This window comes from Folsomia candida, unplaced genomic scaffold (assembly GCF_002217175.1).
Source record: "Folsomia candida strain VU population unplaced genomic scaffold, ASM221717v1 Fcan01_Sc021, whole genome shotgun sequence".
In the NCBI taxonomy this organism is placed as follows: domain Eukaryota; kingdom Metazoa; phylum Arthropoda; class Collembola; order Entomobryomorpha; family Isotomidae; genus Folsomia; species Folsomia candida.
This window is the reverse complement of record NW_019091213.1, coordinates 1,861,783-2,084,091: the sequence shown is the minus strand read 5'-3', so window position 1 is coordinate 2,084,091 and position 222,309 is coordinate 1,861,783. Positions and strand designations below refer to the sequence as shown.

At 37.2% G+C, this 222,309-nt stretch overlaps 28 protein-coding genes and 3 long non-coding RNA genes across 61 annotated transcripts; 14 read left to right on the top strand and 17 right to left on the bottom strand.

Moving 5' to 3' along the window:
- The first annotated feature begins 16,663 nt into the window (after window positions 1-16,663).
- Window positions 16,664-23,477, top strand: LOC110858354 (protein decapentaplegic). The gene is made up of 5 exons (XM_022107098.2): window positions 16,664-17,650; window positions 17,775-18,086; window positions 18,209-18,827; window positions 21,715-21,962; window positions 22,150-23,477. The coding sequence occupies exons 1-5, from the start codon at window positions 17,308-17,310 to the stop codon at window positions 22,386-22,388; spliced, it is 1,761 nt and encodes a 586-aa protein (XP_021962790.1). The 5' UTR covers window positions 16,664-17,307; the 3' UTR covers window positions 22,389-23,477.
- Window positions 23,478-28,669: 5,192 nt separating this feature from the next.
- LOC110858430 (trace amine-associated receptor 9) lies at window positions 28,670-33,739 on the top strand. 5 transcript variants are annotated; one of them, XM_035858723.1, is made up of 7 exons: window positions 28,670-29,496; window positions 30,094-30,418; window positions 30,493-30,674; window positions 30,927-32,515; window positions 32,575-32,685; window positions 32,743-32,880; window positions 32,962-33,739. In XM_035858723.1, exons 4-7 carry the CDS (start codon window positions 32,190-32,192, stop codon window positions 33,707-33,709), a joined length of 1,323 nt encoding a protein of 440 aa, XP_035714616.1. In that variant the 5' UTR covers window positions 28,670-29,496; window positions 30,094-30,418; window positions 30,493-30,674; window positions 30,927-32,189; the 3' UTR covers window positions 33,710-33,739. The 5 variants fall into 5 exon arrangements, with proteins under 5 accessions (XP_035714616.1, XP_021962902.1, XP_035714618.1 ...); XM_035858725.1 differs by lacking the exon at window positions 28,670-29,496 and adding an exon at window positions 29,503-29,914; XM_035858724.1 differs by lacking the exon at window positions 28,670-29,496 and adding an exon at window positions 29,503-29,942.
- A 74-nt stretch (window positions 33,740-33,813) lies between these two features.
- LOC110858579 (cell death abnormality protein 1) lies at window positions 33,814-36,226 on the bottom strand. Its single transcript, XM_035858726.1, has 4 exons — window positions 35,609-36,226; window positions 35,304-35,530; window positions 34,481-34,553; window positions 33,814-34,407 (listed from the first exon to the last, which is right to left on the bottom strand). Exons 1-4 carry the CDS (start codon window positions 36,083-36,085, stop codon window positions 34,069-34,071), a joined length of 1,116 nt encoding a protein of 371 aa, XP_035714619.1. The 5' UTR covers window positions 36,086-36,226; the 3' UTR covers window positions 33,814-34,068.
- Window positions 34,563-35,302, top strand: LOC118438437. Its single transcript, XR_004836792.1, has 3 exons — window positions 34,563-34,910; window positions 34,977-35,071; window positions 35,133-35,302. It is a non-coding gene; the product is annotated as an uncharacterized LOC118438437 (long non-coding RNA).
- A 1,730-nt stretch (window positions 36,227-37,956) lies between the features above and the next one.
- Window positions 37,957-39,536, top strand: LOC110858464. The gene is made up of 4 exons (XM_022107254.2): window positions 37,957-38,117; window positions 38,178-38,300; window positions 38,373-38,757; window positions 39,146-39,536. Exons 1-4 carry the CDS (start codon window positions 38,040-38,042, stop codon window positions 39,466-39,468), a joined length of 909 nt encoding a protein of 302 aa, XP_021962946.1. The 5' UTR covers window positions 37,957-38,039; the 3' UTR covers window positions 39,469-39,536.
- A 6,517-nt stretch (window positions 39,537-46,053) lies between these two features.
- Window positions 46,054-52,719, top strand: LOC110858432 (ovochymase-1). Its single transcript, XM_022107213.2, has 10 exons — window positions 46,054-46,794; window positions 48,324-48,610; window positions 49,022-49,060; window positions 49,151-49,178; window positions 49,248-49,287; window positions 49,369-49,514; window positions 50,970-51,139; window positions 51,838-51,979; window positions 52,054-52,145; window positions 52,227-52,719. The coding sequence occupies exons 1-10, from the start codon at window positions 46,584-46,586 to the stop codon at window positions 52,305-52,307; spliced, it is 1,236 nt and encodes a 411-aa protein (XP_021962905.1). The 5' UTR covers window positions 46,054-46,583; the 3' UTR covers window positions 52,308-52,719.
- A 5-nt stretch (window positions 52,720-52,724) lies between these two features.
- LOC110858433 lies at window positions 52,725-54,559 on the bottom strand. Its single transcript, XM_022107214.2, has 4 exons — window positions 54,097-54,559; window positions 53,334-53,384; window positions 53,125-53,247; window positions 52,725-53,043 (listed from the first exon to the last, which is right to left on the bottom strand). Exons 1-4 carry the CDS (start codon window positions 54,314-54,316, stop codon window positions 52,862-52,864), a joined length of 576 nt encoding a protein of 191 aa, XP_021962906.1. The 5' UTR covers window positions 54,317-54,559; the 3' UTR covers window positions 52,725-52,861.
- A 1,325-nt stretch (window positions 54,560-55,884) lies between these two features.
- Window positions 55,885-62,533, bottom strand: LOC110858469 (retinaldehyde-binding protein 1). 3 transcript variants are annotated; one of them, XM_022107258.2, is made up of 9 exons: window positions 61,713-62,533; window positions 58,168-58,324; window positions 57,994-58,091; window positions 57,767-57,917; window positions 57,596-57,686; window positions 57,411-57,513; window positions 57,236-57,316; window positions 56,747-56,776; window positions 55,885-56,665 (listed from the first exon to the last, which is right to left on the bottom strand). In XM_022107258.2, exons 2-9 carry the CDS (start codon window positions 58,298-58,300, stop codon window positions 56,453-56,455), a joined length of 900 nt encoding a protein of 299 aa, XP_021962950.1. In that variant the 5' UTR covers window positions 58,301-58,324; window positions 61,713-62,533; the 3' UTR covers window positions 55,885-56,452. The 3 variants fall into 3 exon arrangements, with proteins under 3 accessions (XP_021962950.1, XP_021962951.1, XP_021962953.1); XM_022107259.2 differs by lacking the exon at window positions 61,713-62,533 and adding an exon at window positions 58,973-59,175; XM_022107261.2 differs by lacking the exon at window positions 61,713-62,533 and adding an exon at window positions 58,407-58,687.
- Window positions 62,534-65,565: 3,032 nt separating this feature from the next.
- On the top strand, window positions 65,566-68,838 carry LOC110858599 (retinaldehyde-binding protein 1). The gene is made up of 8 exons (XM_022107416.2): window positions 65,566-66,746; window positions 66,812-66,972; window positions 67,048-67,142; window positions 67,424-67,577; window positions 67,647-67,840; window positions 67,916-68,026; window positions 68,099-68,255; window positions 68,521-68,838. The coding sequence occupies exons 2-8, from the start codon at window positions 66,819-66,821 to the stop codon at window positions 68,553-68,555; spliced, it is 900 nt and encodes a 299-aa protein (XP_021963108.1). The 5' UTR covers window positions 65,566-66,746; window positions 66,812-66,818; the 3' UTR covers window positions 68,556-68,838.
- Window positions 68,839-71,939: 3,101 nt separating this feature from the next.
- LOC118438440 (deoxyuridine 5'-triphosphate nucleotidohydrolase-like) lies at window positions 71,940-72,575 on the bottom strand. The gene is made up of 2 exons (XM_035858735.1): window positions 72,364-72,575; window positions 71,940-72,296 (listed from the first exon to the last, which is right to left on the bottom strand). The coding sequence occupies exons 1-2, from the start codon at window positions 72,548-72,550 to the stop codon at window positions 72,055-72,057; spliced, it is 429 nt and encodes a 142-aa protein (XP_035714628.1). The 5' UTR covers window positions 72,551-72,575; the 3' UTR covers window positions 71,940-72,054.
- LOC110858508 lies at window positions 72,079-73,720 on the top strand. Of its 3 annotated transcripts, none has more exons than XR_004836794.1 (5): window positions 72,131-72,271; window positions 72,341-72,680; window positions 73,018-73,183; window positions 73,320-73,417; window positions 73,612-73,720. It is a non-coding gene; the product is annotated as an uncharacterized LOC110858508 (long non-coding RNA). The 3 variants fall into 3 exon arrangements; XR_004836795.1 differs by having other exon boundaries at window positions 73,320-73,428; window positions 73,612-73,711; XR_004836793.1 differs by lacking the exon at window positions 73,612-73,720 and having other exon boundaries at window positions 72,079-72,219; window positions 73,320-73,428.
- LOC118438439 lies at window positions 72,629-73,626 on the bottom strand. The gene is made up of 3 exons (XM_035858734.1): window positions 73,486-73,626; window positions 73,305-73,403; window positions 72,629-73,177 (listed from the first exon to the last, which is right to left on the bottom strand). The coding sequence occupies exons 2-3, from the start codon at window positions 73,363-73,365 to the stop codon at window positions 72,783-72,785; spliced, it is 456 nt and encodes a 151-aa protein (XP_035714627.1). The 5' UTR covers window positions 73,366-73,403; window positions 73,486-73,626; the 3' UTR covers window positions 72,629-72,782.
- Window positions 73,721-83,723: 10,003 nt separating the features above from the next.
- On the bottom strand, window positions 83,724-86,068 carry LOC110858455 (4-coumarate--CoA ligase 1). Its single transcript, XM_022107244.2, has 4 exons — window positions 85,753-86,068; window positions 85,282-85,666; window positions 84,382-85,202; window positions 83,724-84,301 (listed from the first exon to the last, which is right to left on the bottom strand). The coding sequence occupies exons 1-4, from the start codon at window positions 85,912-85,914 to the stop codon at window positions 84,002-84,004; spliced, it is 1,668 nt and encodes a 555-aa protein (XP_021962936.1). The 5' UTR covers window positions 85,915-86,068; the 3' UTR covers window positions 83,724-84,001.
- An 819-nt stretch (window positions 86,069-86,887) lies between these two features.
- On the bottom strand, window positions 86,888-97,002 carry LOC110858418 (serine protease 27). 2 transcript variants are annotated; one of them, XM_022107194.2, is made up of 13 exons: window positions 96,517-97,002; window positions 89,241-89,653; window positions 88,974-89,109; window positions 88,817-88,914; window positions 88,710-88,743; window positions 88,533-88,648; window positions 88,306-88,471; window positions 88,115-88,236; window positions 88,026-88,052; window positions 87,817-87,870; window positions 87,648-87,748; window positions 87,564-87,576; window positions 86,888-87,495 (listed from the first exon to the last, which is right to left on the bottom strand). In XM_022107194.2, exons 2-13 carry the CDS (start codon window positions 89,323-89,325, stop codon window positions 87,344-87,346), a joined length of 1,104 nt encoding a protein of 367 aa, XP_021962886.1. In that variant the 5' UTR covers window positions 89,326-89,653; window positions 96,517-97,002; the 3' UTR covers window positions 86,888-87,343. The 2 variants fall into 2 exon arrangements, with proteins under 2 accessions (XP_021962886.1, XP_035714614.1); XM_035858721.1 differs by lacking the exon at window positions 96,517-97,002 and having other exon boundaries at window positions 89,241-89,939.
- Window positions 97,003-98,187: 1,185 nt separating this feature from the next.
- Window positions 98,188-99,487, bottom strand: LOC110858577. The gene is made up of 3 exons (XM_022107394.2): window positions 98,960-99,487; window positions 98,751-98,882; window positions 98,188-98,681 (listed from the first exon to the last, which is right to left on the bottom strand). The coding sequence occupies exons 1-3, from the start codon at window positions 99,042-99,044 to the stop codon at window positions 98,278-98,280; spliced, it is 621 nt and encodes a 206-aa protein (XP_021963086.1). The 5' UTR covers window positions 99,045-99,487; the 3' UTR covers window positions 98,188-98,277.
- Window positions 99,488-100,670: 1,183 nt separating this feature from the next.
- LOC110858500 (IWS1-like protein) lies at window positions 100,671-104,288 on the bottom strand. The gene is made up of 10 exons (XM_022107309.2): window positions 103,247-104,288; window positions 102,964-103,128; window positions 102,693-102,869; window positions 102,332-102,621; window positions 101,996-102,208; window positions 101,739-101,901; window positions 101,463-101,595; window positions 101,365-101,402; window positions 101,222-101,295; window positions 100,671-101,119 (listed from the first exon to the last, which is right to left on the bottom strand). The coding sequence occupies exons 1-10, from the start codon at window positions 104,109-104,111 to the stop codon at window positions 100,997-100,999; spliced, it is 2,241 nt and encodes a 746-aa protein (XP_021963001.1). The 5' UTR covers window positions 104,112-104,288; the 3' UTR covers window positions 100,671-100,996.
- Window positions 104,289-104,507: 219 nt separating this feature from the next.
- On the bottom strand, window positions 104,508-116,795 carry LOC110858397 (prostasin). 2 transcript variants are annotated; one of them, XM_022107167.2, is made up of 11 exons: window positions 115,983-116,795; window positions 109,877-110,164; window positions 109,294-109,378; window positions 108,654-108,811; window positions 108,407-108,578; window positions 107,671-107,728; window positions 106,733-106,804; window positions 106,531-106,590; window positions 106,355-106,439; window positions 106,122-106,280; window positions 104,508-106,048 (listed from the first exon to the last, which is right to left on the bottom strand). In XM_022107167.2, exons 2-11 carry the CDS (start codon window positions 110,145-110,147, stop codon window positions 105,891-105,893), a joined length of 1,278 nt encoding a protein of 425 aa, XP_021962859.1. In that variant the 5' UTR covers window positions 110,148-110,164; window positions 115,983-116,795; the 3' UTR covers window positions 104,508-105,890. The 2 variants fall into 2 exon arrangements, with proteins under 2 accessions (XP_021962859.1, XP_035714532.1); XM_035858639.1 differs by lacking the exon at window positions 115,983-116,795 and adding an exon at window positions 110,262-110,807.
- Window positions 116,796-129,560: 12,765 nt separating this feature from the next.
- Window positions 129,561-135,614, top strand: LOC110858375 (enhancer of polycomb homolog 1). Of its 2 annotated transcripts, XM_022107135.2 has the most exons (11): window positions 129,561-130,564; window positions 131,387-131,626; window positions 131,711-131,770; window positions 131,862-131,942; window positions 132,017-132,273; window positions 132,367-132,598; window positions 132,697-132,819; window positions 132,988-133,130; window positions 133,210-133,458; window positions 133,528-133,899; window positions 133,986-134,157. In XM_022107135.2, exons 1-11 carry the CDS (start codon window positions 130,412-130,414, stop codon window positions 134,020-134,022), a joined length of 1,947 nt encoding a protein of 648 aa, XP_021962827.1. In that variant the 5' UTR covers window positions 129,561-130,411; the 3' UTR covers window positions 134,023-134,157. The 2 variants fall into 2 exon arrangements, with proteins under 2 accessions (XP_021962827.1, XP_021962825.1); XM_022107133.2 differs by having other exon boundaries at window positions 129,653-130,564; window positions 133,528-135,614.
- A 3,257-nt stretch (window positions 135,615-138,871) lies between these two features.
- On the top strand, window positions 138,872-153,689 carry LOC110858576 (mucin-5AC). 2 transcript variants are annotated; one of them, XM_022107393.2, is made up of 15 exons: window positions 138,872-139,013; window positions 147,395-147,768; window positions 147,835-148,006; window positions 148,097-149,556; window positions 149,639-149,924; window positions 149,996-150,090; window positions 150,168-150,367; window positions 150,446-150,484; window positions 150,567-150,655; window positions 150,728-150,760; window positions 150,831-150,898; window positions 150,968-151,064; window positions 151,150-151,212; window positions 152,939-152,974; window positions 153,179-153,689. In XM_022107393.2, the coding sequence occupies exons 1-15, from the start codon at window positions 138,887-138,889 to the stop codon at window positions 153,232-153,234; spliced, it is 3,195 nt and encodes a 1,064-aa protein (XP_021963085.1). In that variant the 5' UTR covers window positions 138,872-138,886; the 3' UTR covers window positions 153,235-153,689. The 2 variants fall into 2 exon arrangements, with proteins under 2 accessions (XP_021963085.1, XP_035714557.1); XM_035858664.1 differs by lacking the exon at window positions 138,872-139,013 and adding an exon at window positions 145,080-145,306.
- On the bottom strand, window positions 153,495-156,075 carry LOC110858364 (farnesoate epoxidase). The gene is made up of 8 exons (XM_022107120.2): window positions 155,862-156,075; window positions 155,675-155,795; window positions 155,493-155,605; window positions 155,142-155,421; window positions 154,884-155,060; window positions 154,729-154,805; window positions 154,436-154,616; window positions 153,495-154,362 (listed from the first exon to the last, which is right to left on the bottom strand). The coding sequence occupies exons 1-8, from the start codon at window positions 155,953-155,955 to the stop codon at window positions 153,912-153,914; spliced, it is 1,494 nt and encodes a 497-aa protein (XP_021962812.1). The 5' UTR covers window positions 155,956-156,075; the 3' UTR covers window positions 153,495-153,911.
- A 392-nt stretch (window positions 156,076-156,467) lies between these two features.
- Window positions 156,468-159,593, bottom strand: LOC110858366 (methyl farnesoate epoxidase). The gene is made up of 8 exons (XM_022107123.2): window positions 158,516-159,593; window positions 158,390-158,430; window positions 158,195-158,274; window positions 157,735-158,127; window positions 157,496-157,672; window positions 157,350-157,426; window positions 157,098-157,278; window positions 156,468-157,028 (listed from the first exon to the last, which is right to left on the bottom strand). Exons 1-8 carry the CDS (start codon window positions 158,607-158,609, stop codon window positions 156,581-156,583), a joined length of 1,491 nt encoding a protein of 496 aa, XP_021962815.1. The 5' UTR covers window positions 158,610-159,593; the 3' UTR covers window positions 156,468-156,580.
- A 117-nt stretch (window positions 159,594-159,710) lies between these two features.
- On the bottom strand, window positions 159,711-162,278 carry LOC110858365 (methyl farnesoate epoxidase). The gene is made up of 9 exons (XM_035858679.1): window positions 162,263-162,278; window positions 161,966-162,109; window positions 161,854-161,894; window positions 161,661-161,740; window positions 161,201-161,593; window positions 160,712-160,888; window positions 160,536-160,612; window positions 160,297-160,477; window positions 159,711-160,229 (listed from the first exon to the last, which is right to left on the bottom strand). Exons 2-9 carry the CDS (start codon window positions 162,057-162,059, stop codon window positions 159,782-159,784), a joined length of 1,491 nt encoding a protein of 496 aa, XP_035714572.1. The 5' UTR covers window positions 162,060-162,109; window positions 162,263-162,278; the 3' UTR covers window positions 159,711-159,781.
- A 546-nt stretch (window positions 162,279-162,824) lies between these two features.
- LOC110858371 lies at window positions 162,825-164,790 on the bottom strand. The gene is made up of 3 exons (XM_022107129.2): window positions 164,461-164,790; window positions 163,545-164,187; window positions 162,825-163,452 (listed from the first exon to the last, which is right to left on the bottom strand). The coding sequence occupies exons 2-3, from the start codon at window positions 164,010-164,012 to the stop codon at window positions 163,303-163,305; spliced, it is 618 nt and encodes a 205-aa protein (XP_021962821.1). The 5' UTR covers window positions 164,013-164,187; window positions 164,461-164,790; the 3' UTR covers window positions 162,825-163,302.
- A 1,111-nt stretch (window positions 164,791-165,901) lies between these two features.
- Window positions 165,902-167,342, top strand: LOC110858370 (protein canopy homolog 3). The gene is made up of 4 exons (XM_022107128.2): window positions 165,902-166,254; window positions 166,322-166,515; window positions 166,667-166,734; window positions 166,809-167,342. Exons 1-4 carry the CDS (start codon window positions 166,089-166,091, stop codon window positions 167,101-167,103), a joined length of 723 nt encoding a protein of 240 aa, XP_021962820.1. The 5' UTR covers window positions 165,902-166,088; the 3' UTR covers window positions 167,104-167,342.
- An 8-nt stretch (window positions 167,343-167,350) lies between these two features.
- Window positions 167,351-183,316, bottom strand: LOC110858362 (phosphatidylinositol 4-phosphate 5-kinase type-1 alpha). 14 transcript variants are annotated; one of them, XM_035858669.1, is made up of 24 exons: window positions 182,588-182,757; window positions 182,338-182,451; window positions 182,177-182,262; window positions 181,755-182,091; window positions 181,531-181,621; window positions 181,243-181,432; window positions 181,052-181,113; window positions 180,052-180,259; window positions 179,722-179,971; window positions 179,566-179,597; window positions 179,341-179,493; window positions 178,949-179,266; window positions 178,652-178,867; window positions 178,349-178,484; window positions 178,195-178,249; window positions 177,921-178,053; window positions 177,562-177,649; window positions 177,031-177,093; window positions 176,508-176,567; window positions 176,397-176,429; window positions 170,992-171,366; window positions 170,174-170,566; window positions 169,896-169,984; window positions 167,351-168,393 (listed from the first exon to the last, which is right to left on the bottom strand). In XM_035858669.1, the coding sequence occupies exons 8-24, from the start codon at window positions 180,208-180,210 to the stop codon at window positions 168,382-168,384; spliced, it is 2,565 nt and encodes an 854-aa protein (XP_035714562.1). In that variant the 5' UTR covers window positions 180,211-180,259; window positions 181,052-181,113; window positions 181,243-181,432; window positions 181,531-181,621; window positions 181,755-182,091; window positions 182,177-182,262; window positions 182,338-182,451; window positions 182,588-182,757; the 3' UTR covers window positions 167,351-168,381. The 14 variants fall into 14 exon arrangements, with proteins under 14 accessions (XP_035714562.1, XP_035714559.1, XP_035714560.1 ...); XM_035858666.1 differs by lacking the exon at window positions 182,588-182,757 and adding an exon at window positions 183,179-183,316 and having other exon boundaries at window positions 181,052-181,432; window positions 182,338-182,381; XM_035858667.1 differs by lacking the exon at window positions 182,588-182,757 and adding an exon at window positions 182,934-183,085 and having other exon boundaries at window positions 181,052-181,432; window positions 182,338-182,381.
- A 46-nt stretch (window positions 183,317-183,362) lies between these two features.
- LOC110858360 (neogenin) lies at window positions 183,363-191,337 on the top strand. Of its 3 annotated transcripts, none has more exons than XM_035858663.1 (26): window positions 183,363-183,871; window positions 183,941-184,176; window positions 184,262-184,433; window positions 184,509-184,532; window positions 184,605-184,750; window positions 184,829-185,113; window positions 185,189-185,333; window positions 185,402-185,544; window positions 185,631-185,675; window positions 185,765-185,868; window positions 185,929-185,991; window positions 186,068-186,131; window positions 186,516-187,204; window positions 187,283-187,384; window positions 187,465-187,753; window positions 187,825-187,869; window positions 187,955-187,990; window positions 188,069-188,503; window positions 188,601-188,685; window positions 188,784-188,834; window positions 188,950-188,982; window positions 189,084-189,364; window positions 189,446-189,587; window positions 189,670-190,062; window positions 190,151-190,311; window positions 190,386-191,337. In XM_035858663.1, exons 2-26 carry the CDS (start codon window positions 184,089-184,091, stop codon window positions 190,670-190,672), a joined length of 4,308 nt encoding a protein of 1,435 aa, XP_035714556.1. In that variant the 5' UTR covers window positions 183,363-183,871; window positions 183,941-184,088; the 3' UTR covers window positions 190,673-191,337. The 3 variants fall into 3 exon arrangements, with proteins under 3 accessions (XP_035714556.1, XP_021962803.1, XP_021962804.1); XM_022107111.2 differs by having other exon boundaries at window positions 186,408-187,204; XM_022107112.2 differs by lacking the exon at window positions 184,509-184,532 and having other exon boundaries at window positions 186,408-187,204.
- Window positions 191,338-195,323: 3,986 nt separating this feature from the next.
- Window positions 195,324-196,724, top strand: LOC118438426. The gene is made up of 2 exons (XR_004836784.1): window positions 195,324-195,532; window positions 195,613-196,724. It is a non-coding gene; the product is annotated as an uncharacterized LOC118438426 (long non-coding RNA).
- LOC110858361 (mucin-5AC) lies at window positions 196,390-209,668 on the bottom strand. Its single transcript, XM_022107113.2, has 7 exons — window positions 208,085-209,668; window positions 204,005-204,268; window positions 199,968-200,233; window positions 199,815-199,886; window positions 199,675-199,736; window positions 197,832-199,573; window positions 196,390-197,765 (listed from the first exon to the last, which is right to left on the bottom strand). Exons 2-7 carry the CDS (start codon window positions 204,108-204,110, stop codon window positions 197,014-197,016), a joined length of 3,000 nt encoding a protein of 999 aa, XP_021962805.1. The 5' UTR covers window positions 204,111-204,268; window positions 208,085-209,668; the 3' UTR covers window positions 196,390-197,013.
- Window positions 209,669-212,364: 2,696 nt separating this feature from the next.
- LOC110858368 lies at window positions 212,365-215,495 on the top strand. 2 transcript variants are annotated; one of them, XM_022107127.2, is made up of 6 exons: window positions 212,365-212,984; window positions 213,069-213,183; window positions 214,271-214,470; window positions 214,554-214,610; window positions 214,677-214,782; window positions 214,859-215,495. In XM_022107127.2, exons 2-6 carry the CDS (start codon window positions 213,072-213,074, stop codon window positions 215,260-215,262), a joined length of 879 nt encoding a protein of 292 aa, XP_021962819.1. In that variant the 5' UTR covers window positions 212,365-212,984; window positions 213,069-213,071; the 3' UTR covers window positions 215,263-215,495. The 2 variants fall into 2 exon arrangements, with proteins under 2 accessions (XP_021962819.1, XP_021962818.1); XM_022107126.2 differs by having other exon boundaries at window positions 213,064-213,183.
- Window positions 215,496-215,857: 362 nt separating this feature from the next.
- On the top strand, window positions 215,858-217,332 carry LOC110858374 (NADH dehydrogenase [ubiquinone] 1 alpha subcomplex subunit 8). 2 transcript variants are annotated; one of them, XM_022107131.2, is made up of 4 exons: window positions 215,858-216,016; window positions 216,345-216,507; window positions 216,580-216,755; window positions 216,838-217,332. In XM_022107131.2, the coding sequence occupies exons 2-4, from the start codon at window positions 216,379-216,381 to the stop codon at window positions 217,058-217,060; spliced, it is 528 nt and encodes a 175-aa protein (XP_021962823.1). In that variant the 5' UTR covers window positions 215,858-216,016; window positions 216,345-216,378; the 3' UTR covers window positions 217,061-217,332. The 2 variants fall into 2 exon arrangements, with proteins under 2 accessions (XP_021962823.1, XP_021962824.1); XM_022107132.2 differs by having other exon boundaries at window positions 215,859-216,016; window positions 216,349-216,507.
- Window positions 217,333-217,336: 4 nt separating this feature from the next.
- On the bottom strand, window positions 217,337-221,297 carry LOC110858367 (guanine nucleotide-binding protein G(f) subunit alpha). Of its 2 annotated transcripts, none has more exons than XM_022107124.2 (13): window positions 220,902-221,297; window positions 219,608-219,685; window positions 219,258-219,472; window positions 218,996-219,164; window positions 218,819-218,916; window positions 218,693-218,747; window positions 218,514-218,617; window positions 218,429-218,451; window positions 218,337-218,359; window positions 218,138-218,258; window positions 217,844-218,046; window positions 217,611-217,766; window positions 217,337-217,545 (listed from the first exon to the last, which is right to left on the bottom strand). In XM_022107124.2, the coding sequence occupies exons 2-13, from the start codon at window positions 219,635-219,637 to the stop codon at window positions 217,483-217,485; spliced, it is 1,260 nt and encodes a 419-aa protein (XP_021962816.1). In that variant the 5' UTR covers window positions 219,638-219,685; window positions 220,902-221,297; the 3' UTR covers window positions 217,337-217,482. The 2 variants fall into 2 exon arrangements, with proteins under 2 accessions (XP_021962816.1, XP_021962817.1); XM_022107125.2 differs by having other exon boundaries at window positions 219,258-219,469.
- Window positions 221,298-222,309: the final 1,012 nt, after the last annotated feature.

The window sequence follows — 222,309 nt, the reverse complement described above, 5'->3', positions numbered from 1 at the left end:
TAAGGTTATCAACGAATTCATTCTCTTTCTTCTTCTCGACCAAGAAATATGACCCCACTTCCTCTTCCTTGTCTTAATTTTGGCTTTAGTCTCCTTTCACTAAAACCCGGCTGGTCTTCCGGTTGAGGAATGTGCGTAATTTAAGTGTCATTTCTACATGTATTCATACATACATTCATACGCGGCACGTGGTATGCAATGTGTGGAATGAGTTCATTCAGTAATGATGAGATTTTCTGAGCAAGATTATCGAACAAATTTGGCTATTCAGACGAGTATTAATTAGGCAACACTAATTACTTAGGATTAGAATGGAGGTCTCCCATCGTATGCTCTCCAATTTTGACAAAATAAGTGTCAACCGAAGGCAAATTTAATTAATGTGAAATTTTTAAATGGCACTATCTGCCAATATTTGCATCCGAAGAGGAGAATACACACAGTAAATTTGGAAAGTGTAAAATTTGTCGACTTTTGGACGCGTTTTCTCCTCTTCGAATGCAAATATCTCTGCCAAACCTAAGCACTGGCAGATTAGTGTTTCTTTGTAACTTTCATACAACTTAGATTTGTAATCGATTGACATTAATTTTGTCGAAACACAAAATCTGGGAGTATACTTATACGTTGGGAGACCTCCATTGTTCAAAGATGGAACGGGTTGATAAGTTGTAATTAATGCTCATGTATGTATGTAAACACAGCTTGATTTATTGGTAGGACTGTTGTTAATTTGTAACATCTTCAACTAGAAATTCTGTCTCTACACACATACCTAAATATATTAAACTGCATCGTCGTAAACCTTATCTTACCCTCGCCATGTCGATACACACAAGGAGAATCTTCTCTCCTACGCACTCCAAAAACCCTTTTGGTTCAAAGTTCGAACCAATTTCGAGGAATGAAGGGGGAAAAAACCTGGGCCTAAATATTTATGATTTAGATCCAATCAGTTTCAACAGTTTGTCGCTTCCCTGCCTCCCAGACTCACTGACTGAGTGAACTTTTCACCTCAAAATCCACTGGAGGATCAGAGACGAGTCGAGTCGAGGTGGATGAAGGTGAATAGCAAAATTCAGCCCAACATCTAAATATCTACTTACCTGACTAGTGGGCTAACTCAAAATTAATTTACATTTTCAGTCGACACAGAAAGCCTGATTAATTCAGGGCAACCGAAACAAAGTTGTGCGGATTTAATTTGCATTTCTCACCTCTTATACATATCTGCTGCGTACACCTTACAAATAGAGGTCACACACTACTTGTTGTACTGATAGCTGGACTAGAAGATTTTCCCTTATTAAAAAATTAATATTTAACAGATTAACCCGGGCCGGAAGCAATGTGCTCATTTCAATTTCCAAAATTGTTATCATTCCTTTATGTTTTACATGGTGCCATCAATTTCGTGAAAATGCTCTCTCGAAGGCGGACGGATACCTCGCGGCGAAAGTGAGGAAAGGAACAAAAAGTAAACATTATACGAGTCACCCACCCACATTCCTCCTCCTGAGAAGGCGGATAGGAAACGAATGCATAGAAAAATTATTGCCAGACTTCTTTTACCACGAACGAAAGGAAGAACTGCTTTCTCTGCTTAGCCGACGACCCGACTTTTACGGAGGAGAAAGTGGGTTACACTTGAATACTCGAGGACGAGAAAAAAGCAGATCTCTCGAACAAAACCCACACCCAGTTCTTGATCTTGTTCTTCTCCTTGTTCTCCTGCTCCTTGCAGGTCTAGTTTATCTCTCTTCCCATCCCGTCAGCTCGCATTACACGTCGTCTTCAGCAAAAGGAAATCTACATTCCATCCGAATCATGCATATTCTAGCGCCCACCACCACCACCACCACCACGCCGTTACTACCGACCAACCTACACCACCACGAAGAAGAGAGTAGATTTGCAGATTTGTGAAGTCAGACCACCCAGAACGAGGAAGAAAATAGTATTAGATTCAAGTCCGTGAGGAACGAAACGACCGTTTTGTCCTGGTCTCATCTGGACGGCGGGTGAGAGTCGGAATGGGCAGAACTTTACATACATTAATTTTTTACTACGACACCACCGGTCTCTGCTTTCTTTCTTACGCTCTCTTCTTGGTATTGGCGGCTAACTGAAGGGCACTGATAACATCATATCACGACGAGTTAAAAAAATACGTCCTTGTCTAAATAAATGTTTACCTGGGTTTACAACATCCACTTGTGAAAGAAATACACACATGCATGCAGTTTTTTCTATAAAAAACCATAATTGTTTAAGGAGAAAGTTGAACTCTGGGTTAGCCCATCGACTGAAATTATGCTAACCCACCAGAAAAGAAGACGATGGCATAAAGATTACCGAATTAGGAAGAGAACTGCTGACCACATCGAAAGCATTCAACCCTTCCGAATTTTCGGCTACCCGAGATGACACCCGGTTTATAAAGTGACAGCTCTTGGGCGGAGGGACAGTGGGTTGCCTCTGTTTAGACCTTGCAATAATACACATGGAGGAAATACACCACCACGTTTTAAGTACCTACGCGGAACGTAACGTAAAGTTATAGTCGTCCCAATGCTGCTGAAGGCGACAGGCGCTGCTTCCGAGCTTTCTCTTTCTCTCCTCTTTTTCGCAATGGACCAGATAATCGATTTCTCTGAATTTCTCAGCACCACTGCTACGACCACTGCCAGAACTCGTATAAGGAACACATACGCATACATCCACTGGTCTCCGGGATGAGATGAGAGGTTTTGCTTTGCTTTATAGTTGCCCCAGTGCATGCAGTCGTGCGGTGTGGTCGGATCTCTCCACTCACAAAGTATTATTCGCGAGGAGCAGCAATAAGTACTCAAAGGCGACTTTCTTCCGCTGCTACCTCTGCCTTTTGAGTGCTTGTGCAAAATTTCGGCAGCAGCGGCATAAAATAAATAGGCAGCACAAGAAAGAACGTACACGAATGTGAACCAAAGTTGTGCGATGATCACAGATTTTTTATGTGATGCCAGGTAGAGAAATGCTGCTGGAAAAGTTTAATAGAAAAAAAACTCCTCCGTGCCATTGGGGTCAAAGATAGTCTCAAAGCGATAACGTTATGCATAGTAGGCGTACTTTATAAGCATAAAAAGTATTTGCCGACCCGCTTTTGTAGCATTTTGCAATAAAAAGTCGAGGACAGAGAGAAATCAATTATATCGGGGGCATGATTGCAAAATTAAATTACCGACTAACTGAATCTCCTTTGTGATAAAAGTTCCTACTCTCGTCGTCGTCCTCAGTCGATCTATTATTGAAAATGCTCGTCTTCACTGGAAATTTAATTTGCAACTTTGCACATCCGAACACTGTATACCTTTTAAGTCTAAATGTCGATAATATTGTCTCTTTTCATCCACTTTATAAATTCAGCATTTTGTATTGTACATAAGTAAGTATTTACGTTTCCAGAAATTTTATTTGCTTTTGAGTTACATCTTCATGTTATATAAAGGTCACCGATGACTAAGGATGGAGGTCTCCCAAAGTGTGCCCACAGATTTTGACGAAACTAGTGTCAATTCATCACAAATTTAATTAGTATGAAATTTACAAAAGACACGATCTCAAGTTTGGCAGAGATATTTGCATCCGAAGAGGAGAAAGTTCGCAGTTGGAAAGTGTAAAATTGGTTATCTTTTGGGCTCGCTTTCTCCTCTTCGGGTGCAAATATCTCCGCCCAACCTGAACATTGGCAGATAGCGCCGTTTGCAAATTGCATACTAATTAAATTTATGATCAACTGACACTAATTTTGTCAAAATCTGTGAGCATACCTTGGAAGACCTCCATTATGGGTAACTAAACATGTATGCATTTAATTGGTTCGTGCGCACAATGTCACGCTTGCGACATAATGACCAGCATTTTTTATTATTTTTGGAAAATTTCCCTGTCTTATCGAATATGATTAGTGAAGACTCACGTACTCATCCAGCCACTAAACTTTATTTCTCTCCTGCCCGAGCTGGAGTGATAAATCAACCTGACTTTCGATCCCTTCTCCCTTCCATCATTGATATAGACACCCACCTTTTTTATCTTTTTTATTGATTGATTGAATGAAGAGTCGTTCGAAGGAGGAAGCCCCAAGAAACCTCTCAAAATTACCGTCGTGCCCAGAATTGTGATCAGGCTGAGGTGTGGTGGGGGCAAATCGAACGATAAAAAAAGTAACAATTTCCTAACTCTCCCTCCCCCAACTTCGGCATCTCTCAGAATCATATATTTTTTACTCAAGTTTCAAATTCATGACTTCTTTATACGAAATGTTATTCCGTGTATTTTCTTATCTTAAAAAGTTGTCAATCTTAAAAAATTATAATTATAGGGCAAGAAATATTTCTCAAGTTTCAAACTCATTTCCACAATTTTCTACTACGAGGAAACTGTCACTCAGCTAAAAAGTTTCTTGCGACATGCAATCCTTGAAAAAAAAATCATTAAATAAATGCAATGCACTTTTCTGTATACTGCTCCATGCTGGAAAGAAAAAAAAACTATAGTCGCATTGTTCCTCATAGCACGGCAAAGTTGGTGCAGTCGTTAATTCATGCTTGGCTTTTGAATCCCGAAAAGGCTGCAACTTGCGGGGGAACGTCAATGGATGAAATGTTACGAAATGAGTCAGGTGAATTATACTTGGCTGGATAATGGAACACGGTTTGACAAAGTTGACGAAAGATAGGACCCCAAAAATGTGAGAGACACGTTGGTGAATTGTAATGGAAACGTGGATAATAGTTTACAGACACGCAACGTCACTGTTCCTGTCAACTGGAAACAAACATGATGTTGTCCTCCTCCCCTGTCATACTACATATCACTTAATTTAATGTCCAGAAGAGCACTGTCCAGCCAAAGGATTCATTGCATTGTTCCTCCAATCAAGAAATCGGGGAGACCACAAGAGCCAAAACATGACATGATGACGGGTCATCCTCATCCTGCTGCTTTGGCCATGCGGGGTTAAAATAAAACTACTTCGCCCGCAGCGTGGACTTTCCTTCTCGATTGTAATGTCAACGCTGGTTTCGAATGTCGTGCAGTGTCATCACGTTGTGTTTATTTTGTACAGCCTACCAAATTCATGACTCTGATTTTTTGTGTAGGTGGAGGGAGGTGGTCATTCCATTCTCCTCGTAGTGCATGCAATAACTTGGACGCTGCATGAATTTTTGAGGTGGATTTACAATTTCGAAATATGCGTGTTGAACTCTTCTTATTATGCATTGCACTTTCTCCGGTTTAAACCTTCGCTGGTATTTTCTTCACACAAGAATTTAGTTCTGCACCGAAATAATAAATAGTTGTTTGAGTGCATGCCGAGATTTTATGAGCTATGAAATATAGGCACCCACAGAATGAAATGTTTGCCACGTACGTACAAATGTGGATATGTAGGTAGGTAGTGTTAACACACAGGTATGCAAATTCCACTAATTTCATTCAGCTTTTCGTTACGAAAAGAGTGCGAGGGATGGAAGTGGTGACTTATGATTCTTTAATGAATATTTAATAAGCTTTTAGTTCTCCTACAATGTGTTTTTATTAGAGGATCAAGTCGAGTTGTGAATGAATGAATGGATTGCTTGATGTTTTGGAGGTGTGGCTTTTAAATATAATTGACTAATTTATTCAGAAGAACAGGGTGAGGTGTGACTGTGAGGCTGCTTATCGCCATCAGGATTGTTCTTGTGGTCACACATTCATCTCCACCAAGCGATTCTTCTTCTTCTGGGATAGCACACACAATTCAGAGAAACATGACGATTAGCGATGATCTCATCACTATTTGTACCCAAATTCTTTTAGGAGGAATGAAACCTTGTCGTTTCGTAAGTAAATAAGATGCCAAGCGTTACAAAATTAATGAAAAGTGCAAATTCTACGTGTGTTTCTGTTCTCGTAGCGGAAATACTAATCGTCTCTGCAAACTGTGGAGGTGCATAAATCTAGACGTATGATTATCCAAAGATTATCTCACTATTGAATTCCAAAACGTAGACAAAATGGCACGTACAATTGCAAGAGAACATCGTCCCCTCAGAAGAAATTAGTCAAAAATATGCGCATACTTCTTGGCCAACCCTAGCCAAGAGAATTTAAAAAGTTGTTGATGCTAAATACTTGCATTATTCCATCACAAGTGCAGAGAAGAAGAAGAAGAAGAAGAAGCGAGTAAATTGATGAATGAATGAATTAATGGACCCGAGTTGAATTGAAGTTGAGCTGAGATTGCAGGTGTGGTTGGTTGGTGATTTTCTTTGCTTTGTTTGAGGGTGGCAGTTTCCATTAATAATTCACCTCGCCTTCTCGTGTCAAGATTTTTTTGTTTGTTGAAGCCTCCTCGACTCGGAATAAGCCAAGTGTTTTCAGCGAACAGAAAAGACTCAGAGGGAGGAGGAGGAGGAGGGAATAGTAAAATTTCCACTTGGCACATCCACCAAGTTAAATATGATGGACGACGAGTGGGTTCAGAAATCCCATGACTTTTTTGACAGAAAACATGCACAGTTTTCAGAAATATTGTCTCCTTTGGGATATGTCCTCTCTCTTAAGTGACAAACTCCATAGGTGACACGTTCATAAAATCGACACACATTTGTATCCCTTATTTCTGTATGCTACATAAATACGCTAACGAATTTTATTGCACACACGAAACAAATGAATGAGACGGACAAACCCTTCAAATTTAAGAAATTCATGGGCTTGAACTTTTTGAGCTTTCATCCTCTCGACCACTCATTCAATAAAGTTCACAAGTGGGCAATTTGCATTTGTCCATCCATTGTTTTTACAATGGAGGAATAAATTCCGAAGATTTGCTCGATGTCGCCTCATTGTCTGGTCTTACCTATTGTTGGCGAGGATGGATAAGTGCTGGGGCCAAGCTGTCTGGTCTGACGGTCTAAACGACGACGACGACGACCGTCAGTCTCGTAGAATGGATGGATTAATATAATATGAAAGCTTTTTTAGTATACTGCTTCTTCTCACAACAAAAGGTGTTATTGTGTTGAATTGTCTTGAACTATAAATAAATAGAGGTTTGAGGTTATTGAAGGGAACCGTGTTCTGACTGGTAAAAAGAGCTGAGGTGTCAAAATGAACCAGCAGGAGATGGACAAAGTAAGAGGGAAAAAATGAGGGATTCCTCCAAATGTCAAGAAACGGCTGTTGGTCATTTTTAAGACATGGCACATTTTATGAAAAAGATTAGCTAGAAAAAAATCGGAATTTGTCACCTCTTTTGAACATTTATTTAGATTTCGATGTGACGAGGGAGAGCAGAAAAGGAAAATGGATATGTTTATCCACAGCATGTTTTATTGCAGAATGGAAATAAACAGAAAAAAAATCCAATTAGCTTAAGTTTTTACCCCGAGCAAAATTGGAGATTGAGTAAACTAACGTACACATTATATTTAACTAAATGTGTAATGATGTCAACTGCAAGACACTTGACCATTGAGCTTTAAAAGCTTTTTCCTCATTGACTGACCAGTCTGAATCGCAGTTTATAATGCAAATTTTATTTTGTAATTTACTGCGATGAAGACGAAGGACATGAGTTCATGGACTTTTTGCAAAGTGGAGGATGAGATGAGATGAGGTGTCGAGTGGAAGACGTGTGCTTAATAAAAAAATTAATATGACTACATTTTCAAGTATTATGCAACGCAACGACTAAATATTTAGTCACCCACCAGACGATTTCTTCATCCTCAGGATTTTATTCTTTTACGCGATCACCAATCTCCACGAGATTTCGTCTGCTTTCTTCGTTTCTTTTCCTCCTCCTTAATAAGTAATTCCTCGCAAACTAGTTAAATCTGGTGTGAACGAGTATAATTTTTTTTTACCACACAACGAAACTGTCATTTACTTAATTAACCAACGTCACACACACATGCCAAAAAGTGTTTATTATTCAACTGTGTAAATGACAACTTTAAACGATCTCGGCAGAGCTGAATAACATTAACATCTTTGCCATCTGATTAAGTATTATTCTTCTCATCTCACTATTTGTCTCCTGTTGGGTAGGTCAAGCAGAGAAAAACAAGGATAGCAGAAGAACGAGATGATGGTTGTTATTGCAATTATTTTTTTCAAGTGTTTTTAACGAGTCGGAGGAAATTAGTATACGACAATTAACATGATGACTTGTTTACGAGAGAATTTATCTATTATTGTCTCTGCAGTAAACATATTTTGAAAGGGTTGTCACATCATATTTTGAGATTATAGGAGAGTGTCCATATTTATCGTCGTCCATGCTTATTTTTATACCTGGAAGATGAGCATGAGACCAAAACCCAGTACGACCACGACCTTCATTTCTATTATTCCTTCCTAAATGAAGCAAACAACGGCTTTTGTTTTATGTGTATCTGGATCTCGTCTTGTTTCGAGAGAGTGACCGAGAGGAAAATCATTGGCAAATGGGTGGCCCAACATTTCAATTTTTGAAAGGGCTGGAATTTATTGTTGCCCATCAATACAAATCATCAGATAACTGGGTGGGCCTTAGATATTCTTCCTCCACATACTCCCATCCTTCCCTCTCCTGTAAGGGGTAGGCATGCGTAGGGTACCTTCATGCCTCGTACATATGTAGGATACCCTTTAAGGGGTAGCTTATACCGTGGTGATTCTCACTTGAGACTCTCCAACGCAAAATATGTATATGTCCAAGGGAGGACTTTGTCTTATGGCTATGGTCCACTTGTGGCAGCTTATCCGTTTTGAGGACATTACGCTACTTTTTAAAAACCATATGCACATTTGAGTCACTCGTACCTAGATAGATCTACTACGTAAGGTTGTAAGACACGCTTGAACAAAGGCTGTTCTTCTTTTAAAATGCGATTTATTTCTTTAAGCGAGATGTCATGCCCTTAAAATAACAACACCTGTTTGACAAAAAAAGAGCCAAGAATTCTTGGTGGAAAGAACAAGTAAATCCAAAAATAATGGATTCAACTTGCTCAGACAGATTGTCGTCGTCGTCGAAAAGGAGAATCCACTCAAATTCTGAAACATGTAGTACACGAAACAAAAGTAAATATAAGGACGACTACTCCTTATTGTCTGGCTGAACCCCTTGCTTATTCTTCATCTTTCTTCTTGTATGTAGGACCACAACTTAACTTTTTCAACCCACTTTGTCTCACAAGGCAGCAGACTTGGAGGAAACTTTGGATGTACATAAGCAGCATGTCTACGTACGTACGTATTAAAATCTGGCTCAACGCGATACACATAAAAGTCGAGGTGGAGGAGGAGCGGATATAAATTAAGGCGAGTTTTATTTTATACGAGGAATATTTTCCCGTGATGACAGAAGCAGAATGTATCCCAATTTTTTGTCGAGGTTGTTGAGAAATGTCGATTTTCGAATCGGAACAAGGGAATGTCACTCTCTCTCTCCGCTCTGCTGTCGTATTTATTATTAAGAAGAGGCGAAGGAGGAAAGGTTGAGAAGAAAATATAAATCCCTTCTTAACTAAATCTTGAAAAGAAGTCCTTTTTAAAGTGGAGTCAATAAGGTGGAGTAAAAAGCCTTTTCAAAATGCGAACATGAAACAATCTTAACGCAGAACAGCTCCACGTCCACCAAGCTGTTGTTCTAGTCGAGGCTTGTTGTAAAGGAAAAATACATAATAAAGAAGAAGCTGCTGCTGTCCGTAACTTTTATCTTGAGCTTGATGCATGTACTGTAGGGTACCTTGGTCTTTTTAAGTAGAGAAAGCTGCGTACTGGGATCGTTTTGTCCGTCTGTCTCCGTCCGTAAGAAGGATATCTCCAGAATGCCTCAGCATAATCAAACGCCGCTTTCGCCATAGTGTTCTATCTAATTTTTAGTTAGATAATCGGGTCAAGAAATGAAATCTCACTATGAAACCAACGCCGACAATATTTCTGACCTCTGACCTACCCATGACCGTGAGGACGAAGTCAAAGGTCAAAAATATAATTATCAAATGCGGTGTCGTTTTACATTGTATGACGCCACTTTGTTATGTTCGTTTGAGACGCTTTATTATTCGTTAACAACCAACCAACATATCCAGTCCAGAGAGATAGAGAGAGAAAGAGATTAAACTTTTCTGGCAGAAAGTAGACTTGGGAATTTTGTTGGTAATCAAAATAGCAATAAAAATGACGGATATCGAAGCCTGCTTTCCCCGCAGTCCGTATAATCACGGGTACATACACCATGCACATATCTGCTTAAATAGGAGGATGGTTTGGATTGGAAGTCTCCCAGTGTCCGATCCTAGCATTCTTTTTATTCCTTCTCATCTGCATCTCATCACCACCAGACCAGCCGAACGGTCTAGGAAGTCTGTTCTCGTAGTTAAAAAAATCAAATTATTTTGTCAGTGACATATCCATAACTCTGCATGCACAGATATGTCCTCTCTTCTCAAGAAGTTAGTTACGTCGTACATAAATGTAAATAAATCCTTCCTTAACAATCTCCACATCTTATAACATCTTCCCCGAGCTGAGTGACATGACATCCTTTATTTTACTCATGCATGCTCACCTTTGCTTACTTAGCTCCTCTCTGACAATATGGAGGTCTCCCAGCGAATGTTCACAGATTTCGGTCAAATTTGTGTCAATCGATCAGAAACATAATTAGTATGGAATTTGCGAAGGGCCAAGGCATCGCATTGGCAGAGGTATTTGCATCGAAGAGGAGAAAAAGCGCAGTAAATTTAGAAAGTGTACAAATTTGTCAACTTTAGGACGCGTTTTCTCCTCTTTGGATCCAAATATTTCTGCCAAACCTGCGGATTGGGAGATCGTGTCTTTTGCAAATTTCATATTAACAAAATTTCTGATCGATTGACACAAGTTTTTTTCAAAATCTGAGGGCATACGCTGCGAGACCTCCATTGTCAGAATGTAAGTACATGGCTACAAGTTCCTGTGGTATCGAGGGTACTTGTATTTATGTAGAGACCATTTATTACTACTTGGTTTTGGTCACACGAGAACTAATATGTACGAACATGCATGCATGGCTGCTACTGCTACCAAATAACAAGAGCCGAAGTAATAACACTCCCTAATTGTAAGTGCCATCTACATTATAAGCTGGAAATGTTTGTCTGCAACGGAAGTGAAAGTTATTTTCCGAAACGGAAGTGAAAGTGGAGAAAGTGATTTGCATATCAGCTGCGTTGGTGCAAGCGGTTGGAAAGTCGATAAGTTAGTTATCCTTGGCTTGATGGTTATCAGTAAGGGGAGGTAACACAAACTCATAATTGTAGTTATCTGGTCGCTGGGGGGATTGGGAGGGTTTGCCCCCTGGGATATGGTTATCGCTCTGCTGGGGGGAGTGGGAGGGTGTGCCCCCTGGGATATGGTTATCGCTCTGCTGGGGGGAAGCGAGGGTGTGCCCCATGGGATATGGTTATCGCTCTGCTGGGGGGAAGCGAGGGTGTGCCCCCTGGGATATGGTTATCGCTCTGCTGGGGGGAAGCGAGGGTGTGCCCCATGGGATATGGTTATCGCTCTGCTGGGGGGAAGCGAGGGTGTGCCCCATGGGATATGGTTATCGCTCTGCTGGGGGGAAGCGAGGGTGTGCCCCATGGGATATGGTTATCGCTCTGCTGGGGGGAAGCGAGGGTGTGCCCCATGGGATATGGTTATCGCTCTGCTGGGGGGAAGCGAGGGTGTGCCCCATGGGATATGGTTATCGCTCTGCTGGGGGGAAGCGAGGGTGTGCCCCATGGGATATGGTTATCGCTCTGCTGGGGGGAAGCGAGGGTGTGCCCCATGGGATATGGTTATCGCTCTGCTGGGGGGAAGCGAGGGTGTGCCCCATGGGATATGGTTATCGCTCTGCTGGGGGGAAGCGAGGGTGTGCCCAATGGGATATGGTTATCGCTCTGCTGGGGGGAAGCGAGGGTGTGCCCCCCTGGGATGTGGTTATCGCTCAGGGGGGAAGGGGTATGCCAGACATTATCACTTATATTTGCCTATTATCCCAGTGCTGGGTGTTAAATGTTGGTGAAGTCACTTTCCGAAGGGACATTAGTTCCTTTGTTCCGTATACTTAAGGAACATTCTGTTCCGTTAAGGCCCATTCAGGCCAGATCCGAAACCAGTGACATAAATTTCGCTATGTATGGATGACGGGAAGGAGAACGGATTCCGTTCCCTTCATGGGTAGACCATATTCATATTAGATTTAAAGATAGATTACTTCGGCTGCACATTAAGAAATGGAATTCCCTTCCTCTTCCATTCCCCTTGGATATATTTCAGGCGCAGTAGTGAAATTTTCACGTCAATGGAAGGGAAGGGGAATGGAATTCCGTTCCCTTCATTTGTGGAGTATACAGTTATCGTTATGCTGAAAGGAATATGGGATGCAGAATATTAGCTCAGGAGTTTGCCTATCGAAAGTGGTTACACCCCCAGTGTTGGGTGTTATCTGTTTGTGGGGTCGCGCATCTAAATGGCCACTACATCTGTTTGATTTTGTACCATTGGGATGTGGTTATCACTGTGTTAGGGGTGTGCTGGAACTGGAACCGCAGTGAAGTCGTAAAACGAGGGCGAAGGGGAAGTGTTCCGTTCCTTCCCCCTTCCCGTTGGATATACTTCAGACGAAGTGGTGACATCTTTGCATGAAGGGAAAGGGAATGGATTCCCCTTTCTGCTATTTCATATTTTGTCAAGACTCCTTTCCAGCTCTCACTGCAGCTTTACATAAGGAACATGGCACTCCTAACGATAGACAAAATGCACATTAGCCGCGGAAGGGTGAGGACAGAGGGAAGGGGGAAAATGTACCCGCGATTATTCGATGTTCCCATCGGCTGCCCATGTTATACACATTCCATTCCATTCCCTTCATGTGCAGACTCCGTAGATTTAAGCAATGGAATCCGTTCCCCTTCCATTCCGCTCATGAAGGGAATGAGGCCTCCGATGAATTAGTCAAATCTTCTACTGGAACAGATTTTGAAATCTGCGCATGAATATAATATCACACGCGCTTTGACATGCCACACACCCGTGACCGTGTGGACCAAGTCAAACGTCACATATGTCGAACACGTCATACGTGTCTTTGTTAACAGATTTTGAATCGGGTATAACAATATGATATTCTTAGTTGATTAAAATCATTGAATCCATTCGTTGTGACCATATATTTATTACCACATAAGAATATGTATGTAGCATGGCATGAGCATTGTTTAGATTTCTTAAATATTTTGATTTTCCTATCATCAACTTCTATCATCAACTCATATCATCAATTTCACGTTCTTTACAAATTCCTTTGACTTCCGTCGGTGACAGAATTTGAGCTTATTATATAGATTAAAATATTTAATTGGTTGGAGTTTTCTAAAATTCCACTCAATTTTCATGAAAATCAAACAAGCTCGCGCCCGGCGGGAGACGGGCTTATACGCTAGTAAAATGAAATGAAATAAAAGTTGAGTACGAAGAAGGAAAGGTAAATGTTGTGGTGTTTGTCTTTTGCTGAGAATAATGGGGTCTCAGATTGGAGAATGGAATGCATCATCCGCTCCGTCCTCCAATGAAATAAAATTAACTTTGTTTTATTCCCAAAGTCTCGTCTCATTCGATTAAAGTGGAGTTCAAGTAAGTGCTATTTAGTTTTATGTAAAGGGACAAAAAATTGACGACATTTTTGTACAAAAAAGAAGTGTGCTGTTGTTTTGTTGATGCTGGACTGGAGCTGGTAAACAAAAACACGATTAATTTTTAAAAAGCCTTTCTGACAGGCAATATCCTAATAGCTGGTCCAGGAAGAAACACCTCAGTACACACATTTACATATGTAGGTAGGTGCACACATACAACGAAAACAAAGGCTTACATAAAGGAAAAAAAATCGATTCGTAAAAATGTCCCCATTTTCTCCTTCACTATTTATGTAAGTCATATCTTCAAGTGTATTATTATTATTTACACACACTGTTATACGTGCATATGAACTTCACTTTAGCATCCATGCATCTGTCTCGTGTATATCATCCCATTAATGACCTATTCCCACTAATGGAACCTTTTCTCTCAATTCCTTTTTAAATTTTGACATGCCTCGCTCGCGCATGTAGTGTTGTCCTGTATGCTAATACGTTATGTTAATGTGGTCCGTAACTTAATGTTCTTTGCTTACCTGCGTGCCTGAGAGTGCTTATTAGTGGGCCCTACCTTAAATCTTCCTTGTAGAGTCAAGTGTTCAATTCAATCCTTTACATACTTCTTTGGATTGGGTTTGGTGGGTTTGGTGGATGGCTGCTAGACAGCTTGGCCCCACAATCCTTTATCATACCTTCGCAGCTATGTACGTGGAGGCAATACAAAGAAGAATTTCTGCGTATCATCATAATAATTCTACGTCTTATGAATGCAAGTACGGAGGGAATGCGAGATTATTAATCACAGGTTCATAATGGACGATTAGTTATTGTCTTGGGAAGAAAAGTACCTTGAGCGATTCACCTGTGTTTTAAATTTTAATTAGCTTCGTATAAGTATTCTGGCCTGCCTCGTTATTTTAGTCAGTTTGGGGCGGAGGAATGGAGGGAAGTATTTTAAAATTATATAAGGAGAGAGGTCTAACCATGGCTGGGAGATGTATGTATCGTTGTGCTATATTCTGTATTTATTCTCCGGAGAGATGAGGACACTCGTTTCGTTGTATGTACATATGATGTACATTTCATGTAAATTCGGTTGACGTGCAGTTTGCAATGTCAAATGTGACAGATCACGATTTTTGTTGGTTGCATGGAGGAGGAAGAAAAAATTTCAAATATTCATTGTTTTTTTGCGTGTACTGTGTTGTATTTTGTTGGATGGAGGAGTTAATAGCAGTAATTATGTATCCAGCAGAATTATTATTACGTCCATGACGCTGGTGGTGGATGGATATTATTACGATGCTTGATCTTGAGCTTGACCGTCATCAAGATCACCAACAAATTTTATTTACCAAGTTTGGTCATAAATTTTTATCCGTGGATATGTATGAATCATCAATTTTAATACTTCGTTAGCACGTCCACACTTTAATAAACACGCTACAAAGTAAGTACAAGTTTGGTGATGACTCGATCGATAGTGAAACAGTGTGAGGTGAGGTTACTCATACGGACGGACAGGCAGACGGGCTGTCCGCAGCACTACGGGGAAAGAACGGCTTCTGAGTTGGATGACAATTTTTAGGATTTTACTTAAATCTGATAATCCCCTTAAGCTATGGGAAAGGTTATCTGAAATCTAAGAAGTGGAATATCTAGGTAACTTAACTATAGTATGGAAGGACCCGTTTTAAGCAAGATTACAGGAAAAATGTTATTTTCACTCGGTGCACATACATCCATTTGCTGATGATGAACCGGTGCAGGCAGGATAGGAGGATTGGAATAAGGATCAGCCAAAAAATTCTCAAATTCCCAAGAATAGAAAATTGTAGGGCCGAGCAGTCTGCTCCAAGTTAATCGCTAATGTTAAAATGTTAATGTCAGCTTGTGTTATTGTTGTTGGTGGGTTGGCCACGATTCGCTTCTTTCTGAAGGGTCTTTTTCAAATTGTCTCAGGTGATGGGCAGGGTTCGTCCATGGACAAAGTTAAAGTTGACGTAAAGTGCATAACCAAGATATAGGTCATACCTACGTATGTACATACTGCAGGGCGTAATTGTACGTATGTACATTCGTTTAGCATTGTTTCCACCAATGATTGCATAACTTGAGACAAATTTAAAAGGACGCGATTTCTTGGGGACCCTTCTCTCACTTTCCCATACGTGTGTGGATCTTGCTGGAGGGAAAGGTTACGACAGGGCAGCAGTGATCATGTCTTAGATGGATGGGTGGTAGTGATGGTGGTGGTGCTTCTCTAATAGAGGATGAAGGGTCCTTTTGGGTTAAAGTTGAAATAAAATCAGTTTTAGAACCATTATGTCCGTGCAGGTCTGCTGTACTCGTCGAGCATGTCCATCCCATTGTGAGAAATGGATAGATGGAGAACAATATGAAATTCCACACCGGGACGCTAGCCCAGCAGCACTGCCATTAGAAGGAGAACCTCAAGAAATAAATGGTTCGTTCTCCATTTCCCAAATAAGCACATAATTCTTGAGCAGATTGTCAAAGTAATTTTTACAAAATATTATCTCTCCCAAATCTCATATCTCTCTTTCATCATCATCACAACCATCTCGCTCGGACATCTTCACTCGTCTTCTTCCAGCAGGACCAGGGGAGATATGTCACAAAGTTATCGGTCGGTGGGGCTGTGCTGTAAAATACACTCCATTTCTCATAAACTCACAATATGTATACCATTTTCCACCCAGAAGTACAGGTGAGTATTGTACGTACCTCTGGTCGTATAAGCACTGCACGACCGACCACCTTTCTTTCTTTACATCTTAATATAGTCAAGTCCATAATGGAAGACAATGCGATGCAACAATGCGCCTCACTCGTAAGGATTAGCCCAACAAATCCAACCACCAATACCATACCACACCACGAACCACTCGCACATATTGCTCGCTTTGGTTGAGACAGCTTTTTGAGCAGTAAATGAAGAAGAAGACTCACTTAACTAACTTGTTCACCTGTGTGAGCAAAGAAGAAGAAGAAGAATAATGTTTGATGCGGCCTATCCCATCTTCAACAGGTATCGAGTTTCGAGTCAGTTGAAGAACATCCGTTCGAAGGACATCATCATCATTCTCGTAGCTCGTTGTCAGCCCAATTTCTGTTTGGCTAACTGTCCCCGTCGTCGTCGTTTACATACGTACGCTAACTAACTGAAGCTAACATAACACGTTGTTTTTATCTGCAGTATCATCATCATCATCTTCTTAATAATAATAAAGAAGTACTTTCTCTCTGGTATTCTACAACAGTGTGACATTATAGACATACATTTTTAGCGTATGGTGTGTGTCGTGATGTGAAGTGCAACTCACTCGTTTCGTTATAAACGATGAAAAGTGGGACGACTTGTTCCAAAAAACTGAATCGCATTGCTGCTGGATTGTCCCTGTTACATGGGAGACTTGACATAATTGTTGGTGGAGGTGCGGCGGTGGTGGGAGTCAGTTAGGTTGTTGTTATGAGGGAATGAGGAAGGAAGTACGTGTATGCATATGCACATATACTAATAAGTAATAGCTGATTAGCAAGGAGGCAGGCTGAATTAGTGAGAAGAACAGTTGAGAAAAAACAATAAGGAAGTGAGATGAAGTGTTTGTGGAGCTTGTTGGAGGGGAGAACGAGACAGAGGTTGAGGGTCCGAGCCTTCTCCGTCCTCTTCACATTCCTCTCGATGGGTGACATCCTCGACCTTCCTCAAGCATTAAGTCATTTAACTGTATCAAGAAATACGCTACATTTCAATAAGAATAGAAGGATTCTCCCCTCCGTGGGTGCCCTAGACTTAACGACCAGAGATATTAATCTTAGTGATCTTAGTGGTGATAGGTTAAGCAGTAGTAATCTTAGAGTGCCAGGGTTTAAGCAGGAGGAGGAAGTCAACTGGTTACATCGAGTTCCTCAGGATAAGTTGCTGCACGCTTTAGCAGGTAAGAGGAATATAGATAAGATTACGAGATAAGATACTGCTCTCTCCCTCGCCACGTTTTGTATGCATTCTCATCCTCGCACTTTCCCCATTTTTTTGCAACTTTCTCTCCGATTCGATTGCAGATTCAAAACTAAGTCAGTCTAGAGAAGAGGAGGAGGAGGACGGGCAGGAGGAGGAGGAATCCATCGAGATCTCGAGAACAGTGGAACCCCAAGTGTTACAAAGACTGGAGTCGAAATTTCTAAAGTTGTTCGGCATGAGTAAAAGGCCTCAAAAAACGGTCGAGAAGAAGCTCAAAGTTCCAAAATACTTGTTGGACTTGTATCAAAAACAGAACGGGGATGAAACCCTGATGCCCACGACGAACCTCAATCTCCCCGGAAGGAATACCAGGACGGCCAACACTGTCCGCACGTTTTACGTTGAAGAACCCGGTATGCGAATCATCTCAGTAATTTCATTGCATAAATATTAGTATTATTATCTCCTTTCTCTCGATTCAGTGAAATTCACAACCTAATAATCTCATAACATTCCTCTTAAATATCAACTTCAGGTTTAACCTCATCATCGCTTGGCGGTGGTGACGACGACGACGACAACCACTTGCACTTCAATCTGGACTCAATCCCAGATTCTGAGCAAGTAACCGGAGCCGAACTCCGAGTGCCATTCATCCTCCGCAAAGAGGACTTGTCATCCTCTCCTGACGATGAGGACCAAGTCGTCTCCGTGAAAATCCTCCTTCACGACATCATCAAGAAGAAGACGCACCCTTTGTCGAAAAAGCCGAAACAGTTCCACCTCACCCAACCCATCACGCAACCCATCGACTCAAAAACGGTGAACGTATCGAAACGGCGGAACGGAACGACCACGACGTTCTATCTGACGTTCGACGTCTTCCCAGCCGTCACTCGGTGGGGAAAAAACCGCAAAATTAATCACGGACTTTTGCTAGAAATCGTGTACATTGGACAGAACGGGGTTCCCATCACTTCTCCTCCGAGGAAACAAGACGCAGGGAAAGTTACGAAGCGTCACAACGTTCGTGTGAAGAGAGACCTGGCCATCGCCTCCTCGAGTTCTTCTAGAGATGATGATGACTCAGGGAAATCTGCCGCACAAGGGACGGAAGTGGGTGCGGTTGCGGCTGTCATTCCAACACAAAATGAGTAAGTACACTTCTCGGCCTATAATTACAACGTAATTTTGAGACAGTCGGCAAAAGATTTTCTCTTCATCATCATTTTTGTGTGGGACAAGAAGTTGGGCAAGAAGCATTCATCTCCTGATTTGATTTATCTTTCGAGAGCACACACACACAATTCTTTGAAATTTATCGAATTCTCAAACTACTTGGAGGTGGTCGCATCGCTGCGAAGTGCCGGTGCCACCTTCTGATTCATTCATACCTACCACGAACGAATCATTTTTATTAAGGAGGCTAGAAGAAGTAGAAGAGCTACTCATTAAAATTTTGTAAAAGTCAAACAGATTTCCGACACAAAGAACGAAACCCACACACATCCAGACAGACGAGTCATTTTCTAATCAAATCAAATTCATGGTGTGTAACGTTCCATTTTGGCATGTTCTTCTTCTCCAATAATAAATGTAATTAGATGATTCATTTACTTTACAAGAGTTGGTCCGTTGGTTGGCTGGTTGATGAATGAGAGTGAATGAAAATAAGATTTTAACGAAATTAGTGATTCATCATCATCTTCATCATGTTGATCACGACTTTTAAGAGATTCTTCACAAATTACAGCGAGAGAGAAGGAGAAATTGTTTCTTGTTCTTGTTCCAGAGAGGAGAGAAAAAGGAGAAGTAACTAAACCACAAGAATTTATATACGTGATGAGCATCCTCCTCCCAAACAAAGAATTTATGGATGATGATGCCGGAATAAGGCAGCAGCAGCAGCAGCATTATGCACACTGCAATTACGTTATATTACAACCACAAGGAATTTATTACTTGGTGAAAGATACCATTTTTACGATGCAATTTACAAACATTATCACGAGATTATCCTTTTCTTCTTCTTCTTCTGAGATGCCGACACCAAGTCTGGTAACTTCACCACCATTCAATTCTTCTGCCTCATCATATTCTCCAGCGAGTAGAAACTCCAGCAGACTTTTTACTCCCTTTTGAGTGCTCTTATACAACCAAAATCTTATTAAATATGTACCCAGTCTCATCATCAAAGAACATCAAAACAAACCACTGCTAAAATCTTTGTGTTTAGATGTTTATGCGCGTGTAAAACGTGGAGAGACCAGCTTTTCACGAGAAGATGATGAAAATTCCGTGAAAGAAATTCCAAATATTTTTTAACATTGTCAAAAATTCATACGGTGAGATTTATTAGTTGGTTGGCAAAAGTGTATGTGCATACGTAGTTCTTCATTTTGTGGTGATCTGTTATCAAATCTTGCCGTATTTACGATTGGTTTCGTATTTGCCAACTACCGCAGGTTTTTGTACATATGTAACTAACTTGATTCTTGGTTTCGTGACCAACCCAGAGAGTTTCGGTATTATTAAAAAGAGCTTTCCAGGAGTTTTAAGCTGCAATTTACAAATGGGTTGGCTGAGTATTCATTTCATGTACGTAATAAATACGTGCTACGTATGTACATATGCATTTCTTGTGCCGTGCCATGCAATGCTTATGCTTTCGAGTTCAATTTTTTTTTTCATATACTTTCGAGTTCAAAAACGAGAGGGTCCAGTCCATTGGTACATACATAATGCGTCGGTGGTACTGCGGGTCAGTCCACTTTTTGATTATATACACTCTCGAAAATTCTGTTCTTTGTTGGCTTCTTTTTAAAAAAGGAAGAAGAAAGAATCACCTCAAATGCACCGGCTTCGACCCAACAACACCACCGACACATAATAACACAAAAAAGAACAATGGACTTCTCAGAAGTCAACTCGAGCGCATATCCGAAAGCAAAAATCCTCCTCTTCTGATCCAATTTTGTTGTTCTACCACCAAATATTTGTTTCATGGCTGCCCAGTGTTATTATTATTACTATTAGTTGTTTCCGTGATTTGATCATTTCACCGTTCGTGTCAGATACGCAGACACGTGAGGCAAATAAACAAATTGCTAATAGCCAGCTATACAGCTATCTCAGCAGTAAAAGGCTTATCATGACACGGACCGATTTATTTAGTCGGACCAAATTTTAATTATAAAATCCAAAAAAGGATTAAGGAATGTGGTCACACTTGCCTAGTCGTGGCACTATTTTGATTTCTTTAAACAAATATTTTGACAATATGTTGTATCTAATCTTTTTTCTCCCCTTTTATAAAAGGTGCATGCATACGCACATATAACCCATTAAAATATACGATGGAGAAGCGTAATAAAACCAAGCTTTTTAGCCGCGTAAAGAATTTTCATCTAAAATGTTTCGTTTTTTTGTGAAAGTACGTGCAGCCATTCCTCCGTGTACTTTACTTGTCTTATTACAATGTTCTTATCTACGTATGTACATATGCATGCACACCTGTCTTGCTGTCGCTCTCGCTGTCCACCTATTTACGATTTACCTCAATTTACTTAACATAGTTTAACTGCAGGTGTGCCCCTGCTGCACTACATTACAGGACACGACTCAAAGTCTGGCATGACCAAGTAAAATATTTTTCCTTTCCTTATTGCCCACTGAATCTCGTCAACTTTTTGTTTTCATCGTTTTTTTCTGAGACTACGAGAAGAATCTTTCTCACTGGACGAGATGAGATGCGATGCGAGGGATGAATTCTTTCATGCATTTTGCTTTATGATTGTGATGATACGTACGATATGATTACAGAAGAAGAGGGTAATTGAGTGGGGATGGAAAGAAGATGCGTATGTGAATGTGTGATGGCATTTTCTGTAGGCTGGTAAATTGACGCGTATGTACATACAAAAATATGTTCCTACCCAATAATCTTGGTGTGGTCCACTATTTTTTTTTTTTTTTTTACTGAAGTTTAAAATTATTAAAAAATGTATGCGCTAATTTTTTCCGTATCTTTTCTACTTTTAGGTCTAAGAAATCTTCTACCACTCAACCGATTGTCCTCTTCACTTATTCCGACGATAATCGCACCGGTCGTAAGACGCGTGATGCAAAAACAATTTCACGGCAGTATCGAGCCGCTCAGCAAAACCAGCAACAACGTCGAAGGAAGAATCACCGGAACAAGAACAAGAGAAGAAACCTCTGCGCCAGACACAACATGTTTGTCGACTTTACCGATGTCGGATGGAACGATTGGATTGTTGCACCTCCAGGTACGGATCAACCTTTAGCTACGTATTGACTTTAATTGTCGCCCTGGGCAAGCGAAATCTTTGAGAATTCGCAGCGACTTCTGAGCGAAATGACAGCCAAGTCGCTGTGAATTCTCAACGTTTCATTGAGCAAAGCGACGCAGTACATAAATCCATTCCTAAATATATTCCTACTTCTTAATTGCAGGGGCTCATTTTTTCCACTGCTCTGGCGAATGTCCTTTCCCTATGGCTGAGAATTTGAATGCGACGAACCACGCCGTAATCCAGGCTCTTGTGAACTCGATGAATCCAGGCTTGGTTCCACCCCCTTGTTGCGTCCCCACCAAATATTCTTCCCTGTCCCTCCTCTACACGGACTCCTCGGACAAAATCGTTCTAAAGAATTACAACGAGATGGTGGTGGATAGTTGTGGCTGCAGCTAAAAACACGGGGAGGTCAACCTCGTTCCGTATATCTCGTCGGAATTCGGACCTGTTTTGGAGCCTGATATGTTGTTATCGAGACGATACGATTCAGCAATCGGTCAACATCAACAGCTACATATCCATTTGTGTTCGGGTCCGTGGTGGACATACGGAAAACTTGGTTTTTAATGTTTGGTGATTTTTGCAACTTTACCTGGAGGAACAACCGGATTATAAAAGAGTGAAACTTACAAGTATATTTGTGTGCTGGTCGTTTGTCATACCTAAGTATTTTATTTTTGTTGTTTTTAATTATTAAAAATTTTATCTGTTAACTATTTAATTTACATAAGTAGTAAAATAATTAGTTAAATACCGCAGTCAATAGTCATCTAAGGTCAGTTATAAGAATTTACTTTTAATAAAAATAAGCATAGAAATAGAGTAGCATTAATAATATAATCCATGAAATGGAGAGTGTGGTTCAATGTTACGCGGAATATTAAGAGTACCTGTTTATTATGAATTTTTAAACAATTTCTTAAAAAAATGAGCAGACAGAGGCTAATAATTATTTTAAAAGTCTTACTTTTTCCTCGCTTATTAAATAAATAATATTGTTTTGCTTTTATTTTGACGGGACATGAAAATGCAATATTACTAAACCAATTTACGAATATTATTGCCATTTAAAAATTAATACTCTACATATTCCTTTACTGGTTATGGCGAATGATAAACTTGTGATATATAAAAGAGCATCTATAACTAAAATAGTGTAGTAAATATTGTTAATGGACGAATTTTTTAAGAGGAGGAGGAGATTGTAAAATTGTATGAAAAGAAGATAATTTGTGTATGTGCTTATAAATACAGGTTAAGTTTTAGGATAAAAGAAACTGAATTAATTTTGATAATAATAGAAAATGCCATACTACTTTTACATAAGTATTAAAAAGCCACGATTTAATTAAACTTGATATTTAAGCAGTATATATAAAGCAGCTGCATGCATAAATGCATACTTACTGATATCTACTCCATGAACATGACGAGGCTAAGAGAAATGTGAAAATGAATAAATATATACGGATGGAAAGAAAATTATGTATCCTGACTGAATTTTCATTTATTTCGTTTCATGTCATTCCTACAACTTGCTGTGATTTATCTCGTAATGAAAAAACATTGGTTATTAGTGACACGAGAAAACAACATTCCTCCAGGATTCGAGTGGATTATCGCAGCAACATGAAATTCATCCATGCAATGAACCCCTTCTTCGTTATTACAGCCGAGAGGGCGGATATGCATTTACAAAAAAAGGATAAAATATTTACGAAATACAAATTTTGCAAAATTTGTGTTGTGAATATTTGTGCCCTGGATTATTTGTAGTCGAATTTCTTTGAGCAAAAATGTTTCGTTGAAGTATTTAAAACAAATATATGTTTTAAAGAATATCTACATAAATATTTACATATCTTTCAAATATAAGCGGAAATATATTTATGTCCGAAAATCTAGGAATATGTAACGGCAAAATTTTGAAATTTTCGTGATCTATAAGAGTTTGTGGACACAAAATTTGGCCGTTTGGTCGTCATCAAATGAACAAGTTGAAATTAAATACATAACCGCCCTCTGATCATTACATATTAAACAAGCGTGCATTTATATGATTCTTCAAAATTCCAAATATCTCGTACTCAATTTAACTTTTGGTTTTCCAGAATTATGTAGAACGCTTTTCTTCTTTTTCAATATTCATGACAATTTCCAACCTGACATTTTCCGCAATTGTTGCATTCCTCCAAAAGTAACCAAATTACGTGCCAACCTTGACCTCGCCACGTTTACATGGTTCGTCTCTCAAGAAACGCAGATTCCTCAAAGTCTACCAAGTTTTATTGCTTTTGGTACAGTCATAAATTTTGCTTACAAGCAAAGTTTCGAAACCACTTATTTTACTGGACTACTTAAAATATCATTAAGGTGACTGAATGTTCATGTCCTCAAAATTCTGTTGCTCCTGCTCGTGGTTCGTTAAATAGGAAATGTGCAACAACATTTAACGACGGAATTTTCATGGGCAGGGCACTTTACCCCAAAAGTTGACGCAATAATAAGTGGTTTGTTTTTTCCTAAACCTCCCCCAATAAAATTTGGCTAATGAAATAAACACTTTTACAGCTTCGCTAAAATTTCACAAGGTTCTCGAAAACATTTCCAGGAATTTTAACACATGGTTGATGACGGACGCGATTTTACGAGTCTTTGTTGTCTTTGTTGGTACAAGCTATTTATTCACTGGATATAAACCCCGTGTATTTTTACTAGCCCGTTATAAACCAAACCCCAGGAAAGGAAAGCTTAAATGAAACCAAGTGATATGAAAAGTATTGAATAATTTGCTCTCAAGTGAATTATTTCAAAGTTTTTATTCCACTAATTTTTCCCAAATTGGACAAAATCGATCCGATTTTCAAAGATTTTTCAAATACCATGAACTACATCCTTAAACAATTCTCCAGCCTCATCGAAGAAAAAAAAGCTTCCATGAAAAACTGTCCCCATCCAAAACATGAGAAAGGCAACCGAAGTAACGAGTAATTTTTACAATTATAGCCTTGAAAAGTAAAAAAAACTCCAATTTTTATATGTATTTGCTCACACATGTACAAAAATTCTATATCTTCTTCTCCTTTTCAAGAACGACGCTTCTCCTCCGAGTTGGAATTATCATGGTCGTAACAATAATTGATCTCACCATTCATCCCAGAGCAAAGTACCTCAATTATTAGCATCATCTCGTTGTTTTTCTTACTCGCATGTAGCGATGCAGGTGTGTCGTCCTGGTCGTCGAAATCGTCGTCCCACCACCTCCTCTATACTTATCCTTCCTTCCAACCAATGCATACATATATCGTTTCTCCATGGTCGGCACATATTTCACATAATTTTATGATGAAGCCAACTGGAAACTGTCATCTCACGGGAGGTAACAAGACCTTAATTGATGGTTTGCCCAAATTATTGGTGTGGTCTTTATCTCTGTCGGTAAAGTGGAAATGAAGAAATTGTCCATCTCGCTCAAATTTTTGTGACTACGCGGCCCTTTTTGGACCAAGTCACAAATTGTTGTGAATGGAAGGCTTCTAAAACCTTATCTGAGAAATTGATGACCATTTTTACTTTGCTGCACTGGACCATTGGAATTTTTAACTAAAAGCTAATTGCTCGCGATTGGGAAATCATCATCATCATCGCGGGAATAGGAATTCGAGGAAGTTTTAAGTAAAGTGGGGTCGGATAGGGGAAGATAAGCTCTGGATTAGACCACCGGTGGATTTTAGGTTTTCTACTTGATCACCTCAAGGAAAAGTACAGTGCATTGTTACACAATTTCAAATATGAAACGGTGGCTTAAGAGTCAGTCGGAAATTGAAATTCACATTGTTACACATTGTTGGTTTTACTGTACACACAATGATTTCTTTCACTCGCTCCCTTTCTGTGTCCATAATTGTTTCACAATGTAAAACCAACACAACACTGTATGAACCAAGTCAGGCCAACAATGGGACGCAGGTTGGCCACGTTGTTCTGTTAGTTACTTAGTCATCATCAAGTCTGTCGGCTGCTCTTTCTTTGGTTGGACCAGTTCTTCGGAGTGGACCACCATCAATGAGTTCCTGCGGAGAGAAGAAGATGAAGAAGAAACAACTCAATTTTCCCATAAATTTACTTTATCATTCACTCCACTCTTTCTTCCCTCTCTCCTTTCTGCTCTGGCCGACAGTTAAAAGTGGACGATTAGAAAACAAATGAGAAAAAATGAACCAATTCTGCATTATCATGGAGGAAGAGAGATTATTTTTTTGCATGACGCTCCTTTATGCTGATCCAATTCTGAAAGGACAATTTCTTCTCCATTCAAAATTAAGTCCTGCTTTTATTTGAAATTTCAAATAAGTAATATTATTTATACACACGGAGCTATTTAGACGTCAAAATGGACGGGATAATATGCACTTGGATGAAGAAAAAGCAGAGTTTTGTTGCTTTTACTACATGCATCCATTGAGATTTTAGGCAAGAAAGAGCCCCCACGCGTGTGATCAGCATGATCATTATTTATTTGCTTTAGTTGAAGGAACGACCATTAATCTGAAAATATGAGTTTCGGGAACTTACTTATAAATAGGACCACCTCCACGGGCTCAAGATCTACATAACTGTTTATACGTAACCTTATAGTATATTTAGAGATCAAAGGCATTATTGTTCACGGGTGACTTAAGTTTGTACATACCTAATCTCATTCAGTAATGACAGAAGGGTTTTTATGAAATCAACAGGAATTATTTTTAACAGTATTGAATCGCACTTTACACTTGGGAATGAAAAACACTGGAATTCTTCTTCTTCTTACTATGCAATCTTTCAATAATCCCAGATACATAAATAAATATATTTTACAATTCAAGACAAGAGACGACCCATCACTTGACTGAACAAGCAACCCATTTACTTGACTCCTCTTGATAAGATTATTAAGACACCTTTTCCAAGGCCATGTCAAATTACATTGCACTTGACGAAGGCAACCAAGTGCTAAAAACAAATTTTACATCGCAACCCTCGATCCATTAACATTTCCAGTTCCATCACACCAAAGTTTCCATCAAAATAATTTCTACGTGCAATATAAACGTCATAATTTATCAGGACTCAGGCAACGATTGGGTCTCACAAATTGCTCTTGTTAATGGTCTCACTTTTCAGGCAGAGTCGCTCCAACTATGTAATAGTAAAAGGTCTCCCAGAGTATGCTCTCCGATTTTGACTAAATTAGTGTCAATCGATCACAAATTTAATTAGTATGAAATTTGCAAAAGACACGATCGGCCAATGCTCAGGTTTGACGGAGATATTTGAAGAGGAGAAAACGCGCAATCAATTGGGAATGTGTGAAATTGTCAACTTGAAGGCGAGTTTTCTCTTCCTCGGATGCAAATATCGCTGGCAAACCTTCGCATTGGCAGATCGTATCTTTTGCAAATTTCATACTAATTGAATTTGTCATCGATTGGAACTTGTTTCGTCAAAATCGTAAAGCATCACTGGGAGACCTCCATTCAAAGTAATAACAATATTTGGTGGGATTTCGTCCCTCCACAATTTTGAAACCCTTACTTCTTACCTAAGAGTTATTATAAGTCCGTAGCTCAATCCTCTTCTTCTTGTGATGCAAGCGAGTATATAAACCTGCCAAAAATGCCACCTTGATTATTGATGGAAATGCATCCATAAGATGAGGACCTCACTCGCCGACCAACCTTTATCTGTATCAACAAGACATTGAAAAGTGGATGGAACATGAAAGCTCCATTATTCAGCTCTCTGCCACCACCACTTCATAATTTTGTTGTGAACAAAACTTCTCAATGGGTCTCCATCCATCCTCCAAACAACCAAAATCTTAAAGACTTTGCCGGCACAAGAAGTGGAAGAAGAAATCCAACAACAATCCGTCTTCTCGAGAGTAACAATGAGGATGAGAGGAATGTATTTGGTGTGATGTGTGTGAGGTGGGTGGGTGGGTAGAAGAATCGCTATTTTGTTTGTATTTGTTTCTACCTCACGACGATTGTTGTAAACTGTAACGCTAAGCATTGATTGATTGATTGCATGCAGACTGGAATTTGGCTGAGGGGTGAAGGAATTTGTGAGGAAGTGATAAATTTTGAGCCCGACATGAGAAAAGGGAACCCATTACGCGACCAACCCCATCCTCGCCCTGTGTTCGAGGGGGTTGATTGATTTTGTCACTTTTGAGGAATTTCAGGAATTTGGTCAATTTCGGGATTTTCCAATGATTTGTCGAAGCGTTGCAACATTTATTTACAGATTCTTCTAGTATTTATGTATGTGCATAGGTGGTATTTGGAGAAAGTGCTTTGCATACATACCATATTTCGTTACGTCAAATTTACAAATACTGAATTTTTTGGCTTGATTTGACAGCAAGAAATAAATTGTTATTTAGGTACGGGTATGCTATAGCAGAGATTACGTGTGGTGAAAGTCGGTTTTTCATTTTAGATGCGGAAATATTTGTCAAAACCTCATGAAAGTTTATTTTATCTTGTTGAGAATGATTTTTTTAAATCAGATTTTATGCAAGTAACTTTATTTTACGGTTATGCATAAATACAGATAAGTCAGGATATTTGTGACATGAGAAACCTAAATATATTAAGCAAATATTAAGCACTAAATAATTTTATTGCAAAACTTGAAAATATTTTTTTGATCAGAAGTCAAAAACTGTAGGTTTACCAAAACTTAGTATTGGATTACAATTTGTCATTTGCATGCATACTTAAACTTAATAAAATTGATTACTTCTTGGACGCAGTCATCAGCTCGGCCTCATCGTAATAAATGTATTTCTCAATCTAAAAATAGAAACAAGGCGAACAACACGGTACAGATGCAAAATTGAAAATACATATTTTGCAAAAAAGCACATTTTAATGTGCAACATTTGTACATGATTCTTGGATGATGTAACTGTTAAGTTTAACCAGGAGTTAATTGAGGTACTTTGGACTGCTCAATCGTAGTGATAACAGAACTAATGAGACAAGACTGCAAGTAGTAGGTGACGTAATGCACTAAATAAGATTGATTTTTAACCACCGACACATAACCAGTCTGAAATCGGCTTAGTTACTTCTTTATCAAAACGAAGTAATTCTCCTTGACTTTGAGCTCGGTTTCCGTTTCCCGTCTCGATAATTAACGTTTACGCTTCTTAATTACTATGCCACTTACATAAATGTGCGAATACTCATATACTTAAGATTAGTCAGTAGCACAAATGATAAATTAGCTCATTCGTGTAATGAACTCGCAAATAAAACCAAGATTTATGTGCACCACAATTTCAGTTCGGATTGGTGGGAACGCTGCTCAAATAATCAATTTTAGTATTTAGCTGACCTCGTTGGCAAACTTATTAAACCCTTCTGCTCTCTTCCATTTTTTGGAGTTAATAACTCTAAAATTCTTAAAAAGTGCATAATTCTTTGTGAATAAGAGAGTACCACAACACGAGGTAAATGAAACCAAATTTGACCGGATGTCATCCCACATAATTTATCATGGCCAAATTCCGCAAAATTCTAGAATACAAAATTAACCAAAATTGGCAAAAAAAATCCTGATTTTTACTCCAAAACCAAATTACTCAACGTTTGATTTATGGAATTGCTGCCTACACGTATGTATTTAGTTACGAGGAGACAATACAGCCCAGTGCCTGACACCGATACCTCATTTTATCAGTGCCACAACTTGATTACTCATAATTCGTTAACAATAAAATTGATTTTAGATCGAACTTCGCAGTTGAAATTCTAACTCTTCCGCATTCCACTTAAGCAGCAATGTCTCGGAGTAATTTGGAGTTATAGTAAACAAAAGTGGAATTCGTGACCCCGTTTCTTTTCTTTGTTCTTTTAATGTGCAACGCAGTTAAGTGTCATACGATCCGTCTGTCTGGTTAGGAATTTACATACATACATACGCCAACAATAACATTTATCTTGTAGTTCGATGACCTAATCATATCAACCGAAATTTTTGTAGCTATTTATGTATATGCGATAAAAATTTGCAATATTTGTCGAATACTCTAATTATGTAATTGCAGCTTTCACCTACTCGAACCTCATAAATACCTGACCCGATACCTGGATTGAAGGCATTAAATAGTTAGCTGTTCTTCCTTAATGATGAATACAACGGACGACGGGATTTCCCCCGAAATGGACGCGATGAAACACTTGGTCAATAACACGAATAACTTTGCCCCCCTTGGACCAGGATTTGAATGGGATTGGACCCACATTTCAAAAGTGGCCCTTTTCACCCCCATCGTATTTTTCGCCATTTTTGGGAATTTTCTCGCCCTTTTCGCCTTCATTACGCGATACAGTCAAATGAAATCTCCAACTCATTTCTTTATCGCGAACCTGGTTAAGTTTATTTAATGCGTGTAACGTTACCATTTGGATTAATTTCTTACTTTAAGTATCTCCTCTCTTTTCAGGCACTGGCCGACTTTGCCGTGGGAATTCTGTGCTTACCGTTTCTCGCGGTGACTTCCATCACTGACAAGTGGTACTTTGGACAACAATTTTGCTTCGCCTATATCATCATGCACTTGTGGTTCTGTTCCTGCTCCATCTACTCAACTTGCGCGATTTGTGTGGAACGATATGTTGGTGTCAGGTAACTAAGTAATGTACATGGACTTTGGTCAGAAAACTGACAATAGAGGTCTCCCAGCGTATGCTCTCAGATTTTGAGCGAATTAGTGTCACTCGATCGCAAATTTAATTAGTTTGACAATTGCAACAGACACGATCTGCAAATGCTTAGGTTTCACGGAGATATTTGCAGATAGTGTCGTCGCATACGCTGGGATACCTCCATTCTGAGTATCTACATACATATGTACACACAAGGCACTTTCCCTTCCAGGTATCCCCTCAACCACAAAAAGATCATGAGCACTTTTCGCGTTGTCTGCATAATCATCTTTATTTGGATCTACGGCGGAATTGTGACCTCCATCGCGGTATTTGCCTGGGCGGATGATGACGACCAAGCAGCAGCATCCTCTTTAACAGTCCCCACCACTTACGAATGCACTTCGTCGACATCATCTCCCCTCGAAACGTATGAATGCAAGAGCAACAAGCAACTCGGGCACGTCGTGTTTTCTACGGTTTTCATCCTCTACATCCCCGTCGTCATCATGGCCATTTTCTACACTCGCATTTATATGATTGCCACCCAGCACTTGAAAGTGTTGCGGAACACGGGAAGCAACCGGATGTTGCGGAGAGGGGGAAATTCCTCGCGAAAAAGTGGATTCCAACAAGACGCCGATTCTGGCGTGTCCACCACCACGGTGGTCACGATAGATTCGGTTTCTCTGGATGTTGACGAGCAGGGGAAGGCTGGTGGCCGGGGGAATAACGGTTTGGGGGATGAGAACAGGAACAATCAGTGGTTCCCGTCCATGCGACGACTTCAACTGCCCCTCACCCTTCATGAACCGGCAAGTCATGATTCCACGGAACGATTGGTGAAAGCGACGAGCAGCAAGAAGCACATTTACCTCGCAAAAAAGCTGGTCATTCTGGTCGGAATTCTATTAATTTCCTACGTTCCGTACTACACGGTGTTCTTGATCAGAGCTGTAAAACCAGAGTTGGCTTCGCTTCAGTTGTTCAATGTTTTGAAATGGGTGCGGTATGGAAACAGTGCAATTAATCCGTTCATCTATGCGTACAGCGTGCCAGCGTACAGGAAGGCTTTCGTCAATATTGTTGTGAGGAGAAAGTTGTTCAATTGAACGACATTGATTTACAGATATTTTACTAATTTGGGGTAACTTACTTATCGATTTAGTTTGCTCTGAAGTATTTGATGTCGGAGTGAAAGTTTTGAAATTATATGTACATAGTTCCATATTTTGTGTATCAAACCTCACCTAGCACAATGACCTTAATAAAACTGATAAGTCATCTTATCGATCCGACACAGAATGAAATCAGTTCAAAGCTAAATTGAGGGTACTGGATCATGGCAGGAAACGAGTCAACCTTAATTCATCCGACTTTCATAATTCCACGAATCAACTTGAACGTCTTCTTGACTGCTTTATATTCACGACGACCATGAAATATTCCTCACTTGTGTGTTTGTATCGTTTCCGAATTATTTTCAGGATTGCTCATGACTTTAGGAAACATGGGGAATATAAAATTTGTACATGTTCTTTGCATACTTTTATCCCTAAGTTTCAAATGGTGTACGTCGACCAACGAATTGAACGGGGACTCCTTCCCAGTTTACAAGAGTGACAATTTTAACGGATTACAGCAGGAGAGGAGAGAACCAATTAGTGAAAATTCGACACTTGCTAAGGCGCTCGCACTGGCGAGACAGTTTCTCGTGAGGGATGAAAATATCGTCACTTCTATAAACGTAGAGCTCTTTAAGAGGTCAGACGGGTCACAAGTTGTGACCACTACAAAAAAACCAAAGATGTATTCATGGTGGTGAGTAGGTGGTCATCCGAATTGAAGATTGCTATATATTGACAGTAATGCTTTTTTAGGACGTTTACCAAAAAACCTACAACAACGACAACGACAGAAGAACCACCGGCGGAGGAGGAGGAAGAGGGAGAATTGGAACAAGAGACCACAGAGGTCCCAGTATCGGAAAGGTATGCCATTAAATTTCAAGAAATATTAGTTGTTAACTCACTGTTAAAATTAACTAGAACGGAATTATCATCAACAACCATGCAACATCCGCAATTTGAGACAACACCCATTCTTGAAGATATATTGACAACTGTGCCAATCACTTCCACAATAATAACTGATCAATCTAACATCAATGACAATTCGGCAAAAACGTAAAATGTTTTTAATAGTTAAATAGTTTTGTTCTATAGATGAGTAAATCTACATCGTCATAAATTATATAATAATTTCAGAGAGACGCCAATGACTCCTGATTCCGTTACAGTAATTGCCAATATCCCAGAAATACCCATCACGATCACCACACCTGTAATGCAACAGACCTTGAACGTACCAACAACTACACCTGTAATGCAACAGATCTCGGATGTACCAACATCTGTGACCGTGTCGACTCCGAAACCAAACAAGAAACCTCGCCCAACGAAACGTCCCCAGAAGGAGAAACGTACCACGGCAATGTCGACTCCTTCCCTTCCGGACGTCACGACAATTCTCCCATCAAATGATCAAGAACAAGGGCAAACGACGACCAAATCTCTCAACTCAATCACGGACCCTTTCGGAGTTAAAAGAACTCTGGCCGAGATTGTGAGCTCTTTCGGGAAAACGGTCCTCAATCAAACTAAGTCGGTTGCGGTGTCCACGGCGGAAAAAGTAGTCCCGGTTGCTCGAGATACGGCACGACAGGTGGGAATCATAGCGTTGACGGCGGCCGGACAGGTTGGCACGCTGGGTAAAACTGTGGCTGAAAATGCGTACGGAAATTTGGCCAAGAGGTTAAATGCAACAGAGTTATTGGACAATAAAAAGAACGTAAACGTCAGTCCGACCCCACGAATTACGCAAGCCCCACAAAGCGATCAAATGAATTTGGGCATTTACGATGATGAAGAGTCCGGTGCCAGCGTTCATGACTGTAAAATTACAGTAATTCTAGGCACGGTTGGACTACTAGTCCTGAAATATGTTATCACATGAACAAAATACAGAAATCACTAATTGTTTTATTTGCATTAAAAAATAGGCAGTTATACAAGCTACATTTTTCAAATTTCCATAAGTGTTTTGAGTTATTTTCGGAGACAATGTAAAAAATATTCAGAGGACAATGGTTTCAGCTTGAGCTTCGTAAATTTTTTGCCGAACTTAAGAGATATTTCCTTATGGAAATTTGAGAAAAACGTAGCTTTGCTAACTGCCTAATATTTATAGCCCCCAGAAAATTGTAAATTATTTCACAATAAAATACACGATTTGTATTTACATAAAGAAATTCATCTTTAATTGAACATCTATTTACAAATTGATGACATTACAACTGCATCTCCTTTTAAATTTTAGTATACCTTTCCCCCTGTCACCATTTGACCAAACGTTGGATTTGGACTGCAAGTCCTTTCATCCGACTCCAAGTTGTAGGACTGACAGGCACACCTCCCGGGCAGAGTTCTGCTCGTTTTCTTGCAAAATGCACCAGAGACACACCCATTCGTGACGTTGTAGGGGCAGTCCACCCCATCAAAATTTGTACAACATTGCGCCCCCACAAGTCCAACGCAGGAGTTGGTTTCGGTATCGTATGCATGCACTGCTTCCCTGCACGAGCAAACCCCTTCCTTGCACACGAGGGGTATTTCTGGGTTGCAGCCTCCTTTCCCATGACATGGCATCCCCACCTGCATACATACCAATTTTTTAGCAACTCTTGACCAGGTGTGGATAAATTGTTGCATAAGAATTGTTGTATACCCCTGGGGAGCATTCGCCGCTTGATGTCTCCACAAAACCGTCCTTGCACATGCAGCGTGAGATCCGACCATATCTGAAATTATTAGCATTTTTGTTGAATACTTTTACACTGCAAATATTTAACCTAATGCGTATACAACATTTTGCTGAACCATAAAATTAAGTGAGTTTAATTGAAATTGCCAAATCGTGTTGAGCAAGGACAGCGTACGTGGAGTCAGATGTATTGAAGATTTGTGATCATGTGGTCAACAACACTCCTGCTCTAAAATTTAGAGTCTAAATACAGTGTAATGTTAACTTTACTGAAAATATAGTGGAAGATGTCGCAGGTAAAATTCACTCTTGTAATTGTAATTATTTCTGCGAGTAGTGCTCTTCTCAGGTCACAATCATCCGACACGTCCGGAGAATCAGTGTGTCTTTGCAGGTTGAAATTTTTAGCACTTTAGCCTTGAAACTCCAAAATTTATATGAATTGCAATTTTACTCTTAGGTCGTCTAATCCATGTCCACCGAGTCCAATATTTTCGTTTATGAAACAAGAATGTGTATCGATGGAGTTCATGAGGATGAGCTTATCGGACGATGGTTTGATAACGCACATTTTAACTTTCCTATCGACAAAGGCTAGTTAATTATTCCTGAACAGTGCCGGTAATTAGCTGTCCTCCGGGCCAACGCTATTCCCGTTTTGTTAAGGAATGTGTCGCAGTGATACAGCCGGGAGAAATAGTCAAAGGTTCAAGTGTTGGTTAAGTGAATACTCATCAAAACAAAAGTAAATTTTTCTTTGCTAAAATAAATAAAAATTGTTACATACGTGTCAAACGAGAGACAAACTGCATTATTGACACATTCCGGACCGGAAGCTACTGAACAAGGTCCACCCACTTTGCTCCTGCATCTATCCGGAGATTTTTGATAAACTTCAGAATTCTCACATTCACACCGGTTATCGATACAGGATAGAAACGCCTCGTGGTTGCAAGCGTCCTTGCTGTCGCAATAATGACCCCAAGCTCTCATACACTTTTTGGCAGAGGTCACCTAAAATTTAAACGTAGATGTAGTTATTTACTTAAATACAACGCTATAAAGGCGCACTTATTTAATTGAAATGCTCACCTCGTATGAAAAACTGCAGTTACACTTGTACAAATTATCCCCCTCGTTCAAAACACACTGCGCGTTTCCCGAGCACTTGCTATAAACTAGGTCCGTGGGGTCGCAGATGTCTCCAACCAGAATGGCGGACACTTTCGCCTTGCTGTTCCTAGATCTTCGCTGTCCATTCAGGAACGATATTGAGGACGGGTGTGGAAATACGATGGGCGTGTAGGGTGGTGGTGTGGGCACTTGAGATCGCGGTTGTATGGGAAGATCATAATTTAAGTTGTTTTGTTCCGGTGCAGCCGTGTCGACGGGTTGCACTGGCGGAGGTGGTTGTGTAATAATTTGTGGGTTACCGTAGTCGACGGACTCTTCCTGGAAGTCAGGATTCCACCACGTCGCTGGGGGCCCACCCTCGCCATCACCATTGCTTTTGGTGGGGGTCAAAGTGACCAAGTAACAAAGTAACAGGTTAATGCACAAATGTAACATGTTTTTAGATGGAAATCTCGCCTGATCATGAGTTGGTCACTAAAGAATACACTTTTATAAAACCTTAACAATTCCTGTAAGGTTTAAACTAAACCAAACAAAAAATTATTCGTAAGTATTTTGATTAAACTTGGCAGTGTGTCATCCTTCATTGCGTTATTTTCATTCATACTCCGGAAAGCCATGTCATGCAGGAGTGGGCCAATTGATCTGACCTCTCAAGTAATTTAAGAGTGATCAAAACCCTGTCTACAAAAACGAAATAGTCATTCCGTGGGAAGGGTTCCATACTCAAACAAATATTTACATACATCTAAAATGCTTCCATAATTTTCTCAATTCCAAAATTTAGTTTACTGTCTTTAAAATTATTCAAAATTATACGCGTGTATTTTACGCGTGTAGCACACCAGTACATTCTGTTTTATTAAATTATCGCTTAAAATATTTTCACTGAAACACACATGTCCCAGTATTTGCATATCCATCTCAAAAGCGGATTATATGTTTGCACAATTTCACGTCATGAAAACTAAAGAAGGGTTGAAATTTGTAGCCTATTCACATAGTATCGTCAAGTTTCATAAGCCTACTCTTCTAAGAAGCATGCCTAATGATAATGGCAACAACTGATTTTGTTTATTATACAATTTTAGCAACAACCAAATGTATATGGCTAGTAGTGATTATAATTATAAAACAATGCAAGAATGAAGCTAGTTGCAAGAAAACAACCCTATGAAACTACCCTAGTCAAAAAATATGTACAATTTTTAGGTAAAATATTAAATATTTTAGCAAGTAATTTGAAATTAAGTCATATACTCAACGTACAATTATTTCAAACTGCAGATAGCCCTCACTACTTACGTCACAGTAAAATGGAGCTAATCGAAGATTTACGCGAGATAGCGTCAAACAAATCTGCCCTTCTCCCCGAGTTGAGAAAATTGATAAACCTGTATGAAATTTTACCTAATAAAAATCCTCAAGCTAACGTATGTACATTAATCCAACTGTCTTAACAATTATCTGTAGTAACAACTCAATCAGCTTTCTGGAGGACTCCGTACAAAATCCAGAAAGAAGCATCACAAATTTCCATGTTTGCACTGAAATTATTTCTTGGGATTCTCTTCGCAGCTACGATATTAGCCGGAGCAGCGGTCATTTTTTGTCTCCTTACCGGAACAATAATGTTCGTCGTATTCTGCATCAAACTGCTGCAACGTGCTAGAAGAAAATTAAGGCTAAAATATGAACACGATAAAATTGATGGCTTAAACATGGATGGATTTCAGATTGAGATGCAGATTCAATCAGCGATGATGTATTAGATTAATTTATTCTTAATCCCAGATTAAGACGTCACAGATTATTTATAAATAGAGTGAATTCTAACGTACTTACGTACGTACATATCTTGCTCAATTACATACATGGGTACGTCGATTAGGAGGAATTGTAATTATTGTAAACTGCAGTTGGCATCAATGTGACTTGTAAATTAGGAGCCACTGACTGCCTGGATTGTGACCGTGACGTTGTAAATAAATATTCCACTACTAGAGTCAAATAGATAATACAACAAAGAGTTCCTGCCTAAATTCATGGGTGTCAAGTAATAAATCTTATTATAATGAGCAATGTATGGATGTAAATAAATTCACGATTGAGAATTACAACAATTAAACAATTACTTACCTACTTAAATATTTTATTACTCGTGGCATTATAATGCATCCTATCAATTAGTTTCAGCACAATAAAGACACATGTTGCTAATCTAAATTTCATTCAATTTTTGCGTCATATCCACTTTGAAATTTAAAATATATTAGTGAAATTCATGCCCGATAAATACTGCTTGAACTTTTAAAACTTGTTATTCCAGAACGGGATGATGAACCATTGATTTCATGGGCAAGATCATTTTTCAGTAGTTTTCTTAGAGATGGAATTATCAAAATTTTTAAGGAATCTCGTCATTCTGCTGTGTCTGTTTCTTAATTTGGTGAATGTTGGACATCAGGTATTTAATATCAAGTACACATTAATATGTTGAAGTGTTGTTAAACCATTGCCATTTTAGAAATCAATTGACGACGCGTATGACGCCCACCTAGATCTGGACGTAGAAAGTACTCGTGAGAACGACGACGGTGAAAATGCTTATAACATCTCCCATGTACCAATAGTGACTGCCCCGCTATCTGTAAGTAATTAATTTCCACATTTCCATTGGTATGCACACAAATTCTTAATGATCTATCCAAAAAATGCACAGAAAGTTGACACCAAACCTCGCCAAATCAGTTTGAGTGGCAATGACGATGAATTCGCCTGCAATCCTTCCGCAACTCCAGGCCTTGGTCAGTACATAATTGGCTATGGTTCTCTCATGTCCACTGAATCGAAGGATCTGACGTCGCCCAACACGGGGGAAAATCTTCCCGTTAAAGTTCGAGGCTATTCTCGTGTCTGGAACTGTAAGGGGACCTCGGTCAGTTACAGTACGACGTATCTTGGCGTCGTGGTCGCAGACAGCAGGAAAACCTTTGTAGCGGCCGTTTACAAGCTCCCGAACGCCGCAGCCTTGCTTGACTATGATGCCCGTGAGTCTTTCTACTGCAGGGAGGAAGTCCCCATGAGCAAGATTCAGATGCTAGCGAGTAAGTTACACGGCCAATGGAGGTCTCCCAGCGTATGCAAATTAGTGTCAATCGATCACAAAAATTAATACAAAATTTGCAAAATGCTTATTTGCCAATGGACATGTTTGCCAACGGAAATATTTGCACCCGAAGAAGAGAAATCGAGCAGTAAATTTGTACAGTGCAAAATTTTTCAACTTTATGGCATGTTTTCTCGCCTTTGGATGCAAATATCTTCACTAAACGTGACCATTTGTAGATAATGCCTGTTACAAATTTCATATTAATTAAATTTACGATCGCTGAGAATTGTTCTGTAAAAATCGAAGAGCATACATTGGGAGCCTCCCCATGTGAGATCATCTTTGAATTACGTTGATTTAGACTGTAAAAAAATAAATTATAGCTAGGAAGACGCTAGGTCAAGGACAATATTGGATGTACGTGACCAAGCCGGAATACAGCGAAGAACCGACGAGAGAATACCCAATCGTCCAAAGTTATGTGGACACTTTTCTCACGGGGTGTTTCGAACTGGAGGAAAAGTTTAATATTACGGACTTTGCGAAGGAGTGTGTCAGGTCGACTGAGGGATGGGAATCGCCATGGGTGAATGATCGAATCTTCCCCCGGAGGCCGTTCAGGCATCAAAAAAATGCTGGAAAAATTGACCGACTCCTCAACACAATGGTTCCAAGGGCTTACAAAAATATAAGAATTGAGGGGTGATTATGTATGGAAGTGGTTAGCTGAAATTTATTGACAATAAAATAATATTTGCAAATGTTATTAATGGACAAATGCTAACATTTCCGCTATCTTCTTCCTATCCATACATATGCACGCAGAAAGTGAAAATGGGAAAGTGCAAATGAAGAATTATATGAATTCATTAGTGGTGGGGGTTGCTATCAGGTGTAATTATGAAATTGACTTCGTACTCAAGATAAATTTTATTAAAAAATCAGTGGTACGGGAAGGGTTAAACATTATTTGCATATTATGCATTGTTCAATCACGCAGGTATTAATGACAAATATATTTTATGTAGGATTGGGACTTGCGCCTCAAAAATAACCCTAAGCACATGCATACAATTATGTATTTCGTTTAGTTAGCAGATGCCATAAAAATGTATTTCCAATCTCAGCAATAGATTGGTTTTCTATAATTTCTTCTGTTTCATTGGATTAGCAAGATAAGACAATACTTATGACAATTGTTACAAATACCGAGTTTTTGCTAATAATTCGCAATTTTGTTAGCAATTTTGGTAATAATCCATATTTTTTAACTAACTATTTGACTTGTTTTCTACGAATATTCAATGAGACCTGAGTTATTAATATTTTTAGCAAAAGTCTCTGAATATGCCAACTATATAAATAGTTCCTGCTTATCATCATCAACGATAAGCAGATGACTTGATTGACAATTAGTATTCACAATGTCTCATGTTTAATTTTTTTCAGCTCGATAAAACCTCATCCCGAAGTGCAGTCATGTCTTGGGAAATTGGAAAGCTTGAAACAAAATCGTCAACACACCGACCTAATTGAATGCATTGATTTCACCACAGAATTTATCAATTTACCAGATTACGCTTTGTCATCCTCTTCACTTTTCATTTCTAAACTGAATGGTTACTGGTGTATGTACGTCGAGATTTTTATGCATTCGGGATTATTAAGGGAAATATTTACATTTTTTAAACTCGCCCGTCAATAGTTTTACTTTTGTGTTGATTTGACGTGCAGTTCTGATTTTAATTTGATTTATTGTACGGAATATTTAACGATTGATTGACATTAATGCTTTGTTTTTAATAATTACATTAGGTATGTCAGACGAATAACGGTTTTCAATTGTAACGCTAAATATTTCTTATACGTAAATAATAACCTATGTAGGGACGCAAACCATGTTCAACCCAGATTATTTTTTGACCCTCTCATTTTGAAAGATCATCTTTAAAAACATCATTTAGTGCGACACTAACGCAGATGCGCACAATTCAGTGATTTGTGGCCGCCGCAGTTCGCGAAAACGCAGAGTTTTCGAATGGAGGCTGTAATCGTGATTCAAATCCTAAAGTACGAAATATAAATTTTGCACATCTGCGCAAGTGTCGTACTAAACGTTGTTTCTAAAGAATTAGTCTCTCAAACGAAAGTGGTCAAAAAATAAATCGGGCTGAACATGGTTTCCATCCCCATCCTGAGTAATATTAATATCTCAAGTGCCTCTGATGATTGAAATAAAATATGGGTATAAAAATTGTGATATTTATAATTGAGCTTCCTACTTAACGGTTTTGATATGTCCCTCTGTCCTACCTCGACGCATCGCATGATTAAGGGAAACTTAATGGCTTACCATTACAATAAAATCATAATCATGTAAAATGGTGGCGGTAGTGCATCTCCCAATTTTTATTATCCCACACCTACGTTACACACATCCACATGTCGTCGCTGACCGGATGTGAGCGAGTGCATGAGAAGGAAGGTGTAAATTCATCCTCAACGGACGAAAGCACGTACACTCCATTTCACAAAACTTGACGAGTCAACCTATTTTTCTCGTGATAATATTAACTCAATAATTTCATGGGAGACCTTCACACTTTTGCAAAAATTGCTAAAAAGCTTTACTTCTGCTCGAAAAGAAAATGAGAATGCTAATAAAGATTAAAGTTTGTACATAGCTCGTTTGGGAAGAAGAAGAGGTGAGATCATTAGCAGTTCACTTACACAAAGCTTCAATCAGTTGGTGGTACACAGAGAAACAGCGTGTCGGCTGCTGCTGTTGCTATTTTTTTAGTGAGAGACCTTGTCGTCGTTAAATTCAATTCAGTTTCAATGGACTCAATGAAGAAAGAATCCCATTGTTGGCTTATTATTACTGCGAACGGAGTGCATGGCTTGGGAGTAGAGGATGGGATGAAGTGCGGTTTCATTTTTGTAGAAAAACTTAAAATAATGAAAGAAACCAGCGGTGGTGAAGTGACCCACATATATCCGGACTTTAAAAAACATCCGATTTGAATGTTATAAAAGATCACTCTGAAGTTTTACATTTGATTAATTAATTAATTAAATTATAATCAGAGGGCGGTTATATTTACCAAAAATGGGTCACATATGTAGTTAATATTTACGAAATATGTATGTACGAACAACATAAAAATAAGAATTTTCGAAAAATTTGTACTTTAGGATTTAATACTCTGGATTTTTTGTGGTCTAATTTCTATTAATATTTCGAAATTAATATTGCAAAAATATTTCGTCTAAATATTTAACCGAAATATTTCGAAATAAGTATTTTTGAAAAGATTTACATATTTTTCAAATAAGAGGAGATATTTATAGGTCTGAAAATCTAGAAATATGTGTAAAACCATGCAACTTATTATTATTTTTGTGTTCTATGAGAGTTAGGGAACACACCCACAAAGTTTTACCGTCGGTCGTCATCAAATGAAAATAAATACATATCCACCCTCTGATTATAATACTACAAATATTTTTAATTAATATGGTTTTGACATGGAAAGCTTTTGCCCTATATGAAAAAAAATATACAAAATCAATTCCTGTGAAGAAACCCATCTCACTTTTTTCTAATCCCTACATAAAACCATTTATCTAAAAACATCCCGTTTTACTTTTTGTAACAAATGTTCCAATATTTCACGCAAAAAAATAACTCTGGCGAAAAGAAACTGTTGTACAACTGCATTATTGAAATTGAATAATGACTTTGCTAACATTGGATGTCGGATGGGTAAAAATTGAACAAAAGGATGCAAACAGAGTTCGTGGTCGGTGGTATTATTATATGGATAAAAGATGAAACGGTGATTTTTTTTTGTCTGGATCGCTTCAGATCATCAATTCAATTCACCCACACGAATCAACCACACAATCAATGTAACAAAATTAGGGCTGCATCAAATCACAGGTAAGAAAAGAGCCGATATTTATTTTACCATATGTCAAACGACCTCTTTAATCATATGTAGCTCCTCCGAAAACCTTGATGATATTGCATTGTGAGAAATTATTCAACTTTTTTTATCTAAAAATTCAATAACAGCTATAAGTACGCGTATGTACATTTCTCGTACAGGTAATAAATAAGTGGATTGTGTGTTTGAAAATAGAGTAAAAAACGACGCAAGAAATGATGGGTTCAATACTTGTACCGTATCGTAATTCTGCTTAAAATGAATAAGAATGTGCACAAAAATATGTATGCGATGATGCTGCAACGATGTGAAATACTTTTTGTTCAAAGGAGCAGTTCGTGTCTTCTTTTTCGACTTATCCATCTCAAAAGAACGCTCGCATACAATGAGATCATTGGAACATTGGATGAGAAAAGAAGAAGATTTAATCCATTCCTTGGCTCATCTGACCTATCATCGTGTAGCTCTACGTATATACGTTCGATGAGAATGTTATTGAGATGTAATACGTGCTAAAAAATACTCAAGAAGCAAGTGCACACTGTTAGATTCAAAGGGCGGATATGTATTTTCGAAAAAATGCTGAAATATTTACGAAATAGACATGTACCCATACGAAAAAAGAGTATAAGTTTTTCGCAAAATTTGCATTCTGAACTCTTCTGATTTTTTTGTTGTGGCATTTCTTTGAACAAAAAAAAATTCGTCTCGTGTCGTTGAAATATTTACAAAATATATGTATTTTTGAAAAAATATGTAAAAGACGTACGTACCAATTTTTTCAAATAATAGCAGAAATACTTATGTCTGAAAATCTATAAATATGTAAAAATATTTTGCGATGTAAATATGCTAGTTAGGGAACACACCCAGAAAGTTTGACCGTCGGTCGTCATCAAATAAAAAACTTTAAAATAAATGCATATCCACCCTGTGGTTACACTGCATGGACTGAATGACCTTAAATGTCCTGAATACCGAACAAGAGAGACATTTCCTAGAAGAAAAACACAGGTTAAGTTAAAGAGCAATAAAAAATGCAGCCTGGTAAATCACTAAATACTAACCTATGATACTAACCTACAATATAAAGTACAATTCATTGTTACGCCTGGTTTTGCTCTATTTTTAAGTACGAACCTTTTTGTGCATATGTACATACATTTACAAAGGATGCACTAAATCGGAAAGTTTCGCATGAAAAGTTACAAATGTATCAAATCTATTTAGTGAGTGATCATCAGTCGAAGCCTAATTAAATCAAGTCAAGTATTTTGCATATATCACCCTTGTTTTCTGTCAAACATTTTATCCCGTCAACAATCAAATTTCTTGATAATTAGCGTAAAGTGGAAAATTACGGTGCGTTTTTATGCATAATGCGAGTACTTATTATGTGATGTATGCAGTAGTGAAGAACTAAAAATTAGATGAGGTTTAGTTTAGTAGCTTGACACATTCAACTTTACCCAATTAATGCAGATGTGACTCGCAGTGAGATTCAAATTTACATTTTTTTGAGATTTTATCAAACTTTCTCGTTATTTGTAATAACACGACGCTACGACTTTTAGGTAGCTGCATATGAAGGTACATAGATCTAGTTAGACTTATCTGTCGCACTCAACCTCAACACGACTCGTATTGTGTTGGACGACTAGGTGGAATTTTTGTTTCGTGTCGTCGTGATGAAGAAATGTCACATGAACCGTTAAAAAACTTGTCATTTATCCAGTTTTTTTAAAGAAAATTGAAGATTTGAAACAGGTATTTATTCCCCAATGCCAATGTCATGTAAGAATTTGGATGATTGTAGGGTAATTAAGTACAACCTATGCTGAATTATGATCACAATATTTCTGCAGTCTAGAAAATCTCATGTATTAAACTTATATCTACGTTAGGTTAACCCTCTTCAAATTATGCAATAGGTTGATAAATTTCTAAAACCTGTCCTCTCACATTTCCGTTGTTTATTATACGAAATTCAGATAAATCTCGTCGAAGAACAGACAGAATTTGAATTTGCATCTTTATGAATTGAATGCAATCAATCATATAAATGTATAGATTATTATCCATTTTATAAACACATATTTACCAACCACATTTCGAATGAAAGTGAGGAGGAACAGAATTTAAATTAGTCATCTCTTTATACGTACAGCTGCTAAAATTAAACGTCCAATTCAGGTGGCAATGATGAAGGACTGTCGTCGTCGTCATCATCGTCATCGTCGTCGCTGTCTTGTGTTGTTATAATTGTGACAACTGTCTGCAACTTCACTTTCTGCATTTTGATAACAAGGAACGCCAGCAGGGAGCACATCTTCATTTTACTTTATCCCCATAAATTAGCGACACACGTTTTGATTTCCATTCCGGTCTTCTTCTTACGACAAGAAAGAAAAGAAGTGTGGTGAGCATGTGAAAATAAATCAATGTCTTTTTAACGAGAGACAGACGGGAGATGCTGATGCACAGCTAGTGGGCTACGAAGCAATGCAAAGAATGAAATAAAAATGAAGGTGGAATCAAATTAAGATTTAAATTAAGTTTTTAAAAGTAATGATCCATGTCGAATGAAATGAAGATGATGGGAGCAGTGCTACCGTATAATTTAAGGTGGACTGACATGTCACCTGTGTGATTCAAACTATGGTCAATTTCATAAATTTTATGGTCAGACATTTTTGCAGTTTACTGGGATTTTTACTTGATTTTATTTTTTTCAAAATTACTAGCTTTCATCTTCAGGAAAAAAGTACAAAAATTTCGGATCGTTTATTTATTTTATAAATTAATTTAATTTGATGCATTTCATTAATTTTCTCACGAGTCGAAATATGTACCTTTGTAAATCTGCCATATATTTGGAACGTGTAATTTGGCTTCAATTTTTCTTACAAAAAAATACCAAGTGCTGACATTCGTCAGTGATGATACCTGATTTACCACAATTTCACTTTTATTTATATTATTAATGAGCGGAAGTCTTGCTTACATGAGCTGTTTACTATCCATGAGCATGAGACATTAATAACTACATTATTATAAATTGTTACCATTGTTGTCTCACTTTTTCCCTGCATTTAACTAACCTTGGTTTAGTGCACTAGTGAACAAAAGTTTAGTGAACTGCGTTTTTTTTACATTATGCACACAATCATAATAATTCGCGTAAAGAAAACAAGGCAAAAACAGGTTGTACATGCACACAGGGAGTCAAATAGTGATGCTGCAGTGATTGCATTCATGGGAGGCACACGCTCCCTGAGATATAAATCATTCACATTCTATTACGAGATCTGTTATGCAGCAGCCATTTATCTGTCATCATTTACGAGGAGAACTTTTACCAAGAAATTAAATTAAGGGTTCCCCAGCCCATGGATGGATGGGTGGTGGTGATTGGCAGTTGCAGTGATATCATGATAAAGAGAAATGTGTGTTGATATCCCCATTGTTTGGCCTGCCTGAGACGTACCTCCATACGTCCAAAGGTAAGAGGGAGATGAGATGAAAGGCGAAAAATAAATGACATTTGCTACGTTTCGCAGCTCATTACGAGATTGAGAGTTGGAGAGTGAAGAAGAAGAAGGTGTGAGGGGCTGATGCGATTTTAAAAAGTGGCCACATTTCTGTACAGCAAGTGCCTAATCGACTAACTTTACTCAGTCAGTGAGCCAGTGATGATGAAGGTCGTTAATGTACCTGAACATTGTGCAGTGTGAGATTTTGTGGAAATAAAAAATTGGAATCTTTAGAATGAGTGAATAAATAAAATAAAATAATGATCAGCAGTATTTCAAAGTACGAGAGAAATTGTTAAAGTGAAAATCAGTGAATTTTTGAAGAATTGTAAACTAAGATGAGAAACGGTAGTGAAAGTTTTTGTCATGCTGGATTGTGCACATGGACAATGGCAAGATTTGTGATGGAGAAGCATGGGAAATTCAGGACTTTTAAGAGCAGAAAAACTGGCTCATGCTCTCCTAAAGTGCTCGTAACAGCCATAATCCTGGTCACCTTTATGGTCACGGATGTATTTGGGTATTACATGTTTCCAGAAAATAGTGCAGGTACATAAATATTTTATCATCTAAATTTGATCCCGTTTTGAAATCTGGTCCTAAAAATAACGACAAAAAAAGAAACAGGATTTGCCCTAATGTTTCAGTTTTTGCGACATGAAACAATTGGAGTAAGAACAATACATATAGATTTTTTACTACAAATAGAAAATTCAACTTTTACTCTTAATGGATCAAGATGAGATGAATATTGATTAATTGTCCGTTGTTGGCTTTTTCAATGCACTACTTTCCATAGACGAGGAGTATCACGACATGCTTCCAATAAATCATTATTGGTCATTATTATCGGGGGAAAGACAATGCGCCTTTTAATATAAACAAAAAAATCCATATCTACTTACAATGGAGGTCTCATAATGTGTGTTCGCAGATTTTGAGCAAACCAGTGTCAATCGATCACAAATTTAACTAATATGGCAAAAGACAAGATCTGCAAGTGTTCTGGTTTGGCAGAGATATTTGCATCCGAGGAGGAGAAAACGCGACCTAAAGCTGACAAATTTTACACCTTCCACTGCGGATTTTCTTATGTTCGATGCAATATCTCTGCCAAATTTGGTGATAGTGCCTTTTTCAAATTTTACTATTATTTTTGTAATCAATTGACACTGGTTTGGTCAAAATCTGTGTACACACGTTCAATTAATCGAATGATTCCAGAAGCTATTTATGTATGTTTTTAAAATTAAGTCAGATAAATATTAACTTTTTTCTATCCGTGGTACAAAATTGTTAACGGAAATTACAATTGAAACTAAGGCGAAGTCAACTCGAGTGCGAAAAAGCCTCCAACTAATTCGAGTTAATGGCTCCATTCATTAAATTCCTCTCTTGAATTGAACACCATTTTTAACTCTTTCGACCCATTGTGATTGCTCATTATGCGAAAAAATCGGTCGGCACTGGTGGCTTTTCATTATGTCGAATTTGAAACCAAATCCAATATGCGGATTTCACTTTTGAAGAAGTGAATAAATAAATCACGAGCCGAGGAAATCACTCACCTTATCATAATCAACCTCATTCCCGAATCGTGGATACTTTTTCAACGTGTTTTTCTTCTCATCGCTTGATTTAATCTGCACAATTGAATGCTTAAATACCCTTTCAATTAAGAATATCTGATCCACACAATCCTTTGAATATCACAGAAGACGCCTTTAATTTCATGAGGTTATAGGAGTGACCAAACTGATTCGTTTTGGTCCTGGTCAAGAATTCGATATGCTGATTAGTAGTAACCAAAATAGCATTCGCAGGGGTCATGGCACGTCATAAAACATTTATGACACAACTGTATGCATGTAGTTACTGTGTGATCAATTGATTCATATTTGGGAGCAGTGGCTGCGGAAGCGTGGGAACAGAGGGACAATGTCCCCATCATCCACCCATACCCCTGCCCTCCCCCCATCTGACAACGTTAATGTCCCCAGATGTCCCCATAGCTTCCGCGGCAACTGTGTGACTTCACTTAAAATATTACTTGACTGATGCAACATTGGAATTTTCAGAATGCGGAAAAAGCATATTTTACACACATCGCGAAGCCAGAGCAAGACTGATCGATCCTTCGCCACGAAACGAAGGGAGGCGTCGAGGGAGGGAGCTATTTCGCATGGTCACCAACGACACTACGGCAGGTCACAGGGGGGCCAGTCGCAGTCGAAGCCGCAGCAATCGCGTCAACTCCAGAGTAATGAAATGGGCATTGAACAACAATGTCTCCAGTGATGGCAATGGACCCCTCGGAAGGATTGTGGGGGGTCAGGTTTCTGCCCCGTATGCGTGGCCATGGCAGGTTAGTAGAAACGGCGAAATTTTATTATAAACTTTGGACTCGATGGCTTATAACCAAAATCGGTAAAATCCGTAAATTTTTAACGATTTCTTGGCTCTGGGAATTTATTTTAAAATTCTGGACGACAAATTTGTAGGTAGTAAGTTGATTGGTAGAATGTCGGTGAGTTTTTTAAGATGAGCTCCAATTTTTCTGAAAGTTTACTAAACTTGAGACCTCCTCCTTCAAAATCTGGAGTGTATATTTTTTTAAAGTGACAATGACCGTCACGAATTTTTAAATAAATTCTTAGAGCTGTGAATGATTAAAAATGCGCTGATTTTGGCGATCAAGTCCAACGTTAATGATGGTAAAAGTTTGTTATATGTTTAATATGCGTAAGGACTACATGTGTAATGACTACAATTTCAGATTTCGTTACAATTAAGCCATCCAACTCTTGGGTTCATGGTATTACCATTATTTTCATACTATTTTATTTCTACTTCAGCTGCCTCAATTATCTAATAGAGCAATCATTTTGTTTACCATGCATCACAGGGTCACTGGTGTGGAGGAGTCTTAATAGGTAATAAATTCACTTAACTGCATAACCTATAATTTTGACAATTAAATTAAGTTGATTGGACTCTTATAGGAAGAGAATGGGCACTGACAGCCTCTCATTGTTTGGAAAAGTAACAATTAAAAAATAACATGGCATTAAAATAATTATCCAATTAATTCATTAACACCGTGATTATTAATTACACTTGCAGCAAACAATTTCGACTTGGTCAGGGCACCACGTGGTACGTCCTCGCTGGCGAATATGACCGCACGAAGACGGAGGGGACTGAAAAAATGATTGGCATTTCCAGAATATTTATTCATGAGCGATTCAAGGAATTTGACAACGACATTGGTGAGTTCATCGCAGTTCAAGTAACAAAACTTTTCCAACTATTTGCTAAAAAATTTGCAGTAGATAAAAGTAAAAGTGAAGAATCATTTAACTAATTACACTAAATTGAAAGAATCCAATCAATCAACCACTTTAAAGTCACGGGGTGAGTAAAACAATAGCTAGAATTCAAGTCAGGTAGCAATATTCTTTAAGCATTCATCTTAACAGGATGCTTCATGCAAATTAATTGAGGTTTGGCACGCATTAGTAAAATACATTAATTTATATGCAACAACTATTAACGACATGTTGTGATTGTGATGAAGTTAACTCCTCCACTATTGCATTTCCACTTGAGTGAAATCTATAAATATGATTTTTTACAAGATTTTTTTTCTCAATTTTTTATTATGATTCAAAAATATGATCCGAACAAAACTACAAAGAATGAGAAAATGTTTGCACCATCAAAAATGAACGAATAGTTAAGTAAATAATGCTCTCATCACTTTAGGAAAGTGAGATTTTCCATGATTATTGAAATGTCGAAATGAATGTGAGCTGCTGCTGATCATTCCGCAATCATCTTTCATAGCCTTGAAATTTGTGACTTGTCGTAATTGTCTTGACAGTTGGGTGGCGAGTGCCAATACAAGTAATAAAATAAAATATTGGGAGAGGCGAACCCACACCACATACGCATTCGCTCATGATGACTGACACTTGAACAAATTGGATTCGAAATCACTTCTCAATCATTTTTACCATGAGCAGTAATGATGATTACATTCGATAGGATTTGGCTCAACTGTCATTTTACACGGGGAAAAACTTGGTCAAAACTAGATGGTTAAGGTTTTGCACGGTGAGAATTCAGGTACGCACTGCAACCAGTGGCCGCGGAAGTGAGTGGAGAGGGGAAAAATGTCCCCAGGATGTCCTCATCATCTGCACATCTTATACATATTAACCCCTCCCTCCCCTATCCTACAATGTTAACGTCCCCACAGCTTCCGCGGCCACTGACTGCAACGCAAGTTTCAAAAAGGGTGTGTTAGCTAACTTTGCGACAATTGTGTCTGCACAATTTTTTGGCGAATTGTAGATATGCAAAACTGTCACTTTTTACAAGAGCGGTGCTTATCTACTTACATCTCATGTACCGCTAAAACGGTTGACAATGCCCAATTATTGTTAATGGGAAAGAAATCGAAATCAATCACAACATTCAATCTAGTTATGATGATGAAGAGGCTGAACTCTATTATTTTATTTCTACTCGAGCTCCCCTACATAATTATCTAACAGTGCAATCATTTTGTTTAGAATGCATCACAGGTTGGAGTCACTGTTAAAAGTGAAATTATGCAAAAGATGGTTTTTTACGAGTTTGCGAAAAAAAATCTTGCAGAGAACAATGCCATCAATAACAATGGAGACACATTTTTTTTCAAAATTCTTGTATTTTTTTAGCACTATTGAAACTATCAAGACCGATCGATTGGACGCCTACAATTGCTCCCGTTTGTCTTCCGAATGACGATGAAGCAACACTACAGACGCTTCAAGGCGAAATTAAATGCGTTTCGAGTGGGTTTGGGTCACAATCCATCAAAGGCAAATTATCCTCGAAGATGCAGCAGGTAAAATTTTCTAAATTTTAATTAACAATTATTTTAACTACGGAAAATCATGTCAATTCAATATTTCTATTCGTAAAGAAGAGTTTCTCAAATTAAGAGAGGAAGTCGTTCGTTGTCAACGATTGTCATTATTATTACTGCAACTCCCACCGGCTACCTTTGACTCTATTAAAGAAAGAGTAACAATAGTCAACAAGTGTTATCGACTCATTATCAATTAAGTTAATTGTGGGTTAAAAAAGTAACAAGTACATAAAGCTCATAACCTTTTCACAATTGACAGTTCATCAAGCACCAGAACTGCCAGAAGGGTACCACGCCTTCCTTGTCAATTGTCAATAAAATAAATAAAAAGTTATGACAAGTCTTCTTTTAGAAAATATGTATCTCATTGCATGAAAATTACGCAGAAATGATTTTCTATTCAGAAAGTGAGAGAAAATTAGGTTTTATGATGACTCAAAGTTTACATTTTTATTACAAAATCAGTAAGAATACAAAGTATGAATAGACCGGAAATGGATGCGTAATAATATTTTTACATAACAGAGAATTTGATATGATACAGATTTCTAATTGGCACGAGGGTAGTAGAAATTATCTCACAGGAGGCGAAGTAGTTTATACCTACATTCTTCGTAGGATGTGTGCATAATTGATCCAACTACGAGTATGCAAATTAAAATGTTTATTTTTAGGTATGGGTGAACCTTACGCCACAGGAAAAGTGTAGTCAAATGTACCGAAAAGCATATAACATTGGAATCCGGAATTTCCACATTTGCGCCGGACCAGTCGATGAAAAGACGGTCAAAGGAACGTGCGTTGGAGACAGTGGGGGTGAGTGACTGATCGTGTCCAATTAAGCATTTATTTACAAATTCCCTGCTTAATATGCCTTCGAATTTTCAAAGGTCCCCTAATGTGCAATATGAAAGATGGTCGATGGCATTTGGTTGGCGTGACGAGTTTCGGATCCGGATGTGCCAGAGCTGGATATCCAGATGTAAGATTAAGATAGCAAATTTTAAGACTATGAAAATTGGTCTGCTACGAAATGCACTAATCAAACTCTTTGTCTCAAAAGGTATTTTCTCGAATCACGTACTACTTACCTTGGATTCGAGGGAAGATAAAGAGATATGGGACACCATTTCTAGACGTTTAAATTTATGCCTTTTTTTACCTTTCCTGTAAATGATACATATATATTTTTGATTCCTGTATTTATAGCATTTACATATATACCAAGCGGTTTTTTGTATGTTACCCGTCATTCATTCCTTTCTACTTTAATGATAATCGTACTTCATTTTCATTTGAAGTTCATTCTAATCATGCCAAATTAGTCGAATCGAGTAGCCTACTCCGTATAAATATTTATATTTTCCAAAACATGTAGACTAAATATTTTTATATGGATCTTCTAAATTATCGTCTGTACAAATTTCTATGAGTATAAAAATAGTCAAGAATCTAACTATAAGTGTTAAATATTTTGTTATAAATACTTCGTAGTAAGTATTTTGGTTAATTTTGTGAAATAACTGATGATGAAATAATTACATTTTTTGACCCAAGTAGCTGGTGGAAAAAAGTGGTTTATTTTGGCACATTTCAATTCGCATGTCATAGAAAAATGATATCTCAGAACAGTAGTGATAATATTTGTTGGCAGTTGAATAAAGGATAAAGTACTTGATTTTTAGTGCATATGTAAGCTTAAGCACGACGCCCTGCAGTAAACCAGCATCCCCACAAGGCACGAACCACTTGGGCGACATACGCGAAAAAGCCGGGGTCCTCATCTTGCTCTGGATTGCGGACACGATTGGGAGTCCCACACCCAAGATTGTCCTTCTGGCGTCCAAAATAACTGCTTGATGAGTCTTGGAGATGATTTTCTATGAAAATAAAAAATATGCACAAATGTTGAACTGCTCATTTCAAGGAGATTGTTCTACAAGTAATTTTTCCAACAATACCTTCATCTCCAGTCATGGCACTGACAGAATTGGGAATTTTTCCACTTTCAAGTCCCCAAGTAGTGGCAGTATTCGGCCCCAAGTTCACAGTGGACCATTCTGCTGTGGCATCTCGTAATGGAACTTGCAATAAAATTAGATAAAACTTAAATGAAATTTCTTACTTGTTACAAATTTCAACTATCACATTAAGACATAAATCTTGTTACCATTCTTCGGTATTTCATTCTTCATATCAGTGGGTGGGGCTGGGAAAAAAACTAAAAATAAATACTTCCAATTAGTATGCAAAAATTAATAATATAACAATTCATCTGTTCGCACTAGGGATGGTAATCCGTATCCTAAATTAACCGATCCGTAGGATAGGATCGGATAAATACAGGATCGGATCGGATCGGATTTGCTCGCTTTAGGATCGGATCGGCTCCCGGTTCTACTTGAAATCCGATACGATCCGATCCTAGGATCGTAGGATATCCGCGGATGATATGTGTGAGACACCTTGTGTCTAACTATGGAAAACCTTTACCAGCTGCTTTTCTTTATTTATTGGAACGGTTTTTGGTGAGTTCATCACATGGCGTACATTACCCGAATGAGCCGAATTATCCTATTATTTTACACCAGTTATTTTTGTTTTGGCGTTGAAATCATAGGAAATTGAATAATTTGAACGCCAAAATAAAAATAACTGGTGTAAAATAATAGGATAATTCGGCTCATTCGGGTAATGTACGCCATGTGATGAACTCACCAAATGTGAAACGAGTTTACATCGGATGATCCGAGGATCCTGTGCGATCCTAGGATTTCATCGGTTCGGATCGGATCGGATTGTCTGATCCTCGGATCCTTTATCCGATCCGTGTGAAAATCCGATCCTATCCGAGTTTTTACGATCCTAGGATAGGATCGGTTACGGATTACCATCACTAGTTCGCACTATAAAATTTAGCATGTTTTTTTTACCATCATCCTCCAACTCCTGCAAACCCACAGCGAATTGGTGTTCAAGTTCCACAAGAATGTCTTCAATGACATCGTTGTAAACTGATTCCTCCTCCGATTCATCAGTTTCCGAAGTTATCTCCATCTCGATCTCACCAAGCTCCACGATGTGGCCACAATTGCAGGATTGAATCCCAAATTTCATCGTCGACTCAGCTTTCTCACACATGAAAGCACTCATGTTTGAGCCGTGTATGCAAATTATGAAATCGCAACTAATATTTTTTAAGACTTGTCCGTTCTGCTCTCTGGATTGTCCAGAACTCCACTGAAGTCAAAATCTTTGTCAGAGATGAACAACTCAAAATAAAGACAAACTTGATGAACGGGCGTCTTCATGAGGAGAAGTAGGTACTTGCATGCAAGGTTCATGATCAACGTGCGAATGTTGATATGTAAATGCAAAAATGAGTCAGATTACATGGATAACTCGCAATTAAGCCCTGCTCACCACTCACATAATTCCTCTGCTGCATTGCATTACGCTTTATCCATCACAATTACAGTAAATAAGTTGAGAGGCAGTTTGAGATTATCTCTCATTTCCCTCTGTCTCAAAATCCATTTTTTGATATTATTATTTTCACCAATTATTATACAGAGCAAAACTGAAAGCTGTTAATAATAATTGGAAAGAGGGGACAAAACTAGATTTTTAAAATGTTTATACTTAAAAAAGTTGGGTTTATTTATAGTATCCCTAGCTAATCTTTACTATACCGTTAATGTGCATTGAATTTCATTCACAGATCAACATTCACGTAATGTCTCTGACTCATTAGCCCTCTTATTATACGCTGTAGACATAAATAAGTCTACTCTCTGAGCGTGTAAAATAATAAAAATAAATGTTGACTATTTCCTCTACTCTGTGTCACTTGAACCGTTCTAGGACATTATTTTTATTGTTATGATCATACATTCTAAATTGTAAGCACTTACATACAACTGGCAAGACATTAATCAACTGGAAATCAAAGCGGGGTTCGAGTTAAGACTATGCTGACAGTGCCATTTTGTTTGAATATTTACATCAGACATTATTAAACATTTAGTTACTAGCTACATGCAAAATATCATAAAAATCCCACAGCACCAGTGAAAAAAGCATTCGTCATCTTCATACGGAAAGCAGCACTCGGGTATTAGTCCGACATCCTTGGTTCTTGTGGGGTCAGGGTCAGAGTTCTTGGATGAGTCACTTTCCCCATCATCGTCACTACCAAGAATCGTGTCACCTTCTGAAATACCAAATATTTATTTTTAGCTTGTAATAAAAAATTAGGATAACTGCAGCAAGTAGTACACTGTTAAAATTAACCTTATTCTTTTGAAAACTTAACGCTGTCTCAATTTTTAGACAATACTAAATTCAGAGTAAACTTTACTCTTTACCAAGTTGACGTTATTCTGGATCTAGTATTGTTTAGGATTTTAATATAAAACGAGAATACATTTACTTTTCATAACAACATTATTTTTAAGAGCGTAATATATCCTTACCATCATTTCTTTGGGGTTGAAGGGAATGAATTGTCGAAATATCCTGCTCGGAAGAAGGGCTTTCCGACCGAGAATTAGGGTTGGAAGGTGGAATAGTGGAGACCACGATGGGGTCATGAAATCGAACTTGTTGCTGTCTCCGTTCTTTAACCTGACCCTCCATTTCGATAAGATATGATGAAGCACAACTTACATATATACTCCTAGCAAGTTTTAGTAAGAATGAATAAAATACAAGAGTATATACATACTTGTCTGTAAAAATTTATTGTTTGTTAAACATCGACACTTCCGTATTTTGGTTTACAAATTAATTCCATTTCTCGGGAATGTGTACATTTTTTAATTTTTGGTTCAACAACTTTGAATTTTTGAATAATTCAATTAAAATTTCCTGCATTTTACAAATTAAGAGATATTTTTAATCTCTCTTAAACAAATGCATATTTCTCCCTTGATCTTATCCACATTTTCACTTTTTAAACTCTTAGACTGATAATTGTTCTTATTATTTAAGCCAAATAAAAGTAGTATCACATATTTACATTGGCTTCACAAGTTTTAAAGCAAGGATTAACTGTAAACTAATATTTCTTTGTAACTGGTCCCAGTTTTTTAAATTAAAATTAACCAACGTATACCTACTAGTGTAGGATTTAGGTCACAATATTATGACTATTTGACTATAAACCACGGGTAACAAAATGAACAATACTCAATCAATAAAACTTGCTGGCTAGCTTGGAACTAAATTTTAAACAATTGCATTATTTTTTTCATACAACTTAATGCATTCCACTGCATCAGCTACCGCCTACTTGATGTAGTCTGGATATTCAGGTTCCTGCAAGATCGGGAGGAAATTTTCCTTCATGTCGTTAAAATAGTCGTCCTTTTTTAACAGCAAGGCAAGGGCTTCCTCGTCGATGAAGGCATTATCTGGAAGGGCACCACCCATGCAGGCTGGTAGCAGGGCTGGATTTATGCTCCTGTGAACTGAGGCGAGGTCATGTCCGTGGAAGAAAATCTGTGGGAAAGAAGCCAGTTATTAGTAATAATTGGTACAAAATTAATTTCATCGGGTGTTTTTGTAAATTGACCCTCTTACCCGCTTTCTAATCTTCTCCTTGAGAAACGGCTAAAATTTAAAATTTAAATTAATTTTTAACATGGTAAAACTGATTTTTAATATAAAAAATGCAGGGTGGTCAAAATACTATGTCAAAATAAAATATTTAAAGCTTCGTTCTCCCCAGGGATTGGATTTCCAGGGCTGTTACGCCCCCAGCAAGACGAGAGTTTGCATGGGGAAGTCAATAGTCACACGAAAATACAAGTTTTGTGAAGAAATTAAGTTTTAATCACAGTCAAAGCACTTTATTTTTTACAAATCCTGAAAAAAGGATTTTGACCGCGGTATAAAGTCAATTTCTTCACAAAACCTATATTTTCGTGTGACTATTGCATTTCCACGTAGATTCTGGCCTTTTAGTGGGTGTAACAGTCCTGGAAATCCAAAACCTTGGAAAAACGTAGCTCAAAATACTGTATTTTGATAAGGTATTTGACCATCCCTACCAAAATGTATATGCTTTACCTTCGCCAGGGCGAAAACCATATTGAATAGGGTGGGATGGTTGTAAAAGTGAAATTCTTTAAATCTTGCAGGGTACGAGTCCTAAAAACATGCAATTAAAAATTGTCAGTAAATAATTCACAAATCAAAATACTAAACGCACATAAATCGTGAATAATTGATAAGCACCACAAACCTGAACCATGTTGACAACAGCTTGCACTTTCGCAGGGGTTACTTGTCTTGCATGGCCGAAACCAAATCCCTTAAAATCAACGAGAACAACGATACCGTTCAATCTGCAGAAATTTAATAATGATTACAAATTTTTGTCTCAATTTTGGCAATTTGGCATGCAGACATTTTTACAGATTGACTTACTGTGTGTCGACAGAGTCCAAGGCTTGGTCGATATACATGAACAATGTCCCCAGCGCTTCGTCCAGGGTGTGTTTGGCATGATGCCATTTGTCTGAAAATAATAATAAGATTGGTAACCAACCACAAGAAAATTATGAATTGATTGAGATTTTGCCAGGTTGCGTCACTTACGAACTTGGATAAAAACGATCTGTCTACCAGAGGCATCGACGGATTTTAGGATTGAAATGAATTTGGAATGTATTAGACCGTTATACGTCGATGGGAGGAGGTAGTCCGTAATCTCGCTCAAGTTGTAATTCATATAGCAGAATTTTTTGTACTGAAGAATTCCAAATTTTTAATGATTTGTCTGCCAAACATGTAAATGATTTTGACCATGGGAAATAAATATGTACCGTTTTTGCAGCACGGTGAATATCAAATTTTCTCGCTCTTAGACAACGTAGCAGGAAAGGGTCGAACTGTTTTGGTGGTACGTTAACTAAAGACTCTTCTGTAAAATACAAAATATGACATTTCGTTATTTTATTTTTCGAAAAATAAAAAAAATGTATAATTCGTGGCTGTACCTGACAAAACTGTTCTGATTGCGGCAATTTGTTCTGGAATGAGATCATCTATTTCGCCAATTTCGTGCTTGGCTTTACTCCTCAACCGCTGAAGACTTGGCGTGACTGCGGGTGGTTCGGGTCCCAGCGTCATTTTGAACAAAGTTCCTTCCAAAATCTGGGAAGAAAATAAAAACCGAATTCAAAATCAAATATGTATTGAAAGCAACTGACTTGATTAGTGTCAAGTTGATGCATACACTTTTCGTATGTAAGTGACTGGTCTCTAGTCTAATTCATGTATCGTTACTTTATTAACAAAATCAGGTTATCTGACGTTCAACTCGTTCGTTGACACACTGTTAATAAATAATTGAATTATTTATCCATTTAATCCGAAGAACAAAGTGACTGCGATGTAAAGTCAAATGGACTCCATGTGCTTTTCATACATAGATAATTTGTGTCAGTATGTTGATTCGCAAAGTCCAAGTTCACAAAATAAGTCTTGTCCTCATTTCTGTCCCAGGAAGGACAAAACTGGGACAAGGTTTCGTAACGATGCGTAAGTTATGCGATCAATGAACGACTGGAATTTGGAAGTAGATAACGAATGAGACGAGTTTCATATATTAAATGAGTTAGACTCTACATATGCTTAGCTCCGTATGATAACTTTGTCTTGGCTTATCAAGATTTTTTTTTGTCGATGAGTCGTTATTTTTATGGTCAAACTAAATAATATTGGAACGTTATTGACAAAATCCTTTTGTCAATTGTGTTTCGTTACTTTATTTAATACAGTTTAAATAATTGTTACAATTACCTTGCCTTTGCCTTGCAGTATTAAATGCTGCAAAATTTGCAAAATTATTGCAAATCACTGGAAAACTTCTGTATTTGACAAAATCACAAATTCACAGATATGCATAAAGTCAACTAACTCAAAAAAGTTGAGACGGTATTAACGAGGCAGTTTGAGACAATTGTAAGAATCACTTTTAAGTATATGTACTTCCGTTTCAGACGTACAGATCAAAAATGAGTTAGCGTAGCGTAGCAGTCAATCAATTTATTGGACTTGGTAACCACTCGTGAATGGACGCCCGTTCATTATAATTGATGAGATCAATTCTGCATTGCTGTGAAACTATGAATGTCACATACAAAAAATCGTGTAACATAAAAACACTCACATAAAAAACTTGAGAATTGACCCCAGTTGTGGACATCCATTCATCATGTATAATACTCAGAATCAGACATATTTTGGTACACATTTCCACTTGAAATATATGATAAATGTTGAGTTGGGTTAAGATTGCATGATGACGACAATCATTATAATCAGACTTTAAAATTGTCCCCCAGAGATTGGACAATTGTAAAGTGTGTATTTTACACCTTAGAAAATAAAATACTTTATTAAAATGACTTTGGATCGAAATTTATAGAAATGAATTCTAATTTTTCAACTATTTACCTAAAAAAACAGTACACCACCGGATACATCTGGAATTGCATGAGTGACGGAATGTTACCCTCATTAAGATAACAACGTAATTAATTATATGATACGATAATGAGTGCTACGCATAATTGCAGATAGATTAAATTGCCCACGCCATACTTTATTTTCTAATCATGCCAGTAAACTAAACAGTAAACAACTCCATTTGTGTACATATTACTGTTTTTATGACATTAAATCAATGGAATTATAAGGTTGGACAGAATTCGAAATTGCATGCTTGCGTCACAAGTATTTTCGCGTTTTTTTGCAGACATTTTTTAATCCATGCAATACGTCAGGATTTTACAACAAAACAGGTGACAACTTACAGTGATGACGCCCTTGCGTTACTGTTATGCACTGATTTATGCATATGATGCTTCCTTAATAGCTCTCTAATCCATGAAATTTAATTTGTTTTTATATTTATACTAATGTTCTGTACATACGTACAACTGACGTTTGCACTAAAGCGTATAAGCCGATCTTCCCATCCTAATAAGAAGGGATTTGTCAACGACTAACAATAAGTCCTCATCATGAATAAACGCGGTCAAGATTCTTGTAAAATTCATATGTCTGATTTGGCATACAGTTCAACTCTACTCATTTTTATGGAAATATATAATTCTAAATCATAAGAGATTAAATTTGCGCACGTCACTCCTTACTTCCTCACAGAAAAAACAATAAACAAATCGAAACCAAGCAGACCAGTTGAACTGCTGCTGCTTCAATACTACGTCACTGATCACATCGCATCTTGACATTCTATAATTTTTTTCCAAAACAACAGCACGTTTCGTTATGAAACAATGACGAATTGAATAAATTGTGATCAACCTGTTTTCCTGGATTGAATTTGTATGCATTGTTGTCTGAATGCTTAGCCTGAATCAGCTTTCACTACACGCGTACAGGAAACTGTTAGGAAATTACATATGTATGCAGCTGATTGATAAATATTTGAGGAAATATGCTCAAAATAGAATTGCATAACTGTGTGCATCAAGTTTTATAAGAAGCAACGGTCCCTTAACCTACCGCTTCATTGCATAATGAGAAGAACGGTATAAAATATTTGTGAATGTGAGGGGTCTGCTAACAAGTGGATACTGTGATTTGACATTGTTGCTGTCACATGAAGGGAAGGTTCCACTCTGCACATGCAAATGCATATCAAAAGGGAGAAGAACTTGAAGATGTGATTTATTGGAATTTAACACACCGTAATTTTATTCGCCATTACACAAATAATCAAGGCAGGTATGCGTATGATTCATAAAACGATAAAACTATGTATATAAATAAATATGTATGCAGCCAATACATTTGCCATATATTGGCAGGTTACATTTGCCATACATGTAACCTGCTACATACTCCACTTGACCATATTACGAAAATTTGCCATGGTCCAGGTCAGGGCTTGTCCAATTATTTTTCTCCAGCGGCCTTGTACCAATTAACGTACATATCACTTGCGAAATAACAAGAATGCAAAATAATTTTTTACCGCAATTTTAAACTGGAAGTGATAGAAAATATTTTTTACGGAATTAAATTTATTGCCCTCCGCAGAAAATGAGGAAATACATAGATTACACTCTATCGTATTTATAATGCACATGCTTTCAATATTGGAATCTGCATGATATTATGTTATGCAGTTTAATGGGTGGGCTGAAGTAATTTTTAATGTAGATTCCAGCAATATTACACATTACGGGACAATTAATATGATGCTACCATTAAAATTAAAGCATTGGTAATGAACTTCATTTCCAACACGTGAAAAAATGGGTAAAATCTTGTCTGCAAGTGTATGCACAATAGTCTGTCGGATGGACAATTGAATTTTTATCAGTAAATAAATCACTGGATAAATTAGGGGCCACGTTGCCGGAGTGGCTCGTCATGAGCTACCTCATGATCGTTACCCAATTTCGCATCTTATCAAGTTGTACGTAACCTATTCCGGTCCAGTTTTCATGAAATGTGAGTAATTACAAAGAGATGTGAAATTATCCAAGATTATTTTTCGAACTCTTACCGTTTGAAATTGACAGATTTAGGCAACCGACCGCTATCCTTCTTGCTCCTTCTTAATCCAGTCTTTATATATATGGACTCTGCAAATTCACTATTTTCCTCCGTCTACTAATTATCCTTCCTTCGAGCACTTATTTTATGTACTAGTTCAGCACGTTTCTTGAATAGTATAACGAACTTAAAACCGCAAAACTAAATTATTTTTACCACCAACATAAATAACTGCACAAGACCAATGACAATGACCAAATGACTGGTTGATGCCATGTCTCGAGTTACATATACATACAAACGTACGCCTTGGACACAACAAAGTTAACAACATTCGCCACACATACGCATAATTATGGGTTGCAATACGAGTGAATGTATGTATATACCACACAATAAGACAATTTCCTTCCTATCCTTATCCTCACCACCAATAAGACTATTAAAGAAATAATTTTTCAAAGTCAAAACTTCAAGTCCAACCACCTACATAGCTTGGAAGATGATATTATGCCCATTGCCTCCTGCTTCTTGGGGAATTACACCAATTACCAGCCAATCCACAAATTTTGATAGTGTTCTTCGAGACAATTCAATGTGAAACGTGTGGATGGATGTGCATGCAGAAAAACAGCACCGCCTAATTCCTTCCTTTATTCAAGTTGATGAGCTTATACACAACTTGTCTTCCCTTGTTAGAATATTTTATTGCAAGCAAGTGAACCGTAATATTCATGCAGGATTGGTATATGTATTGTTTTGTAGTAATGCTGATAAATTCGTAACAATATTCTGCTTGGTGGTATAGGAAAGGAAGTAACAGAACAAAACACAAGACGGTCTGGCCAGGCAGATGTTCAGCATTCATTTATATGAAAAAACTAACGGAATGAATATATGAACAAGAAGAGGGTGGAAGGAAATGTATACTTGGTTGGTTAGATCCGATTTTTTGCTGAACTTGCCTTTCAAAAGTTTTAGGAGAGTCAAGAAGACCCGAGGGGATGGAAGTTGTGAATTATAATAATACGCTATTGTCTGCATAGCTCTGCCAATACAAAAAGTAATAAATGGAAGCATTTCTTGACATGGCGGATTTTTTTTGCAATTTACCATGATGCACGAATTATAATCAGGACGCAGTAGATTATAGGAAACAAAGGGAAATGAAGCAGGATAATGAGAGCATGCAATATTAATTAATTAATTTATCTCTTCAAGACATGGAGTAGAACTGTGCGGATATTAAAAATTATCTTCTTCTCTAATCGTGCACGCAACTTACTGGTAGTTCATTTAACCCAAAATGAAATGTTAAATCCCATCATGAAAGCAGAATTAGTACGAATCGTTCACATTTTTTATTCGAATTTGTTATCGGACAATTTGTCACATGCTGTAAAATGACATAACTGCGTCTCAACCAACTTTTGTTTTAGTACCTACATTCATATGTACATAGCAAATAAATGTTAACGGTGAAAAAATATTCACTCATCCAGAAGAAGTTGGTATCTGCCAAGTCGGGAGTTTTATCACCAGTCAAAGTTAAGAAAATAAACACATGTCATCGACAAGAAAGTAAGCAATACAAAGGATTATGAATGTCGGAGTTAGTACATAAACCAAAAAAACAATGGAAAACCAGGTGTGAACTTGACTTTGTATGAGAAGAACCGACTTTGAGAAAATTTTATCGTTTCTTTGTTCTAATTTACACTAGTTAAAAAATACGTAAGACTTTTTCCACCTGAGAAATTTGTCACTGAACTTGTCAAATGCATTACGGATGGTGCAATGCATACATAACAATTTTCATTATTTATCAGAGCGACTGTTTGCTCAATGTCCTGCACTCTTGTTTCTTTATCTACTCCAAATCTTACGAAATTTTGAGACAAGCCAAAGTCAAGTCCAAATTTAGTATATGGTTCTTAAATCTTTGGATTACCATTGTTCAAACGGTTGGTCATTATCACCTTCAGTCAGCTCAACCACTTGCGACTGTCGTTGAAATTATTTAAATTCATATCTACAAGTACCCACCATTCGCATTTTTATGTAAGCACACTAACTTCCAATCTACTTTAGTTTCTGCTAATTTTTACCTGGCTTAAATGGTTGAATACAATTAATTTCTATGAAAAAACTATTGTTAGCCCATGTCTCGAATATGATGTAACGTAACGTGATATGATTTACTAAGCCTTGGATAAACATGGTCATTTTGGTCTGCCAATTATTTCTCAATTTATAATCACAATAATAAATGCGGCAAGCCTTTTGGCGTAAAAACTTAGATTCTGGTGCATGAATTAATTTGGTGTGCAGCATTGTCTAAGGACTTATTACGTGGCGTGGGATGGATCCGGCCAACCATGCCTAGTCGACGGATACACTTAGCAAATTGCACCTTGTTTCTCAACATGGCTTATTATGTAAAGGTCAGGATTAAGAGAATCACTTTTCAGAAGAGAGGTCGTCATACTTGTAGCATAATTAATCCCATGTGTGAGCAAATCTTGATGATATAACACGTTTGTAGTCGTACATACATCAGCCAGTGTAAAAAATGAGGCACAAAAACACAAGGAACTAGTAACTCACTGGACAACTTTTGTGGTAATCTTGTTGTGTATAAGGACATGCTTCCGCCTTTTGTAATGAGGTATTTATGATATATGAATTTGTGCACAAAGAAACCAAGTTTCGCTGGAATTTCCACTGGAAGTAAGTAAAAGGGAATAAATTAAAGCGGACATTGCTGCAAGGTGCATAATTGCTGCTGGTAAATTGCACATACACATGATTCTGGCTGGAGCGTTTATTGCATCGTTGTATTTTATTTGTGGAAAATCTTATGAAATGAAGTGGCACGCCATGAACTACATAACTCGTTGATTTTTATGTGTTAGAGGTGCACAAGTTAAATCAATAACGCTAAATGCTTACCCATTCACACGCTTGAATGACGACATCAACAACTATCTATTCATAGCTAGTCAGATACATAGATACGTGACCGTCTACTGGACCAAATTTGCGCTTGTGATGTTATCGGAAGACTAAAAGGTCGTCAAGTTTTCATTATTGTCGGTTGGGGAATCCCATCGTGCTATAGATATACATATATAAGTCGTCACTTTACATATACACCAATAAATATACTTACATGTACTTATGTGCGTATAATTTCATATCCACCAGTATTTTGGCCAACGCCAATGAACAAAAATTGCAATCCAATCTGTTGCACTGCAAATGTTGCTTTGTCATCAAAAATTGCATATGAAGTTACGTAGCAAAAGTTGGCTACTGATCGAATGAAATGCATCCTTAGCAAAGTGCAAATTTTATGGTTCACCTGACCATAGTTAAAAGCCTTACATGCATCATTCTTTATGGATTGTTTTATACTATGCTGATGAAGATAATAAATTAGCTTCAAAATTTCTGGAAAATTAACGCTTGGCGTGTCAGATTTTTAGTAGGAACAATTTATTTACTGATGCGATATGAAAAAGTTCGTCAGCCAATGAAGTGAACATCCTTGAGAGAGAACTTGATGGAAAATAGGAAGATAGGAAAATAGGATTCTTGGTTTACAAAAAAAGTCAATGTCAGGGTCAATAAGTGCTCATATTCTTTGTTCGTTACACATATTTATTATGTGTCTGTGTATGCTAGTCACAGGTCTACAGTGTAATTGTAACTATTTACTGCAATACTCACTAAAAACTAGGCTTTTCCTTATAGGTAAAATTTACCTTAGTACAAATTGCAGAGGTGATTAAACAGGCAGAGCTGACAATCAGTTCACATTTCCTTTTCTCAGAACCAGAAAACAAACAAGAGCTGTCTGTTTGCAATAATATCTCGTGCTCAAATGGTTTATCTGTCACATTTTTCTCATCAATATTTTTATAACATTTCGTTACAAACTCCAGATTATTGTTGGCTTAAAGATTGAACTTTATTTTAACTTGTATTATTTATATAAGGTTTAACCATCATTCTGAGTCATAGTTCTGATCTGATATGTGTACGTAAGTCTATTTCAGGTACAAAATGCGATGCAAAACTTTTTTCTTGTAATTAAAATGTTTTACCCGAATATGTAAAAGTATTGGACGAACTTTTAGGTTAACGGTATGAAAATGTTTTTAAACCCTATTTATTAACAGGTACAAAATCCACAATGAATACTTCACTATAAAACGTCACACTATGTTAAAACCAGCATAACCTCCATAATTTCGTATGCGTACAAGTACAAGGAGACTGAGCTTTAAGGATTTACGAAATCCGATTTTAGCACAAGCACCTGAATTTGTGGTAACATTTTAAAAGCCTTTCGACACCCGTCACCCAATGACATTCAAGTCTGTTGTATGCTTCATTCCACGAGATATGTAAATCTTGTGAATTGCATATGTTAAATATTTCGAGTGCTAATTTGGAAAGTAAGTCGCAATGAAATTGAAACCTTAAATTTTAAAGATGCAACAAGTCCTTCGACAATTTCAAGTTGTTAGCACGAATAAAACATGTAACGAAATAGTTTAATACTTTTAATAGACTTTAAGGATCAGTGAGACGCTGGCAGCTTAACCTGTTGACGTCATATTTTCAAACGCATGGCTACAAGAAATTATTTCAGTTAGTTTTATAATTCGGTTGATTTCTTATTTTTGAAAACACTTGAATAATTAATTTCGTAATCGGTGGAGCACGACTAAAATTCTAACTTGTTTGTGATAATTGTTACTACATTTTGATTTGCATGTTGTAGCTCGTAGAAAACTTGACTAAATTTCCTTGACGGAATCCTTGATAGCGTTGAAATTGAGTATAATATTTGACTGCATCTTGGGAAAAAGCTAGTCCAGAAAATATGTATTTACACACACGAATGAACGTTGCGTGCGAACTTGGATCATGTTCTTAGCCTACGAATTTATTACGACTCTGTCAGCCTAAGGTTCAGGTCAGGTATCAAAAATACGTCCAATACTTGGCTTCCATTGGAGTCCAGTTGTAACGCGTAAGTGCAAAGTTAACTAAGGAAAGTACATGCAAAAACTAAATTTAGTGGGTATTTATTTTCAGGGGTAAAATGGCACCATTGCCAATTTCCGAGCATGCATCCCCCTGCAAAAATCATACGGCGTCGATAGAAGTACTGCGACAAGAGGCTAAAGATTCGATGGGGGAAGTGGAAGAATTAATTCCCGAAAGAATTAGGCAAATGAAAAGGATTTTGGCGAATGGTAAATTTTACTGGAACATAATTGTTTTTTTTTTTCGTTTTGGAGATTGCAAATTCATACATACTTTTTAAACAGATAAAGAATTAGTACTGCATCCGCCATCATTCGATGAATTTTACCTGAGATGCATCCGGGCAAAAAAATATGATTTGGAGCGTGCTGCGCGTCTGGTATGAGATTTAAAATATTAATATTCATCAGTGTATTTTACTCTTGAGTTTAATGACATATCGTCGCTGTTCGTGTAAAAAAGCTATTGCCTTCAAACCTAATTGGAAGAATAAGTTGTTGGATCCATTTTAAGGAGATTTGAGACTGCATAACTTTAACCTGGTGCCATGTTTTTCCCACATCTCATAACTTATGTTTCCAACTGGTTTTGAAAGCGATGACTTTTGCACGAACAGCGACGACATACGATGTAGAAATTTTTTCAATAATTACGTTTCAGTATCAGAAATATTGTCGATTAAGAATGGACGGAGCTTCTGATTTTATCATGAAATTGAAACCTTCTTCCTTACTCCATGTAATCAACAGCAAATATTGTTCCACACTGAAAACGAGGGACAGTTTAGGGCGACAAATTATTTTTATGCGAATGGGTAAAATTCTGATACTAGAATTTTACAAAACTCAATTTACTTTAAATAATTTAATTAAAAATATAATAGAAAAATGGAGCGATAAAAACGTCACACTTGATGATGTCCTCCTTACCTTATTTTTAATGATGGATGAAATGACCGTTTCGTCAGATACTCAGCTTTTTGGCTTTGTTGTGATCATGGACTTTCGAACATTGAGTGTTTGGCATGCAGCGCAAGTACGTCCAGCTCGACTTCAAATTTTAATCAAAATTTTGCAGGTATTAGAAAAATGAAATGGTATTTATAAATAATTGATTTTCTCACTAATTTAGAGAAACCAACTTTAATTTTAGGATTCATACCCAGCAAAATTCACAGAGTTTCATATAATTAATAATCCGCAAATATTTGGTGCATTGTTCTCAGTGGCAGCTTTTTTCATGAAAGAAAAAATGCGTCGGAGGGTATGGATAACTTTTTTGCAGTTCTTTCATACTTTTACTGCATATTTATTTACTCTTCATTTTGTGTTACAGATTCATTTTCACGGCACTAACTTGACATCACTTCAAAATATGCTGAAACTGGAAGTTGATCAGCTTCCTCTTTTTTTGGGAGGTCCATTGTCTGACGAAGAATATGACGATCCATCCTTGGCACAAAGGGTCGTGAAGAAGGATGCTTATTATGACGGTGAGTATATATCTTACAGTGTATACTCCCTGATTATGACCAAATTAGTGTCAATCACAAATTTAATTAGCATGAAATTTGCAAACGGCACTATCTGCCCATGCAAATATCTCCTCCAAACCTGAGCATTAGCAGATAGTGCCGTTTGTAAATTTCGCTGTAATATTTCGCCAAAATCGAAGAGCATACATATACAAGAAAACCTCCATTGCGAGAACATTTGAAGCTGCAATTAAAGTTTACATGGGATTTTGCATTTTCTTAGAGCAACTTAAATTTGGATATGTTCGTAAAAAATGATGTCATCGGAGCCATGCAAGTTTTAGTAGTGCTATCAGAAAACTGGTAACAAATTCAGGCCAGGAAGAAATACATTATGCTTTATTATTATATAATATGTACATACAATGTAAAATAGAGAATTTTGCTTTATAAATTTTGTACGAATATTTATACTCACGGAAACATGAATATAATATTAATATGAACCACCGGTTCACTGTGTTATCAATATTCAGCAAAACATTAATTTAAAATCTCAGAGTACGATGACTTCAATAAAAATAACAAAATTTTTTTACTCGCAACATTTTTCACAATAAATTATTTTAGCATTGAGCTCATACTCATAAAACCTACAGTGCAGACTCCATATAGCCTGAGTCAGAGTTCTAAATTTTTCTCCGAATTGACCGACATAATACAAACTCTTTGTTTTGGATAGTTAATGTGTGTTAGATTTTCTATTATTTGGCATAAAATCCCTTAATATCTTGAACTTCCAAAGCTGTGTGTGCTATCCAGAAGTGGTTTTTATCACCCATACTAAAGGGTACCTGGTTTCGATGGTCCCCTGGGCCACGCCCCCTTGATTTTAATTATAATTCTTGGGCCACTGGTAAAATTCTCAATTTTGGCGAATTTTAGCATGCATAGTAACTTGTAACTTGGGAAAATAATAGGAGCTCTCAAGGCTCAAAAAATGAGCGAAATGAGCAATGAGCAGAAAAATAAAAAATCCGATTTTTCTGCTCAAACCTTGAACGTACCACTTTTTTTATCGATCATAATTCTTGAGAATCGTGATTTTTATTTGTTGGAAGTTCAATCATTTGTTTATCATTTTCATGGTTCTAAATTCAGTTTCATAATTCACAAAATGTCGAAAATAACTGAACGTTAAGAGACATTTGAATTTTTATCATTTATTATTTATTTATTTTTATGTGGTCGTAATATGGATTTGAACAACAAGCCCATGATATTTTCAAGATAATATTGCAGGAGAATTAAAACGAACAGAGCATTTATCTCAAATAATTCATTTTATGCAGCAGCAATAAACAACTATAAATCTCATATTTAGGACTTTCTTCGCAGTTAAGGGCCAAAGCATCTTGGAGACGACGAAGGAATTCAGTGCGTTTGGCCACCTGCTCAAAAATTTTTTTGCGATTAAGGATATGGTCATTCGAAATTATATGTGGACAAAAAACTATCATTTACCTTAAAAGTGTAATTGTCGACGACATAGATGATGTGCTGTGTCAATTTTTATTTGTGGTTTCCAGCGAAAAGTTTTTCTGCCGTCTATTACCTCTACAACGCCACGTTTGTTACGACAAACGACGGGATTTGCAACTTTTTCGACACTGGTACCCTTAACCTTGGTCTTGGGACCAATAATGATAAGGAAAACATGTTTTAGAAAATTTTACTCAATTTTTAAACGAAAAATTTAAGTAAACAAACATCTGATGTGTTGGTGTGGTGATGGAGGAGCAGAATGAGCAGGATTATGAGAGCAAAAATCAACCTAAAACTCGATTTTTTTGTTGAGCAAGAAAATCTGATTTTGAGCGAAATCGCATGCGCACAGCCGAGCAGAAAAGATCAGAATGAGCGATGAGCAGAAAAATCTGATCTTTTTTAGAGCTTTGAGAGGACCTAATATCACAAAAAATATTTATTCTCTGCTCTTCTCATATATACGTACATATGTACAACGAATGTACGGTTACATTGTATGACGAATGGAGAATTTAACGAAGGTGACAATATGGAGAAATATTACAGGGAGGAAGTAATAACTATGAATTTTAAACTGACACTCAACACTTACACAAGAAATGCACAACATTATTGTAAAACAATACAAAACCGATAACTCTAACACTCCACACAGAATTTAAGTAAAAATGCACATTACAAAGCATGGGCCATCCTTCTAGAGAAATTTTCAAACGCTTGCGGGAAAAAACTGGCACAACTTATCCAAACCCGGCCTAAACTGTTTTTTCAATTGAGCCACTTTCTCGATTGAGTTCAATTTAAAAACTGGCTCAATTGAAAAAGTGGCTCAATTGAAAAAGTGGCTCAATTGAACAAGTGGCTCAATTGAACAAGTGGCTCAATTGAACAAGTGGCTCAATTGAACAAGTGGCTCAACTGAAAAAGTGGCTCAATTGAACAAGTGGCTCAATTGAACAAGTGGCTTAATTGAAAAAGTGGCTCAATTGAAAAAGTGGCTCAATTGAAAAAGTGGCTCAATTGAAAAAGTGGCTCAATTGAAAAAGTGGCTCAATTGAAAAAGTGGCTCAATTGAAAAAGTGGCTAAATTGAAAAAGTGACTCAATTGAAAAAGTGGCTCAATTGAAAAAGTGGCTCAATTGAAAAAGTGGCTCAATTGAAAAAGTGGCTCAATTGAAAAAGTGGCTCAATTGAAAAAGTTTGAAAAATAGAAAAATTGAGCTACTTTTTTAATTGAGCCACTTTTTCAATTGAGCTACTTTTTCAATTGAGCCACTTTTTCAATTGAGCTACTTTTTCAATTGAGCCACTTTTTCAATTGAGCTACTTTTTCAATTGAGCCACTTTTTCAATTGAGCTACTTTTTCAATTGAGCCACTTTTTCAATTGAGCCACTTTTTCAATTGAGCCACTTTTTCAATTGAGCCACTTTTTCAATTGAGCCACTTTCAATTGAGCCACTTTTTCAATTGAGCCACTTTTTCAATTGAGCCACTTTTTCAATTGAGCCACTGTTTCAATTGAGCCACTTTTTCAATTGAGCTACTTTTTCAATTGAGCCACTTTTTTAATTGAGCCACTTTTTCAATTGAGCCACTTTTTCGATTGAGCTACTTTTTCAATTGAGCCACTTTTTTAATTGAGCCACTTTTTCAATTGAGCCACTTTTTCAATTCAGCCACTTTTTCAATTGAGCCACTTTTTCAATTGAGCCACTTTCAATTGAGCCACTTTTTCAATTGAGCCACTTTTTCAATTGAGCCACTTTTTCAATTGAGCCACTTTTTCAATTGAGCCACTTTTTCAATTGAGCCATGTTGTTATAACTTGACCATTGTTTGGCCAAGTTATAACAAATATGAAATTATCAAAAGTGCATGCATGCAATTGGGCACGCAATGCCAAAATGCTCATATGAGAATCAGAGCTTCTACAATGTTTGAGATTGACTAAACATGGGATTGTTTAAAGTGTAAGCATGTATGCAATGTCAAAATGTTCATATGAGAATGGGAGTTTTAGCGACACTTGAGTGAACGAGGTCGTCTAAACATGGGATTGTTTTTAACTCTAGTTGTTATACAATGCCAAAATGTTCAGATGAATATGATCGTGCTTGTGACAACCCAGTGAACAGACTGGAAATACCGACCAGACGGTTAAAAAGTTAATTTATTAATTAATTAACTAATTCAAAACAGTTTAAATGAAAAATTGTTAGCAAGTTGGAAGTGATATATGTGAAGTGATGAACAATGCCAAAAACGCGTTATTGTCCAGTCGAACCGAATCCCTTATCACCGCGCGGCTCGCGGGATAAGAACTCACTTCTTTGAACGCCGTGTTCTTCGTCTTTCTTAGTTCCTTCAACGTATCGCACTGGTCCGTGGTACATTGGGATTACTGCAAGCTGCCCGAGGCGTGACGCCGCTTTGTAAGCGAAGTTTTCGCTCGAGTTGTTGTGCAAGATAATCTTCATCGTCCCAGTATAATCATGGTCGATTATGCCACCTTAAATAAATTTTATAAATTTGTAATTATTCAATTTGTAACAGTAATGTAATAATGAGCAACAAACCTGCTGTGGATATCATTGTTGCTGCGGCCAATCCTGACCTCCCCTTAATCAAACCAAAGTGGTTGAGGGGCAGTATAACTTGGATCCCCGTCTCCACCACACCAACACCGCCACCACTGATTTCGCCAGAGTTTTGAGAAAATAGGTCATATGCTGCTGATCCAGGCGTAGCCTTCCTCGGAAACATTGCCCGTCTATGACGACGAACAAAGATAAGTCCGTCAACTGTGTGAGAAATTAATAGACAACAATTTTAGTTAATTAATGAAGTATTGGAATTTATTTATTTTCAGAATTGATCCGGTGCTAATTTGAAGGTAAGTATTGAGAGGATTTATGGAGCAATAACTAATAATCTAGTATTTGTAACCAAAATTTGAATTTTAAAACTTTTAGTGAGCTTAACATCAAATAAAGCTCTAAGCGTCCGGTTTTGCCGGGAGCATGCTACCAACGTCGTTGCGCATTTCTTCTAACGCTTTTACTAATGACCAATAGTGGTCGACCAGAATATTTGCGCCCACATTTTGATTTTTGCGTAAAGATAAATATGTTTTTGAGTTGTTATGCCATGTTTGGAGTCGGAGGTAGTATTCGCCTCCTAAAAACCCCTCCCACCAAATTGAATTTTGCGAATCTTTCTTCTCTTCGTAGGACGAGAAGTTTTTCTTAATTGTACCTGGCTGTTCACCTGCTCCTCCGCCGCTGAAGTGAGGCTGGGGATCCTTCTTGGATGTCTTCCGCTTAGCGTCCTTCACGGCCGACTTGACTTGGTCCTTCACGATCCTCTTCGCAGGCTTATTATCGTCGTCGCCTGAAAGTGAGCAATTAATTTAGTTAATGTTTTGCATTGAGTATTTGAAAATAATCGAATTATATAAAATATTAATCTACGTCTCGAATGTGTTAATATTTAAAATTAATAAATAAAAAAATATTACCAGCTTTTCGCTTAGTTCCAGATCCCGATCCCTGCCTAGGTCCTTCGTTAGACTTTTTCATGGGCTTCTTTTCCGCATCCTTAACTTCTTCTCGTCTACCTGTAAATAAGAGCGTAAGCGTAATGTAAATTTACAAATTAAAAAATAAAATAAATGAGTAAAATAAAACGATAAATCTTACGGTCGCTATCCTTATGTTTCTTCTCGGCTTCCTTTCTGCCCTTGTGGGTCGTCTTGTTCTTGGCGTCTCATCTCGGGGATCGGTCCGATTCCGAGTCGTCCGACCAAATTGCTTTCTTGCTCCTAGGCCTTTTACCCTCATCGCTGCTGCCCGACGAACTGCGATGACTTGACCGTGAAGAACTACTATCGCTGGAACTGCGGCTCGTGCTGCGAGTGGCGCTGCGGCTTCTGCGATTATCGTTTTCTGAAATAGAAATTAAATTGTAGATTCAAATAATTTTTTCTGTTTTCTTTGCTTTTGAAGCAATTGGCTTAAGAATATTTCTGAATAAAATTTCTGAAAGAAAAAAAACTTACTTTTTGGCATGATGAAAAATTTTCTTCTTGTTCACAATTCAAAGTTAACTCCTCGAAATTATTTCTTTGACTAATACGACTAAATGGAGATCGTCGTCTTTTATATCGTGATTTAATCTCAAAATTGAACATGATGACGACAGTAAACAAGAATATAAAATAATACGATAACAAGTGAATACTTGCTTGTTAATGGAGTGATCTAATTAATTACTTTGTTGTGACTATGCGTATTATCTTCTTTGTTTGAGTTATTTTCTTTGTAACAAGAGGTATTTAGTAGATTGTTATTAAATTATTTTTTATTTATTTTTAATACTTCTTTCTGTGTACTTGATCTTTGACATTTTAGTCGTCATGATGTCACTTCAGTAGTATAAATATGAGAACCGAATTATTTTTAAATTCCATTTGGTATTTGATTATACACCCGATATCAACACGCCAAATTGTCACAAATAATTTAAGCTATCAACTCACAAAAGTATGATACACATACGTAAATTATGTCAGCTGATGACATAATTACTTAATTTAATTGAGATGATGATGATATAATAATTATAATAAACTTTCTTATTATTTAGACGCAAATCTCGGAATTTTGTCGTATTGTCGCTGCTGCTGCTGCTGCTACTACTCGCGGCTGGTGATGCTCGAAGGAATGAAACAATCTATGTGAGTACGACCACCACATTTATGTATAATGACAATTTAATAATTAAATACTGTAGCAGACTGGAGAACGAGCGGATTCTTTTATAAGCGGAGGAATATATGCGTTTTCACTTCTCTCATATCAATGTGCGTCCTTGCGAATTTATGATTTATTCAATATTTAATCTTTCTTATCCTCATTTCGTGTCATAATTTTTATAGATGAATTCATGGACATCTTGTACGAGATGCATCCCATGTGGACTTCAATTCGCCTCAGCAAGGCGGTTCGAAAAACACGTTGCGAATCACAGAAGGCCTTTTAGATTATATGTATGCAAGTTATGTAATTTAGAATTCACTCAACACAAAGCGTACGATATTCATATAAATTCACATAGATGTCCGCATTGCATGTATGAGGACAGCGATATTTTTGCTGTAAATAATCATGTTTTGACGCACATAAAATCTTCTACGACGGCAGCAAGCAGTCGACAGACGGGATCGAGAAAGCGACAAAACGACGCATACCCTTTTAAAGAGATAGCTGCATTTAAGGGATATGTCAGAACATATCGACATAGAAATAAGAAGAAAAATGCTCCGTATCGTACATTAATGGAATATTTTTCAGAAAACAAGCGTTGTATTTATGGCATTATTAAACAATGCTTAAATGACTACAAATCCGTAAAAATTCAAATAACCCTGAAATGTAAATTTATTAGAGACACCCCGTTTTGCGACAAAGAAGAAGAGGAATATTGCACACAATTTATAAATTCGAATATGAAAGTTGTATTGAACAAATTTTATCTGACTGACGTTTTAAACGAGATTGATACGAATTTTCAACACCAAATTGAAATATTCGAGAAATATGGTTCGGGATGGAACTTATGCGAAATTCTAGGAAGCGATATTCGGGTTGCCGAGTTCGAGATTTTGCGAGGTGGTTGCTTTGTATCGGTCCCTGAAGAGTTGGCTGAAAAGAAAGCAATTATCAATCCGCAAATGCAGGGAAACAAATGCTTTCAATGGGCTTTTCTGATTGGCATGCATATTAACGATATAAAGTCACTTCATAGAGCAAGGATCAGACAGTACGAAAAATTTGTAAATAATTATGATTGGAAATGCATTGAGTTTCCTACAACACAGCAGAATATCAAAACATTTGAAAGTCGAAACGCTGAGAAGATGTTCGCTGTAAATGTATTCGGGTTCGATGATCGAGGGAAGCTAAATATTAAATACCAAAGTATGCACATCCGAGATAAAAAACGGAAAATTGTTAACCTACTTTACGTTCAAACCTGTGCAAATAATCCAGGACATTTTATGTACATAAATGGAATTGAAAAACTTTACGGTTCTAAAAATCATCATAAGCGATTACTGTGTTATAATTGCCTTTCTCTATTTCCAAGTCAAGCTCGCTTAAATAAACACGAAGAACTTTGTTTTTGTTTCAAGAAGCAACGCGTTTGCATGCCAGATCCCTATGATTTACGCGAGGAGCCTGTTTGTCGATTTAAAAAGTTTGAAAATAAGTTAAAATCTAGGTTTGTCATTTATTCGGATTTTGAGGCTCTCTGTATGAAAGTAAAGCGAAGAAGAGGAAAAATACGGCAGTACGCTAAACATGTTCCGAGCGGTTATTGTTTTGTAGTTGTCTCAAACGATGAAGTGATTTATAAATCGTTATATCGTGGAAAGGATTGCATGGAAATATTCGTAAAAGAGCTTGATGAAATTTGCGATCAACTAAATAGTTTGAATTTAAACAAGGTGCCCATGAGAAATCTTACATTAGAAGAGCAAACATTGTATGAAGAGAGTAATATTTGTCACATTTGTGAAAATGTTCTCCAGGAGGATAAAGTAAAGGACCATTCACATGAAACTGGACGCTTTAGGGGGGCAGTGCATCGTCAATGTAATGCCAAATACCGTCAAAAAGATAGAATACCGGTTTTAATGCACAATTTTAGGAGCTATGATTCGCACTTACTGCTTAGTTACGTCAGAAAACTGTCTGCGAAAGAAGTGAAAGTGATTCCGTCTAATTCTGAAAAGTATATGGCGTTGCTCTGTGAGAATTACGTTTTTCTGGATTCGTTTCTCTTCCTCACAGCCTCGCTGGATACTCTGACGAATGACTTGTTGTTGGGAAATAATTTTGAGCAAGACTTCAAACCATTAATACAGATTTTCGGATTTTCGGAAGAGATGTCCAGAAAAGGAATTTATATGTATGAATATATGGATAAGTGGAAAAAGTTTGATCAAAAAAAAGTTTCCCAAAAAATCCGACTTTTACAATTCATTGGCAAGTTCGGGCGTTTCAGATGTTGATTACAAGTACGGTAAACATATTTTCAAATCATATTGCTCGGATTTAGGGGATTATCATGATCTCTATTTAATGACCGATACTTTGTTGTTGGCTTGTGTTTTCGAGAAATTTCGTGAGGTTCCCTTGACACATTATAAACTAGATCCTGTTCACTATTATTCGCTAGCAGGGTATTCATGGGATGCTGCATTATTAAATACGAAACAGGTTTTAGATTTGTTTATCGATTCTGCCATGTATAATACTATAGAATTAGGACTCCGCGGTGGTGTTTCAATGATTTCGACGCGATATGCTTCGGCGAGGAATAAGTATATACGAAAAAGCGGAAAAATAAAAGATGGAGACAATTATCTTTTTTACATTGACAAGAACAATTTGTACGGGGAAGCTCTTCTTCAGCATTTGCCCACAGGAGATTTTGAATGGGAAGACGCAGAGTTCGTTCAGAATTTGACAACGGAAGAAATTTTAAAATGGGGCGATGAAGATAATATCGGGCGAATTTTAGTTGTGGACCTAGGGTACGGGTCGGCATTGCACCCCAAACATTCAGAGTACCCGCTTGCCCCCGAGAAAATTTGTGTAAACAGTAAGCTACTTTCTTCATATCAGACAGACCTTATTTCGCATTATAATATGACTTATTCCGAGAAGCAACCTAAGCTCGTACCGCATTTGGGCCCTCGTAAAAGGTACGCTGTTCATTATAGGAATTTAAAATATTATTTAAAGAAAGGAATGACTTTAGAAAAAGTACACAGTGCAATTAAGTTCAGTCAATCTGCATGGTTGAAAAATTATGTCTTATTTAACGGTTCTTTGCGTCAACAAGCACGAACCATTTTTGAACAAAATCTGTTCAAATTTATTGTAAATAGCATTTTCGGGAAATCCGCAGAACAAGTACGAAATCGAGAAGATGTTAGAATTGTGAGTAACCTAGAGCAGATGAAGAAGTTGACTAGACATTCGAATTTCAAAAATTATCAAATTTTAAGTCCTGACCTCGTCATAACTTTTCTTGACCGCGCAGTGGTGAAATTAAATAAGCCGTTGTATATTGCCTTCACGGTACTCGACTTAAGTAAACTCTTTATGTATGAGTGGCACTATGATAAAATTGGCGAGTGGTTCGGGGAAAGAGCGAAATTCTTGTTTACAGATACTGATTCATTAGCATATTCAATGACCACTGAAGATTTGTACGAGGACTTGGCTGAGCACGCTGACGAGTTTGATTTTAGTAATTATGACCAATCACACTTTCTTTATTCGAACGTCAACAAGAAAGTTATAGGGAAGATGACAGATGAAGCAAAAGGAAATGTTCTAGAGAGTTTCGTAGGTGTTGCGCCGAAGATGTATTCCTTTCTTGGAAAAGGTATAAGAAAGAAAGCAATGAAAGGTGTCAAGAAACAAATAGTTGATAAGTACATTAATCATAAACGATTTAAATCAGTGCTATTCAAACAAAAGAAATTGGTATGCAGAATGAATCTGATTCGTTCACGGCATCACAAACTCTATTCTGGAAACTTTTCGAAAGTTGCACTCCATTGCTTTGATTCAAAGAGATACATTTTAGCTGATGGGATTAATACCATAGCCCATCATGATTGTCGCATCGTTGCGTAAACCGTTTACATCGGTTAGAATTTATGTTAAGTGTATATGTGAAATATTAAAATTAAGAGTTGTAAATTGCATGAAGTAAACGAAAATGGTTATATTTCATTTTAAATATATTAGTTTTATATTTGTACAAACATGTAAGTCGAGTCTATGCAATAAATATTTTCAAAAGAAATTTGATCCTTTTGCGACAAAGTGGACAATAATCTTGTGTACACACGCAGTCTAAACACATACTTAAATGGGCACAAGGCAGAACCACGAATCTCGCTTCAGATGCATCACAAATTTTGCAGATAGGATCAACCATTACGGTAGCCAGATTTGGAGTTCCAGCAGCTGCAGCTGAAAGGTAATCATTATAATATTTTGCATCGTCTGATTTTTTCTGTAGCGAAACTAACAAAATTTTTACCATTTTCAGAATGAGGTTCTTCAGAGGCGGTATCAACAGAAAAATTTTTCTATAGAAATAAAACAAAGCTTGTAATTCTAATATTACTAATACAAATTTGACTTGAAATTTTTTTTGATAAAATTACCTTCTGATTGGCTTTGGCTTTGTTAACCAATAAATATGTACACTTATTCGAAAAAAGAGCGTGTTCAATCCAAGGATTATCTTCTGGCAACCAATTGTGCGCGCCGACCCCACAGAAATAACTAATAACTTTATCTGATTCGCCGGAATAATAAAATCCACATTCGGCCAGCGTATGGGGTGTTTGCGCCTTATTGGTCGGCCATCCTTCGTACGATTGAAGCCGTTTTTGGAAAGTGCTCATGTCCTTATTAAACATGTTGAAAGGTTTATAAGTTAGGTGTTCCGAAACTTGTGCTTGCATTTTGATTTCGGCGTCGTTTTCTTTTAGCACCCGAATCTACATTACGCATCGGCGTAGGTCCATGTGTATCCCTCGATGAACGAGCTGAGTCTGAGTTAGAATTTAAGTTGTCTTTACTTGATATAGGTTTCCATTTTTTAAAGCCTCCCATCCTAGAAGCGCTATCGGTTTGATTAGAACGAATTCTGATTCCTTCCAGTGGACCCATTAAGTCTTGCTTAACATCCTTGGACAACATTGTCGTTGGAACGTTTACCATCTTACAAACTGTTAACATACGATTAATACCTGCAGGATTATGACTCCACTTCAATTCTCGTGTTACGTAATTTACCAAATCAATTATGTTGGTTTCCGGGGCAAATTCTGTTCCAAAAAAAGTTACCCTTCCATTTGTGTCCCATTTGATAAGATCGGGCCTTGATTTCAGCATGGTCATGAGAGGAATAAGCTTCGTAGCTTTGACGTTTGCGGGCTCATTTCTGAGTAAGATAATATCGTCCAAATTTAAAGGAGAACTTTGAGGAACTTCATTAAGTGTATCTGGATCCCACGCCGTCGCTGAACCTTTCGACGACGCGAAACTCTGGTTTAAGGTTGAGTTTGGTGACGATATAGCAGATGAAAAATGATCTAGGGAGCTAAAGTCTGCACTACTATCGGCATTAATCGCTGCATCTGGTTTGTCTAGGCTAAGTTTGACCTTTATAGGATCAACTAGTATTTGATTCAATTGTTGCTTTACACTTTTCATGATGGAACCATAAAGTTGAATTTTTATGTCATCAGGGATTTCAGAATTATCAAGTACTTGATCGGCTCGACCACTTGCATCACGAAAGAAATGCTCTTTGACTTGAGATAGAGGGGTATGTCTCTTTAGCAAACGCTTGTATTCGTTGTCTTCAACCAGTCGCATTCTTTGTGCCATTTTATAACCCCAATTGTGAGCCAATGGCTCTACCTGCAATTGCACCTAATGCTGATAAAACTGGTGAAATCAGAAAAGGTAGAAAACCACCCTTTTGCAATAATAAGTGCTTTTTCTTCTTGTGTGATAAAGTTCGTTTTGACAATTTTCTTATTGAGTCTTTGTGCAATGATAACTTTTTTAATTTCTGTTCTGCTACCGGAAAATTTCCACATACAATATTCATAACAATCTCTGTGAGAGCTCTAATTTGGTCGGGAGTTGCCGCTTCAATGAGTTTCTTCCTGGTCTGGTCGTTGGATTTGTGTAACGTCTTCAGAAAACCTTGATTCCTCTATAAGCATTTGCTCATCCTGATGTTGCAGTTTTTCGAAATAAAACGAAATTACAGCCGCCTTGAAATGGCTACAATGGGGATTTGCTTTATGAAATCGTAACGGGCACTGTTGCTCTGTCATTTCTTGCAAGTCGTTATATTCACATCTTAAGCCCGAATCTCGGGAATCTCGGGAATCTCCAGATCGGTAAGCCCGATCTGGATGGGAAAGCCGGTTCTTCGAGTAAACCGTCGACTGCTCAGAAACTCAAAAAGTTCATCTGTAAAAGAAGGAAAATCGAAAAATCTTCACAAGCTCCGTTAGCATCAGGTACTCATGTTTTTCATAGGAAGAATTTTTCCGAATCATTGCTTGGCTAAGGATCGTATATTCATATGTAGGTGTTGAATTTTCATCGTCTGGAACATCTTCATCGTCGGCATCATCCGACAACGAAGGGGCTCATGGAACAGACCTTACCGCAGTTTGTGGTATGAGCAAAATTATGCCAAAGCCATTTTTCAAGCCAAGGTTGAGCGCTAGAATTGATGATCACTCGATTGAGTGGTACACCTTAGGCAATGAGATCGTTTTAGACATTAAGCTTTGCGGTTACAGATGTACAGAATACTATAGTAATCATGTGAGATTCCGAGGGCACTATTTACATGAATTACTTAATTTTTTGAACGAAATACCGAAAATTTATGAAACCCAACTTCCTACACAAACTGCTCCGCTCAAATATTAAAAACTTTGTAAAGGCTTAGAATAATTAGTTAATATTTGTAAATGCAGATCTTATGGACCACCTTTTTCCAGATCATTTGCTAAATGGTTGTATCGTGTTTAATAAGGGGTTCGGAGGAAAGTCTTACTTGCAATGTACGACAATCGGTGAAGAAATTACCATCACCATTGGCGGAAATTCGCTTTTTGAGTTCATTTCAATGAACAGAAGTCAGTTTGGCGAGTTTTTGAAAGTGTTGAATGAAATGAAAATCGAGTGTCACAATCTCTTCGATTTGGACGGACCTTTAGACTTAACTACTAGGCAATAGGATTTTAGTTAAATATGAATAAAATGTTTCCTGCACACACAAAAATTGTTCAATCTTATTTATTTCTAGGTGATAACGACGGGAAACCTGACGGTATCACTAACGAATTATTTTCTTTTGAACCTGTTATTTTGTGCTTTGCCAATTCTTTTGCACATCAATACTTAGTATAACTACCTGCTTTATTGACAAAAGAAGAAAATCGACTTTTCATTTGTTCCGTGCTTATTGACAACAATGATTGGCATTGAAACGCATGCAGCAATGATTCCTTGTTTTCGTTCGGAAACTGTTGAATACTGTCGCCGGTTAACATAAACTAGATGCAATAACTATCCCCGAATATTTTCAATCGGATTTAGATCCAATAATCCCAATGGCTAAGGCAGAATGTCGATATTATTGTCTTGTAACCATTTCATTGACCACCGAGGTGCATAATATAGGGTATTATCTTGTTAAGAAAGCCGCTTTCACTTCCGAATTTTGGTTTCCGAGAAAGTAAATGCTCTCCTGAATTGTTTTGATAACCGTATGAGGTCAACGGAGTCGGAACAAACACGATTTCGGACCACATCCCTTGACCGATGAACCCCCAGATCATGACACAATCTCCCCGCCTTTGTTTGTGGGTAAGGTTAAGTTGTCTTTCCCAAAATCACGAAAACAATACTTTTTCCTATCAGGACCATCAAATGTAAATCGTTTTCGGCGCTAAATACGGTGCTCCTTGACATAGAGGTCCACGTCGTTCGGTATTTTGCCCTTTGCAATCGACCATTTTTGTGTTTCTGGGAGAACCAACGCTTCATCTTCATTTTCCTGTTTCGGACGGTGGGAAAAGCACACCCGACTTTATTTATCGTTGGTCATTTAAAAATAAGCTTGTTAACCGCTTTAACTTGTTTTGCCGTCACGATGGAGCTGCCTGAGGGACTTTGAATGATGAATTTTTTGTCTTACATCATTTGAGCTTTGCTTTCTCGCATCTTTGTTCCATCAGAAGTGGTTCCATTGGGGTTGGACGTTGTTACGGAGTGACCCCTGACCATTTGGTGCTTAAAAATTCTTTAAATACTCCACCGATCTGAAGGTAGAGCTTCTAACCTGCCCCTCTGTAAGATGGCTAGGAATTTATGCCCCACCATGGCGTATCTGTCGAAGAAAAAAATTAATTTACATCGACTATTGACCAAAATGTCATAAACATACTGATCAAATAATTTCTTACCCAGATTCAAATTATTCTGGCCGAGTTTAATAAAAAACAATCGATATTTTGGGACCTGTCCTTGTTTTATGAGCCACCTGAATTTCATGTTTTTGTGGATTCCCAAGTTGTCTGATTATGAAGAAAGGTGAAAATTTGCGACAAAACTACTAGGCCCCGTAGTACTTAATGGCGAAAGAAATATATAGCTATTTTGAAAGCCCGTTGAGAAATGGGGGGAATACGTTAGGTGTCCTTGTTTTATGAGTCGCAGTGTAGTTGTTTAGTTCGGTTGGTCTCTGAGATTGAGACCAAACCTACACTTTAGTTAGTAGTTAGCTATTAGTTAGTTATTAGTTAAATATTCAGCCAGAGAGCCAAACGGTCCCCTATAAAAGGACAAGCTCCAGCCCAACTTGGGATCATTCGGTTTGCAACCGTGACCGTTGCAACAACAACAACCTCCATGCAACCGAGACGGTTGCATACCTAAGATGTGTATGATCACTAACACTCCCATTTCCTTGAGCATGAGATTTGCTCCCGTGACGCCTGGGACGGGCAGATTGGTTTCCTTATATTTTGAAACTAACATTATGATTATTTCGGATAGTTTGTAAGCAATATGAATGATGCTTAATTATAAATAAAACTTTATATTTTCATTATTTAACAAAACTCCCACTGGTTATCCTTCATTTCTTTTTCGTAAGGTTGTTTCCAAGCAAAACCCCCTACAAAGTGACCAGCAGGATCTATCTACTTCCTGGGCCTACGGAACAAAGCTGAACTTGTGAGACAAGTGAAAATGAATTTTCATGAAAATGGCAATGTATAATGTGGAACCATTCACCAAAAAAATTGAAACTTGCATTATTTTTCTTTAGTTTTTATTATCCATAAAATACATAGGTAAATACTGAGAAACTACACTTAATTATATCAAGTTGTAAAGTTTATATCATCATTCAGAAAGCACTTTCAATTGGTCAGCAACAAATATTTAGCTCAGATCGTGACCATCCACAAACATCGATTCATTAATATTCATTAATCAATTCATTAATCAATCCTTATTCATTAATCAATACTAATTTGTTAATTGAGATATATCGGTTATTAATTAAGCGTAAAATTTCCTAACAAGCAGGAGCTTGGACATCTAATGCTAAACAATCGACTCTGGAAATCTTTCCGGTTTTGTTCTTTGGAAGGGAAGGAATCACGTAGAGACCGCCCCTCAATTTCTTGTACGGCGCAACCTGGTTATCCACAAATGTTCGGATAACATCTGGAGCCTCGTTCTGTGAATCTTGTTTGAGGACAACGAATGCTCGTGGAATTCTGTCCCCACCGTCGGGGTCAACCACGCCCACAACTACGGCCTCCTCAACTGAGGGATGGTGAAGGATAATTTCCTCAATTTCCGCTGGAGAAATCTGCATCAAAATAACAATAATTTTATTAGTCTTTGTCTCTCATAATCGCAAAAATTGAATTTATTTCAGTATTTGCTTACATGGCAGTTGAAGTACTTGAAGGTTTCCTTAATTCTGTCCACCACGTAGACAAAGCCGTTCTCGTCATAATATCCCAAGTCCCCCGTTCTCATCCAACCATTTTGGAAGAGGCTGTTGGTTTCGGCAGATCCCTTCCAGTATCCTGAGCACATGATGGGACTCGCAATCGCGATTTCTCCTTGTTGCTTGGGTCCCAGTCCGCGACCGTTGTCGAGGTCCAAAATTTTCATGGAGGTGTTTGGGTACAGTTTTCCACAAGAAAGTGCAGGCACGTTGGGCATGAGTTTGTACCCTTGTGATAGACCTGAGAGGTCGATTGTGGTCGTGAGCGCGGCGCATTCGGTCATCCCGTATCCGTTGAAGACACATTTGACAGAGGGAAGAGTCATCATGTCGTTGTAGAACTTTTCAGTCAGTACCATTCCTCCAGTGATAATGACCTCGAGTGAGGATCGGTCATACTTCTTGGCTTCGGGGTCAGTGGCGAGCAGAACCAGGAAGGTCGCGAATCCGAAAGCGAGGACTGGTTTGTATTGGTCGACAGCCTTGAAAATATTCTCTTTGGTGATGTCGTGCATGAGGACGGACCACACCCCAGCTTTGAGGTTTCGAATGGGAAACAGCATTCCCAGGACGTGGGTGCATCTGAGGACAAGAATGGCTGGAGCCTCATTGTATGGAATGTTGGAAGTGCCGATGGTGAAAGCCAGGACTTGAAGATTCGTGTAGACGGCACCCTTCGATTTTCCAGTAGTACCGGAAGTGCAGAGGATGAGAAGCGGATCGTCCAAATCTGCTTCTTCGCTAAGGTTTGGGCATTCTGTCAAATGAGAAATTCTAAAATTAATAGCTATTCACAACCAGAATATTATGTAAATTGATGCATGCTAAATACTTACCGGCACCATCATCTTCGAAAATTTCGCTAATATTTGTACAATCGTCAACGTCTCCAATGACCATGATTTCCACTGCCCATGGGACTTGAGCAATGGCCTGCTTCACTTGCGGTACTGAACCAGCGTCGCAAAGGACCCATTTCACATTCGACTCTTCAATCCTTGTGAGGATTGTGTCTTGTGTGTCCTCTGGATACGAGGAGTACATGATCCCTCCACATCGCCACACTCCCAACGTGAAGACGAACACTTTGGTCACGTCCGTGGTCATGTAGAGGCAAACGTCTCCCTTTTTCATCCCCCTCTTGAACATGGCACTGCCGACTGAACGGGACATTGGCTCCGCGTCAGAAAAGTTGAGCGTCTCTCCAGTGATTGTGTTTGTCTGTTGATTGAAATATTTCAAATTAATCTCTCAAAAATAATTTTGAATGTTTTTGTGCGTGTGAAATCAAATCTTAATTAACTTACCAGCCATTTGGTTCTTCCCAATTTTACGTTTTCTTTTGCAGCGTTGAGTAAAAATTCGCAAGCACTCAACGTTTCCAAATCTGGGATTGGAATTCTGGGATATGTGCTTTCGAGCACTGCGTCCTCTGCGAATACGGTCTGTTCTGGAGTTTGGGCAACCATTTTGATGGATAGCGTTTGAAAATGTAGTTAGTTTTTCAGTTTGGATAATTTGCTTACTCGCTTGAAACCAATACCTGAACTAAATTTGGAACACTAGGTGGTCAAGTATTTATAGGGCATCACTTGTACGTGTAGCAAGCCACATTGACCATGACTTTCGATAACCCAACAACCCTGGGAAAGTCCGTCGGGGATGCCCCGATCAAAATCACGGAATAAATCTGTGCTCGATTTGATCACAGGTAAATCCCAATTATTCATTATATGAAAAGCTCGATACGATAATGCTTACATAAAATAATTCGCCCCAAGTTACATCATTTATGGCAAAATCCAAAAGTCCGGTGCGAGGCCATCAATGTTAATAATGTAATTAAGTTGTCATTAAATTGGTTCAAGTGCCAGTCAGACTCATGTTCTTTGTAATTGAAGGTTTTTCCATAATTATGACCACGAAACTATTTCTGACCTAGCACTTGATGTCACTCCTCCCATGCAAATCAAATACGAAATATAGGTACTCACTCACCTGCAGAAGCGTATTGCATGCAACAACTTGTACGCATACAATGTTATACATATAATATTGTTCTGATTACGGTATTACATGCAATTGTCAAATAAATAATTGAGGTCCACTTTAATCGATTAGGTATCAATTGCTTGCAAAGTGTCAATCAAAATGATGGATGGGAATTCCGGCAAGGATTCGTCATGATTTTCAATTGCTGGATATTTTCAGCACCAAGTTTTGCACACCATGCTCAATTACTTGAACCTCGATGGTTACACAACAAACTTGACAATATTGTTAAATAATTGCATCGGTAATTGTTGTGAGTATGAAATAGTATATAAGATGTCTTAATAAGCAATTAGGCAACGTCATTTCAAACTGGGCATTAGTGAAGGCTGTTTCGTGAGAATCCTTGTATGTATTTTGTATAAAATACTTTAACTGCTGTTACTTATATAGGTATCTAACTTTTAACCCCATAATTCACATCAATTTATTTCCTCCTATTTTTATAACATCTCAATTCCACAATAGTTATGCATTAATTATTAATCAGTAGGTTAGGAAGAGTTTAAGAAGAGCTTAAATAAAAAAATAACTTATTTTGTATTTTTCATATATACTTAAAGGCCATAATGGAAGATAAATCTCAAAAACAATTAACCTGTACTAACTTTCGGTAATCATTTAAAACTATAATTATTACTATTCCATTTCTTTTCCCATATGTACACACATTGATAAGATAACGAAGAACACTAAAATATAAAAATATAAAAACGGGGAAACTTAAGCGATTTAAAACGAAACATAAAAATATCAGTTCCTTTCAGTTCTTGCATTTAAAGAACAATTAAATAATAATACTTTGTTCATCTGGTCTTGATTAACAATGACTTTTACGAAGTTATCTCATTTCCTTGCGCTTATTTGTGCCCTTATCCATCTCGCAGTTGTCGCGACCTTGTGGTAGATTCCGGGCTGGCGATCAACCGCACAACCAAATCCTGCCGAGGTAATCCCTGCCAGAGTCCATCTTCCCTCGTTCATCACGATTAGCGGACCTATGCACACGCAATCGTTTATAATCATGCTAGATTGATTTACTGTGTTTTAGTTTGTGCTCCATTACCTCCAGAATCGCCCTGATCAGAGCAAAAAGAAAGAATATTTTTAATTATCTAATTATATTTATGTACAACTTATGCTATGTTACCAAGCAAGCGTCCATGAGACCATTCCTGTGCCCGGCGCAAAACATCTCGTCGTGAAGTTCGACTCGGATATGTTTTTGATGGTGCCAGCGACGACACTCGTCTGAAAAGTTTGAATAGTTTCCACCATTAAGTCACAGTTGAACAAATATGCAAATGGTTCTCACTCACCATTCGGGATGACAGGAACTAAGACCTTCTGCAACACGTTGGTCCCCGTTTTACCTACAATTTTGTTTTCAAAATGTAAGACGTTAAAAATATGTGATACACTTAAGACATGACGAAATATATAACATGGATTTAACAAGATACGAATCAAATATTTATGAGTAACATTTCAGCTATTCATTCATGTCTCATCAAGTTCAAGATATTACCATAAGAAGTCGTGGTTTTTCCCCACCCTAAAATACAACTCGTTAGAAGCAACCGTTCCTCTGGCCAAAATTGGTTTATAAGTTTCTACCTGAGACAATCCCCACGGTCATGGTAGTCGGGAACGTTGGGTCATCTGGGGGCAAACAAATGGGTAAAATGTTGGCCTTGTACCGGACAGGACGATGCAATCTGAGGAGAGCAACGTCGAATCTGAAAAAAATATAATAAACTCTTGTTCGCACTCTGTGGGAGGAATTATTTAAAAAATGCTTTTCGAACCGATCCGGTTGTGTCAGCATGTATTTGAATCGTGGGTGAATAATTCTCTCCACAACGGCGAAGCTTTCTTCTGGCAGGGGTTCCATCCACCTCCCAGTATTTTTTGTGTCATGCTCTCCCAGGTAAATTGTAATGTCGGACAACTTACTCCGGTGAACACAATGCGCTGAAATGGTACAAATTATTACCGGAATTTGTTATGATTTCGGGAATAGTTGTTTTATTACCGGCTGTAGCTACGTAATAATGATTCACAAGTACTCCCCCACATTGGAATCCGCTAATTCGGATATGAGCTTGCCATGGGAGTTCGCCGAATGAAGCAGTTTGTCCTCCAATGATTCTGTAGCATTTACATATGCAATTAATTTTAGCAAGTAGAACTTTCGCAACCCATGACCTACCGTTTTTGGGCAACCATTTTTTGAACGCCACACTCTAATTGAACCATAGGATTTTGATTAAGTTTTATATTATCTCTGGTCTTTAAGCCATTCATGATCGTACTCACCGACTTCATAGTCATTGACGGAAATGTCATTGCTTTCAATTGGTTCAGCGCGTCTGTGATCTTGTCGCGTGGAGATAAATGAAGTAGTAGAAGCTGCCCTGTAAATATCCGTAAATTCAAAGTCTTGTATGTGAAAACAATTTTCCAACCAACTTACGTGCTTTGACACCCCGTTCTGGTCAACCAGCACAAAATTGCAAGCGTGCATCCTGTCCCGGAACAATTTATTCCGGAAGGAAAGACGCGTGGAAATAGTCGAGGAAGAAAATGGGAAGATGTGCTATCTTGTCGTGCTGAAAGTTAGGAAAACCATTTTAAACCTCAAACATCCACATTTCACATTGACGCTAAACTTGTTGGTTTTGAAAAAAATAAGCCATGTCGCAAATTACACGTGACATGAAGATTCATATCAGCGACTAACCATTTCTATGAGGTCCACCAACAATCCAGGAGTGAGACAGACTAAAAACTCCCACGAGGAAGAGGAAGGAAGTGCTCCTCATCATATAACAGTTCCCTGGCTAAAAAGGGTTTACGAAGATCACTAATTTCTAATCTATGTAATTCCACACACGCACACACACTCTGCTTAATCCCTCGTTCACTCCATGCTTCAGTATTTTATTGTATTCAGCACTATTTCAGTTCACACTTTTACAACCTCCACATCTCCAGCAAAGCAAACTGTAACCAGAACTTTCTCTCCAGCAGTAGATCTCAATTCCAGAAAATCTTTCCCCAAGTGAGATTGAAATTGAATTGATTCATAGTGAGTGACTTTATTTCCGGTGGTAGCTCACGAGCGAATTTCCATTCTCAGTAATAAACTGTCAACTGTAAAAAAAGAGCACAATTTTCCAAAATCACTTTCATTTTCAATTTCCACTAATAAATTTCACTATCACCACAACGAACTGAACCAACCACTGCACTGCTGCACTTACTGTCTCATCTCACTTTGACAGACGTCTTTTTTGGTTCATTTCTTCAGTGACTGAGTGAGTGAGATGCACTGACGACTAGTCAAGTATGAAGTGCAAAGTGAGACTTGGCAGAGGTCTTCTTACCCGTGGTGAGTGAGTGACAATGGGCTAATCAACACTTGCACGCCATACATATTGCACAAAGAACAAAACAAATGACAATTTCTTCAAGTCACTTACTTTGCTCATGTTTTTCTCTTCTATGATTATATTATCTCGCCATTATTGTTATGCAGTCTCCTACTGACTAACTGGCAGCCGCAGTTTAATTCTGTACGTTTGTAGCAGTGGTATAGCCGTAATAAGTAAGGTACCTGTTCGTTAGTTAGTTGAATCTGTCTCAGTCAGTGATAGCAATGGCCACCACTTACTTAACCAAACCATCAACCCCAAAGTAAGCGATCTCTGTTGTTATTTCACATTGGACTGCATTGTGGAAAATAAGGAAAACTTTGGGGAGCACAATGAGATAAAAAAGCATCATTACACTTTCCAATTCCTTGTATGCATGCATTTATACGGCTAAAAACGAATGGATGGATGTGAATTGGATGCGTAATAATAATGGTTTTGACGATGCTTCTTGAGTTCACTGTCACTTTTATGTAGCGAGTTCTTTAAACCAAGAAGGAGATACCGTTTACAGCAACGTGGCTGTGGTAAATTTGCTTAAAATTTACAATAACTTATGTGTCATTGCCATTGCCATTCATTATTTGGCTTAATTACAGTTGTTTAACAAGTAATTATTACCTTAGTCCAGCCTAATGTCAATTTATTTTGTAAGAAATCGTCCTGCTTGATTTGTTACATTTTGCATTATCTTATACTGAACCCTTCAAGAAAGTCTGGTTGTGTGTGTACCCACCAACCAACCAACCACGATAAGAAATAAGTCTTTTCTACATTTTAGGCAAAAAAAAGTATTTGCGAGTAACAACAAATGCACAGCAACTTGATTTACACGTTTTGTTGCTCATCAGCTTTCGATTTCATTTAACAAACATCATCATACGTGCTTTGTAATGCTGTGGCGCGGCACACGGTGAGCAAATACTTGTGTCGAACGGGTTTATTTACCATCAATTTTATCAGAGTTCATCATTATATTTATAAGTTTTGTAAGATCCCCAAATGCATAAGGAGCCACATGATTTTAGCTGTCGTGATTACAGTTCGAAATTTTGGATAAGTATAAAAATTAGCCGTATTGTCTTCTCGCAGGGCAACAAAGTTGCATAGGAGAAGATTATCCAATTTTTTGTAGATCCATTATAAATATTGTAGATATTACCTATTACACTACCCATCATCATCAAACCATTGATGAAACGCTGCCAAAATTTCTAATCGTTAACATCATCCCAAGCTAGGCGATAGGCTAGACGATAAACCAGTTCAGAAGCTGGTTGGTTACAAATGGATAGAAAATAATAATGGCAATATTGTCAAAACTTAATATCGTGCATGTTCCTTTATAATATCTCCTAAGTTAATTATGATAATATACAATTATTTCAAAGTGTTAACAGAAAGCTCTCACTGTTTTCCAATGTGTCAAACTTACTTTTCATGCACAATTTTTTTGAGTAAATATGTATATAATTGCCCATTTCTATTAGTGGTTAATGTCTAGGGTTAGTAATCTATGCAAAAGTAAGTGTTGCATCAAATTATAAAATAAAGTTTTCAAATTTCTTGATTTTATATTTTATGTACTCGGATTTTTGCAAATTTCTTAAATCGCAAGTATAATTACTTTGTTTTATTGCTATATCAAAACTAAGTCGAGTAAATGAACTCAAGTAGCGAAATGACCTACCCTGAGGCTAGCGTCCATTATTTCAAGCATATGCGTGCATGCATGTATGCAGTACCTTCTTGCTTCTTATTAGCGTTGCAATTACATGCATTTCTTGTTGTAAATTGTGGTACAGATATGAGAGGAGGACCAAGTATGTACTGTGCATATGAGCAATTTTATACTTTGATCTGTGCAAAACTTTCTTTTATCTCTCTCTCGCCCCCCATTTATTACATGATCGTATCTCGCCTGGAGTGCAGGCACACATACAAAAATAAAAATATGCCTTTTAATCTGCATGCTTTGCTTGTCTCCTTTCGTAAATCTTTAAATGGTTAAACCCAGACTTAATCTCTGCTGATGATCGTCTAGCCCCTCACGTAATTTAATAATTTGAGCTCCTCGCACGCTGCATTACATCAGCAAACACATACATAATTTCCTTTTCTACCATTATGTAAATTGGCAAAAGCTGCCAAAAATAGTTTTATATGTGTGTACAATACACTTAGCGGGGACGATAGGAAAAGGAAAGTTGTATAATGTAATGAAACCTTGCGCAATAAAATTAGAAGCAAATAATATTTTTTTCTAGATTTTTGGGCATGAAATTTCTTCTTAAATTTTTCAAGTTAAAATAACGATTTTTTAAAAATTAATAATAACAAGGAAATACGTAATAGTACATTTTGCTTTCATTTTCATCTCGTTCATGGCAAAAAAATCTCAAGTTCAAATCTCAAGTGCAATAATAATGGTTTAGCAAAAGTATGATATGCAATAAAACACGCTGACCAAGTGCCTTCTTCTTCTACCTTCCTCCCATAATTTCTATTCAATTTCGATCTTCTTTTGAAGCAGTCAAGCCCAAAATGCATTTCCGTTATTAAGTAGCTTCAGCTACTTTATGTGAAGACTTTGTCCGTCTGTCCGTCTGTCCGTCTGTCCGTCTGTCAGCAGGATAACGGGGGAACGGATCGAGATAATCGAAATCGGTTTTCGCCATTATACATATGACCCTAGGGGGAGGATCCTATCAACTTTTGGGGGCAACCGGACCACCCCCCTTGGCGCCAGGGGGTGTGGTCGGGGCAAAATGAGATTTATAGTGCAATTTGATCTATGGATGAAATAGAGTGAAATGAAGTGATCCCGAGTTGTGCCACACCCCCTCCGCGCCAGGGGGTGTGGTCGGGGCAAAATGAGATTTAAAAAAATTGAATCTATAGGTGAAATGGAGTGAAATTGAGTGTTTTCGCGATGTCATGGGAGTGGTTGGGGTGAAGTAGTCTGAAGCTACTTCCGTATGCGCGTTTGCGACGGTTTATTTATTTTAGAAGGTAATCATACGGTGCACTATTGCTGCACAGCCCACAAACTTGAAAAACTGGATTCAATTTTTAATAAGAGTTCATAAATTTGTTCAAGGCCTAATGAGAATGAGATTTACGTTGGTGGATGACAAATGATTACATGTAGATTGACGATATTAATACGGCCATCGACATGTACATCTACTGATAGATAATCAGTCGTCCTCAACCAGTAGGAAAACCACCGGATTAAAAATATTATTTAAACATAATTAGAAATGAAGGAAGGCGTGCTAAAGTTAATTTAATTTGGAATGATTAAACTTTCCCTGTCAAAAAAGCTGCTGCTAAAAAATAAGACGCGATGACAGACATTGTAAACCATCTGACACCTCTGACGAAAGAGTATTTATTTGCACTGCTTCGAAAAATAAATAGATTTTGTCAAATCTAAAATAAATCACTTTATTATTTTTGGAGACGAAAAAGTTGAAAGTAAAGTGGAAAGTGGCGCTGTTACCTAAACAAATTATGTAATGACAAGGATGGAGAGGTTTAAGGTAAGAAATGATACGATCTACACGTTTATCTACCATAAACATAATATGAGTGTTACATGAGCATTCTTATAGCTTACACTTTTTTATCGCGTTGTTCGTCTTATTTTATGAAATGATAGCAAGTTTGTGACAGACAGACTGCAAAATTCTAACTAAAATACATTTCAACGCATGACATTATCAACGTATCAAATTTAGCCCATATCGTACATGTGTATATGACTCATATGATATAAATAAGCCGTTTTCACTTAAGGAGCAGTTACATAGATCTTATCTTGCGGTTATCAAAGTCTAAACCGCAAACCGTGTGACAAGCTGATAAAATGTTGCAGATCATTTATCTCATTTCCGTTTCGAAAAAATACATACAATAGTTTATTAAGATTCAGCAACTGACTGGAAAAATGGAGAAACTTACAAAACACGTTCATCAAATATATATGTGCAGTTGGGGGTAATATATATTCCTCTGAATGCCTTAATAAGTGAGTAACAATGACAAGAAGAGTGATCTTGATGATGACGATGATGAAAATGCGTATCGAAATGTTTATCAGTGCGTGTAATCACGAATCAAAAGTAGAAATACATACAAACCAACGCTAAATGACATTGAATCGAATCGAATGAATATTTAATTTCAAAACGTCTTCTATTTTTTCTTTTCAAAAATTAAAATGTTAGCATAGCTTTCTCATTTCGTTTGGAATGCATGATCTCACCCGTTAAAAAATATCTGCTGCATTGCAACGTGCCGAATTTACATTCAGTCGTGCACAGTTTTTAGAAAGAATGCATTTTTTACACTAAAAAAGTTCCACTCCAACTTGACGACTGTCAAAATATTGTAATCAATATTGGATGGAACTGTCATGTTAAGTGATTTAATAACTGGCGACAGTAGGGGTTGACGACCAGCAGGTCCCACAATAGTGGAAACATGCAAGAAACCATATTTACATACTTTGGTAAATATATATTCGATGAAATTGTGAGAAAGTGAAATAATTTTGAATTTCAACTTTTTTCCTAAAAAAGAAACTCGTGTCCGTATCACAATATCATAATCATCATATTCCAATAAATTGTCATAATAAAATAGTGTGAAAAAACATGACTCAATAAACATGAATAATTAGTAATTTGAATACTAAATGACTCGAAACGAAACGACTCTTGGCTTTGAAAGGTGTAATCACACGAGGTGTGTGTAGCCTGATAAGACCAGTTATCTCTCCTGTCACCAATTTATTATTATTAATTAGCACTATTGGCAGCCAATGTGCATTAATTTATATTCTGAAGGAGTAACAGTGTACGGAGAACTTGTTTCAGCTATTTTTAAAAATTTTGGTGAGCATGAAATTACATAGTTAATAATCCGGAATCTCACAAAAAAGGTGCATTCGCTTGCCTGATTAATTCATGAGATCCAGTTTCATTACATTGTTGAACGTGGTATGCGCAAAGAATTTTAAGTCATTTTCATGCAAAAGATGCGGCTTCTTTTTTTTCGTCACATGAGGAATATTAAATTTCGTGAAGAAACTTAATATGCGCCGCAATTTAGACGCATGCAAATAATCTTATAAGCACTGCGGCGAATTTTCCTTTTGAAGTGAGCTATTACTCATGAAATTACAGGATGGAATACAAATTATTGCAAAGTAATTCTAAGAGTACTTAAGTTGGAAATAAATTTTCCTCTTGCATTTTATAATTTTCTAGAAATACTCTTTTTAAAAGTAAAGCGATCCCTTTAATTGACTAAAATAAATAAAAATATTTAAATCGGGTTCTCAAATGACGTCTGAGAGGAGAGATACGAATCTAGAAAATAAGCAAGCAATTTACTATTGTCTTTCAATTTGCAACTACAGAGTTAACAAGCCACTCACTAACTTCAGTAAAGAATGGTTAAAGAATTGATTTTTGGAAATTTAAATCGTGTTTTGTAACAAGTGCAAGTAATTCATGTCCTCAGTCAGTTTATGACGATGAAATAAAAAGACGATAAATTCCACTTCGAATGTACCAAACAACCCCTCGAGCAGATATCCCTCCTAATGCACTACGATTGTACATACGTACATATTTAAGTATGTATTTTAGTTGTCGTAGATCTAGCATCAGTTTAGTAAATTAGGGTCGTAGAAAGTGAGAGGAAGCCCCAGCAGCAGCCGGTTTCACCTCAGAAGACAAGAGCTCATACGTACGTAAATGTACACTTGAAGCCCTCACTGATTTAAATATTCTTTGTCGTGTCATGCAATTCGTGATCTAAAACGGTTACGGTGTTCGTAGTAAACGAATAATAATGCACTTTTTGACTTCAGAATTGCATTTGTTTCACGGTGCGCTAATTAATGGACGAAGAATGGATTGATGATGATAAAATATTGCAATTATGCGACTACTGTTTGTTTGAGGTTTGAGACAAATTTGAGATGACGTTCACAATCTTGCCTGTCAATAGTATTCATCATTCATTAGGAAGTAATGATTGACTTTGTGGTGCACCTCGAAATTAAATTTCATCGCATTACGTATTGCGGTAGTTGTCATTAGGATTTGTTGCGTCGCATTTATTGACAAGGTTGAAAACACCATGAATGATTTTCTCTCTAGGTTTTATATAACAGAAAACTTTCAGATTCATTTTCATCAGTTGAAAAATTATGCAGTAAAGCGTTTATGCATGAAAAGAATTAAAAATTCAAGTTAAAAATGTCCTCTAATGCCGATGTAATTGATCAATTAATAGAATTACATGTGTTACAAATACCCATAAATTAAATTAATATCGCATATATATATGCGATATTTATTTTATTTTATTTTATTTTACTATATATATATAGTAAAATAAAATACAATTTTAGTAAATTTAAAATAAAATTTAAATAAAATAAATTTAAAATAAAATAAAATTTCAATATATAATAAACACTGCATCAAGATGCAAACACAGTTAGCTTTTGTGTCACTTGTTGCAAACAAACCACATTAAAAACTTGGGGATACAAATACTTACGGATTCTGTGTATGAAAAAGATCGTTTGATTGTCTTCCAATCCAGAATTTTCAGGTGTTTTCCCCACGTGTTATTTTTTTTTACTTTGAGAACCTTTATTCGACCACCATATATGATCAACAGCACGTGTCAACTTGCTTGTCATACATAAACGTCAAATGCATTCGTGGCTTGACAAATTTTTATGAACAATTTAGCGCATGTGATGTCTTGTAAGGTAAAAAATCAGACAATAATATTCTCCTCCTGAGAAAGTTATAGTTTACTTTGTCTCGTTTACCAAACCGAGAAACTTTTACAAAGTGTCTCGAGGTTTTATCCGTCAGAAAATGAAATCCAATTAGTATTTTCTATTGTTGACACAAAGATGAGAGGAACTGATTCAATCACACGCAAACAGCACAACACCAATGTTCACAACTTGCGTCCATACCGGTATAAAAACTTGGATTTATGACAACGACAGCTATTTTTTTAACAAACTCATCCCAACAGAACAAAAGTAAGAGTGATCCAATGGCGATAGTAAACCCAATTGTAAATAGTGGATAAATGGTATCAAAAGCAACAATTACATTTTTATGTAGCATTAAAGGCTGTGTGTGTGCATGTGCTTCTTCTCTTCTTTCACACAGCTTCCGTTCTCACCATCAAGATTTCAAATTGTTGGTAAGACAAAAGTTTGCGAGCAACAATCTGCATGCATATGCTTAGTGTGTGCGTATATTACACTGCAGTGCAGTGGATATGAAACAAAGTCAAGTTCAGGATTTTCATGAAACGATTGTGTGATTTCAACTAATAAAATAAACCGTCTCAAACGAACGTAAAAAACTAGTGTCATACAGTAAAATGACATGACAATTATTGACATTTGGCCTCGTCCTTACGGTCATGAGTTGGTCAGAGGTCAAAAATATTGACGGCGTTGATTTCGTGGTGAAATTTAAAATTAAATCAAACATGAAAATTATGCTTAAGCATAATTTTGGACCACGCCCCCTGGAGCTTTTGGGGGTGGTCCTATTGACCCCATTATCGAACTCGATCCAGAATTAAAAATTAGAAGCACAATGGCGAAAACGGAGTTTGATTATGTTGAGACATTTTGCAGATATCCAGCCTATGGACGGACAGACAAAACGATCACAATAAACGGCTGACACCACTAAATAAGATGAAAATGCACTGTCAGCAGCGGATGATAACATGCATATGTGCAAAATGAATGAATTGCGATGTACTACGTCTGCTAAAAAAGTCCACATTCAAACATGTGCTATGCCATCCCATTGGATTTTTATATTGTATTTGATACAATGCCAAGTCAAGTCACTGAACGAACTTGACCTTTAATTTTGGTTGGGGAGATGTGTACCACTACCGGTTGCATGCATGTAGTAAATTTTAACGTAGTAGTGGAAGAAGATATTACTCATTATTGGGGAGTAAATTCACGTAGAAAATTTAAGAGAAATTTATGTGGTTGTAGTATTGCAGATTACGAAATGTGAATTGTGGGATAACGAATTACGCCAAGAAATAATTAGTTTTGTAATCATCAAGTGCATTATTTGAAATCTAACAAGACTTTTATGATGATGATAAGCATGATTTCTCTCAGATGATGTTGAGGTGGCAGGTTGATTAATTGATTGACAAGCATATAGATAATAAAATATCAAATCAAGAAGGATTGTAAATAGTTTATTTTGTTAAATATAAATAGTAAAATAATTAATGAGTCTTCAACTAATTTAGCTAATCCACAAAAATGAATGCCATCACACCCACCATCATGACGCTCAACAGGGTGAGAAGCCCTCCCTTCTTCAAGGTCAATAAGGTTGACATGACCCCATTGCAACCATCCGCGTCCGAACAGAGGCAAACTTCCAGCTGGGCGTTGGTCACGTCGACAGGTTTCTTTGCATTTGCGAGTGGCCCGTCCCTTAACTGCTTCCAGAAATTGGGACGTGGAGATTCGCACATATTGTTGAAATTGTTGGGGTCGGAATATCGCGAACTTTCCTTCTTCCCTTGCTCCTTGCCGTAACATCCCCGGATCATGATGTCAACTCCGGTTTCCGTTTTTATAATAGTTTTGAGACAGCCAAGTTTAAACTGGGTTTCGGGCGTCATTTGCTTAACAGTGATGATTTCCTCTATTTAAATATTTAGATTTTGTAAATATGTACATTCACATGTTCCAGATACATGAATTAATTTCTTACTCTCGTTTAAAGCATCGCCATCATTGTTGCAGGGACGATACGTAGCCTTGGTGGTGGTTAGGTGGACGACATCCTTGCACTTTAAATCCTTCAGCACACCCCCGACAAACATGCAAGTGTGACATTGTAGTCCTAACATTAAGAAACAAGTTTAAAAAAAAGTCCGTCTGGAAATATGCGTCATTTTCCACAATATTCTTACTACTTACCACGCACTGGTGTAAAGCACGCCACAACAAGTAATAGCACCCCAAAACTAAAAGTGGTACGCACTACCTGGAAATTTTGAGACATTTGTCTCACCAAGCAGAAATCCAGCGTACTTTAGCAGTGATCCTATTTATTAAAGGAATATGTAGGAAGTCAAGACCTCTCGAAGTACGCGTGTCGTACTATTATTTATAATAATCCTTGAAAAAGTGGGGTTTTAGTTCATTTCACTAATTGAAATGTTTGTCGGTGAGAGCGGAAGGAGACGCATACATGCAGAGAGGAGCAACAGATAGAAAATGACTATTAACAAATTCCTGGAGACCGGACGGCCAAGCTTATTTCGTTCCCTCCGGCTTTCTCTCTTGCTTTCTCTGCCAAACTTTCCACATTACTCACACTCATGCACTCGTCAAGAACAGGACCACCACCACTTTTCCTCAGGGATCTTAACTAAACAAACACACACGTACATATGCAGATTGTGACGACCAAGTCAAAATGGGAGGAAACATTCAGACATCTAGTCCATGATTTGAATCTGTGGAGTTGAATCTGCTTTGTTTAGTTATTTGCATGTGTTCTGCATGTGGGTGGCTGGCTATATCTGACAAATACTGAACAAAAACAGATCCCCCCATTAGAAATATTTCGTGAATGATGGGCAAACATTTCGGGATGGTCTCATCTCATACCGGGCTGGAAATGAGGAGATGTGTACGTATCACCGTCGCATATTCCGTTGGGTAAGTCAAACTTTTGTTAACAAGGAGAAATCGACTTCTTTTCAAAGCATATGTAGGCTTTTTGCTAAACAAACTTGTTGGATGTCGAAAAGTAGTCCGTGATGTGTAAACATCTCGGGAGTATATTATTCTCATGAAAAAATGAAAATTTTCTTAAGCCACCAAGGATTTCATATTGATATGTTATCCAACTTTGATCCATTTCTAGTGGAAAAAGTTGTAAGGAAAGGAGAATTTCAAAAGAAAGAAGGCAGCCATATCCGGAGTAGAAGGGTATCATTAAGAAGTCTGGCTTATTAGAAGAAATACCAATTTCCGAGAATCGAGGAATTGGAAAGAGCTTTGAAATCTCTTTGAACTTGTATCGTCGTCTTGCGTAATAATAGCTACAGAGGAAGGAACGTGAGACTGTGCTCAGTTTCGCGAGTCCAATTCTTGACTTGTCAGCTAAAGCAGTTTCATGACATTTTCACTCAACAGAGTGAAAGTATGAGTATCATGTAAAATATTGTGGTACAATAAAAAGAAAATCAATAAAAGTATGCATGTATATTCATTTCGCAACTTTTTTTTGCAACTTTTTTTTTATGTAGAAAAAATTGTTTGCATCTCTTGTTCATAATTTATATTATGAGAATGCAAAATATGCCCCAACTGGACGAAATAAAATGAAGGTGACATGACATAATGCTCAACTCGAGATTCATGCGAATTCGTTAGGACGAAGATGAACGAAATTCAATTGTGAGAAACCTTTTAAAACTCGAGACTGATTTTTTTCTCCGTCTGCCGGGTAAGAAGACAAGGTGCTTTTCGGGTTTTCTATTTATACTCGCATTGCACTCGAATGCTCGTTCTCAAATTGAAGAGTGCTCAAACTACTTCGGTATCTATCTCGAAATTTTGAAATTGTAATTGTAAAGACGTCAACTTTGATTGTGTAAATATGTACGTGTACATAGTATAAGTTTGATTTTCTCATCGCACTTTATTTCATGTCATATTAAAAATTTATGTATTGGAACATGTTTACTTATTACATAGGATTAAATTCATATTTTGTAAGGTTTTCGCAGAAAATGAAGAAAGTTTGTTTAAATAATTAGCTACTACATTTTGAGTTAACCCAAATTCAAGGTTCATTTCTATGTTGAATGCGTGGCCAAGTCATTGAATCATAAAACAAGTGCGCTTATGGTATATGCGATGAGCATTAACGAAAGGTCTAATTCGCTAAATAATACGTTAGGCAAATGTTTAACTAGGATTGAATTAATTTGCCTTCTCGGACTATAACATAATTTTGCGGCCTTCGACTGAAATCTGTACAGCTCGTTGAGTCTTGGATTGCTTCTTCTTTTCGATAAAATTTCTCACGTGTTTGTCCAATCGATTTGCTTGCTTCTTGTTTTGCTGTTAAAAAACATTAGAAATATATAACGTTGGCAATTTGGCATTGAAAGAAAAAAATGTGTTTATGTTTATGAAATGCATTATGAAATGTTGTTTACAAACCTTTGACATTTCCACTTCACTATTCCATTTAGGACGAACTACATAGTCCTTGGTTGAAGGTAGTGGAACACGAGCTGTAAAGAAAACAGATTGATTTAAAATTTTAAAAAATGAGATGATTAAACTTTTGTATTTTAACCAACCTCTAGGAACCCATCCTTCTTCACCAGGTCTTTTTGGCCTATAAAAAATTAAAATTAATAATGGTTCGAAAAAGTGATACTAATCATAATGTCCTTACTTCTTCTCGCCATCTGCGCTTCCGCCCATTTCATCTCCCAGTCCTCTGCGAGAAGTAGAACCTTCAGTTTCGCCTCGACGAGTAGACGGCATTTGTTCCAAATCTCTTTGTTCTCTCTCCTCTTTTGATAAAGCTGTAAATGATAATAAGTGGTTAATGATATAGTTTAATAGGATATTTGGTAAATTTGTATCTGATCAGAAAATCATTTTATTTGAAATAAGGGTGTGATTCATTCATTTAAGTATGACGGCATTAAAATAAATAAAATCTAACCTTTAAAATCAGTCGACAGTTTGAAAATAGGACGAGCCCATTGATTAATAAGACGTCCTGCAATTCTCTTGTTATCTTTAGTTTCCTTTGGATGTTTATACAAGTACATGACAGCTTTTCCAATTCCAGACTGCTTGAGAAGACCTTGGTCAATAGTTGGGAACTAGAATCATAGCCAGAAAAATCATGCATTAGTAGGAACAACCAATTAAACACTTCAGAAAATTGTCAGATTAAATATTTAAAAATAAATTTACCTCAACCAATAATTTCAACATTGACTCACGAATTCGAAGAGCAGGAAGGCTCCTATCAGGCATCGGAGCCAACCAATCTGTCAAAATGGTGAGTACATTATGTTCCAAAAAGGCCATTTGTAGATCATGTTTCTTCAGCTGGGATAAGACGCTGGTAAGCATGCTCGTCTTTCTAATCGCAGGCTTTCCTTCGCGATTTGAATCACGATCATCCTATAATTAACGATATTTCGTTTCATTATTAAAATATTTTCAGATTTTAATTAATTTCATTATTATCATTTTAAACTTTTTAGACTATTTCCTCACTAGCGACAAATAAAAATTAATAGTCACCTCTGCAGCATTCCTCATTTCACCAAGCAATTGAGCAATCAAGTCATCATTGTCGTTGATAATGTCAATATCTCGTCGCTTTCGTCGCCGAGACATTTCTGCTTTTCGCTTTGCCATCATATTATCGAAATCATACTCTAAAGTTTCGTTACGATTGCGATTGCTATCCTCCGGACCTGAGTCGTCAGAATCTGAAACGTCAGGAAGTAATTTCTTTGCTTCCGGGTCTTCAACACCTTCTTCCTTGTTCGCATCAGCTTCGGCGGATTCTTCAACTTTTTTCGAGGCCCCTAACGCATAAAAAGTAGAATGTTAACTAAAGTTGTAGTGTTATTAGATAACATGTGGTTATATTGTATACCTTCTGTAGACGATGTGGAAGATGCGGATCCAGACCGACGCCTCTTAATGACTTGGCGACTGCCACGGCTTCCCCTACTTCCCCTTGAATCGTTGGAAGAAGATCTTGATCTTGACCGGGAGCGTGACTTGGATCTGGATGCAGATCTCGAACGTGCCCTCTTTTTATCGCCAATACCTATATACATACATGACCGACATCATAATAAATTATAAATACAAATACATCATGGTTCCTCAATAACTACAGATGTAAAAATTGCATTACATACCTTCAGCAGACGAAGAGGAAGAAGCCGACACGACACGACGTCGCTTTTTAATAGGTCGATCACTCTTCCTAGAATCATTCGAAGAAGACCTGGATCTGGATCTGGATCGCGAACGTGATTTTGATCTGGATTCAGACCTTGACCGTCCCCTCTTTTTCTCACCAACTGTGTGGCAAATGGAAATCATTAACAATTATTAATAATTATTATTCATTAACATTGTAAGTTAAATGAGGCCTTTACTCGTAGCAATATTTATAAATGATAAGTGAACGAATTATACCTTCAGCAGAAGATGTGGAAGATGCGGAGCCAGACCGACGCCGCTTCTTGACTGGGCGACTAATATGGCTTCCGCTTCCCCTCGACTCATTCGAAGAAGACCTCGATCTTGACCGGGATCGTGACTTGGATCTGGAGCCAGATCTTGATCGTCCCCTTTCTTTATCACCAAGATCTGTATTATCGGTCGACCCCACTAACTCTTCTTCATCTGCTTGGCCAACCTCAACGACAGCTTGGGTAGGTCCAAATTCATCCTCCTCAACCTCATCCCCACCGGTAGCTTGAGTCTGTCCAAATTCTTCGTCATCATCACCTTGAGGTTGGCCACCAACTGCTTGAGTAGGTCCAAACTCATCAACTTCGTCAACTACTTGACCTCCACCGACCGCTTGAGTTGGCCCAAATTCTTCTATTCCCTCTTCGTCATCAACCTCACCCCTACCGACAGCCTGGGTTGGCCCAAATTCTTCAATTTCATTTTCGTCCTCATCTCTGCCGTGACTAACCTCACCAACAGCTTGGGTCTGTCCAAATTCATCGTCTTCCTCGTCAACTTGAGGTGCAACCTTTTCAATGACGGCCTGAGTAGGTCCAAATTCTTCACTTTCTTCCTCATCGTCATTAACTTGTCCCCCACCAATTGCCTGTGTCGGTCCAAAATCGACTTCCTCCTCATCCCCACTGTCAACTTTATCATTATCGTCGTCAACAGTCTCAGTCGACACCACTAAATCTTCTTCCTCTCCATCTCTATCAACAAGAACCCCACCCCCTCCGACTGCTTGGGTAGGTCCAAATTCGTCTACTTCCTCATCTGAACCACGAATATCACTAACAAGCTGAGTGGCAGGAAAGTCTTCCATCTTTCCTTCCCTTCTCAGAAAAGTACTAACTTTGGGGGGGACTGATAATATTTCTCGGTGTTCACAGGAATTATATTATTTTTCAAAAAACTAAAATTTTGGATAAAAATATTTCTTTACGCTCGTCGTTCATTGTGTGTCGGAAAGTTTACGCGAACCAAATAAAATTCTTGTTGGGTTTGAGCTTTAGAGCTACGAGTGAGTTTGGCCTCGGGGTGAGCGTGGATTTTGGCCAAAAATAGTTGCTTTACAAAGGTTTTATATGCTTTTTACGAGAATTACGCTGTTTTTTAGCTATCATAGCTTAGCAAAATGTAAAATTGACAAGATATCGTGATATTGTATATACAAGATGTTCACGATTTTCTTCACTTTGAAGGAGATATTTCGATTCAATTTGTTCGTATTAATTTCTTTTGATTTATTATATGCTTTTTTCGTACAATGGTCAAATTGCATTCATTTGATTTATCTATCTCGCTGATAAAACTAAATGTACAAAAATATACAAACATCTATTTCTTCACCATTTTTTGCTTTAATTACATGATTATTAACATATTTATTCGTGTTTCACGACCAAGGTACGACATTTTTTAGCCTAAACTAATTTGCACATGTCCATGTTTCATATCTAATTATTAATATTGTACATTCCATATTTATTAGCAATAGTAATGCATTTCATTCTCAGAAATAATAGGAAACATCACAATACGCGTTACACATACGTTCAACATATTACCTCACACGTAAACATTTACATACATTACATTTACTTAATCCAAATTTACTCTATTCCCCCATTTGTTTTAATTATCTACATTAAAATTCACAAGCCAGTAACTAATTTTAATCCCGAGAGAAAGGAATAAAGGAAAAATCACCCAGTCCCAAAAATAAACGGTTTCGTATAAATGTCTGTCTATAAACCAACAACCTCGAGAAAGGTCTTCATAGTTGTGTAAGTATGTTAAAGTACAGTCGTAAAATGTTAAGAGAAGTAAAACAGTTTAACAGTAAATGAAGGCGTAAAAGAAAAAAAATCCATTCTTTGTTTGATGGCTATGGCACAGTCATAGCATTTTTACGTAAATTCACAATACGACCCCTTCGAGTAATATGTATTTATGTGTAAAACAACAAGTAAGACATTGTAACAAGTAATGGTAATAATGTAAGTTTTTTTCATAAATGTCGCTTAATCTTCAAAAGATGTAATTGTTCAGTATCCGGATTAAAAGTCCCTTCGTTCGTCCATAAACATGTCAATTGTAGTTAATGCATGGCACTTTTTGATAGGTCTAAAAATAATCGTCATTTAATTCCAGTAGCGTTCAAGTAGAAATAAGTAAGTCACCCGTCGAAGAAGCGGTAGTACTTTGCGTCCCATAAAATTGGTCATTTCGTATCTACCGATGTATGTACACCTGAGTCATTGCATTCGGTTGTAGTCATCAATCAATACATATTCACAATTAGGTCGATTTTAACAAGTCTGAATTGTACTCTGTTAAAGTAATTGGCCATTGACTATGTTCACCTCTTTCGCAGTTTTTTAGCTGAGCTATACATATGTATATCTGAGATTTTTTACCTGTGTCCCTCTCTCTGGGCCATAAATATTCCAAAAGAATTGATTGGCAGTTGGCATAAGTATAAAAAACATTGGACGACGACGAAGATACTTTACGAGACTATGTTACTTATTGGATGGAACGACGGAATATAAATAAATTATAATGACTCAATTTGTTCGCTAATTTATATAAGAATAAACTAGGAATTGGCTGCGTGCGATATCCAGTCTGCGGTATAAGCTACGCGATGATAAATTCCTGGCTGTTGGCGTTGGGCGCAGGAATATCCGGCTGAGACGATTCCGATCAGGTACCAGCGACCGTTTTGCTGTATCGTTAAGGGACCACCGGAATCACCTTGTAATTGTAATAAAAAATTGTGGTCATTTTCCGTTAAAATTTACAAATGTCTTATCAATTTACTACACACCTTGACAAGAGTCCTTTCCTCCGAACTGATACCCTGCGCACATCATTTCATCATAAATTATGACATTGATTCCTTTATCCTTGTGCCACACTTCGCAAGCCCTGCTCTCCAAGACGGGAACATCTACGGCTTGCAACGTCTTTGGCCGGAGTCGGGATCCTTTAAAAATTCGAATTGTAATTTATTTTTTAAGAAATTCTAGATCAGAAACGGCCAATTTGCAAATTGCTCACCAGGCTCTAATGCTCCCCACCCCGTGACCCAGCCGTATTGACCTCGAAACTCTGAGCCTCGATCAGGCAAACAAATAGGTCGGATCTAAAGGAAAAACAACAAGTTGCAATTATTTGATTGCGTTCATATTTTTAGTCAAATATTGACTAAAAATATACTGTTAATTCTGACTTACATGTGGGAGATAGTTGACTTTTCTATCTAGTTTTATCACAGCAACATCATATCGATCAGCCTGCGGGATAATAATAATTAGTATAAAGGTTATCATGAACATCTCACTACCTTGTAATAAAAAATGAATAAGGTTCAAGGCAAAACCTTGAACGGGTTCAAAAAATAGAACAACATATAATATCCAGTAATTAGTAAATTACCTGCGGCGTGAACTTAAAGTGGGGATGAACCTTTATTGATGATACGCCAACAGTTACGGGTGGATATGGCTCCTGTTGAATAAAAAGGTATTGATTAACTCGAATCGAATGACTTACAATGGAGGTCTCGAAGCGTATGCTCTCCGATTTTGACCAAATTAGTTTCAATCGATCACAAATTTAACTAGTATGAAATTTTTAAATAATGCAATCTCCCAATGCGCAGGTTTGGCAGAGATATTTCCATCCGAAGAGGAGAAAATGCAGAATAAATTAGGAAAGTGCAAAATTTGTCAACTTTAGGACGCGTTTACTCCTGCAAATATCTCCGAAAAACCTGAACATTAGAAGGTCGTCCGTTCGCAAATTTCATACTAATTAAATTTATGATAAATTGACACTATTTTGATCAAAATCTGAGAGCATACGCTGAGAGACCTTGAGTTTCAGCTTAACGTGGCATTGTATCACGTGTTTTTTGTTTGAATTGTTGTGTCTCAACTTTCCCTTCCTCCATGTATTCAAATGGCGATTTTGAAAAATGTTCACCGCCTTTCGTTTTTAACAATATGAAGATATTAATGCACCTAAAAATCGGTAATTTTTAGGCTTACATAGTTAGGAGATAAAAATTTTGATTTTTTTCTTCAACAAGAAGATAAATATAAAATAGATGAAAAATAATCAATGAAATTTAAATATTTCCTCATTGAAGAAAAAAATCAAAATTTTTATCTCCTAACTATGTAAGCCTAAAAATTACCGATTTTTAGGTGCATTAATATCTTCATATTGTTAAAAACGAAAGGCGGTGAACATTTTTCAAAATCGCCATTTGAATACATGGAGGAAGGGAAAGTTGAGACACAACAATTCAAACAAAAAACCCCGCATCAGCCAGCATGCTATTCTGCCTTAATATAATTTCTTAACCATACCGAATTAGAGTTGAGGACATAGTCGCCTAACGTCACTGCTATTTGGTGCGGTTGTGCTCTGTCATTATACAAAAAAATAAGTAAGTCGCATATCACAATATTTTGGCCTGATTCAGTTATCAAAACCACATAATAATCCCAGTTTTCAGAAATCCATTAAATATTATTAAGACAACAACGCAGAGAAGAAGACGATGGTTATTGGTCAGATTATAAAAAGCAGTTAAACGCGATCGTGGGATTTTCTCACCCTCAAAATTTATCAGTGTGAAAGGGAAAGTACGCACAAAGTTGCATGGATTTTACAACGGCATTCAAGCCTTCGTGTCTATTTTATAACTACTACTAGTAATTGACAAATAATAGACATGGTTCAAAAAAGACAGCGTGACTTCTTGTGACATTTTCATTCTAGAATCATTAAGTACTCTTTTTGCAGTTATGATTGCATAACTATTTTTATGAGGTAGGTCTTATTCCTGGGAAAAGGAGATGTAATCAGTCAGTACAATGTTAGTTAAGCAGATTAATAGGTGTTAAATAAGATTGCGATGTTTAATTAGTTAAAGTAAGAAAATATCTTGGAGTAATTAAATTTGATTAAATTGATAAAAGTTGTAACTTTTAGCCGAGAAAGTATTTGGATTTATAATGGATAAATATTTAGCCATCTTAATATCATTCAGAATTTCAGATTCAGCATTAAATTCGGATTAATAATTCACATAATTCCTACCTCGCCACACAATGCCCAGCCGTAATTACATGTCTCTCATTAATTAGCGAACCCCCACATCTAGAACTTCCCACTCGAATGTAGGCTTGCCAAGGGAAAGACCCAAAGCCGGCTTCTCTGCCCCCCACAATTCGTTCCTGAGCCCCCAAATTGTCAGCTGCTAGGCCGCATCCTAAAATGACAAAAAAAATTATAATCACTATTCGCATTTTAAAATTCTGTGATATAAAATATTGTATGCACTTACTCGGGTCATTCATTACAGGTCCATAGTACTCTGGTACGTCAGGGGGCTCAGTGGGCGAGTAACCAATACCACTCTTGACTTGGGAGGCGACATTGTGTCGACAGCAGGCGAAGAGGAAGCCGCCACAGCCTTTTTCGACAAGCCCCCCACTCAGCCAACTTTTTATTTCGGGAAATAAAAATAGAAATAATTAGTACAATTGCAAAATTAATTGGATCACAATTTCATTCATTTAATAAAATAGGTTGCGTCACTCGGATTTTTATTATTCCATAGCAGGAATAGTTTCCAGAAGAATGTGTATGAAAGTTGGAGAAAGTTCTTGGGGTTCAGTTTGTTACTTTTACCAATGGATAATGAGCTACTACCCCAGAGCTCCACTCGCTCTAGAATATGTCCAGCGGTCGCGGAAGCGTGGGGACAGAGGGAATGGCTTCCGCGGTCACTGAATTTGTCACCCCCACTCACTGCAGATGAGATCGTTGTCTTTGACAGGAGTGGACTACAAGTGCCTAGCTCTTATACATGGGCTCTTATGCAGGGCCAGGGGGCAGTTCAGTCCGATTTAAGTCGTGAATGTCGCGACCCAATATGACAAACGTGCACGAGGAGCATAAATTCATAAATTGCAAAGGCTTACCAAAAGAGAAAAAATTCACACGACCCAGAACTACACTTTCCAGAATCTCCCCACAAAAGACGTCGTGTCCTCCATTGAGGTGGTGCTGTTAAGATATTAAAGGTTTCACATTAAGCTATTTTTTAACCAAACTGCACATTTAATGCTCGTCAATGCAATCAATAATAAAGTAAAATGCTTGGTCATTATGTCAAATTTTATCAAAATTTTAAAAATGGATCCTCTCTCTTCCCGTGCATCCTCAATTCATTCATTGCAAACGTCATTCACAAAAATCATGACTTTTTCTTAACGTAACGTAACCCGATTCGTCACCAAGTTTTTGCGTCAGTTTGCTTGAAATGCGAAATAACCAAGAACAAGTCAGTATGTCCTCAATTGTCCACATGTCACTCAGCCAGCGCGTCGTTTAGCAGGCCTCCCGTGATGCAAGCTGTCACACAAATTCTAAAGATCGTCGTCTAATTATGTATGTCTCATCCATTGCATTGTAGTCTGGCTGTGTGATCTCATTAGTAAAAGGCTTTTTGTCATTTTGTCATGTGATTTACTTTTTATGTCATAAATATTAGATGGGTCTTACGACGATCCTCCTCATCCAGTGAGAAGAGACTCCGTCGGAAACGGTTTTGCGAGCTGTGGTTGTGCTGCGGTATACTCTCATCGTCGGATAAGCGTGTATTATCACCACCACGACCACCACCCCCGTCAGTCACATTGTTCGAACGTAAGGATCTTTTCGATCTCGTGCGCGATCTGGAATCTGATTCTTCTTCGTAATAAGTTGTGTATCTGACCAGTGCCAACACGGACCCTGTCAGTAGTACTATGGACACTGTGGGCAAGAGTCGCATAATACTGACTCCGAAATCTGCAAATCAAAAAAGAGGAAACATTAGTATTATTTAAATATGTCGAGTCTGAGATTGTATTTGTACTCTCTGGAAAAATTTTCGACAACTTTTTACCTGTTGACAAAATATTACTAAGCTTTTCCCAAGAACCCATTCGAGTTTTACGCATTCTTTTCGTACTAAAGATAATCTACACCTTAATACACTTGTAGTCACAATTCGAAAACAACTTTATGCAAATATTTATCCACAAGTTGCAGCATTATTTAAATAAATTCAGACTGCAATTCACTAATATTAAGGTTGTACTGCACATTTTGAGTACTTAAATGGGACAATCTTGTTTTGATCATGATTAAAAGGTTGGGGAGGTAAAGGTGAGATCCTGTGCCACTTAAGTTGGTAAATAAATGCCAAGTTCAGGCAGCCAATCCATTCTTTTTCTTGTGAATGTTCACACAGACAATTTCTCTCTCACTTCAATTTTACTTGGTTAATTTTATTTTTGGGTAAAGCACAGGATGAGAGAGGATTAAATAGAATGAGATGAAATGGAATGGAATTAAAGAAGCTGCTGCATTGTGCTCTGGGTACGTGTGCATTGTGTAAATTGACAGGGGTTTGCTTAGTTAGTCTGGTTGTTCTGCTCAGTGATCTTTGCACTGCCAAGTGCACCAGGTTAAATATAAGTACATTTATAAGTATAAAATAAACTGTATTATGGTAACTGGCACGGATTTGATGATGAAGGTGGTAGAAATTGTAGCCAGACAGGCCTCACTACTGCTTAATCTACGGCTTTGAATCTAAATCTAGAAAAAATTTGACTAAACTTTGATAGAATTAGATTTAGATTGCTGTGGCACAATTTCGCAAAAGGTGAATTTTATTCCGTACGAAAAAAATAATAAAGTGTGTCATAACCTTAAGTCAGAGACAAGTTTAAGGAAATTCCAACCTTTTAGTACTCGTCGGGTGCATACATAAATATGTACTTGTCAATTAACTAGGATGCTCAACATAATATTTTAAGGAGATGAGGAGGACGGTTAACATTAACCCTTAATTTTTGCTCCACTTTTCATTTCATCATTGTTTACAAAACAAGTCGACGCGGCATTAACAAAATCTTGCACTGTTAACAAAATTCCGAATTACTAACCAAATTTCGTGTTGCTTTCACATTTCCTGTTAAGTAAAAAGTTCTTCCAACGTTGTAATATTAGATACGTAAAATTCGAATGTAATTTTTTCAAACTTTCGTCAACATTTTATGGCAAAATTTCTTTTGCCATTCACAAAATATGTCCATAACTATGAGGTATAATTAAATAATACGCTAACAACCTTTAATAAACCGCGTAATTCCATCGTGAAAAAATAATATGGAAATTGCAATTATTTTGCAAAACTCAAAATATCGGAAAATTGGGGTCCAAAATCGAGGCAGCGGCCAATTTCTAGTCTAAAATAATTTTTAAAATTATTTCCAGTCATATTAAAGCAAAGGTTTAGTCAAAACTTGAATTTCTCAAAATTAGCAAAAAATTTGCACATTTTGGCATTTATCTCGAAAACTGGCCAAGCGCGCCCCCAATTTTATTACGGATTTTTGATCTACTCAATATTACACAAATTTTAAGCCATCAAACTCGAAAATCGTAGGAAGCTGAAAAAACACGATTTCATTGTATATATCTATCTTAATAATACGGAATATGCAATTATTTTGCAAAGTTCAACGTAGTGGAAAACTGGGGTCCAAAATCGAGGCAGCGGCCGAATTCTAGTCCAAAATAATTTTTAAAATTATTTCGAGTCATACTAAACCTAAGGTTTAGTCAAAACCTGAATATCTCACAATTTGCAAATAATTCGCACATTTTGGCTTGTATCGCGAAAACTGCTGGTCGACCCCCCCCCTTTTTTTATTACGAATTCTTTATCTACACAAAATTACGCAAATTTTAAGCTATCAAACTCGAAAATCGTTGGAAGATGAAAAAAACACTATTTCATTGTATATATCTATCTTAAAAAGAGATACGAATCATCCAACTAAACGATGTTTACGTTTTTTCAGAAAAAAACTGATCTTGGTTAAGGATTCACTTGGATGAATTTATGTGAAATTGATGCAAGTGCAATTCTTTGAGGAATGGCGAGCGACATTAATACATAATTGACAAAGTGATATATGAGTCAATTTTGAAAGTCAGGATTAATATTATTAAGTAATATGTAGATAAATATCCAGATATTTAGCAGGTTGTAATGAATGGTTTGAAATACTTAATTCAGATAATAGACATTAAATTCATTTAAAAAATAAACCTATGTGCATGTGTAAAGCATGGGAAAGATAACAATTTAAAATTCCTAATGGCACAAAAATTAGACAGCGTTAATTATTAGGGTACAAGTAAAGTAATCAATTTCCCAGAGGGCCCTAATTACTATCAAGTTTAATACTTTTTTCGCAATTTATCCAAACAACGCATTTTGCATCCTAGTTAAACTTACTAACGAGCACCTGCAGAGATTTCTGTCTGTCAGTGTCACTAACAACGAGCACACGACACAACGACGGCACGGACGGACGGCGACACAAAAAAGACGTCGAAACAATGTAAAAACGTAATAAACAGAATAAATAAATGTAATAAAATTAGAGAATTGCATGCGTTGAGAACGTCTCGTAGCCGAAGAGGAGAAATCTGTCTCGCTATTTAATCTCATCACCTTTGCCATTTCATGAAGCTCACCAAATAATGTAAACGAAACGTATAAATTACTTCCGGATGGAAATCATATGATTTTGGAGGTATGACGAAGAATGAAATTTGTACAAAGGTTATGAGTCATAATTTAATTAAAGAGAGCGGATGAGTAAAAATGTTGCAGAGTAAACAGAATTTTTGTTTGCTATTCTCAAAGAATTAGACAAAAGTGATTTTATGGATTTTCCTGTCGGGATTCCATCCTAATGAAATGTTAAATCTATTCCTGGATTTTCATAAAAGCAAAATAAACCTCTTCGCTTGGTAATAATAGCAATAAGAAGATTTGATTATGCATAGTTCACAAAATGCAACGTGATACTTAAGCACAATTTTTTAAATGCATTCCTTTCTCACAACCAGTAATCAGAATAACATAAATCCATTAAATTAGCACGATCATCAAATTACAGCGTTTAACGTAAATAATACTATTTTCGAATGCAAATTGCAGCATTGATGAGATTGCAAATCGTGAAATTTTCACTTTTGAGAGTCAAATTGACGTAAAAGACTGTTTTACTTCACCCTTCATTTTGTACGTTGTGCTGAAAGTTATCATGCATATGCATTTTTGACTGGAGTATGAAAAATCTTACTTACAATGGAGCTCTCCCAACGTATTCTCACAAATTTCTACTAATGTCAATCGACACAAGTTCAATTAACATGACTTTTCCCAATGGTACTATCTGCCAAATACTCACGTTTGGCAGAGATATCTGCATCCAGAGGCAAAAACGGACCAAAAAGTTGACAAATTTTAAACTTTCCAAATTTACTCCGCATTTTTTCCTCTTCGGATGCACATATTCTTGCCGAACCTGTGCATTGAGAGATCGTACCTTTTATAAATGTCATACTGATTAAATTTACCGTCGATTTAAACTAATTTAGTCAAAATCTGTGAGCATACTATGACAGACTCCATTCCTAGCAGGCCAAACAGTAGATCATAGCTGAGATACTTAAAAAACCGTGTTTTGTTTTGCCATGCATTTTACTTTACAGTGTAAAGTTTACACCATTTCATCCCAACATTCCGAGATACGTGTGTATATAGCAAGAAAGTAAAAAGTTGAGACCCGGTGGGTTTGCCTGACTGTGTATCTGCTGTAATATATACGTAATGGCCAGGCTATCTGAGAGTAATAATGGTCTGTATTCTGTCCTGTTTTGCCATGCCATTGCATTTCATTGTTGTTGATGAACTGCTTCTTCTTGCCTGGCATCTCTTCTGCTGTCTTTCTTTCCTCGCACATCAACCAGCCTTGCAAGGCCAAATTCCAGATTCCAACTTTTTTGTAGGTCAACTCACTCCAACAACTTTTCACCAACTTTTTGTTCCACGACACGGGCTGCGCTCTTGTTACTTTGTAATGCTCCTCGTGTGATGGGTGGGTGTGCAGGAAGGAAAGATAATAAGGAAGGAACTGGACATGCAACTATGCAAGAAGTGGTGAAAAAAATGGTCATTAAATTCATGTACAAGTCGAGCTTAAGCTTTGAAATTTAGCTGAAGAAATAATAATAACTCACAACATTCTTCAGCCTGGTATTTATTGTCATTTTGCAAACATATATGGAAATAAACTTCCGCTAAACAATTGATTCTCTGATGAATATAATTTTGTCAGTAACGATACTAATTTTACAGCTTTGTTCACTTCCCCCTCATGCAAAAATATTTAAAAACCGTTTAACGCAGGATTCATGTCATCGAGACCATTGTTTGTGTGCTACAGAGATTTTAAAAAAGAGGATAATTTGCAACTTTCAATTTTCCTCGGTCTAGACCATAATTACTGCGTGTATGTACGTATGGGTGGCGGTATGGATTTGGTTTTGCACATTTATATAAATATTTACGGCATGTATTCACTGACTGATCTTTATGTTTTTATGCTTGTGGCTTGTGGTGTGCCGTTTTTGGGGTTGATCTCTGAGAGCATAGTAAAATATGCATACTTTATGATTTGGTTGGTAGGTCGATCAAATTAGCGAAAAATCAATGTATATGTACATTCAAAATTATGTTTCCAGAAGTTGTATCGGCAATTTTTACCTCAGAAATAATTCATGATCAGCATCTGTAAAATATATATTTCCAGAATTTGCATGCACTTATGCTTATGCTAACAAGAAACGGAGATCTCCTAGCGATCTGATTTTGACCAAGTAGATGTCAATCGATCACAAATTTAATTAGTATGAAATGCGAAGGTTTTGCGGAGATATTTGCATCAAGAGAGGAGAACATGTGCAAAATTTAACTTTAAGGCCGTTTTCTCCCCTTTGTATGCAAATATCTCCAATGTCAAACCTGAGAATTGGAAGATTGTAAATTTCATACTAATTAAATTTGTGATCGATTGACACTAGTTTGGTCAAAATCGGAGAGCATACGCTGGGAGACCTCCATCTTCAGCTGCAAGATCGAATACCTGTCACTTTCTATGATTGCCAAAAATACAAAATAATAGAAAAGGTAAGTATTTAAATGTTTCTAATTTTAGCCCGACATTATTATTGGGACCCGTTATAAGTCTCCACATGTCAAAAGTATACATTTTAAGTACAAAATCAACCGTTCCTCAAAAATCACCCAGTCTCGTCGTACAGCCTTTTCCCTACCACCAAACTTTATCAATACACATGAGTTTAAACCATGCAAATATACATAAATAAATACAAACTCGCGTCATGCATGCATATAAACTTTCCATTTTAATCCACGCAACTAAAACCCCGTCTTCGTGAGTGTGTGTGGTGTGTGTGGTTTTAAAGTCTTTTTATTTATAAAAAGTGTCTCCTTCCCCTGAATTGAATGTTTATTTGGTTTGAAATCAGTTTAGATCATTGTTATAATGGCGACAATGTACTCCTCCTTCATAAATGTCTTCTTTAACTGAAGAATTAGGGCCAAATTCACCCACAAGAAAACGTGATTCTCATGATTTATTATCATTTTATTTACTCATTTTATGTACATACGCCAGATTTGCAGCACAAATCAAACTTTACCAGAAAGTAAATAATGATTAGAGAATTATACCTTAAAATTTATTAGGGATTTCCACGCTCCTCGTCTCCTCTAACATTCCGGATGTGAGATTCCGGCATTGACAAGTTCAAATCCTTTCATAATTATTTCCAATTTTGAACTTGTATTTAAAGAATTTTCAGAAATTGTGAATCCCGATGTAGAACTATTTTTAAATTTACTCCTAATTTTATCACCACAACACATCCATTCGATCCCAGTCACACAGATTCCACACAAAATATTTCCAATCACACACACCTCACTCACGCCTCATGACCCATGAAAGACAGCAAGTCGTCAAGTCGAAAAGTGTGTCCAATAATATCGAAACGGTAATAAAGGGTAGGGATGACTAGTAAGTAATGCAGAGTGGATCTCAGCCGCTTCCTTCCTTTACTGTCAATTTGAGCAGGGATGACATATCATCTCAGACACAAACACACCACAAAATATGCACTTCCTTCCTGGCAATTACTATATTTTAGCAATTTTTCATGACTCTGTGTCAAGAGGAATTTCCAGTTTTTCTTCTACCCCACCAGCAGCCACCACACCATTGTTATTATGAAATCAGGCGAGAAAAAGTGAAACTATTTATTTTTGCATGCACTCAAATCACGTAACAATCATGATAATAATACAACATGTTACGGAAGCGAATTATTAGTTTTGTGTGTGTAATATTATTACGGAGAGGAAACTGGTTCAGTCCTCTGCGGCTAATTATTTTATATATATTTAATTATTTCTCTGTATGTATGTACACTTGGCCAAGATGCATTTCAGGTTTGATGCTGCAACTCCCAAAGTCTTGGAGGTACTAAAGGCAAGAAAGGAGAACTAACCAAGTAACCAACTAACTAAATCCTAAATAACTATCACTAACTGGTTTGTATAAGTGGTGGAGAAGATTGCATTATTGTGTTGTGTACGGATTGCATATTGTAAGGCGGCACATGTACGGATTGGGTTGCATTTAGCAGGTACCTTTTTCTCAGGCGAGAGTTAGCATGGGATGGATTGTGGAAAATAATGCGTGAGAGAGTCTTAAGTTTGCTCTTAAAGTTAAACTGTTTCGCCATTAAATGTACAAAATGTGCAGGAACGAGGAGCGAAGGATCGAGGGATGTGCGAGGACGAGGATGCAATCCATAGTGCAACGAGAAACGGTTTCAACGCAGCGTCAGTCAAGAGAGCAATATAGAAAAGTCTTCTAAGCTATAGCAAAGTCTTAAAGAATGCTGCATTTATTTAAGTACGACCACCACTCGAACAAAATGCAGTGTAACAGTGTCTTCACTTTAGTTTAGGGTGAGGACGACCACGACGACGACGGTGAAAAGATGATCAAAATTTAAGCAGTTGTCTCGTGTCACAAGCAATCAATTTTTCCATGTTTTGCTCAGAATAATTATTTACCAGAATTGGGACCTTTTACAGGAAAGATTCGTAATTAGGGAGATTTTATTGTGTAATAGATCAATGAAATTTGACCACATTTAAAAATATTTTCTGCATCCTTCCTCCAACAGAAATGTGCAAATATGTATGTGCGTACTATTTTTGAAGTATTCGAATGTTGACACCCTGTCGAGAGGTGGTACACACACTTGTGGCCCGTCGTAATAATGATGTGAGTGACAACAGCAGCAGCAGGGTTGAAGTATATTAAAGTAAAATTAATGCGAGCCACCAGCACTTTTGGACGTTGGCATTAGTGCTGGTTACACCGCGATGCAATCCGTGTTATCATTGTAATCTATCAGATTTCAAATTTAAACGCAACTCTCACTTACCTTGCCTCGGGGCGAGGTTGTTGCTGCGTCTTGATCACTCGCATGGCTAGGTAGCCCAATTCTCCAATCTCGAAGGTTTTTTCTTCATTACAACAATGGGAAAAGTTGACAAAATTACAAGGGTTTGATGTCTCCTGAAATTTGTTTCGGTATATTTTCATGTCTCGTATTAAAAATTTCCAGAGTCTATTATATCAATGAAGGTTGAATCGGGCTTAAATTGGAAAATTAGTATAGCTGCGTAAAAAGACTTTTATGTGCATGCCTCCAGCACCGGCAGCGAACGATAGTAAAACTTTCACTTTACTTGAACACCAATTACGTATGTAGATACATATTCAGGAGTTGAGCATGGACTCAAATCTTTATATTTGGATCGACCTGCGTAAAAGGTTTATGCCCTGTAATGCATGCAACTGCTAAATCTGTACGTGTGCAATATTATGAGTAAGCTTACATGTAAATATCTGCATGTACAGGGTACCGTAGGCACAAAGCTGCCTCGTCTCATAACCAACGTAAAATATGAGATGAGAAGCTCACAGAGGAGCAGAGCTTACGGACTTTGTTTGTTGGTTAGTGAATTTATGGAAACATGGAAATTTTCTCATTCAAACGAAAGTCCTCATGAAGTAGGCTTGTTCTCACTCAATTCCTTTACAATTTCCAATAAAGGGTTCATTTCATGTAAAGTTCAGACCTTATTTATGTACAGTTATGAAACAAGTAGATAGATATTGGGTCGTCCCTACGTTCAAAACTTTTCTTGAAATGCTGAGATTTTCATTAAACATGAAATGTCAAGCTTTCTCATATTTTTCTATGTACCTCTCGCATCCTCCTCTCTTTTGGTCCAGGAGCAATGGAATAAGCAGATAGCAATCCGTCATTCTTTCGCTACTGCTTTCAAGTCCATAATAAAACCTTCTCCTTGCTAATGATTTAATAGGATTATATTCCATTCAGTTTGAAGGAACAACTTTTTATTGCACCTTTTTGATTCGCACTTTTTTATGCACACATCTCTCTCTCTCTCTCTTCCTCCCCGACTTTGGAATGCTTTTCATTTCTTTTTATCCTAATCATCGTAATCACGCCTTTCTTCAAGATAAAAAATTCAATCAAGTAAATGAATGTAATAAAATGCAAATTCACATCACATGCGAATTCCTTCCTTGCCCATACCACCCATTCCTTCCAGGGAGCAATGTCCATTTATTACTTGGCCAACTACTAACTGCTAACAGTTCCTTCCTGGTAGTCGCAGACCCACTAAAACCTAACTACATATGCACACATAGTAAAGTAATGTAATGGTGATTTGATTAATAGAATATCCATGCAGAAACATTACTATTCAAAAGTTTCATCTCATCATTTTTTAATATTGACGGCTGCACACATTCATGGCCAAGTCACGTCACGTAATTTGCATGCTACGACAACTCTGTGGAATGTGTGCATGTAGAATTATGGCAAACTATTTATTTATTATGCATGCACATTGAAATTTTGATACAAAAACCAAGTTTAAATCTTCTAGTCATAAAGTAAAGTCTGAAACGGTGTAACTTTATCTCGCTAATTGTTCCTTCCTGGAATATTACAATTTTGCATGTGTGGTTAGTTAGTGTCACAAACGCTTCAGGTATCGCTAGAAATTACTTTTGTCGTTCAATTACCGTGGTTCAATGATTGTCATACGTAGATGGCTGCTTGCATGACATTACTGTCGCAATTTGGCAGATAGCCTCATTTGTGGTCCTGCCTGGATTGCACGCAGCATTAGGACCGAGGTGATATTGAGAGCAGTGAAAAATTCTTGAGTGACAGTTCACTTCACTTTATGATGGCATCCAATTCGCCATGAGAGAGCAAAGGGCATGGGTGAATTGACTGGGTGCAGGTAGGGCTTCTCAGTAATTGAATCCTCCTCGTCTCGGAATTGCATCTTCTTCTTTTTTAACAACCAAGCAGCTTGTCTGGCAGAACCGGACAAGTGAAATAAATAAATGGTGGAGTGGAGCTTGATGATGTCGAATTTGTTGCTGGGCTTGTTGCAATTCAATTTCAAAGGAATCCCAACACGTTGTTGGATTATGTTAAGTTCATGTAATAACTGAGTTATTTGTCCGGTCTGCGAGTGGAAAAAAGTGGACATTCGACATGCACCATGGCTCATTGTTATTTTGTGTGTAATAAATTTGTAAAAAGTGTTGTAGCATTCTGAAGGATGAAATGAATTATAAAAATAAAAATTCATTAACAATTTACAAAGTACCGGCATACATATCCTGACACAATATGTAAATATGGAATGAAGCATGAATTTCATCTGTATGAATCAGCTCAACTAAATAAATACTGGATTGGTTTACATTGCAACAGTTCGTACCGGACGGAATAGGAGTGTACGTATATTTGCAAAAGAGAAATTCTAGTTCAGAAGTTACGCAATTGCATATTTCCACTTTGCCTCAAGTACAATTAAACGGACGGAACAAGACGATTCTTAGATGTTCAACTATTTACAAATAGAAATTGTATGAATAATTATGTCATTCTTCTTCTTCTCGTGCCGTGTTGACGTAAGGTGCACTTCTCATGTCGTCTCAAAGCTATTATTAATACAATAAGTCACACTTGCTTACTTATCACTTTCTTTTTAGGTAAGTGTTAACCACGTCCGGTACAGACAGACACATAATAATAATCCATACGTAAGTAATTGTTGTATACGTATGTAATGTAGCACAACCCGATATTGGATAACTACTCGCTGAATAATATTATCTTTGAAAAAGTTAAACAATAGTATTTAGAAGGCGGTATTAATGGTGATGAGATGGTGACGACGTGTAAAGGTTCTTCCTTATTTCCAATGGGTATAAAACACTGATGAATAGGAAAGGATCACGATTAGAGGCACTAATGAATGATTATAAATGTGTAGGATTGATGACGGACGACCCAAGCCTTACATGTATACATCCTTTCTGATAATAGCGAAAACCGGAAATATATAGGGAATTTTAAGAATATTTATTTATTTGCAAAACTCTATCAGCTTGTTCGATTTTCATAAGAATTTAGTCTCCAACATGTCATTCCGTTTCACGAGATGCATAACCTATGACCTATATATTTGTAAGTTTTCTTTCAGGAATTTTGTTTATTTTGCTATACCCCGCAGTGATAGCTAAATAGTAAGTGGAACCGTAATACATTTTGTACATGCATGACATATTATGGGAAATAAATTATTATTTCATGACAATGAGAAATAGATCTACTTTCGGAGTTTGTAAATATAGTAAATTTATATAGTAAACTGTCGTGTGTGTAGTGCCAGATTATACATAAATCATCTTGGCAGAACCAGCAGCAGCACTTTACAGAAATTCAACCTGAGGGAGACGCGATGAATTCTCCAAAGTGCAGTAGGCAGGGATTCATCTCCTATTCGTCATTTCTATTCAGGTGGATTATTGGACCAGAAGAAGAAGAAATATTTGAGCCAAGAAAGAATAAGTGTGTGTAGACTAGGGTTCATTTTGTTGGGCCTTGACCCACTGACTTCTCATGGCAGAAGGATACACTACATCCCCCGTAAGTAATTTCACCACGCAGAAATCAACTAGCATACCGAAATATCAGGAAATGTTGAAAATCCATCAGTCCTCAGGAATTCGATAGCTTAAGCTTAATAGATACCCCACGACCCACGTCACGGTTCAAAAGAATGAGTAATGACACTTGTTTTACCGAATTTCACCCACCAACGTAATCATAATTAATTAATATTTTCTGTCAAAAAATTAGAAATATTTCCAATTACCAGCTTTCTATACGTTTTACAATCTTAATTAAATATAAAAATTAATTAAGTTTCGAAAAACGACATTTATCATCATTATATCTACGTAGATTGATTTTTTTTGTAGATAAGATGGAAGATTTTGGTGACAAATCAGTTACAACTTTAATACCCAAGATGCGATAATATCAATGTTAACATTAATTGCGAACAATTAAAAATAATTGAGCCTGATTTTTTTCACTTCATTTGTCACGACAAACTTTTACTTTTTATTTTTCTTCATTTCATAATTGCGAGTACTTATTTCAACCTAATAATTTTATTTAAGTGGTGAGCACAAACATACCCAGTGGGTAAAAATGGAAAGGAAACTTTTCCCAAGTGCTCTTGCTGCAGGGATTTCATGAATCTTAATAAGAATGTTTTCAAACCCAACTAAACTAGTCAACAGTTTTTTGTGCAAAAAAACACGCAAAAATAACGAGACGACGACTCAACCTCAACCTTAACCAATTTACTTCCCTTTCTCTCATTTTGCCATAAAATCATCACATCTTCTTCTTCCTAGTAAATAAGAGAAGAAGAGGTTTGTTTGTCTTTGTAATTTGGTTTGTCTCTGCTCCATTCGTGCCTCTGCATCAAGTCGAGGTCTCATCAAAGTAAAGTAAAGCACGGACGAGTTGACCTGATTTCGTCCGTGATTATTTATTTCTGCTCTATCACAACATTTCTTCTCCCATCCTGTTAATTTTTTTAACAGAGAGTACATAAATAAATAAGAAAAAAATCAATCGAGCAACAGTTGACAGTCTGTCGTCACCATTTTTACGTACTGCAAGAGTGACGATGGACATATGTCTCGTAGAGAAAACAATCCCTCAATTTTTCCGATCATGTCACAACCAACTACTTAACGAATGAACTGCACGCATATTATCCATCTCACTTTTATCGAGAAGAATCAATCACGGATAAAAGTCTACACCAATCATCGATCGTGCATCAATTTCTCTGCCATCAATTGCCACCGTTGCGTTGCAGCTAAAAGAAATCGGCACTGTTTTATTTAATGCGATAGGATTTTATCAACCTTTTGTTACTTGTTCTGCTCCTCACTAGTTAGTTATCCACTACTACTTGGATCTGCGAAATTAGATTACAACAATGGCCACAGTCGTGCTTTGTTTGGCTTAAAATAAGGTTTGTAATAAGACGAATGAATCAAGAGATGTTTGGATGGATGCTTGCTGAAAAAAAGTGAATGTCAGTGTCAACTCTGTCGATAAAATCTCCACAAGACTCCTCCGCTTTTAGGTTGAAGGATGGATGGATGGATGGGTGGATGACAAGCTCTCACTTTCAAAATTCTAAAATTAAGACTCGGAAACATTTTAGGCGTCTTTTGTCATTGCGTTACGTGTTTTAGGCAAGTTGGCTGTAAAGACTTTTTAAGGTTTGTTATACCTGAAACAAGCAGCTGTCGTTCTTCATTCACTCAGAAATAATGTCTCTGTCAACCTCTACGCCCATGCACAACCGAGGAAAATTGCAAATCTAATTTTGATTTGTTTTATGTAATGCGCGAAATATATAACTGGCGAAAGTAAGTATGACACGGAAATGCAATGATAACTCAACTAGTGCAATTTTCTTGTATTTAATTTGCACCGCATAAATTATACTTTCCCATCATCATGCAGCCAGCAATGCAATGCAACAAACTGCATCTTCTTCTTCTTTCATGCTTCATTATGCTAATTTGTTTTATATCGTTTTATTTGTGGTTCGTGTACAGAAGAGAAAGATGAGAGGTGTATGTAGTAAATAGAAAATGAGAGTGAGTCAGTCCGTCAGAATGCGAACGATGGCATTAAAATAGTAAAAGTAAAAGTTATTATTGAGTGATTTACTACAGTTCATTTGTCCTTTGCTATTTTTATCATTATTTTACATGCAAATAATGCTCTCTTGCTGGGATGTACTGAAATAGAGCAACATCTTATTAAAAATTTCAAGTCCAATGACTCCAATTTGTTTAATGTCTGTATATTACTTTAAATAATTTGGATTAAACAAAATTAACGCTGAATTTTTGAATTATAGATCCATTACCTCCCCCAAAGACTACAGTGTCTTAATTAAAATTAATTTGAAAATTTTCAATCAAAACCGTGTAAGACATGAATTATTAGCAGAAATTACATTTTATTTCCTACATAAGATTTAATCTTGATGTCTATATTTGATTTCATAACTGAAAATTAACAGAATTTGCAAATGATTAACTCACCTTTGTAAACAGTATTAAAAAAACTTTCTAAACATAAAGTTTATACGATACAATTTGAAATAATTGGAAAAAGTGCATAAAAGTAGAATTAATCATGTAAAGATCTTTTGTGCATTTTTATCTGAAAATCCATCTTTTCCACTAATCTGACCTTTCGTCACTTATCTATCCATTCTTACAACAACCTATTAACACTCATTGTTACTCCTTTCTAGTCAAGGGTCAAAATTCTACAGATATTTTTAACAATTCTGCTCTGCTGAATACGCATAAAAAAGAGAAACGAGCAATTTGACGTAGAAGGGATAAACGCTTTATTTTATGGTTAATAATGTACTCAGCTTGTAACATATAAATAATTTGTTATTATGTAAAGTTACATAGTCGTTATCCGCTCTAGTTTGTGTATGTATGTACACACTATTGGCAATTGGCATGAGTGAGTAATTTAGTATTGATAAGTTTCATTCAAAATTCTTTTGTTGTCGGTGCACTTTTCTTATCCCAACCTACACATCAGCGTCAGGAAGGAAAATGAAGGAAGATCTGATAAGCGCAGAGATCATGAACTCTAAATTTGAATGTAATTATTTATTCCTGTGTTGCAAACGTATTAAAAGTCAAAGGCAAACGTAAAGGTAAAGGTAAAGGTGACTGACTATATAAATGTAAAAGTGTGTCTGACCATAAAATTATTTTCATCTTTCGAGAGACAAATTCGAAAATAATTTAATTTTACAAATTGTCATTTTTGTCGAATTGCATTGCTTGGTTAAATAATATTAAATAGTGACAGACATTGTCAAAAATGAAATAGTGTCATAAATCGTAATCAGTTTCGATGAGGAAGTAATGTTTCGATACCGCTTAGAATTTGCAAATTTCTCTCTTGGTTCCAATAACTGCAAATCGAATCCATTTAATAGTTCAATTCGAATCCTTCGCATCTTAACGTGCTGCATAATACAATACAATGAATCGGTATAACACATTTGAATGGTCCATCTCCTCCTTCTCTCAACTTTTAAATGGCACAGTGCCAATTGGATAATTTGAATCACCTAATAGGCCATTATGAAAGTTGCATAAATAAACAAGCCAAGAAATGAGTGGAGCATAGCATACGAAGCACTTGAAAAAATTGCATATAATAAATACATATTTATATTTCCTTCCCCTTAAATAATATATCCTCTACCTCCACGCATCACTACCACTTGTTCACAATTCTGATTGAATTAGCAAGCAGTGCAAAGATAAGAGAAAACTGGTTAAACGTACATCCATATAGCCACACATGATATGCATGCACGTACATACGTACACTGTGCGCCACGCAGTGAAGGGTACATCTTGATTTCGTCTTGTTTACTACCTATTTAGTATTTAGTGAGTAACTAATTGTTAAAAGTATTTAAATAAATAAATGGTAACGACTATGGGAGAGGTGATGGTGGGATGGATAACGCGAGTACGGCGACGGCCATGCCAAGCTACAGCGTCGTTCTTGTGATTTGGTTTCACTTTTTTGACCAAGCGTTCTCTGCTGCACTTTGCAGTCGTTTCTTGTAAGCTGGCAGACAAAGACAATAAAATCATGTAAAAGTGAATTTCCTATCACAACAAGAAAAACACGAGTGGCAAAGTCTCGTTCGTTTCCTTCCTTCCTTAAGATGCTGCATTTTAGAGTTCGCAAAACTAATAAAATAAACGTCTTGGTTGTCTGTCGGTGGTTGATTTATTGCACACGTGAGTATGAATCAGCGCTTCGTAATGGTTGGTAATACTTGAAATGCGATAAAAAAACGTATGCAGTGGTTGATTACGTGGTAGCCGTGGCGGGATGTGGTAACGATGTAGAAATTGGCAACATAGTAAAATGATAGGTATTATTAATGATTTGTCATATTTGCAAGAGTGGAAGCATGCAGAATAGTTACCTACTTAAATTGCGAATCGGTAATCAAATTATTGGAGTAGAAATGACCTTTCATGGTCGCATTGTCTTAAATTAAATCTAATAGTTGAGTAATGTGTGCAGTCAGAAATTAAATTTTTCCAACGTATGTAATTAACTTTTGCGAAAATGTGTTTGCAAAGGCTTAAATAGAGATACATACATACATATGCACATATTTCTTGTTTTGCATAATGGTGCATTTTCAAACTGCACTTTCCACTTGAGACTGCAACCGTATTATCTACTAACACGCCTTATCTAACTAAAACATTAAAATGTGATGATCATTTTTTTTCTCGCCCATACTTTCTTATTTTGATTACAATTACAATGTCCCATCCGTATGTGCTGTGCATACATTACATATTTGCCAACTAACACCTTACTCATGAGGACTTATTACTGCAGTGGTCAAGCTCATTTAGCTTATGTGATGGGCGGCATGATAAAACCAAGTTGTGCATTACCACCGTAATATTGTCTTTGTTGATTCCTTTTAGCAATGTAACGTGGTAGGAGGGTTTCTCTCCTCGGCCTTTATTTGGACATGAAAATGTGCTTCTCCCAAATGCTACGTATTTTCGTTCGATGGAGTGAAATTAATATTTGTTTTTACTTACTTGGTCAAACCAAACTAATCCAAGCCGTGCACACACATGTGACCACTGCATAATGCTGGCTGGCGTCGTCATTGTATTTTTTTTCTTAATGGCTGATTTGCCTAGACTTGATGACAATCGGCTTTCTTCCCATCTTGGTAATTTTGTGTACAGACCTCGCTCACACATCCATCACGCCACATTACATGAATTTGTGATGGAGATGGAGCTGTAAATAAATACAAAGGGGAGAAGATGAGAGGAGAAGAAAGGAAAGTGAAATTGGGATGGGATGAGCATGATGAATGATGAATTATATTTTGTGGGATGGAGGAGGATGGGATGATTGCGGAGAGGGTAATTTTGTGCTAATTTTTTCTAGACAGATTGATACCAGATTGATACGGGTGGATGGATGTAGACATGGAGATGGAGCCCAATCGTGAGCCTACGGACTTTCATAATATCATCAAAGTTAAAGTTTGCTTCTTGCATCTTGTGTTCAACAGCCGTGGTAAATTGGAAATCATACATTTCTCTAACTTTTGTCAAAGGGTTTTGTTGACAAATCAGATATGTCTCCAGACAGGTAACGATCCGAATTACGGGCTGCTTTGTGCCCGGATTCGAGTAGGTAGGTAGCCAAGTAAAAGTTTCCAGGAAACGGTTTCCTGCCTAATTTCCTTCACGGCATACATATTATGCGATGCGTTATTATTTTTACTATGCAAACTTTATTTACGACTAAAGAAGACACCGATGAGAAATGGCAAACAAGTTGAAAACTTTTAAAGCCAAATAACAACCCCTTTCTTCCGAGTCCTCCCAAGCGTCCATTGTGTAAAGATTATGGATGTTGTAGTTGAAAATAAAGGAAAAGCCATGACCGATTGACCTAAACTAAACTGGTAAATTCTTACAAGAAGGAGGAGAAGAAGGGACTTTATGTGTCGTATTATTCTGTCTCAGTCTCATCACTCTCACAAATGGAGAGAAGAAGAAGGCGACTTTACTTCTTCACATCCGTCCATTCTGGATCAAAAGTCTCTTTTATTATGGAGTGAAGGTGTTGTACGAACCATGGCATATAGCAGCACTTGAGCAGTTTTCGTATCCGGTTGCGACTGTCTGACTGAGCCCAGAATTTCTGGCAGAGAGAGAAAAGGGTTATGCATCTCCCATCACATCAGGTTAACGCTGTGTTACATATACGCGTTTCACGGTGTAAAAGAAGTGGCGTGATGGACACGACGGTTTAAAGGAATCTTGCTTTTTTTTAGTTTATTTCCTTGCAGGATCACTTTAAAGTAAAAGTGGTTGGAAAATGTCTTTTCTTACACGGTAAACAGTATCCAGTTGACAAGATAAGGTGCCCCTTGTGCTGGATAAGGTAGAGATGAGACCCTTATTTGAGTGAGATGATGATGATACATATGTGATGTGACTTGACTTTGCAACACGATAACAGCAGGGCAGGGGAGACATTATTGGATGATGGAGACTTTGTTTAGTAGAGATCCTGTGATGTCATATCGTGGTCCTATTTGGCTGTACTTAGGGGCTTGACGTGCAATATACATTATTGAGCTACAGTCTCACGGGTTGTAGCGTATACAACTTTTAGTACTGCTTTCCTTGTACACTCTGGACACGAATTCAGCGCTGAAATGAAGCGGAAATGAACCCTGCGTATATGTATGAGTATGTGTATATGGTGGTTACTCTATAGCCTTAGCGTGCACCAAACGGACCATGCATCCCTTGATATGCCACGTTAAGAATTAACTATAATATAACATTGTATAATGGCAGGATCTTATCTGCATGTTTTAAGCGACTTGTCCAAAACCTGGCTGCATAAGTAATTTTTCAAGACTCGTAAGTAATATTTCTGGATTTCTCGAAATGCGATAGCCCACTGCATGTACGTATGTATGTTCAGCAGACGAGCTGAGCTATGCATACATGTTTAATCCAGATTCCGCAGATGATGATGAAATGAATTATACGAAAATTCATGAAAATCTGCCAAAATCTTGCTCTCATAAGTACGAGTCTAGTGGTTATCTCTCATGGGGGGTGAATACATTTGATGTGCTGCGAGACATATCTCATGAATTTACCATGCGCCAATTTTGCATGTTTCCTCAATCGATCGAGCACTTTCAGTCAATGCAACAGTTTTTTATACACACACATACATTTAAAATGTTGATGTCATATCAGATTAGTTTTGCAGCCTACGTACATAACTAAATGCTGAATAAAATCATATTTCACGGACAGAAATATTTCAATTTACGTATTTACGAATCATTTTCCACCCCATCGAGGAAAATTGACACGGTTTAATCATATTTGTTACAAAGGATGGACGACGACGCAGCATTACGAATGACACTGCGCATACAAAGATATAAAAAGTACACTCTCGTTTAACATGAAAACTGAATAAGATTGCCAAAACGAGTACAGGATGAGATATCACATGACATGACGCTTTTGCCCTGCTGCTGCTGCGGTACGATTTATCAGTGTGCGAAGTGCGTTGCGTTGTAAAATGCACTTTGTTCCCACACACACACACATAAAGTGGTGGCGCTTATAATAATTTGCAAGCATGTACAATGTATGTGTACCATCTAAAAGCGTCGCTTACATACACAGTCTGCAATTCAATAATTATTATGAGAAGATCATCTCATACTAATTGTCTGCAACTACTGCCATGCACTGTTGTTCAACAAAAAAAATCAGCATGCATATAATATGCCAAATCTCCATGCGGTTGCTAATTTCTAGACGACATTATGCAAACTCTAGCTCGAACTTGTCAGTTGTCACCTTGCTTGCACATTCTTGGTCCATGCACGTAGACACAATGTTTCAGTAACAACGCCGACCCGGCCACGATTTCATCTCAATTTAGCATCTTTCTTCCACCCATGCAAACCATCCATCTCGTACTGCATCCCCAATAGCAAAACGCCGGCTAAAAGAAGGTCTTATTTCCATTCTGCAAGCCCCCACCAAACAGCGAAGAACCACCTTTACACAATTCTTTTTCTTTATTTAATTCCTTTCATAACGCAATCCATCCATCCAGCCCCAAGCCAAAAAGAACTACTCTCCTCTCTAAGAGAGCCACATGAATTCTGCCATGCGGCAAACAAACCCAGGTAAAACTACATTACAATAAAAAGCCTCCAAAAAACCGGCTAAAAAGCTGCCATAGCACAAGAGCTGTGTCTGCTTCAACTCGAACCAACCAACCATCCAGCATCAGCCCAACAACCTCTACTTACTTTTACATATCATCCCCGTTCTCAAACCAACTCTGTTCTCAGTCTGTCCAGCAATTCCCAAGGAAAAAGATCGCACACACGTATTTCTCAACTCGCCCGAGTGACTCAAGTTGCCCCATTTACACCACTTCCCCCCCGACTCGCAGCTCACCAACTCCACCTGCCAACTCTCCCCGCAACTCACATCCGCCATGCGTTTCTCTTCAATTTGATGAAGAAGCCTCGAGCATCTGCTCTACTGCCTCAACCTCGCCCCTCAAAAAAGGAGCCTAGAGAGGTGGAAAGTTTTCGAAAAAATCGAAAAATATTTTTCCCTTGGTGCACAACCCTTGCGGAAGGGCTGGGAAGTCGGACCACCCCCTTTGGATGGGTGTGGTTGTCAGCAGCGTAATTTAGGCAGACTCGTCCCATCCGCCATGTTGGATGACCGAGTTCGTGGTGATGAGAGAGCCAGCCATTGCCACTCAATATAGCAAAGTTATGTGTGGAAATGTGGGGATTTATTTGAAACGGTGTGCCCCCCATGCAATCGCCATGGGCGGAGAGTGAGTAAAGTGAACGTCCGGGTCGCGGCCGTGTGCCGCTGCAAACAATAAAAGTGGTGGTCGTCGTCCTGGTGTGGTCAGTGGCCGTTGGTGGTGGGTGGTGGTGGTGATAGTGAAAGCAAAATGAGCAAGCTGTCGTTCAGGGCGAGAGCCCTGGACGCGTCGAAAGCGCTGCCAATCTATCACTCCACCGAAATTCCGGATAGTGCGGATTGTTCCCTCATTAACAGGGCTGTTCCTCAAATGCCCACTGGGATGGAGAAGGAGGAGGAGGCTGTAAGAATTTCGAAATGTTTTCACAAGTTTATCATAATTTCGTCGTGGCTAAAGAGACGCCATTTTTTTCCTGGTGGTGGTTGCCTCTCGTCGCGGTGCTGGGCTCCCGTCCCAATCCCAAATCGGGCTGACCCCTCGATGCCACGAGTGGGATATAGCTCAGCTGCTGCAATTTACTTACTTACTTATAGTTAGTTGATGTTAGTTGATTAATGATGATGATGATCTTGATGAATGAGTCAGGTTACCCGGATCAATTTATAGATTTACTGTAACACAGTTAGTAATGTGAACTCGGACAAATAGTTTGTTCTTTTGCGTGGAATAGTTGATGATGAATGGATGAACAACACTACGAGCCTCGTAGTATGAGGAGATGATGATGATGATATTACCTACGCATTAGCAAATATTTTTACTATTACTATTAATATATTACGATTTTCTTATTCTACCGACGGCGGAGACTTTTTGAGCGTGTTGCTGGTTGCACGAGTCAAGTCACAACACGAATTACGTTTTATTTAGCACGATATTGGAAAGAACAAGTCTCGTCTTGTCTTGATTTTGAGACGACTGATCCTCCTTCCATTTTCAATTTTCAGTCCATCGATGTTGGATAATTAAGTTCAAGTTCATAATTTGTATTTTAATAGAAATTTTTAACCAAAATAAGCAAGATGGCAAGTTAATTTTAACAATTACAATTGTTTTGCGAATTTCTCAAAAGTTTTATCATCAATCAGGAAAATCTAATTTTCAGTTTTAAAATCTAGTTCGAAAATTCATTTAATTCATTCTACGTGTATTTTGGACATGCAGGAACACCATCTCCAACAAGCCATCGTTTCCGGGACGGTGATTCCGACCCCAGAGGTGTTTCTGATCGACAACACGGGGTACTACAACAAGTTCTATCCAGAAAGCTACAAACTTCCCAGACAACTCATCTACATGCAACCCTTCTCGATGGAGACGGATATTCCCGACTATGACATGGACTCTGAAGATGAAAACTGGGTCACGTCACAATCGGGAAAGCTAGAGTTGAATCCGGAAAAGGTTAGCAATTAGTTAAATGTTTGTATGCATTTACCATCATGCATGCAACTTGATTATAAAATGTTGTCGCTTTTATTATCATAGTTTGAGGAAATGATGGATCGGCTTGAAAAAGGCAGTGGTCAAACTGTAGTCACCCTTCAGGTTAGCACATTTTCCTATAAAGAGATTTTATTATTGTGATGGTTTCGAGATGTGAAGCTGGTCCTTTACTTTCAATTGATCAATTTTTCAGGAGGCCAAAGCTCTTATTAAAGAAGATGATGATCTCATAATTGCCGTTTATGATTATTGGCTCAATAAACGACTGAAAATAGTAAGTCGCGTTTTCAGAGTCTTATTAGAAGGGTATAAATATAATAGAAATAATATTGTGATTTTGTCTTTTAGCAACAGCCCCTAATCCCCCACGTCCGAACAGAGGCAAGGCATGGCATTGCGAATCACAATCCGTACATTGCATTTAGACGACGAACAGAAAAAATGCAGACGAGAAAGAATCGCAAAAATGATGAGAGTTCTTACGAGAAGATGCTCAAACTCAGGAGGGATTTGACAAGAGCTGTTAATCTACTTGAGATGGTTAAGAAGAGGGAGAAATCTAAACGTGAACTCCTTCACTTAACAATTGAGGTTTTCGAAAAACGGCAAGTTGCTTTTTTTCTATTCATTATATTCCATTCAGTAGAAAGTATTCGCAGGGATGAATACTGATTGGGATAATTTAATGTATTTTACAGAACACAAGCTGGAGATTATTCTGGCCAGATAGTTTCCGAAGCTTTGCAACAACGCCCAGCCCGCCCTGCATTCACCCCCTTATTTCAAGCTAATTCTTTAAACGATTATCCCCTCTTAGCATCCTTAAGTCGAAAAGAAAGACGTCAATATAAAAAGAGAAGACATAAAAGTTCTTCCAAATCTCATGCCGCAGCATCGAGTTCTGCTGCTATGAACTATGCGAATGCTCAGGTGGTTAAAAATAAAGCTTGTAACGGTGGTTCCAAATACCTGTGTCAAATATTGTGACCTCAGTACCTTAATAAATTATATTATATAATATATATCAGGGGTTAACATTGGATGAGGGTGCAAGTTCTGATGACGATTTATTACCTTGCTCACCCTCTGACGGGGAGGAAGATGAGGGTGTTTACGCCTTTAGGCGGAAGAAAGACTGCGAATACCTAGCAGTAAGTACCACATACCGAAGTGTTGTTGTATGTAACTCTAATACTAGGATGGCATTATATTTTTTGGGGGTGGCTTCTTCGGTGTCACCAACTTTCTGTCATCCATATCAGTAGTTAGATCGGTGGACATTATTGTCTATATATAAAATATTATTGCATTTTTATTAGCCTTTGGACTCCAGCGATAAGCCGTGGTATCCGCCAGAAGATATTAATCGTTTAAGATTTTATCCTACATCTATATCTGATGTTAAAAATGGTGGTTATCGAATGGTGGGCCCCTGCCGACGGCGGGTGGGCCGTGGTGGCAGGTAATTCATCAAGTCAACTACATAGTCACAAATTTGATGGTGTGTACGGTGTGCTAATAAAATTTATTATATAATGTAGGATTATTCTTGATCGAATGACAATGCAAGACCTTAGTGAATTCGTCCAAGTAATGGGATTAAAGTCAAGCGCAAGTCCACCCCACAGCGGTAGTAGGAGTCCTTCGTCATCATCGCAACCCGAACCCTTAGTAATTACGCATCCCCCGGTCGAAGTTAAGCAAGAGCCCATAGATAGTAGTTATAGTAGTAGTAATATCGTCCAACCCAACGATACTATGGAAGATTTCACATCATCCGACCTGGGCTGGTAAGATTCTTTTGCTAAATAAATAAAGTGATTGTGAAATGATTTAATAAAAACTTGTAATTTTTTCAGTTGGCACCACTTTAGACCCAGAACTCCCGACCCACTTGAGACCGGTGAGTGGTTAATGATCTCTGAATCAGACCCCTCGGCTGAAGACGAATCCGTCAAAGCAGAACAATCTGAAGAATCAATATTACTACCACCACCGCTGTCGTCTTCGTCATCATCGTTAATGCCTCTCACCACAACACCATCAACCCCCTTTCTACAACCTTCATATCATCTTGGACTGGTTGTTTCGAGCGGTGATCGTCCCATCACCTATCCACTGGAAACGTTATTATCCGATCCAACCCTACCTCAAAATACCCTACCTTCCCACATTGGCACACCCGGCTCCCATGTGGTCCTTGATGAGCAGTCCTCGGAGTTAGAGAACACGTACTACCTAATGGAATTAAACAATGAATTTCTAAATGTTGACGTGGAAGCTGACCAATGGTATTCCTCTATGGATCTGGAAGCAGGTGTGGACTCTACATCTATGGCTATAGACGGGGATGAGCCGCCTCCTTCCATTCCACCCCAAGGACCAGGACCTCCGCCACCTCCTCCTCCTTCAACGACCCCTTCTCAAGGTGGTGGGTCATCTTCCGGTCCGACGACTCATCCCCAAAACAGCCACAACAACCCTCCTCCTCCTCCCGACTCTTCGTCACAAGGAGGGTCCTCGAATAACACTTCCCCACCTCAACTACCACCTTCCTCAACGCAACAGCAGCCAGATTCGTCTCCAGAGACGACGGTAGTAAATGTAAAATCTGGTGAAGACACGGATGGAGGAAAAAGTGAAACGGATTCATCAAAATCATCCAGAGAATTAAATCGGTTTCCTATGCTCATCAGTGTCTGATTAGTAGCATTTGATTGCTTGAATCCAAATCTACTCCTGTACTTCACTTTAGTTTCTTTATCATATTTCGCCGTCCGGATTTAAGCTGGCAGGAAATAAAAAAAAACTATTGCGTAAGAACAGGACGACGGTTGACTACACGATGTGGCAAACATCCGGTCGCGGTCCTACTCTTCTCCCTCCCCTCCCACTCCCCCCTCGTTTTCTCTATATTTATCTGTTTTCTTCGCTCGACGCAAATGATAGGACTACACGAATGACTACGAAAATATTTATAGTTGTCTCTAATTTTTATATATTAGTATAAATTAATGAATTCAGCATACCGTCAGATAGACGATTAATTGACGTTACTCTTACGTACGACTTCTACTGCTACGACTCCAACTCTCATCCAGATTTATTGAAGAAAAAAATTATACCCAGTAAAAATCAAAATTGTTACAGCACACCCGCTACTCTAATATTTTAACCTCTAAAAAATCATGAACACTACACATTTACTTTATAAAAGTACATCTCCTCCACTACCAACTACTACTACTACTCCACATACAACAAGACATACATACATACAAATCCGCAGTGTTGTGTGCTTGTTTATTGATTGATTGATTGAGCGAGCGTCTGCATTTATTTAAGAAACCGCATAGACTGTTTTACATGTTGAAGTGAAAATCCCGAATTGCTTCCTCTGTCGCGTTTTTTATATTATTATTATGTCTCTCCTCTGATGAAAGAATATGTGTGTGATGTGATGCATGCTGAATCATATATACATACTTCAAGCGAATGAGAGTGAATACAAAAATATGCAAACGTCATGATAGGTCGAGGATAATATGATGATTATGAATTATTCTCATGCAGGATGAATGTAGCGATTGAGAAGCAATGTAGTAGTAAAAACAAAACGAGAAGAAGAAGAATCAGTGAGGATAAGTCTCGATAGAAGACGACGGCTTATTTTGTATAAGCAAGGTCAAGGTGTTCTCTGTCAGAAGTGGCAAAATACTGTGGTATATACAAAGTAGAGGTAACGTAACGAGTCAAACCTTAATTTTACGCAAGTTTCAAGTACCTTAATAGTCTTTTTGTATTATGAATTTAAGCATATAAGTGATTAGTTAAGATTGATTATCATGATGAAGATAAGGAATTGTTTGGAAAAAATAAATTTCAAAACTAAAAACAAAAAAACAAACGATAATAAAAACAAAACAAAAGAAAACTTACAAAACCATTTCCTATTGTTGTTGCTGTTGTCCCCGGGGGGAATTCTTATTGTCGTTATTATTACTATTATTAATACACCTAATTATTACCTAAGATGCAGAGTATTCAGTATTTGTCATCAATCAAGAGTCATAAAATAATGATAAGTATGCATGTAGTTGCCAGTTGGGAACCATCTATGCTACATACATAAATGATGCAGTTGACCTAGTTATTTTGTTAATAAACCGTTTTCCTGTCCATAATTTGATTGTTGAGAAAATGGATTCATGGGTGGATTCTATCAGTGCATTTTACGAGTACTTAATCCTCCCCCGAGAATTTGTCTGCTTATTATCACCATCATTAGGAGAGAGGTTTAAGCATTTTACATATTGCTTTAATCGTCTTCTGGACATTTGTATGCATCTCGTGTATGTGAGTACTTTTTCCTTACTCATCCTCACGAATTACTTACGTACAAATCTGTCCCATGTCTCTGATGATGACAAAAATGTAATCCCTTGAAGAATTTATTCCATTTATTATCCTGCTCTGGAAGTTCTTTTTAATGTTCATGCCATGATTAGGACGAGTTTATGCTCCAATTTGATACACTGAAATTGGTCCTTTTATTTTTTTATTTAAAATTCCTCCGATTTAAACCTTAAATGCGTGTGTACATCTGAATTTTTGTGTAATAGTCATGACATTCCCGTCATAAATAGTGCATCTATGAAAATGGAAACATGATGAGAAGCATTGTGGGAAGAAGAACAGGACCGAGTTGAAATAGTACGGGTTGATGAAAGGGTAGAATTTACCCAATTCCATTTCCTGAGGAAATGCACTTTTCCGTTGGAGGAAAACCTAAATTAAATAATATTTACGTGTGTCATTTAACAACAACAAAAATCCTTAAACGTAAGTAAAAGGTGATGCACGTCCCATGCGTGATATTCGACCCATTAATAGGAATCCTAGCCCAGAGTTTGACATAATTTTAAACACCCAAAGTATACGTACGTACTATGCATAATTTTCAATTATTTTTTTCATTATTACATTTCAAATTTTGAGTAATTTTTCATACGAGTACGACAACCACCACTTCGTTTGATCCTATTTCTACAGTAGCTACATAACTCTGCAGACTGAAAACTTAAGTCATAAATATATCATCATTCATGGCACAATGTCGATCCTTTAATAACAATGAGATGAGTCAAGAAGGTGCGTGTGTATCATATCATTCTAGATATTTAGTTGCTTACTAATAGTTAGTCGACAGGTAGTAAGAACAGTGGAATAATAATAATGAGGACCTTATTGTATGCATATATGTTTCTCGTTTACTTTCATAGAAACTTCATCACTGGGTTAGCCTGCATTTGGCTGTATTGTTGTACTCGTTGCCTTCACCTTCTTCTCCCAGCACGGATGAGACTTGTTACTGCAAAGGAAGATGAGAATGAGCAGCATTGGATTGCATTGCATTGTTAGATCGGATTGGATTAGGGGTTCTCATTTCTTCTTCATTATTGCTTACACAAGTTCCTCGTCGTCTTCTACACGTCTTTCTTGGTTGCTGGTAGTACTAACTATTAGCTCTAGTTTTACTTTACCAATGCCTTGTTGGCTGGTTGGTTGGTTGGTTGCATCTTTTGCATTTTCTTCGCCAAGTCTCATGTTTAAACCTTTACTTAGTCTCACTCCAACTCTAGAGTGGAGTAGGTCATTCGAATAAGGAAGGAATGGTGCAAACACAAACAATTGCAAGTGGAGGATAAGTTGGTTAAGATAAGCAAAAAATATTACATAGACCCAGTGAATCTAGAGAAAATCTCATTTGACCTCCTCAACTCCCAGTCCAGGAGACGACACAATGTCATCCAGCATTGCGTTGTCTTGATTTGTAAAAAATCTCAGAAATCGTCTCAAGTTCCCGTCTTCTTCCTTCCTTCCTTTTCCTGTCTCAAAGTGCAACACCCAGTGTGTGGCCCATATCGTAGTAATTCCTGTACCAATTATATAACCCACTTTTTAACAAATACGTACATCACCTGCCAAACGGGTTTTATCCCACTGCACACACACCTAACCTCCGACAAATTTACGACTTTCGCATAAAAACAGTGTTGTGCCGGTTTTGTATGCAAATGTTGCAGTCAATGATGCACATATCACTCAAGTCAAGATACATAATCGGGAGACGAAGAAATTAACCAAGACAGAACAATAATAAGACGATCTATAGTTGTGCGTAGATAAGTGGACCACGTGAATAATTGGACTCGTGTCTTTCTTTATTGCAGTAATAACGAGTCATTTAATAACAATTGAGACTCCTCCCGTAACATTGTAATTGTGTAGGTTACAATTAATTAATTAAAGTCATATTCGACCGACAAACTAAAGAAACTGACCCGGATCGGGATTAATTCTGTGTTCACACTGTGACCAATTAAGACACAGAAACCTTGCTAATTAATCAATGTCAAAAGCATCAAATCTTGTTACCCGCGGGACCTTGATCAAGCTAAATTTAACTTTGTCATGAAATTATTCATCAACTCCTTCTGACCTGAATGATGAACACAACACGCTTAATTTGGAGGCATGAAAAAAAGATTTAAAACTTAATCTGCCCAGATTAGAAAAGTATACATACACACAGTTTCAGAGACGAGGCCGCCGCCGGTCACCCCGATTTTTGTCTTCGAGTGACACACATAAAAAAATTAAAATCTTTCCCTTGGTCTCCTTATTAATATTGGTTTACTGAATTAACATGAGAACATTGGCAACAATGAGGAGAAGGGGGAAGTCCTCGTCTGTCTGAGGCTGCAAGGATGGCCAGCTATTATTATTTCTATGAATTTACCACTGCAACCAAACTGAACACGGGAGAAAGAAGCAATTTGAATTTGCATACGTAAATAGTGCTCAACTCTCATCCATCTGTCAATAATTCGCAGAATCGTGTGCCAGCCTTCAAGAAGATTGAACAGGTTATTTCTTATTTTATAGGGCAAACACACGACCAAAATCGAGAACAATTCGTTTCTACTTCTAAAGTCTTGGATTGATTCGGCTTATCATTCAGCGACGACGGATGCTAAAAATAAGTAATCTTTCCACACCATTTAATGACTTGTTAGCTGAGCTTCTTGAATGTATTGATGCATCAAAAACTGAGGTGGAGCAACTGCTACTGCAAATCTCATCAAATTGGTAACAAACGAAGTCATGATTTTTACCATAAAAACTGTCAAGTTGTTAGTGTTGGTGGGGGTGACGATGTTGGTGGGGGTGGTGGGGGCGAGGAGGGAGCGAACTTTTACGTCCACGAGGGCTCACCCAAGTTCCCGAGGGAGAGGAAATGGACGAATTGTGGGACAAAGACAAATCCTCTATGACCATTACGGTAAGTTAATGCCGATTGTAAAAATGGAAATAACGCATTTAAATTTAGTCAGCAGTAGTAAATCTATGCAAGATTGAGAAAAATACAGTTAAAGATTTAATGGAGTGTGATCAATAATAGTTCTTTTTTTACTTTATGATTTTCGTTTATGGTCCAAGCTCATTCAAACAAGATGAAGTTTTGGGTGATATACATTTCCTAAAGAGATCTGTATTACATTATATACTTGGATGGATCTGAAGTCCATAAATTTGCGAGGCATAACTTCCAATGTGCACCTTTCTTTTGTGACACAATTTTGCTAGAAAGAAACCTTCCATGAATTGATTTTCGTAATTATGTAAAGAAATGGAACAGATTTAACTGGCAAAGTTTTCTACAACTTCATATTTATTAGTATACATAAAATGCTGTATACATACGTTTATTATACCGACAACAGAAAGCTGTCCTATATTTTAACCAAACAAAATGTTTAAATATAAATTTACGGTTAATCATACAACTGCAACCATGCTGCCCAAATTATGTACCCTGTCTGCACTACGAGTGCATGTACATATAAGCTTAAATTAGAATATGTGAATATTTTCCTCGCAACTTGAGACACTGGTCTTACTTTTGTCTCAAGCCATTATTCTGTTAAATTCGTATGTACAGACGTCTCTTACTTAAACTGGATCACATTTTGACCAACCAACCACCACAAGTAATGCAGAAACATTTATTTACGTATTTTATGATCCAAATAATCTCTCAACTCTCAATTATTTACTACTGTTTAGGTGCATTTGTGTCCATTTACTTTAATTTTTTGCATGTGCATCCATTCGACCGAATTTATAGACAAGAAGCATATAAAGTGTCCCTAATTGTATGGATAACATGGTCAGACTCAGATTCGATCGCGTCGGGAAGAAATGAGAGCATTGATAAACCATTTAAAATGGGTTTATTTGAAATCGAATTTGAAGACTATTTACACAGCCTAAAATTGGAGACGACATTATCCTCGTACATACAGGCAACAAAATATTGATTTGCGTACGTACCCGACGGCGTCTATTTCTCTTTGTTCGTATCGTCGTGATTCTATTTTGGTACGCTATTCATTCCACTTTTTAATAATGGGTGGAGTTCTCTTAAGGAAAATGAAACTTATATTCTCCTCTGATCATCAACATTGTTGTAAAGATGAAATTTTTTCCTGGGTTTTAGACACAATTATTTCGTGCCATTTTAAAAATGCAAATTTTTTTAGTGTAAGTAGTTACAACTTTTAATAAATAATTGCTAAAATAACGAAACATAACATTATTAAAGTCGTGGCGATCACACCCATCCGTCCACCCAAATGATGAAGCAGAATTTAACAGGTGCATCCTAGCTAACCCTGTAAATCTCAACCTTGTTACCTACACCTTCTGGCGTCGTTTAAAATGATGGCAGTGCACTGCAACTAATTTTCTGTTGCTGCACAATTTTACTCGACTTTTAGAAAACCAAGGAAAAAAGCCTTTGCAAAAAAGCGCTTGAAACTTGGAAGAGTTGTGCACACATACTTGCCGACACAATGTGCACAACTTTTGTTTCTGGTTTCTTGTCGTTGTCGTCGTCGTCGACTGACGAACTATTCAATTGTCGAGAGTAGAGATTCCGTTAGAGAGAATGCAGTCAGTAGCGACTGATGATGAGTAACAGGTTTATTTTGGTTTCTTTCCCTTAAATAAACAGATGCTGTCAACAATGCCGCTTTCCTTATCGCAATTCAGTTATTAGTTCATTTTTTTGCGGATTCCTTCCGATTAAATGCAGCGAGAGGATAATAATACTTTTTCTGAGTCTTCTTCTTCTTGAGACGTGCGTGCTTGAGACAGAATCAATAAAATAAACCCAGAAAAACCACAAGTACACACTCGACTATCAACTTATTGGCGAAATAATACACATAAAATCGTTTAGTTTGATGCTTCGTTCTCACCATTATTGACTTGTGGATTGGATGTATTGTTTAGCAGGGAGCGTGCATAGTTGAATTTGAGATATTCAGTTAAGCAAAGCATTGTTTTATGATGTTGTGGTTGCATTGCATGGGAGTTGGTAAACTAAGTAGTCCATCGGTCTTGTAATCTTCATCTTCTTCTTATGTATATACCAAGTACGTACATATGTACATACATATGTATGCATGTGAGTGAGTGAGTACTAGCTTACAATGTGTGTACCTATAATAGCACCGAGTCACTGGTATAAAATTTGCTTGCTTATTGGCGAAATGTGGCAGTGGCACACTAACACTAGATGAAATCAAATCTCATCTCAACTCGTAATCTCTCTCCGGCTTAATACGTATAATTTATCAACTTTTTTTACCACCTCATTCATACATACAAATGTGCATACGGGTTTACTTACACGGTGGTGGTGGTGGTAACAAGTGCATTCGTAATTGGAAATGCATCCCATCATCATTTCTTTGTGGATTCAATAAAATTAGTATTTATTTGTACCCTTGTTGTCTCTCATTATTATGCCTGTAACTTAATAAAGGTTTGAAATATGTACGACAGACTTTCAGTGTCACACGGAATGTATGCCCACATGTGGCAGATGTTGGATGGGTGGAGGAAGGAACTTAGCACTTTTGCAAATATGACATTCCTTTATTGCTACGTTGGTAATGAATATATTGTGTGTTTGGCACAATTTTGCCTGCCTCGTCCACATTATTGTTTGCTTTGGGCTCAACTATAGAGGACAATTTGTGTATGTTGAGAGAGTTTTTTAAGTAAAGGTAAAAATGGGAGTGCACTTGACTACTTTTCATTTTCATCGTGTCTCTCCTTCGTCCTAATTAATGCATTTTTGGCGATTCATTGAAAACGAGACCGAATCACGAATAGGAATAAGGTGTATGTATGCAAATGTTTATTTTCTTAAAGGAAATATGTGCTCGGTGTGTGTATGGGTTGGGCTGTAAGTACACAAAATGTGTGTATGTATAATAAGGCTTGATTTTCACTGGGCTAGTGACACAGTTTTTCTTTTCAAAATACCGAAAGAAAGAAACTTGAATACAACCAAATTATTTTCTGCATTGCCCGAAACGCATATGTCCAGACGAGGAATTGATGAGCACTGTAGGTTAATTTTGAATATTGAAGTAAGTATAATTTTCATTTATTAATTAGGAATTATCAATTTAGAAATTCCGCACATCTGTCCTGAATATCAAATCTGTTCAAGTACCGAAATCTGTGTATGTCAAATTGTGCCAAGTATTTTAATGAATTATAGAAATGTCTCCTAACTGGACGACCCACTTGAGACTTGACAAATTGACGTAATCCCCAAAATCTCAAGCATTTTACATAAACTAAGCTTCCTCCCAACTGCGGCGTTTTCTTCAATTCTTCATCTCAAGTGACAGTATACAGGTTGTTTAATCACATTGTTTCATATGTACAGACAGCATTACGCCATTCCACTTCCTACGAGAGAAAGAGATAGGGTGCTAATTCAACCCCGGTTGGAATCTTGTTAAATGGAACATACATAAAGTTGATGCTCAACATGATTTTGATTTGGTCGTTGTGGTCCCAAATCCTAAACAACGGCACAACGTCGTCCAATTTAATTACAACATACACACAAAATTGGACGAAACAATGTCACAAGAAGTCTAGCGGAGTTTGTCATGTAATGTTACATTTTATTTTTTTACGCAACTTGAAAACACACCCGTCACAATGCAACAAGCAACAATTACAATTTGGCGTATGTAATTTGAACCTTTTATTTACATATTCTCAATGTCAGAGAAAGACAAAATGTAGATTGAGCAAGAAAATAAATTAAAATGAGCTAGTAATCTGGTAAAATCTCTCGTAAAATGTCAAATTATTGTGCATAATCCTAAAACCGAAGCGTGCACATGTGTCCCATTTTATGAGTTTCACTCACATATTAAATAAGTCTGTGTGTTCCTCTTTGCATGCTTCGTTGGTGGTGTGGAGACAATCCATCCTGCCGACTTTTATGGCAAGTTTAAGGAAAAAGAAAATTTTAAACCGTGTGATTATGTGACACACATGATGTGGCAATTGTTTCACCTCTTGTCGTACTTTACGCCACTAAATCAATGTCACATTACACTTTTATCATTCACCCACAAAATTGGGAATATGTTGCACCACATTTCTTCCTCTTGTGGTGGTTGCGGTTCCATTCAGCTTGGATGAATGAAGTTTTCCTGAAACCTTGAAATTTTTGTAAAATTCGTTGTTAAAGAAATCGAGCCATAAACTCACAAGTGCGTTATGTAATCAGAACTGGGTAAAATACTTTGCCAAAATTTTTAAAATATGCATTTTGACAGGGCTAAAAAGTTAAATTCTTCACAAAACATGTATGTTTATGTGACTGTCCATGCAGATTTTCGTTTTTTTGTGGGTGTAACGGCCCTGGAAATTTTAACCCTTGGAAGAACAGAACTCAAAATACTGTATTTTGGCAAAGTATCTGGCCCACCGCTGTACAATTTATAAATTAATTTATATACAATTAATTAATATACAATTTATTTATTTATTTGGTCAAGATGTACAAAAATGTGATTTTAGACAAAAATATTTTCATTCAAGTTTACAACAATATAAATATTTTCTTTTTTGCCTAATTAATAATTCAAAAATAACAAATCCGTGTTGTGAATCCACATTTTTTTTATGTCTGACACCCAATATCCTGTGATGATGTAGAATAGGACACAATGAACTGCGAAGCCTGTGATTGATGGGGAGCATCTTCACGCGAAGGACTTTCATATCCATATTTTATTCTAAGACGGCTGGCTGCTGCGAATTATATTTTGAATTTAAATGCATTTCTGATTCAATTCAACCCCTGCTGAATTTTATTTATTTGAAGGTTTTGAAAGTGATTTGTAACTTCTTGGAAGACCTGATCTCGTTCGAAGGTATTGTAGGACGCTGGTGGGATTGACCTCTCAATTATTCTCAAGGTCTTCACTTCCAAGTCGAAAAATCGACTGGGTTTGGCTTGTGTTATGGTTCGGGTATAAGGGCATGGACTGACTCTTGTATGTATCATCACCACCTTTCATTTTACATATGCGACTTTATTTAAATTAAAATTCTATAAAAATATGTCAAAAATTGTATTATTTACTTCACATGATTCACATTTCTCGGCTATTTTATGTTTCAATAGAAAATTAGAATTGTCACACTAATACATAGTCAAATTATAAGTGGTTGTAAATACACAAAAATTAGGACACATTATATTGTTAGTGAAAGCAGATGTCATTATTCATTAAATTATTATCAGCATTATCCAAGGTATTACTTTTATCCTGACATTTCTGTACGAAAACATCAAAATAATCCTTGGTCAATTTACTTTATATGAAGTTAAACTAATCCATATTGCAACTTGTAAACTTCAATTGATCCAAAAGTTCGGTAGAAACGCACAAATATTTAGGTATCATTCAACAAGGCCAATAAGTTAGTCAATCTCTGATTTAATTAACAAGTTACACGTGTCATTTGATATACATAAATATGAAAACAGGCTCATGACTATCTCTTCAATGTAGCATCCTAAGCACTGCCAAGATACTGCAAATTTACAGCTCCTATTTCACTATTGTGGTGGACCAGGCACTGACAATGAAGTTGAAGGTGTAGCAGGAAGTGCAAATTCTTGTACGGGGAGAAAGAACTCAATCCATACCAACCCATGTTTCACAAATACTGCTGCCGTTCTACGTTATTTTGCTTATTTGGTAGTTCTGCCACCACAACGAAGCTCATCTTGTACGAGCAGTTTTGCAAACCAAAGTACGGATGAGAATTTGCAACGGGCAGACTGGCGATGATGATGCGACTAGGATCAACGACTTTATTCGCACAATATGCACAACGCACAAGTTATTACAACTATCTGGCTACAACTACATGTTGCTTACTTACACATACGATTTATGTATGCGACCACGACCAATCATAATATAAACACAATACAACCAGGAAAAGACGCTCATTCATTTTTGCATGGTGGTCACCTTTGCTCTCGATACTCGTATCTGCCCATTTCACTCGATGTATATAATTCTTCTTGTGGTTGGATTTATTCTTGTATTTGCTCGTAAATAAGTAAATCATTCCTTGGTGAGTGGTAGTGTTTGTGGTAAAAGTGCCGGGTGGAGTTAGTTAGTGGGTAGTAGTACTGAGGAAATAGATTTACTCGACATTTTTCCGTTTACGGTAATACATTTATTTGTTTATTTTTGATAATGGACGCAATTCGTTTACAATTTCGGATAAGTTATTTCATAACAGATTCATTTACATTCATTCACATGATTGATTCACATTTTGGAGGATATTTAGTTTCTCTCAGGATTTCTCATTTTCACTACAAAACTCATTTTCAAATCTGGAGTGAGAATATGAGAACCCGTTCATTTTCTTGAAGCACATGGAACTAAATAATAGCAGATGGTTGGTGTTATAGGCATACACAAGTTTTGATGCATATCTCTCAAATATTGCCTGTCCCAAGTATCGTTCAATCCCTGGTTGGTCAGGTAACGGGACTTGTATTGTCGAATCATCATAATGGAATGGGTTGCAAGTTGATCTTGACTTGCAGAGACGTCGGATGTAAATAAAGGGTGTTTAGTTGAGCTTCATTTTAAGATACTCGAGGTTTTGGATCCTTACTACTCAAGTGGTTCCGTTGCTTCAACCTTTTTCAGAATTTTAGGGATTTATCTTTCACAAGAAAAGGGCTCAAACTGGAAATGTTGATGGGTTTACTTCCTCATTGCCAAGCCACACAGAAAACACGACGCACTTATTATGCAGGTCTCCCAGCGTATGCTCTCCGATTTTGAGCAACCTAATATCAATCGATCACAAATGTAATTCATATGAAATTTGCAAAAGACACGATCTGCCAATGCTCAGATTTTGCAGAGATATTTGCATTCGACGAGAAAACGCTTAGAAAGTTTAAAACTTGTCATTTTTAGGGCGCGTTCTCCTCTTTGGATGCAAATATGATATTTGCATCCAAATTTGCATGACAGAGATATTTGAAATATCTCTGTCAAACTTGAGCATTAGCACGTAGCATCGTTTATAAAAGTCATATTAATTAAATTTGTGATCGATTAACACTAAATAATCTGGCCAAAACCGGTGAACATACGCTGGGAGACCTCCACTGTTAGATGGGAAAGGACTGTTGACTGTGTGAACCATGGTTTACGTTGCAAAGGGAATGGAAGTAACTAGATAACAATATGTAACCGAACATCTCAAGTCAATTATAATTTGTCGAGATAGAAATGAAAAGCTGAAAATAGTTGTGATTAGATTTAAAAAATTGTATACAAGTCTCATTCTTCCCGACTGAGAAAGTAAGACGAAAAAATGAGGTTGTTGCATTGCTTTTATTTCACGAAATTATCGCTACCACATGTTGCGAATCTTTCATTTTTCTTTTCATACAACAACAATAACAACAAAAACTCGATTTCTCGATTGAGCTCGCACTTTTATCCATTTCATAATTTGACGAGTAGACAAAATAAACGCACAGTGCGATTTTTGGCTGCATGATAATCTTTAACCCAAAATTCTTAATTTTACCCCGAACAGGAATTGTATTGATGGACGAACAACTTATTGCCTTTATTTCAACTTTTTTTGTACAATTCAATGCGATGGGTTATAGTTAATGCTCCATAATTTTAAGAATTGAGTGAAAGTTAGGTGACGATACTTCTCGTAGAATTTTTCAGAATGAGTCAAATATCTACGTAATTCAACGTCACAAGTCATGCAGTACCCTAATTTTTTTTTTTTTAATTTCACTTTTGCATGCAACAACTTGATGACACGGATTTCAATTAATTACGAATGCACTTATATTGGTCTTATAATAACAACAACTTTGTCTGCCAATGTTACACCGGAAAAATTGATCATCGTCCAAATTTTGATTTCAAGACGTGGTAACTGGTAATGAACATATATGTACAATAGTTATTAAGAAAACAAGACCAATAAGATTTTTAACGCTGCTCGTATGTATATCTTGTTTACACGAACCACTACCATTCATGATTTGACTACAAAATAATCCTCAGTATGTCAGTAGGATGCAGGTATCATCAATATTAAAACTAGCCACAATTACGAATTGACGACTGAAACCAGTAAAACTAGAGTTAGATAGTTGACTGTCCATGGTGCATACTTTTTGCACAACCTTTTCTCCTCATAGCTCAACTAGCAAATATGTAAATGACCCCTGATTTCTTTATGCATTGTTTTCCTTTGCAGGACGAAGGCTTCGGATAACTCCAAAAGTGTGTGAATCCTCCTCCTCCCGATACTCGGACCTTGATGGGATTTGTATGTTCAACTTGGAATGCCAAGAACACTCTGGAACGGTGATAGGAGCCTGTGTTGACCGCTTCCTGTTCGGTGCTTGTTGTCACATCGCGGACCCCGTCAAGAGAAAGGAGATTCTCAGCGGAGCAAATTCCACGTCGCCTGGAGAAATCAGCACTTCGGCTCTACTTTCACCACTTTCACCCGGAAGCCCAAATGTTACCCGGGTTGCGTCTGGAGGAAAGCCAACTCCGTCGTCCCGTCCAACTGACGTCCCTTCTTTTGCTCCTCATCCCCATGAAAATCATTCAACCCGCTTTCCGGTAATTTAGTTAGCCCGGTAATTTATTTATTATATGTTACACCACTTAATTGTCCATTTTCTTTAGTCTCGGAGCCCGGGCGGGTCGTCAACTGGTGGAAAGGTCGCAACGACGCGTCCATCTTCTCCTCATCCACCTCCAGTACCATTTGGAGAACGTACAGCTGTACTTGCTCCCTCTCACCCTACTCCTCTTCTTCCTCTCTCTCTGGAAACTTTCTCCAGTGTCAGTCATTCTGGTATTGATGCTACTCTTACTTCATCTCTTATTTATCGTTTATGAATGAGCCCTAATTTTTGACAATTCATTAAAAAAATCTGATTTACAGCTTCTCACGGCTCTGACGGAGGTCACAACGCTCTGCGTCTTGCGGATGGCCAACCTTCTGAATCTGTGGAACATGAGACACTAGGCTTGGGTTTTGTAGTGTCGAGAAATAAAAACAAGCCGAGACCAAGTAGTACTAAATTTAGTGTTAGCAGTAGTAGCGATAGTTTTAGGGATAGAATGACGACGACTCCTGAGCCGCCTAAAATTTCTACGTTTATGTACCTCGACAATGACGACTCTAAAATGACGAGCACACAAAAGACGACGAGCAGTAGTACGAGTGAACGAGTTGGGGAGGAAGATTCCTCGTCTTCCATTTCTTCCCCTGGAGACAATCAGGAGTTGGAGAGTAACACGGAAAATATTTGGTCAGTCGTGATGCAACTCGGATCTCAAGATAAGTTGTTGAACTTGGCGAGCCAAAACCCACCCAAGCAAGGGTCACATTCCATGGCTCCCTCGGAATCTGCGACCGCAATGATGGCAGAGTTGATTTCTTCTTCTTCTTCCTCCTCTTCTGGTGATTTTAAGACTGATGGCGACATTGAAAGCAACGAATCGACGAGATATCCCCCACTCAAATTTTTTGGTGATGTTGGCGTTCAAGCGAGTGATGATGACGAAGAAAGTGGCACGACTGAGAGGGAAGTCGAGGTCACGAACAGGCCGTGGGCAGCCTCGACGTATTATGTGCATACATTCAAATACCCCAATTTTACTGGGGGAGAAGACATGTCTTCTTCGGATGAAGAGTTTGATTTTGTTCCGTCAAGTAGCAAAACGACTACGAGCACAACCACAACGACAACGACGACAACAACCACCACGCCAAAGCCATTGCCACCTTCGTCTTCTACTCAACCGTCGATTGGGAAAATTACGACTTGGTCTGGAATTGGAACTGTGGTAGATAAGGAACAGTTGGAGAATAAACATGCGGATAAAACTACCAAAGTAATGACGAGGACGACGACGCCACCGTCAACGACGACGTCAACAACGACGCCAACCACTACGCAAAGAACGACGAGAAGGCCTCCACCCACTACGACTAAGAAATACTCCACATCTCGAAGAACCACCACCACAACTACCACGACCACTACAACCACTGAGAAACCAAGTACCACAACGGAAGAACCCATTGAAAAATGGAGAAGGCCTCAACCCTACACACTTCCCCCACATAAACGCCCTACGACAACAGAGGCCCAAGAAACGTCGGCAGAGGATGAAGCCAATGACGACGATTTGAACTTGGAAGAAGAGATTGAAGTTGAAACAAAGGAAGAACCTACGACGAAAAAGTCAACGACTAAAAAACCCACGAAACTTGGAGTGAAAACACCAGCAAAGAAAAACAGTGAGAAAGAACACCGGAAACCGGCAGCCCCGATTTCCAGCTCCATCATTTTGGATGAAGATATGGACACGAATTTGGACGATTTTGTTGAACAGGTAAAGAAACCAGACATTTAGATGTTAGGTTAATAATAATCCAAAAATAACGGTACGCATATTTATGTATTTACTTCCTCAGGTTGTCCAAGGTCTGGCTGGGTCACTGGACAACTTGAATATTGACAATGTCATCCTCAGCGCTAACAATGACCACCACATCCCCGCCGACAACGTGGACAATGCCATTGATCCGCAAGAGTTTATCGCAGATCCTTCATTCCCACCGTTTCCCATTCTCGGAGAAACTCTGCTGACCAAACCAAACGTCAAAAACAATGCGGACGTTGACGCCGTTATTCCAGAAACAACCACCCCCACGACTACAACCACCACAACTACGCAGAAGCCGCTCGACTGGAGAAAAGGTAGGGTCGTGTACAAACTTTGACAGTAGTAAATATGTACCACAAATCCTTTAAATTTAACGGTATGGCAGATTGTGGGGTGCGTACTCAACAAAAGTCGGGACGTATTGTGGGCGGAACTGCGTCCAAATTTGGCAAATGGCCATGGCAGGCCTTAGTCAAGGAAGTTAGTAAAACTGCTTCATACTTCATACTCATTAGTGATGTTCTTATCATAAATATTAAACTTTTTACTCTTCACAGGCGACATGGCTGGGTCTCTTTTCCAAAAACAAGTGTGGTGGGGTTCTCATAGCTCCAAAATATGTCCTGACCGCGGCCCATTGTCAACCCGGATTTCTCGCAACATTGACCGTAGTTTTGGGAGAATTGGACATATCCTCGACATCTGAAGGAGGTGCGAACTCAATTACCAAGAACGTTCGAAGAGTCATTGTTCACAGGTGTGTTTAATTAAATACGCAGATTAATTTTATTTAACATGAAAGTGTCAATTATATAATTTTGCCTATTTTTCACAGGGATTATAATGCACAAACATTTGAAAATGATATTGCATTGTAAGTTTATAAAATAAATAAATATGCAAATATATACAAAATCATCAAAATGCACTTTTTATGAGCTATTTACAACTTTCAGATTGGAATTGGATTCACCTGTTGAATTTAAAAGTCACATTGTTCCCGTTTGTTTGCCGAATGACGACGAAGAATTTCTTGGAAGGAAAGGTTCGCATTTAGAGAATGTCAAGCCAAATATCGTACATGATTACATTATTATATTGTGTTTTTCTGCTTTAGCATTTGTTACTGGATGGGGTCGTCTCAAATACGGTACTTATGATTTGGTCACTTTACATCTCCGATATAAATTTAATCTTAAATATTATTAATATTACTAAAGGAGGCGGAGTTCCTCAAATTTTGCACGAGGTAGATGTTCCAATCCTGAAAAATGACGAGTGTCAAGAGGTTTGCAATTTTTAATAATGTAAGTTGGGCATGATTCAAATCCTTGAAAATGTTTACCGTATGATTTAGATGTTTCACAAATCCAACCATTTGAAAGCCATTCGAGACAGTTTTATTTGCGCCGGCTATGCGGAAGGAATCAAAGACTCGTGTGAAGGGGACAGTGGTAATTGTTATAAATAAATAAATAATAAATGCTAAAAAGTCTAATAATAAGTAAGAGTATGCAGTTAACTAATGTATTTCTTCAGGTGGACCGCTCTCCATTCAAAGACCGAATGGTCAGTGGGTTTTGGCCGGAACCGTTTCTCATGGTAAGTTACAGTGTCGGACAGATGTCTACGTCCACATAGTCGCGTCAATTTCATTTTCAAATTGTCACTGAACTACTGAACCAATTTTCATCATTGATATATCAAATTCTCACAAATTTAACGTAATTTCATAGCACATTATTAGTTTTCCGCTAAAAAATTTATTTTAGGCCAGAGATGTATTTTAATTCAAAATGAAAACAATTGGATGGACAAAAGTCAACGTCCAGTCAGAGAAAACATACAAAAAAAACTGTAATTTATAAGGAATGTTATAACAATTAATTTTTAATATTTGGTTGGGCCTCCGTTCGCTTTAAGGACGGCTTCAAGGCGTCGAGTCATTGAGTTTACCAAATTCTTGGTCACATCTTCAGAAATGGTTTCCCAAACTTCACGAATTCTGGATTTAAGGCCCGGAATTCCTGAAAAACATTGTTTTCTTATTTCTCTTTCAATGTGGTCGCACAGATGCTCAATGGGATTCAAGTCTGGAGATTGGGGAGGCCATTCTAGCTTCGGAATTTTTTTTTCTTGAAGTATTCCATGGTGGACTTGGCAGAGTGTTTCGGATCGTTGTCTTGTTGGAAGGCAAATCGTCGTCCAAGTCCAAGTTTTCGAACAGATTCCTGGATATTACGGTCAAGTATTCCCTGGTACTTGTATTGGTCCATAATTCCGTCAATAAATTCCATTTTTCCTGCCCCACTTGAAGCCATGCATCCCCACACCATTACCGACCCGCCGCCGTGCTTAACTGTGGGGTTGAGATTTTTTGGATTCAAAGCTTCTTTTGGATATCTCCACACTCTACGACGCCCATCTGACCCAAAGACATTGAACTTTGACTCGTCAGTCCATAAAATATGTCCCAGAATGTTTGTGGCTTGGAAATGTGGTCTCTGGCAAACTTCACTCGTTTGGTTGCATTCCTCGGTACAATAAGAGGCTTCCGGACTGCTCTGTGGGATTTCAAATTTCCCTTATTCAGTGTTCTTTGGATGGTCATAGGACTAACCTGTTTGCCGAACATCTCCTTGATCTCGGTAGATAGCTTTGGAGCACTAAGTTAGGGTGTAACGTTGACTTTGTTGAGCACGTGGCGTACTTCTCGGTGAGCCAAAATGGGTTTTCGACCACTTCTGACCTTGTTTTGGACTGAACCATTAGCTTTAAAGTTCTTAATGATTGTCTGGATGGTTGTCCTTGCTAATTTATACTTGGTCCATATTTGTCTCTGCGACAGCCCCCTTTTTGTCCACCCTTCCAGTCCTGAATGACAAGATCTCGAATAGCGATAGGAATTTCCTTGCGTGTCGACGCCATCATATTTTTCTGGAAGAAAATTATTTAAAAATTAATGCGGCATATGTTATTGATAGATTTATTAAGTTACCTGATTTTATAAATTGGAGAGATTTTTGTTGTTGACAATTAAAGTGAAGTGGACGTAGACTTTTGTCCGCTCAAATTTCATCCTCTCTCGCTCTGCACTATGATTCTCAGTTTTCCCAGAATTTTCAGAAATAACTCATATGTTTTATGAAATTACGTTAAATTTGTGAGAATTTGATATATCAATGATGAAAATTGGTTCAGTAGTTCAGTGACAATTTGAAAATGAAATTGACGCGACTATGTGGACGTAGACATCTGTCCGACACTGTATTTCATAAAATGGTGTTTAGCAGTGTTGAAGTAAAATAATAATAAAATTTTATTTCAGGAATTAAGTGCGCATTCCCCAGCTTACCAGGAGTGTGTAAGTCTTGTATTTAATTAAAGTAATTATAACGGAGGTCTCACAATATACGCTCACAGTTTTTGACCAAACTAGTGTCAATCGATCACAAATTTCATACTAATTAAATCTGTGACATTGGTTTGGTCAAAATCGGAGGGCACACACCAGAAGGCCTCCATTGTTCGATACCCAAATTTCTTACGCGTCTTGTTTGTATTCCAGATATGCGGATGACATACTACAAAGCGTGGATTAAACGCGTTACCGGAATTAAATGATAATACAACTTGAACCATTTATAAAGCAAATGAATTATTTTTGTTCGCTCAAATTCTTTCATCTTTTTTGTGATAACTGTTGTCATCTTTAAGAATTCTTTACTGACTGTCTGTGACACTGTGACCATCCCCCATGTGTGGGGTAGCCCATATTAACCCAATTTTCCTCAAACGACGAACTATTAATTAGTTTATTACCATATTTTAATTATTTAACTAGGTTAGTATTTATTTATACGTATGTGTAGGGTACGGAAGTATTTTTAGTTATTTATTTATTTTTATAAGACAAAGACAGTGTGTACATGTGATGAATATTTGTAAGGTTTGGTTGGTTTGTACATAGTCGAACTATTTAGTAAATGCAATGTTATGTAAATTAGAGAATTTGTTGCTTGTGTGTAATTTATTAATTATTGGATAGAGATTGAATAAAATATTGAAATACTAAAGAATTTATCACCTCTTGGACATGAAAATGGGCACTGAATTTATGGAACACATCAGCCTAGGTTATATATCTGACGTGCTTTTATGGGGCACAAAAATAGGCCATAATCATTCCAGATATTATTTCATTTGTGTAACTTCAGGTTAAGAATTTTTTGTGTACTTGAACGAAGTATGCGCATAGTCTAGTGTATATATTCTCGTAGCCGATACTAATTGCTTTAATTTCACACTAATCGATCCTTCAAAATGATATTGAAGGGCATCGGTGTAATGACAATAAACCCGACTTTGGGTTCAAATCCGTGATCAGGACCATTTTTGTCAAACTTAATCTCGAACCTTTGGAAAATATTTGTGGCGAAGAGGAAAAGGCTGTCTCTCGCCAAGGATTCTCCAAGACATTGCCTCCTCCCGATTGAAAATGGCACCAGAGCTTCGTGCTTCTTGAACGTCTTTCCATCCGGGCTCAAAAATCTTTCTGGGCGAAAGTTTTCCGGGTCACCCCAAATTTTAGGGTCGAAATGAATGTAATAAATATTTGGAGTGATGACAGTGTCCTTTGGGATCAGATAACCGTGGAATTCTTTGTCTCTTATCGCCCTGTGTCCCACCCCTTGTGGTGTAATGGAGGAAAATCGAAGCGTCTCTGCGATCACTGCTTCCGTGTACGGCATACTGTTCAAACAGAGTAATAATGCATGAAACTGATAAGTTTTATTATTAAATAATTGATTATTATATGACTTACTTTGGCCTATCCTTTAGAGACACGGGCCTCGTATTTCCAGTGATTTCTTGAATTTCCGCTTGAATTTTTTTCTGAATTTCTGGAAGTTTTGTGAGATATAAAATCATCCAGGCTAATGTCGTGCTGGTAGTGTCATTTCCGGCGAAATAAAAATCCGATATAACCCCCAGAAGGTTGTCCTCTGAAATTATTTATGGTAAAATTAGTATATTATGAAACTTAATTCTTATGCCTTTTCACAAAGGAAAGGGTTAATTAAATAATTGGTGATGTAAGAAACTAGAATTATTAACCTCCAAATTGCCCATGGAAAGGTGAGGTGGGATTTGTAGTATCTTTAATTTCTTTCAGAAAAACATCGATAAAGTCACTGTTGAGTAAAAATGAGTAGATAAGTACTTGTTGTAAAATGTTTAACTTGGTTGTTTTAAAAGCATGAATTAATCACCGAGTATAATTTCCATCGTACGACTTTTTATGTTCATCAATAGGCTTTTTAAAATAAGCAGCGAACTCTTCTCCTGTCTTGCGCGTTTTTGTTAAGCCCGACCATGTGGGGAATATCTTGGCAAGTTTGGGAACAAATAAAAGAACTCCTCCGCTCTCCAGAATTTCTGAGAGTGATCTGTGCCAAATTAAGTAGTTATAAAATTATCAATTAACAGTACTAATGACACATTTTAAATATTTCACCCAAGCCACGTACTCATTCGACTTTGTCGTCATTTCAAATAGCACCGTGTCCTTCTGGCTATGACGCTTTCCCGTGGTGATGGTCCACAGGGCGTTGACCACGGCGAATAGCAACTGATCCTTGACACTGCTGACGGGTTTACCTTCGCTCTCCTTCCAGATTTCGATAAGCTCATTGACTTCCGCCATGACTAAATCTTCCATTGAAGTTTTCCCAAAACCAAAGTCTCTTAATTGACGAAGGGAGAATCGTCTCAGTTCCTCCCAATGTTCTCCCTCCGTGTTCACAATTCCTGATGGAAAAATCATGTTTTTAATGGGGAACAGTGACAGACATCCAAATTTTATAGTCTATTTCGTATACCATGCCGTTTTTCTTTTCCAGCGATGTCAAAGATTGTGAAATCCATTCTTCCTGAGAAAGCAGGGTCCGAGAAAATTTCTTTCAACATTTTATAATCCGAAATTACGACGGTTCTGTAATAATGCAAAATACTGGTCAAAATTTTTTGCCCTGTTAATATTGTAAAATTTGAAAATTTATACTTGGTCGTGGCTAAATCCACTCGGATAATCGGTCCAAATTCATCTGCCCATTTAGAATAGCTTCGAAATTGGAGGGGATCCAAAGCTAGAAGATTTCCTACAAATGGAAGTCTTCTCGGTCCTGTATTTATACGTAATATGCAGTAATAAAACAAGTTATTTTATCTCAATTTCCATGCAGTATTACCTGGTGGACATTTCTTCCACTTGTATCTATTCGACAAAAAGTATCCCAATACAATTACAATCACTGACAGAACGATCAGCGTTCCAGAAATCATGATTTAATGAAATGCGAATGAACAAGAAATTTAAGTCAATATTTTTATGATAAATTGAATAAATAATAAATGATGTTGATTAGTTTGGTGTTTAACATAGACTAAACCAAGACTGGGCTCAAAATGCTTCTTTTTATGCAAAACGAAAAAGACGCATTTTTTATATCAGAGCAATATACCCATTCAATTATTATCTTTAAATGCATACTCATTATGTCAAAAACAACTTGAAGTGTTGTTACGTAGCATGTATAATGGTACAGCCAGACTGGACGCTTATGCACACATTCAGAGGTTAGCTTCATTCGCTCGGATTTCTACCAGATGAACTTTGATGAAGGACAAACTCGCCACATGGATATTATTTTTTATTTCAAGCACATCTCTGGACATGCAAATGGGAGACATTATAATGATATTGGCACACATGATCATGCATCATCACCATGCCCATTATGATCATAATTGTTGAGCTGGTTCACAAAAAATTCGCACAAGGTCGAAAAAGAGAGTCGAGAATTAGTGTACATCTTTATTATTTTACAACTAGTCTGATGGTACATACAGTAAATACAAAACAATCAAATATTTATGTCACTTTAACCATGTAATACATATTTTGTAATTATGCTAAGCGATCCTTAAGGATCAGATTAAATGGCATCGGTGTAAGAATAAAAGAAATGACTGGCTCAAACCCGTGATCCGGGCCTTTGGTGTCAAATTCAATTTTAAACCGTTGTACGACATTTGTGGCGAAGAGGAAAAGGCTGTCCCTTGCCAAAGTCTCTCCAAGACATTGTCGCCTCCCGATTGAAAACGGTAACAGAGCTTCGTGCTTCTTAAACGTCTTTCCATCTGGGCTCAAAAATCTTTCTGGGCGAAAGTTCTCAGGGTCGCCCCAAATTGTTGGGTCGAAATGAATGTGGAAAATATTTGCAGTTATTATCGTGTCTTTTGGTATCAGATAACCGTGAAATTCTTGGTCTTTCATCGCTTTGTGTCCCAATCCTTGTGGTGTAATGGAAGAAAATCGAAGCGTCTCAGCAATCACGGCTTCAGTGTATGGCATGCTAGATATTTAAAAATTTAAGCAATTGTAACATCCGCTTAAACTAGTACATATTCACAAAAAAACTAACTTTGGTCTGTCTGATATGGCGCACATCCTTGAATTTCCGGTAGTGGTTTCAATTTCCTTGTGAAACTTTCTCTGCACCTCAGGGAATTTGCTGAGGTACAGCATCATCCACGCGAGTGTGGAGGCAGTGGTATCCGTTCCAGCGAAGAACAAGTCACCAAGAGTGGCCACAAGATTGTCCTCTATGGAAAAATTATTCTCATATTTTATTTTGCACCGTGCCACTTTCTTCTGTTCAGAAAAAATTCCATACCTCCAAGTTTCCCCATGAATGCAGAATTAGGATCAGTAGTTTTCCTGATTTCTTTTAGGAACACATCAGTAAAGTCTCTACAATATTACATGATTCGCTAAATTAAACTTTTATTCAGACCAATGAGGTGTTTTCAGAAAATTAACCTGTCAAAATCTTCGTGATACGTCTTTTTGTGATCCAACATCGGTTTTCTGCAAGAATCTGCCATCTTAAGAATTTCTCGTTTTACTTTTTCATAGCCGCTCCAGACCGGCATTACTTTAGTCAACCACGGCATGAACAAAATTATACTGCCGCCTTCTTGTACCTCGTGAAATGCTCTACATTATGCATGAGATATTTTAAACCAATAAATTGATGCAAATTCAACTGGAATACGAACTTGTTAACGTCCTCGGTCATTTTAATTAACTCCTCGTCATTCTGCTTGTACTTGATTCCCGTACACAGTGACCACAATGAATTTACCACGGCGAGGGTAAATTTTAGCTTAATATCCTCCAACGGTTTTTCACCGTGCTCTTTTAAACCATCGATAAGCTCGGTAACTTCTGTCATGATGGATTCCTCCATCGTGTTTTTGCCAAATCCGAAGTCGCGAAGTTGTCGGAGAGTAAATCTTCGCAGTTCTTCCCAATGTTCGCCTTCAGTGTTCGCAAGTCCGTGAACTTTTCCATCCATAATGAAATCTATGTTCGAGAAATCCATCCGCCCAGAAAATGCAGGCTCAGCAAAGATTTCTTTCACCAGTTTATAATCTGACACAATGACCATCCTGAAAATGCAGTATACAATTTTAGTGACGTATGTATCTCTAAATAACTCATAGCAGATAGTCCAACCTCATACTGGCCAAGTCAATTTTGCAGATCGGTCCATACTCTTTTGCCCATTTTGTGAATGACAAGTGATTATGCTTATCCTATTAAATAAATAAATACGGGGTTTATAAATACATATTGACGTGCATTTCATTTCAGGTTCAGCAGAAGATGAGGAATGCATGAAACTCGATAAAAATTGCGTGTTCAACTTACCATTTGGAACAAGTTGCCGACCACAGGAAAGCCGCTTGGACCTGTGAAATGCGAATGAATTATCAACTTGAAATTGAAAAAAAGCTAAATTATTTCATTAAAACGCATATATGCATACATACGTACCAGGCGGGGCGTTTTTCCATTTTGGTTTTTTTAAGAACACAAAATAGATGAGTGCGACAAACGCTCCAAGAAGTAAAACTGTTCCGGAAATCATTTTTCCACTAATTTTCCAATCCTATCAACAACTAATTATGCTGCAAAAAAATGGTCTCTGGACTTAGCTTCACGTAATAATTGATACCGATCAGGTTGTATTATAGTCACATATGCACGTGTGCTGTATTTATTTATGTACTGGTGGGTTTCAAATTTTCTCGCAAAAATAAATGGATTGCTTGATACTTGTACTAGATATGTCCACAATCAACCGACAACTGTTAGAAAATCTGTCAGAACTTCCCTTATAAATTGTCAGAAACGCTTATATAAATCTATGTTTGGAGTACACAGATTAATGTAAGATTCACAGTGTACACGATACATTTAACAGACTTATATCAATAACGTGGGATATTTCATGAGATGAGAGGTCTGTTTATTTCCATGCAATGAGGTCGGCGTATCTGTACACAGATACCATTACATATCGCCAAGCAGGATTCAAGGTTGTATTTTGTGTGGACGATAATAAGCTTAAGTGGTCAACCAGTTTTTGCAACGGTTACGAGCGAAACATCTAATGAACAAATGCATGCTTTATAGCTGTACGATTTCAGCCAGATGAACCCTGCTTAACACAAAGGTGACATGCATCTGTGAAAAATGGCAGAAATATTTGTTAAATGGTTACTAATAAAGCGTAACACCAGTGAATTTGCATGCATTATTTTGCCAAATTATTATTATTTTTTGCATAATGCTTTAATTTTTTGTATGCCAATTATTGGGGGGGGGCGTAATCTCCTTTTTCACCCCACCCACCAAAAAAGACAATTTTGTTAATGTCCTTTGAGGATTTAGAGTCGCCTGGATTTCGTCTATCTGCATGGATTTCGTTTCGTCGTTCGTTTTCGTCGTTTTCTTCTCTCTTAAGTAACTGTGGTCTAAAGTAGAAAATAGCCCAAATTTTACAAAATATCGAATGATATTTAGAAAAATGGATGCACTTTGAAAAATATTGAAAAATAATATTCAGCTAGGTGACCAATAAGAGTTGTGGAACACAATCAAAAACGTTAGCACTCATACATATGTAGGTTGTTAAATGATGAAATCAGAAAAAATATCCTGATTAATGACTGACAGACTTGTTAAATTGATATTGTATAATAGCGTAAGTAAGTGCATTTATTTCGTATAGGTAAACCTTTTACAATTATTGTTTCATTATGCCAAGCGATCTTTAAAGATCAGATTAAAGGGCTTTGGTGTCAAGATGAAGGACAGCTTGGACTCAAATCCGTGATCCGGGCCGTTGTTGTCAAATTCAAGGTTAAATCGTTGTACGACATTTGTGGCGAAGAGGAAAAGGCTGTCCCTCGCCAAAGTCTCGCCCAGACATTGTCGCCTCCCGATTGAAAACGGCAACAGGGCTTCATGCTTCTTAAACGTCTTTCCATCCGGGCTCAAAAATCTTTCTGGGCGAAAGTTATCTGGGTCACCCCAAATTTTGGGGTCGAAATGGATGTGGAAAACATTTGCAGTTATAATTGTGTCCTTTGGGATCAAATAACCGTGGAATTCTTGATCTCTCATGGCTCGATGAGAGACTCCTTGTGGTGTAATGGAGGAAAATCGAAGCGTCTCTGCAATCACGGCTTCGGTGTACGGCATGCTATTTAATAATTTAAGTAGTTTTAACATCCGTTTAAACTAGTACATATTCATGAAAACAAACTGACTTTGGTCTGTCTGAAATTGCGCACATCCTTGAATTTCCCGTCGTGGTTTCAATTTCTTTTTGAAGCTTTCTCTGCACCTCGGGGAATTTGCTGAGGTACAGCATCATCCAAGCAAGTGTGGAGGAGGTTGTATCCGTTCCAGCGAAAAATAAATCGCCCAGAGTGGCCACAAGATTGTCCTCTAAGGAAATATTATGTTCTTGTATTTGTCATGCTTTCTTGCACATGAATAAAATTACCTCCGAGTTTTCCATTAAATGCAGAATTAGGATCAGTAGTTTTCTTAATTTCCTTTAAAAAGACATCAGTAAAATCTCTGCAATAATGATGTTAAACAAAATTAGCCAGATTTTACCAGTGTTTAAACTACATAATCCTGAATAATTTACTTCTTCATTTTAATAAACTGACTGACCTGTCAAAATCTTCTTGGTATGTCTTAATGTGGTCTTCCACCGGTTTCCGGCAATAATCTGCCATGTGGAAAATTTCTCGTTTCACTTTATCATAGCCACTCCAAACAGGCATTACTTTGGCCAACCACGGCATGAATACAATTACTCCTCCGCCTTCTTGTATCCCTTCAAATGCTCTAAATAAAATCATCGATTACTTAAAAATCCGCAGCATAGCTTAATTTAGCCCGAGCCAGGTTGTTACAGATTAATAGTTGAGGTGGTTAGTACGACCACTATACAACTCTTAAACCCAACTTCCAAATTAATGATTCTTATGTTTGCAAATCCTACTTGTCCAAAATTTCAAGTCAATTGGATAAGTTTTTCGAGCGTAATTGATAGACAGACAGACAACCATAACGGGTATATGGTACATAAGCCCTGGCTCGGGCTAAAAACGAGACAAAAATGATGTACAAATTTGACTCAAATACGTAAATACGCACTTGTTAACATCTTGCGTCATTTTAATCAATTCCTTGTCATTCTGCTTATACTTGATTCCCGTACAAATTGACCACAACGAATTTACCACGGCGAGAGTAAATTTGGTCTTCATATCCTCCAACGGTTTTTCGCCATATTCTTTTAACCCGTCGATAAGCTCGTTAACTTCCAACATGATGGATTCCTCCATCGTGTTCTTGCCAAATCCGAAGTCACGAAGTTGTCTGAGAGTAAATCTTCGCAGTTCTTCCCAATGTTCACCTTCAGTGTTAACGAGTCCGTGCAATTTGCCATCAAGAATGAAATCAAAATCCTTAAAGTTCATCCTCCCAGAAAATGCAGAGTCAGAAAATATTTCCTTCACCATTTTATAATCTGACACAACTATCATCCTGGAAAAAATTAGGATGCGAGTGAGAAATGAGAATTTAAAGTGTAAATTTCATAGGATCTTCTGACCTCATACTCGCTAAATCAATTTTGAAAATCGGCCCATATTCTTTTGCCCATTTGGAAAATGTGAAGTGATTGTGTTTATCCTAAAGTTCATGCATTATGAAACACGGGGTACATTCAATGAGTTTCAAATTGGAAGTATGTACATATGTAGAATGCATGAAACGGATGGATAAAAATTGTATATAAAACTTGCCATTTGGAATAAATTCCCAACCAATGGATATCCACTCGGACCTGAACGTCACAATGGCGAATAATTTTTAAACATCAACATAGTTAAATTACCTATTTAGTTTGTTTCTCACCTGGAGGAGCGTTTTTCCATTTTGGCTTTTTTAAGAAAATAAAATAAATTAAAGCCACGAAGGATCCAAGAAGTAAAATCGTTCCAGAAATCATATTTCCTCTAGTTTTCCAACCAAATGAGAGCAATCCCTCTAAGCAACTGACTGTGAAACAAAGTGGTCTCTGATCATAAGAAATCAACAAACAGGTAATATTGACGCAGATCAGGCTGTAATGAGTCACTCGCTTTAGCTGTCGACCCCTAAAACTTTTCTATAAAACCTGAATCAAATGTCTTTTTCCACACTTTCGTATACCTGTAATCAACTGACCATGCAGTCTCACAGGATTGAAGCAGGGTTTGCTAACTACATTTATCAACTGGTTGAAATCTGGAAATTGTTTTGAGCAACATTACATGATGAAGTTTTATATCTGGAGATGGCATATAGCACATAATGGCGTAGGTTTATTTATTTCGAAGCGATGATGTCGATCTGTATGTATGTACATCATATCTCGGCAGAATCCAAGGTCGAATCTTGCATAGCCTGGATAATAATGAACTTCAATTGCCCGTGAATTGTTTGTGCCTCGTACAAGGTTATTGCATAAGAATAACGTAATTAGTTTATTTTTTGTCCTCTGGACTCTGAGAGAGTGAGAACTGAGAATGCACATGTTGCATGGTACAAATGTGCAGGATGTATATTACTACTAAATTTATAGAAGGCGTATTTCGGTTTTATCATCATAATGGCCTTTATGACGAGACAAGTTGTAAGTGGCATATGCATAAGCACATCTAAAAATAGTGTTAACTCATTGTAATTATATGCAAAGTGTCCGAAAAAATCCAATAATGCAAACAAAATCGTGTGAATTTCATTATCCAATCATCAATTTATGTCCAATTACAATATTAATAAATTTGTCTCAAATTTCCCAATTAATAATTTCACAATAATCATTGCCAATAAGTTTAACCAATTACAAATGTGTTGTACTTTGATAAGTTTTCGCTTCCAATGTAAATCCTCTCAACAGTCTCACTCTATTCAACTCTAAAAATGTACGCGTCTCACAACGAATAACTAAATACAACTAACAGCTAATGAGGTAAATCGGGACAATTTGCTATTCATCCCACCATTCTCCCTGTGGATGTAATAGTAACCTATTTACAGAGTAATTCACAACCTTTTCATAGCAATAGTGGAAGGAATTAAAATAAAATTCAACATCTGCAAGTTTTTGTAAAAACTTGCCGATGTTGAAAAATTTTAACTACTGGTTTGAACCCCTTCCAGTATTTGCTATCCTCTCACTTATAGTTTTTTAGATATGTGTTGTTCTGTCATCCAATCCTGTCCAAAATCTCCTTGTTTAATTGGACCTGTCTCTGTTTGTTTTGTCGGTGCTTTCTCCTCAAAATCTCCATCACCATATTTTGTCGCAAGATGTCCAGCGAACTAACGATGGAAAGTGAAGAAGTAGCATCCAAACCCTACACAAGAAATACAAATATTCGTTTTTTATAAACCGTGTTCTTATGCATGATCATGTTTCATAATTTATTTCATATGTATTCTTGCATACATGGAGACTGGCTGACGATGCCGCCGCCTCGGACCCTGTCGAGCTGGGGACGCTGATGGACGGAAGACTCAACCGGTGGCTGCTATGATGATGCCCTATGGATCTCGAGGGACGGAGGGGGACGGCTTCGCATGACCCGGCCAAAGTGGCCATCAGAGCGATGGTGACTAGTACCAAGCAACTTATCTTGTTTACTTGAAGCAGTGATGTTGCAAATCCACAACTTCTTCTGATCGGCGAGATATATTTTGTACTTTTGCATATCGATGTGATTTTTGGTGTCAAGTTACACAAGAGGTTATTGAATCTTGCTCTACTACTACCAGTGCTAGCATGATTGGTAAATGCTTGGGATCGCACCACCGACATTGCTACTACTTTTGCTGATGTTGACGAACACTTGGTCACGATTTGTGGGAGTGGAGAAGGGAATTGATAAGAGGAATCTTCTGCCAGGCGGTAAGTCATCTTGAGCGTGATCTTTGTATGAAACTTGGAAAGACTAATAAGGAGAAGAAGAATCCAGATTTTACGTGTATAAAGCCGGGATGGTAGTAACCGAGGTAGTTTTGAAGGTGAAAAGGTTGAATAGCGGGTGACCAGGGTGGATAATTTAATGTATTTTGCAATTTGAGAGGAGGAACTGCAGTAAAATAATAACAAAAACATAAGTTTACAAATATTTAAGAGTTGTAAATTCATATGATGCATATGGAATTTTACGAGGATATGTATGCATATAAGGATGTAAAATCCTTGAAAATAATATCTGATTGATTTAGATGAGATTATGAGATTCGGCTATTCATTGGGTACGGATATGGTTAAGAAATCCATGCAAAAGGCAAGATACAAACAAGGATATTCCAGCATGAAACATGTACATAATCAAGCGCAAAGTGGTGGCAAAATGTACCTGTGAATTGCATCCGAACAAATTTTGTAGTTTGTGAACAAAGCTTATGTATGTATCAAATTTTTTATGAATAAATTGTAGGAATAAACTTTGTTGCCACTTTTAGTCACAAATTTTTGTATCAAATTTAAAAATAGATGTTTTTAGTGAAGGAACGAACTGATGACGGTACGGATTACGAAGAATAGAATAGAAATTGACCGATTGGGGGACACGAGGTAAATGATGGACTGGCCGTGCACAACTAAAATTCCAGTGTCAAGCATTAAATGAATTAAGTAAATAGGCTGGATTGATAAGCCTGCTGGTTAAAATAAAATGATGATCATTGATCGGGCAGGGCAGGGTTGAGAAGTTCAGGTTCGAGATTCCATCCATCCATTTGTATAGCAATGGCAGCAGTGGTTGGTAAGTTCATTTCCACGTCCACCATATCCAACAGCCAACAACTTCCAACCGAACAATTTACAATTCACGGGTGAAAGAGAATAAGTGATGACGAGGTAGAGATGTTGTTTTATTAAATATTCAAATTAGGATTTTATGATCATTCATCATCATTCATTCTCAAACCAAATGTCAACAATATCACGTCAATTGTCAGAAAGGACAATCCCCACGCATTGATGACATGCATGCTTGGCTTTTTGTAGAATGTTCTATCTGGAAGTCAAGTTTATTACATGCTCGTTTTGACAAGCTTGCCATCTTGTTATTCATTTCTGCCTGGATGTATTAGTTGGTTTAATGGTTGATTTAATGGGGGAAGTTTGTCGGATAATCCATTATCAAAAAGTTATGCAACACAAGTGAATTACCGAAGGAGAGTTCATTCTGGGCCAAGTACTGATATACTAATAAAACTGACGCCTCTGCAAAATCTCGAGATGAGCGACCTTTCGATAAGAAAACCATTAATTGCTAATTAAAGTTTAATTACAACCCATTCCAATTATAGTTTATCACATTTTATTAGCAAATATATATCGTTAATTTCACATGAGTACCTCATTATAAACAAGTCACTAATAACCTGTTCATTTATTTATGTAAGTACATATATAATACATCTAATGAGTACTTTTTCTCAATCCGGTTAAAACTGCTATATATTTCAACTTTAAACTTAGTTATTTTCTATCAATTAAAATTTTGAATTTGATTAATATGTATAATGAGCAAATATTTAATTATAATGGAAATTTTCATGGCTTATGTGAAATTAGAAATTATTAATTCTATTTATGAAATGAACCGATGCAAAGGAAAAGTAGTAAAATTATAACTCAAATGAGAGTTTCAATTAAATCATGTAATTAGCATTATTTGCTGTGTTAAATGTAAGCAAAATAAATTGCATTATTTCCAAATAATATTTATGCAAAGTGTGTTATGCACCGTCTCAACGACAGTCTCATTTATTGCAACTTTTATCCAATAGTTGTACGCCACATAGAAGTTTCGCAAACCCCAACTTGAACAGACTGATTCCCAAGTTTTTGTTACAATAAAATACTTTTTCATTTTTTTCATAGACAAATTTTCAAATTAGAAAATTTTATAAAGTATTCGATTCAATTCAGCAGTTCCAAACGCACGTGTAATAAGATTTTCTCATAAGTTGTAAAATGAAACAATTTACAAACGGCGTTGAACAATTCACATTATTTTTACTTTTCACTTTACTCATTACATTCACAAGCGGTGATGAAGATAAAAGACCAAGTCCTCCTTCAAATCAGGAAAATTTCGAATTTGAACAATACGGAGTGAAATATGCATCTCCTTGTGAAGGTAATTAAATATTTAATTTGTAGATCATAAAACGTCAAAATATTGTATTGCCTAATTTTGTTTCAAGCATGCAAAATTACTGCATTTGAATTGGAAGCAAAACTATTTGAAACGGGTAAAAATGGCGAAATGCTCACAACTTCTTATCACATCGACGCCACGAAAGAGATAAAACGGAAAGAGTACAAGAAAAGTCAGGTGCGACTGATTGAGTCACTGGAAACGGCGTGCGACGGAATCCTGACCTACAGTCTCCACAAAGTAAAGAATCATCATAACTTTTTACTGACGCTTTTTAGCCTAAAGTTTAATTAAAATACAATTAGAAATCATACATGCTTATGATATAACGAGACAAACATTAAAAACAAAATTGCAGACAAGAAAATCAGGTTTTTCATGTAATTTTTAGGAACGGCAAGACTCCACACGATTTGCCAAGGGTCAGAGTCAAACTTTTCAAACGCTTCATGGATTAGTGTAAGTCAAAAGGAGAATCAAGTAATTACGACCCCGAAGGCCTAATATTTAGCCTAATAAATATTATTCTACAGGGCCAAAGGGGTCAAAGTGGATTTAGGAATGCCGTACGAAATGTGGGACAAGCCACCAGCAGAAGTGACGGATTTAAAAGCAAAATGTGAACACCTACTTGAAAAGTACGAGTCTGAAATTGAGGATTGGTACAACGAGGGTGAAACTGTCCCCTTGAATGACTTCCTTTGCAAAAACCTCGTCCTCAAAGGTAAAGATGATAAATGCTTGTCAGAAAAAATTGGATTACCACCACCACCCGCAGAAGCACCAAAAACAAAGAAGAATCAAAATGTAAAAAAGGCTGAGTTGTAAAGTTTTATGGGGATTTTATAAGCCCAACGATTTTGATATTAAGATGCATTATAGTATGTATGTAAATGTGCCATTATTACCAAGTATTATTGCTGAATTTGCTAACTTACCAATATGTACAGTAAAATTATTTATTGAACAAAATGTCCTTTGATACCGATATAAATTTGCCAGAATTATTTATTTATATGAACCAACAAATGAATACAAATGATAAATGAAAATCGTGCAAAACAAAATGTCATCATTATTTTATGATAAGGAAGACGTTCTTTATTTTCATTTTTATTTTTCAGAAAACCATCTCTTATTCCTTTCTTTTAGACATATCTACTACTCATGCACGGTACATTACATTATTACCAACATCTCCACTTCACTCCATCCTTCTCCTTGATAATTACAAGTCTATTTATGTATACGTACGATGAATGACTTGACGCTGAATTATGAATAATTCTACTCGCATACATTTTAAATCCGACACTAATTCGGATCTCGTTTCCTGTACGCACACAGAAAAGGACTGATGATTAATAATACTATATAATCCAATTTCATTAATGGGACAGTGTTTTTTTAATAAATATTGTTAATAGGTCAATCACACATTATATGAAGAAACCCATCAACTAATTGGATTTCGGGTTCGGTTTGATTAACATCAAACATAGTAGCAAAATAGAATATTAAATGCTAACTACTATAAGCTAAACTATTATACTTAATCCGTAGCGTATCTCAAGTAAGTATTAATTAATCAGAGGCAATCTTTACGAATAAAGTGAGTATAATAATAACACAAACGAGAAACGAAATATAATATGTGACACACATTGACTTTCTACTACGGATGGACATGATTGTATTTTGAAACAGTCGTGGTGAAAAAGTATGACGTATAACGAACTCAATAGTAACAAAATTTGGGTTTACATACACATTATATAAATTACTCCCATGAGAAGGTACGAGAAGGCATCACAAATTAAGTCATGATATATGTATTTATATCTATATTTCAAATTCTTTGGGCACATTCAACAGTATTGAAATTAAAAAAAAAAACAATAATGATTAATGGAACAATACTTCTTTATCATCAATGTCGTTGGTGGTGTTGTTACATAGAGAAATTCACGAAAAACTGCTCATCAATATTCATACATGACATGACATCCCCTGCAAATAATATCACCTCTCATCCACTCCCTGACTTGTGAAATTCGAACGCCACCATAGGCAAGATTAATGAAGGCCTCTCTTTTTTCTCACAGATCAGAGATGAGTCTACACAAATAAAAAAGAAATAACAAAAATCAATAAGTAATAATCAAGTCTGAGTCTGAGGTTCATCAAAGAAAGTTGAACTGGAAAATTGGACAGTACGTGCTTTGTTGTGTAACAAAAAGAAAAAAAAAGTTCACAGATAGTTATCAACAGTGCGATGCGATTCGTAATAATTACAAAAAACTAACCAGTAGAGAAGTAAGTATATACGCATCACTATAACCTAATAAACTGAGCAAGTCCAAGAAACCAACTAGTTAGTAATTTTATAAATACTGATATCACCGCATGTCCAATGCAATTATCATTATTATTCTTATTTAGGTCATCATGCAGTTAAATGGTTGAGTACACATTTTATGTATGTACAAGTAAGATACAAACAATATGGTTAGCAGCCACATTACATATAGTTGCCGGTACGGGTATTATCTCAGAATAATAATGGCAAATGTATATATTTTACACAATAATAATTATCCTGCTATCTACTTTCTCTCTGTGGATTGATCAGGTCTTCATTGGTTGAAGGGAGATTTGATTAGTTCTCATGTAATCTATTAACCTGATTTTATTAGCACTAATATAAAGTTTTGATTTATGATTGTGATATTTTGACTGATAATCTAGTTGATAATTTTGATAAGGATTAGTTTCTATAATTAGAATATTCGTAATCTCTTACACTGACTGTTGTATATTAAAAGCTACCTGTTTCTCGACTGACTCTGTCACGTAGAATACTAATTTTTTTTTCGCAGAGGCTACAGAATGTTCAGTTTCAGATTTATGTGTATAAGCACTGTACTTTTTTGTAATACAGTTTTTTGAATGAACAAAAGTTTTCTTTCCCGACAGCTTGATTGACCAGCCAAATAGATATTTTTTAAAATTACTCTACTTCGTTTGTCAAGAAAATTTGAAATGTTTCTTAATTTAGTGTTTAGATATTTTCATTGGTATCTAAATAGAGCAATATTTAGACAGAACAGACGCTGCTTTTGCGTATGAAGACTTTCTATTTACTACGTTCTTTTTTCTACGCTTCCCTACTTGTATTCGTTTAATGAAAGCGGATTGATAGACAGTGAATTTGATTTGTTTTTGCTCAAGCTGCAGATGACAAGTACAGGAAGACAAGACGAGAATAAGAGGAACACATAAATACGCACGCACTACTATTTACCACGACACAATAAACATTATCGCTGATCGTTTTTTAGACAGAAGACATTGTCCTAAATAGATTACTTTTTTTATAGAGGCGCTGTCGTTTAATAGTAAAACAATACAATAGGTTTGCTGCATTCCACCATCAGGAAACATTGACTACATTCACACCACCAGGAATAACATGCACAATAAAGAGTATATACGTATACATATATTTAAAACAGCAGAGTTAAAAATTCCTCCATAATTAGGCCCGTGTTGAAAAGAAGAAGAAATGCAGCAATCTCCAAGTATCGAGAATCTCACTTCCTGATTTTTTCAAGTCATACCATTTCATTATCGTTTTCATGATCCGCTTCTAACTTTGACTTGTTCTTATCACCACTGCTTTCACTCTTGATTGGTGTAGTAGGGCAGCCTGAAAAATATAAATGGACACACACGTTTTAGTATTACCGTTAACTTGATGCAGTGAAAACGACTACAAACAAATATTAAAGCAATGTGCAAAGTATATCAGTGATTAATACACAATAATGGCACAACAATCTTGTAGTAGTGCTAATAATAAACATGTACAGAAAAAGTGCAAAAAACTCCAAATTACTTTCATCCTCACCGAGATCACCACTACTCGAGGACTCTGTGAAAGAAGGGGTGCCTTCTGTCCAAGTGGGTGTCGCAGTTCTATTCATATCATGAGCTCCGCTGGGTGGGGAACGAGTCATGCGATGACTTGAACTAACGCCGGAAGTCGTACTTCTTGAAGATGCTACACTTAAATTTGAACGATAATCCCGTCTTGTTTCTACATAGACTTCCGAGATGCTAACTGTTTCAGTTTCGCCCGTCGTCTTAGAAGACGACGATGACGAAAAACTTCCAACAACTTGATGCCTCGGATTTATTATTGAAAATTGAGTACTAGGTTTGCCTGGGTTTGGATTACTTTCTTGGAATGGTGGGGGTGGAGTACTCACGGGGAGTGGGGCACCCTCATCTATATTAAATAATAAATAAATAATAATTAATGTCTGATACTTGCTAGGAAATCAAATACGTATGTACAAAAATTAGCAAATAATAAAATGTGATTCTAAATTTTGACTACTCGTTGTCTCTGTTGATTCAAGTTAATTGGACTTGGGATTTCCTAAGATGGAGCTACATTTGCATTTATATAAAAGTATGTATACTGTACAACATGTAACACATATAATCGTAAAAGCGAAAGAAGTTTACGACATGGACAAGACGAGAATCAAGAAAGAAGTGTTTTTCAGATACATAAATTAAGCTGAATAAAATTCACTTTGTTATCGGTAAAAGCAACCAAGCAAAATTGTACGAAACAATAACATTTACAAAAAATGTTGAATGAAATGTCGGATGATGATGTATTACGTTATATTACGGTTTCCAAACCTTTTCCGCCTCCACTATGACCTTCTGAGCCGCCGTTGTTCTTTTTCGGCGTTCTTGGTGGTACTGGTGGAGGAACTTTTTGTCTCGTTGACGCTGTTCTATCAGATCTCTCCTGGCTCAGGACTGCCGGGAAGGAGGATGGTTGTTGAGGCGGGGGTGCGGCTGCTGGCGGAGGTGGAGGCGAAGTTGCTGACGAAGACGAACTAATTTCATGTTGTTGAGCATTTCCACCACTCCCACTCGCTGTCCCTTCTAGCTCTCGCTCTCTTTGTTCGCGCTGCTCGCGTTCCTTTGCTGCTTTCTCTGCAGCAATTATTTGTCGTAATATGGAGGCTCCGGGTGGATTAAGCGATGAAGATGTAGGAACAAGCGCCCCTGCAACCAAACAGCAACCATACCCCAACGTGTGACAAAGCAGTTTAGAGAGAAACAAACAGAGAAGATAAGAGAGAAATTAAAAGTAGAAAATTCCTGCCCCTTGTAATAATTAAAGATTACGCGAGCGGCGTAGCCGCGAAGCGTAATCGCAATTGTATGAGCCTTCCGGAATCGGAAGGCGTCATATAGAATACGGGTAGTAGTACGGATATACAGCCAGGAAGGTGGATATACGTGTAAAGATAAAGAAAAGAGGCTCTCTCCCTCCAGCAGCACGTCGTCTCCTTCATTACGTTTAAAGTAGAATCCGTTGAGAAATGTATTGGGCTTGGGTGGGGGGGACTGACGCCTTCCGATTCCGGAAGGCTCATACAATTGCGATTACGCTTCGCGGCTACGCCGCTCGCGTAATCTTTAATTGCATTTCGCCTTCCTCCATCTATCGGCGTCATATAGAATACGGGTAGCTGTTTAAAGAATTTCGAAACGGATAACAGTACTGCGTTATGTTAAACATAAAACAATTTAATTTAATACTGCCGTAGCGAAATCAGTAACATCATCACAACTTCCATTATAAAATTTACCGAATATTTTAGACTTTTTAGACCACCCAGCGTTATTATATATAGAATTTATATTAACAACTTTTGAAAATGCTTTACTAGTGGAAGAGTGTCTATATGAATGAGATTTGTAAATTGATGTATCAACTCCAGAAATATCTAGAAGTTCTACCAGCCACATTGATATGGTTTGTGAGCATACTTTTGTGTGTGGTTTAACAGTTGAAATAAATAACTGATTGTCCTTTCTAATTTGCTTAGTGGCATCTAAATATGCTTCAAGAGTTGATTTGACACATAATTTCTTGCTACGTTTGTATGAGGGAAGAACAATACATGGTTGGTTCACCCCTTGATCAGAAGATTTTAATCTTGCTGGTACAAAATTCTAATTATATCTTTAGAGTATTTAATATTTTCTACAGAAATAGCGGTTAAAGTTTGGACTCGTTGTCCTGATACTAAAGCCAACAAGCCACTTAATTTCAGGGATAACATTTTTAAGCTTAACTTTTCATTATTTTCTAAAGAATTAATCTTATTAAGAACATCATCAGCATTCCATGTATGCGAATATTTAGCAGCCGGTGGCTTTAGTTTACGAATCCCCTTAATTAATCTGGTTACAATAGGATGTTCACCAATATTATAGTTATCAATTTTTGGTAACAATAAACTACTTCTTGCACAATTTACCGAAGAGTAACTAAGCTTGGAGTCGTGTAAGTGGGCTAGGTAACTTAATATAATATCAATTCTCGGAGTATTACAATTATAGCGTTTTTCCTTACAATATTTTATAAACTTTTTATACTGTGAATCATAATTTGCCCATGTGGTTTTCGAACAAGAAGCTGCTAATAACTTTACTACATTTGGTTCAAATTGTGAAAATTTTTCTTCGAAACTTTGGCTGCCAGTAGTGTTGTTTTGAGTGACAATTCGTGGGGCCTATTAATATGCAAATAAACCATTAAATCATTGCTTGGTGGCAGTTCAATATAATTATTTTTGCATAATTTCAAAAATAATGAAAACCAAGGCTGAGCCTCCCACTTAGGAATTACCACAATCCCAGTTGCATCATCAGAAACAATTTTCTTAAATACTCTACCCACTAAACTAAACGGTGGAAAAGCGAAAAAGGAATCTGTCCATTTTTGAGAAAAAGCATCCACGCCTTGACATCCTTCACAAGGATACCACGAATAGAACTTATCGCATTTTGTAGATAAATTACTAGCAAAATAATCAAATTGTGGAACACCAAATTCTTTGCAAATTAAATTATACGATTTTTGTGAGAGAGAAAAGTCAGAATTGTCTAGAGCCATACGTGAAAGCTCATCCGCTAAAAAGTTATCAATCGTTGAAATATAAGAGGCAAATAATATTATATCTCGACTTTCACACCATTGCCAGATTTCACGGGCTATCTCATTACATTGACGGGAGCGAACTCCTCCATATTTATTAATATAAGACAATGCGGTTGTACTGTCAGTTCTTATTAGTATTTTAATTGAAGTCCTGTTTACGAAGGCTCTTAATGCATTTTGTATAGCTTTCAGCTCAAGAACATTAATATGTAAATTTAAGTCGGCACCTGCCCAGAAACTCTGATAAAACTGATAAAACTAGTTTTATCAGATTCCGAATGTGCTCCCCATCCGGAAAGTGATGCATCAGTGTACAAAACTTGGTCATAAATATCGTCCCTAATTTTTACTGGTGTTAAATGTTGTTTATTTGTCCACCATAGTAAATCATTTATCGCCCAAACGGACAAGGTTACTTTTGCGTCATACAGCATAAGCCACGGCTGGAGTGCATGAATTTAAATATCCTACCAGTTCTGCTAATTTCTGAATTGTGTTTTGTGGTTGCTTAATCCAATGTTTTACAGATTTTATTATTTTCTTTTTTGTTGCATGGAAGCTCCAGCGTCTTGTGAGTGAGTTAAAAAGTAGCCCCAAGTATTTTACTTCCTGTGAGGGTAAGAGTTGAGACTTTTCTAAATTAACTTGAACACCTAAATTTTGTAACCAGTCCAAAACTATTCTTGTGTATTTATCACACTCTTGTTTATTGCAACCCATAATGAGCAAATCGTCTAAGTATGTTATCAGCATGATTACTCTACTTCTCAAATAGGATAATAAAGGTTTCAAGATCTTTGTAAATATTCTAGGCGCTGTTGACAATCCAAAGCAAAGACAGTTATATTGATAACGTTCACCATTCCATTCAAAACAAAGATATTTTCTGTCATTTTTTGAAATGGGCACTGAATGATACGCGTCCCGTAAATCAATCACTGTCATATAACAATTAGTTTGCATCATATAACAAACTGTCCTACAGTCCTCCATCTTAAAATGAGTGACAGGTAAATAAGAGTTTAAGCTTTTTAAATTAATTATTAATCTATATGATCCATCTGGCTTAGGTATGGGAAAAATTGGAGACAGAAACTGTTCCTCATTTGGACTGACTTTTTCTACAGCATTAATTTTTAACAGTTTAGTAATACACATGTTTATAGAGTTTTGTTCTGTTTTTGTAAATTCTTTCTGATGAGGGACTTGCGATTGTCGTGGTTTATACAAGAAAGGTATTTTATAACCTTTAACAATTGACAATACATGACAACTATTGGTTATTAGCTTCCACTTTTCAATATATTTAGATATAGCACCTACATTTAATACCTTATCTACTTCTGTTGGTATTGCTGGTAATTGTATACCGCATTCCAGTTCCACGTCGGAGTAAATTTGTAACCGTTTTTGAATTCTTAATAGTCTCCGGTAAATAATCTCCGAAAAGGTATTCACCCGGAGTTGTGGAGCAAATTGCAGCGTAATTTGGCGAAAATAGCGGTTTTATTGTTTGCATGCGTTTTTGATTGGATTCTCTGAATTCCATTGCGGACACTGTCGCTTCGTCCAGACATATTTTCAATATTGTTTCACTTATAGCCCGAATTGTTGAACATACTGCATCTTATACGATTTGAGAGCTGCGACCATAGTTCTGGATTAACCTTTGGCACATTCAAGAATTTGCAATTCTCTGGTGTCAATAATTTGCCCTATAGTTTGTCCACTAATTCTTTTGTAGTCTTTTGGGACAATATTCCTGACATTCGATGTACAACGGCAGCATTAACCTCTGGCCCGAAAGATTCATCTTTGTCTTGAGCATTCAAAATATCCAAAATTTCAGGATTTATGTTATCGAGGTATGTGCTTTCTAATATTTAAAACAAATTTTAGAACTCGTTTAGTAAAACTTTATAAAAAGGTTAAATTGTGGTTTGTACCCTTATTCTGAATAAGTAGATCACTAAGATCAGATTCATCTCCAAGTTCATTAGCGCCTTGATGTTTGTTTATATTTGTATCTGAGTTCGTACTGGGGGTGGGACAGGTTTATTTTTCTCCGCCTCAAAGTCTTTTTGAGATTGAAAGGAAGCTTTCAGCTCATCCAGTTATTTTTGCAATTTTGCCAATTGAGATTTAGACTTTCTAGTCTTTTTCTTTGTCTGGTCATTCTCGTCAGATTGAGATGCCATAATTAGCTGTGAATAATTCTAATTCAAAAGCATTTTAATTTACTTTGTATAAAGTATTATCTTTGCTGAACAATGCAGCTTTAATAATCGGCTGAACTATGCAGCTTTAATAATCGGCTGAACTATGCAGCTTTAATAATCGGCTGAACTATGCAGCTTTAATTTGCTAGTCAAGTAGCAGTAATTGGCTGGACAATGCAGCTATAAATGGCTGATCTATGCAGCTTTGTTAACCTCCTTTGTACCAAAGGGGTTGTGGGTTGTAGAAATTTTTTGAAATGAAAAAACTATTTGTACCAAATAGTTAGCCCACATTTATAATTTGGACAAATTATCCAATATTGTTTTAAAATCTCGAGAAAACTACTTCATATTACCCACGGATTATACTTACCAGTTTTTAAGATGTCCAGAGTCTGAAGTTCAGTCAAGTATCTTCAAAAATTTCAGTTAATTAAAAAAGTTGGGGAGAGAACTCGTCACCTTCCTGCTATATTTTCCGTAATGAAGGAGACGACGTGCTGCTGGAGGGAGAGAGCCTCTTTTCTTTATCTTTACACGTATAGCCACCTTCCTGGCTGTATATCCGTACTACTACCCGTATTCTATATGACGCCGATAGATGGAGGAAGGCGAAATGCAATTACTTAACACGTATGTGATTTTTTTAAGCGTTTAAATTTTAGAGTAAAGCTAACTATACGAGTTTCATATTTCATAAGTCAAACCTACCATATTAGCTACTTTTCTAAATAAACACCGCATTTTTTTTACAAAAGTCTTCTTAGTCAAACTGGACAGGACATTACAATATTTATGCAGTTTGTTTTAAACACTCCTTATATTTAGTATTAATCACAAAATTTATAAAAAGACCAACTCACCACTCAATCCGTCTTGGCCGTCAGACTGATCTCCTATGAGTTTACAATATGTATGATAAAAGGGAATACAAAAGGCAAGATATATCAGCTTATTAGACAAGATAAGCTTACCTGAAGGTCTTCCCCTCGTTCCTCCCGATGAGCGTTTTTTCGAAGGGGAATGTTTCAAGGCTGAAATATGAAATAATTATTAAATTTCGTCCCTAATGCAAATTCTTTTTTGGTGATACCTACAAAAATATAACGTGCTTAAACAAGATATATAATGAACTAAAATTGATAATCCATTCCGCTCTTATTAAGAATTATGTAATATACAGTAATCCTCATAAAAAGACATAAGGACTACAACAGACAACTAAAATTTAATGAAAGTAAAAGCAAGCATGGTAAAGTGAAAGTTGTTATTAGTTGACATTACTCGAAGATGGCCTTTAAATATTTTTTTTAATCATGCAAATAAGACGCCAAGGAAAAATATTCATAATCTCATAATAGTAATAATAGACATTTCCCGACAAGAATAAAAAATAAGTTTCTTGCAATAAAAAACGTTATGCGTCGTCAAAAAATAGATACAAAAATAAAATCAGAGGCAGTCAGTGTACAATCTAGTCTGATTGAAAAGGTGTACCTATAAACGTCGAAACCAGGCTACGGAATTTACGATGATTTCCCTTTACTTCAGGCATATCCACTACAATGGTGATGATATGGTTTAAGTGGAAGTAGTAGGAGCAGAGGTAATTTTTACGACATGGAGAATCATACGAACGATTGAACGAACGACAGTCAGCAGCAGGAAAGATAGAAACAATGAAATCATCATATTATTAGACTCTAAATTCTAAAATATCTACACAAGCAGATACAGATTTGTTTGGGGTCATCCATTAAATATTACACTCCCGCTTATTAACGACCCCAAAAACATTTTACTTGTATAAGCATTGTATTTTTTAGAATGATTAGTAAATTTCCCAGTTGATAATTTAAAGCGAAGCCCAAATTTGTTGGTTCTTAATTCTTAGTATTCTCAAATATTGCATATACATACGTTACATATCATCAGGCAGTTCATAATGACGTTATTTTGGACATTATCATGTTCTTATTAAATATTTGAACAAATAATACAAACAAAACGATATTGTGTAAAGCTTACGTGAAGGAATCTTCTTAAACACCGTTTTTGTCATAAAGTTCATAAATCTTTCAGCATAGAATCCTGGCCGATGAACAGAGACCGTGTCCTGGGGGAAAACAAACAAAAAACAAGCATGAAATCCTTTGATTGCTCTTTCCTTAATGAAACACAGAACTAGATATATATCAAAGATCTCTATTTGCACACTCTTCACATCCGAAAATCAAGAGAAGTAAAGCGATAGAAAGAAGGGCTGGAATTGGATTAAGCAAACACCAAAAGAGATGAGGACATGTCAATACTGACATAGCACATGCCCACCCAGAGATTGCCAACTAGTTACAATATATGTACGTGGTAGATGGATATATGCTTACCCCATCATGAAGCATTGCTTTAAACGTGTGCTCGAGTTTCTTTCTGAGTCGGTAGCTTTGAAGGATATCAATTATTCCGAGAAAGAGCAGCAACCTTTCTCCTTTAGAGTTCCTCGCAGGTATTCCACCGGGTCTTAAATAATAAATAAATTCATTACATTTGCATTCCTTCATCAACTCAGCAATCATCAAAGCACCGTTTGTATTTTCGTACTTAAAAGAAAGAAGATCAAGACGAATGTTTTTTTTCAAAATCATTTTCAAGAACACTTACGGAACGTCATCTTCCGCGTCGATGGGTTCACTTTCAGCCTGAATACTCTCCAATGCTGGTAACGAGAATTAGCATTAATTAAACGGGGAATTGTAATACCCTGGAGGCTACGTAGGACATTGAATCGGTAACGGTACTAATTTCATCTGCTTACCTGTCGAGTGAGCGACTAGTCTTTGACGATTGATTGATTTACTGCGACTCAGTCCAGAACCCGGTGAAAATTCGGTATCATCGTCATAATCATCATCATCATCCCCATCACTCTCTGCTCTCTTTGCTCTCCTCTCCTGCAGGCAAACAACAAAGACCAATTTAATTATCCATCCATCCGTTCGATACAGAAGGACAGAGCAAACAAAGTCGAATAATGCACAGCGAGGAACAGCAGGGATCACATTGAATGTTTACACAAGTAAAATATATACGCAATTTGGATAAAATTAGACAGACTCACAGCTTTCTCTTTAGCAGCAAGGTCGAGATTATGTACACCAACGAGCAGAGAATAATCCATGATTTTAAAACTCTGAAGTACGCGACAATCTCGTTCCATGGTTTTTATTAGAGCGTTACATGTATCCGATTCTAAAAGGATGCCTTCTGGGTGTTTTTCCATAAAGTCCAAGTCTTTAAATGTGGGATATGCTTTCTGACACTCCTTTTTAGATGCCTGCAAAAGGATTACCAGAATCAATAAAGGAAAGTGTTTCACAAAAGTGAAAGAAACCCAATTTTGAATCATGTCTCTTACCTTTCTTTTATACGTGGATCCTTTCAAATCGTACTTTTCGTGCATTTTCACCGATGAAGGCAATAAATTATTCATTACACATAAACGAACGTTTTTCGAGTTACAAATGTAATTAAACAATCCGAAAAACTTGGGAAGTAATGTCCTTGGGTTTTGATTTAAATTCATGTAATATCCTGGTAGTAATTTTTGCAAGAATTCACACTCTTTATGCATCACAGTTTTCACTATGAACTCGTCGTCAGTCGTTAAATAAAATATACTTCCACTAGCTCCAGGATTAGATAATTCTCTCATTGGTTCACTACACATGGACATCTTGAGAAACAACAAGTAATAACTTATAAATGACATCATGTGTGCATAATATTTTTCTGGTTTTCTTAACTTACAAGAAAATCATCAGGTTGAATACCAAACAGGTCACGAAAATATCTAAATGCGATGGGTGCATATGTTTTATATTTAAAATCAGTGTAATGATGAGCAGGAGTTGAGTTAGAGCCCCCCGGAGGAAAATAAGTTTGTTCTACTGTCATGAAGTCCTGAAAGCAATAAACACAAGTTGAAGTTTTGTTTAACTTTTGTTTTACTTTGGATGAAAGCAAAGGACACACCTGCATCAGCAAATCTCTTTCGGGTTTAGAAGCTGCGAATTAAATGAACCAAGACTTTATTTTATTATATATGTCATGTCATAAAAGCGAGAAGAGAATTAGATGACACATTTTATCGTCAAAAACCGAGTGGAAAAACAACTTAAGAAAACTTACCTAGTCCTCCAATTGCATGTTGAATGCCGAGTTGGATTGACCCCATGATTTGTGAAGTCTGGATTTTTTTATAAGTGACATCTCCGCCCTCAGTAATCCTTCGATGACCAAGTTTCTTTTCTCTTTCTGATTTACTTCTCGCAACCGTAACTCGTCCAGCAGTCCCCAACCCGGTCGCTGTTGAAGGACCAGGTGTTGAAGGACCAGGTGTTGTTTTCGGACCCCCAGTACTGTTGTTGATGGTGGTCATCTGTAAAACAAATAAAAAATCATAATTGTAGTTGTCAGGAGGCATGTAATAAATGAATGTTTGACTGATTGAACCCATACCTCAATAGGAGGAGGCCGCGACCCTTTTTTCCCGTCTCTAAATTGTCCATCGTCACTGTTTAGGTCCGTGATGTTTCCTTCATTGTCGATGGAGACGGCTTTAGAGTTGGCCTTTCCATCTGTATAGTTTAGATCCATCTTCCCCACTGCTACCGCCATCCTGGTGCACGAAGATCAGGAGGAAGATGTGTTTGACTAGGTTTTAATCCTGTAAAAAATCGAATAAAGTACTTTTATTATTAGTCAAAAAACAAAAAAACGATGAGGTAAAATTACCAAGTCAAAATTACAACTAGAACTTAATTTATGACGAGTATCTTTACCAGTTGTAGTTAAATAAATGCGGTCCAGCACAGTTAAACTGATTGCTGCACTCTTGCAAGGTTTCTAGTATATAATAATTTAATAATGGATAGAGCAGAAGATCGAAGGACAACTTGTGGTCTAACAGTCTAGCTTAGGATTAGATAGCTGCTCTGAAATTAACGGTCCAGCAGTGAATATTCTCTGTTGTAGTTTAGTTAGTTGCATGCTAACTGATATGTTATGCATTTTACAAATGCCGTTCAACTAATACACATAGGTACATAGCTATCTGAAATTCATAACGTCATCAGAGCTAACAAGTGAAAGGGCGAGACTAGTAGTTTGTAGTACGCATAGTAGTATGTTACTAAATCAATCAGAGCAATCCTATCAGACTCATCATGCTTCAGTCTCTAAATACCAAATGTTATTTTGGGAATATCATGTGAACTGGAAGCCCTATTAGCAATTGAGTAAAGGTTCAGCTCGTCATCATGAACTAAACTAAATTAACGAACCAGCAATACAAAAATTATGTTGCTTGCACACAGAAAAAAAACTACTAAAGCGTGATGAGTGACAGAAACCATATTATTAATCGTGAGACTCTCAAATAGGTCAATTAACTGATTCAATAAGTATTTAATCGATGGATGGATTACAATGTTACTTAATACATAATGTTTAGACCCACCTACTGTTTCCACTTTTGAATCTCAATCTTGGAATTTCGAAAACCGGCCTATGTCCGCCGACCTGATGCATTTATATTCTTCAAACACCAGCCAATCACGTTATCAAGAAATCGTAGGCATAGCAGTAGAGCTCATTTTTATAAATAACAACTTGCACTTTTTCTGCACCAACGCCCACTCACTTACTCACTTGATTTGAAATCCAGAATGAAAATGGAAGCAATCAATAATCAAGTGGAAACAAAATGTCGATTTACACACACACGCAAACGACACAACTGTTTTCCACTGTCAACAACTACTTGCAGCTTTTTCTTTCTGGGTTTGTTTTCTCTTTCTTTCGTAATTAATTGAGAGTAGATTCATCCAATTGCAAATACCTGTGACATAAAAAATCAAAAAGGTAAATACTAATTGCAATACAAATACAATGTGAATTGACAAACATTCATGTTGCTATAAAGGGAAAAAAACTTACCATCGTATTCGTCGATTTCAATTTAATTTCATCCAAAAATGTAGTTAGTCACTGATTTAAAACCTATCGTACAAACTGTTGAGACCATTAACTAAAAACAGACAATAAAGAATCACAATTATTACTTTTGTCGATCACACACATACTTTAAAGCTTGCAGTTTGGAATCACTAGTTCCAATGATTATTAATCACACACAAATCAAGATTCGCTGAATTATTTACCTACTCCTAATGCTACCATATCATCATCGCCCCATGTAACAAAACAGTGGAATAATTCCACCGATTTTACAAACCGTGGTGTATATGGCAGATTAGCAGATGATGTCTTAACCATCAACCACGTACTCAGTTATACTAAACCTAAGCCTCTCTCGATACTTGTTGTGATGAGAAACGAGGACACAAGCAGTTTCTTCTGTGCTTGCACGAAACGAATACACAGATTCAACTCAACACCACGATTTTGGTTTTGAGAAGAGGAAATGAAACGGTGAGATGATGAGAGTGAGAGTAACACCCTTCGCTATAGATCAAGTCCACCTCCACCCTGCACCATCTAGTTCAACAAAACTGCAGAGATCAACCTTTGACTGAAGGCAACAGTATATAAAGAAGGAGAATGATATCACATCATCACATACCCGGATTCGAGAGAGCTGGTTTTGCTTCATAAAACTGAAAATGCTATTGTAGAGCTGTTCACAAAGAAATCCACAAATATGAGGACCTGCAGAGTAAAAATGTAAAATGCGTGTCATATTTTTCAAAATAATGTTAAATAATGCAAATAAAAAGGAATTACTGGTTCAAGGAGTCCGATTGAAGTAAAAGAAACCGATGAAAATGCTAAAAACCCCAAATTCTGCTATCAGATTAAAGAGTTAATAAAAACTGCCTCTTCCGTGTGATTCCCCTACTATTACAAATTTTATGTATTCTCCAAGGTCCTATGGTCGAGGCATTATAATTAAAGCCAGTTTTACTGCCTTTCTTATGTAAAAATGGCTTTAATTACAATGACTCGACCATAAAATTCTCATAAAAACAAACACCTTTTTGCTAAGAAAACTTTTCAAAATTACAAATCCTAACAATTCTGACGATTTTTAAAAACAACAAGATTTACTATCGACGAAAATTTTGCCGTAATTTCAGAAAAAAATTCAGAGAAAGTTAATTACTAAAAAAATTTAGTAGTTTGTTATTGTTTGCCCATTCGAAAAGTGAATTTTCCCACCAAAAATTGAGTCTCTTTCTGGCCTGTACATTTTCAACCTTATGATTTTTTTCTGCGTTACTTACAAATGCGTAAATGAAACGCCGAATCATTGTCGGCATATCTGTCGGTTTCGGCATTTTTCAAAGAAATTTGCTCAATTTCCTTTAAAAACTACTTACTTTTATACTAATTTTGCCGAAAACTATCACATTTGGTCTAAAAATTTACACCAAACATACAAAACAATAATTACATCCTTCCACAAAACTCTAAACATTTCGAAAATTATCTTTTCTCTTTGAATTTGTACTTTTAGACGTGAAACTTATGCACCGACCTCAGCTGACTATATATTCTCTATATAGAGAAGGAGAAAGATGAGATTTATATGGAACGGACCGACCGACCCTTTGTTGTTACTTACCGAGGCTTTTTCTGGTATGGGCAGACTAGCTGGTGTCTTTCCTTTCGGATCTTTCTTCTCCATCTGCCTCTCTCCAACATTATATTTAACGAGACTCTGTCAGAGAAGAAGCAGCTCCTCAGTAAAACCGAATGGGATAATGCAATCCAATGCAATGTTTATTGTTATTTCTTCCAACAACTCTTCTCCAGTCAGTATTATTAGTCCCTCCTCGACTAAAAACTTTATACTACTTGCTGCTGCTCTTCTAACATTCATCAAGTGAAGTGAAGTGCAAGTGCATCTCTCTTCTTCATCTTTGCAAAGAGAACGACTAAATAATAACTGAGCTGCACTTGTGAGATGAGACTTTTTATTAGTGCACTTTAGCAAATACGAGAAGAATTAGTAGACTGACACATGAATTACACATTAATTAGGTAGAGCTGTTATAGTTATTAGACGACGCGAGAGAGCTGTATGGAGCTGCTCGTTGATTATAGAGTCTAGGAGTTCAGTTTCACTAGAAGTTATTAGTCTTAATTTAATGCCATAGATGATCTCAAGTTAATAGCGTTCCCTTGTTCTCTGAATGAGCTTTGTGAAAAAATAGGATCTCAAATAGTTGTTCGTAGTTTGTTTCGAGATGTAGAAAACGAAAATATCAAAATTTCTTCCAAAATCACTTGTCAGCATCACTTTATACAACACACGGTATTAAACGTATACAAATTAGTTTGTGTCATAAATTTTATTTTTTATCTATCATTTATTATTTTATAGCCACATAATTCCTGCAACTTTATTACTCAAATGACGAACAATTTTGTCAAAATTCAACAAAGGAAGCCAACATTAATGGAGCTTTATCTGCTATCGTCGTAGCTTGTCACGATATAGAATCTCTCATCCCCGGTGAAAATAAAATAACATGAAGTCGTCAACAAATATGACAAAACAACGCCAAAAAGTTTTCAGCATCGCATTTACTGTACAAATTCTAATACTCGTGATTTGTGGTAAGTAGTAGTATAACTGTCTACTTAATAAAAATGAGCTCGTTAAATATAGACAAAGTATCATTTATTATTATAATTATATTAGGAATTGAAACGGTTCGTTCCTTAAAATTCATACTGGAGCCAGATGACGCCGTGGTGCCAAGGGGTGCGGGCGTCGTTTTAAACTGTGCTGCAAGAGGAGAAGGTGTGCTTTCTCCGAGAATTTCGTGGAAGAAGGATGGCGTCCTCTTGTCCTTTATCGGAGATTCTAGAAGGTACGTAACTTTAATTGGAGACATACTGAAATAATGACAGTTTTGTATGAGTATTTTTGAAAATAATGCAAGCAGCGCGGATGATAATGACTATGAGAGGTTGGCAATTGTTTTTAGCGTAGCTATCATTGAAATTATAATTTATTAAATCAATTCGCGTGTGATTTGCAGGTCCATCCTTGCCAATGGCTCCTTACACATAACGTCTTTGATCCGAGCGAGGGATTCCCGTCCTGAAGAAGGGTCTTATCAATGTGTCGCAACATTAGATGGAACGGGGACAATACTGTCTCGGTTCGCCAAAGTTCAAGCAGCTTGTACGTGACAAATTAAACTGATATGTTTGTCACTAATATTTACAACAATTTAATCTCTCATTCATTCAAAAATTTTAGCCATTGTGAGATTTGAAGAGGAACCAGAAGACATTAGCATAGCGTTAGGTCAGACGGCTCGATTTAGCTGTAATGCTGAGGGGATACCGCCTCCAAAAATTTCCTGGATCAAGGACAATCAACCCTTGATTATGGATGACATTAGGATGTCAGTTCTCCCGTCGGGTTCACTAGAAATAACAAAAATACGTGAGAGCGATCAAGGTGTATATAAATGTCACGTGTCAAATTCGGATAGACAGCATATTAGTCGGACAGGAAGATTGGTGCTGAATCCTAACCCAGGTGGGTAATTGTCTCAAATTAACGGGACATATACATTTTTAACTTGACTGAGTGATTGAACTAATTAATGTACAGACCGCGATACACCTCCCTCGTTCACCGTAATCCCTAAAAGCCGGACAGTTACCGCTTTGGACACGATTATATTGGAATGTTCTGCCGTGGCATACCCGCTTCCTAGAATATCCTGGTTGAAAGACGGTGTAACAATTGATCTCGAGTAAGCCCGTATATTATGCAGATTAAATTTTACTAATGTTCTCTACATGAGTTTGACTTCAATTGCAGAAATAAGCACACAAGATACTCTTTAGTTGGAGAAGCAAATCTCAAGATAACACGTGTGGAGGAAGTAGATCGAGGAACATATTTATGTAGAGCTGAAAACAGAGAGGACTCGTCAGATATTTCTGCAACAATTGATGTTCTAGGTTAGTCCTTCTCGGGTTCAGACCACGTATTGTTTGTTATTCATATAACGTATTTCTAAAATGTGCATATCAATATTTCAAAATAGTTCCACCTAAAGCGCTTCCATCACTTACAAATTTTTACGCTTATGGTAAGGTCAAATATGGATGAAATATTAGTCATTTAGTTAAATAAGTCAAAATCATTTGTGTAATGGTGCGTTTTTTGTTCGCTGTAAAGAAAAAGAAGATGTTGAGCTTCCATGTAGAATCACTGGACGACCACAACCCCCCATCATTTGGAGAAAAAACGGAGAGACGATAATTGAAGGAGATTACTTTCAAGTAATTTTTGTGTCCAAATGGCTCCCCTGAATTCTTTTTAAATTGAATTTTTATTTTCAGATTGTGCACGGAAATAGTCTCAAAATCCTCGGCTTGGTGACCACAGATGCTGGAATGTACCAAGTAAATGCCAAAATCGAAATGTCCCCAATGAATAATAATATTGCATGGTATAATAATAAATACAATAATTTTACAGTGTTTTGGAGCTAATTCGGCCGGAAATGTACAAACTGGAGTTCATTTACAAGTATTACGACCAGGTAACGTAAAAAACTAGAATTTCATGTATCTATTAATTCGTGTATACATATACTGCTATAAATCAATGCAAGGCTTGTTGTAACAGTTTAATTTAAACTATAATCTTAAAATTACTTACATACGCTACACGTTACGAATGTATGTACATACGTGTTACTTGTTTATTATTTTGTGACTAATTTTTTGTCTAATTTTATTTGTTTTTTATCGCTTTTTGTGTTGGAATGGATGTGCGTGCGTTGGTGCTTGGATAATTTGGAATGTGGCAAAAAAAGGCCAAGAAATGCCTGAGCCCGAGTTTGTCTGGGATTTTGATGATGAGTTGCCATTAATGGATACCTTACCCCCATCTCCCTCATCACCATTCTCGTCTCATCATACAGGTCAAATACTCCCTACGTCTTCTTCAGCCACTACCGATTTGAGCAATCACTCTCCGTCCGGAGGACCATCTGCTCCTCGAGACATTTCCGCCGTTCTCATTTCCACTCGCTTTGTTACACTTACGTGGAAAGCACCAATCATCACCAATGGGAATATCATTGCTTATGCTATCTACTACAAAGAGATTGGATCGGACCGAGAACGGACCAGAAATACGACAACAGGGCGGCTAGAGGAAGTAAATATACAAGGACTTCAACCCAATAAACGATACACCTTTCGAATTGTCCCATACAATGAGAAAAGTTCTGGAGTTAGTTCTCCCGAGATCGCAGTGACGACACAGCCAGAGGTCAACGTTCCTGGTTCTCCGGCAAATTTGAGACCCGTCCTAGTCACTCCGACAAGTATTAAGCTTGCCTGGTCTCAGCCGGAAGTGAGCAACGGAAATATTCAGCGCTATAAAGTATATTATGTAGAGGCCAGCTCAAAAACGAGTACTTCCGGCACAGTCAAGTTAATAGAGGAAGATGATGACACAGCAGAAGAAGATGATGGTGAAATTGAAGACTATCTCTTGCCAAACAACGGAGGCATTCAGTCCAAAACGGTTAACATACCGGAAGTTGTCATTGAGGATTTAAAGATTTATACAGAATATTATATTTGGGTTCTTGCCTTCAATCAGGTAACCTAAATCTTTCCATTTATGTATGTATATCGTGTTGTGTTTAATGATTACTAATTACAAGTTGTGCATATTTAGAATGGGCCTGGCCCTAGCTCAGAAGAAATCAAAATAGTAACTTTATCTGATGTTCCTGCTGATACTCCGCACAACGTGACGGTTGAGTCTGCTTCATCAACGGTAAAATACAACCAGATGACTTGAAAATAATTCTCCTGTAATACTATTAATATTTACTTGCATAATATATGTGTCAATAGAGCATTGTTGTCCGCTGGGAGCCTCCTCCAGTGGAATTCAGAAATGGAATCATCACTGGTTACAAGATTAAGTATAAACAAAAGAAAAAGCGAGCAGAGACTGTTACAACGGACGGAAATACATTGTTCATGGTTATGAACGAGTTGGAAAAAGGGATGGAGTATCAGATTAAATTGGCAGCTTTAAATTTGAACGGCACTGGACCGTTTACTGAATGGATTCCTGCAGTCACGTTTGAAAGAGATTTAGATGAAACGAGAGTACCATTAAAACCAATTACCATCCAAGGTATGAAATTAGAATAATTTTGGATTATATGTTTTTCGCAAGGCAATAAATATACTTTTTAACTTGTTCAGCTCAAGCGTCATCAGACTCCATCACTATAAGTTGGATGCCACCCCGTAAGTTTGTTCACCCCGAAATCTCGTTTATATAAATAATTATATCCGAAAATTACTATGTTACGAATTCTAATATTAAATATAGGGAACCAGAACATAATGATTCGCGGTTACACAATTGGTATGTACATAAATCTACTGTTTAATTTGATCAGTTATAGGTTACAATTATGCATATTGCAATCAAAAATGTATATAGGTTGGGGTAAGGGAATTCCAGACGTGTATACAAAACTGGTCGAAGGAAAACGCCGCCTGTACATCATCGAAGACTTGCAACCCAATTCTGACTACGTAATCTCAGTTCGAGCTTTCAACCAAGTTGGAGACGGCGAACCTATCTATGTCAACGAGAGAACGAAATCAACCTCTGACGAAGAGTTTGGGGGTGGTCCCATGATGGCCCAGTTGCCACCACCCATTGGGCTAAGAGCTGTAATTTTGTCATCAACTTCCGCTGTGCTATACTGGACAGATTCATCCTTGTCACGAACTCAACTTGCGACTGACAACCGTTATTACGTGGTTCGATTTTTACCCACGGAACAAAGTTCAGCCCTTGGCCCTAAAAAGACGTCGCCAAAGTTGGTGAATACAACCCAAATGAACACAATTCTGGATGATTTACGACCCGGTATGACCATAATCATACTTTTAAGTTAAGGATTGAGTTTATATACTAAATACATAACCTTATAACGTACTATTTTTTGTTGCTTGTTGTTCAATAGGAACTCAATATGAATTTAGCGTTAAAGTTGTAAAGAACCGATTGTCCTCAGAATGGAGTTTAGTGGCCATAAACACCACGTTTAGGTGAGTATTGCCGACTGCAGTATTTATTCTCAGATGCTTGTGTCGTATATAAAACTGGGATATAAAATTGCACATCCTTTATCCTCACTTTTTTTTAGTTTGGCGTTGTTGGCACCACCCCAGGATATCACGACTCTTGCATTCACACTGTAAGTTATATGCAAATTATTCAAATTTGTATACAAGGGTGGATACTCGTTATATCCTCTTGTTCAAAGTGTAGTAATTTACTTAATGGGCGTTTTTTACGATTCCTTCTTGCAGAGCTGACGGAACTTCCAGTGTAATCGTAAACTGGTAAATCATTTTATTAAAATTTTTCTTTATTGAACAGACTTATTTCAACTGGGTGGAGTCACGAGCCAAATTTCGTAATATGAATGAATTTTGTTATTCAGGCAACCACCCAAGGCCACTGGGGAAGACGAAGTTAAGGGATATGTCGTATTTTACACGACAAAGCCATCTCTGAAGGAATGGGTGGAAGAAGCTGTTCCTGAAGATGTTCTTACTCACAGAGTGCAAGGCCTAACCCCGGATACGAATTACTACTTCCGGATGGCTGCAAAATATCCGAAAGGCCTTGGTCTATACACAGACATTAAATCAGCAGCAACTCCACCGGCAAAAACTCTTTATGGAAATGGATTTGGCAACGGAGTGCGAAATAATCCTTATGGTAAATTCATTTCTTTCCGTTTCTGCTTTAATGATATTCAAATATAAGTTATCATCCTAATTTTATTGTCCTTCCTCGCAGAACATGATATAAGACCGCAGGACATTGTTCTTTACGTTTTAATCGGACTCTCGGTTCTTTTGGCATTGGCAAGTATTATGTTGTGCATTTATTACAGAAGAAAGGGAGGTTCTCCATCACCTAATAAGAACAGCTCGTTAAAGTAATTATTTAATTATATATTTGCCACAAGTTTCCTTATCTCAAATATTCATTAAATTGTTTTTGTGCTTTCGCTTAATCAGGAAATCACGCAAACCAGATCAACTTAAGCCACCCGACCTGTGGATCCATCATGATCATATGGAGCTTAAAAATGTAGAAAAAAGCGGTCGCCATACAGATAGTCTTATCAGTCCTTCTAGCCGAGGATCCAGAGAATATACTGATCTTGATGAGAAAATTCCGCTCCAATGCAACACCAACTCGTTAGACAAGAAAAACTTTTTGTCTTCATATCTCGTTACTGGAGGTGGTCATGACGGACGTGGCACATTAACCGGCCGAAGCGTAAAATCTCAAATTCTTAGTGACACATCCGGTCATATGAGCGATGGCACCAAAACTTATGAAACGACTGCCAGTGGATCTTCTGCTGCTTCCAGCCAAAATAACTTGCACACAATGGCTCAATACAGGTATGTGCATGCAATTCACTAATGATTTACATGAATATTCAATGTTGTACAGTCAAACTAATTTCTTTTCTTTTATACATTAATTTAGTGCTACTTCCGAGTACGGAACCCAATCCGGTGGTAGCACATTGGGAACATTGAACCGTCGAACCCTTAGTAGTGGTGGTACAGGGAACCTTAAAAGTTTTTCTGTTCCCACACCTCCCACTGCTGGTTATCCATACCAGCCAAACACTTCTCAAAATAAGAGTAAGTCGATAGTAGCCCTAACACACTTTTAAATTCGTGACAGTAATCTCATAATATTTTTTTCCTTACCCTAGTGAACATCCGTCCCATGGGTGGAGGCGTGGTCGGAATCCACCCAAGCAACGATTTGTCCGCCCAACGTTCCCCCAAAAGGGTCTCAACCTCGCAACTGCCACCAATGGTTGTTGGATTTTCTAAGTCAATTAGTCCCCGTGGAGGTGCAGGGGGCTATTCCTCCTCCGGGGAAGCTTCACCCATACAAAAATGCTATAGCACAGAGCAGCTAAACAATGAAATTTCTAACTTAGAAGGACTTATGAAAGACCTTAATGCAATTACTGCATCCGAGTTCCAATGCTAAATCCTGCATATATAGCGTATCATCCAACATTACATTATGTATTTATTACTGCGTACACACATACATGCACAATTTACTACTTAATCTCTCATTTTATTTATATAAGAAACGCAAGCATTTCATATGTATACTCAGGAATGACCAACATAATTTATATATATGATTTTTAAAATATTTATTTATTTTTTAGCAATTCGTTGAAACATTTTTACGTGATTTTTGTTTTTTTAGCTGTGTTTTTTACCTGGTGAACTCCGAGTAAAAAATTGTTCTCTATCACATTTCAATATTGTAAATATTTATTACGTGAGATCGAAACTTATATACCTACTTACTCTCTTTCTCAGTGTTCATTATCCGTGTGATGTAATATATTGATACAACGTAGTATTTAGCAACTATTATTATTATTAAATTATTAGCTGTATCTGTACAAACAAAGAAAGTACATACATGCATATATAGGATAATACAACTTGACTGTCGTTTTTGTAACATTTCTAATTTAGCCTATATTTTTAAAGTCATAAGATTAACGAAGCTGTGAATTTTTTCCAAACTCAAATCTCAACTTTTTTTACCATTCATATACTAAACTTGACTGCAGAACGATTTCTCGAATCTTGAAAATAAATGAATAAATATTGCAAAAAAAAGAAGCGTGATTAATTTTCTCGGAATTTTGGAAAGTTAATTTTAAGCAGCGAAGCACTGAAAAGAATTATACCATTTCATTACATACTAAACAGACCAAAATCGTCATGAGTCAAATACATAAAGTAAGCAATTCCATTGAACTCGACCATTTTATTTAATTATAATGATTTATATGCTTTCTTGTCATGAGCACTTGTCCATAAATTTATGACATTGTCACACCATTCGCTACTAGCAGACATTACATTATCCAGTCTGAAATCTAATCTAATTGTGGTACGATAATGTTCACAAATTGCCTTTGTTTACCATTCGCTTGGGTTACTGACATGATGTCACCCCATCAAAAAACCATGACTAATTCAAATTTTGAGACAGACTTCCCATTTAATAATGACACGAAAAGAAATTGAAACATAATACGATTATGCATATCAGTTTAAAATAATGAATGGTTATTATTTCGTTTGAAACGTAAAAAAATCCAGAGCACATAAAAACCGAGCTAATCGAATTTGGAGAAGAAGGCCAACAACAAGAAATCAGATTATATCCATTTTTTGCACGCGTCTCCGTTCGACTCGAATGTATTTATTATAAATGTTTACATTGGGGCTGTCCGCACCCATCAAGTTCATAATACATTAATAGATCATTATGCAATGTGGGTAGCAGGCAGGCAGTAATGGTAAGTACAAGTAATAATAATAAAAAGACGCAAGAAAGGAGAATGTGGTTTACTTTTGCATAGTTATTAGTTGGTGACGACCAGGCGGCATTAAATTGATGGGATCGGCATGTTGGTTCTAGCAATTTGATCAATTTTTCTATGATGATTAATTTCTCGAAACGGGTTATGTTATCAGTCGTGGATGTAAGAACAAGTAATTTTTTTACAAGTTCTGTGCCTATTTTTTCTATTTTTGGCTTATAATGTGTATGACTTGCACACGTTTGTGTAATGATGATGCATGCATCACCTCAGAAGTTGAAAGGTTGAAATTTTAAATTTATTATTAATTAGGTCGAGTATGAATGCTAGTAAGACTGGTGAGATGCGTTAAGTAATTCGATAAATTATCGATCATTTAAGATCAATTGCAAGAGAAGAAAGAATCCCTTAATTGCAGTTGTAAGTTTAACGGGCAGGATTACCACCAAAAATGTAGAGATTAATTAGTGCCACCAAATTGTGCAGGGATCACCCTGAAGTCAACTACAAAGAGCGTACATATTATCATACAATGACAAATGTACATATGCAATTTAAATATATCCATGAGTTTTTCATTATTATTCAACAAATTATTGAGCAAAGTAAAAAATAAAAATAAAAATAATATAGAACGATTATATAATTTATCTATGTGCAACGCGTCGTACAAGCATTTTTTTATGAAATTTTCTACATAGATCCAGTAATTCCAGCCTAACTTTCTCCTCTTGGTCTCTCTAGCCTGAGTTTTCAGCTTTTCATGCACAGAAATGGTTCTAGCTGATTCCAAGTCGCATAGTCCATGGTCAATCATGGATCAATTTTTTCGTGGTCCATTTGACTATGGTCCATTACGAGCTATGGTTCCGGTGTACGAGATTTGTCTCACCAATAACAACTTATCTACATGTCACCTTTGAATCAGAGATCAATATACCAAAGAAAAAACATTGTCATCTTTTTTTAACAGAAAATCAGTACTTTTGATTGGAATGTGTCAGAAGTATTATCATTTCACCGAATGAATGACATTCTTCTAATTCTTGTCCAACTTCACAGTTCACACAGTTCTTTCAGATAATGTCGTAAATCCAACTTGACCACTTCATGCAACATTTATCTAAATGGCGTATGTGGAATATCCATGCATGCAATATTTATTAGTACAACTTGTCCCTTTTACTCGTGCATCTTTACTCGCAATTTCTTTGTACTAATGATCAAGCTCCACTCCACACACCTGAGCTGAGCAGCCAAAAGGTTGGCAGGATTGGCGACTGCAAGCTAAGTTGCACACCTCATTTGGCGAGGCTGGTTGGAGCCTACGTTCAAATACTATGTAATCTTGCATACCAAATTCATAAAGGTGAGAAGCAACTAAAGTGGTGTAAAGGAGGCGACAAGGAAAACAAATCTGAGACTAAAATAACGTGATCAAAGAGGGCATTTATTTATTATTGCTGTAATTTGAACGTAAAAAAGGTCATAAGTATTTAGTTAATTCATCACACACACACACCTTCAACTAACTAACCTATCGCACATCTACGGTATTATTCTTGCTCTTACTTAACATTTTTCACCAGTCGTCGTCTCATACATGTTAACTTTTTGGAGATCAAAACTTCTAAAAATTTCGTAAAACTGCAAAACTAATTGCACCAATTTAACCCTCCTCACTCATCACCACCGCATTTGGTGTGTGTGCGAAATTAAGATGATCTTTTATGCACGTACGTACATACGTATGAGCTGATTGTGCTAAACAATGGTGAGCAATAATGCAAAAAATGGAGCAGGTGTGTAAAAATGTGTGACTCGATCTCGTAGTATTTGGTAATTGTGGTCAGTTAGTTGCAGCATTAGCACTGATCCTGAGCGAGTGTGAGGCTTAGGTATTCAAGGCAGTGCAAGGACGCGAGAAGACGCCGACATCAAGACGTTGGATCAAGGTTACAAGGCGCCGGCTACGAGAGTGCTTTTTACACCACTTCCAACAACTAAATTGCAAATACTCGTTCCAAATGCTCATCTTATTACGTTACGATCACTATTATTATTATTATTGTTATTGGCTCTTCTCCCTTTTTTACCCCGCTTTCCACTCATCCTGAACCAGATACGGATCCCACGGTGTCAAAAATTAACTGATTGACTGCCTTTCCGAAAAAAGTAAACAGGATTCGTGCCTGAAATTTAATTTGGTAATAATGTAATTCCCTACTTCCTAGATAAAAACAAGTGAAAATGAGTTGGGCCAAAATATGTACATATGTAATCTTAAACCCATTTCGACAAACGATTTCGCACTTTGAAAATGCAAAACATATCGTTCCCATCCTACTACACGTAATTTTGCAAAGTACGGCTTAATAAAAACCGTAAATTCCTTGGGAGCAAGTTCATTGTGAAGTACAGTTAGATTTTACTCCTTCTTACCACCTACCACGCACCAGAAAGGAGATTATTAGTGTGGCATCGTGATAACATTACGAAGTGAAGTGAGGTATTTCTCATCAAAACACAACAACCAGATGACCACATTCCATCGAAACATCGTTATTCCTATTATTGCATGAAGAACAATCCATGTTCGATACTGGTTGAAATGAATCTTTGTTTATTTCAGCGTAATGATTACATATGTGCATCGTTATTAGTGGAAGGAGGCGACTCGACGCGTGATCTCGCCGTGCCTTGAGTTACATAGTTATACAAGAAAAACACAATTCTTCTGGCCATAAGCAAGTACGTGTGTACCACTAACTGACTGACTGAGGATAAGTTGTGTACCACATAATATGTATAATATTCACACAAGAAGAAAGATGGATAAAATGCAATAAGAATGCAATGTAGCAAAGCGAGTTTGACTTAACAGGAGTTGTAATGTAGAAGAAGTGATCGAGCCATCGCTTCCCTGTCACCACCAACTATTAAGTCATACCGTCTCCTGTCTGGCTACCAGTAAAAAGTTGGAATTTACACTAACTCACCAACCACACACATAAATACGTATATCTAGATACATGCCCAGAATGAAATTGCAGTAGGATTTGTACGAATATTTTGAGGATTAAGTACTTTGCCAGAGTACAAAGGGTTACGAGATCCTGAAACTTTTTATTTTAACTCCAGAAGAGTTGACCGATCTCCACCAAAGGCAATCAGCATCGTGCATGGAATAACTGTTTGGTTCTTCCTTCCATGAGAAGCAAGTCCTTGTTCGCTGGAACGAGTGGGTTGGTGTGTCATTGTTGTGCCAAGTGTTGGACCGATTGGTCATGGACGCTAAAGTGGGTGTCATTTTGCATAGAACAAAGTCATCGCGAGTTTGTGATTGCAATTATGTCAAGTGGATTCAATATACGATTGACATGAGTTTTATCTAATAACGCTCATTTATTCAGTGTTTGTTACAAGTCTTAAAGTTCGTGCATGCATAAATATTTCAACTTGGGTCAAGTTCTGGAGAATGGTCTCTTCGGGTACTACTTACAAAGAATAAATCTTGTACATACGTCAATTGAGAAAATAATGGAAATTGTGTGCGATTTAATTTCGGCAGAAGAATTCGTCCCCGTTGACAGATCGGGCGAAGAAGGTCTTGAGCAGGATCTGGGTGAAATCGGTGGAGGAAAACAAACCACAAATGGGGAAAGTAGCCTCTCCTAGGCTTTGTCTTAATTTTCGGACAAGCCAATGCTTAGGAGAGGGTTTCTTGGCTCATTTGCTAAATTCAACGCAGAAATTTCTGGAGGATCCAATTCTTAACGAATGTGTCCATTAATGTATGTAAGTACCCACGAGTTCTTTTTCCTGTGAGGAGTGATCCAGAACAATGACCCCACAAAAAAGCCCATGATGAAGATTTCAAAATCGTCGTTTATATGTAAGTGCGAAATCTCATCTCACCTCATAAATTCAGACGCATACGAAGGTGATGGGATGCTAGGAGGAAAGGTTTTGATTTTCTAACCACACCCACTCTCACTATGCAAATTAGAAATATGTATGCATGCATAGTCCTTCTCAAGGAAAATAGAGTATATGTAGAATGGAATCTATTAATCTCTCGTTCAAGTCGTAAAATACTCGCAAACTTTGGGCATTTTATTTGCAAGAGAATTGCATATCCAATATTTTGCTGTAAATAATTTCTGGGTGAAGGTATGAATAATTTTCATAGTGAAAAACTTTATGAATCTGCAAAAAGTGCATTTAATTTACTTTATAGAATAAGGAAAATCAGTCGAGTGTATATGCACATACAATGTGGATGAAAAGCAATAAAATCGTATGAAAGGCTTTAAAAAATTGAGAATAACATGTAAATCGAATTCAATACTTGTGCTACAAAAATGTATTTTATTGCGTACAAAACTCGTATCAAAATTCATTCATTCATTCACAAACGCGAACTTGTCAATAATTCTGAAACGTTTGACACAAATCACGACCCAACCACACCCTAAATTTCTAAACTATGTGTAAGTATCTATAAATTTCTCTCGTAGTAAACTCTTAAGTTTTTTAATTAACCATTTAAGGATCACATCAGTCTGGGTTCTGTGGGTGGCAAGACATCATTGATGAGTTACTAATTCATATGTCTTGCATTGTATAATACTACACACGGCCAAGGTGCGTCATATCAAAACACCAAATTCTTGAAACGACGACAATACTCACACTTGGATTAAGCTTGCATTATTGGTTCTTGTAAGTTTATTTGTTCTGCAGAAATATGCATTTAGGTATTTATATCGTGTCCATTTTTTGGTGAACACGTCTTTTCTTTATTTCTTTAATCTATTCATTTCGTTTTTTTCAATTTTTTCCCAATTTCGAACAAATTCAAACAAATTTCTATAATGAATGGCTTTCAATCAGTCGAACAGAAAATGTTTTTTTTTCTGCTCATTTAATTTTTTGTAAATTCTTCAAAATAAATAAATTTTGAAAATTTTTACTTCTTCTTTCCACTTAACATCACTGGATTTCTGCTGTAAAGGACCATTCCAGGCCCTGAAGCAAAATCTGGGATTCCCATATTCATAAAATTAAATCTGGACGGTGCAGGAAGAAATGAGTGATAAGTCTCTTGAGCTGCGCTGTACAGATGTTTCTGGCTGTTGTGAAAATGGCCCCCCGACGAAGAAGGTCCCGTCCCCCCGAAATACTGCGTCCTTGCTGGAGCAGGTATTCTTCTATTATTATTACTATTTGTAAAACTAGATGAACTGCTACTTGAGCTGGAGCTACTTCGAGGATAGTCCTGCTGCTGTGTCTCATACGGAGAGTAAGGGTCTTCGTCGTCCCTCAGAAGCGAAATAAATTCCGGTCTGGAACTGGACGTGGTGCTGGAAGGGAGTTGATGCTGGTATTGGATCCCAATGGAGGATGGAGATGGACCATATTGGGAAATAAAATTATTCTGCTGCGTTGGAGGGGACCGACTGGGCGTGGGGTAGGAATTTGGTTGTGAAATTGTGGAGCGGAGGTACTGCTGAGGCGCCGGGTTAGTGTTCCCAGTGGAAGCAGTGTATTGTCCTCGGTAGCTGTTACTGTTGGAGGGGGTTTCACGGTCAGAATAGGACGAAGTTGACGATGGGACAAGAGCTGGGGTGGACTTGAATCGGGAATTTGACGAGGGCTGGGTGAAACGTGTCACTGCGGGAGCAGGTGATTCCTCCTCATCTGCATCAGAGTAGTCGTATTCTGGATATTTTTAAGAAATGTGTAATTATATAGTTTAGAAATGTATGTATGTGCGAATAAACTTACCGGAAAATAGGGACGCCGGTGGTTCCGCAGTGGTACTGCTGCTCGCTACAACTTTGGTAGGTCGCTGCCAAAATCTGGACGGTCTATTCTTGATGGCGGGGGTCTCTTTTGCTCCAGAATTTTGAAGTTGATACTGTGGAATTTGAGAAGGTGGTGGAGAAATTGGGCTTTGAGACTTTACAGTGATCACAGGAGCACTTTCTCTGGTGGGCTCTTGGTAGTTGTTGTTGGACGGTTGCTGCTGTCGATTTCCTCTGCCTTGAGGTTGGTACGAAACTCTTTCTGAAGTGGAAGAGGTGACACTGGTGGATGCTGGAGTTGGAGATGATGCCGGTGTGATGGTGGAGGATGGAGATGTCCGCGATTGCTGTCCTCGTACCCAGGAAGATTGTCGTCTGTTGATCGCATTTTGGGAATCGTCCACATCATCGTTGTTACCGTCTTGCTCTTGAACCGAGACAGAAGTGGACGTTTGTACCGTTCCTCCCAATTGTGGACGCTTATTTCCACGGATTAGAGGTCGGACCGGCTTAAGCGTTGGTGTGGGCGTGGTGGTTGAGGTGGTGAGCTGGGTGGTTGGTGCCAATGGGGCCTGGGAACTTGAGGAGACTTCATCCTCATATTCGTATTCGTACTCATATTGTGGGGCTTCTGTTGTGGTACTTGTCGTCGTGGTGGCTGTTGTTGCCGTCGTTGTCTGGGACCTCAACGTTACTCTTTGTGGTCTTGGGGTAGTGTTGGTCGTCGTACTTGCTGTAGTTGTTGGTTTTGGTGTAGTCGTAGTGCTGGGGGTGGAAGTTGTCGTTGTCGTTGTTGTTGAAATTGGCCCCTTCGTTGTGGCCGGACTTTGACGGAAATTTCGACTAATGAACCTTTGTCGTAGGGACTGCGTCGTTGGAACTGTGGGTTTTGGTTTGGAAGTTGTTCTAGGTTGCGCCGTTGGTGGTGCGGCGGCTGGCTGCTGACCATCCTCATTGTCGTAGTAATAATCATCCCCAACCTCCTGGACGGATGGAGAAGTTGACGATGATTGTGTGGGAGGAGGCGTGGTTGACGTTGTCGTTGACCTTTCTCCTGGAGACGCGCTTCTTCCTTGTGGAGAAAACTCGTACTTTCGAATCCTCATGGGTCTCGCCTTGCTGAGAATCTCCTCGCGATTTTTGGCCTGCTCAACTTCAATGGTTTCTTGCTCCACTTGTTCCGGAGAAGGGGTCGTTGTCGTCGTGGTGGACGCCGTGGTCGTCGTCGTGGTCGTTCCTCGCTCCCTGGTCACCACGGATTCTTCAACCTTGCTCCCTGCCACTTTATTTCCTGTCTTGTCCTTCCGCCTGCCTCCCCGTTGCTTTGGTCGGTCCTCGTAATAGTCGTCGTACCCACTGTCGTAATCATCCTCGTAGTCATCCTCGTAGTCGTCATAGTAGACGGGACGTGGCCTTGGTCGGCGTCGACTCGGCCTGCGACACCTCCTCTTGTTTTTGCACCGTCGTCGTAAAGGCTTCCTGCGGACGGGGCGATAGTCTTCTTCAGAGTCGTAGTAGGGATCGACCCCTTCTTCTTCGAGTGGGGCCACTCCTGGGGCAGGATCTTGCGATGCACCACCCCCTTCAGCAGCAGCACCAGCAGCGGCAGCGGCAGAATGGCGGTCTCTTGGTGGGGGTCGTCTCCGCTCGTAGAGACCTGGTCGGATTTTTATGGGTTCAGGTACAGGAGTGGTTGGTTTTTCTGGATATAGTGCGTCATTTCTGGTGAAAAATTAAGCAAATTATTAATATTAATATAAAGAAAGTCATAATTTACACAAGTATATTTAAGTACAGCGTAGAAATTGACGGATTAAAATTACCTGTGATAAAAAAGGGCAGAATTGGCACAATCCACTTCCGACACGAACTGGCAGATGAACGTCTTTAAAAATTAAACATTAAAACACACAGCAATCAAACCTTTGTTAAATACAAATATTGACAATAATTTATTAAACACCTTTTGGTCAAACGCTGTAAAATTGGCGCAGAGGAAATCGTGCCGTGCGCCATAGAGGCAGTGATGGTACACCTGAAAAACAAAACAAAAACAAATATTAAATTCTGGTCTGTACCATTTCATATGATAAGCACACCAACGATATGCACATACCTGACACTTGTGCTCTATATTAGAATAAAACCCGTCTTTAAGTCCTTCACATGAGTAATTGATTTTTGATGGCACTCTGCTATAGAACGGATAGTCGGACAAATTGTAGCCGTTCAGTTCTCTGGGGAGGTTGGGGTCGTAGATGTAATCGATTTGAGGGTTCCCCGTCAGATTATAATTCCTCTTCACGGCGGTCCCATTTTCCGTGGCGTCATCCTCCGACGGGGCTGCGGAGTCCCCAATCGACAAGTCGATCCCACTCGTGTCTGAAATGCATTTTTATTACACAGAAAATTATTAATCTTTGTTTTTAGTGCAAATTTCCTTTAACATTTTCGCATTTCCATCATTACTATTTTTTCTTGACAATCATATCAGTTAAGATTTCCACGTCCCTCGCCAAATTACCTTGGTCAACTCAACATCCACTTAACTAATCTACTAAATAATACGTAGCTCAAATTAATAAGCTTCCTCAATTATGTGTGCCTACCAAGCAGTGCGAATTCCATAATAAATACTTTGCAAAAATAATAACATTTCCAATTTTCAACGATTTACTTAACGTATATAATTTTTCAATGTCTCATTTTCATACAATGCCATATTTTCTGTGAGAGATTGATAACATATCGTGCTTATGTATTATTTCAAGCCATCTCGACTTCCTTACGTCACTTGTATATTATTGGCTGTGCAGACATATTTCTTTCGTACATGCCCAATTAAATTAAGTGTAAAAAAGGTAACGAAAAAATCCAAGCTTTGCTTTAGATTGGACACGGACACGGATACATTATTTCGTAAAGAAAGAACATGATAACTAATTCTTCAATGTTCCTTATCCTCCTTCTTCAACTTGTACTTAAGTTGTCTTGCAGGCAAAAACATCCTACTTTATACTTCTTGGCGTCGTGTATACTAAATATCTAAATCTACGTAAGTATTATACCCCACCACTGATGACTGACTTTTAGTTGTTAGTTACACCAAATTAAATGATCACATCAAAGGCCACGCCAAAGCCAAACCACGAACGAACGAAGCAAATGATATTTATTTCTCTAGTCGACCACGCCTGGATTCAATTGTGCTATTACAACTATCACCTTATGCAACAGAACAGCGAGATATCAGTCAGACGCGAAGACTGTGGTGAGAAGCATAATTAGTACTAGATCAGCAATTTTCATACGACGGACTGTTTAAACAAGGAATAAATAGGGTATCATTTCGTGCTGTCTGATTTGACTGCAAGGATAACAATGGAATGTAATGGGCAGAGACAATAATGAGTACAACCCAAATAATTTCTTCATAAATGTTTCATTGGACCCATCAATCACTCACTAGTGGATTCATTGGGGAGGGTTAAATGGCCAAGATTAGATCAGGCCGCGACTGAATTTTCATTCCTTGCTATTTTTTTATTTACTTGTAATTTGCATGTACATACAAACCTCTCTACTCGTGTGATATGATTTATAAAAAGTTTCATAATGATGGCGTAACGCATTAAATTTCTTAAAATTGGAACAATTAATTGGCTACCTGAACGTTATGTCATGATTTAAATAATTTTCGATTTTCAAAATTTTACGCATCGTCATTGTAATTTTACTACTTGTGCGTGGGTATGTATTCAGGGTTGTGGATAATAATAATCACTGTAGGCTGTCAAAGTATGATAAACTTGATTCAATGCTGCTGACTAGTAAAATAAACTGCAAGCCACGCTTACATAGATTTATTCTCACAAGTAAGTTTAATGAAGGAGATGCAATCTCGATCTTACTCGTAAAAAACATATCCTTAAACTGATACCAGTGCAGTGAGTAAAGCCACAACAGTGTTTTCCTTTTAACCACGATATGTACCTTCCAACTTAAGACAAGGTTAATGTCGATTTAGGGCATCACACCACAATCATGCTCTGATCATGATGACTTTACTTGCTAAATGAAAATGAAAGCTAGTTAAATGATATTTTATTTTAAAAGTGTAACAGAAGCTGTAAAAATACTTTCAATTGTTTGAAACATGACGATTTTTTGTATATATTTTTGGAATCTTGTCACACGAGAAGACAATTCCTCTCCATAAATGGCGAAACCTTGACATTCCCTATTTTTCCTAGTTTCACTACAACTCATGTACTATATGCAGAGGGCAAAAATGAGTGACCAGACCACAAACCACCACGATAACAACGAAAAGCCTTAACCAAACCAAATTTCGATGCAAATGGAAATTTCTCCAAAGTGTGAAATACTTCATGCCACCTGTTTCACGCGTAATGTAATACCGACGCTAAAAATATTTCTTTTACAAGTTTGGCATCTGTTCTCTTCCATTGAGATATGTAATAACGGACAGATAATAATAGATATGTACATATCATGGCAGGTGCTGTACTGACTGAGTAATTACTTATGTTGGCTGGTGGCTGGTTCTTTATTTTATTGTGAAAAGTTAAGCAACGCTTAGAAAAAAGAAACACTTGAATAACTTTGTCCGTACATACGTAACTTTGGTTCTCACTTTACAGTTTTCAAGCCAGGATTCAAAATGCATATCTAATACTCTATTTTTGGGCTCAAACGCCAAAAGATTTGAATCACTTTCCCTTGTTGCTTTTGTGGAAAGGATGAAAAAGGTGTGCATATGAATTTGCGTGTCTTCATACATATCATTTAATTATTTACCTTTATTTTTCAAAGATAAATACGTCGGAAACTCGCTAATTTATTTGATAACGGACGATGAGTTAAAAAAATCATAATTCCTATGTTAAATTACGTAAGTTCATAACAAAAATTGCAACACTGGGAAATCCCCCAATTTTTCTTGAAATGTCAAGTTAATTGGGGTTGAGGTAATAATAAGAATGAATGAACATTATATGACGGTATAAATTTATTTATGCCGTATAAAAATAAACTCTATAATAACTCGCCTATAGGTTCACCCCAAGAAGAAGAAGAATGAATCATAATTCCAAAGGAAATTCTCTCACTTTGTAAAAATTTTGATTATTATCATTAAAGAAGAAAGTGTTATAAATTACTTCAAATGATAATCATCCTTTTCTGCATATATATATGTAGTATCACAATTCTGCTAAATGCTTACTACACTCTGCCTAAATTCTGATATGCTCACAAAAGCTTGGTGCCTTCTCTTGAAATTATTTATCGAGGGTGACATTTCATTGTATACAACTTAATTCTAGAGTAGAATGGACAGAATTTAGGAGGAGTTTATAATAAGTAAATGAGACATTATACGTATTTATGCACACATACTTTATTCACATCCTATACGATCAAGCGAACTGGTCTCATCTGCTTCTTCTTATAACCAAGAGGCATGCATTGTTTTAACGCTACGAAATTAAGCCAAAAATTAAAATGCACTTTCTTCTTGTACTGGTAATAAACTAACTAACAACACAATAAGCTTGAATGGTTGGCGTACTTCCTTTTCCTCGCAAAATGTATGTACATATGTACATACACAAGTATTTGCAAATTCTACAGAAACTTTCTTGATAGAGATTCCTCTCTGTGTGTGTGTATTTATTACGTACGTACTTATTTGAATTGTAGGCATCGTGTAATAATGCAGCGTTTATTGTGAGAAATGGTTTAGAGAGTGCGTCGATAACGCCGTAGGAACCCTTTTGCTGTACTATTCTTATCAATTACAATTCAATTGTTCTTGAATTTTGCTCCGCGTATGTATGCATGCATGCGGATTAGATTTCCCACAATTAAGCTATTCCTTGTAAAGAACTTTGTAATACCTTCGATTCGATAAGGGTGCATTGTCTCGTTAAGCAGTTGGGCTGTGCGTATTGCAAAGTTCCGGACGCATTATTATAAATTTCAATGTTATGTAAATTGACTGAAATAATGTTCTTTGTGGCATTGCTCACTTTTCCAACTAAATAAATTGCCTCTTTCCTTTAACTGCTATGTATAACGAGACATTTAATAATAATGTGACCATGTGCATACGTAGAGTTGGTTACTTACAGAGCAAGAGCGCAAAAGTCAAGGGGACCCAAGACGTTGAGATTGTGGCGTGTAAGGGCGACATCACTCCCCACGTCGTCTTCTTGTACCTCTTCACTTTGCCCATTTTGGGGCACTTTGTAAATAAGTGGAATACCAAATCCCAATGGACTTTTTTCTCTTAAATATTTAATCGTTAGGAATATTTGATGAGAAGAAGATGGTCGCTCTGGTTCGCGTGAGTTGGACGAAGACTGCAGTGGCCAAGGTAAACAGTGTCGAAATCTGTAAAGAAACACAAAGTTATGTATGTAGAAACATGTAATATACATGCAAAATGATGATGAGAATTTGATTTATGACACGAGTAAACTATTAAAAATAAAAATGGCATGGTCATTAATCCCTTTACTTTATTATGCTACGATTACTTAATATGTATGCACTACCATTTTAATGTCAAGTATCATTTTTTTTCTACTGCATAATTCAGATTACTTATTTACTTATAGAATTCGTGGTACAGTACAGCATCCTTCTCACACTTTTGGTTTGTTATCGTAATCATTTGCTATTAACAAAATAGTTACAAATGCTTATCTTTAAACCTCGTTAACAATCTTGTGACAGGGTAATTAAGCGTAATTAATTTCATGTTGACGACTCGACTGTTCGAAAAAGAGGACTGCAGGCAGGAACACGTGTAAATATGCAGGACGAACTTTTGGCTGAATGTCAATGTCAACCTGATCACTTTATCATTTTGTAAGTGGGATGAATAATAGAAAAATTATAAATTAATTGTGGTCAGTATTTTCGCTACGAGAGGACAGCGGTCAACATTTCTTGGCATTTTGACAAGCATATTTTTTAAATGCAGAGCAAGCAAAAGTCGAGAAGGTAATTTATCACGTCATAAATATATGTAAATACATGGACACATAGTCGATCAGTGGTCAATTAACTGTGTCAATAAGGAATAAGTGAGTGAGTATAAGTGAGCGGGTGGTTGGACAGTGAATCTAGGTGAATGTTGCCAAAAACCAGAATAGAATGGTGTGAGACAATTAAAGATATGCATTGTTGTTATGTATGAGTGACAAGACAGCCCCATTGTGACGTTGTCAATAACACTCAAAAAATTGCACTCGTTGTTCTCCTACCCCCAACTTTTTTCACGATTCCTCCAATCTTTTTTGCCATCATTCAGTAAAGGTGGCAGGAGTGAAAGGGATCTGCGGAGATAAGTCAGTCAGCAAGTGTCAAAAAAGTGTTGTAACATTTGTAGAAATCATGACGTTGTCATTGCAGATAAGACGTCCACTCGGACTGGATACATAATTTCTATGCATCGAGATAAGCCATTTCATCTCTACGTATGAACAATACCTTAATTCGTCCGGGATACACCTGCATTGTGAAACCTGTACAATAATTTCTTAAACTAATTTCAAAACCGTAGAACGATAGGCAGGCAGGTAGACCAACTTTCTATAATTGCTGCGTGGATCTACCTGTCTTACCCAAGACCCAGTTCAATCAAGTCGTAAAAATTGTGTACAGAAACAATAACACTTTTAATTGTTGGGATGTCTACTTGATTTCATTATTGGTTTTTGGTTGCACTCCTCGACGACTTGGGTATTATTGTTGGGTTTAGCCCAATAATAGCACGAAATATTTATTGCTATTGTACGTGCATAAGGCCTCGGAGGTAGGAGGCTGAGGAGAGCGAGATTATGAGAGATAGCGAAAATATAACACAATTCATTTGTAAGTGATTTGTGAGAAATGCAGTAAACTTTGCTCTCGTGATCATCCACCCAAAAGCAAAGCAATGAAATTATTTCGACTCGCTGGCTTCGTATTTCGACGCGGAGTAACCAGGTCGGAACGTTTGCTTACATTATTTCGCTACCACTCTATCAAATTATACGTGGATAAAGACAGTTTTCTTAATAAAGTACAAATTTCAGTGGGTATGCCTAAATAATTTGTGAGACGAGAAGTAATTGTTAGAAGGAGTTGGAAAACAGGTTACATTTAATAAGTAAAATACTCGAGAGAATCACGCTTATAAGCTCTGAAAGTGTGGGAGACGCTTAATTATTTAGGTTTAAAATCAGTTTCGCTTTTTTTGACATAAAATTTCAAATTGAATTGTCATCACTGGACATTAGGACGCTCTCCCAGAAATATGCAAATTGCAACGTCAATAAATATATGTACATACATGCATCTCTTCCGTGAATCATCCGCACCAAATTGCTTGCACGATTCAGACGTGATTAGTTAAATAATACTGTTGAATTGAATCGAACTGCATTCTGAATGGATGTCTGTACCGTAATATTTACGTCGTGGTGGACCATTTAGCTGACAATATTATTACTATTCTTGTATTCACTTTGCACACACGATGCAATTCAAAACGACGACGACGACAACGATGAGAAAAAGCCTTGAGGATATTCTCGTCCGTCTCTTCTTCTGTGTCGAGCGAGTTATTAGTTCAGTTCAGTGAGACCATTCTTATGATTTTATTTTCTTGCAGCAGCAGAAACGTGGTTGAGCTTTACTTTAGTTTCATCTCGATCTCATGACAGGAGAAAGTTTACGAGTTTCTTCCCGACTCAATGATCCAATCCATCCATCCAAACTTTATAGCCGACCAACAATGCGAGATGCATCTCTTTAGTCAGTCAGCCAGCCTCTCTGACGGAGTATTAACAACTTTACTCACAACAATAAATTTTTGATACGAGGAAAGAAAAGTATATCGCCAATTATTTAGAAGCACTTACAATCCCTCGTGCTCTGCAAGAACTGAATATAAACCACGCTAATTCGCTGTTTCCGTAATATGACCAAGATTTATGACTTGTTGAAACCACACTTCATTTTTCTTAATAAATGCAACTTAAATTTGTATTAATCAAAGGTGAATGCAGTTTTTTTTGCAGATTTTTTTAATACGGTTTGAATGCAAAAGAATGAATACGTATGGTTCTTCTGGAATTAAAGTATAGCAAATACTTAACTTGCCAATACGTAATAACAAATGATTAAAGTCAGAGAGCAAAATTGCGAGGATTAATTACAAAAATAAATTTCTCTTCTGTTCGTATTCCTCACTAATCGTGTAGGAATGATACAACTTAAGAAATCAAATTCAGCGTCTGTCTGTCTGGTGTAGATTAATTTTAATACACAGCGATTAATTAGTCATTGAATTACTCTCCTCTCCCAAATTTACTTATGCACTAATGCTAAGCACTATTGTTATCGTAATGCAATTCAAACGCATTGAAAATACAAATGCAGGCATGAATCGCATTGTATATCTTTGTAGATATGTACAAACTCCAAGAAAGGTTTAATTTAAATGTCATTGCCCGCATCGAATTGCTTTGTTAGCGTTGTATGCGAATCTCTTGGAACATAAAAAAGTGCAAAACTTTTATTATTATTACGACTGTTATAACAAAGTAGTGTGTACCTAGTAGTAAAATTCGAATGACCAGAACACAACAGTACCACGTGTGTGGCTTAAAGTACGTACACATATGTACATATATGTATTCAAATGACAAGGAAAAATTTGTCATTACTTTGCTACCACAAGGGTAGAAATTTTTGAATACGTGTATGCACATAATTTGACAATGGAGGTGTCCCAGCGTATGCTCTCCGATTTTGACCAAATTAGTCCCAATCGATAGCGAAGTAATTAGTGTAAAATTTGCAAAAGACACGGGTCAGATTTGCCGAAAATATTTTCATCCGAAAAGAAGAAAATCCGCCCTGAAGTTGACAAATTTTACGGTTTCCAAATTAACTGTGCGTTCACTCCTCTCTTCGGATGCGAATACCTCTGCCAAACCTGCGCATTGACAGATCTTGTCTTTTACAAATTTCATACCAATTAAATCTGTGATCAATTGACACTATTTTGGCCAAAATAGGCGAGCATACACTGGGCAACCTCCATTGCGAGTATCACTTTATAGCCACATACATATCTCTCTTGTAATGCATGAATAGTTTTGAAACTTGTAATCAAACACATTGTTGAAAAATATGTTAAAAAATCCAACTCACCATAAAGATCCAAATCCAAAAGTTATTTTTTCCTCTTTTACATCTCACTCACTCACCATGCTGCTAATCGTACTTGTGTTTGTGTGTGTTAATTAACACTACAAATTTTTAAGTCCATGTCATTTCAATCCCTTCACGAGTTTGCTACAATCTTTTTAAGTACTTAGAAAAAAGTTACACAACTTCACGTAGTCAGACATTCACTCAATCACTTGCTTAATTTGTCCACCACGATGAATTAGGGTGCCAGCAAATGAGTCATTAGGCACAAATTCCTACTTTTTTTTACCTCTCCTTCTGTCCTAAATATATTTATTCGCGTGGCTATTTTTGTTTTATTCGTAGGACGTTTCAAAAAAGGAATGAAAACCCACTCGACAAAAAAATAAATTCATAACTTATTGTCGTCGTTATTGCGCCACTGATGATGATGAGACACGGACCGAATTTGTCGTCTTGTCGTCGTCGTTATTACTTCTCGTTACATCAGCTACTTTACTTGGTTATCTTGAAAAGATGCAAATGTCCGTTCGCAATTAAAATGCAATATCATCACGTATTAAAATTATATTGCAGCCCAGAAATTGCGACATTCGCGAAGTAGTCAATCCAATCCAATCCACACAGTCCTCATTCATGCAAACAGAGTTAAGTGCATGAGTGCATGCATATGTAACCACTTGTTGTGCTTTCTTGCAAGGGTCCTTATCCCCCCACTGTTCACCTCTACTTGAACTTGTTTCTGCTTTACTTTTTTGGATTTCTAATAAACAAGATTTTTATTCGTGTTTGTCTCGTTATTTAATAATCAAATTATCCTCCTTAGCTATCCTGTCGTTGGTGATGATGTAAGCTGCGAGGAATCAATCGATAAATCTTTTGCAGAAATTTCTCACTCACTCTATTGTCCACACAGAAAAATTAACAACCTTCCCTCAAATTCTTCACATTACTTTTACACACATCTAACGACAAGGCCATGGAGAGTTTATGCCACGGAAAAAATTATTGGGTTGAGTTTGACCCAAATTTGTAAAATGAAAATAAAATCACCTTCACTTTATACGCGATATTATTATAATTATTATTTCGCTTCACAAGAAGTATGTAAGTACAACGAGTAAATAATACATATATCTTGGATGATGATGATAAAAGTAAGTATGTACTATTTACCAGAGAGTCAATTCATTAACTAACTTTAACAAGGAACCAAGCGGAGCCAAACAATTGTTCCAATTCTAATTGATGTTAATGTACGTAAATAGATCAGGGTGGTAGGTACGAGACGAGAACTCATTAATTTATGGGATATAAGAATTTCACATAACTTTCAACCGTTTCAAAACGTATTTTAAAATTCTCAAGGTTTGTTTTCGTGAAACTGAACAAAATTTGAATAACTGCAGGACTTGTCTGTCACGTACGTAGATGGGAAGAATTTATTAAGTGGTTTTCATATCCAAGTGCAGAATGTTGCAAGAAATGCAACTCGCATGCAGGCAAAACACTGCACTTGTAGACTTGGCGAAGTGAATGAGTTAACTGAGATGAAGAGATGCATGCATATTATTCTGTATCTGTCTCACCTCTCCACCAAACCAACGAAACGACTACCTGTAGTAAAGCAAATCAAAGTAAAGAGTTACCAACAACCATCACTTGTCTTGTTGTTATCAGCACTCGTTCTTGCTGCCAGTTACCTAAGGAAGGAAGGCATACGTAGGAATGGTTGGGATCACAATGGGAATGGTTATGCAGCCTGGTTGGTGGTTCTTATTTTCTTATTGATGTGGTAGGTGAAATAAATAAGAGTAAAAGTTTTTATTTTTGAAACTTTGAGTCTTTAATGGGTGCAGCGAGAATGTGAGCACGTACGCGTGGTTATTCCATTGTCAGCCATTTTTCCAAAGGCGAAAATATATGGAACTAAAGTAAATACCTTAAAATAGTGAATGTATGAAATGAATTAAGAATACTTGATAGCAAAGTTATTTACATACATATTTTCATAAATTCAAGACAACTGGGAGCTGGAATGACAAAGGATAATTGCAGGCAAATATAATCATACATTTTGTTACACTGAATATGAATTACATTTAATTGCATGCGGTAAATTTTGCATGTAAGTTTCTTTGTCGGATTGTATAACGCACAAGTTACACCACACTAAAAATAGCAGATCTTTAAAAAATGTCCATTTTCCACACTAATAATTCTAATAATGTTGTGAAGTTGTGACGAACGTATGTACATATTTTGAAGTTTGCGATAAGATTTACACTTGAATGGAGTCATATTTCACACACAAATCCACACACATCCGTGCGTGTATGATTTTTGCTCTACTTCATATCGTGACCATAACCAATTTACGTAAAGATTATAAATTAATTTGCTTAAATAAACAACATGCAGCCGGCAATGGTCACATTATTCATAAGCAGCCATAGATCAAAATCAGTCTGCAGCGTGGATCGTTGGGATGGGCGTCGCTTTTGATCTGAATGAATTGCAAGTTAGTACTTGGTAGTGATAAATTAAAAGGAGAGAAATTGACCGAGACGACGAGATCATAAATTATTGTGGTGTGGGCAGTAGTCACATTAATGGATGAATATATAGAGCAATTTCAGTTCCTGCTATTTGTTGATTTTTATTAATTATTATTACTTCTCGATGTAATGCAGTCAGTCGATGCCACACAATGCGGTAGTTGAAATCTCTTTGAATGAGAATGCAATTCCTGGTGGATTCTTTTTAATTAAAAAAAATTCAATCTGTCCAGCAGTAATTTTATAAATAAAATTTTTCACCTCGTTTACTTCTGGTTAGAGTGATTTTCAATTAGCCAGCTTTCATGCCATGTCATACCTGAAAGGTAGATATTCTGGAAGGGGTTTGACATTGACCAGTGACTGGTAAATACCACTTATTATATGTACAGATCTAATGGAGAAACCGGTTTTTGGGCTGGGTTTTGACTAAACAAATCCCAGTCAAAATCAAGGGAAACCAGAATCAGGAGCACTTTCGATTTCATCCTTCTTCGTGCAGCAGGTAGAATGGGCATCATCTCGGCAAGGTCAAGCCCTAGAAAGTTTTGGGAACCTTGAGCCTTTCCTGGCCAACTCACCTTCTTCTCTTTGTCGTCACACGTTTCTGGATGACATTTAATTCACATTTTGTTACAAAAATAGAGTATTTTTAGCCCGAGTAAAATTAGACGGGACGCCGTTTCAAATATGCTTCATAGAACGATACAGATTATAACCGTCAAGGAATATCTTTCGTCATTAACACGTTTTTGTGCCTCTCCCCCCAACGCAAGATTGCTACGAAGTCACCAAGATGAGATGCTCGATGAGACAAAACTTTCCACTTATTCCACTCCATCAATTACTCAATTGGTTTCACGTTACGGTGGAGGTGAGTAATGTGACCTCTGGGACTTACTTATTTTCGGTAATTTTATCGGACAATTTACCGAAAAGGCCACCCACCCGTACCCAAAACTCTGTCAAACACCAAAGAACTCCCAAAATTCAACTCCCATATTTCCTCTTCTAAACTATAAATCTTTCTGTAAATCTCTTTCTCACTCCCACGCCTTGTAAATTAAATATACTTATCTGCATAACCAACCACTTCCCTGTTGTACGTACGTATATATTTGGCTGCTCCAAATTTGACTCTGAAGACAATAACCATTAATCTTTTATTAGATTAATACGATTATTGATGTTGTGCGATGATAGCCACTGATGGCAATTTTTAAACGTAGAATTCCTACGGCGAGCGAATAATTAACTTTTCACTTTCTTGCTTTGTTCCACACCTTCTGGAATGCGTGGTTGAACAAATTCTTCCATCGACCACGTCTGTACATGTGCTGTATGCAAATACTTGCGTTAACAAAGTAATTACACACATAGATATTACAAAACTAGCGTCAGTCAGGTATTTCGTGTATGTTTGTGTGTTGGGTAAGCCATCAAATTAAGTTCATCCATGAATATTTACTAGTTATTTAGTATTGAATAATACATATTTACATTCATTCACGGTCTCGTATATCGTCAATATCGTAGCGCAGTTAGTTAACTCTTCTGGCAACCGGTCAAGTTATTCACATTGAAATATTATCGTTAATATGCGAACAATATTATTGCTCACTCCTTGTTTCGTGGGACGGTATGGTAAATTACCAATGGTAATGGGATTGTCAACTCCTCGGTAATCAGTTATTGATTATAAAATAAATGATTAGTTTTAGTTGCACAGAGTCCCTCACACCGTACACACGCACATAAATATGTACATAATATGTATGTACACACATTGCTAATTCATACGTAATCTCACCTACATAAATTGACTCATCTTCGTTCGTGTCCACTCAATTAGTACAGAAGAACAGAGGTGATGGAGGCTTATCATTAAATACGGCTGGTAGAAAATCATGGTGGTTGGTAACACAATGTGCGAAGTACATACATATCATTGGATGGAGTGGCGTCGGATGGTGCCGAGTTTGTTTGTGGCCAGTTGACAGATTGGAGTAATTATTCCCGATAAGTGACTCGATCCAGGGTTAAATAAAAAGAGACATGATTATTCATATATGATCCTTGTGTAAATTTACTTTAGCTGAAATAATTCGTCGAGGAAATTAATAATTCCGAGTGCAGCAGGATTTCCAATAGTGTTTACAAAAATCGTAAGAGTGTGAGAACTGCTTGTGATAATTTGTAACACGTAATAAAAATTGGTATTTCATGACAAATGACAAATACTAAACTGGAAAGTGTGAAAACTGAGCGACTAAACTAAACATTTTTTACTACGCATATCTAAGAATTTCAATTTCCTCGCCCATCACTGTTTAGACAAATCGGTAAAGAAAAAATCTACAGATAATTTACGTATACATTGTTTTGTAATTACTAAATTTGTTTTTATTGTATTGAACAAAGGACAGAAAATGGATTTGAGTTCGATAAAATCAAGTGACTCGATCTCATTGAAATCTGACAGTGCCAGAAGTTTCAATGAAGATGACCAAAATGATGGCAACCATTTCCTCCAATCACCGGGTATGTTTGTTTGTTGGAAAGATTTTAAAAATTCGAACATGGATTCTTAGAAAATTTATTTTTTTATCTCGAATGACTATATCTTCATGTAACATATTCCAAGTTGTTATACACACTAGACGAGCGAACATTATACCGTTTTGTCTCATTTTCCACATTACATTGATTATCAAATAATCCTTCACGATGATAACCTTGACCGGATAATCCCTAAAATGTATGTAGGTACATACTATTCCTATTATTTTCACCAATTCTAGTAAAAAAACTGATTTTGAAACTCCAAACGTATCTACTGTCTGTTTTTTGGTTTAGGGATTTAAAATAAATGTAAAACTGCTAAAAGAATGCAGCAACCAAATTTTCGAAATTTTAAAAAACACTGTTCATTATAAAAAAAACAATTCCTACACATGAATGTACCTATATACTTACCAATTTGTGTGTAATTAGATCGAGTAGTTATACGAGGTGAATTAACCAGCTTAGAATTTGGAGTGGAGCAAGCCTCTCCAACTTCCCCTCTTTTATATTTGGGCCAACGAGCATAATGACAATCAAAACTCAGATCCGATGGATTTCAATTACCCAACCCATCCTCAAATTACATTGTGACGATCACATCGCCACATACCCAGCACTGCACATTTCGCAATCACAACAACAATGCACAATTTCTGGTGTATAACCTGCCACATGCCTGATCTGATGAGTCTTCTGATCTCAACCAACTTAATTGTGTGTATAATCATCAGTGAATCTCTGCACATATGAATAATGCACGTACGTATGCAATAATGTAGGTATTTTATCATTATCCAAGCATCCTTCCGTTCTGTCCTGGTCCTGTCATGCTGAATTTTCATTTGACATATGTAAAACTACACGTCACCTTTTACCCTTTGTTAGTTAGCATACAAACTGCATACGTACGAACGTATGAACGACTAACAATTCATGCACTGACTCTGATTATCAACTAGTCAACAAACAATAAAATCCTAAACAAATAAAAGTTACAGTGTCACTGGCTAAAGTTATAATAATAATCTGATGAAATCTTCTCTCCTCGATCCTCCACAAACAGATTCTCAGTCCGGAAGTTTGAGTAAAAAAGGGAGTCAGTCGAGCTTTGAGTTTGGGAGAGGCGAGATCAGAGATCAGGGGTCACCGCTGCCAGACCGGAGTCCCAACATGCTCAAACACGCGTCCAGTGGGGGTGGTGCCAAGAAAGTTGGTACGGTGCAAACCAGTCAAGAGACAAGTACGTCATTGAAACTACCTCAAGTACGTAATACGTATAAATATAAGCAGTTAAATAATGACGCAAAAAATTGGGCACATTTTTTAACATGGTTTTTACTCTGTAGCGCTTTGTTGTCAAATATTTGGGATTTCGAGAGACTTCAAATTTGTGGGGGATTAAGGTGAGTTTATTTATGAGTGGGTAAAATCAATGCAAATTGTAATCTTGGGCATTATCTTCCGAGTAGTACACCCGTCGGCCTGTGGACGAAATGGTCAACGATGCAAAAACGAGTTTATCCAAGAGTCCAGAAAAAGCGTTGGCCCTTCTCCGCATGGATGTTACAGAGGAAGGTAAAAGCTAATATACATACGCATACAGATTTTGATAACATGAAATTTTAACCGCAATCTCAAATTTTTTTTGCAGGAATCGCAGTTGGTCCCATGCCACAAAACATTAACCCAAACTATCCGAACGGCAAATTTGCTATAGAATCGATATCTTACGGTGTTCAGGATCTCGTTTACACCCGCGTATTCGCCATGATTGTGGTGAGGACGGACAAAGGCCAGAGTGAGGTCAAGTTGTCGCAGTTGGTTAACCAAACCAACGGGGCTGGAGGAACGGCGTTGCCCTTTCGTTGCCACGCGTTCGTGTGCGATTCTCGCCAAACGGCGAGAAGATTGACCTACTCGTTGGCTTCCGCTTTTGAAATATTTTCGAAAAAGGTCGCCGCTGGGAAAATCAGTGCTCCGAAACCAAAAAAGTTTGCGATCGATTTGAGACCATCGGAAGAGATTGAGGCTGAATTGCAAGATTCCGAGGCGTAGGATTATTTTATGGGAAGTAAAAGTATTGCATAATATTAATATGTAAATGTAGAAGTATATCTAGTGAACAAATTTTAAATACTAATCTTCCATAATGTACATAATTACACATATCTTGTTTGTCTTCTTTACTGTCATGTAATAATATTTTTATTACTTTAATCATGTCCAATTACGAAATAAATTACGTTTGACCACCACGACAGGTATCATCTTGCCTCACATTACCTAAATGTCTAAATTCTCGAATAGTAATTTTCTTAAGGAGTTACCGTTAATTTATTTTAAAAAGCATGTAAATTATATCATGTAAACACAACATGGCTTAACTGAAAATGGAAGGATAAGATTCAAAGATAGAGTATTAGTCCAATACCATAAGATTCCTGGTAGTTGGTAGTTGCAATTGCAAGCCAGTTGTAAGTAGTTCATATAAAGTAATTTGTATATGCGAAATGCCAGCTAGATTTTGGAATTAATAAATTATGTTCAAAAAATTTGAATTTCATTTACCAATGCAAAATTACAAGTAGTTGAATGGAAAATGCAAATTTTATAAAGTAAAAGCCTTACTGAACATAGAAATGATACGTGATCTCCTTCCCTCGTGATGCGGGAGAGCTCGACTCAACTCTGTGCGAAAGGATTGAATTCAGTTGCCGAAAATAAAATAAGTTGAAAGTTTCAATTTGAAACTTGTTCCTTCAAAACCACACCCACACAGAATTAAGTGGTCACCCACACCATTTCAGAGGTAAGAATTCGGAAGTTTGTTCGTTGTTAGTGAAATATCCTTACAAAATTCGTCAACGTATATGCTTGAAATAAGTTGAAAATTTCAACTTGAAATGTGAAGTGTTGGTTTGTTATTTATTATTGTGTACTTATTTATTTTATTTAGATCATTGGATTTAGATTTTTAGATTCTGGTTTTTACTCTATTATAAATTAGTTACGCTTCGAATTACGACGATTGGCACAAAATTTAATTTGTCCTGATAAAATCTAAAGCACAAAAGACAACATCTATGTAAAATTTGTATATTTACTTATATTTCTCTCTTTTCATAATTATTTTCAAGGTAGCTGGCGTAAAATTAAAATCCATCCATAAAGATGGTGTTGACGGAAGATATCGTTTTACCAACGGACGAGGATCTGACGGTACAAGAGGTCAACGTGAGCACTCCGTATTTGAAAGCAGCGAGCATGTTTCTGGGAAAGCATTGTGAAGTTGTCAACAATGTGAGTGATATTTTTAAGATAGACGATTAATTATAGACACCATCTTAATAATGCATTTGTATTAATTTGTAGGAGTACATGCTGTGCAAAGCGGAAGAAAAGGACCCTCGCAATTGTATAAAAGAAGGGAAAGCAGTGACGGCTTGTACTCTAAAGTTTTTTCAAATGATTAAGAAAAGTTGTCCCAAGGAGATGACAACGTATGCAAAGTGTCTTGACAAATCGAGTGCTGACATGGCCCTGCGACAGTAAGTGCATCAATAATCGAAACTTGACTCATCTCCTTATATTCAGTTTTATACATAACTTTTTGTTCTCATTGTATTTCAGCTGTCGGAACACCCAAGCTATTTTTGATTCTTGTATGTTGACTAATTTTGGAATGGAACGGCCACATTTTGGCTACCTGTGCGAGCCTAGAATTCACCACACCCAAAGACAGAAACCACTCCCAGAACCACCAGCCGTGTATCCGGATGCTCTTCCTGACCTCCCGTCTGAAGATATTCCACGTCCTGCTGCTAAATATGGAACCCGCATGCCAATGGGTTAGGAAGCTCAAGTCAATTGCAGAAACAATGTGAATTTAGTCGGAGGATGATGATTGGCTTTGTAGAAAATCTATGTATTCAAAAACTAAAAAATGCATTCGTACTGGTTTCCGTTCCCTAAATTACTGCCACCCACAACCTGTTTAAAGAATTTGTAAATATAAATTAATCAGAGAGAAACAATTCCACGGATGATAGAATATGGAACTCGGATCCATGTTAAATGATTATTCTCCATTTAGTCAGTTGCTGTAATAAACTACTTTGAAACGTATACTTTTTAAAGCGATATATAACACGTACATTTTATTATTGCTTGGAAAAGTTAGTCTAAAAATTCATTGTAGCTCATTTATTCATTTTTTAGTAAATTAGATCTAGAGATGAAAATTTATTATTATCGTTTAAAAAATACGAAGTGCCCTCACGCGAACCCAATTTCCCTCAAGTTCTGATTAAGTATCATACTATGAACATCCACAAACACCTATTGAGAATCAAACATATTGCGTAATTTGCCTGTAAGATTAAATATATGCTTACATAATTTACCAGTTTTATGTTATTGGTATCCGTGGCCGTTGTGAAATGAAAGAACAGTTCTCTATGGTCTCTGGGTGGCTTTTTATATTTGTGATCCTCCTGAAACCCGACGGTGGGTGTGGTAGTTTTGCGTGGTGTTGGGGGTGGTGTAACGTCAGTTGCGAGCTGTGAAAAAGGAATCATTGTTGCAAAAAAGTTAACAAATTGCTGGGACTCATGCAAAATTTGGAAGAAGTACTCACATGAAAAAGATCTCGGATAAAGCATCGCGTTCTAATGTAAGTATCATTGTTGTCTCCATCCTCCGGATCGACGGAATAGGTGTAGTATTGAGGAAAATACTGGCCAATATTGTTGCCTGCATTTATCTTATCTTTTAGGAGATCTTGTTTGTTAAGAAAGACAATGAACCCCGCATATCTCAGAAATCGGCTGATCCACACGTCTTAAACGGTAGAAAAAGTGTTTCCAAATTTTAGAACTGATGGGTATGTACAAGTGATTTTTACTATTTTTTTTATATGGTCATCATTTACCTTGAAATAAGTTGAGTGACTCTTGGAGTCTGTTGATGGGTCGTTCTTCATCGGCTACGAGAACTTGGTCGAACGTGTTACAAGCGACCATGAATAGGACGGTTTGGATACCATCGAAAACCTGAGATTTTTTTATTAGCGATACCTTTACTACTTTTCATCACTTACAATTTGTCAGTATTTTGTTTATGAAATTTACCTGAATCCATTTCCTACGCTCACCTGTTGATCAATAGACATTTTTTAACATAAATTGGGAGGAGATGATTACTACTGAGAAATTTTACCCACCTTTCTGTCCTCCCACATCGAACCTAATGGCAATAAAATAATAATTATTAATCATGTCAACTATAACCTTTTATCATGATCTTACATCCAGAATTTTTGTGGTCCACCTCCACCAAACTTTTTAGGTATGGGCACTTCAAATTCGATTTTCTGAATGCCAATAGTGGTTCTTCGGGAATGGAGCAAGAACTGAATATTTATTCGATCAGGCTTTCATTACGGAAGCTTTTACCTCAATTTACATATTTATGAAGAAGTGTTTACCTGATCACTCGGGAAAAAGCTTGGACTCGCAATTTCTAGAACTCGGTCCAAGAAGCTACAACAAAATTACCATTTTTCGCTGTTATTGTTTTGCATTTACATAAACTTAATAAATTATTAGCATACAATTTAGCACAATCTGGTAAAAGGTATTCAGCTGCCCGGTTGAAGCATTTTTGAACACCGGCATCTTCCCATAATCGCTTGACATGACCAAAGTATTCCTAAAAAATAGTTTAAATTTGCATGCTTAACTTAATTATACGATTACAGTGTTAATTATTGCAGCTAGACTTTTACTACCGGTGTGAAATCTTTATTTTTCGCGATGGTCATATTTCGTATAAAAGTCCAACTCGACAAGTTGCTCTTGTTCCCCAAAGATATCTGCAAAGTCGCCATTTGGGTGACTAAAGTTGATATGCATTCGAACAAGTTGTCCTTTATTATTTCGCGACATGCGAGTCGTTCACTGCAAAATTGTAGGTACATACATAGTTCTTTATTAGTCATCACTTCATGTTTCCAGTTATCATCACTTTACTGATTATTTATTTCGGCTTACTCATCATTGAATCCTTGCACGTGCAAAATTTTCATTTGCTTAATTATTGTCGTTTTCCCAGTCTCACCAGACCCCAAAAGCAGGATTTTTATAATTTTGTTATAATTTTCGTTATGCTCTTTCAATATCTTTTCCACTTGTTGGCTAATCTTCCTCCCATTTTGAGTCTGCGATTGAGACTGCGTCTGCGACTTTGACCACCCGAAGAACTTCTGCTAGAAACGAGTTACAGAAATGACGAATATTACGGATATGCATTTTTTTTCATCCTTGAAAATATTTGGCCAGTTTCTAATTACATTTCACAATAAGCACTAATTTATGCACATATTTTCGCATTTCTTACATACCTTTATCGACTTTGTGGTAGGCATCCCCATGAATGCACTTAATTAATTTCCGTTAATAATATCAGATTCAGAGTACACCTGCAATATGGGATTAATTATCCCAAATATTAACGTCTCACTAATGTCCATTCAACACAAATCTTACTGGTCACGCAAGAACATTAGTTATTCGAAGCGAATAATAATCACAATTATGTAATAACAATTGTTTTTAGTGCATGGTCACAAAATTTTATTGGACGCCCTTTATATTTCTTACGACTATACTTGTTAAAACTCGCACTTGACTAAACCTCCAGATCGATATTGTTACTGTATCACTGTTACGTAAATTGAGTCGTTAAGCTGAAAAAGAGCACTTGACATTAGCCGAGAATCGGACGGATGGCTTCTTTAGTTTGGTGCAGATTTGATCTGATGTCACTTGACAAATACGTCCGTGCCGTAATCACATCACTCTCTCGTCTCCCGATCAAATTCAAGGTATTCGTGTAAAGATCACAAGTTGCGGAGTTTGATTTGAATGTCATCCGTAATTCGTGGTTGGTTGTGTACAATAATGCAGTGCATACCCTAGCAAAGTAACATCATAGAATGTGATATGCCTGCCTGCATATGCTCTTTGGCACTACGTAATTGAACATGGTTGATGATAAGCAGAAAAAAACATGCAGATAACCTATCTCCCTTTGCCTGGTGATATGATGGTGGTGGTGATGATTATGCATGATTATGAAAGGAAGAACTCACCCAACAATGAATGCCAAGTTCTTTTTTGGCAAGATATGCCTAACTTTTTAAGAGAATTGTTAATGCACTCTGTCATTCGCGTCAGTCAGTGGGTGGAAACTGACCCCAATTGTGTACATTCTGAAAATCAGAAATTGCAAAAAAAACTATGTATTTATCAGACCAACTCGTCAATAATCCTTGTGATTGTCATGTTATTGTCAAAATCCGCAGATTGACCATGTTCTGTTTATTAAATTCATTGAATTATGAGCTCTTTACAGGAAAATTTTATGACATTCCACTCCTGGAATCACACTCCTGTGCAGTGTCAGATACATAATCAACATGCACCTGAAACCTTGCTTAGTAAGTATTTTGATGAGCAAAATTCATAATGTTGATTTATTGTCAGTCATTCATAATCGGAGCAACAGTCTCAAAACCCGAGAGCAAGCACACTCAACTCGTATTATCAACATTTTGCATGCATACCTATTTATTATACCAAAAACACAATCAGTCTGAATTTAAATAAGAGTAACAAATAAAAAATTGAACATACCATTCGTACAAGAGCTCCAACAAATCAAATCAACAACGAGGGGCAGATAAGAGGAGATTAGAACAATTATTATGCAGGCGTCCCACCTGACCGGAGAATTTCCGGTTAATCCACTCTGGCAAAAATAAATTATTGATCCTCAAGGCTTAATTTGAGAGATTATTTCCCAAACCAATTGGCCAACTGTTTATAAATATTTGTCTGATTATCCGATACTTTAGGTTTAGGTGACACAAATGAACTTTTCTCTGAAACAAATCCCACACACTGAAGTCATTTATTTATGTACAATATGAACAAGTTTGCTTTAAGTGGAATTAAATTTGTGGTGCTTTTCCCAAGAAGTCGAGTCATAGGACTATAATATATGTGTCTGTAGGAGGGGGACGCTATGTGTACCTGTACGGGTTGAGAATCCGGATGTTTGTGCTAAATAAAGGATTTATGGATCATGTACAAAAAATCTGGAATGGATGGATTCCATGTGATGACTATATTGACATCGGGACGCTCCTCCACACATTTACTGATACTGCAACTTAACAAAGGTTGGAGGGCGACATCGTTTTATCGCTGCATTACGTATGCGGTTTGGATTGGAGCAACATTTATTCTGTGGAGAAAAACTGTCTGATTTCGAAAGATGTGTGTAAAAATTGTCAAAAATTGTGTAGCTAGTTTCAGTCTAAATGCTAACATGACGGGCGAGAGGAGACAGTGCATTCGTTCGTGGGAAATGGAATCATGGCGTCTTAAATAGTTTGTTTGAGTTTGATATTGTTTTTGGCACGGGTCCCTCTGATTTGGCATGATTAATACATTTTATGACGGACAGATTTACTGTAAATACTTATCCGTGTGAGAAACCAGGCAGGCGTAGGATCGAATTCTGATCCGGTTCGATGAATTTGAATGAAAAGGAGTAAATTTGTGGGAGACGGGTTTAAAATTATATCCATCATAAAGAGCTCGATACACATTTCAATAATTTATGACGCACTTCTCCGCGTAGTAGACACCCATTTTCCATTAAAGAACATTAAAAATCCTCAAAATGTTGTTAACTCTGCCAAGAAAGTGTCAGCACTCGAGGCAAATTGGAAATAATATTTAAATCTGTGTAGGATAAAGGTCAGTGAGTAATAAGTCACTTCATGCTATTTTTTGTGCCCAAAGTATTTACAAATCAACCGTGTTGTACATAACTGCGAAAATAAATTCCTTGCGAATTTTTGGCAAGACAAATTTGAAATATCGAAAAATTCGAATTTCTCAAGAGTAAATTAATGGATGCAACATATCGTATTCATGTTCATAGGTGCGGATACATTTTACAAATGTTCACGCTGTTATTTAACAATCTGGTAGAGTAATATGTACGTATTCGCTGGTAGGATTGGTATAGGAT

Coding starts and splice junctions, on each gene's coding strand:
- LOC110858579 (XM_035858726.1), bottom strand. CDS start 36,085: ATGTTACATTTGTGCATTAACCTGTTACTTTGTTACTTGGTCACTTTG. Junction 35,531..35,608: donor ACTGCAGTTTTTCATACGAG/GTGAGCATTTCA, acceptor TTTAAATTTTAG/GTGACCTCTGCCAAAAAGTG. Junction 34,554..35,303: donor GTTTGTCTCTCGTTTGACAC/GTATGTAACAAT, acceptor TAATAATTTCAG/ATATGGTCGGATCTCACGCT.
- LOC110858370 (XM_022107128.2), top strand. CDS start 166,089: ATGAAACAATTTACAAACGGCGTTGAACAATTCACATTATTTTTACTT. Junction 166,516..166,666: donor TGACCTACAGTCTCCACAAA/GTAAAGAATCAT, acceptor TGTAATTTTTAG/GAACGGCAAGACTCCACACG. Junction 166,735..166,808: donor CAAACGCTTCATGGATTAGT/GTAAGTCAAAAG, acceptor ATTATTCTACAG/GGCCAAAGGGGTCAAAGTGG.
- LOC110858464 (XM_022107254.2), top strand. CDS start 38,040: ATGGAATTATCAAAATTTTTAAGGAATCTCGTCATTCTGCTGTGTCTG. Junction 38,118..38,177: donor TGGTGAATGTTGGACATCAG/GTATTTAATATC, acceptor TTGCCATTTTAG/AAATCAATTGACGACGCGTA. Junction 38,758..39,145: donor CAAGATTCAGATGCTAGCGA/GTAAGTTACACG, acceptor AATAAATTATAG/CTAGGAAGACGCTAGGTCAA.
- LOC110858364 (XM_022107120.2), bottom strand. CDS start 155,955: ATGATTTCTGGAACGCTGATCGTTCTGTCAGTGATTGTAATTGTATTG. Junction 155,796..155,861: donor GTGGAAGAAATGTCCACCAG/GTAATACTGCAT, acceptor GTATAAATACAG/GACCGAGAAGACTTCCATTT. Junction 154,363..154,435: donor TCTCTAAAGGATAGGCCAAA/GTAAGTCATATA, acceptor CTGTTTGAACAG/TATGCCGTACACGGAAGCAG.
- LOC110858367 (XM_022107124.2), bottom strand. CDS start 219,637: ATGGGGATGCCTACCACAAAGTCGATAAAG. Junction 219,165..219,257: donor GTGCAAGGATTCAATGATGA/GTAAGCCGAAAT, acceptor ACAATTTTGCAG/TGAACGACTCGCATGTCGCG. Junction 218,917..218,995: donor AAAATAAAGATTTCACACCG/GTAGTAAAAGTC, acceptor ACTATTTTTTAG/GAATACTTTGGTCATGTCAA.
- LOC110858432 (XM_022107213.2), top strand. CDS start 46,584: ATGAGAAACGGTAGTGAAAGTTTTTGTCATGCTGGATTGTGCACATGG. Junction 51,140..51,837: donor TATCCTCGAAGATGCAGCAG/GTAAAATTTTCT, acceptor GTTTATTTTTAG/GTATGGGTGAACCTTACGCC. Junction 51,980..52,053: donor GTGCGTTGGAGACAGTGGGG/GTGAGTGACTGA, acceptor GAATTTTCAAAG/GTCCCCTAATGTGCAATATG.
- LOC110858354 (XM_022107098.2), top strand. CDS start 17,308: ATGAAGTGTTTGTGGAGCTTGTTGGAGGGGAGAACGAGACAGAGGTTG. Junction 17,651..17,774: donor GTTGCTGCACGCTTTAGCAG/GTAAGAGGAATA, acceptor ATTCGATTGCAG/ATTCAAAACTAAGTCAGTCT. Junction 18,087..18,208: donor GTTTTACGTTGAAGAACCCG/GTATGCGAATCA, acceptor TATCAACTTCAG/GTTTAACCTCATCATCGCTT.
- LOC110858368 (XM_022107127.2), top strand. CDS start 213,072: ATGGATTTGAGTTCGATAAAATCAAGTGACTCGATCTCATTGAAATCT. Junction 214,471..214,553: donor CGTCATTGAAACTACCTCAA/GTACGTAATACG, acceptor TTTACTCTGTAG/CGCTTTGTTGTCAAATATTT. Junction 214,611..214,676: donor CAAATTTGTGGGGGATTAAG/GTGAGTTTATTT, acceptor TCTTCCGAGTAG/TACACCCGTCGGCCTGTGGA.
- LOC110858362 (XM_035858666.1), bottom strand. CDS start 180,210: ATGGCGGTAGCAGTGGGGAAGATGGATCTAAACTATACAGATGGAAAG. Junction 177,094..177,561: donor GTTTAAGAAGATTCCTTCAC/GTAAGCTTTACA, acceptor TCACCATTGTAG/TGGATATGCCTGAAGTAAAG. Junction 176,568..177,030: donor CCTGGTTTCGACGTTTATAG/GTACACCTTTTC, acceptor TTCATATTTCAG/CCTTGAAACATTCCCCTTCG.
- LOC110858455 (XM_022107244.2), bottom strand. CDS start 85,914: ATGGTTGCCCAAACTCCAGAACAGACCGTATTCGCAGAGGACGCAGTG. Junction 85,203..85,281: donor TTTCGAAGATGATGGTGCCG/GTAAGTATTTAG, acceptor CTCATTTGACAG/AATGCCCAAACCTTAGCGAA. Junction 84,302..84,381: donor TCAAGTACTTCAACTGCCAT/GTAAGCAAATAC, acceptor ATTTTGATGCAG/ATTTCTCCAGCGGAAATTGA.
- LOC110858576 (XM_022107393.2), top strand. CDS start 138,887: ATGTTGGTGGGGGTGGTGGGGGCGAGGAGGGAGCGAACTTTTACGTCC. Junction 150,761..150,830: donor ATGGGGTCGTCTCAAATACG/GTACTTATGATT, acceptor ATATTACTAAAG/GAGGCGGAGTTCCTCAAATT. Junction 150,899..150,967: donor AAAATGACGAGTGTCAAGAG/GTTTGCAATTTT, acceptor CGTATGATTTAG/ATGTTTCACAAATCCAACCA.
- LOC110858366 (XM_022107123.2), bottom strand. CDS start 158,609: ATGATTTCCGGAACAGTTTTACTTCTTGGAGCGTTTGTCGCACTCATC. Junction 158,275..158,389: donor TCGGCAACTTGTTCCAAATG/GTAAGTTGAACA, acceptor TTTATTTAATAG/GATAAGCATAATCACTTGTC. Junction 157,029..157,097: donor GCCATATCAGACAGACCAAA/GTTAGTTTTTTT, acceptor TTAAATATCTAG/CATGCCATACACTGAAGCCG.
- LOC110858433 (XM_022107214.2), bottom strand. CDS start 54,316: ATGAGTGCTTTCATGTGTGAGAAAGCTGAGTCGACGATGAAATTTGGG. Junction 53,248..53,333: donor GAATGAAATACCGAAGAATG/GTAACAAGATTT, acceptor TTTTATTGCAAG/TTCCATTACGAGATGCCACA. Junction 53,044..53,124: donor TGCCATGACTGGAGATGAAG/GTATTGTTGGAA, acceptor TTATTTTCATAG/AAAATCATCTCCAAGACTCA.
- LOC110858374 (XM_022107131.2), top strand. CDS start 216,379: ATGGTGTTGACGGAAGATATCGTTTTACCAACGGACGAGGATCTGACG. Junction 216,508..216,579: donor ATTGTGAAGTTGTCAACAAT/GTGAGTGATATT, acceptor ATTAATTTGTAG/GAGTACATGCTGTGCAAAGC. Junction 216,756..216,837: donor GCTGACATGGCCCTGCGACA/GTAAGTGCATCA, acceptor ATTGTATTTCAG/CTGTCGGAACACCCAAGCTA.
- LOC118438440 (XM_035858735.1), bottom strand. CDS start 72,550: ATGTTTCCGAGGAAGGCTACGCCTGGATCAGCAGCATATGACCTATTT. Junction 72,297..72,363: donor AACAATGATATCCACAGCAG/GTTTGTTGCTCA, acceptor AATTTATTTAAG/GTGGCATAATCGACCATGAT.
- LOC118438439 (XM_035858734.1), bottom strand. CDS start 73,365: ATGAAAAAGTCTAACGAAGGACCTAGGCAGGGATCGGGATCTGGAACT. Junction 73,178..73,304: donor TGGAACTAAGCGAAAAGCTG/GTAATATTTTTT, acceptor GCTCACTTTCAG/GCGACGACGATAATAAGCCT.
- LOC110858599 (XM_022107416.2), top strand. CDS start 66,819: ATGGCACCATTGCCAATTTCCGAGCATGCATCCCCCTGCAAAAATCAT. Junction 67,143..67,423: donor TGGAGCGTGCTGCGCGTCTG/GTATGAGATTTA, acceptor ATTACGTTTCAG/TATCAGAAATATTGTCGATT. Junction 67,841..67,915: donor TTTTAATCAAAATTTTGCAG/GTATTAGAAAAA, acceptor CTTTAATTTTAG/GATTCATACCCAGCAAAATT.
- LOC110858371 (XM_022107129.2), bottom strand. CDS start 164,012: ATGACTTACCGCCTGGCAGAAGATTCCTCTTATCAATTCCCTTCTCCA. Junction 163,453..163,544: donor CATCGTCAGCCAGTCTCCAT/GTATGCAAGAAT, acceptor TTTCTTGTGTAG/GGTTTGGATGCTACTTCTTC.
- LOC110858418 (XM_022107194.2), bottom strand. CDS start 89,325: ATGATGAGGAGCACTTCCTTCCTCTTCCTCGTGGGAGTTTTTAGTCTG. Junction 88,237..88,305: donor ATGCTGACACAACCGGATCG/GTTCGAAAAGCA, acceptor TATTTTTTTCAG/ATTCGACGTTGCTCTCCTCA. Junction 87,749..87,816: donor AGTTCCTGTCATCCCGAATG/GTGAGTGAGAAC, acceptor CAAACTTTTCAG/ACGAGTGTCGTCGCTGGCAC.
- LOC110858361 (XM_022107113.2), bottom strand. CDS start 204,110: ATGGGCAAAGTGAAGAGGTACAAGAAGACGACGTGGGGAGTGATGTCG. Junction 200,234..204,004: donor GACTTTTGCGCTCTTGCTCT/GTAAGTAACCAA, acceptor AATGCATTTCAG/ACACGAGTGGGATCGACTTG. Junction 197,766..197,831: donor ACCGGCGTCCCTATTTTCCG/GTAAGTTTATTC, acceptor AAAAATATCCAG/AATACGACTACTCTGATGCA.
- LOC110858375 (XM_022107133.2), top strand. CDS start 130,412: ATGAGCAAGCTGTCGTTCAGGGCGAGAGCCCTGGACGCGTCGAAAGCG. Junction 131,627..131,710: donor TAGAGTTGAATCCGGAAAAG/GTTAGCAATTAG, acceptor TTATTATCATAG/TTTGAGGAAATGATGGATCG. Junction 133,459..133,527: donor ACATCATCCGACCTGGGCTG/GTAAGATTCTTT, acceptor TAATTTTTTCAG/TTGGCACCACTTTAGACCCA.
- LOC110858360 (XM_022107111.2), top strand. CDS start 184,089: ATGAAGTCGTCAACAAATATGACAAAACAACGCCAAAAAGTTTTCAGC. Junction 185,676..185,764: donor TACAAATTTTTACGCTTATG/GTAAGGTCAAAT, acceptor TTCGCTGTAAAG/AAAAAGAAGATGTTGAGCTT. Junction 188,983..189,083: donor TCCAGTGTAATCGTAAACTG/GTAAATCATTTT, acceptor TTTGTTATTCAG/GCAACCACCCAAGGCCACTG.
- LOC110858500 (XM_022107309.2), bottom strand. CDS start 104,111: ATGGAAGACTTTCCTGCCACTCAGCTTGTTAGTGATATTCGTGGTTCA. Junction 101,296..101,364: donor AGAAGGATGGGTTCCTAGAG/GTTGGTTAAAAT, acceptor TTTTCTTTACAG/CTCGTGTTCCACTACCTTCA. Junction 101,120..101,221: donor GTGAAGTGGAAATGTCAAAG/GTTTGTAAACAA, acceptor GTTTTTTAACAG/CAAAACAAGAAGCAAGCAAA.
- LOC110858365 (XM_035858679.1), bottom strand. CDS start 162,059: ATGATTTCTGGAACGATTTTACTTCTTGGATCCTTCGTGGCTTTAATT. Junction 161,741..161,853: donor TTGGGAATTTATTCCAAATG/GCAAGTTTTATA, acceptor CATGAACTTTAG/GATAAACACAATCACTTCAC. Junction 160,613..160,711: donor TACCAAGAAGATTTTGACAG/GTCAGTCAGTTT, acceptor TCATTATTGCAG/AGATTTTACTGATGTCTTTT.
- LOC110858577 (XM_022107394.2), bottom strand. CDS start 99,044: ATGTCTCAAAATTTCCAGGTAGTGCGTACCACTTTTAGTTTTGGGGTG. Junction 98,883..98,959: donor GTGCTTTACACCAGTGCGTG/GTAAGTAGTAAG, acceptor TCTTAATGTTAG/GACTACAATGTCACACTTGC. Junction 98,682..98,750: donor TGGCGATGCTTTAAACGAGA/GTAAGAAATTAA, acceptor ATATTTAAATAG/AGGAAATCATCACTGTTAAG.
- LOC110858430 (XM_035858723.1), top strand. CDS start 32,190: ATGACTTTAGGAAACATGGGGAATATAAAATTTGTACATGTTCTTTGC. Junction 32,686..32,742: donor GAGGTCCCAGTATCGGAAAG/GTATGCCATTAA, acceptor AAAATTAACTAG/AACGGAATTATCATCAACAA. Junction 32,881..32,961: donor AATGACAATTCGGCAAAAAC/GTAAAATGTTTT, acceptor TAATAATTTCAG/AGAGACGCCAATGACTCCTG.
- LOC110858469 (XM_022107258.2), bottom strand. CDS start 58,300: ATGACGCTGGGACCCGAACCACCCGCAGTCACGCCAAGTCTTCAGCGG. Junction 56,777..57,235: donor TGGTTTTCGCCCTGGCGAAG/GTAAAGCATATA, acceptor TTTAAATTTTAG/CCGTTTCTCAAGGAGAAGAT. Junction 56,666..56,746: donor AGGAGAAGATTAGAAAGCGG/GTAAGAGGGTCA, acceptor TCTTTCCCACAG/ATTTTCTTCCACGGACATGA.
- LOC110858397 (XM_035858639.1), bottom strand. CDS start 110,316: ATGCGTAAAACTCGAATGGGTTCTTGGGAAAAGCTTAGTAATATTTTG. Junction 108,812..109,293: donor TGTGAATTTTTTCTCTTTTG/GTAAGCCTTTGC, acceptor CGAAATAAAAAG/TTGGCTGAGTGGGGGGCTTG. Junction 106,049..106,121: donor AGGAAAGGACTCTTGTCAAG/GTGTGTAGTAAA, acceptor TACAATTACAAG/GTGATTCCGGTGGTCCCTTA.